This window comes from Ischnura elegans (genome assembly GCF_921293095.1).
Source record: "Ischnura elegans chromosome 13 unlocalized genomic scaffold, ioIscEleg1.1 SUPER_13_unloc_3, whole genome shotgun sequence".
In the NCBI taxonomy this organism is placed as follows: Eukaryota; Metazoa; Arthropoda; class Insecta; order Odonata; family Coenagrionidae; genus Ischnura; species Ischnura elegans.
The window spans coordinates 6,693,335-6,949,111 of NW_025791659.1; the positions used below are offsets into that span (position 1 = coordinate 6,693,335).

The 255,777-nt window shown below is 38.7% G+C and overlaps 8 protein-coding genes and 2 long non-coding RNA genes across 13 annotated transcripts; 3 read left to right on the forward strand and 7 right to left on the reverse strand.

Annotated features, from left to right (window-relative positions):
• Nucleotides 1–928: 928 nt before the first annotated feature.
• LOC124172981 lies at nucleotides 929–1,327 on the reverse strand. Its single transcript, XM_046552512.1, has one exon. The coding sequence runs from the start codon at nucleotides 1,325–1,327 to the stop codon at nucleotides 929–931; it is 399 nt and encodes a 132-aa protein (XP_046408468.1).
• A 19,374-nt stretch (nucleotides 1,328–20,701) lies between these two features.
• LOC124172801 (zinc finger protein 665-like) lies at nucleotides 20,702–38,213 on the forward strand. 2 transcript variants are annotated; one of them, XM_046552284.1, is made up of 7 exons: nucleotides 20,702–20,786; nucleotides 22,907–23,074; nucleotides 26,239–26,358; nucleotides 27,347–27,478; nucleotides 27,886–28,017; nucleotides 29,274–29,346; nucleotides 34,015–38,213. In XM_046552284.1, the coding sequence occupies exons 2-7, from the start codon at nucleotides 23,018–23,020 to the stop codon at nucleotides 36,258–36,260; spliced, it is 2,760 nt and encodes a 919-aa protein (XP_046408240.1). In that variant the 5' UTR covers nucleotides 20,702–20,786; nucleotides 22,907–23,017; the 3' UTR covers nucleotides 36,261–38,213. The 2 variants fall into 2 exon arrangements, with proteins under 2 accessions (XP_046408240.1, XP_046408241.1); XM_046552285.1 differs by lacking the exon at nucleotides 27,347–27,478.
• A 5,134-nt stretch (nucleotides 38,214–43,347) lies between these two features.
• Nucleotides 43,348–68,880, reverse strand: LOC124172802 (zinc finger protein 260-like). Its single transcript, XM_046552286.1, has 7 exons — nucleotides 68,451–68,880; nucleotides 68,197–68,334; nucleotides 64,971–65,138; nucleotides 62,129–62,248; nucleotides 56,349–56,471; nucleotides 53,431–53,503; nucleotides 43,348–45,818 (listed from the first exon to the last, which is right to left on the reverse strand). Exons 1-7 carry the CDS (start codon nucleotides 68,616–68,618, stop codon nucleotides 45,079–45,081), a joined length of 1,530 nt encoding a protein of 509 aa, XP_046408242.1. The 5' UTR covers nucleotides 68,619–68,880; the 3' UTR covers nucleotides 43,348–45,078.
• A 1,125-nt stretch (nucleotides 68,881–70,005) lies between these two features.
• On the forward strand, nucleotides 70,006–107,865 carry LOC124172804. Its single transcript, XM_046552290.1, has 10 exons — nucleotides 70,006–70,104; nucleotides 76,602–76,769; nucleotides 79,027–79,146; nucleotides 80,214–80,333; nucleotides 89,085–89,204; nucleotides 92,760–92,832; nucleotides 105,485–105,558; nucleotides 106,494–106,707; nucleotides 107,334–107,472; nucleotides 107,570–107,865. The coding sequence occupies exons 1-10, from the start codon at nucleotides 70,102–70,104 to the stop codon at nucleotides 107,712–107,714; spliced, it is 1,176 nt and encodes a 391-aa protein (XP_046408246.1). The 5' UTR covers nucleotides 70,006–70,101; the 3' UTR covers nucleotides 107,715–107,865.
• Nucleotides 107,866–121,178: 13,313 nt separating this feature from the next.
• LOC124172806 lies at nucleotides 121,179–122,510 on the reverse strand. Its single transcript, XR_006868276.1, has 2 exons — nucleotides 122,362–122,510; nucleotides 121,179–121,486 (listed from the first exon to the last, which is right to left on the reverse strand). It is a non-coding gene; the product is annotated as an uncharacterized LOC124172806 (long non-coding RNA).
• A 2,567-nt stretch (nucleotides 122,511–125,077) lies between these two features.
• Nucleotides 125,078–126,853, reverse strand: LOC124172805 (zinc finger protein 271-like). The gene has a single exon (XM_046552291.1). The coding sequence runs from the start codon at nucleotides 126,706–126,708 to the stop codon at nucleotides 125,683–125,685; it is 1,026 nt and encodes a 341-aa protein (XP_046408247.1). The 5' UTR covers nucleotides 126,709–126,853; the 3' UTR covers nucleotides 125,078–125,682.
• Nucleotides 126,854–127,436: 583 nt separating this feature from the next.
• LOC124172807 lies at nucleotides 127,437–143,745 on the reverse strand. Of its 2 annotated transcripts, XR_006868278.1 has the most exons (5): nucleotides 143,586–143,745; nucleotides 140,956–140,992; nucleotides 140,809–140,871; nucleotides 139,769–139,921; nucleotides 127,437–127,585 (listed from the first exon to the last, which is right to left on the reverse strand). It is a non-coding gene; the product is annotated as an uncharacterized LOC124172807 (long non-coding RNA). The 2 variants fall into 2 exon arrangements; XR_006868277.1 differs by having other exon boundaries at nucleotides 140,809–140,992.
• Nucleotides 143,746–149,477: 5,732 nt separating this feature from the next.
• On the forward strand, nucleotides 149,478–185,967 carry LOC124172803 (zinc finger protein OZF-like). 2 transcript variants are annotated; one of them, XM_046552289.1, is made up of 3 exons: nucleotides 149,478–149,549; nucleotides 153,337–153,496; nucleotides 183,271–185,967. In XM_046552289.1, the coding sequence occupies exon 3, from the start codon at nucleotides 183,509–183,511 to the stop codon at nucleotides 184,769–184,771; it is 1,263 nt and encodes a 420-aa protein (XP_046408245.1). In that variant the 5' UTR covers nucleotides 149,478–149,549; nucleotides 153,337–153,496; nucleotides 183,271–183,508; the 3' UTR covers nucleotides 184,772–185,967. The 2 variants fall into 2 exon arrangements, with proteins under 2 accessions (XP_046408245.1, XP_046408244.1); XM_046552288.1 differs by lacking the exon at nucleotides 183,271–185,967 and adding an exon at nucleotides 163,675–165,802.
• Nucleotides 185,968–213,644: 27,677 nt separating this feature from the next.
• LOC124172982 lies at nucleotides 213,645–237,134 on the reverse strand. Its single transcript, XM_046552513.1, has 3 exons — nucleotides 237,036–237,134; nucleotides 223,811–224,761; nucleotides 213,645–213,656 (listed from the first exon to the last, which is right to left on the reverse strand). The coding sequence occupies exons 1-3, from the start codon at nucleotides 237,132–237,134 to the stop codon at nucleotides 213,645–213,647; spliced, it is 1,062 nt and encodes a 353-aa protein (XP_046408469.1).
• A 1,831-nt stretch (nucleotides 237,135–238,965) lies between these two features.
• Nucleotides 238,966–240,546, reverse strand: LOC124172917 (zinc finger protein 436-like). The gene has a single exon (XM_046552433.1). The coding sequence runs from the start codon at nucleotides 240,529–240,531 to the stop codon at nucleotides 239,356–239,358; it is 1,176 nt and encodes a 391-aa protein (XP_046408389.1). The 5' UTR covers nucleotides 240,532–240,546; the 3' UTR covers nucleotides 238,966–239,355.
• Nucleotides 240,547–255,777: the final 15,231 nt, after the last annotated feature.

A 255,777-nucleotide genomic window follows, 5' to 3' on the forward strand; every position in this document is an offset into this window, starting at 1 on the left:
CGACAGTTTCGCCGGCGTTGCAGCTAGCGTCTTCAGGTACGAAGTATCGGATGCAGGTTTTTTGCCCGTCTTATATAGGCCTTGGTTTGGGCTAGGTGCGTTCTGATTGGTCCGTGGGTAAGAGTCTCTTCCAGGTGTTTGAGAGCGAATAGCTGTCCTCCCTGTTGAAAGTGGATGTTTTCGCGATTTCTATTGCCTCTCGTATGAGTCGTGGAAAGTAATGTTTTTCTCTAGCGATGATTTTAGCGCTTTCGAAGTCCACATCGTGTGTTGGTCCTTCCCATACGTGCTCGGCGATGGCGGATAACCGAAACTGTCTATTTTTGGTGGCCCTTAGGTGTTCTTGCATTCTGATTTTCATGGCTCTTGATGTTTGGCCGATGTATGAGTCTCCGCAAGAGCACTTAACTTCGTATATTCCGCTTTGGGTATTCATGGGCACGCGATCCTTGGCCTTGCATAGGAGGTTGGATGTCTTCGTGACACAGTTAAAACGTGTCACTATATTATGTTTCCCCAGAATTCTTGCTATTTTTTCGGATGTCCCGGCTACATAGGGAATTACGGCATAATTGAAGATTTTCTTCACTTCTATATCCCGCTCCGTTTTTTCGGCGGTCGTTTTTTGGGCAAGTTGTTTGTGCTTCTTCTCTTCCTTCGCGACCATGTTGACAATAGTGTGGACAGAGAAGTCATTTTTCTTGAAGGCATTGATGATGAGGCGTTTCTCGTTCTCAATGGAGTCTCCGTCGCAAATCGAAAAAGCACGTTGGTAGAGAGTGCTAAAGGTGGCTCTCTTCTGCTGAGGGTGGTGGTGGGCATTCAGGTACTGATCTGTGTGCGTTGGCTTACGGTACACTGAGTGGCCAAGCCTTCCATTCTGTTTTTTGGAGACAAGTACATCCAAGAAGGGTAACCGACCGTTTTCTTATATCTCCATGGTGAAGTTGATGGAGCTGTTTTGGATGTTCAAGTGCCGTAAGAAATTGTTCAGTTCAGATTTTCCGTGCGGCCACACGACAAAAGTGCCGTCGACATATCTCAGGAACATTTTTGGAGGTTTTTCATATGTCCGCAGGGCCTTCTCCTCGAGTTTTTCCATAAAGAGGTTGGCAATGATTGGCGATAATGGTGAACCCATGGCTGCTCCTTTCCGTTGCCCGTGAAAGGTTCCATTCCACACAAAGCAGGAGTTAGTAAGGCAGAACTCAACCATTTTCGGAATGTCTTCTGCCAGTCCTTCAGCGACGAGAGACTTGGTGATTTCGACGGCCTCTTCTATAGGTATATTGGTGAATAGGGACTCCACGTCGAAACTGACGAGCATGTCAGTATCGCTGACTCTCAGTTCTTTGATTTACTCCATGAAATGAGCTGAGTTTCGTACGTAGGTTGGCGTTCTCCCGGAAAATGGCTGCAGTTGCTTGGCAAGATACCTTGCTAGATTATGTGTTGGTGAGTCAATGGCGCTGACGATTGGTCGAAGTGGGAATCCTTCTTTGTGAACTTTGGGTAGTCCGTACAGCCGTGGAGGTTTAGGCGTAGGCTCGAGGAGTCGTCGGCGTTCTTCCATTGGGACGGAGGACTGATATAAGAGGGCTTTAATCTGCTTCCGGATTTTTGCTGTAGGATCTGCCTTGATCTCATGGTATGTGTCTTCTTGCAAGAGGGCGGTCAATCTCGACGTCGAAACGAAAGCCTGGAGAAGATATTCATTCCCGTGCCTAAAGCATAAGCCATACGGAATAAATGGTTCAAGGCTGCTCCTGACTCTTACCCATCGATGATATTCTGTTTTGAAGATCATTTGAAGGTATTGTAAGATCAAATTGATATTTATGTTATAATAATTTACTTAATAGGTACCTCATTCATATCAGTAAGTGTGTTGAGTCAAAATATAGCATCTTCTGCGTAGACCTATGTAGTGTATAAACTGAAAGTAGTTCGCGTAAATAATTATGGCGCGACTGTTATTTTACACGACCGGGCAAAATGCGTACTTTGCCCATGATATGTGCATATATGATAACAAACGATTTTTGTTAAAGTTAATCTTTATTTGTTGAAAATAGTACATTTATAGGTGATACAGATATAAAGGTACACGGCAGGTCGCGCGGCGTAATTTATATTCCACTGGTGACGGGTTCCTCTTACTGATCTAAAAGATTAGCTACAATACCTCGAACTTTGGAAACTCGCAATATAGGCAGTCAAAGTACATTGTAGGAATACATGAGACCATTCTAGCCTAGAATGTACGTACAATGTTGAAATCCTTGGTTTTCAAAGATTGACGTATTTTATACGCCAGGGCGCCCGGTCCAGGGTTATCAACTTTTGTTTCATCCTATTTATCAATAGAAATTATATTTCGGAATGGTTATTTTAGCACATAGGTACTGTGTAAGTAAGCTCCCTTTGGAGTAATGTAAATTACAAGTGTTCGAGAGTTATGATATTTTATATTCGTTTTGTGTTCTTATTAATTATGACTGTACGCATATTGTTGCTCGCCGCGAGCCTTTAATGGTATGTGCTCTTGCAAGAGAGGTTTTCATTTATAATGTGGAAGTTGGTCAGTATAAGCGAAGAAAAAATTAACTTTATAGCGCACATCAACCCTTGTAGTCGTCGTATCTCTGCGTTTGAAATGACACTGCTTAAATACCTAAACGCCATTATGATGATTAAAAAATTGTCTCATGTCTATGAATGCTGCAATTCAAATTAATGATAAACTTGACGCCGTAGGATCAAAATGAAGACAACAAAATTAATTGCCATGTCAAAGACTTCATCCCCAGCCTCCTGAATGGGAGTTGAGTACGCTATCACAACCCCACCTAACCCATCTGAAGGGAGGTCATATTTTGAATTTATATATGGCTTGTGAAAAGTACCGCATGAAAATTAATTAATTACAGCCTAACTAAGGCCCATACTACGGAACCACAACTAGTTCAGAGGTGTGTTCAACATTCCGAAGGCCATAAAAAATACGCCATTGAAAAAGGCGGAGCAAGGTACGTGGTCTCCCCTTGTTAGCCTTAACGCCTCGCATTTCTATGGCGCGTTGAACCTGTCCTCCTTTTTCAAAAATTCAGTGACCATAAATAAATCAAAGTTTGGTATACCATTTATAAATCGTTGGAATTTTCCTTCTCCCAATCAAGATTATCTTTTCTTGAACCCATCCTGGACAGCGAACCACTGGAACAACCAGACAGCACGGTGACAAGGCTAACATCCCATGATTCTAGTTGCGAAGGGCGAGCGTTCCGGCCGGCGTGAATACATACGCAATGAATAAGTCTTGCAGCAAACGTCTGAAATAGGTTTATTAGTTTCACTCAGTTCTTACAAAAAAAGGTTTTGGCATGATAAACGGCAATTATGCCAAAATATACCCGGCGAAAAATGAATACCATCATCTATTTATTAAAGATTCAATGTGCTATTCGAACAACTCTTTCCAAACTTGAAGTTTACACGGAAATGAATATTAATATATTACGTAATGATGAAGTCATGTACTCAAAAGAGAAGCAGCCACGTATATATTCTGAAGATATTATATGGCAGCAAAAAACGGATATCCTCAATTTCAGTAATTTTTCTATGCAATTATAGTGGTAGAACTAAACGGCGTAGAAGCTGCCTTCTGCTACTGCCTTGTGACGTCACGGCCAATATTCAACATGGACACCCGTTTTAGCGGCCTTTGAATTTTTCCATAATTCGGACGGTTATCTCGAATCAAGTATTCACTATTAGGATTTAAACTGTGAGTTTACGACATTATGTTATTCTGAACTCTAATTTAAAAAATGTGTTTGGTGCATTTGAAACACTAGTTTACTTCCCTATTAAATAACCACTTCCCAAGCTTTAACCAAAGGTACCACCAAACATCCACTCGGTTTTCTTAATACAGAAATTGTTGTACCTCACCACTTACAACAATGCATACAGAATACAATGCTGTGTGAGACCATTTACATTTACCGTGGGATGCATTGCATTTTCCCCCAAAGTATATTTCCTACTGAAGAAACGTGCACTAGGATGACCATGCTGCAGCAAATTATGCATTGTTTGCATGCGAATTGAATATTTTGCTCAGAAGAACTATTGTATTAATTGAAAAAGCACGTGTTTACAATTTTGTTGTACCTTTTCAATATATTTTTCGTAAAAATTTTGTAATGCAGTAAGTTTTTTAAATGATTACCTTGGTTGGTAATCCAATGTATTGCAGATATGTTTTCCCTAAGGTTATCAACCCTATTGGTGCTACCCAGGTGGCACAGAATCCTCCGTATCTAATTCGTATGCAGATAGTATCCATTTACTACCGCTCCGTCGCTTTTCGTGAATGGATACTATCTGCATACGAATTAGATACGGAGGATTCTGTGCCGTCTGGGTAACCTTCTACCCGGGGTACTGGCGAGAAATGTGGAGGGTATTTTCATAAAATGTATCAACTAGGAAAAAACAATACAAAGCTAGGAATAGAAGGAATAATAACTTTGCTATTTCCACATGGTTATTTATTGAGACCGACCATGGTTTCGTCACAGCGTAAAATTGCCAAGGTGAAGAATTAGAGCTAAATTGACGAATATATACAGCAGAAAGGTTGGCTAGCCAATAGGGTAGTTTCCTTCATCAAAGAAAACGAAAGGCATTGATTGCGATTCGTTACCCACTATTAGTGTATTCATAATACACAAATTATTTGGTTTTTGAAATACCGGTTTAGACGAATGGCAAGGGTCAAATTTTATCCTCATTTGAAAAAGGCCAGATTGGCGCCCATGCGATTCCACTCCACGTGACGTCACAGGGACCTAGTTTCTACACGAGAGGATAGGAGTTATACATCGTCTGAGGTTACCAATGCATGCATGAGGCACAGAGCTCAGGGAAACATGTCTTAATAATCACCTACTAAAACTGGCTAAGGTCGGAAAGTTTTCTTCGTTTGATAAGGTATTAATAAACCTTTTTTAAGCCAAGCGCTACCTTTCAGCAAGGTACTGAGCTACCCGCTGGCAGCCTGCGACGTATCAGCGCTAAGACTCGCCTCAAGGTCACCTCACCGGGCGGGAGGGGGAACCAGAAATACGACGTACGGAGATATTTCCCGGCATTCATACTTGAGCGTCGAGTTTTCGCGCGCTTGAAAATTTTCACTTTTCATTTAATCGCGAAAAATAGATATTGTCATTCAAAAAACTAAAAGCGTGAAATACGTACTCCAGGAGTAATAATCTTTCGATTTAGACAATAAAAAATAATAGGAAACCACCCTATTATTCCCCAGACTGTATTCAGGGCTTTTAACATCGGTTGTTTCGCATTTTTCGATTTATTTTGGCCTAATCTAGATGAATTGTTGGAAAAAAATATTTTCATCATATTATATGATTTTCAAAATGCTGCGTAAACGCAACGCTGGGTAAACTCCCATTTTTCCTAGGGTGTCTCGTAAGTGCGCATCGATTATTATGCCAAACGCCATCAGTCGTAAAAATACAATAATATAAGTGTGTTGAATTAAAACTTTTGGGCTATGTCGCCGCGTCAGATTTTGGGTGGCCCCAACGTTTCCCGACCGATTTCCCGAGGGGAGTGACCCCACCACCTGACACGTATACCTATATATACCAATTTTAAATCCCACCTCTTCAGACTCCCTTGAGAAAGCGACCAGCATCGGTCGGGAAACGTTGGGGCCACCCAAAATCTGACGCGGCGACATAGCCCAAAAGTTTTAATTCAACATGACGAGCACCCGCGAAAGTTTTAACGAAGAATAATATCAGTGAAAATGACAAAGTTAGAACTGGAGATACTTTAAAGAAGTTAGGAAATCGAAGAAAAAATTATTCCGAGGAAGAAACTTGTTCTGAGAATTAGGATTCAATAATGTTGCCTTTACGAAACGCTGGGGATTATTGGGCTAGGGAAATTTCCGGGAGGTGTTGGTCAGGGGGAGGTAAGGGTTGGAGTTGGAGTTAGGTTAGGCGTCACTGTGGGTGGGGTGGGTGGAGGAGTGGATGAGTATGTAGGAAAGTGGAGGAAGGGGGAGCGAGAAGGGTTAAGACGGTCGTTAACATGGTACTACTATATATTATTACCAATTTTTACGATAGGGTGGTTTACAATTATTTTTTTACTGCCTAAATCGAAAGATTATTACTCGAAGTTTTGTTAGCGTAACTGACCTCTTAGGTAAACTCGGATGGGAATCTCTGTCGGACCGTAGATTGTAAAATAGACTAAACCTTTTAGATAAATTCAAAAGCAGTGTCTTTCCTAACGAAGTTAACCATATCCCTACAAACACAAAAAGGATCAAATCTGTATTTTAGGGAGATTTCATAATACATCAAATCTAGATTTCCAAATCCTTTTTAAATACGGATTAAATCTGTTTCCGAAGTTTCTGCGCCACTAGCGGCGCTAGCGTCGGTGACGTAATTTTTCAAAATGGCCGAAACATTAGTGATGAAGTGTGAAAGTGTGTTTTGTTTTTGTTACTAAACGACTAGATTTGACCGACACGAGCTGCATATGGTTTATTTGCTCCATTATCCGTTATATTTTTCCTTTACATCCATCGATTGCATAAGTATCGTATTTGCACCTCACAGTAACCTGGATCTTCCGTATGTAGTGAACTTTATAATTCAATATACATGCATAGTTTTTTTTAAAAACCATATTCCATTACGTTGGTGCACATTTATGTATTACGTTGGTTCATTATGAGTTCGTAGTATGTTGGCGTCCGTAAGATATCTTACGGACGCCAACATACTACGGAAGATCAGATCATATAAATAAAATAAGGGAGATAGATTGTAGAACGAACAGATTCCGAATGTCATTTTTTCCACGATCAATAAGAGATTATAACGGCAGCAATAGAACTCGTAAATAGATTGCATGACTTGTAGTGTAGCCTACTAACCTATGTAAAACTTAATGCATGTTTCTTAATTCTATTATTTTTTCTAACAGCATATAGGATTTTGAACGGTGTGGTGTGCATGTGGGATTCCAATTGCATGCTGGTGATTGATCACCCCCTGCCTAACACCCTAGAGGTGGCTCGCAGGGTATTATGTAGATGTATTACTCCTGGAGTGCGCATTTCACACTTTTAGATTTTTAAATTACGATATCTATTTTTCTCGATTAAACGAAAAATGGAAATTTTCAAGCGCGTGAAAACGCGACGGCTAAGTAGGAATGCGGGGTTAAGTCCGTGTGACGTATTTCTGGTTCCAGCTGTCGGCGTGTGAGGTGACCTTGGGGCGAGGCTTGAGTGCTGATACGACGCAGGCTGCTAGCAGGTAGCGCTCGGCTTAAATAAGGATTATTATTCCCCTTTCAAACGAAGGAAACTTTCCAAACTTAGGTTATTTCAATGGGTGATTATTAAGAGATGTTTCCCTGAGTCCTATTCTGACTCTCATCTTGGCTGTTTTACAGCATCCTTGGGAAGCGGAAAATAAATATTTTCAGCGGTCCTTCCTTAAAATACGACTCTTTGATGTGGAATATGTTTTGATGCATTTCTACAGTTATTGAACTCTTGTTTATACTAACTCAAATATGAAACCTGGGAGAGAAGAAGTATACCTCATATGTTGGCCACTTTCTGAGGCGAAAGAGTATGAAATCCTTAGCCTGATCTTGGAAGAGAGGGTTGTGGGAATGCGCCCAAGAAAACAAAATGTCCATGGACACAAAACATCATAGATGAGACAGCAGTTAGAGATACTTAAGAACAATTTCAATGGTCAAAAGAGTAATTCCTGAGAGCCCAATGCACTGGATTGTGTGCGGCTTGACAAAGAAGACACACAAGAACCTTAAGAAATTCTGACAGCTCCATATCAATAGTCTGGTGAATGGAACCTATTAATTCAGCAGAAAATTTGTAAGTATCAAATCTTATCACTAAGTAAAGTAAAAAGTAAATACAGCTAACATGATTTTTGAGCTTTAAATTTAGGTGAAATTGTTCTTCAAAAAAGAAGACTGAATAAAGTTGAAAATATTAAAGAAAAAATATCAAACAAATATTTATTTGCATTCTCAAAAAGGCAATTTCTGACCTCATACTCAAAATACAAGAAACAAAATTTATTTAAAAATGCAAACCTATTCCATTCCCTACACTATAGAATTACTTACAAACCAAAATAAGAATGAAAATTCCCAGTGAAAATTTTACTTAAAGAGACTTTATTTTTTACCAGCAAAAAGAAAACCTTGTAGTTCCTACAATGGCAATGGTTTTAGCAAATATAGGGTACGGAAATTAAACAAAATTGATGCACAAATAATAGTGAAAATATAATATTGTTATCAAGTACCAGACAAACAAAATAAACGGATTGATACATAAAAGATATATCACATCAGTTGTATTATTTTTTTAACGATACATGTATTATTTAAAACATTTTAGGACTTTTTGCAGCTAGATGTTTCAAAGCGTCGAAGTAATTTTCAACACTGGGCCACTTATAGATTCATTGTACCTCTACCATTTTTATAAAATAAGCCTTGAGAATAGAAAATAAGTGTCTAAATAGTCATCAAATATGTTATAATAAATAACGTAAGCCTCGAGGGGTGACCCGGAGTTGGAGCCCCTTATTCGCCAATGGGGAACTTGCATGGGTCGTCGATTGCTCTAAAAACTAATTTGAATAAGTAAAATGTATACATTAGTTCGCAAAAATAACTAAAGTTTCTCCATTCATCATCAAAAGAAATAACAAAATTGACTTTAAAATCGAGAAAAATTTCTCTGAGCCGACCACTGCGCGAAGACACCCGAGCGTTGCCGAGGCCAGGCGTGACGTCATAGGTGCCTAAACAACCGTAGGGAGTTGGGAAATACGCTGAGCGCATGCTTTAAAATTTTTTTTGAGTGAGTGTTTAGCCGCTCATCGTCACTTTATTTTGCTCTGTTATTCTTGGGCAAGTTTTCCTATTGCTATTGTGCCACGATTATTACTTGGGATGTAAATAATGCGACATCGGGGTGATGAAATACAAGCGTTTCACTTCGTATTTTTTAGTTACCAGAAAAATGGATGATAACGTTGCCGCTCGTTCGAATAGTACACCTGAAATTTATCTACATCTACATAATACCCCGCAAGCCGACTATAAGGCGTGTGGCAGGGTGTGTTAGGACATCAGCCTATTTTTAGGACACCAAAAATTAATGACATATTATTGCTATACGTCGGCGAAAAATCGAGATATAAAAGAAACTTGTAAAACTGGAGGATAACGATCGTAAGCTAACGAGTTGTGTTGTTGAATTTGGAAACGTCGTATTAGCGGAGAAGGTAGTCCTATCCGTCCTACGGTACGAATTCACAGCAAAACAGTCTGCACACAATCCACATGTGAGATCGAGAATCGGTTCCGATGCCAACACACACACAAGTTACAATCTATTTCAATCATATAGGTAAATGCATAAACAATATACATGCATATACCATAAAAATATAGTGGGAAATAGGCAAATAAAATTATCAAAAACTGGAAGTCACTACCATTCTTATACTCATCACGTAAAACTTCCAATAATAACAGAGCTCGTTATGATGAAAACAACTATTTATTCACCGATTTAAAGCCTAATTTAGCCCACGCAAGTGACACAGGTGACTTTTCTCGCTACTATTCGTTGAAATAGTAGAATAACAAACTTCACACACAGTTTTGATCTTGATAGCTTGATCGTGAAATGTCATGTCTACGGTGAACAATGGAGGTGAACACGCCACTGACAACTTTTACACTAGGTACTGTTAGACATTTATCGATAGCGTAATAGCACTTTTTACAATTCAATCTCGATGGAACACTGATAAGTCTTGGCATATATGTTTCAACCTCGTCAAACTTTGTGCATTAAAACCACTGGCACTATGATTATTAGCGGTAGCTTAACGGGAGATGTAACGTTGAAAATAACACTATTTTGGCAAAAAAATCTTTTTTCTCCAATCTAGATGTTCTAGATGTCTTCAATCAGCGAGCAAAAGTTGCATTGACTGGAATTGACCTCATACTGTAAGCACAGGCATCCTTAACTACGAATTCTCCAGTACTTACGAATAAACGGATGAAGTTATTGTATGTAAAAGCTAAGCGGACATTAGTAAACATCAAAATCGTTCTAATTACATATTTAAATTAATGATATTCCGTCGATAACATCAACTTACAATAAACGTATCCCCTTCCAACGTCCGCGGCTCAGACTCCTACAACCTACAACGATGTTATTTAGATATTATAAAATTTTTGGTTTAACTGCTCCAGTTTTATACTTTATGTCCTTACTCAGATATTAATATTATAAACAATACAAAATATGGGGGCTTCCGAGCCTATATCGTCGGATATTTATCTTTAAATAGAAAATAATCCACACGTCTAACAATCGAAGCTCTCACAACTGCTGGCAACTATTACAAGCAACCACAACAATTGCTTCGTGTGATGTTTAGGCACCTTTGACGTCATCGAGGCTTCGTCGGCAGTGTCTGTGCTTGGGAGGTGAGGGAGTTTTTCCCGCGCTTTAAAATTCGTTATATTTAACATTGAATATCTCGCGAAGGAAAACTCAGATATACATGCGGTTTTCTTTGTTGTATTCAGAAAATAATTTTCTGTCCGCCTGTGAAATAAAAAAAATCATGCAAGTTCCTCATTGGTGGATTGGCGGCGGTTTCTAAAACTTTTTTCCCCGCGCGTTATGGTTACTTAATTTTTATCAATAAATAGGATTTATTATCGAAGTTACCATTTCATAAAATGTTCGAACATGACTTTGATGGAAGAATTACAAAAAGAATTTGGATGAATGTTTTTTAAGAGAGGTTAAATATTCTAGCGGATATTTCGCTTTATTGTCTGTTTACTGACAAAAGTGTGTGTTACATTGGTGTATGAATGAAGGTTTGATTGCGTCAAGTTATGAATGTCCTAAGTGTGAAAGGCAAATGAAAATAACTAAGAGACCAAAGAAGACTAATGGGTTTGAATGGGTATGTAAAATTCAAACTCAAAATAATCCGAATGAATGTCCACGATCTGTTAGAAAGGGTTCTTGGTTTTTCTATAGTCATCTAAGTATAAGGGGCTCCAACTCCGGCCGCGCCACCTCGAGAATTCATATTAGAATATAAACAAGAGTTCAATTAGAACATAATATTTTTCGTGTGTTATGCTTAGTCACCGAAGTTGTAGCATCAAGTGAATAATCAATCACAATTTTGAGTTCTATCAAATTCATCATCATCATCATTAGTCAACAATCCTAAGATTGGTTTGACGCAGCTCTCCATTTCTCTCTCCTATCCGCTAATCTCTTCATAGCTACATATTTGTTCTCTTTTACATCCTTTATAACCTGTCCTATATAACTCATTCGGGGCCGTCCCTTGCCCTTTTTCCCTTCCACTTGTCCTTCAACGATTGTCTTCATCAGACCATCGTGCCTCAAAATGTGGCCAACTAAGTTGTCCCTTCTTCTGCTTAATGTTTTCAGGAGGCTTCTCTTTTCTCCTACTCTCCTTAGCACTTCATGGTTACTCACACGGTCAATCCATTTTATCTTCATCATTCTTCGGTAGCACCACATTTCGAATGCTTCCACTCTTGACTTCTCTGCTGCTGTCAACGTCCAAGCCTCGCTTCCATAGAGAAACATACTCCATATGTAGCATCTGATGAATTGTTTCCTTACTTCTATGCTGGTATTTTCTGCTGTAAGAAGATTCTTCTTTTTGTAGAAAGCCCTCTTTGCCTGCGCTATTCTACTGTTTATTTCTTTCTTGCTCCGTCCATCGCTGGTAATTCAGCTTCCCAGGTAAGAGAACTCGTTCACCTCTTCAAGCTTATGCTTTCCTAGGTTGATGTTTGTTTTAGCCTCCTCTCTTTTACTGCAAACTAATATCTTAGTCTTCTTTTTGTTGATTTTCAGCTGATATCTGGCCATTGTCCTTTCCATGTTTGTCAACGTCTTTTTCAAATCCTTCTCCGTCTCGGCTATGACTGCTATGTCGTCAGCAAATCGCAGCATACTAATTTTTTCTCCGTGGATATTGACACCCGAAGCTTTCTGCTTGATTTCGTTGATGGCTTTCTCTATGTAAACATTAAAAATTAAGGGGGAAAGCGCACAACCTTGTCTCACCCCTTTTCTTATTCTCGCTTCTGCACCGTTTGGTCCACATTTGATCACAGCTACTTGGTTTTTATACAAACTATGAATAATTCTACGATCATTGTAGAGTACGCCGATTTCTTTCAAAATTCTAAGCATTGAATTCCATTCCACGTTATCAAAGGCCTTCTCTAAATCGACAAATGCTATGAAGGTTGGTTTGTTTTTCTCCATTCTCTTCTCTATGATCATCCTAAGAGCCAAAATTGCTTCCCTTGTGCCCCTGCTTTTCCTAAATCCGAATTGGTCCTCATCCAGGAATTCTTCTGCTCTTCGTTCAATTCTCCTGTAAATGATTCTTGTCAGAATCTTCGACGCATGTGTCGTCAGGCTTATGGTCCTAAATTCTTCGAACTTCTCAGCTCTCTTCTTTTTGGGTATGGGAATGATGATGTTCTTCTCGAAGTCACTAGGTAAATCTCCTGCTGAGTACATATCGCACATAGTTTTATACAGATGAGTTAAGACCTTTTCTCCTGCATTTTTTATTAACTCTGCTGGAATGTCATCTATTCCTGGGGCCTTATTCTTTCGCAGGTTTCTTACTGCAGCGTCGAATTCCGATATGAAGATGCTTGCTCCAATGTCATCCTTTTCAACTTCACTTTCCTCTTCGAGAACTTTTGAGCTAAGTTTGCTCCCGTTGTATAATTTCTCCAGGTATTCCTTCCATCTCTCGGCTTTGTCTTCGTTTTCAATTAGAATGTTTCCATTCCTGTCCCTTATGCTATTACATTTTGTGTTTCGTTCCTTGAAATGGTTCCTCACTATTCTATAGGCCGCTTCCACTTTCCCTTTTACGAGGTTATTTTGTACGTCCTCACATATGTTCCTCATCCACGCTTCTCTGGCTTTCCTCGCTTGGCGGCAAATCTCGTTCCTTATTCTCTTGTAGGAAGCCTGTCCTTCCTCAGTATTCGTATTCTTATACTTTCTCCTTTCTTCAATGAGGTCTAGGATTTCATCCGTGATCCATGGCTTTTTCTTAACACATTTTCTTATCCCTAGAACTTCTCTAGCGGCCTCCTGAAGTCCACTTCTTAAGGTAGTCCAGTTATTCTCAACTGAGTTTTCAGACTGATCTAGTCCTATCTTGCGCTCCACTACTTCTTGAAAGGCCTGTTGATTTTTTGGCTCCTTAAGTTTCTCTAATTGCCAGGTGTTCTTTGCTGATTTCTTCAATTTCTTGAATTTCAGATGGCATTTCATCATCACTAGATTATGATCACTGTCGATATCTGCCCCCGGGTAGCTTTCACAGTCCTTTATCTCGTTTCTAAACCTCTGCTCCACTAAAATATAGTCTAGTTGAAATCTTCTTTTGTCTCCTGGCATTTTCCATGTGTATCTTCTTCGCATGTGATTCTTAAATAGAGTGTTGGCAACCACTAATTTGTGTTCTGTGCAGAACTCTAACAGCCTTTCTCCTCTTTCATTTCTATTTCCTAATCCATATTTTCCGGTTATTCTTCCATCCTGGCCTTCGCCGACGACAGCGTTCCAATCACCTAAAACAATTAGGTTTTCTTCACCCCTTACCTTTTTGATTACTTCCTTTATATCATCGTAGACGTCTTCAACTTCTTCATCCTCGTAGTCTGTCGTGGGCATGTAGACTTGTACCACTACGGTATCTACTGGCTTAGTCTCTATCTTCACCATAACTATCCTTTCATTGTACTGTAGGAAGCTTTTCACACGCATTCCGGCGCTCTTTCTGAGCATTATCCCAACCCCAGCATTACCGTTCAGGGATCCTGTGTCTATATAATCCTATAGCATCCACTCCAAAAGTCTCCCTCCTCAGGCCATTTCATTTCGCTGATTCCTAGCACGTCGATATTCAATCTTTCTATTTCCACTTTAAGGTTTTCTAGCTTACCGCAAGTCGTGAGTGATCTCACGTTCCATGTACCTATCCTCATAACTTTATCACAATTGACCGATGTGCCCTCTCGGGTAGTCCCCGCCCGGAGATCCGAATGGGGGACTAGTTTACCTCCGGAATTTTTTACCTGAGAGAATTCTATCATGTCAGACAATTTAAAGTTGGAGTAGCTGCGCCTCCTCGGGATAATAATGTGGTGGTTTCCCCTTGCCTTCCACATCGCAGTACTACAGCCGTTAAAGTAAATGTTACCACGCCTGAAGTGCAATGAGTGTCGCTGTACTGACCATCGTGATCTCCACCTTCACTCATATTAAGAAGAGCTGCTGCCCTCTCCTCCGGGTGATGTGAGGCGTAATTGTTGGCGGCCTCTCATCGCCAAGTCACGGTATCTTCGCAGGTTTAGTGTATCATTTAGATGGCCTATCTCACCCAGGGATAGACCCATACCACCTCGGATAACCGCCGCTTTTTGTCCACGACTGCTTATTCGACAAGTAAACTTGCTTATATCGCAGCTAACCTCTATATCTAGAGGTTGACCCACCATCCGCAACCCGGTGGACGCACTCGGTGGCTTAAAGCTCAGCCGCGAGTCTATCAAATTACTGCTATAATAAGTTGAGTTCGCATATAATTATCGACCTGGATTCCTCACTGCTGTCGGCACAAACCAAAGACTCCAACTTTACGTTCTGGGATACGATACCAGCACCAGTCTCAAATATGAAAATATGTGAGTACTCACTCTAAAGTAATTACTCCCACAAAATTTTCTCAGTTTTTCGTCCGATTCTAAACATATCTTTTTGAAAACACTGAATAGGGTAGTTTCCTTCATCAAAGAAACCGAAAGGCATTGATCGCGATTTGTTACCCACCATTACTGTATTCATAATATACAAATTATTTCGTTTTAGAAATAAAGGTTTAGACGAATGGTAATGGTCCATTTTTATCCTCATTTGAAAAGGGCCAATTTGGCGCCCATGCGATCCCCTATGAAAAAATTGTATAAACCTGTTTCAAAATTTTATACAATTTATACAATTGCCATGGCAATTGTATAAAATTTTGAAACAGGTTTATACAATTTTTTCACTGGGGATGCCACTCCACGTGACGTCACAGGGACCTAGTTTCGAGAAGATAGGAGAAGATAGGAGTTATACATCGTCTTAGATTACCAATGCATGCATGAGGCGCAGAGCTCAGGGAAACATGTCTTAATAATCACCTATTAAAACTGGCTAAGGTCGGAAAGTTTTCTTCGTTTAATAAGGTATTAATAAACCTTTTTTAAGCCAAGCGCTACCTTTCAGCAAGGTACTGAGCTACCCGCTGGCAGCCTGCGACGTATCAGCGCTAAGACTCGCCTCAAGGTCACCTCACCGGGCGGGAGGGGGAACCAGAAATACGTCACACGGAGAGATTTCCTTACCCGTCGCGTTTTCGCGCGCTTGAAAATTTTCACTTTTCATTTAATCGCGAAAAATAGATATCGTAATTTAAAAATCTAAAAGCGTGAAATACGTTCTCCAGGAGTAATAATCTTCCGATATAGGCAATAAAAAAATAATAGGAAACCACCCTATCCCGTGAGCTTATTCAAACATAATGGACACAAGGTGGAAGGCAGGCCATCTCCCACAGCAACCTAAGAAAGCAATCAACACGCTTGACGCCGTACAATTGAAAGAATCTGAAATAACTACTCAAAACACGGAATAAAGAAATCGATATGAAATAGAAAAATCGATAAGACGACTATTGGTCCTTACTTCCAAACCGAGTAAAAAATGCAGGACATGGACATACTTCACAGTTATTCTGCAATCTACGTTGGAAGTGAATATGTTGTAATAATAATCATCACTTTTCTTCATGCAAAGTCTGCACTGGGTGCCTTCGGAACTCCTTTCTGAAGACTCCGAGTATTTCCCTGGGGTAGCACTCATGTCTTCACAGCAACAACTCATGAAATCTTCAAATCAGTTCACTCATCAAAGAAATCATCCACAAACCACTCGTAAAAAATTCCAAATCCTTAATACATTACGATCATTTCCATGACGTGCGCCAACGGAAAAAATTAAGACTGCTCACGGAATAGGTAAGAAAAAGCTGACATTAAAATATGGCCTGAAAAAGATTTCATATTGACACAGAAGACAGAAAATATTTTAAGGGAATTTCATACCCATTGATACCATAGCTTACAATAGAACAGGCAAGAAAAGGTTACTTTAGATTTCGGACTTTATTTGCGCATTTTACCACCAGAGTACAAAAAATACAACAGGCCTGCCATCGAAAAATGACGAAAACTTGCATTCGCAGGATAAAATGATACATTATTGAGCTTAATTGCATGAGTCGTGAAATGGCTATTTTTTAACTTTTATTTTAATTATTGAATAAAGAAGTTTTGAAATCCCTTTTTTGACGCAATTGTAAATAAACAATAAAAACCGTGTGGGAGCGACATTGGGCTTAAATTCCTATCTGAGCTATTTAAAATACATTTAGTAACAAATACTTGTTACTCCACCATCAATAAAAGAATCATTGATGAATTTTAAATGAGATTTTCATGCATATTGCCGAATGGAAAGAAATTAGCCATGGAAGAAAATTAGCCTTCAAACGCGGATGTTAGGCCTGTTCTTCAGGTATGCACAATGCGGATGAAAGAGCAACTAGAAAAGCCACGATTCTACACCAATCTTTGCTTGCAATGTCTTGTATAAACAAGTTGTGTTGAGTACCCGGCTTGTACTTTGTAATCGTGTCAGAGCCTGAAAATTGTTGATTATATTCTCTGCCCATGCTGTTTCGTCATCAAGTTTCTTGAGATGAGTTATTAATTGTTGGATTTTTTGGTTCTTCGTTGAATATTCCAAAGTATTTTCATTTTCGCACGTTATCGAGGTGAATGTAGTTTTCGTGTTGGATTTCAAGATCTTTGTCAGTTCTGTGTGGATGATTTATTTGACTAATGAACTGATTTGAAGATTGAATAATACGTTGAAGTGAAAACATGAGTCGTACCACAGGTAGTTTCAAGTCAAAAAGGAGTTCAAAGAGTGACCTTTGCAGACTTTGTAGGAAGAGTAATAATGCTTATTACAACATATTCACTTCGAGTGTAGCATGTAAAATAACTGTGAAGGAAGCTCTGCATGATTTAGTCGGTTTACAAGTAAGAGGCACAGTACATTTAATTGATTTTTTAAAAATGGAGCTTGCTTCATTACGGGTTATGCAGGATAATTCCGAATTACTCTGACGTATAGGTTGTTTATTGCTCTATCAGGTTGCTGTGGGAGATGGCCTGCCCAATACTATGTGTCCACTGTGTTTGGAGAAACTCAAAGAATTCAGTGTTTTCAAGAGTATTTGTTTAGAATCAAACGCAGTTCTTAGAAAAAATTCCCCTAGAAATTACTGCAGGGTAAGTACTTTACGCTTTTTCTAATTTATAAGTTTCGGAGAGTTTAAAGTGACAATCTTTGGTTTGTGTCCACCACAGTAAGAAATGTAGAAAGGAAATTATTTGTGGACGGTGAATTAATACCATAAATTTGTAAGGATAAACTCAATATGGTAATATGTTAATCGCCTGGTGACACAAGTGGAGTTCACAATGCAACACAAATAAAGTAGTTTAACTGCGAATAAATCCAGTATGAACTATGAAGGCACTCGTGTTAAGGATGAAAAGTTAATTGAGCATATGTCAATATATGTGCAGTACCGGGGCATGAATTGCCATACAGACAAGTGTAAAGAGTTCATTTTCCCACAAATGGTTTTTCTCTGTCTATGAATCCTCGGCAAGGCACTAATTATGTTCCAGTTTGTGTTTCAGTTGAGGCGACTGAAGACATTTTGTGTTGTGGTAAACTTCAGTGTGCTCTAAACAATCATATCGCGGAAAGTGGGGCGTTAAAATTCATCATTGATCAACTCAGAAGGCAATCTACCCTCCAAGCGTAGCCTACGTTATATACGTAGGCTACGCTCCAAGTTATACCGCAGTCCCTCAGTATTTGATTGGGTTACCGGAGCATATTAAAGAGAATAAACAAATCCTTGACGATTTGCTGCTAAAGAATGAAATTTGAGACAGCCAGAAACCCACATAGAAACGTACCTCTCCGAGACGCCTCACTATGGTCTCGAATATCGCGAATGTCTCAGAGATGTCTCGGAGATGTAATCATGAGACGTTCAGGAATTAAAGATGAAAAACGTATTTAAACACCATCAATCCCTTCCATAAATATTTTTCGGTGTAATTCTGCAGTTTTGATTATTAAAATCACGACTTTTAATATGGGTTTCTTATTTTCTAAAGGTCATCCATCACAAAATTTGTTGCTAAAAATGATCGAGAAAAGTAGGCCATAAATGTGTAATTTGCATTTAATTATTTTTTTGGCTAAATTTAAAGCATACCATAGTACTAAGTCTCATGAGACATCTCAGGGACCTATTTGAGACGTCTCATGAGACATCTCATGGACCATTTTTTTTTGACATAGTGACATCTCAGAGACGTCTCTGTAGCTCTCAAGAATGTCTCTGAGACATAGCATGTGATATTCGAGACATATCTCTGCTATGTGGGAATCGGTTTATCGGTTGCCAAGCATAGTCGTAAGTGCATGCAAACATTATATTTCATCGTTGGGGACCACTTGTTACCTTTGACAATGATCTCATGAGGTTTAGGTCATATATACTACAACACTTTGAACCTTGACTGGCAGCCTCACATAACCAATTTAATCAATAAAATGAATACTGGGATCTACATGATCAGGAAACTTGCCCCAACTACCTCAACTCAGATTCTAACAATAAGACTCATCTACTTTGCCAAAATCCATTCTTTTTTAGTTTACGGAATTGTATTCTGGGGTAATAATAGCGCTGCAATCAAGGCATTTTCAATACAAAAGAGGGCTATCAAGAGTATGCTAAGGGTCTCAATTAGGACCCCGGGAAGACCTCTATTCAAAGAACTTAAAATACTTACTCTCCCCTGTGTTTATATCTTGGATTGCTGTACTTTTGTGAGAAACCATAGGCACCTGTTTATGTCCAACTCCTCAATCCATAACCACGAGACACGTGGTAAAGACAATGTCCATCTGAATAATCAGCCTTTAAATGTAAGCAGAAAAGGTCAGCTCACCACTCAGCCTCTATGGTTTATAATAAAGTCCCAAATCCAATAAAATGTGCAGTGAGTGATAATACTTTTAAAAATAAGCTAAAAGAACTGCTACATAAAAATGCTATTGCAGCATTGATGAGTATCTTAATGGCAAATTAATATAAATATGTATGTATTTAACTTCTTATCTCTTCTTTGTAATTTCTATGTAACTTTTGTATAAACTTTTCTTCCTTTTTTGACTAAATCCTATGTTATACTTGTTATAGCCAACAGGAAATTAAATATTATTATTATTATTACATTTTTCTGAAGTTTAAGAAATTGATTCATTTTATAGGCATTTCATATGAATAGATGGTGAGAGAAATGAATCAATATGTAGTGGCCAAGCATTAAAAATTAATGTTGTGTAAAAATCTATCCTAGAAAACATTTTAACAAAGTGTTGTAAAATCAGAAATCAAGTAGGGAAAATTGATAACGTAGGTGCAACATTTCTGTAGCTTTTAAGTTTATTTTTTGATTGTTTTATTCCAGTATTTAAATACATTTATGAATTTGTTTCCACTGTTACTAATTTGATCAGAAAATGTTTGGCAAAAATCATTTGTTCGTTCCTCAGGTAAAATTACACAGGCCAACAAAAAAATTTAGTTTGAAAACTTTTTTATTTTAATAGCTGATATTTATAGATTTTTATGTATCAAATCCAAATTTGGCCTTAGTTTTTTTGTATCACCCATAGTTTCTAAGCAATATGCATTTTATTATATAATATAGTATATACATTAGTACCCCTTTACGGTATCCCATTAGTACCCCTTTACCCCTATAGGGAAATCAATGAAACCCTGTGTTACATCATAAAATTGTTTGTATTTACAATATTAATGCAGTTAGATAATACCGGACTCACTTGTCAACTAGAATTGGTCTAAATTTTCTTTCCCTTTTTTCGTTGAAACTTCTTGTGTAGCTTTTTCTGCGATGAATCGCTTGCTTAACTTCCCGGTGAAGTGACCAACAGTAATCCCCCATCATGTTGGCGTTCCAGTGGACGTTTTTTCATCACTTTCATGTCCTGATGAAAACGCTTACCTTGCTCCTCACTAACATCTCTTAAATTGTCCAGGAGGTAATCGAGATGGCAGTTCAAAAGGTGAACTTTCAGGCTCATCAAAAATCCTAAACGCTCAAACTTTTTTTTACATGTTAGCACTAATAGACTTATTTCCTTGGGTCTTTTTCATTTCCAAAGAACTTGGTGACAACTTACTTGAATTAAATCCAAGCTTCTCTTGCATTTGAGGTCATTGTGGATTCAAATTTATGTAACATCAAACATCATTTTTCTAATATCAGGCCCGGCAAAGAGCTTCTTTCAGTTTAGCTTCTGAAAGGTGTGGAAACTTCTGACAGAGGTATGTGAAACAAAGCCCATCTTTAGGCAAAGTCTTATATGATACCTAACTTAACATCATGATACCTAACTTAACATGATGTGGTGGTGGGAGCATGTTTCTTGGATCTGCAAGGTTCTTGTGTAGAAGTAGTTCTTCGTGGGTTGCTCATAGAACAAAGCCAGCTCTTCCTGTGCTTGGCATTGCTCTTCTTTGGAGGTTTTTGTTCTTCCTTCACGTGGACAGTTGTCAGCATTGAAATGACCATCTTTGAAGCAATGGAAACAATCTCAGTTCATTGTCTCACATAGGGGAGCATCTCCGTAAACCTTTTGGACCCCTCAGTGCACCTTATCCCCTGTTTTCTTTGAATAAAAGAGGAAAAGGAATCTTCCCAAAAAAAGGTTGGCACTAACTCAGATATTTCAAAAACAAAAAGAGTATATTGCCAAGAAAAATTCACCATAATTGTTGAGCAGCTTGTTTACCAAATGTATATCTTTGAGTCATGATGTAACTGGTGTGTCAAAATTGACCAGCAATCAGTACCATAGCCATGCATTGACTGTAGTGATGGGTCGATCATGAACGATTCGATTAAAAAGATTGAATCACTAGATGAATCAAATGACTCATGATTCATTTCGTTAAACAAGTCGATCATCAATCACTCCGACTTCCGGTTTCATATCAATCATCCTGGTTTCCAGTTTGTTTCAAAATTTGGAAAGATCGATGCTTCATCCTTTTCGTCATGGCAGAAACAGTTGTGAGAAAATTAAATACTATGTTAGAAAGAACTGAATATACTTGTGTAATCTTTTGCTTGTATGTTTTCCAGCAGTTATTAATATAAATAACACCGCTACATGTAAAAGGAAAATATTAAGATGACTCTTGTAGGAGAATGTTAAGAAGTAGAAGTTGCAGCTGTTAACATTGTATTGTGCCGTTCATAAAATTATCCTGCAGATCAGATTCATGAAAAGTTTGTGGTGTATTTTGTGTTATAGTTTGAAATTATTCCATAAGTGTTTAGAAATTGTGGCAGTTTTGCCTTCCCAAATATTTTCATGACACTACTTCCTTCATTTTTGCCATCTCATTTACTCATATTGGAATTCACAATCAAAATAGTATATGATATGATAATATGGTTAGCAATCAGCGTTACCAATGCTCTTCGCAGATGAGGCAGTATTTATTCGAGTATTCAAAATGATTTATTATATCCATTGATTGAGTCCTTCAATCATGGTTCCTTTGAGCCTTTTCGATCTTGATTCCTTTGAGTCTTTTCGATCTTGATTCCTTTGAGTCTTTTCGATCATAATGATTGAATCAATTGATTGAATCATTTATGTGAATCGAGTCAAAATGATTGAATCACTAAAATGATCGACTTTGCCCATCACTAATTGACAGACAGGGAACTTAGTTTCAGGATTTATGCATATGTGATGCATGATTGGTTTTTTAAGTTTTAAGGATTATCATCCTTAAAGCTATTATGTTATATTAAACTAACCTTATATGTATCAGGGTTTATAAAAATAGAGTTTTATGAAATAATTTTGGCATTTGAGATGATTTTGATGCTGCTTTTCTTTCTGCATAAATATGATACACCATAAGACTCCACTGATGAGAATAGAATAGTGATTTTGGCATTTTATAAGCAACTTCTCTAAAATTTATGCATAAATTAAAATATTTATTAATTGTATGATTAACAGAGTTAATTAATATCATATTCTTAGCTGCAAATATTGGAATCCTGAATCTCTATTTTGAGAAGCCTCAATTTTTAAAAAGGGAACAATGTTATCTATGAACAATCCCCATTCTCTCTAGAATGCTTTCATATATTTCGCATTGAAGGGCAAACTTCCATGACCCCGGCGAAATTTTTAAATTGACACCGTATAAACTCAGTAAATCAATGATCTTCCTGGCAAATTACATTTCAGTCGTCTGTGTAGCTTTTCATTGATTGATTAACAGACATGCGGACACCACTCCATTTTCTCAAAGAAGCAGGAACAACATATTTTACATCCTGTTTTAGTAATTGTTAGGAGCTTATTTTATTTGTTGATTTTTAATGAGATGAGTTGTTTATCAGTTACTTTTTTTCTAAGAGTATTGAAGGAGAAGGGGCAGCTGATGACAAGCCAAGGGCTTCTGTGGAGACTAAGGAGTCCATCCAAGATATAATTGATAGGAGTGCACGTGTAACTTACTCACCCAAAATGACTGAAATATACATTCCTGTGCCAGATTGCCTACTGCCCAGGATCGATGAGTTGGTAAGTTTTAATCTCATGCATAGTAAAACTTGAGTTGAATCACCTTCAGCAGTACATATTTCGTTGCATGTGGAAAGAGAGTCGGCCTGTTGTAAAAATAAGTATGTATTCAGATGGGAAGTCGCTCACATTTTATCCATCCTTCTATCGTTGGACTTTTCCTATGGTAATATAAGAGGCAGAAAGGCTAGCCACACAAATCTATTTTCTGGCAAATCAATATCAGATGCACAATGAGGTGGATTGGAAACATTTGATTTTTTTTCAAATGCAATGTAAATATTTAAAATACAAAAACAATATATTTCAATGCATGATAAATTTGCTGCCAGTAATGTTTGTAGGACGAGGGACAGGCATGGGGAATTGCGGTCTTTACAGTCAAGCTGGGACTTTTTCTTAAAACTTATTTAACATATTTTTAGGACTTTCATGGGAAAAACTCGGTACCCTTAACTTGAGCATTACGAATGGAGGTGTAATACTTAAATGAAAAGAGGAATAAATGGATATTGCTATTTACATGATGATCTTTAAAACCAATGGGATTTCGGCGAAGTTATCAATTAAATCCTATGTGGCATTAGACCTCCTTAGGACTTTCTGTGAAGAGAGATGTAGTGGAAGAATGTGGACACAGAGTCGTGCAAAAGGATGTCTAGGGAAATAAATAATCAACAACGGTGTGAAACTAAGTGGGCAGGGGAGGCTTGTTGGAAAAGACAGTGGATATGTGTACTACGCCACTCACTTGGTCATCCTTCAAAACCTTTGTTTGGGGACATTAGTTTTCCTGTTATTTCAAAACATACATCTATGACCTTTGACCCCCATTATGACCCTCGCTAGTAAAAAATCGACAATTTGGATCTACGAACTGCAAAACTTACTTGGGCACCCTTCAAAACCTATTGTTTGACACTTTGGTTGCTATTATGGCCTGACGTTTGACTATATGACATTTGACCCCCATTGTGACCCTCATAGGTTAATTAGTGAATAATATGGGTATTTGGACATCGCCAATGACTTGGTCACCCTATAAAACCCATGGATCGACACCTTTGTTGGTATGCATTTGTTTTTGTCACCCTTATGACCTTGACGGTCATCTTACTGGGTCAACGGTTGAGTTTTTGTAAATAAAGTATTATTTTTGGGTTTGTCGGGAGCGAAAACCTAAGAATTGACATCTTGGTCAATGAAATTCAGACATTTTTCTGTCTCGATTTTTTTAACATTGAAACCCCATAAGGCAAATTCAGAATTTTGGTTTGGACCCAAATTGTGTGGTCAAAATTGTAAAATTTGTTCACGCTCAACAAAACTAAGGACCTTTCCCCATAAGTGTGCCAATTTTCATGAAGATTGCTTGATGAAAAGTTACTAAAACTACAGATCAAAAAAAACACAGGACCCTTGAGACAGTCTGTGTATAGAAAGAAGCATGGGATTTAAAAAAATAAATTCATCATGTTTCAGAGATTTTATTCCCATTCTTATGTTCTTTGATTTTTTTATTCCCATTCTTATATTTTTTTATTGTTGAAATCAATATATATGGTATGCGGTGGAAGTTTTTTATAATATTGGGAATATGTCAAGACGGGGATATCTGTTTTGTACAGTTTTTGAATGTTACCCAGTAAACCCATCAGTCGGGAATATTGGCCGAAATGTTCCCCGACATACTGTGTGATGCGGTGGTCAAAGATATTTCCCAAAAAGGCACCTATTTCTAGCAGTTTCTAATGCTCAAATTCAAAAATCTTCTGCGAAGTAGTGCCGTTGAGTATTCATTTGCAATAGTAAATACCTCTGTTGATTGGCGGTGCCTTGACAGCTCTGCGTTGCATGGATGCCACGAGAGCTTCCACCCCACCAATAAATTTTGCGGTTTCACAGCCCTGCGTTGCGAGAACAAGTGAAAGGGGAATAGCGTCAGCTCCTAAAAATCAGCCCGGGAGCATATTATCTTATGATTTCAAGCCAAATGCACAAAACAGTTTTTTTGTGCATTTTCATGCAATTTCATTATTTTAAATATTCTTCTTAACTTAACTTACCTTTGAAAGTTAATATGGCAACCAAAAAAGTTTGTAGTCAAGTATGTAGTAATGCCCTGTGCCTATGCATTATTATGACCTTAAAGATTTATTTCCCATCTAATATCAAATGAAATACACTCATTGAACATGAGTTATCCGAAAAGTTATCAGGAGCATTTGTGTATCATTTATGTGATGGAAAAATATCAGCGACAACCAAGAACACATGTGTGGTGACCAACCTGAGATTTTAATTACCAGATTTTGAAGCCTGCTGACATAATCAGTGTGGAAATACCAAAATTGTTTGGCATGGGTTCAACTTTGAAATGCAATATTCCTTGCATTACCCATGGGATCGAAAGAATAGGGAAAGAGGTTACCCAAACTTTGTTGACAGCAGCAAAAGATGAGGAACAACACAAACATGAAAAATGCTGAAAAGACTGTAAAGCAGAGCAAAGAGGCCAACCTTAGAAACTTCTTTGTTCATGCTAAAGTTTCATTATAAAATCTCAACTTTCTTTTGAAAATTACATGTGGGTAGAAATAAAGTTAAGTTTATCAAGAGATGGATGAGCCAAGTTATGCCCATTAAAATTATGCCAATGTTGAAGCATAGTTTTGTGATTGAAGGAGATATTATTTAATAGAGTATATTCCCTGGTAAGGAACATCATCAAAATTGTAAGAATTTTTGGTACCATATGCTATCAGAGACAATAACCTCATTTTCAGATCTAATCGCAGCTTAGTTTATGTGGTAATTTCCATGTTTTTATGTGCTTGGAAAATACAGGAAAACATCTCTTTATGTCATGTTCTTTACGAATTACTAAGTATGCAGAAATTACAAAAATATAATATATTACAGAAATTAACTGTGCATATTTTCTTGGTCACGTAATTATTTTAAGAGGAAGAAGGAAAGGCATGGGCATAATTATCTGTAAGAAATTATAAATGATGGAAAGGACAGTTAAATACTACTGGAGTTGAACTGCAAGCAAGGAGTCAAAAAAATTTATGAGTACTTGCTTTTGGCTACCTGAGGTTTTATTATTATTATTTTTATTGGTAGACTTATATTTAGTGACACTCAGCATTCTCTTTTAGTGTCATGTGAAAGAGGAGAACAGAGATCATCGTATGGAAGAGAGTTATCCCATGCTGCAAAAACCAGACTTTGCTGGAATTTCGACTGATGTCACGGATCCATTGGCAACTGATGACGTGGTGAGTGTACTTTTGCATTGTTATGCTCAGTTGTGCGATGACACTTATCCATTCTCTGGGGGAACATTCTCGAGCACCACTCAGCAGAAAGGCAAGACATTTTTCCTCCCTTGATCCGTCAAAAGCAGAAAAGCTATGTTTTTTGTGAATGAATCTTTTAAAATGAAAGAATCATTGTGACAAATAATTAGGTTTATGTTACTCTACTTGCAGCTTATTTTACTGTTGTTCATAGGTTTGAAACTATTTTATTGATTACCATCAATTTTTTATTAGAAAATCGCATTCAATTTTCAGAATTCAGTGATCTTATAGTTTTTTTTGTCAAATTATGTGTTAAGTAGTAATAAAGGTAGGGTTTACTCCACAATTTTATGAGCCTTAAGTCACAAGGTGTGCCCAATAATGTTATTCCTCCTCATTAAGGCTTTCATTAGATTAAATGATAATGAGGAAGATATTTATTGGACTAATATTGTTGGTCAATTAAGTTATTTTGTTTTCTTCAAAGAGGCCAGAATCGTTCTACTGCGATTATTTACTTTCTACAGACACCAAAGGGCATACCCAGTATCATAACTAGGGGGGTTGGTCAAGCCAGGTTGTGTCATTTTAGCATGGAAAAGGTTAATGAAACCAACATTTAAAAAAATTATAGCAGTGCCTTATTAGTTTATGAGATTATTTCCTTTAAAAAATGGTGTTATTTTAGTTGCATATCTTATACTGATACAAATTATCTTTCTTGGGCATAAAGAAAATTTGTTGAATACTTGTTTCAATTCATAACCGATTTTGCTAAAAAGACTTTTGCGATTTTTCCTCCTAGGGGGGCAGCTGCCCCCCTGGGTGTCTGCATTAGCATACCCTGCCCTTCGCTGGGTACACTAATGCAGACACCCTGTAATTCAGGCTTGTTCATTAACACTTTTTCTTGGTGTACCAATTGATTATAATGTGTACCAATTGGTGTTCCTCTTTCCAATAGAGTGATACAGTGACATTCAAGTGCTCTCCTGTTAAAGAAGATCAGATTAGTGATGACGGAGAAAGATATGTGCACAGTGATTGCACTGATGGTGTCTCAAGCAAACTGATGCATGAAGCCTCTTCTGATCAGGTAATACATATGACCTATCAATTGCACCTTGAAATGCATGTGAACTCTGTCACCATGATAAGTCAGCAATCTTAAAATTGTTTTCATATAGCCTTTCATTCTTCTCTCCTATCTCCTTATCTTTTCATATCAAAGCTATTCTTCTCTTTTACACGCTTCATAACCTGACCTATGAAAAACATTCAGAATCTCTTCCTGACCACCTGTCCTTTTCTTTTTCTGAAAATTGTCCTTATTGTTATTCGTTTAAATTATTCTGTTTTTTTTTACAGAGAGGCCAGAATTGTTTATTAGGGATTATTTATTTTCTACAGACACCCTGTGATTCAAGCTTTGTTCATGATCACTTTTGCTTCTTGTGCCAATTGATAAAAATGTGTACCAATGAGTTTTCGTCTTTCCAATAGGGTGATCCAGTGACATACAAGTGCTCTTCTGTTAAAGAAGATGAGATTAGCGATGGTGAAGAAGGATACGCAGTCAATGATTGCACTGATGCTTCCTCAAGCAAACTCATACATGAAGACTCTCCTGATCAGGTAATATTATTTATTAGCTGTTTCTTGTGCATTGTACTTGAATTGAATATGAACTATAAATATTATGGTTATATTCATAAATCCACATTTCTAAAATTGGTTTCATACAGCCCTCAATTCCTGGATTCCATCTGCTTATCTTTTCACATTTATGGTCTTCTTTATTTTATCCTTAAAAACCTTGAAGAACATTCAGAACTATCCTTTTCCCTTCTTCCTGTCCACCTCTCCTTTTATTTTTCTGACTACAGTATTTATAAGGCCATCACATCTGATGATGTGGTCCATTAAGTTAAGGTGTTTTGAAGATTACTCTTTTATCACACTACTCTGTACTTCCTTGGTACATCCTCGTTTGATTTTATACATCTTCAGCATTCTTCAGGAGCAACACATTTCTAAAGCTTCCACATTTCACTGTTCTGCAGCTGGCGATTTTGATGCCATTTTAAATAAATACATTTTTAAATGTAATGTCAGATGTATTGCGTTCATTTGTAGTGTCAGATGTATTGTGTCCTTTTTTGTTTAAGTATTCAGCTTTGATTAGATTGTAATATTTTGTACAATTCTCTCTGTGCCTGTGCTGTTCAAGGAATTTTTTTTGCTTCATCCATTGCTGGCATCTAGGCTTCCTGTGGCTTAACATATCAGTCTGACTTTAAGGATATTAGACCTTGAAAATGACATGGTGTGTTGTAACCTTGGTCAGTGGGGGAGTCTTATCATTGTGGATAAAATTATATGTTGAGTTTTACATATCGAGAAGCTATTACTCTGCTATCATCACATGGATTTAGCTTGGATTTTGCTATGTAAATAAGAGGTAGTTGGTATATAGTATTCCATTCTCTTCATTTTTTTCCCGAACATTCCGGATGGATGACAAAGATTCTCGTCATTTAGGCATGTCAACCTAAACAATTATAAAGCGAACAATACGTATTCATTAGTACGTTTTCAGTTGTTGTTCGTTATTCATAATGAATTGATGCATCATAACATTTGATTGGGTAAAGTTATATTTTGAACATTAGCTTACCCCGGTATGCAACATGTTAAGTGGTTAATTTATAAACCTAATTTTAAACCATTTAAATTACAGACATTAATTTCCTTGAGACAGCTTGCAAGAGAATATGAAGAACATTCGCATAATAAATCAATCAATGAAATACATTTTGGTAAATCCATTCAAAATGAATTTTCTAAACCTCTTGTTCACACATTGTTATTATTTTGATTCTTATTTCCAGCCTACCACAGGTGAGAACATGGTGCCAATTGAGAGTTTTACTATGGCTCAAAAGTCTTCTACGGAGGAAATTGGTGAGTGCTCTCAAAGGCTTGCAAATAACTCTAAATATGGAGGAATTAAAGTTAATATTTGTGGAGGATGTACATTAGGGGCGGTCATCAAACAACTTTTTTCGAAATTCAAAGTTCGACATACGTCAAAATGTAGCCCGAGGTACCAAATGAACAGAGAAAAAATTTTGTTCCTCTAGGTTGACATCCTACGGTTGCACCAAGGTCATTTATATTGAGCGTAGGCAACCCGCAACGCACGCCATCTTTTTACGCTGCTTCGGTGTAAATGTCGTGATTTTAATAGTTTTTTTCGGGCGATTCTGCACCATTCATGTCTGAAATTGTCGAGATTAGCCACAAAGATCGAATAGTCACGTATTATATACAATAACTGGTCTTAAAATGCAAAGACACGTAAAAAAACTTTGAAAATTACTTAATTAATAGCAAATATTTTAATTTTCTGAACTCGCATGGGCATGATCGCACTAATATGACCCTTCCACTTATACAGAACAATATCTTTCCCCTCTCCCAGCCTAAGGTATGGATCTCCTCATCTCCCTATGTCCCGCCTTTGAACTAATGTCAACGCACTGCTTAAGCTACATCGTCTACGAAAATGGCTCCGTGGTCCAAATTTCTCAGGGTGACCCAGAACTCACCACGTTGGGGTGGCTGCAACTCGACCCGTAACCACCCACCCTTCAAATTTTATGACTTACTAGTTAAGATGTAATCTTTTTTGGATCCAAAACTGGCGGAGAGGAATGGCAAGTAATCAGATTGGAACGAGGGGAGCTGCTGAAGACTATGTAACTACTAATTAACACAAAGTAACAACTGCCGGTATCCTCTCCTCTTTTTTCCTTTCCCCTCCATGCTCCCTTACTATATAAATTCCCCGTACGCCATTGAAAAATTGTCTTGTTCTTGGGGATGCCCCTTCGCAAGGTTTGGTGAAGCAAGGATTGCGTGCCGAAGTGATTTTTTTAAAGTGGATAGCAATTAAAATCAACAATGAATGTGTTGACACGCTCTGCAGTTGAGAATCATCTCTTCGGTGCTCCTCAACAGTTGTCTGGGAGAAATCTTCCCACATTTGAAGATGTTATGAAGTATTTCATGTGGGTGGAGATGAAAAAGAGGCAAGAGGGAAGAGGATTTGATCCATCGGCCCAGGAGGTTGCTCATGTTGTCGCCGATAGAGTGGAGCAAGAGTGGATCGATGCGTCTGTTCCTGTCATCTCAAACCGCGGTATCCTCATGGCAGTGTTGAGATACCATACAAAATGTAAAACAATTTTAAAAAGAACAAAGAAGAAAAATTCATTTGTTGCTCATCGAGACTCCAAAAAATTTAAGGAAGATGCTAAAAGGCTATTTGATGTTGCTCAATGTAAGTGTCTTCCGAAATCGGCGATGTGCATTTGTAAGCCGAAGATGTTGATTCAAAATGAAGAAATACCATTCCTTTTAGGCCAAAGATCAACCAGACAACAAGTGATTGGGGCCATTGATTGGAAAACCACAGAAAGACATAGGAAGAAGGCTGCCAAAGAAACAAGAAAATTGATGAAAATGGAGGAATCATTTGAAAAAAAAAGGCGTCAGCATCCTTCGCCCAGAATATTGGTTCTAAACTCAAGTCTTTGTGCACTAAAGTTCCAGATGACTCGCCGCCTGTGCTCGACGATGAATGGCAGCCATCCTCCCGCCCATCCTCAAGTAGCTCTTCGCGCAACATCCTGAATCTGCCTGTGACCTGCCAATTGGCGGAAAGGTACAACGTTCCAAGCGGTGTTGCAGCATCCCTCGTCACAGCAGCGTTTGAAGACGTCGGACAGGTTACACCTGAAAATTCATCGAAGATTGTCGACCGGAAAAAAATTGCGCGCCAAAGGAAGAAATACAGAGAGCTTGCGACTGCAGAGGATATTGAAATGCTAAGAGACCAACCAAGGATAGCATTGTTCTTCGATGGAAGAAGAGACAAGACAAAAATCAGGGAATTGTGCAGCAACAATAAGGTGCGCATCACGACTTCCACCGAAGAGCATGTAGTTATTCTTGCAGAACCTGGCGGGGTTTATTTATATTTTACCTGAAACAGGAGATGCAGAATGCCTCAGAAACACCATCCTTGACTTTGTCGAAGCCGCTAGAATTGACACGTCTTCCATACGGTGCATCGGTTGTGATGGTTGTCCTACCAACACCGGCTGGAGGGGAGGCGCTATACGCTTTGTGGAACTGCGTCTCGGGCGTGCATTACAGACTTGTGTGTGCCTGCTGCATTCAAATGAACTCCCTCTTCGACATATAATGGAAAAATTTGATGGGCCAACGACAGGACCAAATAGCTACAGTGGACCAATTGGTCGCCAACTGAAGACCTGTGTGAAGCTGCCTGTGGTGAAATTTCAGACGATTGATCTTGATCTTACTGATCCTGAACTAGACTCATCAGCACACACCAAAAATATTCGCTCGACATGGCCCGTGGTATTGCCAGGGGATACATCCCACAAGAGCTGGCTGATCGCGATCCTGGTAAAATGAATAATAGTAGATGGGGAACGACGGCCAACAGAGTGATGCGCGTTTATATAGGAACAAGACGACCAACAGCGGCTCTGAAAACAATAACCAAGATTATCATGAAACTCTATATTCCTATGTGGTTCACAATTAAGAAAAATTGGAAGATTACAGAGGGAGTAAAACATATTTGGGAAATGTATCATAGAATAAGACAATTCCCTAAAAATTACAGGGAGGTTCTTGAGAAATTCATCCAGAAAAATGCGTTCTTCGCTCATCCAGAGAACATCCTAATTGCAATGGTGAATGATGAAAGTGCCGAAGTGCGAAGAGTAGCCCTGAAGAGGATAGTGCTGGCAAGAAAGACGTATTCGCCAGAAGAAGGAATCCGGGCTTTTCACATCCCTCCACTTAACTTTAATGCATCTGACTACACCAATTTAATCGATTGGGAAAACACTACAGTTACAGTACCACCTTTACTGGATCACATATCGACAGCGAAGCTTGAATGTATGTTGACCGACCAGACGGAGGAAAGTCCACCCCGCATCAAAATCCCTGACTTACCCTGCCACACTCAAGCCGCCGAGAGACACGTGAAAATGGTCACAGAGGCATCAGAGAGCATGAGTTCAGCGGAGGAAAAAGATGGAAACATACGCCAGAAAATATAATCAAGGAAAATTATGTCAAAGTTTGGATCCAAAAAAGATTACATCTTAACTAGTAAGTCATAAGATTAGAAGGGTGGGTGGGTACGGGAGGAGCTCGAGTTGCAGCCACCTCCACGTGGTGAGTTCTGGGTCACCCTGAGACCCGGAGTGGTACCTGTTCTCTTGGTGGGCGAAGAGCTGCAAAATTTGGACCACGGAGCCATTTTCGTAGACGATGTAGCCTAAGCAGTGCGTTGACATTAGTTCAAAGGCGGGACATAGGGAGATGAGGAGATCCATACCTTAGGATGGGAGAGGGGAAAGATATTGTTCTGTATAAGTGGAAGGGTCATATTAGTGCGATCATGCCCATGCGAGTTCAGAAAATTAAAATATTTGCTATTAATTAAGTAATTTTCAAAGTTTTTTTTACGTGTCTTTGCATTTTAAGACCAGTTATTGTATAAAAGACGTGACTATTCGATCTTTGTGGCTAATCTCGACAATTTCAGACATGAATGGTGCAGAATCGCCCGAAAAAAACTATTAAAATCACGACATTTACACCGAAGCAGCGTAAAAAGATGGCGTGCGTTGCGGGTTGCCTACGCTCAATATAAATGACCTTGGTGCAACCGTAGGATGTCAACCTAGAGGAACAAAATTTTTTCTCTGTTCATTTGGTACCTCGGGCTACATTTTGACGTATGTCGAACTTTGAATTTCGAAAAAAGTTGTTTGATGACCGCCCCTAATGTACATGTTTATCCTTTTATTTAACCAATTTTACTGTGACCAGAGAACTCATGGAGAATTCGACCTGGCCCATTTTCCACAATGGAAGCAGTGGGTGAGTGCTTCCATGGGCTACAAATAGCTGTTTACAGATAAGGCTTATTGCAACTGGTTGTGAAGGATGAAGAACCTGAATTAGTCATCCATCCATATTTTCTGTTTTCTGTAGTATAAGTGCCAATTGGGTAGGGAAGGAGAGTTATGTTTACTTACTTTTTTGTAGGCATCTGTATTTTTTCAATGGTCCTCCCTAAAAATTTTTTACCGAAATGTTTGAGTGTTCAACTAATTGGACCAAATGCTGGAGAAATTTTCTTCATTTTCTCTCTATGGATTTGTTGACAGTTTAAAATTCATATGAGAATGCTGTCATGGTTCATCCAAGCTATGAGACCAGTTTATTTAAAAAATATCAACAATTAATTAGAATGAAGCACTTGGTTTCAGAATCAAGTATCATAAAGTAAATTTAAATATTCACAGGAAATGTGAACTTGGAACTTGCTCAAACGAGTGAATAAATTGACAATGCTTTCGGTCCATTTTAAGATAACTTAAATCTTTTAAATTGGCATATTCCCATTCACATTTCTGGTTTTTTCCATCCATTTAATCGATTGTAAATGAAGGGTGTCGGAGTCTTTGATATCATGTTTTAATGTGAAAGTGGTTATTTGAAATTCTTTTGCAGGTGTCCCAGCTGCCGCAGATATGCCACAAAATGATTCCAAGACTGGTGCAACCCTTGTAGGGATAGGAAGAAATCTGATGGGTAAAGACTCGGAAAAATGTGGTGCTCTTGATACTGATGAGAGAACTTGCTGTTCAGTTCCTGATGATAGACAATGCAATACAAAAGACATTGAATCACTGAAAAGAAGCAAAGGTGGAGTGGCAACGACTGCTTCTGGGGATGGAGGTGGTTGTGATGCACAAAATACCATGGATTCCCTTAGGCTTATCAGAATCAGACGAAAGGACAAAAGTGGTAGTGACACTGTCATGGGAAACAATGAAGAGGTACTAAATTGCTTGATCGCAAATCCTTGTAACAGTAACAGATCAAACGAAAATTCATATGATTGCTTCGACTGCAGAGATAGGTTCAGCGACAAAAATGAGCTAATCAAACACATGAAAATTCATGTCGTTTCTCGTAATTTTGATGCCGTAGCAGAATCTTCTGTCGGAGACATGTCTTTGAAACCCCTTTTGTCAAGCGACAATAGCAGCTCTTGCATGACTGCCACATCCATGGCTTTGGGTGGGCTGAAGACAAAGAGACTAGGGGCGAGGCAAAAAGAAAATGTTTCCATCAGGGAAACCGTAGGAGAAAAAGGGGATGCGAAAAGTGTGAGGCGAGCGACGAGAAGTTTCACTGCAGATGAGAAATCAAGTTTATCCACAAAGTCACCTTGCACGAGGAACCTGCGCGATCACGTGGCTGTGATTAAGAAAGGGAGATCATATTCATGCAGCTTGTGCGCTAAGTGTTTCCCTCAGAGAAGTCAAGTCATCGTACACATCCGATCGCACACAGGCGAAAGGCCCTACTCGTGCAATCATTGTGGATTGTCTTTCTCGACAAAGAGCATCTTGGTTAATCATGTACGGACGCACACCGGGGAAAAGCCCTATACGTGCACATTCTGCAGCAAGGCCTTCGCTCAGAAAAGGGACCTCACCGTGCATACCCGAACGCACACGGGCGAAAGGCCTTATTCGTGCAATCAGTGCGATAAGTCCTACTCGAAAAAGAGCGCCTTGGTAACTCATCAACGGATGCACAGCGGGGAGAAACCTTACTCGTGCACAGTCTGCGGAAAGTCCTCCGTTCTCCGGAGTGACCATGATATACACATGCGTAGACACACCGGAGAGAGGCCTTATTCGTGCAATGAATGTGGGAAGTCTTTCTTTTTGAAGGGCCAATTAGTTTTACATGTACGAACTCACACGGGAGTGAAGCCTTTTCAGTGCACTGTCTGCAGCAAGACCTTCTCTAACAGGAGTAACCTCGACATCCACGTCCGCAGGCACACCGGAGAGAAGCCTTATTCTTGCGACGAATGTGGAAAGTCTTTTATGGCCAAGGGGCATTTAGTGAAGCACATACGTGCGCACATGGGGGAGAAACATTATTCGTGCACGTTCTGCCGCAAGACGTGTGCTCGGAGCGAAGACCTCGATTCCCACATGCGCAGGCACACGGAGGAGAAGCCTTTCTCGTGCGAAATTTGCGGGAATTCGTTCGCTCAAAAGAGCCGTTTGGTCGCGCACATGCGAACACACTCAGGAGTTAGACCTTTTTCGTGTGAAATTTGCTTCAAGTCTTTCAGGCAAAGTTCCGTTCTCCATGGTCATATGCTAACGCACTCGGGAAAGAAGCCTCACGCCTGCAACGTGTGCGGTAAGCCCTTTGCTCGGAAAAACACCCTCGTTTCCCACATGCGCATCCACTCCAGAGAGAGACCTTTTTCGTGCGGAATCTGCGAAAAATCTTTCAAAATGAGGCAGGCTCTCAAGTATCACATGGTGACGCACACGGGTGAACGACCTTTCTCGTGTGAAATTTGCTTCAAGTCCTTCCCGCTGAGTTTTCACCTCACAAGTCACATGCGAATGCACTCGGGAGAGAAGCCTCACATTTGCAACGTGTGCGGCAAGGCTTTCGCTCGGAGGGAAGGCCTTGCCTTGCACACCCGAACGCATACGAAAGAGAGACCCTATTCATGCAGAATCTGCGATAAATCTTACAGGGATAAATGTGGTCTCAAAAAACACGTGCAAACACACTTGCGAGGGAAACCATATTCATGCAACGAATGTCAAAAGTCTTTTTCGAGGAAGAGCAACTTAGTGATGCATTTGCAAACGCACTCGGGAGAGAATTCGCGTGAAGAATCCGAAAGGCTTTCTCGACAAAGTTCCTCTTAGTGTAGACATGATTACAAAAACCCAAGAGGATTCTTATTTCAGCAACGTCAGCGGCAGCTTTCACACATTATTGAAACCTAGGTAATACATTTGTACACTCACCGCAGGTAATTATTATCACTGTAATATTTTTAGTAAATGTTTTGCTATGCGTGGGTACTTTGACAGCCAGCATGCATGCTCACGCATGAAGATAACCTTATATATGAATAGTCCTCATCAAGTCCTCTGCAAGGAAGGGGCTTGACTACCACTTTTGTACACGTACATTTGGAAAAATTTTTCATGATAAGCCTTCCCCTGAGTTTTCCTGGGATTACACAAATATATCATCATCATCAGGCGCAAATTGTGTTTTCTATATATTATTATTGTTACCTAGTTACTTGATGAATATCTCTACCAATCATTTTCCCCTATTCTAGTGTCCGTTTTAAAATTCATCAAGTAACTGGGTAACAATAATGAGATAAACAAATCATCATAATTTGCACCTGAAGATGATGATAATTCATTGAAACCCGGGTCGCGCTCTGATATAAAAAAATAAGAGGCATGAGTAATTGTGTATTTGTAGGAAAGCTTATAATGGAATGCCTCAAAGTAAAGCAGGAGTTAGTGAATTGAGTCTTCCCTGTTAAGTCTAACCTTAACTGCCACATTCGCACACAATTGAGACACACTGATCTTGTAGCGTTTGCTGCTATTATTTCACTCACTAGGAGACATCGTGAGAGTGATATTTGGGATCTGACTGCTGATGTTATTTTCTGAAAGTATATGGTAAAGTAGGAAAAAAGTGTAACGGCTCTCATCTACATAGGCCTGAGTCTGAGAGATATTCGCATGTAAACATTTTTCGCACCATGACTTCCCTTGAGTTATAGCTCCCTCTCAATATCTGTGCCGTAGAGTGGTCATGGACTCTCCCCCATTGTCATTTGCCATGCGGGTCCGGGGTTCGAGTCCCGTGTCAGCTAATCTTTTTTCTCCCTTTTTATGTTATAAATATCTGTTACAACTCATCGCCATTGCCATAGTATAGTTGCTTGGTGAATTTTCTATTTTCATATTAGCATATGAATTTTTAATGGGACTCAAATTGTGCCGTGCCACATAAATTTTAGGACCCAGGTATATGTATAATTACATAATTATATGTGAACTACTGGGTAATGTGCCCATCTTCAACCCAGCTATTTCTCCCACAGCATTTTCACATATTTAAAAATCTTAATTCTAGCTCTCACCAAATAAACACCCTGCGTGCAACAAAGTCTTCATCGTCTCCAAATAACACCTCTGCTTCTCTTCAATGAACCGATCCTACACCCATGCATCAATTATTCATCAGAGTATTCTTCAAAGAGATTTCTTAAAGGAAGTCATGGGGCGTGAAATCTTTAGAATCCGGGTATATGTGGAAGAAAACCGTGACACTTTTTCTACGTTACAATATAGTCTCACAAAATAATAACATCGGCAGTCAGATCCCGACTATCACTCTCACGATGTCTACTTGTCAGATGACTTATCTTTGTGCATGTAACATGTTTTTTGCTGACAAGATAATTTAAATAAATGTTATGTATATTCAAAGTCGACCTCATGCCAATGTGTAGTGAGGAGCTTAATAGTTGATTCTTGCCTTTTGAATGTGGAATTGGAAAGTGGAATGATGATATAATGTCAAAAGGGATGATGGACCATGTACATATTTCCATGAAAGAATACCAAGCTGTGTCATTTTGAATTTTTGTAATTAATATTGAAGAAGAGCGATAGCATAAAAGGAAACACCTAGTCTAGCAGATGGGGGTCAAAAAGCCTTGCATGCCAATTTTTGATTGAGAAATGTATATAATTTTTAGTCAATGGTATCTTGCTCAAAGTCCATTCTCAATTGTCACGTCCTAAGTGGTTCTGAATTTAATCATGAATGCTGGCAGCCTACTTTGTTCAAATAAAAAAAATTGTGGCTTAGCTGGAAATAACATTAATTGTGCGTAATAATAAGTGTTAGACTGAGTTTGCCAATGAAATGAATGTGGTATATCATTTTTATATACTCAGAATTTGCTATGTTATTCCTACTTTTCTATTATAAATTTATTAGAGGATTAATAAATGTTACACAAGAATTAAGTCGTAAAAACTCTTTATTTCCCATTTTTTGAAAAGATCAAATCCTTAAAAGGTTCCAGGGGGGCCATCCTGCCATCAGAAAGTTAAACAACTTAAAAAAGTGGATTGCGAGGCAATAATGAGATAACATGGACGCCCGAACTGCGCCTCTCATTCCAAAAGTGCAAAGACGCCCTCTCCACCTTTGCCCTCCTCGCCCACCCTGTCCCCTCCCTCCCCCTGGGCCTTTTCACCGACGCCTCGGATTTTACCCTGGGGGCAGTTCTCCAACAACAAACCGACACCGGCTGGAAACCATTGGGTTTCTCTAAAAAAAAAAAAACTCAATGCCGCAGAGAAGAACTATAGCCCATACGATAGAGAGCTATTGGCTATTTACCGCGGAGTTCGCAACTTTAAGCACATGCTAGAAGCGCGAACTTTCACGATATTTACGGACCACAAACCGATAACATATGCATTCAGGCCAAAGTCTGACAAGTGCTCACCCCGGCAATTCCGCTACCTTGACTTGATAGGCCAATTTTCAACGGATATCCGTCACCTAGCGGGGGCCGACAATGTTGTTGCGGACGCCTTGTCCGAATTGAGGAAGTGCCTCGTGCCATTCATTTTGAGGCACTAGGCCGTTCCCAGGAGACTGACGAGGAACTGGCCTCCCTTCTCAACTCCCAGACATCCCTAAAACTGAAGAAAGTGCACATCCCAGGGTGCATGGTACAGTTAATGTGTGATGCGTCAACATACAACGTGTGACCATATGTCACACCCGCTTTCCGTCGCCAAGCATTCAATTCTTTCCACAATCTTGCACACCCTGGAGTGACAGCCATCGTAAAATTAATGACAAGTCGTTTTGTGTGGCCATCAATCAACTAAGATTGCCGTCAGTGGGCTCGTTCCTGCATCCCCTGCCAGCGATCCAAAATCACATGACACGTCTCCTAACCCCTTTCTCATTTCTCTCTACCAGGAAGGAGATTTGAACATGTACATATAGATCTTGTTGGTCCCCTCCCCATCTGCCGTGGTTACCGCTACTGCCTCACATGTGCAGACCGCTTTACACGGTGGCCTGAGACCATTCCTGTGGAGGACATCTCCGCCGAAACTGTGGCACGTGCCTTCCTTCGGGATTGGTTGTCACTCTTCGGCATGCCTCAGCGAATCACCACGGACCAAGGCAGACAATTTGAGAGTGCCCTTTTCCGCCAACTCTCCGATATAGCCGGTGCAGTCCACTTGAGGACATCCGCTTATCATCCAGCAGCAAACGGGATGGTGGAGCGCTTCCACCGCCAACTAAAATCTGCCATCCGCTGCCACGACACGCAGCAGTGGGTGGAACTGCCAGCAATCCTCTTGGGTTTCCGATCTGCGCTGAAGGAGGATATTCAAGTCACTCAAGTGGAGCTCGTATATGGCGAGCCACTACCAGTCTTCCAGGAGAATTCCTCTCCCCACAAGTGGCCCCAACCCCAACGCCACCTATTTCACCTCCCAGCTCCGGGAACACTTTCGAGGCCTGAGTTCTCGACCAGCAGCACGCCATGCCTTCATATTTAAGGACCTGCCATCGGCATCCCACGTTTTTGTGCGCCATGATGCAAGTCATGGTGCCCTTCAGGCCCCTTACAATGGCCCATACAAGGTCCAGCAGCGAGATAGTAAAACCATTAAAGTTCGTTTGCCAAACCTGCTATGTACACATTGCAATTGATCGACTGAAACCGGCATACAGCATCTCCGAGGAGCCAATCATCCATGAGGAGAGGAGTGAAATCCTCATTCCGACCACCAGGAGGCAGCCATCAACCCAGGTGTTGCCATCTACCAGCATCCCTCCAGCTGATGGGCCAACTCCTACACCCGCAGCTCCAGGGGCAGAATATACGCTGCCCAGTGGCCGCCCTAAGAGGTGTGTCCGTTTCCCGCAGCATTCGCTGGACTATCATCTCTAACCTACTCCATTTCTTTTCCCCCTCCAAACATTTGCCAATTTTCCCTTGAAGGAGGAAGGTACATTTCTGGATTCATGAGAGAAGCTGCTTTACTTGCCTGTAAAAATACACATCACACGGTTGGCATACGGATGTGCACTTTGGCACTGAAATCACGCAGAAATAGTGTTTTCTTGTCAATTCTGGGTCATCACTGACTCATTCCTGTTCTCGGCTTCCACAAAGCAAAGGTATACACATTCGTTCTCGCTGATTTTACATCTTTCTCCCATATGGAACTTGGGAAACTCTTCAAAGACAGTATTAAAAAAATATTTTGCTTTGGAAATAAGTTCCCTTCACTTCGATGCCAGCACCATCTTTATAACTCCTGCTTGGATGAATCTTGGCGACGGAAAGAATAATTCGAAGAAAGGGTTCGCTAGTGACATAAATGGGGCTTATTCTCAAATAAGCAGTCAAACAAAAAAATTAAAACGTCTGTATTCAACAAATCTGAAGAACACGGATCAGATTACAAAAAAATGGAGACGGTGGCGCACTGGAAAGAAATTTACTCTCTCCGAGTCTTGTGCCATGGTCTTTTATAACAAAAGTGCAATACGCTACCACTAGACCAAACAGTCATTGAAACACTGAGTGAAATTATTTAATTAAATTCATTGTGACCGTATTTTTTTAAGTTTTAAATACTTTTTCTCTCAAACCCGGGCGTATGAGGACTAAACCATTCAAAAGTATTCCTACCCAAGGGTCTACTTTCAAATAAAATAGGTTTCATCTTCTTTCTTTAAGGCCGTTTTACACGGTACACGGAATTGCGCAGTCTGACGTACGTGTGAAGGCGCAATCAAAATTGCGTCGTGTAAAGGGGTAAATTGCTAGAACACATGCGAGAATGCGTGGATGCGAGACGGCAATATAGCCCCTGTTCTAATTTCGTTCATGCATTGGCGCAATTCCACGCCATTTTAGAAATTAATGCAGCTCTAACCTACGCAATTCCGTGTACCGTGTAAAACGGCCTTTACATCACTTACTGTAAGGTTTTTTTTTAATTTTTCCACTTCTAACTTAACAAATAATTTAATCACACTTTATAAACAAGTTTTATAATTTAAAACTCGGGAGCAAAAAACACATCCGCACGCAATGACTATTACAATGCAACCCTTTCCGTCCACCATCACTTGCCTCATTGTTCGCCTCCCACCAATAGGGTAGTTTCCTTCATCAAAGAAACCGAAAGGCATTGATTGTGATTTGTTACCCACCATTACTGTATTCATAATATACAAATTATTTCGTTTTAGAAATACCGGTTTAGACGAATGGCAATGGTCCATTTTTATCCTCATTTGAAAACGGCCAGATTGGCACCCATGCGATGCCACTCCACGTGACGTCACAGGGACCTAGTTTCTATAGGAGAAGATAGGAGTTATACATCGTCTGAGATTACCAATGCATGCATGAGGCGCAGAGCTCAGGGAAACATGTCTTAATAATCACCTATTAAAACTGGCCAAGGTCGGAAAGTTTTCTTCGTTTGATAGGGTATTAATAAACCTTTTTTAAGCCAAGCGCTACCAGCCAGCAAGGTACTCCGCTACCCGCAAGCATCCTGCGTCCTATCAGCGCTCACGGCCTCGCCCCAAGGTCACCTCACAGGGCGGCAGCGGGAACCGGAAATACGTCACACGGAAAGATTTCCTTACCCGTCGCGTTTTCGCGCGCTTGAAAATTTCAACTTTTAATTTAATCGCGAAAAATAGATATAGTCATTTAAAAATCTAAAAGCGTGAAATAAGTACTCCAGGAGTAATAATCTTCCGATATAGGCAATAAAAAAATAATAGGAAACCACCCTATTGTCACGTCAACATTCTCCGACGCAACTCAAATAAAACTCGAAATTAATTGTTATAGAAGAACAAGAGAGTCGAGATGGACAATGGAAAGAAGAACGGGAGATTCGTGTATGGAGAGAAGGAAGAGATAGCCCTGTTATAAAAAGAACGATAGAGAGAAAAGCTTAAGTTGTGCTGTATTGAGAGACCGGAGGAAGAGATACGGCAGGACTCAAGATCGACAGAAAGAAGAAAAGCACGCAGACAAAAAAGGACGCGCCTGAGAAAGAGACCGGAGGAAAGGGATACGGCAGAACTCAAGATCCCCACTGGTGCAGTTAATGGCAGTGGCTCAGTGAGTGGTAGTTCAATGGGAATTTAATAGTCATGACGGCTAGTTTGTTGTTTTTGCTCACAAGTTTTAAATTATATTTTCTTTAGAAGTTTAATAAATATATTCATGAAGAGATTAAAGAAAAGATAACAAAAACGTTACACTTATGAAAAGTCTCTTTGTCGGTGAAAAAGCTTCCAACAATAGGGTAGTTTCCTCCATCAAAGGAAACGAAAGGCATTGATTGTGATTTGTTTCCCACCATTTGTGTGTTCATAATATACAAATTATTTGGTTTTAGAAGTACCGGTTTAGACGAATGTTAATGGTCAATTTTATCCTCATTTGAAAAAGGCCGCCCATGCGATGCCACTCCGCGTGACGTCACAGGGACCTAGTTTCTACACGAGAGGGTATGAGTTTTACATCGTCTGAGGTTACCAATGCATGCATGAGGCACAGAGCTCAGGGAAATATGTCTTAATAATCACCTATTAAAACTGGCTAAGGTCGGAAAGTTTTCTTCATTTAATAAAGTATTAAAAATCCTTATTTAAGCCAAGTACTACCAGCTTATATGGTACTCAGCTACCTGCTAGCATCCTGGGTCGTATCAGCGCTCAGAGCCTCGCCCCGAGGTCACCTCACTTGCGACAGCGGGAAGCAGAACGATGTCACGCGGAGTTTTTCCCGGCATTCATACTTACCCGTCGCATTTTCGCGCGCTTAAAAACGTTCGCTTTTCATTTAATCGCGAAAAATAGATATTAAAAATCAAAGAATCTAAAAGCGTGAAATACGTACTTCAGGAGTAATAATAGGAGAAGTTTTGATTCAGGGAATAAAAAAATAAGAGGAAACCACCCTATTCCTTAAGATTTTTCTGTTTGTAATTTTATGTGACTAGCCCCAGTAAGTCGCTTGTCCAACAGAATGCAAAGGCATTTGACAGTTTGGCATTTTGGAATTCGAGTATTGCCGTAGAAAAGCTGGAGACCTTCTCCGGCTTTCGGACGTCTTGAAAAGAGCACGTGCGTGCATTACTAACAGCACTATGTTCTGGATTACTTAAATATAAAAAAAGCTTATGTATTTTTTTATATTTAGCTGTGCCTTCTAAATAAATTCCAACAAGTAATTCTTTAACAGGAAAATAATATTGTTATTAGATAATCAAGAATATAAAATATTATCCAATATCCATATGCTTTGGGTCACCGGTTGTCCTTCAGAAATATATCCAATACGTTCTAATACACTTGTGAATCACCTTGTATCATAATTGACAAAATAATGCACTTAGCACAACGGTCACAATAGCAATTTACGAAATGGAATAATTTGTTCAATACCGTTTACTCGTCATCATCCACAATTTTAACCCATTAACTGCCATGATCCTCAAATGGGGACCCAGTACTTTAAACTACATAGCAGCACCACCTGTAACCAATATATAGAAATAGGACCTTTGCGACACATAACAGGATGTCGTTTGTGAAAGGAGACATGAGATGATCACGTGCATGCATTGACATGTGCACACGAGCTCTTTTCCGCTCAGAGGTCTCCGTTTTTTGGTCGTATAGGGAAAAGGTGACTTCTGACAGCATAAAAGACGTTGTTCGCCGTGGCTATTCTCCAACGGTCGATTTTTCATCATTCTTGGTTAGTATACAATAGTATAATCGACGTTTTTTATTGCCAGTGTGCGTCACTTGGGAACAACGGACACAAACACCTCGAGCCCCATCTGGGGCTCACGGTTGACATCGTGGTCGTGAGATTCAAAATGCGTGTTTTCCTATCTATTGCATGGTTCCCACTCAAACTAAAATATAAAATTCACGGATTTTTCCAGGTTTTCAGTCTCGATGTTGTCAAATTCATGGTTTTAGGACAAACTATTTTAGGTATTTGAGATATTGAACGCGTGACAATCATCGGCCGCACGTTAACTAATAATTTAACAAACGCGACAGATGCCGCGAATGCATACGCAACAATGAAAGAGCTATCTCTCTTGACGTCACCTATAGTTAGCAAAATTCAGCTCCCGCTAAAGGTTGTGAACGAGAACATGGAGGGATCAGGGTGCCAGGGAAATTAAGAATTGTCTGAGTGTTGGCCAGGGTTAATGAACGATTTGGTTACCAGCCTTCCGGTTTTGGTAAAGGCTTAAGGTCGATGTGTTATCATGGCACATGGACCCCGTAATTGTGCTCATAATGTTCGTGCGCAGATAAATGCGTGGGCAGTGTCAGCGCATGAATGGCCTTGAAACATGACCGACATTTGACTTTTGCTCTCTCAACCGTAGGTCTAAAATCAAGTTTGAGATATTTTTAAGGTTTTACGACGAAATTCACGGCTTATTCACGGGTTTAAGGTTTTCACGGTTGAGTGGGAACCCTGCTATTGGGATGTAGACGGACACCAATCAAGTAAAAAAAACAAATTTGGCAATTAATGGGTTAAACTATTTTTCAGTACAAAAATGATGGGAAACCACCCCATTGTTTCACGGATTAAATCTCTCCGGAGTGAGTATGGTGGTGCCTGTCGAGGCTGGACTTGAGAGAGAAAGATTTGTTGCAGAGACTGCACGAGTAAGGTTTTTCCCCGGTGTGACTCCGCATGTGTTTGGTGAGGTCACCATTTGCATAGAAAGACTTGGTGCAAATTCCGCATGCGTAAGGTTTCTCTCCGGAGTGTGAGCGACAATGCATTGTGAGGTGTTTCTTCGTAGTGAAAGCCTTACCGCAAACATCACAAGGAAAAGGTCTTTCGCCCGTGTGAATTCGCATGTGTACGTCAAGGTTGTTTTTACGATCGCAAGAGTAGCCGCAGACGTTGCACGAATGACGCCTCCGAGCGTCGTGCCTTTTCATGTGTTTGGAGAGGTCACTACTCTGAGAGAAACGATCTGAACATATGCTGCACGCATAAGGCTTTTCTTTCGCGTGCATTTCACTGTCTTTTCCACTGGTTTCAGATTCTTGAATGTATTTCGCGTAGTACGGTCCGTCATCAGGATATATGCACGGTGTTAACACAACAGGGAGAAGAACACCACATATTTTCAAGTCTTTATCAGTCACGTTCCTTCCTTCCTCCGCGTGAGATGCTCCAGATTCGGATTCATTGAGTGTTCCTGAGGTTGAGGGTGCAAGAAAGTCATAACTTAGACCAATCCTTGTATCTCTTTCTCCCTGCAGGCATGAAGCTGATGACGTCTTCATGTGCGATCTTTCAGGAGATGGGAGCCCTGAAGAAGAATTTCACATTAACATTATCACAATCGGATTTGAAATCTATAACTTATTGACGTGTTACCTAAATAATACTTTGAGGGATAAGAAATAACTTTTATTGATAAAGAGGTGACTGCTTTAATGGACCAAAAACTTAGTAGGTATGTAGGCAAAATATAAAGAAAAGTTAAATAGGTGTTTATAATTTCTGTTAATTAAAATGTTTTCATAATTTTATCAAAATATAAAAGCATGCTTCAATTCATGTCTGATATCTGGCTCATGATTGCTTACGTACAATGGAATCAGAGCCATTTTAAGATTTGCTCATTTACAAGGCAAAATTGTGGCGAAATGATTGTCTTATTTTTATGTTCCAAAGATTATACTAAAAATGGCAAATGATTTATGTTTAATTGAATATTTAGGATTAAATCAACATTTGCTACATGAATCACTTACAATTACAATGGTTCAATTTTGAGGCATTTCAGATGAGCATCAATAAAAAATATTAAGTAATTAATTTTTCTCCATTGAAGGAGCATTGTAAACCCATGGGACACTTCTTTGAACAATTCTCTCAAAAAATTGGTAGCTCTGGAATTACAAAATCAGTTTGATTTTTAACATGCTCTGCAATAAAAAATAATACATTCCCCATAATCACCATCAAGTTTAGTCAACATTCACAGTCTAGTCTGATTCATAAGTAAAGGTATCTCAAAATCTATTTCACTTCCTAATGCTGTCCATTTGAAGACCTTATTTGAACCAAACTATGAATGAGAAAGATTATCGCTTTACATTTAGTCCACTGATGGTCATCCCATATAATTTACCCATTTCCTGAAGCTGCCCTCACTACACAATCTATTATTGGAATTTTGAATTTCTCCAGATTAAATTTTCATAAAACTCAGAATACATTTAAAGTTTAAAGCAACCAACAATTGTAAAAATTGGAAAATTGCAGACTGATTTGGAAAATGAACAAAATGACTGCTCGAAAACCTATAAATTCAATGAATTTTTTATCATGAAACAATCCATTACAGTAGAACATGGTGCAGTCTACATACCTTCAACGGTAAATCACAAATCTTACTGTTCAAGTCTATTCTAACCTAATCACATCGTAGCAGAGACTGCACAATAGGCCAGCCCTTATTTTTCAGAATTGCAAAAAGTTACATTTTCCTAGTCTCAAAATGATTCAAATGAGGTTTACATTCACATGTTAAAATTTGGTTACTTTAAAATAATGCCAATCCATCCCCCAAGGCCCCAAGTACTGAGGACCCTAAATTGAGTTTGAGACTGATTTTCTGTTTGTTTTGACCTATCTTTACGCATTTAGGAGATATCGTTCGTCGTAGTGCAATCCACCCCCCAAGGTGCCACACCACACCGCCGCATCACAGAGGTACGGCCCGCACCACTTACTAGAGACTTCCCCTACATCTCCTCCCTGTAAATCTTTGACAGATCCTTTTCTAGGTGTGATATGGAAAACGCAATATGCCGTTTGAGGACTGGCGAGGGAAAATATGAACCACCTAAAAGGCATTCTATAAACAGAAAGACACGACTAAGGTATCTATATAAAATTTTGACTTTATACTTCGAGAAAGCTATTTAATACATTATAAATATGCACTGCATTCTTTGATGTGCCCATGCAAGAATGGGATGAATATCCAACAATGCTTTGCAAATTATTCGTGGACCCCAAGTGATAAATGGGTGAAAGTATTCCAAGATTTTAAGTCAGTCACGTAGAAGGAAGTGAGCTTTCAAAAGCTATTACTAACTGTGAATTTTCATTGTGGCACAACCCCTAATGTGCACAAAGATGCTTAACTGCCAAATATGGGGTGATAGTGAAAGATTAGAAATACACTGAAAATGTACTGTAAACATGGGATACTTGAACCAAAATTTTGAACCTCTTATCATTATTTTCAAAAATGGACAAACATTGTTTTCTTTGGCATACTCATTTTATATGTTTTTAGTACAGACTGTCCCAAGGGTCATGTGTAATTTTTGACCAGTAATTTTAGTATCTTTGCATCGAGCAATATTCATGAAAATTGGCACGCTTATCGGGAAAGGTCCTAAGTTTTGTTGAGTGTAAGCAAAATTTTACAATTTTGACCTTTTGACCTCACAATGTGGGTCCAAACCAAAAATTCGAATTTGCCTTACGGGGTTTCAATGCTTAACAAATCGATATAGAAAAAGATAGAAGAATTTCATTGACCAACATGTCAATTCTTGTGTTTTCGGACACGAGAAACCCAAAAATAACACTTTAATTTACTGGTATGGTATGGTATTTGGAAGAGGCGACGGACAGCTGAGGTCATTTGCGCCATGAGGGTAGGGTATGGAAGGAAGGGTGGAGAGAAACTGGGCATCGGTATTAGCCTGCTCTTAACAAAAGGTGGCAAGGGGACCATGGCTTAACGTCCCATCCGACGGACTGAGTGTTGCACTTGAAATGTCCTCCACACAACACTCAAGCAGGGATCGGGCAGTCTCTGAAAATTCTCTGCCACTGCCGGGATATGAACCCGAGCCCGCCGGGTGGGAAGCCAACACTCTAGCCACCACACCAACCCGATCCCCCTTTTATTTACTTTGTAAGGTCATAAGGGTGGCAAAAAGTATAGCATACCAACAAAGGTGTCGATCTATGGGTTTCATAGTGTACACAAGTCATTGGTTTTGTCCAAAATACCCGTATTATTCACTAATTGACCTCCAAGGTTAATACGGAGGTCAAAGGTCATAGGGTTAATCTTCTGGCCATCGTGACAACCAACATGTCAAACCATAGGTTTTGAAGGGTGCCTAAGTCGATTTTTCAGTTCATAGATCCATATAACAGATTTTTTTGACCACTGAAAGTCAACAGCATCAGGAACTGATTCTTTGAAAGCACCGATTCTTTTACCAGCAACTTATTCTTTCTGTCGGTCAACAACGCCCTCCCACTTCATTTTAGTGGTCAAAAATACAACACATCCTGTAGTTGCGTGAGGTGGGATGACTAATGGGGGAGACAAACAAAGTATGCATCACGGAAATGAATAAAGCTGATACTGAGGTGTGAAGTAAGATTGTGTCCAATTATCATCTTCTTCCCTGCTTGTTTCTTAACACGTTGCGTTCCGGGGTATTTAAATTCATAGGAATGCCGATTCTGGGTGTTGAGATTGGAAATATATGCCAATTAGGGCGTAATGCCTTTGGTTTAAACATGGCTAAAAAGCTAATGTTTAGAATATAACTTTACCCATCCAATTTTATGATGCATCCATTCATTATGAATAACGAATAACAACTGAAAGCATACTAACAAATACATATTGTAAGCTTTAAAATTGTTTAGGTTGACGTGCCTAAATGACGAGAATCTCCGTCATCCATCCGGAACGTTCGGGAAAAAAATGACGAGAATTCTCACCATCCATATACGCAACGTGTTAAAAATAAGAAGCAGTTATTAGGTGGCCCAGTTCTTAAACATTTAAACACTGACAAAATTGCAGTGGTGATTGAGCCAAAACTCTTTATGCACCGCAGAGCAAGAAAGTTAGCAAGTTTTTAGATGTGTACTAGTTGTACTTATAACAACAACATACCATACAGTTAATGAGCTATTTAGCAAGCAGAGAACCAAACTTCATTTTTCAGTTTTGGGCTCAAGCAGCCTGTGTTTATGGTATTTTATTTTGGTTGATACATTGGCACCAACTCCATGGGGCCTGAGGTGGCCTGAGCCCCCTCAAAAATTATTTATGGGTGTGAGGAAAAGATGTGTCAGGCTTGTCGATTTTCCCCAGTGTCCAGATATAAAGATTCGAGTTATCAGGGTTCTGATGTTGATCATATGACTCTTCTTAAAAAACTTAAAACTCACAACTCATAAAAATTACCGGGGCAAGATTCCCGGTTTGGGCCCCCCAGTATTTTTTGTAAGTCGGCATCCCTGGATTGAGATGTACTGAAATTCATGGACAGAGTGAAAATTAATTGATCACTTGGCTTGGAAATATTTTCATGGCAATTAAATTCTCTCTAACGCCAGCACATTTCTTCAGAGGCTAGATCTTACCAGTGGGATCAAAGACTTTGTCGAGGGAGGGGAGGGGGTAAGGGGAAGTCTCTTGTAAGTGGTGCAGGCCATACCTCTGTGGTTCTGTGGAAGAGTGTGGTGCCCTGGGGTGTGGATTACATTACAACAAACAATATCTCCTAAATGCTTAAAGATAGGTCAAAATAAGCATAAAATCGGCCTAAAAAGGCTTCACTTTTACGTTTTACATAGGGATAGCACTTTTCCGGCCCCAAAAAACTCAACAGAAGGTCCTCAGTGTTTTGGTCCCTTGGGGGTTGGGTTACCATTATTTTAAAGTAACCAAATTTTAACACGTGAATATAGACCTCATTTGAATTATTTTGAGATTAGGAAAACATAACTTTTTGCAATTATGAAAAATAAGGGCTGGCCTACAGCACAAGTACCTTATGTATGGTTTTGAAATGCACAAAAACAAAATCCATTATTGATACCCAAGAAATTGAAATTTGCAATAACTAATACTTAGCACTCATTACAAAATTACAGCACTGTCAATGATTCTGTCCTTTATATCCATGACAATCCAGGATGTTCTACTTTATATGACAATATCTTAATATGCCTGTACATACCGGCGTAGCCCACATCAAACCCAATGACACAACAACAATGTTTGGGTTTCATTATAACTTTTACTGTTGCTGCATACATAAATAATCTAGGATTTTTACTCACAAACACAAATGTACGCAACTATACACATTTAAAAAAAGCCACTAATATAGTAAATGGTAATTGAGCATGTAAGGATTGTTATGCAGCCAATGTTGGCGATATGGTACCACGAAAGTCCCCCCCCCCAAATGCTTGAAATTGCGTAAAAAGGGGTATTGAACAAGGAGGATAAGCTTATGCCCAAAAAATCAGATTTTTCCAAGAATAAGGTCAAATCTATGCTGGCTTGGAAAGCTACAAGAATATCCAAATGAAACAAATACACATAACAGCAATAAGACGTACTGTCCACCAAATTATTCACACATAATTTCTGCGAAAATGGGGTTGGGTTTCAGAACAATAATACTTTAAGTCATACAATTATAGCTGTTCGTGGGGAGTGGCTAGGTGGATAAAACTACCTTGAAGCCTTAGCTAACAAGAAAACATTTGTTTGGACTGGAAAATCAATATAATAGGGTAGTTTCCTTCATCAAAGAAAACAAAAGGCAATGATTGTGATTCGTTACTCACCATTAGTAAATTCATAATATACAAATTATTTGGTTTTAGAAATCCCAGTTTAGACGAATGCTAATGGTCAATTTTAACCTAATTTGAAAAAGCCCAGATTGGCACCCATGCGATGCCACTCCACGTGACGTCACAGGGACCTAGTTTCTATACGAGTAGATAGGAGTTTTACATCATCTGAGATTACCAATGCATGCATGAGGCACAGAGCTCAGGGAAACATGCCTTCATAAACACCTATTAAAACTGACCAAGGTCGGAAAGTTTTCTTCATTTGATAAGGTATTAATAATCCATAATTAAGCCAAGCACTACCTGCTAGCAGGGTACTCGGCTACCTGCTAGCATCCTGCGCCAAAGCCTCGCCCCAAGGATACCTCGCTTGCGGCAACGGGAACCAGAATGATGTCACTTGGAGTTTTCCCAGCATTCATACTTAGCCGTCGCGTTTTCACCCACTTGCAAATTTTCACTTTTCATTTAATCGCAAAAAATAGATATCATCGTTTAAAAATCTAAAAGTGTGAAATACGTACTCCAGGAGTAATAATCTTTCGATTTAGGCAATAAAAAAATAATAGGAAACCACCCTATTCAGCAGAACTACTACAGCAAACTGGTGCAACAAAGATATAGAAATTGAGTTGAGCTCTTCCTTAGTTGCACAGATTTCCAGTGTGTACTCCTCAATTCCATATATAGCCTCCTTTACATTCATTCTAAGGTGTCCACTTCCACACTTCACTGTCAGACCTGATAAAGCACAGTTGCCAAATGCTCAAAAAACTGAATAACACTGCGCACTCCAGAGTTTCACACAAATTCTCCCACAAATTAAAGTTGACCAAATCCTAAGATACAGTTGAGGACCTCAGAAACGGAATCCTGAAACCCAGAAAACTAGAAATCCAGAATGCCTCACGGCTTACTTTGCTACATAAGCGTCTATGTATAGGTGTCATAGGTGACCACATATACACCCGTCACTATGGAAATATACGAGTGATGAAACAAGTCATCAGCTTCACTCTCCTGGACTATACGACTTAGAGAAATGGAGAATTCACCTGTCCTACTTTAAATCAAAGGGGAGTTAATAAAAATGGGAAACATCTTTGGGAAGGACCTCAAGACCAGAAATCCAGAAAAACCAGTAATCCAGAAACCGTTTGGTCCCAAGCTTTCCGGATTTGAGGTCCTCAACTGTAATATTTGCAGCCATTTGAACTAGTTCCCAATTTTTTACAAACTGTCATTCACACATGGGTACTGGACTCCTTCTAACCATTCTACATGGATGATTTCCACACAATTTTTTGCCTAAAACCAATCGGAGGGGTAAAGCATTCACACTATTGAGGTGAAAATAAGAATTTTCAACAGCAAAAACCGTTGCAATTCACCGAACTACAAAAAAATTTCCAGTCCTTTGGAAAGAGTGGTTGAATGCTCAAAGACTATTGGTGATTTGTTAGATATCACTAGAAAAGTAATGGACCACTAAGCAAAAACAAGAAAAAGCATAAGTGGATGACTGATTCAGGAGCTTCATCCTTTACTATCAACTACAATTAATCCTCTATCTTCAGAATAGGGTGGTTTCCCTCATCAAAGAAAACAAAATGCATTGATTGCGATTCCTTACCTGCTATTAGTGTATTCATTTTATGCAAATTATTTGGTTTTAGAAATACCGGTTTAGACGAATGACAAGGGTCAATTTTATCCTCATTTGAAAAAGGCCAGATTGGCGCCCACGCGATGCCACTCCACGTGACGTCACAGGGACCTAGTTTCTACACGAGAGGATAGGAGTTTTACATCGTCTGAGAGTACCAATGCATGCATGAGGCACAGAGCTCAGGGAAACATGTCTTAATAATCACTCATTAAAACTGGCTAAGGTCGGAAAGTTTTCTTTGTTCGATAGGGGAATAATAATCCTCATTTAAGCTAAGCGCTACCTACTAGCAGGGTGCTCAGCTACCTGCTAGCAGCCTGCGTCATATCGGCGCTCAAAGCCTTGCCCGAAGGTCACCCCACACGCCGACAGCTGGAACCAGATATACGTCACACCGACTTTTACCATCATTCCTACTTAGCTGTCACGTTTTTGCGTGCTTGAAAATTTTCACTTTTCAATTGATTGCAAAAAATAGATATCGTCATTTGAAAATGTAAGAGTGTGAATTGCGCACTCCAGGAGTAATAATCTTTCGATTTCGGCACTAAAAAGTAATAGGAAACCAACCTATTACTAGCCAGACCTGGAGAGAACTCACCTGCTGCGTCCGCAGTAGACTCGTGGGCCATTGTCCAATTCTCAATAAACTCTCCATTCTCAGTTAAGGCAGCCTGAAAGAAAGTAATGGAATTCCCAAAATTCAGCAATGCAAAGAGAAACCGATGATGACTAACATATAACCATCCCCTAATAATAACTAAATCCCTTCTTTTGTACGGCATATTTGGAGTTTAATAATCTCCTTACCATTAGCTAACAAAAAAGAAACAATTATTTTACCATACAAATTCCAGTTCAAACACCCATTTCCTTTTTTGGGAGAAGTAAAAGAAAAACATGGCAAGAAGACGATTTTCTGGAGCCTCTAGCTACCAATGGCTTGCATAAAATTGAGTGACCGCTTGCTGAAAAGACGGATGACCGCCCAAAACTCACAAAATCCATTATACTATTTTTCCGAACTGGTGGCGGCTGGGTGGAAAATGGCAAGTAGCCAATCAGAAGTGCTGCTCCTTCCGCCTCTCCCTTCCCCTCCATCCCCTTCCCTTTTCCCCTCCATCCTGCCAACCAGCGTTGCCAGCCTTGAGAATAACCGTACTTTCGGGGGGCGGCGGAAGGTACTCGGACGAACGCTGAGCGATTTGATTTGGCAACACTGCTAGCTGGAGAGCGATCTGCACTGCACGGAGTTCGGAGAGAGACAGCGTGCTCCTACACACTTTGTCTCCTGTCGCTCTTCTGTGATTGGCTGGAAGAGTGGGTGGGTTTCGAGCGCACTCAAGGTCAGCTGCCATCAGTTCGGAAAAAGGGTATAATCACAGCAGAAGTCTTTGATTTCATAGAAGACAGATGAAAGTGCAAGATTGGAAAAACAGAAGAAGGACAACTAGACTATTCAAAACAAGGAAGACATTACATTTCAAAGAAAAAAGAAACTACACAAATTCAGATGAGACAGACTAGCAGAATAACCTCTCATGTGAAAAAGTATAGGCTGTGTGTAGCGGTGGTGCAGCGAGGGGGGGTTTTGGGGGTTATAACCCCCCCAGAGCTCAGAGAAAGTTTTGAGTTTAATTCATTTTACTTATTTGGATCAGTACTACTTATGTAATAGTGTTAGGATTAATCAAATACTCCTCAGAAGGCCTTAAAACTCGCCATTTCGAACCTTTATTCTTAAAAATTTTCTGAAGGAGGGCACCCGCAACTACTGCTTACCCTAGCGTGAATGCAATACCCCACAAGTATAATTTGTGCCTAAAACCCCCCCGTATCCTTTATTCTTCACTGCGTCCCTAGTGTGTAGAATAGTAAGGAACCACGTCAAGCAGCAGATCCCCAAATGCAAAGCTATCAAGAGAAAGATCGACATCCCTTGATTAAAAGTGAAGATAAAATAGAGACGTCAAAAGAGTTTATGGAAGAGATCTACAACAGAAATAACCTAGCACAAAAATTAATTGAAAAGTGATCATATGCTTTCCCGGCGCATAGAATTGTGGAAGGTTACACGGGATTTCCACTGGGTCAGGTTCTCCAACTCCATCTCGGCCGACGTTTCGATGGGCGAGCTGTCCATCGTCTTCAGGGCATGTGGAGTCTTGAAAATTTGTCCTCCTTATAGATGGATAATGGCGGTATCAACCGGGGCAGGTATTTGGTGAATGGTCGAGAGCTTCCTACCTTTTTCCTTGCTCAGAGTGTAGCCAGTATCATGGTTCATGGAGTGAGGGCCTCATGGAAACCAGTGCTGAGGAGCATTCATAAGGAACGAGGAAAAAGGCAGGAAGCTCTCGACCAATCACAGAACACCAGCCCCGGTTGATGCCGCCGTCATCCATATATAAGGGGGACAAATTTTCAAGACTCGAAATGCCCTGAAGATATTGGACAACTCGCACATCGAAACGTCGGCCAAGATAGAGTTGGAGAACCTGACGCGGTGGAAATCCTGTGTAACCTTACACAAAAATTGATAAGGAGAGTCAAGTTAAACAGTATGATCGAAATCTTCAATCATGGGTTCCAAATTTGATGACAAAATAAAGAAAGAATCTGGAATTTGCAATGCTGACACAGAGCTTACAAAAATTGCAATGGAAGAGACATCAGCTCCACTCTTATCTTTGAGCTTGGAGCTCTTGTCGAGTCGATGCAATGCAGAGCTGTGAAGGCACCCTTTCTTTCATCAATTCTTCAGGTCGTCAACAGGAATTGTTACACAATCTAAGTTATTCCATTTACTGAATTTAAAATTGGGAATCTCCACCAAGCATCATTTCACAAATTAACCCTTAAGCTGCGGGAGCGTCAAAAATTTTCTGCTGCTGCGTGTGGGACGTGAATGGAGAAGATATTTTTCCATCGAACCCCGGGTGTGTGTCTAGCAGGTAGTGGACCCTCATAATCCGGGACAGCCCATGCTACCCCTGACAACAGACCGTGAATATAGATGGATAATGGAAAGAGAGCTGGAGAGCGATCATATATAATATGTCCTTGGTAATTACGCAGGGACGGAAGACCCACCACAGATAGTATAGGAAAGAGTGACCACTTTTTTCAAATAAGTTTCCCCGGCTACTGGACAATGGCAAGATGCATATATTCCTTGGAAATGCAAGGATTCGTTGAAATTGTTTTCATCGTGAATGTGCCGCGGAGAGCAGGGAGCTCTTTCTCTCTCGGAGAAGGGGTAATCCGGGTAGCGCTCCCCGTGGTGAGGGTGCCCAGTCATCAACAGACGCCTTTGTGCTCTCTGCCACTAGATTGGGCTGAGTTCAAGGAACCGCAAGAAAAGGATGGCAATAAAATCTTAAGGAAAGGTTGCCAGAGGTAAGAGAGTCTGGTCAAACGTAGAAAAACGTTTTTACCGTGCTAACCATACAGACCGTTTATAAACGTTCCCACAGCCTAAGGGTTAATTTTATGGGTTTTTATTAATTTCAGTCATACCTTGGCATCATCACTCTCCTCTGGAGAAGGTTCCTTCTTGACCTCAATGAGCTCCCAGTCGAGGACAGCTCCTCTGCCCTCAGCATCAACCTCATCACCTCGAGAATCAGTTGAGGTCCGGGACTGAAAGAGAATCCACAACCAGAATTATACATGAAAGAGATACAGAAATGTACCAGTGATAGATAAAGTAATGAAGAAATGGTCAGTAGAAGAGCACATACACAGGGATCTTTCCACGAAAAATAAGAACCTACTCACAGCACAGAAGTAAGGACACAATGCTTCAGAGACGACATTTGGGGCATATTTAAAACCGGTGGCAAGGTTTCAAAATCGACAGCTGTGTAAAAGTCAAGAGTGGATGCTTTGGAAATGTGCTGCTCCCATAGAATGTTGAAGATAAAAGCTGATCAAACAAGGAAGTACTCAGGAAGTTAAGAGAGGAGTGGGAAAAAAGTCTTATGTAAATCTTAACTTAATTGGCCAAATCATGACACATGATGGCCTGATATAGATAATGGTCAGAAAAAGAAAAGGACAGTCTGTTGGGAAGTGGGGAAAGTAATGCCTCTCACTGTGTCTCTTTGGTAAGATTATTAAGGATGTAAACAAGGAGAAGACCATCTTCTATATTATTTCTACTGCATAGATACTTTTTCTCAACTTATACGCAACCAAACCCTACAAATGAGGTACCAAAATGAACAGAATTTATCAGAGAACATGCGTCAGCATATCTTACTTCCTAAATATTGCTATTGTTTCCTAAAATTGGTTTTTAAATAATTAAAAAAAAACTAAATATGCCTGACGTTAACGGCACAAAAACTGATACATTTGTTCATTTGCAACAATATCTCGCATTCTTTAAATAACTTTTATCAAAATGCGGCTGATTCCACATTCAAGTCTCCTGTTGATAGGTAAGTATGAGTCATCATGTGCATTTAACAGAGGACAGTGTAATTACTTCCAAAGAGTGTTGTGTTTAAAGAGGTCCTCTGACCTAAATTTGTACATGAACATTCCTATTAAATTTTTACATAAGACCCTGCCATATTTTTCTACATTTTAAAATTAGAAACGTGCCTATCCCTCTGTGGACCAGCATTGAAAAGAGCAGGGGAAGCCTGCTGGGAGCGGGTGCATCATGCTCTTAAACATGGAAAGATAAGCAGATGGTAGACAGGAATGGAGGGTTGCATGAAACCAATGGTATTATTGCTGACTCATGATGACAATATAGTTCATATGCAATTCAAGTTCAACCTACAACAAATAGCTCATAAATAGTATTGCCTCAGCAGAAGCATCTTGATGTATTAGTTTGCTTGAGGCACCATCAGTGCATTCATTAAGCACATAACTTTCTTCATTATCCAGGGTTCCCACTCTACCTGAACAATGAAATTCACGGCTTTTTCCAGGTTTTCACGGTTATTTTTCACGTTTTCACGGTTTTTTAAGGTTTTTACGGTCTCAATTTTGCTAAATTCACGGTCCGTTAATAAGCCAACAATAAGAAAATCACTGGCCGTATATCAACAGAAAATTAACGTACGCGAAAAACGCCGTGAATGTTAACGCCGCAATGAAAAGTGATATCTGTTATGACGTGATCTATCGTTTGCAAAATTCAGGGCCGACTAAAGGACCAGCCCAACCGCGCTCTTGCCCGGACGCCGAATACCCTTCGGACCTTCTTCCGTCCGGACACTCGAGGTACTTTTTTAATTCCTCGCTGAGAGATTGTTTTTTGCGCACGTTGTTATTACTGCACAGTAACCGAATTTCCCCCACCCCAATATTTCTTATTTAACGGAAAATATTTTATTTAAATTGTTTATAGAATATAATAAATTGATTCTTTCTTATTCAGCGGAAAATATTTTATGAAAATTGTTAATAGAACATAATAAATCGAAAAACAATTTCATACACCGTATTAGCACGAATCTAAGACGAACACGATTCTAAGACTACCCTCCTTTTTAGGAACTCCACTAGGGGACAATTTTTCTTTATTAATAACGATACGATTATAAAATGAATGCGGAAAAACGATCAATGCTTAATTTTTTTTGCTAGATTGCCTATGTCCCAGGAAACGCAGGATTTTGGCGAGTAATTAAGAAATTCATTGAAGGTTTCAAAACAATATTTTAGATAATAACAGGAATAGTAGTACTTTATCAAGATACATACGTCATATTGTTGATTCGACCCATGTCTCTTTCAAAATTCTGAATGTTTGCTCTCCACTCGGCATTTACACTGCTATTATGGATTTCAGTCAGATGTAAAAATTCTTATCCATCAAACACCATTTCCAGTACACGTATTCACGAGAGCAATGTGCATGTTGTGCCTAAAACAACCGCATTCGCCGGTGCAGTGACTGGTTGTGAGATGGATCACGAAGGCCAAAAATAGTCAATTACTTGAATTGTTCCTGTCTAATGAATATATTTTTAATACAATTGAGGTAGTGTGTAAAGCGTGAACAATGTTGCGTTAATCGTCAGCGGCACGCCCACCTGGATCTTTGCCTTCATATCTCTACTTGTTTTCTCCAGGTAGCTCACTCTACCCCCACCCCTACTATCATGTGCTAGCGGACAACCCAAGGCGCTCTGCAATATTCACGCGCATCTAGCCCGGATTCTTTTCTTCATGTTCAATTATTTTCAGTCCATCTCTTAAAGTTCTCAATAGTTTCTTCGGAGGGGCCATGGTCGGAAGACGACTAAAATTAAACTAGTGAAAATGACTTTATTAAACCCACATGGAAAACACTCGGTGGTTCGAAGTCCAGCCACCCCGGAAAGTAGGGAACCACTCGTACGAGGTGAAGTTCGGAACTGATGCTATCGCGTACGGGGGTACGCAGAGCACACTGCAGAGGGCGAAGCGTGACCATAGGACTGCGCCATGAAATTTTTTACCCTAAAGATGCCCATTCTTTTCTAATTAGCGTAGGGCCAGATGATCAGATGAATTCGGATTGTTAGTAGGGAGAAACAAAAATCCTGAGAAGATATCCCTTCGTCAGTAACTCTGATAAGTGAGACTAATAGTAGTAGTATAGCTCGTAAATTGATAACTGATAACAACCTGGTATCATGTTTTCGGAACAAAATGCCGAATTAACTGCCGTAAGCTCAGCTACGAGGATATCGCGTTTCGCCAAAAATCACCATCGTATTTTTCCATCTATTTCTTTGCTTAAAATACGTCATGTGTGGTCTCGTTTTTTTTAACGTGGAAATTACTAACATTTCAATCTAATAAAAGCATAATAGCAATTACTGAATATCATTGTTAGATACTTTTTGGGCTAATAGGTGATTCATGCAGCAGTTGACCTCCATAAACTGGGAACTTCGAAGCAGTTAGGCTGAAAAAGGTCAGTTGGTGAGAAGAGCGCGAAACACGTTTCTATTGTTCTCGTGTAACTCGATATTTTTTTCGAAGCTAAGGTCTTCGTTATAAGATCCCTGCGCGAGCTGGGACCTGTTTTTATTTTGAAGAAGAGGAAAGCGTCAGAAGGGGGGAGGCGAATGGTGAATGGAGGGGGATAAAGGTTCTTGGGAAATGCGCTAATGTTACTTTCCCACGGCACTGAGCTTCTCCCAATGGTAGTTCCATCTCTTGGAGAGGATTCCAACTACGTGCTTGTCGTTATTAGCCATAAATGACACATTGTATTTATTTCGTCTCATTTTCGTCAAACGATGGATGCGGGAAAATTCTGCGTCGGAACCGCGATCTTCAAACGATCAATGCGAGAAACGATACTTCGGGGAACGATAGATGCGGGAAAAAATTAAATTGTCTATAAGGAACTTTATTTGGGACCAGAAACGGCGAACGATCAATGCGGGAACGATAGATCGAGGTTCCACCGTATAACTTTCTTTTGAAAGCGGCAGTGTAATGACTTCTTTTCTCTGCTATTGTAATACTCTGAAACCAAAACTGAATCGATCTCTCTAATCAGAGGCAAATCATGTTCCCTTCTTACCGTTGCTCTGGGAAAAATGGAACGACTATGTAGCATAATTAATCGTAGAGGGCGTAACTTGGTGGAAATCCATAATATCACGAATACAAGGATCAAGGAAATAGCAAAGTTCTTGATCCTTGTATTCGTGAGACTATGTAGCAGTTTATATCAAGACGGCATTGAGGCTTTAACGACACAAACAAACAGCATTACCTTAGATAGCACAAAGCGGAGGAACTGGATCACCACCGACAGTAAATAACTCCACACAAACTTTCCGGTTGCGACGTAAAACTGGCAAGTTCCAGGTCGACGCATGCGACAATCGTGTAATGCTGTGTTGCCATAAGCGGAAATCTTCTCTCGTTTTCAGGGCCGCAATGCGCGAGAATTAGTAACGTCACGCCGAAAGCTCGCTGTCACCCTGTTCAAACGCAGGGAGCGTAGTGTCCACAGCGCATGGCAGGTTGTCAAGGCTAGCGGTCTTCCAGTCATAGGATTGACGGTGTTGAATAAACGTTAAAATTTTTCGACACAATGGCCATCTAGATTTAGTTTCAAAAGTGATCGCTGCAGCCAGTGGGAAGGCTAATTGGGTGGAAGGGGGACTAAGCAGTGACCGAGGGAGGGGAAACCAAGCCATTTGAGGAAAGTAAACAAGCTGATGAGAAGTGGTGTCATATTTCAGGAGGGGGAGAGAAAAGGCCTGCGCTGGGGAAAGATGTTTTTTTCTTCAGGCAACATTCGTTCCCACGCTTTTCTGACCCATGCGACCGCATGCGACGATGCTCGCCACAATGAATAGAAGTGCGCTAGCTACGAACGAAGATGAAAATTTCTGGGAAGGTATTATTATCAAGATTGAGATATTTTTAAGGTTTTAAGACGAAATTCACGGCTATTTCCCGGTTTTTTCACGGTAGAGGAAATTCACGGCTAATTCACGGTTTTAAGGTTTTCACGGTTGAGTGGGAACCCTGTTATCGCTAACCTGGTTTTCTATCACAGAAGAGCACTTATATGTTATGTATGTTATTGGAAAGAGGAATACAAATTGATATACATTTTAATCAATTGGTAAAAAAAAGTAAAAGTGATCATGAACAAAGCTTGAATTACAGGGTGTCCGTAGAAAATAAATTACCCCTGATGAACGATTCTGGCCTCTTTGTAAAAACCAGAATAACTTAATCGACCAAAAAGATTTAGCCAATAAAGTTACTCTTCCTCCTCATATAATCTAATGAAAGCCTTGGTAATAAGGAGGAACTACTTCATTGGGCATATCTTAACATGTTGCATACCGGGGTATTTAAATTCCTAGGAACGCCGATTCTGGGTGTTGAGATTGCAAATATGTGCTTATTAGGGCGTAATGCTTTTGGTTTAAACATGGTTAAAAAGCTAATGTTTAGAATATAACTTTACCCAATCAAACATTATGTTGCATCAATTCATTGTGAATAATGAACAACAACTGGAAACGTACTAACAAATAGGTACTGTACGCTTTAAAATTGTTTAGGTTGACGTGCCTTAATGACAAGAATTTTCGTCATCCGTCCAGAACGTTTAGGAAAAAAATGACGAGAATTCTCGCCATCCGTACACAACGTGTTAAGACACAGCAACTCATAAAGTTGTGGACTTCCCCTACCATTATAATTAATTTCCAAATAATTTTACATTTAACTCTATAAGAGCACTGATTTCTAGAAAAACATATGATTTGAAACAAATTGATAAATACCAAGAGTAAGAGTACACTCACCAATTCATCATTTGCTAATGGGTCTGATATATCGCTTGTATTTCCAGCTGGATTTGGTGCGTACGGAGCAGGATAATTCTCCTCACTGCTGTGATCTTCGTCTTCCTCTTTCACATTGAGCTAAAAGAGAAGAGTGGGTGTCACTCAATAAAGGCAAAACAATAATAACCACTTGAATTATACAAACTCCTCTTCTACTTGAGACCAATCCAGCTAGCCAAAACACTCATGAGATTCTTGCGACTCACAGATCAAACTCCAGAATTTTAACGTTCAACTAGAGAGGGGGAGCAAGGTCACCAAGAGTACGTGGTTTGAATGAGACTTTTGGCCATTTAGGGTGCCTTCATAGCTAGGCGTTGCGTACTTGGGGGCGGAGCTAACTCATCGCAGCAAGTTGGAGCCCTTCACAGCTCTGCGTTGCGAAAACAAATGAAAGGCAAAAAGCGTAGGCTCCTAAAAATTGGCCTGTGAGCATATCATCTTAAGATTTCGAACCAAACGCACAATACATATGTTGTTTTGTGCATGTTTACCCAAATTCATTTCTTAAAAGATTCTTCTTAACTATAAATAGCATTTGAAGTTAATATGGCGACCATAAAGTCGATAATAATGCATGTAGTGATGGCCCTTGCCTATGCATTATTATGACCTTTAAATTTTATTTCCTAACTCGGAATATTCGAAAAATAGCTAATTACATACACTCAATGAACATGAGTAACGTGGAATATTATCAGGAATATTTATTAATGATGACTGTTGTTCAAACAGAGTGTCCTAGTCATGTTATCTAAATAGATCTAACTGAGTAGATCATGAGGGCACAATTATTGGATATAAAATGGAATTTAAACGACCTTAGTCACCAACAAGCACCTCTCACGCTGCATTTAGCTTTTGATACCATTTACGGGTATGTGTTACGCTAATCTATGCTCCTCAGTCATTGTAATCTAATTTAGGGTTAACATTTGTCTTATGTTTAGGAAAGATATGAAATATCTAAGCTGAACACTTCAAAATAATAGTAAATAATAAAATAAATAGCATTTGCCACTCCCATTAGAGCTAATCTTGCATATTTGCATACCCATAAACAAACACCAATTCGAAATCGTCGGCGTACTGCCACCTTGACGCAGAGAAAATTGAACAGGTTCAGTTTTTCTGTGACGATGCAGCGAGCTGGAGACGTGACGTCATCAATTCTCAAAGACGGGCTCTGATTGGCTCGCTAGCCGCGGCGTCAACGCAACGCCGAACTGTGAAGGCCCCCTTACAGTAGGGGCACAATAGCAGGAACGATAGATCGAGGTTCCACTGTATATTGAATTGTCTTCACATTTTCTTAACCCAGGCTTATGAAGAGGTGCCACCACAGTTTCTTAGTTGAAATAAAGGAGGAAGATGGCGCGAACAAATGGAGGGCAATCATGAGACACAGTCTCATTGTAGCCAAGACATCGTCATTAGCAATATCATGACTTTCTTGAACAGACGTAAATTCCTCCATGCCTGTCAGCATGGATTCCAAAAAGGTAGATCATGCTATACACAGCTCATGCTCTTTCTTCGCGATGTTCTAAAATCTGGGAAATCAAAAAGACAAGTTAACGCACTACTTCTAGATTTTAAGAAAGCTTTCGACACAGTACCTCACAACAAACTTTTATACAAATTACAGTCATGTAGATTAAATGAAACAGTGGCAAACTGGATATGTGACTTCCACGGTGATCATAAACAAAAAGTAGATCTTGACGGAATTAGGTCTGGTGTTGTAAAAGTTACATCAGGTGTTCCACAAGGAAGCATAATTGGCCCCCTTTTGTTCACTATATAAATTAATGATCTCTGCTGCCACATTAGCAGTAAAATACGTTTATTTGCTGACAACGCTGTCATCTATCATGAAATTAGTGATCACTCTGACTGCAACATTCTATCATTGGACTTAAATAACGCTCATTTGTGGAGCAAAGAGTGGGGACTTGAACTTAATAATAGTTTAATCTGAGCAAATGCATCACGGTACATTACTTGCGGAATTTGTCCAAATATAACCCTGTTTATGCAGTGAATGGTATTAACATTAGGTAACAGACAAAGTGAAGTACCTGGGAGTTTTGATAACCTCGAACCTATTGTGGGGAACACACAAGAAAAATTTGTGACATAAGACATTAGGATTCATTACGCGTATCGTGGGAAAAATTTTGGAGGCTGTGCTTTAAGCTTCGATTGCTCGAACAATTGAGGATGGATATCTTTAAGAGCAACACAGAGAACATAATATTAGAGCAACACTATATTTCCAGGTCCGATAGAAGCGATAAATTAAGAGAGATGTTTTGCCAAACTGATAGGTATAGGAATTTGTTTTTCTCCTGAACTGTAAGGACTTAAATAAATGCTGGTCTTAACTTTGTTAGAGCACTTTAATTTTGTCTGTAAATGGCTGATGTCCAAACATCCCCTGCCAGATGCCTTTTAGGCGGCTTGTGGGGTATTATGTAGATGTAGATTAAATGGAGATTTGACACAGTTATCCAAAAGTCTACTCCATGGGATACAAGACATTTCTATCAATAGATTAGCAGTGTTGTACAACTGATATTGACTTCCATGAAAAATAAAGACTGTGTGGTTCGGCTTTCTGCCTCATGTGTTGCTACTGGGAAAGTCCAACTACTGAAGGTTGCATTATTGTGAGTGACTTCCCAATAGAACACTTATAATTATGACAGACATGGTCTTATTCCTCATACAGCTGAGAAATTTGTGCAACTGAAGGTGTTTCAACTCGGGTTTCACCGTGCACGGTAGTAAAACTTACCAACTTATCGTCCTCGGACAATAGGCAGTCTGGCACAGGAATGTATACTTCAGTCATTTGGGGTGAGCATTCAAACTGTGAAGTGCTTTTAACAACATCTCGAATGCCGTCTTTTGTCCCCACAGAAGGCCCTGGCTTGTCATCAGCTGCCCTATCTCCTTTGGCACTCTGCAGAGAAGGTAGCAACTATAAACAAACTTATCTCCTTAAAAAATATAAGAGATGCTTCTAACCATTACAAAACAGGATTATAAATATCTTCTCTTCGCTTTTTCTATAAAAAATGTAGTGGTAAGTGCATGTCTGTTAAATAATCACTGAAAAGCTACAGAGCCACCTTAAACGAAATTTTACGCGAAGATCCTTGATATGCAGAGGTCACATAGCGTCCCTTTAAAATTTCCTTTGGGTCATGGAAGTTTGTCCTTCAGTGCCAAATATATGATAGCGTTGGAAGAGAATATGGGGGTGATGCTGAGGTATAATTATTCCCTTTTTAAAAAAATACTACTTCTCAAAATAGAGATCAAGGATATGTTATAAAAGGCCAAAATCACAATTTATTCTTATATCAACACAGGAGCCTTAGAAAAGGAACCACTGATTTGGGTCATATTTTCAACATATTTATTATGCCCTTGACCTCTTGCTTACAGAGTCATTCCATGCCAAATCATCACAGAAAAGTGGGCTTTTCAAACCAACTGTCTCAGATTTCCTTGAAATTTGGTAGGAAGTTAAAGCACATGAAATTGGACTCGTACACAAAATTTTAACCCTCAGCTATACACTGCATTCATACAGCAGGGTTGAAAACGTGACAAAAAATGCAAAATTTTCCCTCGCATGCTCTACAAAAATAAATCATAACTTCGCTAATAATTATGGTAGAAACTGCCAGTTGGTCTCATTTTAAAGTTAAAGGAACATAATTTATGTAAAAAATGTTACATTTTAAGATACCCATTTTTTTTATTCCGAGGTCACACCGTGTGACCTTTGACCTTGAATATCTAAAAAATTTATCTTAATTTTATTTGGGAAAAAATATGTTAAGCAGTTAAATGCATTCTATGTTTGGTATAAAATTCATTTTTGATGGCTTTGGGAACAGGAGTAAAAAAATTATTGAATAATTAGTGAAAATAATATCCCCTATGAAAAATACGAGTCCATTTTCATGTGCTTTAACTTCCTACCAAATTTCAAGCAAATCTGAGACGGTCGGGTTGGGAGCTGTGATGATTTGGCATGGAATGACCCTATATTCAAATATGAACTCTGGAAGAGAATATGGGTTGTAATATTTATGCAGAGAAAAAAGAGAACTCATAATCATCTTCAATGCCAAAATTATTTCATGTAACCATTTTTTTAATAACCCTGATTTTATTATCCTGGAAATCAACAAAACCAAGCATGCAGCAATTATGTATCAGGTATGAAACCAAGTTTCCACTGTCCATCAATAGATGTCTGTAGCAATGATTGCCGGTCGAGTTTGAGATACCAGAAACATCATGACTCAAGTTAGACACTTGGTAAACAAACTGCTTGACAGCCATGGTAAGTTTGTCTCGGCAAAATATACTCATTGTTGTGTAAAAATTTCTGAGTTGGTGCCGATTAGCCAACATTTGTGGGAAGACTTCCTTCTTAATTTCAAAGAAAATGGGGGCTAAAGTTCATCGAGAGCTCCATAGAGTTTATGGAGGTGCTGCTCTAAGGAAAACAATGCAGCGTGCTAGGTTCCATCGCTTCAAAAACATGCATTTTAATGCTGAAGACTGTCCACGAGAAGGAAGACCAAAAAACCTTCAATGTAGATAAATTGGAGGCATTGCTTGACGAAAATCAATGCCAAACTCAAGAAGAGATTGCTTTGTTTCAGGAGTTTTCCTCACGCTGCAAAACCGAGAACAATAAACATTAAAACCAGGGTGGAAAGACTCAAATAAGAATGCCAAAGTGACCCGCCAAATCTCCAGACATTGTACCATCTAATTTATACTAGTTCTGTGCGATAGTTCATGGCCTGGCAGATTAGCAATCGTGCTCATATGAGCACATAAAAAAATGGCTTTCTTCATGCAAAACCTCAAAATATGAACACTTTTACTGTTATACTATTCAACCTATGCCAAAATGACGTGGAAATATTGCAGCTAGCAATGGACAACTTCCTCCCTTCAATGTGTCACCCATAAGAAATTCTGATAGCTCCCCTTCTGTAGTGGGATGAATACACACTTATTAATCAACCACATATTTCAAATAGTAATCCCAGCACTCATTAAAATACAAATTAAGTACATCTAATGAACCAAAATAAAAAAAACTAACTCTACATTTAGGTTGAAAAGATTTTCACCACCGAGTTCTACATAATGTGGAAGATATTCTAGAAAAAAGTCTAGAAAGAGGTAGTTTACCTTCCTCCTAACACGGCTGTTCACAATCACTGCTTAAAGGTAAATAAGAGCACCCGAACTAAAGAAATTTAATATGTTTACGTGGACTTCAGACTATGCTTGACAACCGATAAACAAACTAATTTCTGGGTCTCACACATTTCATTCTTTAGCAACAAATCATCACAGATTTTCTTGTTCACTTTCATATGCTCTCGTTACCCAATCGAATTCTTTAAAAAAAGGAGTTAAGATAGAGCCTAGCGGGTAGACTGCTTTTTTGAGTAGATCAATGGTAAATTCGAATGCCCCACTTTCCTGGATATCATTGTTTAGAACACGAGAAGTTTCACCAGAAGACAAAATGTCTTCACTCGTCGCCACTGAAACACCAACTGCAACATTACCTATGACCTAGCCAAGGAGAGGGAAAATAGTTTGAGGGGATATGGGACTCATTTACACTTCTCCGTAGAGAATTTACGAGGGCCATTCAAGCTCACTATAATAGTTAATTAACAAAAGATATGCTTAGTTAACTATAGATCAACAGTCGAAGTGCCTTTTAAGTTAACATTGGGATAATGGCCTCATGATGTTTTACAGTATATTTCTTCACTTATGTCACCAAAAGAATAATATATTACCACATTCAGTTGATCCGAATAAATTCACGCTATAACTATTTCAGTCCGCAAATAATCATCTTTCTCGATTTGTTACTGTAGTCGACACAAACTAATGAGAGTCGCTTTGACCTCACCGAAACTTATAACGAAACAGTCTTCAAATAGGAAAATACGAAAAGTACTCACCCTGCGGTAATTTTTTGGCAATGTTTTTCTCTGAGCTGCGTCTGATTCCAAACAAATCTTTTTGAAAACACTGAATTCCGTGAGTTTCTTGAAACACAGTGGACACATGGTGGTGGGCAGGCCATCTCCCATAGCAATCTAGAGATAGCAATAAACGAGATATGCTTCAATGGAATTCGGAATTGTCTAGGAAAACAACGAATGCAGTAACACCATCGTAAAGCAAAACTCATACAATATAACGTGCTACTAACTTGTAAACCGACTAAATCACGTAGGGCATCCTTCACAGTTATTTTGAATGCTACATTCGAAGTGAATATGTTGTAATAACAATCTTGTTTCTTCATACAAAGTCTGCAATGGTCAGTCTCTGAATTCCTTCCTGAAGACTCCATGAAAATCTCGCTGGTACTACTCATGTTTTCACTTCAAAATCTCATTCACTCTTTAAAACAGGTCTATCGTCAAATAAATCATTCACTCAGCACTGACAAAGATCGCAAAATCACACTACAAGGAAACTAACTACATTCACTTGAAAATGAAAATACTTTAGAAAGCTCGACGACCAAACAAATCCAACAATTAATGAATCATCTGAAAGATATATCACGAAGAAATAGCATGGACTGTGAATAGTTTCAACAATTTATGACACGATTGTAAATTCCGAGAACAACAACAAAGATTGATCCACAACGTTACTTGTTAATATAAGACAATATATTTAACCTTTAGTATAGAATTGATGTTTCTAGTTGCCATTTTATCCGCCAGTAGCACACCTATAGAACGGGCATAACATCCGTGTTTTAAGACAATTTTCTTTCTATTTGATAAAATAAATGGACAATACATTCACATTAATCAATTTTTTTTTCAATTAATTGCAATAAAATAGTTTTTGATCAATAAAAATTCAATCGTCTGGCCTGAAACGGAATTTAAGCCCAACGGCTTCCACACGGTCATATTTCATTTACGGTATTTAAATCTGAAAAAGGATATCAAAATTTCTTTAATATAGGGTTTAAAACAGTGAAAAAAATATTTATACTTAAAATCACGCAATAATGCTCCACAATATATCACTCATCGTTGAAAATACCTCATTTTTCGCATGTAGGCCTGTTGCATACGTAATTCTCTAGCGGTGTAATACGCAACTAAAGTCCAGTATCTGAACTGATCTGCACTAAACCTTTTTTGCCAGGTCTGTTATGTCGTTATGTTATCTTTTGTTGTATGATATGCGAATGAAATATTTGCTGTTAACTCTGTTGTGATGTGATTTATTTTTGAGGTGATATTAAAATGTGAGCTTTATTTTGCCCTTTTCCTTGATCATGCTCAAGCTTTTGCATTGGCGTATGTCATTGAAATGATCGTAATGTGTTAGGAATTTGGAAAACACTGAGTGCTGTGTAGCTAATGTTTGATGAGTGAACTGGTTTAGAGATTGAATGAGTAATTGCAGGGAAAAAATGAGTGCTACCACTGGGAATTTCTCGGAGTCTTTAGAAAGGATTTCCGACGGTACCCCGTGCAGACTTTGCATGAAGAAAAATGATTATTATTACAACATATTCACTTCACTTGTGGCTAGCCAGATAACGGTAGAGGATGCTTTATATTATTTAGTCGACTTAAAAGTAAGTGGCGGGTTACATTGTATTGATTTCTTTACCTCTTTTTTATTCAGTTCTGTGAACATATTATCGACGGCAAATCTTAAATATCTTGCATATGTTTTCTTTGCTTTCTTAGGTTGCTGTGGGAGATGGCCTGCCCACCAATTTATGTCCACTTTGCTTGAAAAAGCTCATCGAACTCAACGATTTCAGAAATATTTGTCATAAATCGGACGCAGAACTGAGAAAAGTTTCGTCTAGAAACTTCTTCATGGTGAGTGCTTCTTATTTTTTTCATTGGAAGCCTCCTGTGTCTTTCAGATAATTTGAAATCATTCATGCAAGCAGATATGAACTTGTTCTTGTTAATGAACCTTGTAGCGAGACCTTAATAGTTTCAAGTTCATATCGACGAGAATGAAGCATTTAGCAGGACGTTTGTATTTCTGGGTTCAACAGGTTATAACAGTAACTTCAAAAAGTGGCAACAGTTTACTTTATCGAATCTGCAAAGACGTTTTGTCTTTTCGTACAACGATGTGTGTACAATTCAATCCTATCCAAAAAAGTGGGTCATGGGAATTCAACCTACTAAATAAGGATATAAATGAATGCGAAAAATTTTGTGGAATATGTTTTCGATGCATTTTTTTTTTTTACCTCCTGTTGGAATTTAAATCGAACTCTTCAAGTTAAGTTGATTTGCAGAATCGTATTTGCGGACGTTTTGAAGTTTATTTACCATTTTGAAGTTTAATGAAACGTGAAGAGATGAGAGAAATGCTAAAGTATACAAGTACGAAAGAATAATTTAGCCATGCAAAAAATATCCAATAAAACATTTCAACAAAAAGATTAAAATTTCTAAAAACATGTGTAGAAAATTGATTTGACATACCATGGATATTTAGTGTACATCTGTTCGTTGCTTAGTTAAAATATATATATATTTGCTAAAATTATTTTTGTCAGTTGTTCATAAAATTCTTCATTTGCTTGCTTATAAAAACAGTTTATTCAATTACAAAATATAAACTGTTTATTCCGGTTCACCAAAATCATTCATGAAAATGTACATTAACTTGGACATGCTAATTTACCGTGTAACTAGGTCTGAAGAGATGTTTTTCATTGTGAAATCCTATTTTTTGTGTATTGAGATGTTTGTCCCATGATAGAGTCCTCATAATTATGGCTGGGGATATTAAACTCTGTATTGCTTTTTAACTCAGTAGGAGTCGTTGCTTTACAGTTCTTGTTTTAAGGTCTGTTTACACCATGTAGTTACCTGTAAGTACCAGTTATTTTCTGAATAAATGAACCTATGAGTGTACACAAGAATTTGCCTTGTAACCACACAACTTGTGTGAATGCATGAATAGAAAATAGAATCTGTTCTTATTTGGTCCATGCATTCGTACACCTATCATTCTGGTCCACTAAAAGCGTTCATGCATTCACACATGGGCTGCTATTCTGGATAAGCAGTGTAATATGTAGCTGATGCTATTGCGTGGGTCATTATTACACCCTAGTATTCTGAATGAAGGGATGTAATAATTTTGTTTGGAATAGCATCTGGCTATTTCTTGCGTGAGCTCTTTTAAAGCTCCACCTCTTCCCGTATGCAAAACTTTCTGAACAGTTTTTGCAACCAATGAAGGAGAAGATATTTTATATATTTTTCTGTATTTTACGGAATATTTACTTACAAGTATAAATAATTTCTTCATTTACATTTAAAAATTATATTAAAACCTTGAATTCCTATAATACGCTTTTAAAATCTCACTTAGGAAATCAGCCGTTTGTGTGTGTATCAGATGTGGTACATTTCACAATGGCTTCAGACAGGTGGGTTAGGTCATAATTTCATAGTTATAATGATGATTTATCAGGCGTAAATATTAAATCAAATACCTACATTCGATCGGTCGTTTTACATGAGAAATATGCTATGCGAAATAATCTTTGAAAACTAAATATGTTTGATTTTCTTCGTAATTGTGCTAGGCTTCGAAGTCTGTTAGTTTGTTGCATGTCAAAATAAATATGTATAAACTTTCATTGTATTGCTCGTGACGATATAGCTTTATTGTATGAACCAGAAGCTTTCGTTTCGTAATGTTAGCTTTATATTATATGACACCCTAATTTCAGTATCCATACTCTGTTAAGGAAATGAAGCAGGTGGAAATGTCACATACAGCTGTGCTTTCATGTATTATGATGGAATACTATCGATCTTTCAGCTGCAGATGTGGAAAAAGCAAAGGGAGGTGATGATGAATTTGAGAATGGATGGAACAGCTGTGAAAAAGGGAATCTCACGATAGTGAATCGTGTGGAAAGTGCTGTTGTGTCACTTATTATTGTTTTCGTATCAGCTGATTTTAATATGGTCACTGAAATTTTTGATAGACCCTGAACTGCTGATAAACTGAATCTTAATCGTGTGAAAAACTTTCTTGCCAGTAGAGGCAACAATTTGTATTGAATTCCACTTTGGCCTTAGCTGTGAAGCTGGTGAGGTGATGATTCCAAATGAGTTTTTATCAAAGATGACTCCGAGGAATTTGGCGGTTTCTTTTAGTTTGATTTCTTTATTACCGTAGTAAATAGTCCAAACCCTGTAGGAGGCTGCTTCCAGGTCCAAGAAGACTGCTTGTGTAATTAGACGGGCGTTGAAACCAGTGGTGATTAATTTGGTGAGCCATAGTATTAGGTGGGTCGCTGCAGTTTTTGCACAGAAACCTGTTTGTTCCGGCCTAATGCTGTTTTACAGGGACAAGGCCTAAGAAGAGTGGGAGAGAAGAGAAGCCTCATGAAAACCTTGATAAGAAGACAGAACAACCTTATAGGCCACATCTTGAGACATGATGGCCTGATGAAGACAATCGTCGAAGGACAAGTGGAAGGCAAGAACGGAAAAGGAAGACCTCGAACAAAATATATGGAACAAGTGAAGAAGGATGTGAAAGAGAAGAAATACGTAGGTGTGAAGAGATTAGCTGATTGGAGAACTGAGTGGAGAGCTGCGTCAAACCAATCCTAGGATTGTTGACCAGTGATGATGATGATGAGGTGGTATTATAGGCGGTTATGAATTAGGGTTTCAAATAATTTTGACAGGGTGCAGAGGAGAGAAATGGGTTTGTAGGATGAAGGGTTTGATGCAGGTTTTTGTGGTTTCAGGAGCATGGTGACCTTTGCTCGTTTCCAGGCTGTGGGAAGGAATGTGGAAAAGGAAATTAAAGAAAATGACTAGGAATGAAATGGTGGAGTTGGGGAGGTTTTTCAGGAGTTTGATGGAAATAGCATTGGGGCCGGGTGCTGATTTGCTTTTTAGTCCTCCAATTTTGTCGTTCAATTCTTTGATGCAGGTCAATGCTGGCTGCTCAATTGGGCAGTAACTCAAGCTCAGCCGGTGTTTTTCTGCGTTGTCTTCAAGATCAGAGACAAGGCTGTTTGTAAAATGGGCTTTCAGCATTTCCTAAACAATTGTGGCTTTTTCCTGATCCGTAGATGCCTTCTGATCCGTAGATCCGTTTTCCCCGGTTCTGAGTGGTGGAGTCTGATTGTGTGGGTTTTTGAGAGCTCATACCATTTTCCAAATAGAGTTGTCCTCTGTTGACAGGGAAGCTACTTTCTTGTCCCAGCGGATTTGTCAGTGGAGCTTCAAAAGATGATTCAAGCGGTTGTGGTATTGTTTGAAGTAGTTGTGATTTTCTTTGGTATGCAGCAGTTGCCAGTGTTTTCTGGCTCTGTTGTGTTCCTTTATAGCATTTAAGATTTCAGGAGGCAGAGTTTCTGGATCCCTGGTTTGTGGAATTACGTATTTTGATGCTTTAAAGTGCAATCTCAGATGGTGGCAGTAAGTTCTTCCACACAAAGGTCGGCATCCAAATGGTTGGGCAGAGGAAGTTTCTAACTTTATAAATGTTGTTGGCTACGAGGCAGCTGTAAACAAAATGAGTCAAAGAATAAGATTTTATTCATTCTTTTAACTGAAAATTATAGCCATTGATCGCATTGTAAGTTAATTTAAAAAGGAAATTTATTAACCTCTGCATGGCCTCAATATTCTCTCTATCATTGCCGTCATGTTATTTGCAGTGAAAGTCCCACTTGAAGGCCTCTCAGGGATCCAGGGATATCGTCATGTACCCTTACTGTGAACCCAGATACAAAGTATCTTCCTGCCAAATTTTGTTTCATTTAGTTCTTTACTTTTTGAGCGATCAATTAACATACGTACACCACTATTTATATATATAGTCGTGTAGATGAGATGGTAAAAATCCTGTATCATCAATGTTTGGAGCTTTCACTTAAATGTCTTGATTTTGATGGTGGGGAAGGTGTTCATTGTTACTTTCTCTTTAAAATTGAGAGAGAGAAGGTAGCTGATGACAGGTTTGGTTCTGCTACTGACACAAAGGACTGCATGTAAGCTCTGAAGTGCTTTCAATTGCATCTGCATTTGAGTTGCAATTAAAGGCACTTCGCAGCTTGCAGGCTGTGTACTATTCACTAAAATATGTATTCTTTTGCCAGACTGCAAACCACCCAAAGCCTATATCTTTGTAGTTTATTTCCTCTTCTACGGTAAAAATGGAGGTGAATGACCTTCAGTAGTGAAAGTGTAGATATATTTGTTCCTATGGGTAGTCACTCAAAGATATATAACTGTCAGTTGGGGGGCTGAACTAGTTGTACGATAAAAGGCAAAAAGCCTATCTATTCTTATCTATTTTCATGTTAGCAAATCCAAGATTTACAAAACCGCTTATCTTCTGACCGAAAAATCACACGCCACATGGAGGAAGGCTATAGTGATCTGTGTCTGTTCTACTTAAAAGCTAATAGCCTTCATATTGGACCCCATATTTTCTTCCATATTCCATATTTAATTAAAGAAAGAGTAATGGAAACAAAGTAAATGCATTCCTCATCAGTTTCTGAGACACCACTGTGAAAAAAAAAATTATTTGGTGATTTTGCCCCTGTAAACACAACTACTCTGAAAATTATTATTGTGGAAGCAAACTCATCATAAGAATACAAAATTTAGTTTTTGAAGTGAAAACGTCTTTAGTGGCGTTAAGCACTTTTGCAGGATGGGGAAAAAGCATAGAATTCGCGTGAGCGTCACCAACCCGACACCGCGATCGCTACAGCGAGATATACATTTCCGTCTTAAAATTCGTCATGTAGTATCACATCCTTGGTAGTATAGTGGTCAGTATCCCTGCCTGTCACGTGGGAGACGGGGGTTCGATTCTCCGGCGGGGAGGCTTTTTTTCTCAATCTCATTCAATTTCAAAAATTTTACAATGGATATTTCAACTACGCAGGCTGACTAGGTATAGTAAATAAACTTTGAATGTATAGACTGTTAAAATATTTTTATTTTAAAAATATTAGAATTGAAAATAAAAATCTATAGTGCATATTGTATAGGCTTATTAAATATAAAGAGCTCATGCATGAATGTGCAGAAGAGTGTACATGCTATAAAAATACAGGTCAGTACAATTTAAGGCAGTTTATTTTATGTGCATAATGAAAAATTATTGGTTTTAAACATATTAAATAAAAGAAATAAAAGCATATTATATTCTAATACGTAAATAATATTACTTTCTATTCATACACATCATATTTTTAATGTATGTTTAATAATAAACAGTTTGCTCAACAAAATAATTTCAATTTTGTTGAAAAATGAGTATTACTGGAAAAATTAGTTCTTTATTAATATTAAATCTATATAAAAAATAAATGGATAATAATTATTTCAGTTTTCACTTCTGTCGGCCAGTCCCACGACTGCCCCGTTCTTTTAGTGTATTTAGTGAAGATTGTTACCCTCAATTTCCATATTAAGTGCAAGCTTATAACTAGAGAAGAAGGGGATAAAGATACTTCGCATTACCTTGATATTCCACGGGTAACATGTATATGGTGCGAATTTTTGATTTGAAGTGCTGTGATTTGAAGGCCTTCTCGTGGCCCCAAGGATGTTGTGATAAAGCCGTAATAGTATGAATTGAGTCTGCCAAGAATCTTCTCGCCCAATTTTGTTTCTAACGGCCATGTAGTTTTTGAGTGATTTATTTACAGACACGTTTCAATCTTCTATATTATTTCTACTGTATAGATACCTTTCTCTCAACTTATACGCAACCAAACTACAAATGAGGTACCAAAATGCACAGAATTTATCAGAGAACATACAACGGCATATCTTACTTCCTAAATATTGCTATTGTTTCCTAAAATTGGTTTTTAAATAATTAAATAAAAACAAAAACCGGTAAATATTCCTGACGTTAACGGTGCAAAAACTGAGACATTTGTTCATTTGCAACAATATCTCGCATTCGTTAAATAACTTTTATCAAAATGCTGCTGATTCCACATTCAAGTCTCCTGTTGATATATAAGTAGGAGTCATCATGTGCGTTTAACAGAGGATAGTGTAATTACTTCCAAAGTTGTGTTTAAAGAGGTCCTCTGACCTAAATTTGTACATGAACATTCCAATTAAATTTGTACATAAGACCATGCCTTTTTTTTCTACATTTTAAAATTAGAAACGCGCCTATCCCTCTGTGGACCTGCATTGAAAAGAGCGGGGAAGCACGCTCGTTTTTATTTAATGACATAGATAACATGTCAAAAATCCTGTTTCTTAATATTAACTGCATTCCTTATTTGTTGATTTTGATGGAGTTGATTTGTTTATCAGTGTTAATCTCTTTGCAGAGTGTTGAAGGAGAGGAGGCAGCTGATGATGATTTGAGGTCTTCTCCTGAAACAAAGGACTGCATTCGAGATGTGATTGTAGGCACTTCAGAGGTAGCATGCTCAGTCCAACCAACTGAAATATTCATTCCTGTGCCAGACCTCCAACTGCCCACAACCGATATGTTGGTAAGATTTATTCTCATATACTTTAAAATCTGAGTGGAAAGATTCATTCCTTTAATTTTAGTTGTATTGCCTTGTATATTATTTGTGAAATGAAAATGGGTTTGCCCAGCATAAGTACATGCGTTTCTGTGGGGTGTCTTCTTCAACATTACGGCCTTTAGTTGTATCAAGGCAAAAAGTCTAATCACACTTATATATGCACTCACAATTCAATCTAAATCATACAACATTGCCAATGTTATGAATAAAATGTTTCATATCCTATGTAGTAAGCCTATGGTGAACTCCCTCAATTCTACTCACAGGCCAGTAGGCTTAGCTGTAATACAGCTTAGTCTCAAGATTGTTCTCAATTTGTTTAAGTAATCTTCCTTCTTAACCTTAGTTGACGGACTTGTCTAATTATAAGCATGGAAAAGCAAAGAAGAATTCAGTTGTCGATAATTATGCATGCATCTCATACAAGTAATTATCTCCAAGTTTATTATAACTTGGATTTTTGACCATTGTGCACTTGTATCAACTTAATTGGTATGCATGGCTGTGAAATAGCCCGTCATCCTATGGTGCACAGAATTTAAATTATACTGCCAGAAATGCATCTCCCACTTACAATGGCACTTTTTAGGACCTTATCTGTAGTGTGTAGTGGGGGTGCCTGTTAAAGTTACAAATATTAGGTGGAAAGAATTTTTTTCTGGGCAAACCCTGATTCCCTTATAAGAAGAAAAGTATGTCATGAGCCTCTCAGCCAGTTGTGGCTTTATTGAAGTCCTTTCTCCCTTAAGTTGCCATCCTTGATAAACGGTGGGGGCCTAGCACGTAGTACCATAAGAGTTGTGACAATTGCCGGTTGAATCTGCATTGTGATCTGCACTGTCACTTGACCAGCAAAGGTTTAATTTGTAGCAGTCCAAGGAGATTTTTTCTCTTGGCAATTCATGTGTATTTCATCAGTTATAGGAACTAAAACACAATGAGGAAACGGTTTTTGTGAGCATCTTATCCTTACTTGCTCATGGAAAGGAAGATAATTTAACATTTGTGTACTTAAAGTGTTAACGCTGTATTAAGCTTCACTGCAGAATACAATTTCATGTTAGATTTGGTGAAATTCTTTCCATCAACTACTCAAAATTTGTGCACATAATCGAGAGTTTATTCTGTTACAAATATCAGGAATGAATGGATATTTCTTTTCTCATTTCCATGCTGTAGACATTTCTGTGAACCGTTTATAATACATCTTATGAGACAACATAAATCCAGCTTCTACATAATGGAATGGGGCCCCTTTTACGCTCTCTCTTTACCAATAATGCTGTAAATACTCTTTTCATTGCTGGCATGCAAGCCTAATTCTAATTATTGGAGTAAGGATATGAGAAGAAGAGGGGAAGCTGGCATCCACTCTTGTAAACACATGTGCCAATCATATCCATCAAGTGAGTTTGGGGAATGTCCTCACCAATGAGCCTCAAAGGAAAAATTAAGCACTTATCCTTGCATCCTTACTCTATGTAGTTCTGAACTTATGGTTAAAAATTTTGATGTTAGCAGTTTGTTTAAGACATATATGCTTCTACTACTTTTAACCCCTAACCAGTGATGTGCAATTCTTGTTACACTACCAGTGACGTGCGGTCTGAGAGACCGCAACAAATAAAAAATTCATAAAATATTGCTACGCCATTTTTATTGTTTTGTTTAATTTTTCTTTGAATGCTTAACTATTTTAAAACTTATGTTAAAATTTTTACACTCTCAATACGAACCAATTTGTCATAAAAAATTGTGATTTGAAGCAGGATCAAAAAACTGATGCCAAAAACACCTGAGCTACAATTATTATATTTATCTATCAATATTTCGCCAGATTCAAAAAAGGCCTTGAATGATAAAGTTGGAAGGCTGAGTAGTAAGTGGCCATGAAATTTATCCCGCTTATCCCTTTTCTTGATGCATTCTTAGTAAGTGACGTGCGGTCTCACAAACCACTAATCCAGTTCAATTGCAAATTTACAGAAATTAATAAAAGGAACATTAAATTTTAAGAGTGAGATGTCCTTGTTATGCAAAAATATGGAGCTAACGAGAATTATAGATATTTTGAAATCTTAATTTTGAAAATATTCATAATTTTAGAAATGCAGCGGTCTGTCATACCGCACATCACCGGTAAAGGGTTAATATTATTATTGAAAATAGGTTATAATTATAAGGACTATTTTGAGTGACATGCTACATTCTCTTTAAGTGTCATGTAAAAGTGGAGAACGAGGACCTGCTAAGGGAAGGGAATTTTGTAGTGCAACATACACCAGCACAAAATGGGATTGAAAGTAATGCCATAGACCCCTTGGCAAGCGATGACTTGGTGAGTGTGCTCTTGCAGTGTTTAGCGCAGTTTTGCTATTACACAAATTCATTTCTCAGTGGAACATTCGTAGGATGACTGAGCAGAAAAACACAAACTTTTCCCTCGCTTGATCAAACGTGAAAAGTACGAAAGGGCTTTGTATTTCATTTAAAAAAATTGCTCAAAGTGAGCGATTCATTATTATTGAAACTTTGCATGCCATGGACGTAATATTGCGTCCTGCTAATCCTTCTGAGGATTGCCGCGGACGTAATATTACGTCTTTCCGTTTAATTAGCTTTGTATGAGTGAATCTGTAATATTTCGCCCGTGGTACTTTTCCAGTTTACTGCTTAGGGGTTCTGCTTTTTCAAAAATCAACTGCTCGATGGAAAAAGAGTTAACTTTATGTCTTGAGGACGAAAAGTCCTCTGTAGCTACCGGCATCCTCATCTTAGGCCGCTTAGTGTGAAAATTCTTTTGTTCGTTGAGGGTGCATTGACCCTTTTTGTCATCCAGAATTTATAATGCTTTGCTTGGAACAATACTTTTTCATGATTTCCATGCTTTAAATAGTTCAAATTGAGGGTATTAAAAAAATCATTATGCATGTTATGGCGGTACATCATATGTTGCAACTTTTTTATTTAAAAAAAACAGTAGGTTTTCATTGTTAAACTACATATTTTAAAATTTGTAATGAATGTTATTCAACTCATTCATAAAAAAGAGCAAAGTCCATTTTTATTGAAATGCACATCGATATAAATATATTTTTGATGCTAATGTTTTAAAAAATGTGCGAATATAGTATAAATGGCTGGATTTTTCTGTGGGGCTTGAAAATTTAGCAGCCGGCACTCAAAGTTTTAACAGAATAGGTGCATTAAAGCACCATAGGATTCCTCGTTGGCTCAGTTGGACAAAAAAGAGCTATCATGTCAGAAATTTCATTGAAGTTGGTCACAAAAATCTCGGGCATAGTTGCATTTGACCAGGATGAGTATTCTGTGATGAAAGAGAAGGTTTTACCTTTATCATTATTATTTGTATATTGTGGAGTGACACGCAGCATTCTCTTCTAGTTTCATGTAAAAGAGGAGAACATGGACCCTCTAAGGGAAGAGAATGATGAAGTGCTGCATGGGACAGCTCCTGATGGAATTGAAAGTGATGCCATAGACCCATTGACAACTGATGCCTTGGTGAGTCAACACTCTATCCTTGTTTAGCACAGTTTTGCTGTGATGCAATCCATTCAACCGTGGAACATTCCCAACCGCACTTAACAAACAACCTTTTCCCTGACTTGATTAAAAGTGAACTAGTACTGATGAGCCGTGTTGTAAATGAGCAAATCATTCAAAATGAACCACTCATTGTAATGAGCAACAAGGTGCATTCAACTGCTCTAGGTGCTCACATTTGAGAGTGGTGCGAATTCACGGCAAAGTTGGCATTTTAGTGATAGTAGAAATACCTTGCTCACTTCGGATCAGCACAGAGCAGAAGGGAGGAAAACAAGTGAGTCAAGATGCCCACTGCTGCATCCAGTACACTCTCACAGAGTGATCATGATGTCAGTATCACCGAGAAAGGTGCAGCTGAATACACCTGATGATTTGAATCATGATCCCCTCATTTAATAGTTCAGAAAAAACTAAATCATTCAATTTGAGCGATTTATCCTGATCAAGTTAAGTTTGTTGTGTTTGTTGGATTGCTAGAGAATAGGATGTTGCAGCCAATAGCTTAGTACACCTAACAGGGTTCCCACTCAACCGAGAAAACCTGAAAACCGTGAACAAGCTGTGAATTTCGTCTATCGTGAAAAAAACTTGGAAATAGCCGTGAATTTCGTCATAAAACATTTAAAAAATCTCTCAAACGTGATTGTAGAACAATGATAGACGGGTTAAAAGAAAAAAAAACGATATTTCAATCATGTTTCAAGGTCATTCGCGTGCGGGCAATGTCCATGCATTTTTCTGCACACGTGTATTCGAAAGTGCAATTATTAATAGGGTAGTTTCCTTCATCAAAGAAAACGAAAGGCATTGATTGTGATTCGTTACCCACCATTAGTGTATTCATAATACACAAATTATTTGGTTTTAGAAATACCGGTTTAGACGAATGGCAAGGGTCAAATTTTATCCTCATTTGAAAAAGGCCAGATTGGCGCCCATGCGATTCCACTCCGCATGACGTCACAGGGACCTAGTTTCTACACGAGAGGATAGGAGTTATACATCGTCTGAGGTTACCAATGCATGCATGAGGCACAGAGCTCAGGGAAACATGTCTTAATAATCACCTATTAAAACTGGCTAAGTTCGGAAAGTTTTCTTCGTTTGATAAGGTATTAATAAACCTTTTTTAATAAGGGATTGAACGAACTACGGCCGTTAAACAGTTTAAAGAAAATTAATTCCCCAAGGCCGTACTCTTTGATGGGCAGATTGCTAATGGGAGGTAATTGCAAACGGGAGGTAATGGCAAGATAAGACACTAACTGAAAATACAAACGTGAAACTCACACACGCACCTCACGGATTTGCTCAAGGGAACAAATGACCGCGTGGGACACACGCACTCACGCACTCAGGTTTGTGGAGCCCTCGCTCACGACAGTGACCCACTCTCACAAAAGAAAAAGACAAAATAAAAACACGCTCTCAGTCACGCACCTCGCGGATTTGCTCAAGGGATCAAATGACCGCGTGGGACACACGCACTCACTCACTCAGGTTTGTGGAGCCCTCGCTCACGACAGTGACCCACTCACACTAAAGAAAAGGACAAAATAAAATAAATAAAAAACACGCTCTCAGTCACGCACCTCGCGGATTTGCTCAAGGGAACAAATGACCGCGATGGACACACGCACTCAGGTTTGTGGAGCCCTCGCTCACGACAGTGACCCACTCACACAAAAGAAAAAGACAAAATAAAAACACGCTCTCAGTCACGCACCTCCCATTAGCAATCTGCCCATCAAAGAGTACGGCCTTGGGGAATTAATTTTCTTTAAACCTTTTTTAAGCCAAGCGCTACCATCCAGCAAGGTACTCAGCTATCCGCTAGCATCCTGCGACGTATCAGCGCTAAGCCTCGCCTCAAGGCTACCTCACCGGGCGGAAGGGGGAACCAGAAATACGACGTACGAAGATATTTCCCGGCATTCATACTTAAGCGTCGCGTTTTCGCTCGCTTGAAAATTTTCACTTTTCATTTAATCGCAAAAAATAGATGTCGTCATTAAAAATCTAAAAGCGTGAAATACGTACTCCAGGAGTAATAATCTTTCGATTAAAGCAATAAAAAAATAATAGGAAACCACCCTATTAGTCGGTGCGCCATGACAGCACATTGACCTTAAGCCTGCGATTGGAAGACGTTAACCCTGGCAAAAAATGAGGCTCTACTTCTTCACTTCGCTGCTCTCTCCATTTTCCCACTCGCACCCTTTCAGCCGGACATGAATTTTGCTATTGTCATGAGAGAAAGCACTGTCATTGATGCGTTTGCATTCAAAGCATCTGTCGCATTTGTTACATTTTTTAGTTAACGTGCGGCCGATGATTGCTACGTAATCAATATTTCTGCCTAAAAAGTCCTGTCTGCAAACCGTGAATTTGATGAAATTTAGACCGTGAAAACCTGGAAAAAACCGTGAATTTTATAATGTAGTTAGAGTGGGAATCCTGACCAAATATAACTCTTTCCTAATGAGGGATATATATTCACTAAAAGCAGACTGGAGCAGATATGGATTTTTTGATAGCTGTGAACAGGAAAAGTCTTGGGGGTTTGTCGTTGCTTACCATCCTTGAATGGGGTGTTGGATGTTGACGAAGGTACATGTTGGTCGCCAAAAGGAATCAATTAATATTTCTGTGAAAGTATTTTAACCTTTTAACGCCGGAATATTTTTTTTCCTCCGATTTTTTTCCTCTTTTCAGGGATTGATCGCTATTTAATTAAAAACATATAACCCAAATATTATAGAAGTATGTGCAGTGGTTTCATGAAAATGACTTGTGTCCATATGATCACGCTAGGCGGATACCGTAGCAGTAGCATCCCCGCTCGCGTAATTCAACTCTTCGAATAATCACTGCATTTATCTTGCTCCCCGGATAAAGTCTTTGAAAAATATAAAACATATCAATTTTTAAGTCATATTTATTTGTTCTTCTGGACAAAGAATTTATGGTATTAACAAATTAAGCCATGTCATAAAAAATATATGTCATATGGCCATGTCAAATTAACATATGTCAAAAAGGCATAAACGTAATGTGATCAGAAAATAAATTCATTTTCTGTGAAAGTTTGCAAAACATGGTACGCAAAGCCCTAAGCCACATTTCACACTTTGGGTACGAATAGTACTTTGGCAATATTCACCTGCACCGCGTCGTCGATTGCATGGTTCAATCAAATGGCCAATACCGTCGAGGCAAATTTCAACACTTACTCGGACGTGGATACTACTATTCCTTGATATCAAAGGCCGCCCTACACAAATAGGAGGATTTTTGTATTTTGTCAGATACACTTGGACGATGCTGTGACGAAACTGTAATTGTGAGAGCGTTTTTCCTGATTTCTTATGAAGAACCCACGCATTGTTCAGTGACACATCCAGTAGCCAAGTGAATATGCACCACCACCACTTCTTACCTCTTATCCCTATTCTGTAGTAGGACACATTCTCGTCCATTCTGTCCGTTCCCCCCTTGTAACGGTTGTACTCTGAAATCACTGATGGGCGAGGAATGCGAACATTCCTCATTTCTGCCCGTGAAAATCGCCGCACTGGAGCTACGGGCTGAATGCTATGGCAGGTGGTAGCCACGCGAACTGTGGAATTGTCTACCCACTTTACCAAAAGGATGCCGTCCTCCTTACTTAGGCATTTATCATAAAAACCCCTTTGTTTATTGCGTATTTCGTTAGATGGCATTATTGGACAGTCTTTTGGAATACGGTTTTCTCTAATAGTTCCAGTGGCTCCATAGCCCCTGGACCTAAGCTCTTTTAGAAGTTCAAATCCGGTAAATAAATTATCAAAATATAGTTTATAGGCAAGGTTCTTTTTTTCTTGTGGAATTTCGTCCAGCATTTGTAGAAGAGGTGCAGCACATTTCCCTACCATTTTCTCGTACTCAGAATTTGATGCAGGGTTTCTACCTCGACAAACATCGAAGTTCACCAAATATCCGGCAGTGGTATTTAGAGACCATACTTTATAGCAAAACCTAATAGGCTTACCGCGTAGTAACTGTTTACACGGGTGTCGTCCAAAATATTCAATCATGCACTCATCAAAATCCAGATGCTCCTCAGGACGGAACATAGCTAGAAATCGGGTTTTCAACATATTCATAATTGGCCTCAGTTTCCACATTTTATCTTCTGCATTAGGCTGGCAATTATTTGCACAGTGTAAAAACCTAGATATTTGTAAAAATCTATCGCGGCGTATAGCATTCGCAACAAATTCATTACGTAAGTCACCAGATGAATCCCAGTAATCACGTTTACTGGGAACATTATTATAACCCGAGAGGATCAAAATTCCCAGGAAGACCTTCATTTCAGCAGCTGCTATATTCAAATTACGAAAATTCTGCAATGCGGCATAATCTTTTGACTGCAAAATTAGGAAGTTGATTAATTCATCATCAAAAAACAACTCGAAAATTTCAGTAGGCGACTTCTCACCAATGTCACAATAATTTGCGTCCGGAAATAATGAATTTTTTACACAGAGATCTTCATCTTTCCAAGTAGGCAATACTCGTTTCACTTTCTTCCTCTTTGAGTTTACCCGTTTGTCACTCGTCTCAAGTCCATCACTTTCACATTCCCCTCGTTGAGTACTCACTAATATTTCAGCACCTGCTCGAAGTTGACGACCAGACAGATTATCAATGAAGCCACCGCCATCCTCCTCCGCTGAATCTTCGTCAGATAACACGTTACTCTCTGGAGGTTCTATATAGATGCCTAAAACATCATCCTGGTCATCTTCCAGTGCAGATAGAACTTCTTGAAGAGTCATTCCTCTAAAAACAATCGCATTGAATCAATAATCTATAAAGATTTCAATTGTAATTGCCGTGGTAAATCTAAGCATACTTACCGATTAGAGTTCATTGTCTCCGATGCACGTGTATCCCACACGTCACGTTCAATATTGAATATAAAGCGAGTGATTGTATTATATCTCACAATCAGCCTTTTAGTAGCCTCAGCCAACGTCTACCTCCTGAAGGGACCCACACATCAATGAAATTTCAGTCGAATCATTACACAGAGAAAAAATCCGTGAAACACCTTTGTTACATAGTAAAACTCCACACTCCGGTTCCATGGCTTTCTGACTGATATTTCTACATAATAGTATTGCATGACTTATTTTATTTGTAGCTACATTGTAAAGGAGAACCTAGATATAATTTTTAGCGACGCTTCAAACGAGAGTATTTACAGATGTGGAAATGTGATCCAAAGTAGCTTCACTGCAGACACGCTAAATAATAATCGGTATACAATTCTTCACTCGCAGCCATGAAGTGAAAAGAATAACATAAAAGCTATGAAACACCAGTGCCTTATCACATTGTCACGAATGAGAAATACCTTATTACCTTTATTGAAAGAAGCGTCCGTAAGGCTGCCTTCCCCGTGGAACTCCAATGCTACGGTATCCGCCTAGCGTGATCGTACGATCACGGGTACAATTTCTTCTAAATAATATTATTATTTACAAACATTTTATAAAAATATTATTATGTAGAGTACATTGAAGTATTCTAAGCTCATGAACCAGAATGTATCAGAATTAAAAGAAAAATGTTCTTGCACTATGTAGTTAACTGAAGTCATGCATTCACGCGGAGCAGTGAAGGGTAGACCACCACTTTAAGAAAGCTCTGTATCAAAAACATTCAGTTGAAAGGACTTAATATTTCGTCATTTGGACAACAAATGTATCGAAATATTGTTACCAAAAACCCACAACGAAATTTTGAGAAATGCGGAAGGGAGGGTTACGTGGAGCAAGAAATGTTTGCTGTGATCATATGAACACGCTAGGCGCTAAAGGGTTAACTTAATTGGGCTAACATTTGACCTTCATTGAAACAGAACTTACGCTCTGATTTACTTGAATGGATGAAGCCAACATTTTAATGAGTGATTCTTAAGGCATGTTTCCCTGAGCTCTGTGCCATATGCATGCATTGGTAATCTCAGACGATGTAAAACTCCTGACTACTCGTATAGCATCTAGGTCCATGCAGCATCACATGGAATGGCACCGCATGACCGCCAATGTGGCCTTTATCAAATGAGGATAAAAATAACCGTTAGCATTTGTCTGAACTGGGATTTCTAAAAACTAATGATTTGTTTATTATGATTGCAGTAATGCTTGGTAATGAATCACAATCAATGCCTTTCATTTTCTTTGATGAAGGGAACTACCATACGCTGAACATAAAATTATTAGGAGGACCAGGGGTTTGTCCTTCTCAACCATCCTTGAATGGGATGTTGGATATTGACAATACAGGCTGGTTGCCAAAGGAATTAATTTATATTTATGTGAAAGTGTTTTAACTTAGTAGGGCAAACATTTGACCTTCATTGAAATAGAACTTACGCACTGATTTACTTGAATGGATGAAGCCAACATTTTTGTGCTCTGCACACCAATGCTCACAACAGTTCTTGTCCTTCAACTATTGCCATCATCAGTCCATTATGTCCAAGAATATAGATGAGGTGGTTATTCCAATATGCTAAAGTTTTCATCAGGTTAAATGAGAAGGCAGAATAACCATTGGGCTATGTATTGTTGGCGGATGAAGTTGTTTGGCCTCCCCTTAAGGGCAGGCGCACAGTAGCACGACAATGGCCCACGACCAGTTTTACCATTGCAGCAAATGGAGCGACGCGCACTAGGCCAAGTCCATTTTGCTGGTCGGACCTGAGTCGTCCGACCAAAATGTTTGAATTTGGTCGTCCCCAACTCAGCGGTCATTGCGGCCAGAAATTACACTCATTCTTATGGCGCGCCGCACACTGACTCCGACTTCACTCTGACCCGACCATACAAACTGATTGCTATTGTGGTCGTGCTCTGGTCGGAAGGTGTGCGACAGAGGTCTGTCGTGGTCGTGTTAGTGCACACCTGGTCTAAGAGGTAAGAATAGCTAATCAGGTATTTTTTTATTCCTACAGACACGCAGTAATTCATGTTTCGGTTGTGATTGGTTTTGTTTCTTGTGCAAATTGGTGAAAATGTGTATTGAGTGAGTGCTAATTCTCTTTCTATTAGAGTAGCATGGGAACATACATGTCCTCTTCAGTTAAAGTGGATAAGAATAGTGATGACTAAGAAGAATACGATTGTACTGATGGGGCACAAAATGACCTGATGCCACATGCTTCTGCTGATCTGATAATGCACTGTAATCCTAAGATTTGTTTCACTCAGTACCCTGATGCACTCTCATATCTGTTAACCTCTTTAGATTAATGTTTTTCTTCTGTATGAGTAAAAACGAACTAAACTTTGTTTAAATCCACGAATTTATTTAAGCGGTACTACTAGTTTCAGCGCAGCAGCATCATCCTCATGGTACAAAGGTGGTACAAGCAATCAAACATCCTTATATATCATGTGGTATCTATGAGGGAGGAAGAAGGTGGTTGGGAAATCTGAAGTAGGTGATTGGGTGGGTGGTGAGAGTTGGAGAGGGGCTTGATTAATACAAAGTAATGGAAGGTTGTCCGTGAAAGAATTATTAAAGTTGAGTCTGTAACTATCGTTTTTTTCTTCTCTTTTACATCCTTGAAAGCCTACCCAATGAAACAAATTCAGGACTGCATTGCCCATTCCCCTGTCCACCTGTGCAGGCAATATTTTCTTTGTCAGGCCATCAACTCCCAGGAAGTGGCCAACTTATTTGTCCCTTCTTCCTTTTATGGGTTTCAGAAGGCCCGTTTTTTTTCTTCCATTCTCCATATCACTCTCTCATTACTTTCTCAGTTCATGTGATTTATCGTCGTAATTCTTGTGAAGACGTTTGAGATAAGTAAAGAGTAATATTGTTAAATTATTATCTTATTAGTATAAAGTATATTAAAGGCATGTTTTTTTCTTCCATTCTCCATATCACTTTCTCATTACTTTCTCAGTTCATGTGATTTATCATCATACTTCTTGTGAAGACGTTTGAGATTTGTAAAGAGTAATATTATTAAATTATTATCTAATTAGTATAAAGTATATTAAAGGCATGTTTTTTTCTTCCATTCTCCATATCACTTTCTCATTACTTTCTCAGTTCATGTGATTTATCATCATACTTCTTGTGAAGACGTTTGAGATTTGTAAAGAGTAATATTATTAAATTATTATCTTATTAGTATAAAGTATATTAGAGAGTATATTACATGATAAGGAATATCATCAAAAATTAAAGTATTCATTAGTATATGCCATCAGAAACATTTAAGACATTTTTTCGGATCTAATGACAGCTTGGTTTATTTAATAATTACCATTATGCTTGTGCTTAGAAAATACAAAAACGACTCCTTCCATCATGTTCTTTAGGAATTACTAAGTATATCCATATTACAAAAATATCATTTAATACAGAAATGCAATGTTCTTTCATGGTCTTGTAAGTTTAAATGATGGAAGAAAAGACATGGATTTAATTGTCTGTGTGAAATAATTAATAATGGGAAGGGTGGATAAATACTGTAGGAGTTGAACTTCTAGCAAGGAGTCACAAAAAACTTATTGGTGCCCTCTTTTCACCATTTCTGAGTGGTCTCAGTTACCAGAGGAGGATTTACTATTATGTTTAAACGGGTAATTTTTGTTGTTTTGCCTTTACTGAGTGACACCCAACATTCGCTTCTAGTTTCATGTGAAAAAGGAGGACGAAGACCGCTTTGGCGAAGAGAGTTATCCCGTGATGCACACGACGGATCCAGCTGGAACTTTGAGTGATATCTCATACCCATTGGCAACTGGTGACTATGTGAGTGTACTCTTGCCTTGTTAACCCCTTAGCTGCAGGAGCTTGCCTTGTTAACCACTTATCTGGGAGGGCAAAATTTTGCTGTCACTGTGTGTGGGACATGAGTGGGGAAGATATTTTTCCGTCGACCCCAGGCGTGTGTCTAGCAGGTGGTGGACCCTAGTATTCCGGGACTGCCCACCCTACCCCCCGACGACAGACCATGAATATAATATGCCCTTGGTAATTACGCAGGGGCAGAAGACCCCCTTCCCTCCCATGCAGAGGAGGCAAGAAATCAGGTCACTTGCCGAGGTACCCATAATGGTCACATAAACGCGTCAAACATTGTTTCCTCGTCAGCATAGAAAAATATCATACTAAATTTGCTGCATAGCTGTAAGTGATTCTTACAGAAAAATGTTACGCAGGCCCGAGGGCCACATATGTTGGCCATTCAAGTATAAGAAAGAGAAACCAATGCGTTCAAATAAGTTTCCCCGACTAATGTACAACAGCAAGATAAATAAATTCCTAGGAAATGCAAGGATTCGTTGGAATGGTTTTCATCGTGAATGCACCGCGGAAAGCAGGGAGCTCTTTCTCTCTCGGATAAGGGATAATCCGAGTAGTGCTCCCGGTGGTGAGGGTATCCAGTCCTCGAAATATGCCTTTGTGCTCTATGCCACTAGGTTGGGCCGAGTTCAAGTAACCGTGGAAAAGACGGCAATAAAATCTTAAGACAAAGGCTGCCAGTGGCAAGAAATTCTATACCCTTTTTCCGAACTGATGGTGGCTGGGTGGAAAATAGCAAGTAGCCAATCAGAAGCGTTGGCCCTTCCACCTCTCCCTTCTCCTCCATCCCCTTCCCTTTTCCCCTCCATCCGGCCGACCGGCGTTGCCAGCCTTGGGAATAACGGTACTTTCGGGGGCGGCGGAAGGTTCTCAGACGAACGCTGTGCGGTCTCCACAGTTTTGATTTGGCAACACTGCGAGCTGGAGAGCGATCAGCACTGCGCAGAGTTCGGAGAGAGACTGCGGGCTCCTACACACTTTCTACTGTCGCTCTTCTGTAATTGGCTAGGAGAGTGGGTGGGTTTCGAGCACGCTCACGGTCAGCCGCCGTCAGTTCAGAAAAAAAGTATAGGTTTGGCTGAGTTCAAGCAACCGCGGAAAGGACGGCCACAAAATCTTAAGGAAAGGCTGCCAGTGGTAAGAAAATCTGGTCAAACGTTGAAAAATGCTTTTCCCGCACTCACCATGCAGACCTTTCATAAACGTTCCCGCAGCCTAAGGGTTAATCGCAGTTTTGCCATGATGCAGATTCACTGCTTTGTAGAATATATATACCCGACACTACTCTCATGGAGACATGGCGAGAGTTATGTGTGGAATCTGAATGCCTATGTTATATTCTGAAACTATATAGGTAATGTAGAAAAAGGATCATGGATGTCTACCACCTACAGTCCGGCCGCCGAGAGTTGTCCGTTGACAGTTAGAAAGGGTAGGGGGCAAGGTTGCCTGGTAAGAAAGGGAATCGCCCACATCGCATGTAAATAAAAGGGTTCCGCGAAGAAAGCAGCCGGAAGGGACGATGAGTGTGAAGAGTCCAAAGGAAGAATCCTTTGTTTTGGAGATTCGCAGAAAGAGTTGTTTTGCTGGTTCAGGCTTATTTCAGTGCTCCATAAGAATGTGACAACGTTGTATGACTAGGCAAGGGTGAGAGGTGCATTTGGGGGACAGCAATTGGTTGCAAACCATGTTCTCCGCCACTCCTTTTAAAGTGCCATCGGACAACTCTCGCCGGCTGGACTGCTGGTCCAGGTTCGAGACACATTTGCATGTAAAGGTTTCGCGCACCGTGACTTACCTTGAGTAATCGCTTTCTCTCAACTACTTCGATGGCTGCTGTGTGGTCACCGCCTCCAGTTTCTTATGCAGCTTGTGTCCTGGGTTCGAGTCCCAAAGTAGACTAATTTTTTTTCTCTTTTACAATTTTAGAAGTCACTGTTACATGTCATCCCCTTTGGTTTGATATAGTTTCTGGGCGATTTTTTTTGTTTTCATAATAGTTTATGGATTTTAAATGGAACTCTGAATCGTGAACTCCACACTACTTTCCCATGTTTAGTAAGCATAGTGCTTTATCAGCCCCAGAAAAACTTATTTGAAGGTCCTCAGTACTTAGGACTCCTGGGGTATGGGTTCCCTTAATTTAAAGAACTAAATTTTAGCATGTGAATATAAACATCATTTTGAGACTAGGAAAACATAACTTTTCTCAATTCCAAAAAATAATGGCCCGCCAATAGTTAAGTATACTGTGGTTTTGACAGTGGTAATGATTACATGTTGTTTTGTTTGCCCAGAGATTTATTTTGCTGACTCTGATGTGTCACTTTCCTAAAAGATTCTCTCGTTTCAAAATTATGCCATTACTTTTTCCAGTAAGGGAATTACAACTTGGGTTGTAGGTAGATAGTACTTAGATAGCAGGTTGGTAAAATTATGAGTTCCTTAAGCTTCTGTGTGTATTGCTGAACTTCCTACTAAAAATGGAATTGATATATGCTGTATTCATACTTGGAAATTCCTCATGCATTTTTAGAATATTGAGTTGATGATATCAAGTGGTCTTTGCATTTCTCTAGGGTTTTATCAATGTGATAGGAAACACTAGAAGAAGGCCGAGTTGGAGCCATTACCTATGAACACTAATTCTTATATGGTACAGTAGGGAAGAAAATACATCAATTGCAGAATTATTTCATAAGTATGATGTTACAATGTAGACATAATAATTTAAGGACTGCTTCCAAGTTAACATAAATGGAAAAAATAATACTAATGAAAAATTTTTACTTTACTTGGGGCAGCCACTTCATTGGGGCAGATCTTGAAGAACAAAACCCAATGGAGGAATATCCCAGAGTATTATCCGCTTAATTGGTACAGCATGCCGCTTTATTGGGCCATGAGTCGGCGACATAGACTATACTCGCGACGAAATTAAAATTTTTTGTTTTCAGAATATTATTTTTTTATGTTTTCCTCCTTTGATTTACTCTTATTTTTCGCAAATGTTCCTATTCTTGCCTTATTTTGAAAGCTCTTGATGTTACAGTATCCGCAAGAGGATAGGACTTTTCTTTAATGGGGCTTAGTAAAAGGCACTCATTCAGCATCGCCCGTGGCTGTGAAAAATATTATTAACAAAAATGTTATAGTTCTTAAAAGTGATAATATATTAACTAAACTCGCTGATTTATTAATCAAATTAATAGTTTAATAGACTTATGTTGCATTATAAATATTCTTTAGTCTTCTTTCTACCTTTTCAAAGTTTTTATGCCCATATACTAGGGAGTTCGCCTAATCGGGGCAGCCACTTAATTGGGGCAAAGTGCACAAGTCCCGATATGTCCCAATTAACCGGAATCTACTGTATAACATTTCTGAGGAATTCCAAATTTTGATATAACGTGGTTTATATATTAGTTTTGGTCAATCTTTTCCTAGAAGGTTCTGAGTCCGCTGCTCATGCATGATTTGTTTCTTCATGGTTACTTCCAGTCTACGTCAGACGAGGATGGGGAGCCAATTGAGAGTTTGACAATTGCCCATAAGTCTACTGCAGCGGCGTTTGGTGAGTACTCTCAACCCTATCGAGACGGCAGAGTTTTCGTCTTAGCATGACTACTGTACTGAGCCCCAAGAGACTACTTTCTCGTGGCCGTTCTGATGCTGTAATCACAACCTTTAACGGAAAAATGATGCATAAGAATGCTGGCAAAACAATCACCTGAATGCATTTTCTGCGAATCACACAATTAACTATCATAAAGACTCATCACTTAAACTCATACTAGATACTAGAGATGGGTCAAAAAGAACCGAACTGCCAAAACGAACTGTTCACTGAAATGAACCGGTTCGAAAATGAACCGTTCTCTAAAACACCCTGTTCACTGATCATGTCGGCACTGCACAATTGCGGCGTACTCGGTACAGTAGGTATGATCATCAAGAGGCATTTTGAACTGCAGCTTACTCGAGCAAGTGCGTTGTGGGTACAACAGATGGCGGTTACGAGGGAGGCCATCCAAGGCCGCCGAAGTGCGTCGTAGGCGACCGAGCCCCTCCCCTTCTTTCTTTACTATTCCCCTCCGATAGCCACTGAACGGTTCGTTCCAACTAATATTTGAACTGATATTTAAAATATCAGTTCTTTCGAACCGTTCGAAATATTAGATCAAATATTAGTTTCCTCGGGGCGTTCAGTTGGGATATCGCGTTCATTTTGATTTCGTATTTTGAACATTTGTGGATCTGTGGATGCATCTCCAAAAATATTGTTTAAAACGCGATTCATGAACTTAGGAAACGATTGAACTCATGATTGTGGAACATTTTTTTCGGTCCCTTTACCATGTTGATATTTGGACTTAAGTTGATATTTGGATATTTGTTTTTGGCGCCTACGATGAAATTTTTTAATGTGGATGCATCTCCAAAAATATTGTTTAAAACGCGATTCATGAACTTAGGAAACGATTGAACTCATGATCGTGGAACATTTTTTTCGGTCCCCTTACCAATATGATCTTTGGACTTAGCTTTTGGCGCCTACGATGAAATTTTAATTTTTTAAGTGCGCTGTATTGTGCAATGTGGATGCATCTCCAAAAATGTGGTTTAAAACACGATTCATGAACTTAAGAAACAATTAAAGTCTTTGGACTTAGTTTTTTCAGGTGCATCATCTAACTAGGAGTTTAATCGTTTCTTAAGTTCATGAATCGCGTTTTAAACAAAATTTTTGGAGATGCATCCACATTTCACATCACATCGCACTTAAAAAATTTCATCGTAGGCGCCAAAAACTAAGTCTATAACTAAAAAAGAGTATATGATGACAATATAAAATGTGTACATTGTATCCACTATTTATGTTTTTCTTTGGTTGGTCGTACAGATATTTACTTTTAACTGGATCCAATTTTACAGATCCAATTCCCTCGCCGCATTTTGTAAGGAAAAACAGAATATGTAGGCGAAAATATCGGCACGGGGGTAGCACAGTGCCATAAAACGACCACCCTTGTCGGCAGGCCTTTAAACTGGTACCGCGGAGTGAATACCATGGAACGCCAGCTGATGGCTCGTGCCTAGAAGGAGAGTTTGTTTGTCAACAAAAGGAGCACGTTTCCTCCCCTCCGCAATACTTTGTAGCAAAGGATAGCAACTGCACTGAGGCGGCGTGTCAGAAAGGTGGGTGGAGAGACGTGAGTGGGGGTCTCGGTCCTTCCGAGTTGAGCAATAGGAGAGCTTTCGTCATTCGGGTCCCAAACAATAACAAGGACCCCACTAACGCCCCTGAACCAACCCCTCGGGGAAGAGGAGTCAAGTTTGCAAGTCCACTTTAACCAAACAGTGTATATCAAACTTTACAGTGCGTTTGTTGAAATCTGTTTTCCGCAAGACTCGGTATACCATTGCATCCATCCCTTGGGGTTATGTTCCTCCGCAAGAGTGTTCATAGACATTTTGGCCTCAGTAAAAGTTTCACTGAGTCAGGATGAGTAAAAGACAACGCGCTAGTGATTTGTGGTGCTATTTTTCTAATTTAGGCAAAGCTTTAAGAAAAGCTAAGTGCGATTTATGCAGGAAAGAGTTGAGCTATGCTGGGACTATTTCTAACTTGAAGAGACACCTTGATATGAAACATCCTACTGTGCATGTGAATATTTCAAGGGCAAAACAGAGCCGATCTACCTTAGCACCTTCGGCGAGACAACCGTCTTTATCTGTGCACGAAGAACAAGATAATGAGGGTTCTCCAGAAGAAGCACCTACCACTGAAGTACCTTCAACTAGTGTGGCACCATTGAAATCATCAGCCTCGGCATCCAGCCAAGAAAAACAAGGTAACGGCTCCACTTTAAGTTTTGTCCAGCCTACTATTTCATCTTACATCGGAAGTCAAAAATTGGAACTGGCCAAAAGAAGAAAATTAATGACGCCTTGCTGAAATTATTTTATTACGACTTTCAGCCATATTCTGCTGTCGAAGACAGGGGATTTTTGGACTTTGTTGCTGCTCTCAACCCAGCGTATGCACTACCTGCCAGAAAGACAATAACGAATGCACTTATACCGGCTTCTTTCGAAAAGTGTGTTAATGCAGTGAAATTGAAGCTTCGGAGTGTTGAAAGCATTTGCATTACAACCGATGGTTGGACTTCTAAAAGCAACGAAGCATATGTGGCAGTTACCGCACATTTTATCGATAGTAACTTTTTCCTCCAGTCGGTACTTTTAGGATGTGGATCGAACGGAACGCAGCACAAGAGCAGTAATATAGCTGAAGAAGTGCGGAAAATAACAGAAAAGTTTTCTCTTTCAGAAAAAGCATGGGTTGTTGTGACGGATAATGCTGCCAACATGAAAAAAGCAGTTGTAAAAGAACTCAGGTGGAACCATATAGGTTGCTTTGCTCACACGTTGAATTTGATTGTTCAAGATGCATTGAATGGGGTGACTTCTTTAGTGGAGAAAGTAAAAGCAATCGTCGCATACTTCAAACGAAGCCCAACGGCGATGGAGAGTTTATTGGAAATGCAACGAAACTCCGGAAGCCCTAATCCCAAAAAGTTAAAGCAACAAATAATTACTCGCTGGAATTCTACGTTTTATATGCTGGAAAGGTTTGTTGACGTAAAGAATGCCATTAAAGCGACTGTAGCGATTATCAACAAGGAGTTACCAGTTTTAAAAGAAGAGGAATGGGAAACTTGTGCCCAATTATTGAATGTTTTAAAGCCATTTGAGGGAGTGACCAAACAGATAAGCGGAGAGAAATATGTCACCAGGAGTCAAATGATACTCCTTACCCACGGACTTTCATCCATTTGTCAGAAGATGCTACGCAATGAACTCATTCCGTCACAAGTAAAAAGTGTAATTGAAGAAATTAATGCTGGAATTGAAAAGAGGCTCAAGAAGTTGGAACAAAACAGTGTTATTTCTGTGTCCACATTTTTAGATCCCAGATTTAAACTACATGTGTTTTTAGATGAGGCAGAAGCAGCAAAAACTAAAGAAAGTGTAATTTCCCTTGTCCGAGATTTAATCGAAAAAAGTGATCCTGCATCAGGGTTAGCAAGAGAAGAAGCGGATTGCATGGAAATGCCTTCTACTAGTCGCGAAAGTTACGACATATTTGAAGAATTTGACAAAAAAATGGCAGCCAGCCGGCCTCAAGGTGTGTTTATCAAATATATACATCTAGCCACACACGCGAATGCATGCACACAAATATGAGTAGCAAATAAGTATTTTACCCTCAATTTCACAGTGGCCGATATAAGATCACGGGCAGTTGCAGGAGTGGAAAGATATATTAGAGATGACCCCCTTCCCCGCCTGAGCGACCCGTTGGAGTGGTGGCGGCAGCGGCAAGTTTTATATCCAAACTTATCACGTTTGGTAAAATCAAAGTTCAATGTGCTAGCCACATCAGTGCCTTGTGAGCGCATATTTTCTAAAGCAGGTGCAGTCGTTAGTGATCGACGAACTCGTCTGGACTCAAAACATGTAGAACAGCTATTGTTTCTGAACTCAAATGCACCACTAATGCATGTTCGACATGCATTTAATACATTCAGTATATTCTTATATATTTATCTCATTTTTAGGATTTCATCTTCTGTATTGTCACTACTATGTTTGATTTTTGTATCTGAAAACATTGGCATGCTTGTAATAGCCTATTAACTTCACAGTGGCATTATAACGACATGTATTTAAGAAAAAGTATGGCAATAATTGTATTTGATTTTATATTGTAAAATGTCGTTTTTAATGCTTGTTAATAGAATTTCACCTTTTCCACCTTTATATTTATAGAGTGAAATTAAATATTAAATCACAAGTTAATGAGTTAATTGTTGATATTACTTTTGTTGAATATGATCCCCTCTATCCATCGTTAAACTAGGAGGTAGTTTAGTAACTTCAAATACTCGTGGGCTATTCAGTAGGAAAATCGAATATTGGAACACGTGAGGATACTCTGTTTATCTCCGTTAGTCCGCTTGTTTCTCTCTATATAGAAACATTTTCGCAGGCCAAATTTTACTAAAGGTACAAAGTTTTTAATTTGGTTTTATCTGTTTTATAACATCAAGCACAATTTTCCATCTTATCATAGGCTTCGAGTAACTTTCTTTGCAGGCACAGGCTGTAACGAGGAGAAAAAATTGATATCTTACCGACGAGTCTAAAAGAGAGATTTACAAATGATCTGTATACTCAAAATATTTATATAGAATCGTTAGCTGTGCAAAAGTCAAAGTTTCTTATAAAAGGAGCATTTTAAAACTTTTCTGGCGCTAGATATGCGAATAACATCTGGCACTGACTTGATATGTAAATATTAATTCTGGCTTATTCTAAAGTGGACAGCAGATATGTTCTTGTGCGTGGATAACCAAGTAAAGGCTCGGGGCAGAACTTGCTCGAAATTACCATAACACTCTCCACAAACCTTACGATACCACATTAAGCTTTCATGTACTCTAAACGCATGATAAACAATATTTTCTACCGAATGACCCTACCTGTTCACTATGAACCGATATTTTGAACTGTTCTTTTTACTGAACAGGATCAAAGTGAACGGTTCATAAAAATGAACAGTTTAACCCACCTCTACTAGATACTAAACAATATTGCCCAATGTCTAATATTTGACGAAAAGTCATTTCATTCAAATTGTAAAACGTGAATAACTGAGATATTTTACTCAAGAGAAAAAACTCAGAAAGCTTCTCTACGAGTATTACCTGCATGGGTAACATCGATTACAAGGTTGATTGTCACAACATTTAACACTACAACACACTCAATACACTGAACTGAATGCAATGGCTAAGATGGCCGATGTCCAAGCACCTCCAAGCCAATAATAATTAGTCACGTGTCCTTGGTTAACCCTTATTCGTTAAGAAGGGTCTCACGGAACCTTTTTCGACCCCTCCCCGCTGGGACTCCGTATTATCTTGGGCTCCGAGAGTAGTTGTGCTACCTCCTTTCCGGATTTACGACCATACCTGCGGCATTGGTTCGCGTCAACTTATGTATTGCTTATATGTATTTAGAATATGAGTAATTGTTGCTTCAACGTAAATTGCAGACTGAATTGAATTCCTCATTTTTTTCTGAGCATTGTCAAATTAAAAGAAGTTCTTGGATCAATATTAATGCATGTAATGCAGCAACAATCTCCATGTTGATGTTTATACAGAACTCGAGACATAAGATAATATTTATTGTAGAATTTCGTCTAAAAATTGTAAACAGCTCAAAAGACAAGGAATTCAATTCTTAATTTTTTATTTCTTGAGAAAAGAACGAATATTTATTTAAAAAACTGGATAAACTGGATAAGCAATGCATGACCCTTTTATAACCCCTCTTAGCGGTCCCTTACTGTCTGAGGGGTCAGGGTACCTGCTCCCGAATTCCAAGGGTAAAGCCTAAATCCCGCAGTGATGGGTCCCGAAACAAAGACGTCGTACACCCGTGATGGTCATAAAGGGAGAGAGGTAGAAAACGTAAATATATGACTTTCGTTCTAATGGTCAGGAAAATCTCAGAGGGAAATGTACGGCTTTCGTCTCCCGGGTCTAGAAACGTCCACACGAATATTTACGTCTTTAGTGGGGAAAACGTAAAGGGCTTGCAAGTAACTCTGTACATGGAGGGATTAATAATGTTAATAATTGCATACGATGTGTATGTTAATGCTTTTATTTGGCCAACTTTTACTGTGACTGGAATACTGATTGAGAATAGGGTGGTTTCCTATTATTTTTTTATTGCCTAAATCGAAAGATTATTACTCCTGGAGTACGTATTTCACGCTTTTAGATTTTTAAATGATGATATCTTTTTTTCGCGATTAAATGAAAAGTGAAAATTTTTAAGCACGCGAAAACGTGATGGCTCTCCGTGTGACGTATTTCTGGTTCCCGCTGCCGCCCTGTGAGGTGACCTTGAGGCGAGGCTTTGCGCTGATACGACGCAGGCTGCTAGCGGGTAGCCGAGTACCCTGCTGGCTGGTAGCGCTTGGCTTAAATAAGGATTATTAATACCTTATCAAATGAAGAAAACTTTCCGACCTGAGCCAGTTTTAATAAGTGATTATTAAGGCATGTTTCCCTGAGCTCTGTGCCTCATGCATGCATTGGTAACCTCAGACGATGTATAACTCCTATTTTCTCGTATAGAAACTAGGTCCCTGTGACGTCACGTGGAGTGGCATCGCATGGGCGCCAATCTAGCCCTTTTCAAATCAGGATAAAAATGGACCATTGCCATTTGTCTAAACCGGTATTTCTAAAACGAAATATTTTGTATGTTATGAATACACTAATGGTGGGTAACGAATCGCAATCAATGCCTTTCGTTTTCTTTGATGAAGGAAACTACCCTATTTGACAGTGGACCATCAGCCCACAGTTGAAGCAATGGGTGAGTGATTTCAAGAGCTACAAATAGCTGTATGTGGATAAAGCTCAGATCACTTTCAGATTGGACAGCTTTTTGCCGTTCATGGCACGGGCCGTGAAAATCAGGCTGCATTCAGCCGAGACGACTCTGGATTTCAGTGTGCCGTGCCATGAACGGTTCAAATGCCAATTGGATGGGGAAGTAATTTTGACTTACTTTTTTTCTACTCATCTATATCGTAAAAATCCTCTTAAAAATACAGAAAAATGTGATTAAATTTAGTAGCTTTCATAGTTAAGGGAAATGGCCCACATGGCATCCATATTTCTGGAGTAGTGGATTAAATCAAAGGTCAGTTAATCACTTAATTAATTAAGGATCAAAGGAAAAAATGGGAAGTGTCCAATATTAATGCAAAGTGAAATAGAAAAATCTCAAATCCTTCTTCACGAAACTATTTGAGCGAGATAAAGGAAATTTCACGAAGGTCATTTGGCAATTATAGGAATTTCTTGTCACCTGTTTTTCTGCTAGCAAAGTCAAATGGACTTTCCTTTTATTCGATTTTTCTCTAATAACTTTTTATTAAATACTGTGTGAGACTGAAACTCTTACTGAAAATTACAAATAAGGTATTACATCATGTAAAAGTTAAAGTAAAGGAATTCAACGATAACAGTGGAAGTTAAGATCGGTACAAGTGTAAGCTCGATGGATGCTTTTAGAAACTAAAGTGTTAAGTTTGGGAAAATTAAAACTATATGAAATTACACAATTATGGGACAGTAAAATATCTAATGCTCGTATAAATTGTAATTGAAGGTAATCATTACTTAAGAAGATATATCGTTATTTATTCATATCGATAATTGCAGCTTTATTCCATGTGATTGAACATAGCTGTTAGATAAAATCATTCCCCTTGACCGGGATTCGAACTCGGATCCCCCGATTTCCGGTCGAGTGCTTTAGCCAGTTAAGCTACCGAGGCGTCATTCTTCCCTGTGGATATTTTCGGACAATACTGGACAAGATGTAACTGCACTGCTGAGCATATGATGCCACAAGCAGTCCAAATCGTGCGCACGGCGCCACAGCCGGAGAGCAGGCCCAGGCATGGAACACAAAGAGGTGTTCGCTCGTGACTAATTTTAAAGTATACCGGGACTAGCCGCGGTGATAACTTACATGGGAGTCACCCGCAATGCACAATCGTGCGAAAGATCCACAGAGAAAAAATCATTCGCCTTGACCGGGATTCGAACCCGGATTTTTTCTCTGTGGATCTTTCGCACGATTGTGCATTGCGGGTGACTCCCATGTAAGTTATCACCGCGGCTAGTCCCGGTATACTTTAAAAATAGCTGTTAGATATTTTCAGAGTATTACCTGGTTAGTAATATGAGTATTTGGTTATATTTATGCCTTCGTGCCAATCTTGGTTTTCATTTCATGTCATTTGAATAGTTATGGGAGTGAAACTCATATGGAGAGTTAATATTAGGGCATTTAAAGAAAAAAATTTAAAGCTAAATAATCCACTTTGCCCTGGAGCAAGTGTCGCACTTTCAGTACTTAGGATGCGATATAACATATGACGAGGAAAAAGGTATTATAAATAAGGTTAACACATTTCAGAGAATATGTGGCACTATTAGAAGAACTCTAAAGAACAAAACAAGAAAAGAAACACAAATAAAATTTTACAAAGTGATGGCAGTCCCTGCTGTACTCTACGGATCAGAATGTTGGGTACCAAAGAAGAAGGAATTAAGGCAGATAGAATCGTCTGAAATGAAATTTTTAAGATCAATAAAAGGCTGCACAATATTGGATAAAGTAAGAAACACTCAAACAAGAGATGAACCGAGTGTCCAAGCAGTCACTGACAAACTTAAAGACTACAAAAATAGGTGGAAGGAACATTTATTTCGAATGCCAAATGAAAGAATTCCAAAACAAGCAATGGAATATCAACCATTTGGCAAGAGAAGTATAGGAAAACCAAGGAAAAGATGGTGATGTGGAGCCGGAACAGGCTTAGTAGCCTAATCCTGGAAGGAAGAAGAAGAAGATAATCCACTTTACACAAATGAAGTTCTGATAAATACAATCATTCATTCGAAAACCGAAATAAGCAGTCGCCAGCGATATTATTGTTGATGCGGAAATTAAACATTATACTTTGTTTACTCGGACAACAATGGATCCGTGCTACGTATCATGTTCAACGACGCATGGGTTTTACCAGTAATGATGTTTCCTAGCCACACTTCCGTGCTTATTAAATTTAATTCCATTTTAGAGTTTAAACTGCATCTTACGAATCAAAATCTTCTACACTGGAGAGCACTTGCCAGTATCAAAAAGTTGTATTGTTGTTTCAAAGTCGCTTTCACTTCCACTGCATGGTCAAAATTGAACGCTTGCCTGAGCGTAGAGGTAGCGTCAATGGAGAGTTCCACGCGTTCCGTGTGGCTTCATTGACTCTCGGTTCACTCTGCGAGATTCCTGAGCCCCAAGCATGCTTCCCTAACTCCTTCGCGGGAGTGCACGTAGGGTACCTCTCAGCACTGTTCACGCTTTCCAAATAGGGTAGTTTCCTTCATCAAAGAAAACGAAAGGCATTGGTGGCGATTTGTTACCCACCATTAGTGTGTTCATAATGTACAAATTATTTTGTTTTAGAAATCCCAATTTAGACGAATGGCAAGGGTCAAATTTTAACCTCATTTGAAAAAGGCCAGAATGGCGTCCATGCGATTCCACTCCGCATGACGTCACAGGGACCTAGTTTCTACACGAGAGGATAGGAGTTTTACATCGTCTGAGGTTACCAATGCATGCATGAGGCTCAAAGCTCAGGGAAACATGTCTTAATAATCACCTGTTAAAACTGGCTAAGGTCGGAAAGTTTTCTTCATTTGATAAGGTATTAATAAACCTTTTTTTACGCCAAGCGCTACCAGCCAGCAAGGTACTCAGCTACCTGCTAGCATCCTGCGTCGTATCAGCACTCAGAGCCTCACCCCAAGGTCACCTCACACGCTGACAGCTGGAACGAGAAATACGTCACACGGACTTTTCCCATCATTCCTACTTAGCCGTCGCATTTTCGCGCGCTTGAAAATTTTCACTTTTCATTTAATTGCAAAAAATAGATATCGTCATATAAAAATCTAAAAGCGTGAAATACGTACTCCAGGAGTAATAATCTTTCGTTTTAGGCAATAAAAAAATAATGGGAAACCACCCTATTGGTCGTTTTGCATTGTTGCTATGAAGTAATACGTTACATAAATAAACAGTTATTCGGGACGGAACAACAATAGAGTGCACATTGCATTGAATTCAAAGTGTTATTTAACTCTTTTATTTTAATTAAGTGTTTAAAACTCCCCTAAGAACTGTTAAGTACATATTAGGAGAATGTATTCAAAACAGTACATATTTGCTTTCCTTGTGCAGTATGGCTTTCGACCTAATCTTTCCTTTGCCGAGATTCGCCATATTCATTAACCGCATAATTAGTTGTACACCTTGGCAGTGGTGTACTGCACCAGATCTGCATACAATAGTGTGCAAACTGCAGAAGAGGACAGGCATGGGGCTATTTCCCTCCCAGTAGGTGTCTTTGGGGAGGAAGACACAAAAAAGATTATGGTGCACCCTAGGAAAGAAGGGTCGATTCATTTCTCGTTGACCTTCTTCACGATTGCCGATGGTATTTATCCGTGAAATTAACCTCAACTTCAACATGTGATATTGTGTTTACTTAGTTCTCAATATTGGCTTTTATATGGAACGGCCAGTTTAATGCATATGATGAGATTTAAAAGTGACCAAAAGCCGAATGGAAAGGTGAAGTCGGCTAAGGGTTGGCGGTAAGGCCCCTAGCGGGGGTAAAAAGTCTTGTTGCTGATTGGCCACGTAATCGGCCGCCGCGAGGGAGCACCACGCCCTCCCCCCACTATTTAAACACATAGTGTTATTTATCGAATTCCAGGATTTTCGATTTGATTTTTCTTGCTGGAAAATCAAATCGAAATACATCAAGTGGAATGTCCGTCATTGCTAAATGCGACCTCTATAGTAAGGATTATATCCTTATATTTTTATTAATCTTGCAGAAGAGGAAACTGAAATAAAACGATTTTAGTATGTCCCCATTTACTTTACATTGAAAATAATTGTCGACATAGAATGAAAATTATGGTTGCCATGTAGCCTTAAATATAACGAAAAAATTGTATTACCAATCAGGTACTACCCTGAAAATTTCGGACAGTTACGGTCAATATCAAAGGAGATAATGAGACCTATCCATATAAATTCATATCAATATATCTTCATAAATAATCATTACTCATCAAAATAATTAACATGCATGTATTGTAAGTTGCTGTCTTAGCAAATTTTCAAAACTTTTATCCCCGTAACTATGTAAATAAGTCTGAAGAAGGGCTATATCGAATGCACACTTGGATCGATAATAGCGTCTACTCTAATTATTCGATCCACTTGATTTAACTTTTGTCTGATTCAGCACATTAGCAGTAGTATTGTATTTGACTTTCGTATTCGCACCTTGCTTAACAAAAAAGTTATTATCGAATAAAGCGTATCCAAGGAGATTGGTATCGATATACCTCTCACATGAATCGATCTGGTGGAATGGCCATCATTGCAAAAGTTGACATTTTTAAATATAGTTTTACCCTGAAAATTTCATTCCTCTGGCTTGAACGGTTGCCAAGTAATTCCAGATTGTGTGCTCCACAAAATAATGGCGACAATGATTTTTCATGTGCAGGAAATTTTACGGAATTTTACTTTGAATTAACCTGGAGGGTTACGGGAAAATCAGGGTAGATCGTGAGGCTACGAAGTTCCCCCAACGGTTTTTCCAGAAGATTACAAATATTCGTATGCCAAAGACACAAGGCCGAAAGCCGAAATTGAATAACAATGGAAAATCGAAAATAGCTTATTCCTCGGAATTCTTTCGACTCTTGAGTATTCCAAGATAGTGAAAAAATCAAACAAAAATGTAGTATCTTGCGATTCAAGGAATTTGTCCTACGATTATTGCAAGTTGGTGAAAAAAATTCCAAAGATATAGGCATATGAAATAAGTAAATTTATAAGCATAGGAAATTTAAAAAAAAAATCATAAAAAATACTTTCTATCAAAATATCGCAATGGCAACTTTTGGAAATAAATTTTGAGTGTGCTGTGTGGGATCATTTGCTTGAAACTGGCGTAGAACATGCTATGGCGCAAAGTTCAGTGCGATTCTTTTGCTCGAGAGAACGAAAATTCGCTATTATGTGTTATAGAAATGCATTAATGGTTAAATAAAATGCCTTAAATCTGTTTATAGAAATGAAACTTTAAAGTGGATATTCTAATGAGCTTTAAAAATAATCATTCTATTTTCCGTTTCGCTAAAACTGCATTTTTGGGATTGTTTCAAACTGCGGCAAGTTTATCTTCACTACGTACCAGGAATCTGGTACGTACAATAAAATATTAAATTATAAGTCCAGCGCAAAATTTGTTTGTACTAGCGTGTTGTTGACGTAATAAATGGTTTTCCTTCTATCTGAAAATAACATCTTTGAGAATTCTGGATCTGCCCTTAGAATTTTGCATTGCATGCAGGCGTGTTACTTTTGGTCGGGTGTCTGACTCACCATTTATGCTGCATTAAGTATTGAAATAGAAGAAGTTAAGTATGAGCGGTATCAACTGTTTGTTAACCCAGACATTGTCTTTCCAGTGACGAATGCAGAAAAGGCTGCAGTATTGCTCAGCCATGTGGAGAATCTGCAGCCGAGGGACATGCATCCCATGGTATGGTCCTGAGGTGGTCCTACTCAACCTACTTTTTTGTATTTTAAATCATTTTAGTTAAGTACGTGAAGTAGTACTTATGTTGCTTCAAATGTCAGTCCTGCTTTTTGATTTCCTCTGTTTCCTATAGGCTCTTGATGCTATAATGATATATTGTTTTTGGTAAATTGTTCAGGGAAAACTTTTGTCTTGCAATTGCCATGTGCTTTCTGTTGCCATAGAGATGCGAAACCATTTCATTCATCAAAATTCTTAATTTTTGATGGTGTTATTAATATAGATTTTTTTACTATTGTAAGCGTAGAACATGTAAGCTGTCCATTATACAATGCCTATTAACACGTTGCGTACCGGGGTATTTAAATTCCTAGGAACGCCGATTTGGAAATATGTGCCTCTTAGGGCGTAATGGCTTTGGTTTAAACATGGTTAAAAAGCTAATGTTTAGAATATAACTTTACCCAATCAAACGTTATGATGCATCAATTCATTATCAATAACTAACAACAACTGAAAACGTACTAACGAATATGTATGGTACAATTTAAAATTGCTTAGGTTGACGCACCTTAATGACGAGAATCTTTGTCATCAGTCCAGAATGTTCGGGAAAAAGATGAGGAGAATGGAATACTATATACCAACTACCTCTTATTTACATAGCAAAATTCAAGCTAAATCCATGTCATGATAGCAGATTAATAGCTTCTCGATATGTAAAACTCAACATATAATTTTATCCACAATGATAAGACACCCCCACTGACCAAGGTTACAACACACCATGTCATCGGTCCGGAACGTTCGGGAAAAAAATGACGAGAATTCTCGTCATCTGTACCCAACGTGTTAATGTAATTTCATTATGCATAACATCTATAAGTATGGAGCTATGACTACTTCCTAAGGTTGCTTCTGGTTCTTCATTTCGATAGGTACCTGTGTACCATGGCTTCCATGTAATGATAAGGAAAATTGATAAAATAGAGTGCCTCTCTAGGGCAAAAAACAACCCTGGGAGATTGCAGCGGCTCCTGCTGGAGAAGATAAAGGGGAGGGAGTATATAAAAACACATTGCGCAAGGGGGCAAAGAGCAACAACAGGTGGACTTCCTGCGGCTGATGCAGATGTATTAAGTGCAGTGCAGTGTGAGTCGATGAAATTAATTCTTTTAATTGGATGCACTATACTTAATAGTTCTATTTTTTGGCTGTTTAGTTAAGATGGATACCTATGTGCAAAGATATCACAATCAATTTAGTGGCACAAGTTGTTTGACTTAAACTACGTATTGTAGTTAAATTAACCATCATTTCGTATAAGAACTGCAGTGAGTTTGCAAACTGCCATCTTGCCTAAACTGGCATCCTGCTATTTCTGATTATTCACGTGCACCGTATTTGTCTGAAAATAGTGCCCCCTTTTTTCCAAAAATGCCCGTGGTAAGAGTAAAGAGGAGACCATATTCAAACCCATTTTTTTCTTTTTGCCTGGAATTCTAGCATCAAAATTAGGTGGGGGACTATATTTGGATAAATACGATGTTTGCCATTACCAACGTATTACTGCCTGAAACATTGATTTGTGTGCTGATGTATTTTGAGACTCTGATTTGTGTTCTCACAAATTGGTCCTCCTGGTCCAGTGCTAAATAAGAGGTTCATTGTTGCTGCTTTTTATAGGGTTGTAACTTTGCCCATTGTCACATGTTTTTGTAAGGAATCTAATGTATTTGTTGTAGCTAATATATATATTTTTTCTTAATGTATTACAGTGTACACAGAATCACTCTTCAAGGGACAAAAGGTGCCGTCTATCGAAAAGACATTTAACCAAATGTCAGGAAATATAAGGAAGCTAGACCGGTACCATGAAGGGAAGTACCGGTATGCCAGAAAGCAGAAGAAAAATAAGTATGTAGTTTTGCAGTCAATAAAGAACCTTCTAGAATGCTGTTCAACATTATTGTCAAATGAGAGTTGGGTAATAATTCTTCGTTACTTGTTCCAGGAATGTTGGAGATGAAAATCTGAGGCAATTGCACAAGTATGGAGAAATGAGCACTCCGCTTAGTGAAGCATTTGCATACACACACGGGAAAAACCATATTCATGCAAGGATTGTGAAAAGACTTCCTCAAGAAAGAGCTTCTTAGTGAGGCATTTGCATACGCACTCGGTAGAAAAACCATATTCATGCAACGATTGTGAAAAGACTTTCTCGACGAAGACCCACTTACAAGGAAACATCGCCAAAGTGATGTTCAGCATCTGGATACTGATATAATTTTCTGAAACTGTATAGGTAAGGTAGAAAAAACATCACGGCTTTCTTCCACATAGGCCCAGGTTCGATAGGTATTCGCTTGTAAAGACTTTACGCAACATGACACCCCTTGAGTAATCGCCGTGGTAAGGCAAAATTTGGAGTTTCGTTTAAAATCCATAAATTGATATTATATTTAAAAAATCGCGAAGTAACTAAATAAAACGAATGGGGATAAAATGTAATAGTGATTTCAAAAATTAGAAGAGAGAAAAACGCGGCCGTAGTTAACCCTTTCGCGCCGGACCTTCGTTGAAGGAAATTCTTCCTCAATACGAGTCTCTTGAAAGCTTTCTTTACTCCTCTGTACGAAGCCTTTCCGCGTCGACTAAAGGCAGTGGGTCCCTCCCGAAACATTTTTGGACCCAACTCGGTGGGGCGCCGATCCTTTTCCTCGGCCTCTGTCCCAGACCCTAGAGGGATTAAAAGCCCCTTCCTAGCACGAGTCCGCGGTCAACTAGCTAAAATATTAACGCAGAATACATGCAAATACTTGTTGTTCGTATCGATTTTTTTAAATTCAAAATGAATTTCGTGTTTTTTTCTGAGCGTGCAGAAATTTTAAACGAAGTTCTAACGTTTATATAGACGGATTTAGTATATTTACTAGTTGTTCTATAACTCTGTTGATATTAACGTTAGAATTTCGTTTGAAATTTCCATGTGGTCAGCAAAAAAAGATGAATTCGTTTCTAGCATAGGATTTCAAATGTAAGCAACAAATATTTTTTTGAAAACACACTGCAAATAACAGTAGTTGACCGCGTGGAGAGGATAGGAAAGGGTCGACCTGAGCGGCCGATGATGGGACTGGGCTTGCGCTAAGGCGGATCGTGAGGGGCGACCGCGTCCGTGGGTCTATTGTGTCCGACACGGTCACTTTTTTCGACCTGTGCCGCACAGGCGCGGCATTCGTTGGTTAGGGTAAAAACATTCAGGACGCACTGGTGTGGCATTCGTAGTTGAGGAAAAAAAATCCTCACCGCACAGGTGAGGGATTCGGCGCGAAAGGGTTAAGAGGTAGCGATTGCTCAAGGGACATCATGCTGCGCAAAATATTTACGAGCGAATATCTCTCGAACCCGGGCCTATGTGGAAGAAAGCCTTGACACCTTTTCTACCTTACCTATATAGTTTCAGATAATAACATCCGCATGCAGATCCCGAACATCACCTTGGCGATGCCTCCTTGTTGGTGACACATTTGCATACAAACACAGGGGAGAAGCCTAGTTCATGCAATTAATGCGAAAAGTCTTTCTCTACAAAGGGCATTTTTGTTGGACGTGAACGTACGCTCACGGGATAAGCCCTTATTTGTGTGACGAATTTTGGAAGTCTTTTTCGACCAAGAGCCTCACGGCACAGATGAGTGTACAAAAACCCGAGAGGATCCTATGTTCTGCAACGTTTGCAGCAGGTATGTCACTCATTAGTGTGACATAGTTACACATTCTGATACTCACAGGAGTAATACCTTATAAATGTAACATTTGTTGTAAATATTTTGCTCATGCAATTCACCTTGACAGTCACAACTAACCAACAACGACTAACAAATTAGAGCAGCCATATTCATGCATAGTTTACATTAAGTCTGTCACTGCAAGGAATGGCCTTGACTACCTCATATGTACACATACGGTTGTGAAACATTATTCATGCTGAGTGCACTCATAGTCCTCCTCCATGATTTCTAACCTCAACCGCCACATGCACAGAAAAGTGAGGAACACTATTATGTATTGTATGTTGTATGTTTTGACTCAAATAAGTCACCTTTGTGCACATGACTTGTTTGCTCATGGACGTTATAATTCGTCTAGATATTCCTAATGTTCAAATTCAGCCACACGCAAATCTGTGCTGATGAATATTTTTCGTTTACAAAATGTTTTCATGATGATTATTGAAGAAGAGTGGTAGCAGAAAAGGACACATTCCCAGGCTATCAGATGTGGATCAGAAAACCTGCATGCCAAGTTTTTACTGAAGACATGCCAATAATTATCAGTAAAAGGTGTCTTACTCTAATTCCATTCCTAATTGTCATGCCCTTTATGGTTCTCAATTTTTCTGAAATTAATCATTAATGCTTGCAGCATACTTCCTTGAAATAAAATTGTTATACGTTTGTTGTAAATAATTATTATCTTTGGATAACAATTTAAGTGAGACTGAGTTGCCAATTAAATGAATGAAGTTTGTCATTTTGTTTTTCTTAAGTATTTTATTAATACTACAATATTTCCAATAAAATCTGCTTGAAGATCATTCCGAATAGTGACCTCACCAAACACAAGTGTATACCATTGTTTTACGGCAATGGAAAAAGGCAAACGAACGGCTCCAAAATACGCAGAGTATTTAAAAAAAAGGATCGAAGGCAGAATCAGGAGGGAATATATTTACCGCAAATTCAAGGGTGATATGAAATCTTTCGTTGGCATGTGGTGTCAGGGCGGTGTCCTTTGCGAAGTGGAAAAGGTGGAATCCGGAGACACGATACTGAAATTGAGGATGGAGCCATAGAAGAAAGAATACGATAATACGGGGGGAGTCTTACTGGGGCATCGCCACTTGGAGGGGGGGGGGCCACATGCGCGGAGGGATGGGTTAAACCTTTAAAAAAACCGCCCTTATAATAATAATAATAGAAACAAGTGTATACATGGGGTAGAGACCTTATTCATGTAACGAGTGTGAAAAGTCTTTCTTGAGGATGAGCAACTTAGTTAAACATATACACAGGACAGAAACCTTATTCGTGCACAGTCTGCAGTAAGTCCTTTGCTCAGAGCTATGACCTTGATTACCACATGCATGTAAACACAGAGGAGAAACTATCGATGTAACATTTGTCGCAAGTCTTGCTGTGAGTAGTACCTTTGACCGTCAAATGTGAATGCGCACGGAAGAGAAGATTATTCATGTAATGAATGTAATAAGTCTTTATCTGAAAAGGGCAACTTGGCAAGACACCCATACTCAAGGGAGGGAAACCTTTTAAATGCAACATTGCTGTTGGTCTTCTGCTGAGAGTTGTGATCTTTAGCATATCCCACTTACCCTAGCGGGTATTCCAGACCCTCAGACCCCCCAGTGTTAGTTGTGCCTAAAACCTTGATTCCTGGCTGCTCCCCTGGCAGTGCGGATTGCATTCACTAATTATATTCATGTATGTTTGAATGGAATTAAATAAATCTCCATCATTCCCATTAATGTCCAAAAATCAATATAAAATTAACATCATCACAATATCCACACAATATTACTTTTAGATATTATGCTTTTTCAAAAAGCCAGCACATATCAATATCCTCACAATATCCATGCAATATTACTTCAAGATATAATGCTTATTGGATATTGGTAACCATCGATGTATATTGTATGGATATCTATTGCTACTAGGGATATTTCATCTGCTGGTATTTGGATATTTATTTTTACATCTTCTTTATTGTTGTTTGTCAGTGTCACTCTTAAATATTTAAATTGGTTAGTCTTTTTATTTATAAAATATATTGCTGGTAATTAATTCTCTTGGCCCTCATTTGTGCTAATTTTCATGTAATCTCTTTTTCTTCATTCACCTTTAAACCTACTTTGTTTGTCCCTCTCAATATCATCATTGCTAGGTCTTTTATGTCTTCCTTATTTTCAGTAACTATTGCTACATCATCTGTAAGAGCTGGCAGATTAATCTTCTCTGGCAATGTGTGCAGTTAGTCCTTTGCTCGGAGGAATGGGCTTCTTTCCCACATGCTCACAATCACAAGAGAGAAACCACATTCGTGCAAGGAGTGCGAAAAGTCTTTCTTGAAGAGGTGCCGCACTCGGTGACACTTTTTCGTACACACTCGGAAGAAGCCATGTTCGTGTAACAAATTTGTCAAGTCTTTGTCGACAAAGAGCCTCATAGTAAGGACATGCGTTAACTCACCCAAGAGTGGCCTTATTTCTGCAACAAGTTTTTTACTCATCAGTGTCACCGAATAACACATTTGTACACACGCACCGGACCCTGTAAACACAAGTAGCTGCAGCAGCGCTGCACAGGGGTTTCACAGCTGCAAGTTCGTTTCCGTTTCAATGGAGCGCGGTAACAGCGCTTGTGCAGCGCTCTTTCGCAACGCGCTGGCGAAACATGCAATTGCAGCGCATCAATAGCGCATGCGCAAAGCATGCCTGCAGCACGCTGCTAATGCGAGTTTGTGCAACAATCCTCCGCTACGCGATACGCGATTGTTTACCAGGGTGCTTGGGAAGTTTGCTGAGGCTATGGCGGCCAACGTTGTGGAACTGTTGATCGTCCTTTTTTAACACACGAAAATAAATTAAAGAACAGCCATAACAAGAAACTCAGTGCAGTTATCTTTGTACATTAATAGAGTCCTGTGTATTATGTTTTTATTTTTCTCTCTCAACATATGCGTAAGTAAGTGGTCCGGGGCATCATTTTCAAGACGGTTAACGTGAATATCATGAATTTTGTTAACTATAATTTGCAGTAGCAGAGGATGCGCATGGTCACGATGAAGTTATTTTCACGTCATGAGAAGAGGCGAACTAAATCTTGACGGCAACCTCGTCAACTTGACGTCAACTGAACGTAATTTTGAACTTTTTTTCTGCTTGGGTTGTGGTTCAGGGGAAAAACAAATTCAAATATCCATCCGTTCGGCAAAACATCTTTCATAATTTGTCGCTTCTGTCAGACCTGGAAACATAGCGGGGCTCTAGTCTTATTTTCTCAGTGTCCCTCTTAGAGATATCTATTCTCAATTGTTCAAGCAATCTAAGCCTAGCGCGTAGCCTCCGAGTCTCCAACGGCTCCCAGCCTAATTCGCTTAACATCTGAGTAACGCTGTTTGTACGCCCATTGCGGTTTTTGGCGAACCTCGCAGCCTTCCTTTATTTTGTTCAGTTCGTGGATTAAGTCTTTCTGCGCCGGATCCCTACGCTCGCAGCATATTCAAGGTGCGGTCGGACGAGTGCGAAATAGCAACTTTCTTTTACTTTCTCATCCGAAAATTTTCCCACAAGTCTTGACGAATCCCAATTTTTTCAGGGCTATGCAAAAATATTCCTTATATGTGTTCCCCACGTGAGGTTCGAAGTTATCGTAACTCCCAGGTACTTGATTTTGCCTGTTGCCTTTATGCTAATACCGCCCACAGCATAAACATGGTTAGAGTTGGACGAATTCCGCAAGAAATGTGCCCATGTGCATTTGCTCGGAATAAGTTCGAGTCCCCACTCTTGGCTCCACAAATAATGAACGTTGTTGAAGTCAGATGGTAGAATTTCATAGTCAGAGTGATCACTTATTTCGCGATAGATGACAGCGTCGTCAGCAAATAAACGGATTTTTCTGCTTATGCGGGAGCAGAGATCATTAATGTATATAATGAACAACAGGGGGCCGATTAGGCTTCCTTGTGGAACATCTGATATAACTTTTACAACATCAGAGCCAATTCCGTCAAGAACTACTTTTTGCTCACTATCACTGAGAAAGTCGCGTATCCAGTTTACAACTGTTCCGTTTAATCCACATGACTGTTATTAGGGAGTAACTGTTATGGGATTTGCCGCGCGAAGCCGCTTATTTACACTTGTGCTGCAGGAAAGCGAAGCCGCCTGAAAAGTCTACATGTTTTACCTGGGGTGGTTATTCGAGACTCAAATCACCGATGGCGGCGCTACAGGCGCTGACAATATGGCCGACGCAGCGAGGTTAGGGTTCTGATAATAGCATAGGCGTAGTAGGAGCACAACTCTGTTGTATTAAGTATCGTCGAGGCATCCCGCTGTATCAATTGAAATATGTCGAGGAAGATTTTTCTTGGTTATGAAGAGGTATATAGATACCTAGGGGCAACAGCGAATAGCGGCTGTGCCACGCAGGGAGAGTGTATTTTAAATGAGGGAATTGTTAATTTCCGTTGGTTGCCTTAGCCAGCAAGGCGGTGAATTGAAAGTATTGGCTATTGGTAACGCATAACATATATTACTTACAACGTTATCACAATACTAACAAAATAACACTGGACGGCATGATTATCGGCCCTGACACCATTCCTGCTGCTTCTACTGTAAAATGACCTCCTAAATCCGAATATGAACTCCGTTTTTTCCCATCACCCACCATTTTCGGGAGAGCTCCCCCTCCATTTTTTATCACTTTTCAGTCATTTGGAGGAATTAAATCGATTACTTTAGCATTTAAATTTTTTTCTAAGGGTTTTGAGGGGTGCGAATATGGTAAGGAGGTAGATTCGGGGGGAATAAGTCTCCGTAAATTGTGTGAAAACGCATTAAGAATTATCAATTTTGCCATTTTTTCGCAAATTTTCACGTATTTTTTAAATTTTCCAGCTCCCATTTCACGTCTTCCTCCACCGAATGATAAAAATATATATAAAACAAGAAACAGCAGCAATAATAAAAATATTTTGCTGCATAGCAACAATGATTGAAATTTGTATCAATATCTCGGAAGGTTCACTTTACTACGCTTGCCCTCACAATGCCTCGCCCGCTTAGCCTTGGACGGCAATTCTCTTAGCTTTTGCAGCCAAAAAGGAAAAGTAATACTTCCTTATTCCACGGAAAATATAAGACTAAGATTTTATATTCTCATTTCAGTTAAAAAGTATTCTTTCTCCTTAAGAATGGAGTTGCACAAAGTATCAGCCTCTCTAATCAATTGTGTGTATTGAAGTTGTCGTAATCTTCCCTCGGTATCTCTAGCAATCGCAGTCAACATTTTTCGTTGTTTCGGGCAAGGATGATCCTTTTTTTCCAAGAAGTTAAAATTGTGCAAAACAGTAGAATTTCAGCGTGGAGGTTTTCGGGGTTACATAGATTCATCTCTGCAGACAAATCTGATCGCAAATCAATCTACAGAATCTACGCGGTAGTAACCCCGAAAACCTCCACGCTGAATCCTCACCACACCGCGAAAGCCTACACAAGGATTACAGTAGAGGTTGTTTCACTCCGGCTTTTTCCAAGTGAATGTCAGTATATGGGCTTGAGTTGTGATCATTACCGAGATTAAATGTGTAAAAATCATCCTCATCGCTTCTACTATGTTTGCGTTGAATTGACTCAAGCATCGCAACAATTACCTCTTCTTTTAATTTTTAAAACTGCTTATAAATTTTACTTTGGCGGCCAAGTTGGTGGTCAGGACTAGGATTAAGCTCCAAGTATTTGTTGCACCACTTGTTACAGTAATTTAACCAAATATTTGGTCAAACCACTGTAGCATATGGCACATAGTTTCGCGTAAATGAATGACAATCCCGTAGAAAAGGGCATAAAAATCTTTTCCTGTCAATCAGAACTGAAATTACTTTTTATGGAAGGTAAAGGCTTGTTTTTTTTCTGTAATGAAATGCATTATTGATAGAACTGATGATGCCATGTGACCCAAAAAATGGAGACTGTTTATGGATTCGTCAAAGACAAGCTTTAAAGTGGACCTGTTGGCCAATGGGAATGAGTTACCTTCTGTCCTGTCTGCATACTCTGCTGATATGAAGGAGACGTACAGATATTTCAGTTGAATCCTTGAAAGAATTAATTATCGTGATTATAATTGGTAAGTTTTCGCTGATCTGAAAGTTGTCGCTCTACTCATGGGACTGCAATCAGGCTTCACGAAATAGGGCTGCTTCCTTTGTGAATACAACAGCCGCGCCCGTGAAAATTCATTACATAGTACGGAATTGGCCTCTGCGAGAAAGCTTTACTCATGGTTATAAAAATGTTGCTTATGTTTCCCTGGTTTCGACAGAAAATATTCACTTGCCACCATTGCACATCAAATTAAGACAGATGAAATACTTTGTGAAGGCAATCGAAAAGACAGGAGCTGAATTTCAATTTCTAACTTAATTTCCTCGTCTTACAATTAGTGAGGCTAAAACCAAGGAAGGAACTCGTGGACCCCCCGATTAGGAAACTTTTCAAAGATTCGACGTACATGAAACACCTGAATTATAAATAAAATCGAGCTTGGCTTGGATTCTGAAACGTGTGTTAGCTGTGAGAATGAGCTTAGAAACGTGTGAACTGCTGTCAGCGTATTAGGCCACGGGGTTTAACGTGTCACTAAAAATGCATTTCCTTCATTCACACCTGGATATTTTCATAGAATATTTAGGAGCAGTTTCAGATTAACACAGGGAATGGTTCTATAGAGACATCATCAAATTTGTGAGGAGATTTTCAGGGAAATTGTAGGCATGTTGATTTATTAGGCCTACTGCTGTTTTTGCATGAGAAACTTCTACTTCACTTCACACTGGTTATTTTTTTCTTTGTTGATGCGCGTGTGGTATTGAGGGCACCAGCATGGTAGCGTACCTTCTCAACTGTTGGCACACATTTTCATTATTTTTTCTATGCCGTGTACCTAAATATTTTTATTATTGCTGATATAATCTGTTGATATGTATGTTTTTCCATCATTGTAGGATATTTGGGGTATGGGAAAATAAAATAGGAGCTGAAAAATGAAGAAAATAAGTGAAAAAATTGCGAAAAAAGGAAAGGTTCATCATTTTAATGGGTTTTTAAATCATTAACGGAAATCAATCCCCCCAAATCTACAACCTTACCATTAATTATCATGTTTTAGAACTTTTCACCTCTAAAAAACCTAATAAGAAATATAAACTCTAATATAATCCTTTTCATTCCTCCAAGACATATGAAAGTGATGAAAATTAGAGTGGGGGCTTCCCCCTGAAAATGGGAGGTGATGAATGAAAGCGGATGTCATGTTCGGATTCAGGAGGTCATTTTGCATAATAATTAGCAGGAATGGTATCAGGGCTCAAAAAAATTGTTTTTGCCGTCGAGTGTAATTAGAGAAAACACAATATACCCAACAATGCCAAAGATTTCTCAACGTGGTTTCCCACCGTCGGGGTTTACCGTCAAGGGGAATGATGAATTGCAGTGATCAAAATCAATTAAAAGACCTCACACACATTTATATAAATGCATAAAATACATTACTAACGAAGTTATCGAAGCTTAACACTAACAATTTATCCAGAGAAAACTGACTACCTACCCTACAATGCCTATGATTTCGCAACGTGTTTCTATATTACCAACGTTGTGTAGTTGAGTGACGAATTGTAGCAATAAAACCAAACTAAAAGCCTCAAGCACAATATCAATGGATAAAATATATTGCTTACGACGTAATGATAGCTTCATGTCAACAAAATAACTACAGAAATCAGAGAATACCGAACAATACCAATGCTTGATCAACGTGGCTTACTGCGGTAAATGCCTAGCCACCAAAGGTTCCCTCGAAGCTCTACTTTCGAATTCGGCCGATAGTTGGCGTCTCCCTTGTCTGGATTCTCGAATTGCTGACAAAAAATTACGCGAACAAACGCAGGCATACCGAACGCCAAGGATAATTTCCGCAACACACGTATACCTTCGTGTCATGCAGGGAAGCCGTATGAGTAGGATATAAGCAACGCGCAGTGAGTTAAATCTAGCAAGTCCTCAACTTGTTTCAACAGACGAACTTTCAGAAATGTTAATGTTCTTGTCATATCGAAAATTTCAGAAGTGACCAAAAAGCCCGATGGGGTAATCCCAGTTCAGACAAATGGTAATGGTCACATTTAACCGCATTTGAAAAAGGCCAGATTGGCGCCCATGTGATGCTACTCCACGTGACGTCACAGGGACCTAGTTTCTATACGAGTAGCTAGGAGTTTTACATCGTCTGAGATTACCAATGCATGCATGAGACACAGAGCTCTGGGAAATGTGTCTTAATAATCACCTATTAAAACTGCCTATCGTCAGAAAGTTTCTTTTTTTGATAGAAATAGAAAGCCTTTGTTTGATAGGCTATTAATAATCCTTATTTAAGGCAAGCGCTATCTGCTAGCAGGGTACTCTGCTACCAGCTAGCATCCCGAGTTGTATCAGCGCTCAAAGCCTTGCCCCAAGGTCAATTCACACAGTGACAGCAGGAACCAGAATGACATAACATGTCGTTTTCCCAGCATTCATACTTAGCCGTCCCGTTTTCGCGCTTGAAAATTTTCACTTTTCATTTAATCGCTAAAAATAGATATCACATGTATGCATTCTTTTCACTATTTCTTCGCTACTCTTCTCTATGGAGCAAACGACTTAGGCTGTCGGTGTTCTCCTCCACACTTTCGGTAGCACCGTGAGAATGGAGATTTTGGAACCTGTACACCGCTGAAACCTACGCAATTGAAATGTGATTATTAAGCATGGAGAACACAGCTATCGCTACACGAATAAAATCATTTTAATCCTTCCAATGCATCTTGTTTCATGACATATGAATTGTTCATGTATGCTATGAATGTTTCAACATAGTTAAGCTTTGAAAGTCATTATATTGTCCATCTTAATAGTCTTAAACTTATGAAAATCGAATGACAAGATACACTCGTCATCGCCCGGTTTGGCGTGAAAGGTTCATGACGAGCTAGACTCGTCATTACAGAGTAAGGGGCTAACGAGGTGAATACATTGAAACAACTGTATGAGACCTCGTTACTTTTCATGTCTTAATCCTGTTTCACACGATCATTATATTCGTCATTTCCGAGTGGTTAATATTGAGATCACCAGAGTGATCACTCGCAAATGATCGTCGACAGCAATTGATTTTTGTGATCACCATTGCGATGAGCATTCCCATCACGTATTTCATCACTCGTCCTCTCCCTTTTTCCGACACTGAAACCGTCACTAAAACCCCATATTAGCCAAAAGGAAAGCATTCCCGTATAGAGCCACACCAACCCACCCACAGAGATAAAATGAACAGAGTATAGTGGCTCCCAGCCTTCGTTCTACGCCTATCTGTACTCCCGAAGCAGTTTTCTACTGATCATGCAGCTTTTCTATGTAATGGTGCGTTGCCTAAGTGGAGTCACTCCATTTTAGGGAAACATCTTTGAACAACAACATTTAGAGACGTTAATTTCACTTCAGCCATCTCTCTCTCTGTACCTTCCTGAGACCCCATCAACTAAACCAACCGAGATTATATGCGCACTCGCAAAAGGCCACCTCCTCCACTTTGTTTAGCGATTACTTTTATTACATTTAATAATATATAGTTATAATAATAGCTTTTATAGCTCTCAGGGCTATGTAAAATACAGGACTATTGAAATACACTATAAATGCACATAGAAATTGAAACACTCCTCTGAAGGGATACCTCATGGAATTCAGTAATGCTATTACAGATTACGGCTTACCTTACTATTACGAGATAAGTCTCGCCCTATAAAAAGTAAACGGTAAGAGCTGATTAAACTATTGTCTTTCTTGTAAGGAGAATCGTCAAAACAGCCTTTCTTACACAATAGCCAATTTATGATTGGCAAAATGACAAGCACCCCAGAAGTATATTCATAAACTGTCGTGAGTGGACAGCACCTATCAGTTCGACTCTGAGCTGCCCACTTTACAAGAAATCATAGTGACCGCCATTACCCGCTGCACGCCATTACCGTCTCCCACAATATTCACCAAAATTCAAAAACTAAAATTTAAAGTCAACTTTCATTAAAAGTAAACGTTTAATTAGATTGTGATGAACCAAATATTTAACGATTAATTTTTATTGCTATTTCTTTAGACCGTTCATCTTAACTGTGATTGTGATTATGCTTACTTCAAAGAGTTTTTGACGATCTCAGCTACCACTGGCCCGGGGATAAGAAGGATTGTTAGGGCAAAGTAGACATAGAAGGATTGGCTTAAGTGTTGATAGGCCACGTTACAGCCTGTCCATTTGTCCAGCACGTAGAGAAATGGCAACAGCATCAAAAGGCCAACCTTTTTTTGGAACAAAAACATATAAACAACAATAAGAGCTCTTATAATAAGTTTGCATATTCAAACTCATCTATATCACACGTCTATTTCATGGACGAGTGCTATTACACCTGGGTCAATATAGGTATTACTTTGGTTGAGTTACAAAAATTAAAAGCAAATTGAGTTTTCAACTTCCTTTTTTTATGATCAATTTTAATTGCTGATTTTTGAAACCAAATCATCAAAGCTATTATCAGCCACAGATCTGCTAGAGTTGCAGTAGGTTCTGTTAAAAATTCCCCATTGAAAATACCCATTAAAATTCCTTATAGGGAATTGGCAATGGGGACTACCATTCCCTATAGGGACACCCATTCCCTATAGGGACAGTTATTCCCTATAGGGACTGTAATTCCCCATTGAAAATACCCATTAAAATTCCTTATAGGGAATTGGCAATGGGGACTACCATTCCCTATAGGGACACCCATTCCCTATAGGGACACCCATTCCCTATAGGGACAACTATTCCCTATAGGGATAGCTATTCCCTATAGGGACTGTAATTCCCTAATAAAACAGAATGAATAAAAACAATTGTTCCATTGATATGAATTTAATGCTAAATTAAACATTTTTACATTGTATAACATAAATTTGTTGACAGGCTTGCTACTCTTTAACAATACAAAAGGTTAAAGAGGGCAAGATTTGGGGTAAAACTGTACAAATTATGCAATTCCAGCTATGGTTATACACATAATTTTAAAATGTATGTTGGAAATGATGAAGTAAACAATATTCCTGTTAATACAAAGGTAGTATTGGATTTGATGGCCGCGTATAATCTTCTAAACAAAGGATATTAATTGTATGTTGATAATTGGTATAATTCGCCAGATTTGTTTCACAAGTTACACACCTTAGGAACTAATGTACTGTACTTTGTGATCTAAATGCAAAAATATGCCTAAAGATAGAGACGAATTAAAACTCCAAAAAGGTGAAGCCATATCATATTGCAGTAATAACATTACTGCAAATGGAAGGACAAGAAGGATATGTTACAATAATGAACACCAGGCATTCCTTGGAGTGTACAGATACCAAAAAAGTAAAGGTAAAAGGATGGCAAAACGTGTAGTGTGCTTGGAGAAAAAGATAAAAAGAGAATCCACATGGTAGTATGATGTGTGCAAAAAGCCACTATGTTTGGAACATTTCAAGCCCTAAAGAATTATCTCCAATTATGTAAAGTATTTGATTTAATTTTGAATGCTTTTATTTTTGCACACAGTAAACCATAGTTGGTAGCATATACTTCAAGCAAATGAAAGAGCAAGTAACTATTAACAAAATATCAAAATTTGGACCGAATTGGTTAACAAATACCACTTCAAATGTCTCATACAAACCAATATTACAATTGTGTTCAAATTCTTTCAAAGTTCGTGGTGTTTGGGGTCGATCAGGGGATTGATGTGAATGGTATGCGAGTATTACAAAGGCTGACAGGGAATGAACAATTAATATCTTAGCTGGTAGCATTTGCATCCATCATCAGTCTGGATAGACATGTGAAGTATTATTTGCTACTTTTCAGTAGCTTCTTCCTTTGGTATTTAACCATGTCACAACTTTTGGTGGCAAATGCCTTTGTGATAACTTGCTTTAGTCTAGTTGGTATATCCCTTTTCAGGTTGTCATCCTGACTCCAGACTCTCTCCATTGTCCCTGCAAATAAATATAGAATATTAGTAATAAAAACAAGGTTATATCATTTGCTATGAACCTATCCTGCAGGAAATCTACCTATTTATTACATTTACACATGGCATCTTGCAAGCATATTTATGCACTCCCACTCTAACGCATTCATATTTATGTGCATGCATCAACGTGGCGAACAAATTGCTAGGCTCAACTTCCTAACAAGTATCTATTCTGTGCTCAACAAACAGGTTATTTTTTATAAATATTTATATATACCCGTTAACTGCGTAAGGAACACCGGGGTAAGTGGAACCCCTAACATAAATAGTTGACATTTCAATAGAATTGAATTGACATTCAATTTTAGTAACATTCTATAGCAATTGATAACAATATAACTCTTTGAGACTTTCATTGCAATTTAGGCATTTGTGAAAAATGTACTCAAGTACAAATCAATACCTAAATGATAATGATCGGAGAGATTTAAATTGCGATGGCAATGTTTTGAACAGCTAATTAATTACTATAATTCTTCGACATAATATCTTCCCGATGGTTATTCATTTTTCAAGAAAATACCCTTCGTATACGAGCTAATTGAGATTGATAATTTAATGCCATAACGAACTGGATGCCATAATGGACTGCTAACAAAGTGGATTCTTCTGCGAGAACCCTGATATTTCAACTTAATCGGTCTTAATGGATTTTATTTTTACTATGGCCGAGAAAGGAAAGATCATGCTAAATTGTAATTACACTGTGAACATAGTAATTAATAATCTTAAATACTTATTGGAATGAAATTAGCGGTCCATTAATCGTATCAATACATACAAATGTTCGGTGATTTACTAACGAATAGAAAAAATGTTTCATTTACTTACATTTACATGGTCAGCTCAGCGGAGATGTGTTGATGCCTTTTTGCCAGTCTTCACTGCGAAACACGGATTATTTTCCTCTTCCATTGCGTACTTCAACGTAAATTTGCTTGTAAAAGAGGATTCTACAGCACAACTAAATTCGCAAAGTCACAAAACGGTCATAAAATACAGTAACTACGATTGTAAACAATTCATTTGCAATGACTCTTGGGTCACTGGTATGCAAGATGGCCGCCGGTCGTTGTGGCGCTAGTTTCCAAATACGATATTTAATCCGTTATATTAAAAAATAATTTCGTAATATAATGGGCAAAATATGTAACTAAGGTATTTTAAACGCCAAATATATATTTCCCATTGCTACTAAAAGTTGTGAAAATACTTGGCATTCCCCATTGAAAACACATGAGAGATTTTCATTCCCCATTGAAAACCCATAAGAGATATTCATTCCCCATTGAGTACCCATAGGGACAATATATTCCCCATTGAGTACCCATAGGGACAATATATTCCCCATTGAGTACCCATAGGGACAATATATTCCCCATTGAAATTTAATGGGGAATATCATTCCCTATAGGTTTTTTCAATGGGGACTAATGGGTAATTTTTAACAGGGTGGTGAATGCAAGACATATCCCAAATTTTCGTAGTTTACCTTCATTTCCCGGAGAGCTGCAGTGATGGGCAGATCCTTTTGCCAATTGCTGCTTCTAATGTTAACGGACACTTATGCAATTTTTCACAGATTTTAATTTTTTTGTACTTAGTATATGTTGAGTGTCCTTGCTTCCATGAGCCTAACCACTTTTGCATATGTTATGAGCGGTTTCAGTGGTTGCAGGTATTGGACAGGGAATGCAGGAAGCCAGTAAGCAGTTTATCGTGTAAGGAGAAGACAGTTGAAAAAGCAGAGCCAAATGTGACCGGGGAATGTCAGAGGCTCCTCCAGTGCAATATTTTGTTACCGAAGAACAACTGGGTATCACAACTTTGCAATGAAGCCGAGTTATCCATGTGCTGCCTTCATTGCATGTCAGGTGCAGGTCTAGGTGGATGTGCATTGCATTGAAGCCATTGCCGGTGAAGGAACACTCGCGGAATATTTGGTTGAGAGCACAAAGATCTTTGCTGTTGAGTTTCTGTGAATAGCGGCGTATGGATCAGGCAGTGAAATGTCCAATCGTTGTTGCAATAGACACACCTACAGCCTTTTTTACCTGGAAATGTGGATGTGGTAGCTGTATGGAGCAAGAAGAGGCCAACACAATGACACTGTCGTAAGCCTTCTCCTAGTCATCTCGGAAGTAATGACAGTTTCGCGGAACATGGATGTCCTTTTCCATAAATTACGTATTTTCATGAAAAAGTTTGAACATATGTATACAATACAAAGTCAATCAATTTCAGCTCAAGTAAAACTTTCTCCCTTGAAACTTGACTGAAACTACCTTGAAACTCACTGCCTTCCTTCTATGCTGAAACTGCATTGAAATTGAAACAAAACCAGTGGAGTTTGGAAGAGGGATGGCAGTGCAGTAGCAGTGCAATTAAGAACTCCAGCTACTCCAATGAAACTCCCTTGGCCGACTAAACTGAAACTCCCTTGGCTAGCTACACTGAAACTCCCTTGGCTACAAACTAGACTGAAACTCCCTTGGCCAGCTAGACTGAAACCCCATTGGATAGCTAAACAAGTTTGAACATGCACAATAAAAAAATCAAACAATTTCAGTTTACATGGTTATGTCCAGCAACATGTAATAAAAATATTAATTAATAATTAGTTACAAAAGATGTAGGCCTTAAGTGAACAGAATACTATTAAAACAAAGCTCTTACTAGAAAATAAATTATCACTGTGGATCAAATTTCTTTTGAGGGATTCGAACGAAGGACAACTTGGTTAATTAAGCTGGTTCCAGAGCGCCCATGGAGGAGTAGAAGCAAGGATGAAACCACAATGTCATATATATATATATATGCGTGTCAAACCAGGTAGCAGCCATACCATCATGACTTGAGGAAACTGACACTTTTAATAAATTGCAAATACAATAATGTTTTTATTAAAATTTCAATTTTAATACATTTTTGTTAAATGGCATTTAATTTTCCAATTTTATTAAATGTCCAAAAATAATATTTTATAATATTCTAAGAAAATATTATACCTAGATGTATTCTATACTTAGGCAAAATCTAAAAAACATAGTTTCTAATGCAGTTGGGATCGATGAAACTGAGATACCAGGGAATTGTTGGAAATTATTCTGCAAATTAAATTCCCTGCATCTCTCAGAGGAATCACTTTTAAGTACTTAAATTGGTTGGCTTAGTTTTCAAAACAGATGCAGTTTATTGTCATTTATTTAACACTGATAATTGCATCCTTAAAATAAGACACTTTATCCCAAAACACACCAATCTAGAGAAGAATATAGTAGCAGAAACATTCATGTCCGATCCTTAATTCAGGTGGCTGATGTAAGACTCCCCTTGTCAATCATACTTTATCACTTAATTGATCTCTAAAGATAAAAGTATTCTTGATATGCAGTCCAGAAAATTTAAATGATAGACTGACAAAGGATTGATTACAGTTAAATATCTACGATGATCTGCAAATGGAATATTTTTGTAGAAAAAAGGTTAAGAAACATGACGTTAATTTACCATTGAAAAATTGGTATAGTAAACATAATTGTATATCAACTCCTGTAATATATCTCTAAGTACAAATTATCTATTCACTGCTGTAACAATATTTTTAAGTTATTGACACAATTAGAAAAATTAAAAAACCAGCAAACCTCCTTGCATTAATTCTTAATTCACAATAAGACATACATATTAAGGATTAAGAAGGGTATCTTAAAAAAGGAGAATAGACCTTCAGGAGACAGTTTTGAGTAAAAGTTACTAGTATACAGCCTCTTTCAGAGAGTCTTAAGTGGGCAGCCTTTCAATTTTTTGCTATAAAGCTAAATCAAAGTACAAATTAGAAATCCATGACTTCTTCATGCATGCGGAGTCGTAAGTGGGCAGCCTTTCAATTTTTTGCTATAAAGCAACATCAAAGTACAAATTAGAAATCCATGATTTCTTCATGCATGCGCTACGATGTGTCGTCATCTCTATTGAATATTTCCTCAGCATAATGAAACACTTACAGCCACACATGGAGTACAGATTTTCTTAAGGTGAAATGAAAACAATTGTGAAGTCTAGAAGACCTATCCTTTCTGTGAGTATGTGTGACGCGTGCCTGTAAGTAATGAATCTGAGTGAACCAATTATACCAGTAGCTGGAAGAATTGTCTCTCACTTGTGTGTACGTAAATGCCTCACGAGGTCGCTCTTCCCAGAGAAAGATTTCCCACAATCGCTGCATGAATAGGGTTTCTTCTTTGTATGGGTGAGAAAGTGAAGGTCGAGGGTGATCTTCTGAGCAAAGGATTTGCTGCAGATTTCGCATGAGTAAGGTTTATCTCCTGTGTGCCTACGCATGTGTTTGGTAAGGTGAGAACCACGATTGAAAGATTTGTTGCAAACGCCACACGAATAAGGTCTTACTCCTGTGTGGATGCGATTGTGTGTGGTTAGGGCGGAACTGTGAGTAAAAGATTTGCAGCAAATGCTGCATGTAAAAGGTCTCTCACCCGTATGTGTACGAATATGGACGTAGAGGGAGCTGCTCTGAGTGAAGGACTTGCAGCAGACACTGCAGGAATAAGGTTTATCTCCTGTGTGCACACGCATATGTTTGTTGAGGTTGCCACTCTGAGAGAAAGACTTATTGCAGACACTACAGGAATGAGGTTTATCTCCAGTGTGTACACGCAGGTGCTCCGTAAGGTTTGAACTGTGACTGAATGATTTACAGCAAAGTTTACATGAAAAGGGTTTGTCTCCTGTGTGCATACGCAAATGAGTGTTGAGGGAGTCTCTCCGAGAGAATGACTTATTGCAGACACTACAGGAATAAGGTTTGTCTCCTGTGTGTATACGCATGTGGCAGGTAAGGTTAGAGCTAAGAGTGAAGGACTTCCTGCAGATACTACAGGAATACGGTTTATCTGCTGTGTGTAAACGCACGTGCTGTGTAAGGTGATCACTACGACTGAAAGATTTACAGCATATTTTACATGTATATGGTCTCTCTTTTGTGTGAATACGCATATGAGTGTTGAGGGAGTCTCTCTGAGAGAATGACTTGTTGCAGGTGCCGCATGTAAAAGGTTTCTCTGTTGTATGTGTACCCATATGTCTACTGAGGTGGCCTCTCCGAGAGAATGGCTTATTGCAGACACTACAGGAATAAGGCTTTTCCCCTGTGTGTATACGCATGTGATTGTTGAGAGTAGAAGATTTATTGAAACACTTATAACACACACTACATGTATAAGGCCTCCCTCTTGCTCTTGAACACTTTTCATTTTTGATGATTCCATCACAAGCGGAGGAATTTGAGGACACACACTCTAAAGATGGTTTAGGGTCTGCAAAAAATCGTCTTCCTTTTTTAACCTTTCCTTTCCCCTGAGTTCCTCCAGAGATTTCCTCTGGGGGTATATTTCCTTTTTGCGTCGGCACTTGTCTTTTACTTTTCAAACCTTTTAAAATCACGGTGGTTTTTAACTCGCCAGAACGCACACTTTCCCCACCGGATACATTGGTTTTGAGAGACTCATCTTGCACCATAGATGACTCTGCATCAACGTCGATATTGCTGGCACCAAAATGAGTTTCAAGGTGTTTGATGAGCTCACTTTTGCAGCTGTATCCAAGTGTGCAATGGAAGCAATTATATGAATTTTCGTTTGATTTTTGTTCCTTTACAGCATTTTTCGCCTCACAACTATTAAACTCATCCTTGTTCCCCATGACTGTCTCTGTGCAACTCCTCTTTTTACTGAGTCTGGTCATCCTAATGCCATTAGGGATGATTGATGCATCACAACCACTTCCACCCCTCACCTCACACATTGCGACTCTGCCTCCACTGATGATGGATGCTTGTTTGTCCATCGTCACCAATTGAGCAAGAGTTAACTTATCAGGAAGATCAGTTCCACTTTTTTCCAAGTCTTCATTCATCACATTCCTTCATTCCCCTGCATCGGATGGTCCGCTCTCAGATTGAACGACTGTTACTGATGCTGAGGTAGGAACACAGTCATCACCTAGAGGTTTCCCTAAACTTCTTTCCACCAGGCTGGGAGCCCTAGAAAAGAATTTTAATATTTTAATCACAAAACAAAGTTTTACTGCTCAAATTTATAAAAGCCCTTTGGTTGATAACCTAAATCATTTGATAGAAAAGAAAATATGCGCTTATTGCTTTCTATCAAAACTTTTATTTATTTCAATATCGAAAAGATACCTGCTTCAAAGAAACAAGATGGGCCAATGGAAAATGTGAGTTTAATGCTTAACTATTGTATTGAACAATTACAAAAAGACACCACAAATCGACACCTGCATTAAGTTAGGTAACAAGATTTAGAAAATGCACACCAATAGGAATGTTAATTGGTGTAAGCACAAAAGAGGAAAGGGGCAACATAGAGAATGGAACACACAATCAACCTTCCCAGAAACTAAGATCTGGCTAGGATGAAATGATTGAGTCAAAGTACAAACATCCAATATAGCACCTGTCAATAATACTGCTTCCAAGGGAAAGCAAAGCAATCGAAGGGATCTATGAAGTTTTGAGATTCTGTCATTCTTGTGAGATAAAGGTGAGAAAATACCTTTCTTTTGCTCAAATACCTTTTTTCAAATACCTTACTTTCTTTGTACTACGCGGATATTTACTAAAGATTCAAAGGAGTGCAGGATTAAAAAAAAGTCAATTATTATTTCACAAGATAAAATGATCAATTATAGAGATTACAGCAAAATATATCATGCAGTCATATTCTGAAGTTCCTTCTGAGCCAATGCAGGGGCTTGCAAGTCATCTAGAAGAGCACATTGTTTTGGAAACTGTTCATTGGTTTCTGAAATATACACCTCAGAAGCATATGAGTCCTGTTGCAGAAATGTCACATCCTACTCTCATTGAAATGGTCACTCTCTAGATATATTAAGGCCTCTCATCTGGGATTCTTTTGGCCAGTGGTGATCACACAGTTCTCCGAAGAATATTTACTGGTTTAATCTCCATATTGTATGGAGAATAGGCACTTGGTAATCATAATGGTCATTTAAATAAAATAGCATGTAAACTGCTGTGGCCAAGATTCTACCGAGTGAGCAGTTGAGGAACTATGACCACCGTACTCCAGGAGAGTGATGCACATGACTGTGGCTCTTGGCTCATGAAGTATCCTTTCCTGAGAAGGTATCTCGTTTTTACACTTGAAGAAATTTTAATTAATAATCAGTTAACTTTTCACTAATTGAAAAGCATTGCTCAGCTCGAAGGCAACATCAGAAAAGGTTTCATCATGCCAGATTCTGAGCATAGGTATATAATTTAAATTGTAAGTTATTGGTAGGCAATATTGGAGGCTGCTATAACCTTCTAGGCATCCCTCAGTTTTTCATGTAAGGAAAAAAAGTACGTCACAGAAGTACCTAATCTTTGAATGAGACATTTTATTACAGTTATTGTTATTGGAGCCTTAAATAACCCATCAGGACTACCTCAGTCCTCCATATAAACATTAAAACCTATCTGATATGCCTTTCGCTTGCTTCAGAGATTAATACGTGCAACTGGCTACGGGCAACGTATGGCTAAATGTTCTCTTCCTCCAATAGCAACGGTATTTTTTGATCCAGAAGATTTAGCCTTGATATCTATAGATGACGATTCTTTTTATCATCAGTTACAGTACTTACTTTGCTCCTCATTTCAAAGTTAAACAATTTTCCATCGCTTAACATCGTATAACGTGCCTTTTTTATATTAGTTTCCCGTATCTTGTTCAACCCCAGTTAATATTATGTTTTCAAACTGATTACTTACATAAATCGAATTCATAACCCTCAAATAAGAACATTGAAATTTAAATTCCACCATTTTCCCTTATTTACACAGTATGCCATATTGTGTGGCATAGGTATACCTCTGATGTTATCTGCTCCTACATTACAATGCACCCTTCAGATTCCTTGGGTCCCCATTCTGTGGTTTAAATATTCCCATATTGCCCTTGGTGATGGCCAGGAATCTTTCCTTTCAATGGGATAAAACAATATTTTCAGCAGTCACATAATCCTTGGTTGTAGAAAGGAAAATTATAAGAGGGACGTTGAGTACAAGCTTGTCCTGTCTCCTCTGCATCTCATCTAGAAAATTAGTTAAGCCTACCATACTGGTTCCGTCCCAGCCTTGAGGCTAGAATTGCACAGTTTGGCCAGAACCTCAGGCCAACCATACACGTTCAGTTTGGCCTCAAGGTCTAGACTGTTCAGTCCTGGACTGAAGGCCGAACTGACAGTGCGTTGCGATACCTTAAGGCGGATTGTCAGCTGGACAGCGGCCGGATAGGAAAACGGCCAACGATCCGCCTCAAGGAATCGCCATACATTGCCAGTTCTGCCTTCAGTCCGGGACTGTACAGTCCCGGCCTTGAGGCCAAAACTGAACGTGTATTGTGGGCCTTTTACTACATAATATGGATGGAGGGTATGCATATTGAGACGGGAGAAGATGTTGGAAACAGTTTTAAAGGGTAGAATGAGGGGTGAACGAGGAAGAATATAAGATTTTTCAAGGTTTATTCGGAAAGATGAGAGGGGGGACTCCCAGAATATTTTCCAAATACTCCATGGAAACATGCCTATCAGTAAAATACTTAAATGATAACCACCTATGTACACATGTAATGAGAACAAATATTATGAAATCAGGTATATAATAAGATTTCTATGAAATACATAATTTTGTAACTTCCCGGACAATGCCATTTTTTATCAACGGAAAAAATTACTATGCACTTTGGTAGTCAAGGGTTTGTTGACTTACCTTTTTGAGAGTTACTTTTACTTATGGCTGAGAATAAAAAACCTGAAGTAGAATAGTGGAACCTGGTTTTTATTTTTCCGGACTACTTGCCGATGCTTGTTCAGTTGTGCGAAGACCTAGTCTACGGATTGCTGCAATAATAATTTTTTATCTGGTTATGAACCCAGCAAGCATGAGTGCAAAGAAGTAAGCGAGTTGGTGAAAAGGGCAACTGCTTAAGCAAACGGTGATAAACTTTGGATACAAATCAGTCAGGTTTTGGATTGGAATAATTCGTAACTAAAAAAAAAAGAGCGACTGTCTGGAAAGCGGCAAAATCAAATGATGGATAGTGAGTCAGCCCAGGGCCCAGTTACCATGACAGATAAACTTGAGGGTCTGAACTATTATCAATCAATCAATCAATTTATTAGTCGTTAAATGATATAAATCACAATAGACATCGTCCAAAATAAAAAAATATATATATATACAATTGCAAATAATGAAGCGGATTACTACATGAAAAACAATGTAAAGTTCACATATTAAAATAATAATTGGCCCATTAGTCACAAAGACCTGTGAAGTCCCAAGACACGTATTCTTCAAAAGAATATAGGGGTTTCCTACGTAACCATTTCTGGATCGTTTTTTTAATTATTAGTGTATTTTAGTTCCACCTCTTTTGGCAGTATGTTGAATGCCTTAATAGCCATGTTTTTAAAATTGTTTTTGGACTTTGACAATCTATAGAAAGGTGTATCAAGGTCTTCTTTATGCCTGGTGTTCTGTGTGTGCACATCAGACCTACTAGTCATAATTGTAAGGCTGTCTTTGGCAAATTTTAAAAGCTCAAATATATAAAGAGAATACACAGTCATAATTCCTGACTGGAGGAAAAAAGGCTTGCAGTGGTCCATATACTTTAGATTGAAAAGTGACCTTATTGCTTTCTTTTGTAGCAATAGTACCTTATTTGCCTTGGGAGCATTACCCCACAATATAATCCCGTACCTGATGTGACTTTGAAAGTATGAGTAATATACATTCATCCATACTGCCTTAGATACAATGGGCTTTAATTTTCTAAGAAGATACAGAACTCTACTTATTTTATTGCAAATTTTATCAATGTGGGTATCCCATGACAGCCTCTGGTCTAAGTGAAAGCCCAGGACCTTGACTGACTCTACTTCGCTGTATGTTTCTTTAAGTGCAAAAGTGTATCTTAAGGTCTTGCTCTTCTTCAGGAATAGTTCATTGCCTTAGGAGTGGACATTAGGAGTGGACATTAAGCATGAAGGGGTTATTCTTAAAAGCTCAGTGTATTGAAGCCATCCAAGGGTTTGAAGAGTGGACAATTGAAGAGAACAGTGTGTTAGTCGCAGCAGATCTGCCGGGGTGAAATGGAGGAAAAGGCTGGATAACACATGTCTAGGACTCATCTATTGTAACGTTCAGATGACTTTTCTGGGGCATGTGAATGCCTGTGATAATGTTAAGGCAGCGTGGGAAGTGTTGGAGACCATGTGCATGAGTTATGGCTGCTCTGAACTATTCAGCTTCAACCGAACTATGTGGAACACACAGAAGGCCAAGGAGATGGGTATTTATCAATATGTTGCCATAATAAACGATTATCGTAGGAAAATCAAGAAATGTGGTATGGAGATTGACGATGATATGGTAGCTAATGTATGTCTAAACGGCCTTCCATCTGACTGGAAGTTCTTTGTCCAGAATTACCGGAAAGGGAAACTGACCTCAAAAGAAGTATTGGTTGACATGCTTGTGGAAGAGCAGAAGATGCTATGCATGTCAAGAGAGAATGAAGAGCTCAAATTAGAAGATAATAGTGATACAAATCAAGTTTACAAGGTCACAAAGGAATCAGAATTTTCTTAGCATGGAGTGAAAAGATTTAAAGGGAAAGGAAAGAATAAAGGTAAAGGTGGAAGAAAAATCCACCCTCCCGTCTGTTATGTGCGTGTAACAAAGAGACATCTATCTTTCCAGTGCCCTGATAAGAAACAAAATTCAATAGGGAAATTTCAGAATTTTGAATCTGTAAAGAAGCTTCTGTTGTCACAAGGGGATATAAGGTTTTGTGTACTCAGCAAGTAAAAGTATAGGAGGTGAGGGAATGTGGATACTAGACGGTGGAGCATCAGACCACATGACTAATAGGAAACATTTATTCATAAACCTTCGTCCTTTAATTGGTCAAGTTGCTGTGGGTGATGGATACACACTAGAAGTCAGAGGAATTGCCACCATAAAATTGGAGATCTCCAGTGAAAGTGGTGGATGTAATATAGATTTCCCAGATGTACTGTACATGCCTGACTTGAAGGATAATTTGTTCTCAAAAGGAGAGTTAGACAAGAAAGGAATCAGGTTCTCATGCTATCAAGGTGTAAATGAGATATCTGATGAAGGAGAAGTTTACTTTAAGGCATTTCTCATCAATAATTTGTTACATCACTACAGAGAGGGGAGTCACCATTGAAGATGTCAAGATTATTGCTTAGACTTAATGCCGCTATGCATAGTGAATGATCATGCTGAATGATCATGTGATCATTCTCAGAATCATGTGAGCAAAACAAAACATGTTCTAATTTTCACTGAGTGATCATGCGCATGAAGGTTCATTCACGAATTGTTCCGCCATACATGGTGAATAATTATGCGCATTATCATGCTGAATGATTATGCGAATGAAATCATTTGCCATGTATAGCGGCCTTAAGAAAGCATCCATAGTATCTACCATAATGTGGCATGATAGACTGGAGAATTTAAATGAAAATGATATGAAGAGAATTCTTTTGGATAAAAAATGTGGAATTAATCACTTCTAATGTGACACCTGTGATACTGGGAAAATGAAGAGGTTAAAATATCCAAACTTACAAAGAGGAGACACATACAAGGTCCTGAATAGAATCCATTCCGATGTTTCAGGTCCATTTTCACCCAAGACTATAAAAGGAGCTAAGTACTTTGTCACATTTATTGACAATTTTCCAAGGCATTCAATGGTCTAACTGTTGAAAAAGAAGTCTGAGGTATTTAAACGTTTCAAGAAATTTTAATGCAGAGTGGAGTGCCAGCATGATAGGAAAATTCAGGAACTCCAGCGTGACAATGGTGGAGAATACACAGATAACAAATTCTAGGTACACCTGGATGAGTGTGGAATCTTACATCCTTTCTCAGTGGCATATACTCCACAGCAAGATGGAGTATCTGAGAGGTACAACAAAACCATTCTGAATACAACAAGAATTAGTGATCAAATGTTTACTGATCAAATCTGGTCTTCATAAAAGATTTTGGGGAGAAGCTTTCATGACTGCTGTGTATCTGAGAAATTTGTTTCCTACCTCTGCACGAAATAGCAATATTCCAATGATTTTGTGGAAATGACGGAAAACAAAGGAGATAGATTATAACTATCCATGAGTTTTTGGATGCTAGGCATGGGTATGGCAGCCGAGAAGGACATGGGATGGAAAATTGAGTCCCAAAGGAGAAGAAAGCATCATGTTAGGATATGAAGAGGGCATCAAGGGATATAGACTTTGGAGTCTGAAAAAGAAGAAAGTAATAATCAGCAGAGATGTAAGGTACAATGGAACAAAATTTCCCTTCAAGATGAGCAGAGATGATATCAAGATCGCGGATCTAGACAAAGATGGCGAGCCAGATACAGGAGAAGAAATCGTGGATCATGGCTTTGTTTTCACAGGTGAAGGAAATGCTGAGGAGACTAAATAAAACCAAATTTAATGGCACCCAGTGGCGATTCCAGGTTTGACTCCAGTGGTCCCAAACTTAATTTAAGGGGGAGCAAAGCCTGAGATACCAGGGAGGGCAGTGCCTCGTGTTGCAGTTTTGGAGGATGTTGTCTAAGTTTTTTCCTTTCTCAGTGTCTTGGTGGTCTACCCCACAGGTACTTATTCAGAGGTACCAGAGACCACCCTTGAACCTGGTGAGGTACCAAGCCAATCCATTCCAAGGAGGTCAAAGTGTGTAAGGAAGCCAACATCTTGTCAAAGCTGTTGGAGATATAGTAACAGTTGATGTTTGTAAACAGTTTGTTATCACCATTGTTGTTCTAGTTTACGTGCATTTTTAAAGTAAAGAAAAATAAAAGGCTGAGCTACCGAAAAGAATAAGCTGCATTCTTTCTGGGGAAAAATCCAACTGGTTATGGGCCCAGAGGTTACGCAAGGATAAGAAGAACGCAGTAATAGAAAGTAAAATCGTGAAAGAAGAAAAAGAAACAGAATCCGGACAATTTAATTTTTCACGATGTCATCGGATGCTCATAGCGAAAAAATAACCGTCCAGTAGCTAAATGATAATAATTATCAAGCATGGAAATTCAAGATGAGAATGGTGCTAATAAGAGAAGGTACATGGAAAGTAGTTGATGAAGATAAACCAGAAAAATCCGAGGCGGGATGGAAAGGAAAGGACGAGAAAGCACAAAGTACCATATCCCTTAGTGTCGAGGATGGTCAGATAATACACATTTACAAGTGCAAAAGTGCCAGAGAAATGTGGTTAGAATTGCAAAAAGTGCATGAAAGGGCCAATTTAAGCAATAAATTGTATCTATTTCGAAAACTTTATCAATCAAAACTTAAAAAGCGTCAATTAATGCAAGAATATATAAAGTCAACATTAGAACTAATCGAACGTTTGCGGAGCATCGGAGAAAAAATTAAAGATTTTATTATAGCTGCTCTCTTGCTTAGTGGTTTGACAGATGAATATAGCACCCCAGTAACAGCCCTTGATACGCGTCCAGATGACGAACTCACATTAGAATACGTAAAAGGAAAACTGATTGATGAATTCACACGTAAGAAGGAGTCCAGAATATGCGATGAATCACGCAACCTGCAATTGGAGTCAGCTTAGAAAACATGAAAACCACATGAATCCAGATCGGAAAGAAGTAATTATAGAATGACTTGCGAGTGTTTCGTTTGCAAGAAACGGGGACATTTAAAGAAGGATTGCAGAATATGGAAAGCAAAAATGAAAGAGTTCAAAAAGGAAAAAGACAGTCACGAGGCGTGAGGTGCTACAGATGCCAGCCTGAACGCATCGTTTGCTACTGCGTTTTGTTCATGGTACGTAGATTTGGGCGCTACGAGCCACATGACAAATGATATTGACTTCTTTACAAGAATCCGTCGAAATAAAAATGGAAATGCAATCGTTTCCAATGGAGAATTCATTGCTATTGAAGGGACAGGTGAAGAATACCTCAATTGCAAGATATCACCGACAGAAATAAACAGGATACTATTGAAGGATGTTCTGTATGTACCTGATTTGCGAGGCAGCCTACTCTCGGTAAAGAAATTAGCTAAAGAAGGTAATGTGGTGACCTTCAAGGAGAATTACTGCATAATTGATAAGAAAAACACAATGCAAGCTGTGGGAAAGATTGATGGTGATATTTATAAATTATCATGTCAAGAAATGGCTAATTCTGCGAAGTTTGGGAATCACCGGAATTGTATTCATCTATGGCATAGGTGGCTTGGACATAGAGACCCAGTTGCAGTGAAAAGATTAATTGATGATAAACTTGCTATAGGAATAGAAATTGATAACTGCAATAAATTCTTGAGGTGTTGGGACTGTGTAAAAGGAAAATTAGCGAAGAAATCTTTTCCCAAAACAAGCAGTTATAAAGCTCAAAGACCCCTAGAACTCATTCACTCAGATATTTGTGGTCCAATGAGTACAGAAACTCCAGGGAAGAAAAGTTATTTTCTCACATTTATTGATGATTACTCTCGTTACACAACTGTATAACTGCTACGTTTAAAGGAAGAAGTGTCAATCAAAGTGGAAGAATATGTTCCAGCAGTTTCAACTACATTCGGTAGAAAACGGAAAATTCTGCGAACGGACAATGGCGGTGAATATATAGGAAAGAGAACTCAGGATATTTTAAAGAAAGAAGGAATTGAGTTTCAGACCACAGTGCCTTACAGCCCTGAGTAGAATGGAATAGCAGAAAGAAAGAATCGTTCTCTAGTTGAATCAGCTCGATGCATGCTGCTAGATGCGAATTTGCCAAAACAGTATAGGGGAGAAGCTATCATGACTGCATGCTATTTGCAAAATCGCTTGCCCAGTAAAGCCATTGATAAAACCCCATATGAGCTGTGGACTGCTGAAAAACCTGATCTTCAGCATATACGAGTATTTGGAAGCAAAGCTTATGCTTATCTTCTCGAAGAAAAATGGAGCAAGTGGGATTCACGTGCTCAAAAAGGAATTATGGTAGGATATAATGAAATGTCCAAAGGTTACAGGATCCTACAACCCAGTACGAATAGAATTATCTTCAGCAGAATTGTAGTATTTGATAAAAATGTTACAGATAAAGAGGAATTAATCAAGGATATCGACCTAGAATCATCTGAGCGTTATACATACCAAGATGATAGGTTGATGAGAGAAAGAGAAATACCAGTCACCAAGATAGATGATAACACCAAACTGGAAATGGACAGAACAGATCAGCCAGTTCGAAAATCATCAAGGGAATGCAAGGAGGTGCCACCAAAATGGTCATCATACACTGTTAAAATTAACCCAAAACCCGATCCAGAGTCTTTAGAAGAGGTAATGGAATGGCCTGCAAATGAAAGAGAGGAGTGGATGAAAGCCGCTGATGAAGAAATAAAATCTCTCTAAGAAAATAATACATGGATTTTAACTAAATTGCCTGAAGGAAAACATGCCATTGGATGCAAATGGGCGTTCAAAACAAAATATTATTCAAATGGAGATATTTTTCGACGAAAAGGAAGACTTGTTGCAAAAGGTTACTCTCAAAAATATGGAGAAGACTACGATTCAACCTTTGCACCAGTTGTAAGACAAAGCACCTTTAGAGTCTTTATGAGCATAGCAGCAGTAGGAAGGCTGTTTGTCCGACATTTTGATGTGAAAACAGCATTTCTTAATGGCGACATCGAACAAGAATTATACATGAAACAACCACCGGGCTACACAAAAACCACTGAAGATAAGCTAGTTTGCAAGCTTCAAAAATCAATATATGGACTGAAGCAGTCAGCAAGAGCTTGGAATGTCAAAATAAATGATGTTTTGCTTGAAAAAGGATTTCAGCGCAGCCTAGCAGATCCATGTCTTTATACGAAGAATGAAAATGAGAAAAGGATGTATATTCTGATTTATGTAGATGACCTGATTATAATTCATGATAATGAAGATAAAATTAAGGAACTAAGACAAATGTTGAATCATCACTTTGAAGTAAAAGATTTGGGAGATGAAACTAACTATTTAGGAATACAAATCCAGAGAAAAGAGGATGGAAGTTTTCAGTTAAATCAGAAATCCAAAATATGTAGATGGAACATTGAAAAAGTTCGGGATGGAAGATGCAAAAGGTGTATCTATACCGATGGATCCTGAATACCCCAAATTGAAAGGAGAGAATGATGCCTTGCCAAATAATGGCAAATATAGGGAAGCAGTCGGGGCACTTCTGTATATTTCAACAACCACTAGACCAGATATTTCTGGAGCAATGTGTATTCTCTGCAGATGGGTTAGTAATCCCAGACAGCGAGATTTGGAAGCTTTAACGAAACTAATGCATTATCTCAAGCAAACCAGTGATATGGCATTGAATATTTATGCCTGTGAAGATATTAAATTGACTGGATATGTAGATGCCGACTGGAGTGGAGATATACAAGATAGGAAATCGACAAGTGCATATATTTTTAAGTTGGGAAACAGTGCAATTTCCTGGTCCAGCAGGAAGCAGTCTTCTGTCGCTCAGTCTACAACAGAGGCTGAGTATGTTTCTGCAGCATCTGCCAGTCAGGAAGGTGTTTGGCTACGACAATTACTGCATGATCTGGGGGAGGTGCAGAATGAACCAATAATAATATATGAAGACAACCAGGGATGCATAAAAATAGCTTCAAATGAAAAATTTAGAGCCAGAACGAAGCAAATCGATGTCTGGCACCATTTTATAAGAGATTTAATGAAAAAGAATGTTATTCAGCTTGTCTACTGCAGGAGTGAGGACATGGTTGCTGATGCACTGACGAAGCCACTTCCAAAAATAAAATTTGAAGAATTAAGGAATGGAATGGGCCTGACGACATAAACTGTTAAGTGGGGGTGTTGGAGATATAATAACAGTTGATGTTTGTAAACAGTTTGTCATCACCATTGTTGTTCTAGTTTACGTGCATTTCTAAAGTAAAGAAAAATAAAAGGCTGAGCTACCGAAAAGAATAAGCTGCATTCTTTCTGCGCAAAATCCAACTAAAGCTCATGCAAGTATTGAGTGTACTTCCATCCCAGGGAGAGAAAGAGGCTATAAAGATGAAATATTCTGAGTTTTGGAAACAGGCAATGCAAGAAGAAGCAAAAGTTTTGTCAGACCAAGGGACATGGGAAATAGAGCCAAGACCAGAGGGATTAAATATTATAGGTTCAAATGGGTCTTTGCCTTGAAATGCAATGATAAAGGGGAAATTATTAAGTTCAAGTCTGGGTAAGTTGCACAGGGATATGGTCAAATTCGTTGAGTTGATTACCATGACACATTTGGTCCTGTCGTGCAAAAGAAAATTCTGAGGCTTCTTATAGCTATTGCTGTGGAGACAGATTTAGAAATGGATCAGTGGGATATCGTGGGGACGTACTTAAAAGTAAACTAGAATAGGTTGTGTACATGAAGATACCAAAATATCTCGGAGAGAATATAACGGTTAATAGAAAGTTTTATGTATGTATGTATGTTAAACAAGAGTATATATGGTTTAAAGCAATCAGTTAGAAATTGGTGTTTGCATCTAAGCTCAATTTTGTCTGTGTATGGGTTAAGACAGTCTTTAAGTGATCCATGTATTTTTAGCATGTTTGATTTTAAAATATGGGTTTATGTTGACATGTTGCTTGTCGGAACAAATGACAAGATATCACAGATTTAGTTATCTAGGTAAGCATGTACGAGACAAGGATATTGGTTCAGCCCATTATATTTTGTCCATAAGAATACAGAGACCTGAAAGAAGTTTGGTATACATTGATCAGGAGAATTATATAAAATATATGTTAGAAGAATTCAGCAAGATAGTCATGGGGTGAATACTCCTTTACCAGTAGATTTTCAAGAGAGAGATGTAGAAAACCAAATAAGCAATTATTTGTATTGAAAAGTCACAGGTTGCTGATGACATTTGTCTAGAAATACAAGACCAGACATTAACTATGCAGTGTGTATTTTAAGGCAGTATATGGAACAGCCATATCAAACTGATTGGAAAAATGTCAAGCATATGCTTAGATTTTTGTCCAAGACTAGAGGTTATACTTTTATCAAAAAATGTCAAAAGTAAAATTAATACATACTCTGATGCAGACTGGGCAGGCAGTAGAGGTTATTTTAAGTCCATTACAGGATATCGCATTTCTTCAGCAGGGACTTCTGGTGAGCCAGGAAGCAGAAATTCATGGCAACCTCATCAACTCATGCAGAGTTTACTGCATTGCATGAGTAGGTAACTGAAATAGTATGGTTATCAGAGTTGTTAATAGAAATTAATCAAGGATGTTTAATGCCTAAACGTTGTGTTATGCATTGTGAAAACGAGAGTTCCATTACCATTGCCAAGAATGATGTTATTACTGAAGTAGACAAATATTTGTTGTTAAATACCATTTCATCATGGAACAAGTAAAAGAGAAAATGGTGTATTTTATACATGTATAAGACAAGACAAGAAATTCATATGGCACCTTAAACTAATGGAAGTATATTCTGATAATTCCATTTGAAATTTAGCAGTAACAAAGCATCATGAATATTACATTATATTCTTTAATTTTATTTCCAATTTATTAGACGGTAATCATGTTCCATTGGAATAATAATTCAGTGGCGAATGAAGCATTAAATGGCATAAGACATGATCCATCATGTTCTGCAAAGAGATTTCCAAAAAGTTACGGAAGACGAGTGAAACGAAGCATCTACATTTAATTAAAAGGTATAATTTAGGTGATGATGCATTGACGCACTCTTAAGTGACCACACGCCAAAACTTGATAGGAAGAAATAGTCATAGGCTCTGTTCTATAACTATGAATGCTGTCAGTGGATGACTTTCGTAGAAGAAAATTTACCAAAAGGGGGAAAATTCACTTGGAATTCTTCCATGATATAGCAACAAGTTGCATACTAAAATATAGTTGCTAATGGCTAGCAATGCATAATTCAGGGAAAAGAAGGAAAGCAGGGTGAAACATTTTACAAAAAAACATCCTGAGCTAGATACGCAGTCTGATTAAGAAATGCTGGACTTTGTTTTGAGTACCACAAGGGAATGCCCCTAAATTAATTTCTCATTCATGCATCAAAAACTACAAATAAAAGATAAGTAAGTAATAACCTGAAACTGAAACCAACGCTTTGTCCACTCAAACCAACCGCAGTGTCCTGCACTCGGAAGATACTGACATGCAGATGATGAACAAAGATTTATCAGCGTTTTACTAAGGTCAAATGTATGGAAGAAAGGATACAGCAAGAGAAATACCTTTTTTTAACAGAAGGTAACAGGAATTCAATCTTTCCTAAAACGATGAAAAACTTTGATCAATATTCGGTTGAAAATCGAGGCAATATTGCCTTATTAGAGAAATTATACAGTAAACATTTTATAAATATGGCAATCATTCGAGAAACACAGGGAAAAAACAAAGAATAATATGGGAGATTCACATGTTATGAACATCCCCAATAACAGCACTAAAAGTAGCAATCTGAACAAAGGGATATAAGCACTTCATGATGCCTATTACAGGGAGGGTTAACAGGACTCGAAAAGGATATCCACAAGCAAAAAATAATCAGGCTTTTTGAAAAATGAGCATCCCTCAATAGTCAGCAATAATGAAGAGTTATGAAAAAAATGAAAATACACATTTCATGATGGCTATAAAAGAGAGGGTCTGTCATAACTCAAAAAGCAAACTCACAATTATAGTACAAGGAGGCATCTTCGAAGGAAATGTCATGATCATCCAGAAATAATCAGAAATAAAAGAAGCATTCTGAACAAATAGAAATAAGAAGTAGATGATTGCAATTAAAAAGAGCTTCTACAGTCCATATCACTCAAAAAGCAAACTCGCTCGAAGAAGGTAGTAGGATTTCTTCTTGCCCATATTTCCTTTTTAGGGAAGTATTCAGCATATGCCATGAATATTCCCCGATACTACTTGTAAGCAGTAAAAAAGCTTTCTGAATAAATGAAAATAGGAACTTAATCAGCACCAGTAAAGGAAATTCACAAGCACAACACAGTAAGGCAGCTTATAAGCGTATGTCATGTTGATCCCCATTACTAGGTAGGTAATAAAAGAATTATGGTTTTTAAAGAGAGCCCATCAGAACTCAAAAAGCAAACTCATAAGCAAAATAGAAGCAGGAAGCTTTAAAGGATATATAATATGCATCTAGCAATAACCAGCACTGAAAGGATTATGAACCAAAGAACAAAGGTACTTAATCAAGGCATTTTAAGAGAGCATCTGCAGCCTATATAACACTCTAAAAAAATAATCACAAGCATGAATTAATAAAGTAGCTACAAAGGAAATTTTATGATAACCCCCCCAAAACTAAAACTAAAAGAAGCATGACAGTCAAATAAAAGAACGTGTTTCATGACGGCACGGGAGGAGAGTGTTTAACAGCACTCGAAAATATAATTCAAAAGCACAATGAAATAGGACAGCTTTGAAGCATATGTAATCAGCATTCCCAACTACTTTGTACTAAAATAAACTGATATAACCAAATGGAATTATGCACTTTATTATGGTGTTTAGAGATATAAATCATCAGCACTAAAAACATGATCACTGTCACATAGAAATACGAGATAGCGATATGAAATTTCAAGGGATTCCACAAATACTCAGCACTAAGCGAAGCACTACAAAGAAATGGAAATAGGAAATTGATGAGATCGTCTAACAGCACTACAAAAGCAAACTCACAAGAAAAAACAATTGGACAGCTTGAAAGAAACACGAGTATCCGCCAATGTCCAGCAATAAAAGAAACAGTAAGAGCACATGTAAAGAGATACATACTTCATGATTGCTATCACAAAGGGTGTCAATGAGCAATTAGATAATTTACCAGCATTGCACAGGATTTTCAATGTAGGAAACATAGAATCAGTCAACCATCACCCTGAATAGTTAACGATGCACGTACGAAATTGTGCAGAACAACGATGCTCTACATAGAATGTTGATACATTAGGCCGGACATATAAAATTTATATTTTCGTTTTTGATAAGCAAACTTCACTACTACCTCATTCTAAACCGGTATGTCCCACATAAATTTGTCGACGTAACAATAACTTTTTTGGAACAAACGGATATCTACATTCAAAACAAGAAATCATTTTTATTCTATTTTTGTTACCACATCCGAGAAAAGAACTTATGTTTTCGCAAACCTGTAAATTGTAAACAGTAGAGTCAAATTAGAAATTGCTAGTGGATTGCGAAGTTTATGTTCAATTGCATTTAACAAAAGTAGAGGTGTCCTGCCTTCACACTCATGATCACATTATGTTTTCGCTAAACTCCCCTTAGATTATACAAAGACAAAACTCACAAGTATTGATATTTTTTTATGCTTACATTGCGAGAGTGAAATATTTCAGAGACACTGTCAGAGAAGAATGTGAAACAGGAATCATAACGAAAGGCATTTCGCACACATGGTATTGTTACCATTCATAGGATATTAAATCACTAAAGATAAATGGATGGTATCTTGGTTTATTTACCTGCGGACATTTCGAAAACATTATCACATTACGAAAGAGACGCAGAACACAGAAATGTTTTGTCTTTGTGTAGATTATATAGAGTTGACTTTCAAACAAAAAGTAAACATGGTGCATGAGAAACTATATTCATGATGTTTTTATTATGTTTGGATAAGATATGAATTTCATGAGAACACAAGATGATCTAATAATTTCTTCGAATCATAACGGGAAACGAAGGATCTAGTACCAACTCAAGATCTATTAAGGTAATAAACAGGATAACTTAAATCTTTTTAAAGGACTACAAAATCACATTAAAATAAATATAGCTTAACCACAAACATGTTTACAAACATATATCTACTAACCTCGATTAGAAGGAAGTCCGGCATCAAAATTAATTCACAAAGAATGTTTAAGAATGAGAACACTACCTATTAAAGTACACAAAATACAGATTTCACAATTTAACGGGATGAACACAACCATGGAGAATACATTGCATTATATGTCATGTAGTAATCATGAACGCAGGCTCAGAATGTGCTCCCGCTCATACACTAATCGAACGGTCGCTCGACTCAACGTTATCGACTCAATAGTCGAACTCCAAACACATCGATATCAAAATTCGCGAGGCGGTAATTTTGGAATGGATATACGATGATCATGTCAAAGTCATGGTTTTTTCTCTTTAACGATAAAATGACGTCTTAGTTATGAGAATGCACTAAAATTTAATCTTGCTGAGATAAAAACAGCTCCCAGGTGAACAAAAGACAGACATGGTGCTAACATTTGTTTAGCTCCGAATCCATGGGCGAACCAAGAATCAAAACTGGGAGAGGTGGGAGACCAGCTGTCGTCGATCAAGTTTGTAACTTTTTTTGCACAGAAAAGGCTAATGAAACCAAAATTTTAAGGAAATTATGACAGAAATTTATTAGTTTTTATAATTATTCGCCAGAAAAATAATTATTTTTTTGTAGTTCCACGTCTTAAACTAATAAAATTTTTCTTCTTAAGGAAAATTTGTTCATACCTTTTGTTATGAACAAAATTTATTTTCACTTCTAGGGTGTGAGAGTAGTTACCCCTCCTGCCACCCGCTGGTAAGCCCATTCCCGAATTTGCTACCATTTACAACACTTATGCATTTTATAATCGTCGGCTTAAAAATTCAAAACTGTGTTTGCTAAGCATCTGTAAGGGCAAACATATCTATTCGACGTAGGCTATAAACTTTTATAAGTTAATTTTTTCTCATACCCATAGTTACCCTAAGCCTTACTTAAAATCATAAAAGTTTTCTAGATGGTTGGAAATCCCTTATTTTTTTCTTCATAAATGTTTAATTGGGCAGGTACGTATTTTAGGCTGAATACAAATCTATTTTCATGTAATTCAGTAAGGAACACACGGTCATAAGTGATGCATTCTCTTGATAAATATTCAAATACATTAGAAATTGCTAATACAAAGTTATCTTCGGCACCAGAAGTGCAAGTTCTGATAGTACTAAGTAGCAAGATTTCCTTCTTCAAAAACATGCCATTCGTATCTTTCCCACAAAGAAACCTCTCACTTTTAAGTCACCATTTCTGTCGGAACCCTCACCTCAAATACAAGCAGTCCCTAATCCATTCTTATGAGATTGTGTTAAGTAATTTGTCCGTAGCGCTCAAGTCATCCAAAGAACTTCAGATATTTAAAAGCAATCTCGCAGACAATTTGTTATTCAATGCAATCGAATGATGGTTGAATGAATTAAATGAATGACGTTAATATTCATTCGGTCTTTTGTCTATCAGCTCGACTTTACCATTGTGTATCTCCGGCTTTATCTTATTAATTGTTTTTTGATTTAATGAATATTAATGACTACATTATTTTTAACATTTTCGTGCGTCCCTATAATATGCCTCTGCTAATTGCTGGAAAAATAAAACTAGAGCTAATGAAAGAAACGATGAGGCATAAGAAGTCACAGTCAGATGGCATTGACGCAATTAGTAAATGACCTCAACAGTGTAAATACGACGATGCTATGTGATTTTTCTTTTTATTCGCTGCACCATTCACATCGCATGAGCCATATTGGCTTTCTTTATGCCAGTGGCGTAGCCAGCGGGGATAGGGGGGGAGCCGTTGGGTAAGGTCCCCTCCTGAAATATATAATCTTAATTATTTCACTTCATAAATGGAAACAAAACATTGAAAATCATGAATATACTAAATATTTCTTAAACAATTGAGGTTTTCTCGATTAAGAAAAGTGTTAAATTTAGCTTTAAACCCATTACTTAGTACTCTGTTTTTTGAAAATTTCCCCCCTGCTTTTGGACCCCCGTACCCGAACTAAATTCCTGGCCACACCACTGCTTTCTGTAGCTTGATTTTCCAACAAGAATCTATGAAGAACACTGAATAAAAAATGTATGAAATATTCTTCATGCAAAATAATGAAATCCACCATAAATTTCAACTAATCCCATTTTCATTTGTATGCAACTACAAAGGAAGCCACGCCAATATAGACTCATGCTTCAATAGGGAAATTGCATACTTTTTATAAACAGTATGCTGATATACTACAGTAAACACTTAGTACAGCAATATACTTTTTTCCGCTTAAAATTCAGTTAATACCCTAGAAAATGACTCCCAAAAGTCGCACGAGTTTCGCGGGCTAAAAAATACCGCCCCCACTAATCTTTGGCTGTGACGTCATAGTTCAGTACGAGTCCAAGATCCAAGCCCAGTAACTGCAGGTTTGGAAGAGCCACGTTGCGTTTAAAGGAGAACATGGGTGAAATAAGGAAAAATTACAAGTGGTGCATTGTTCCTCTGTGCAATAACACCCCAGAAAAAATTTTCGTCTGCATTCCCACGGAGGAAATTAGAAGAAAAGCCTCGATGCATGCCGTCTGTCGGGATGAGCGTTACGGAAAAATAAGAGTATAATAAACGGAATGATAAACCCGTATGCTATGTGAGCGAAGATAACTTATAAATATAATATAAATAATATTTCCATATTTCATTGACTGAATAACTTGAAACTGAGATTTTTCGATAATTCGGCCGCCGTAGAATAAAAACTCAACTTAAGGAATTCCGAACAAAAATCGAGATAGGTGTTTCTCGATGGTTACGATCGTTACGATGGACTCAAATTATTAAGGCACTTGTTCAATTTCAGTTACGGAAGGACATAAAAAATTCCATGATGTTTAAAATCAAGGGAGGAAATATGAAAATATAGAGCAACGTTGATCCTCATGCATTCGAGTGCCAACCAAGAAAACAGCATTTTCTTCTACTGTCGGCGTCAAAATGATGCGCCGCTGTACTTCGCAAATTTATATCCTGACATCACTGCATGCTATAATAATGAACTATACGTCATTTTAAAGGAAATTTTATCCTAAATTCTGATTTATTTTATTACAAAAAATTGAAAAATGTAGACACGGCCAGTGCTATAAATGACTCCGCGCACCGAAAAATTAGCCGTTTTGTCAACTTCATGAACTTTGCAACTCAACCTAAGGAAAACTACTACGTCTACAGCATTCATCTTCCACATTAATTTACACTCATCAGTGCGGATTAATAAAATGGCTTTTGGGTATTTTTCGAACTTATATTTTGTTGTAAATTAATGAAAATATTTAAACATTATCTTGTCCCATAGTTTACCCCGAAAGATAAAGGAAGTTGTAGATGGAAAAGAATGGAATCCAGAGGTGGTCACAAAAAATGAATCGCAGCATTCTTTGATTTTATTCTACGCCGTTGCTTGCTTTTCAAAAAAAAGTTGAGTCACAAGAGGAATGTTCCGCGGCCTTTGATTTGGAAACTATGGAGATAACAAGAATTCTTGTCTTAAGACATGTGTGGATCAGCAATTTCCATTTAGTTGGTTGTCAGGATAAACCAAGGATCCATTTAAAGGTTGTCAGGCCATCGTATAAAGATAGGACTGATGTGCACCACAGGGGAAATGGGGTGTTTTAGGGAAAGTCAAACCCTAAGTTGCCCAAAGAATGTGCAGTTCTATGTTCCTCTTTCCCCAGTTAAAACCAAATAGAAATTGGATTGGGATGATATTTCCACCACGGGTTCCAGTGATAGTGAGAGTGCAGGTGATCACGGTCATCGTCGAAGGTCATCCCTCTAGGATTTCCAATACGGAATTTTTAAGTGCCAACCGATCGCAATGACGATGAGCTCGCCTTTGGAGAAGGTTTCGGATATATCGTGAGAAAAGCTCCCAAAATGTATTAAAGACTCTGTTTGGAAAACATGCACATTTTAATGCTAATTTAGTAAGTATTTCATTTCAAAAGTAACTTATTAACACCTGAAGACGTTGTGTTTATTATATTGATCGAAGTGCGATTGACCGATTCTTTCTGCAGAATAGGAAGTGGCTTCGGGGTTTTTAGTCACAAGATGGTAGATTGTGTTGGAAGTTCGTCTATATTATCGCTAGTAAATTGAAACATTAATAGTTTGGCTTCCTGTCGCCCTCCAGGCAAGGTATTTTTAAGTTGAAAGTATCATCGACAGCTTCGAGGTGGAAATAAGTTCACCATAAGACTCTACCGGACCGCCAAAAGAATACACATTTCACATGATTATACGCTTTCGCCAATATTATACGCAAGTCTCACTTTGCTATGAACTATAAAACATAACAGATGCACATCAGCTACCTTTCCATTTCTCGGCATCGACTTTCCGAGCCGACGAAGTCTACAGTTTCACTAAAATACCCTGTTATCATGATGGAATCAGTAACAGGAAGCTTGCTAGGATCAGCCTAAGAATAACCATATGCCTTCATCTTTACGCAATCTATCGCTTTCAATGGAGGAGAAATAGATCAAATAATAGCCCTGAAGTCACAATGAACAACTCCGATACGTCTGTTCTTCAATAAATGAATCATAACCACGCCGTCGCATGTATTCAAGTATGCAACCTATACTATGGCCGTGCCGCCGTGCCTCGTACTGAACTATGACGTCACTTTTCTACCAGCCAATCATCGGGCGTTTTCGCTTCTCACTTGCATTTGAAAAATCTCGTGAACTTTGATGCATTAAATATCGCAAACCACGTCATAAAATAATAAAAAAACTTTCACCGAGGTATGCAAACATATATTTTTATATAATTTTGGGGCTATTGATTATATCTGAAATATATGCAAGTTCCCTATTCATAGGCGTACCCAGCAAGAGGCAGGGGGGCAGCTGCCCTTCCCCCTAGAAGCAAAAGTCGCAGATGTCTTCTGTACTGAATTGAAACGAAAGTATTCAACAAATTTTCCTTTAACCCACAAAATACAATATCTATTGGTATTTATAAGATAAGTAACTAAAATAAAACTATTTTTTAAATAACCTCATAAACTAATAAAACGCTGTTATAATTTTCTTAAAATGTTTGTGCCATTCTCCTTTTCCATGCTAAAATGTCACAACTTGGCTACCCCCCCCCCCCAAAGTTATGGTCCTGGGTACATCCTTGGATGTAGAATAAGTCATATAGGGGCTAAGATAGTAATTTTTGTGAATAAATTATATAGGTTCCTTCGTTGATTACATTAAATTTAACTTTTTTCAAGTCTGGAAAACGGCCCTGCTCAATTAAACACTAGGAAAAGACTCCGATTCAAAGTCAAACGTTTATGATTTTAAGAAAAATCTAGGTTAACTAGATACAATAGATTTGGTCAAGAAACATAAATTATTTAAATATACAGCGTTCGTGAAATTCACAGGTTCTGGTCCTTGTAAGTGGCTATGGTCTTGGATTTATAAACGGAAGATTAAAAAATGCATCCCTAATTGTGGAGATAACAGCAGATTTGGAAGGAACTAGACGAAAGTTGGCACCAAGACTCCTTTTTTTATTGAGGAAATTTTTACTTATGCTTCAATTCGAAAACGTTTTGCTTCATACCAAGATTAAATTTTAGTACATCTGAAAAATTAATAAGGGATTTTTTTAAGTGAAGGAAGATGACCTGGATATGAACATCAACATATGACGAATCAATGTATGTCCAATCCGTAACGACCGCCGCGCGGCTTTTCATATCGATCAGTCGATGTCCTTGCGCACTTGCATTTCGACTTTCGAGTCGACTCGAGCGATAGCTCGATTAGTTCATGAGCATGAGCACATGTGAGTGATGTGAGAAGCTGTGTTTATCCAGGGGAATAACATACTGTAATTTTTGTACGTTTGAAGATTGGTCTCATTATTTGACATTACTTGTGGATTTCGTTTTGGTGAAGGACTTCCGACAAGTTGAGGTTAGTAGTTTTTGTTGGTAAAAATTTAATTCTGTTAATGCGTTGCTTCTGTTATTAAACAAATAACTTAAGATGTACTGCGTGTTCGCATAATAGATCTTGAGCTGGTGCTGAATCCATCATTCATTGTTGTGATTTGGAGGTACTATTATATAGTCTTATATCTCATATCCTTGTCACTGAATTCGTATTCGTGTATCTTATCCATATTTATGGCGGAGCTGAATACTGTGCAATTGGCGAGTGTTTTTGTGATGATTGGCTGTCGTAAAATGAACATTTTCATATCAGCACCTCCATCATGCATTTTGTTTCTCGTTTATCAAAATTACTTTTTCGTGTGTGTACCAAGACTATATTTTTGGGAATGTTATTTAGATTTCTGTGATGTGTGGCCCTTTCGTAATGAGATTGTATTTTCTAAATGTTCGCCAATGTTTACAAAATGTTACCATCCATTTATCTTTTGTGACTTAATATCATGTAAATGGTAGAAAATCATTGGTATTAATTTCCTTTCATTACGTTTCCAGTATCACATTCTTCTCACAGTCAGGTGTTGCGGAAATCACTCTCGCGATGTTAGAAACATTACGAAAACATGAAATTGTTGTGAATTTATAGCAAAAAACCGCTACCTCTTGGCAAATAAAATTGAATAAAAACTAAGTAGAAAAATCTTTAAGGAGATGTTTAATTATTACTCCTCCGTTTATAGCTTCGAGGTCTGTGAAAAAATGAGTTATATTCTGGGATGTGATATTTAAAAGCGAAGATATTTTTTGCCAACCTTATTTTGAGCGTTGGTATCGGTTTGGTGCGTTTATTTTGTTTGAATCTTGAGGATTTACTGACTGGAATACCGGTTAAGGATAACTTAGAACTAAAGTCGTTTTATCATTGTTTACTGATTATATGCTTCATACGTTGGGATTACTGTAAACTCTTGGCAAGTTATTTGAGTGCCGATGGACGCTCTTATTAATTACCGTCACAAAAGTGGCTGTTTACATTCGTTCTTAATACATACTTCTTTCTGTGCTGAGTATCGGGAGATGCTCATGAGAATTACTTTGAAGCTGCCTGATTATTTTTTTGAGCTGGTTACTTCGTTTTTGGAGTTCCGAAAGACACTCTCTTTGAATGTCATCATGAAGACCCTATTTTCATTCGGTCACAATGCTTCTTTTAGAGCTGATTATTGAGTGTTAATAATAACTACTGCCCTGAATCTGCATTATCATTTAGTGCTAGTGAACCTGCATTTTGAGTGCTGATCGACTCTTACTATTTTCCATCGTGAAGTACCTAATTTTAACTATTCATAATGCATCCTTAATTGTGGGTTTTGGGTAATCCTCAGGACAAATGCTTCCATACTGCCTGATTCTTTTGTGCTTGTGAATTTACGTAAATGTTTGCCTGTGAAATTTCTTTTATGAGAGGAGATAGATGTTTGCTGTACTTGCCATCTTGAAGTGGCTATCTCCATTTGCTCATTATGCTTCTTTTACGTCTGATTTTTGGGGGATTCTCATTAAAGCTCACTGTTTGTTTTGTGCTTGTGAAGATGCTTTTCGAGTACTGAGGGTTGATCTCTTCAATCACTATCACATACTACCTGCTTAGATTTGTGCGTGTTGCTTCTTTACCCTGAGTATTAAGGAATGCTCATGACATTTTCTATGTAGCTGTCTCAAACTGTTTGGGCTTGTGAATTTCCTTTTGGAGTGGTGATAGACATCTCTTATTAATGTCATTCATGATGTGCTATTGCCATATTATGTTCATAATACGTCTCCGAGTGCTGATTATTAGGGGTTGGGCATGACAATTGGTTTGAAGTTGCCCGATCAGTTTGTGCTTGTGAATTTATATTTCCAAGCGCCTATAGAGGCTCTTTTTAATTTTCATCATGGAGTGCACTTTTGCATTTGTTTATAATGCTTCTTTTGGTGCAGATTTTTGGGGGATGCTCATGAAATTGGCTTTTAATCTGCATGGTCATTTTGTGTCATTGAACTTGCCTTTTTAGTGCTGATAGGCAATCTTAATAAATGCCATCATGTGGTGCCTATTTTCCTTTGTTGATAATGCTAATTTAAGTGATGATTGTTGGGGGTGAATCATGACGACTGATCTGAATCTTTGTGATACTGTTGTACTAGTGAGAATGCTTTTTCAGTTCTGATAGAAACTCCTTCTATCTTCTATCGTGAAGTGCCTGTTTCCATTTCTTCATAACACTTTTTTTAGTGCTGATTTTCTGGAGATACTTTCATGATAACTACTTTGTATCAACATGATAATTTCGTTTCACACACCAAAGGATGAAGTTCGCCATGAAAAATTTTTGACTTAGCCTGGATTCGAACCCGGATCTCCCGATTGGCAGTCAGGCGTGCTAAGCTATTACAAACTTTTCCCTGCAGTACTTTGATTATTTTCTATTGATGAGCATGCTTCTTGAGTATTGATAGGCACTCTTTTGTAATTCCACCTGGATCGCCTGAATACTAATAAATGAACCGTTTCTACGGGCATTTAAATTTGATAGCTCTTGCACCTTCTCACTGATAATGGTTCTACATGTTTTCAAAGTGTTTCTTTTATTTTCTTTGACACTGTTTATTTATTTATCATTTATTTCATCACAGATTTCAGTTTTAACACAGCAGTTTTTTTAACGTGACATATTTTGTTGCTTCTTTTTATTGTTGCTGATGAAAAAGTATTTCTAGCCTTAATTTTAGTAACCATTGATTTTTGTATCCAAATGAGGCTTTCAAGCTAGCTAACCATCATTTATTTGAATGAATGTGGTTATGAGTACTGTGTAAAGCAATATTGCATTCTTCTGCTCAATAATTATTGCACGCAAGATTGAGATATGTATGCAGTGCTGACCTGTGCTATGATGTGCCCCATGTAAAATGGCCTTGGGAAGTATTCTGGTTGGCTCTCCTCCCTTCACATTTCAAATAAGGCTTAAGAAACCCTTTTCACTTCCTTCCTATACCTTGTTCACTCGACATTCAACCCTATAAAACTGTTTTCAACATCCATTCCCTGCTCAGTACTCACTCCATTGTAGGATGTTAAAGAAGAGAAATATTTTGTCTTGAAAATATGAAGCCGATGGGATATACACGGGAAACCTATCTTTGGAATCATGGCAGTTGGAGTAGACTATGTCAATGTAAGTCCCACGTGAGCATGCCAGACCATAAAAGTGAATCGCCTTGCGTTTAAGACGTTAAAAATCAACATGAAAAAGACCGTATTCCATTTTAAAGATAAAAAAAACTGAAGAATTCTCTGGTGCGTGATAAAAACATGTCTTTTTTCCACTGGAAAGTTCATGCAGTTAACTAAATATCCTCTTTTCGTCCTTTCTCTCCCCATATTGCCCAACATTCTTCCATCCGTGAAACTGTTTTCAACATTCTGTCCTCATTCAGTACTTTTCCATCCATACCTTCTTTCTTGCCTGTTTCTCATGTAGAAGTTACCTCTCCTCACCCACCATCTCCAGCACTTCATTTCTCCTCTTCATCCACTTACCATCTTGATTCTTCTCCACTCTCACAACTTGAACACCTTCAGTCTTCCACTGTCCTTCTTGCTAATTGAACATGTTTCCATACGGAACAATGATGGACTCTAGATTAGACTCTGATAATATGAACTGTTATATTACCACCCTCATAATTTTCCTAATATGTCCTTATTCTGCTGCCTGCATTTATTTGACTGGTGTAAATATCTTTTTATCTTTTTGAAACAGTTCATGGCCATCACTGAGGGAATTATTGGTAATAGTCATAAAATCGTCTGAGAACCAGTGTACATCTTCATGGGAAGACCAAGTGATCACCACTGAACCAGTGAATTCCCGAAAAAGAGACTTCCTTTATGGCATCATGAGAAGCACTTTTTTGTTGGGGGTAAGAGAAATGACATTTATGCAACAGGACTCTTATATTAATCAGGTGTTCATTTCAGAAACAGTATAATAAATTAAATTACAATTGAAAATATATAACAGTTTGAAAGAAATTTGGGCACTAATTTCTGCCTTGCATCAATCTAAGTTCTATATTGTTGGAGGAGAAATGAATTCCTATTGCTTTCTGTTCAAATATAAGTCTATGGAAATATTTTTTCTTTGATACTGGTATTTTAGTGAATCATCAATAAATCTCAATTCATCATCTGCATGTCAGTAGCTTCTGAGGGCAAGACACTGCCCTCAGACCCTTTGATGACATGGCCTTGCTAGTTAATTTAAATGATTAGGATTCCAAATTTCTGTCTCACTATAATTGATAGATGGAAAGCCTAATAGTCAGAGCAGGAGTGGACCAATATTCAGAGTGTACAAACATCCCTGCCTTCAATGAAAAAAGTGTTGCATTAACAACCTCAAGACAAGACATACTGGACACCCAAACTTTATAGATCCCATTCATGGATTGCTTTGCCTTGAAGGCAGCATTAATTTGTTGACAAGTGCTACGTCGGATGTTTACCCCTCATTTTATCCTCTCCAAATCTTAGATTTTAGGAAGGCTGATAGATTCTGCTCCTTTGCCTATATTGCCACTCTCCTCTTTTTCACATACACCATTTTCCCCTTTCTCTTGCATCTGTTTTCTAATCGCAGTTAATTAAATTGATGCGGGTGGCGCTTTGTGTCGGGGAATCTTTTTGCAATTTTTCAATATACAGTAAAACCTGTAGGTAGTGAACCTCTTTACATCGTAAACCTCCATACTTTATACCACCCCTATAGTCCCATCAGATTTACATGTAAATTTATAGGCAAACCTCTATGTTGTGAAACTCTTTGTATCTTAAAACTTCCATTTATCATACCAAGGAGACACCCCCGAAACAGCAAACTACCTCCGCAAATCATACCAAGACAACTAGACACCATTAATGCAGCCGCGACAATGAACATGGAATGGCATTTTCAGCGATAAATGTTTTACCCATATTTTTTTCTTATACACCTATAACATGCTGTAATTTTCACGTTATTCATCAGTTGTGGCCATTTTGTTCCATATGAGGGCATACCTAACAATAAATAAGAAAAAAGGTATCCCACTATCCTAATCATTTGAGTGACTGATGAACTAAGAAAGATCACAGTGGCGCCAACTCCATGGGACCTGAAGGCGCCGAAGCCCCCGCAAAAATTCGTTATGGCTGTGAGGAAAAAATTTGCCAGGCTTGCTGATTTTCCCCGGAGTGTCTAGGTATCGAGATTTAAGTTATCAGGGTTCTAATGTTGATCATATGACTCTTCTAAAATGCTTAAAAAACTTCAAAATTCACTACTTATAAAATTTCCCAGGGTAATATCCACGGTTTGGGCCCTTCAAATATTTTATATAAGTCAGCATCCCTGAAGGATCACATCGTTTTCTCTCGAATCATGGTAAAAATCATGTGATAGTGCTCGCCTTTCGCAATTATTTAATAATGAATACATGTTCACTTAGGCATGCATGTTTGTTTAAACACATAAATATGATGGTTTAAAAGACAGTAGTGCCTTTCGTTTCTAAAGTATATGAAAAAATGGTGCCTATCACTGAAACCTCTCTGTAGTGAACCTCCATACTTGAAATTGCCCATATTTTGATCCCCTACATTACGATGTAAAGAGGTGTTACTGTATTAATTTAGGATTCAACTCACATTTTCTCTTCTTAATACTAAAAGAGATGGCACTTCCCAATTGTATGTTGGTCTTGCTTCTTTTAGTACTGAGTTTTGCGGGATTATCATAAAATTACATACTTTATAGCTCCTTCATCATTTTATGCTTATAGGTATACTTTTCGAGTGTTTTATAGACTGTAGATGCTTGCTTTATTTGAATTTATTAAGTGCCTTTATTGTATTTTTCATAATAGTTTAAGTGCTGTCATTGCTGGCGGCTCATCACATTTCCTTTAAAGCTGCATCCTTCTATTAGGCTTGTGAGTTTGCTTTTTGAGTTCTGTAGGGCCCTCTCTTTAATAGCTATCATGGATTGCATATTTCCATTTGTTCATAGTTCTTCTTTTATTACCGAGTATTAAGGGATGCTCATGATACATGTTTTTAAGCTGCATTTATGTATTGTGCTAATGAATTTCCTTTTTGAGTGCTGATAGTGCCTATTTGCGTTTGCTCAGAAATATTTTACTGCTTTCTATTGGGGATGTTCATATTTTTGAATTTGCCTGTTGGTTTTGTGGTTGTAAAATGCTTTTCAAGTAGCATGAAGACTATGGACACTCTCTTCGGTGATCACCATGGTATGCTTATTTCCATTTGTTCATAATTTTTCTGTTAGTGCTCATCATTGAGGGATGCTCATGGCATTTCCCTTGAAGCTTTCTTGTTATTTTCCTTGTGAATGTCCTTTTCGTGTTCTGTTAGATGCTCATTTTAATACATGTATTGAAGTGCGTGTTTATGTTAATTAAGAATTCTACTTTTAGTGCTGTTATTGGGGATGTTCATAAGTTGTGCTTTTAAGCCGCCTAATTATTCGTTTTAGTGGTATTTTTTTCTCAAATGATTGCCATTATTGAAAAAAATGTGGCTGTATGAGTTCCTTAAAATGAAATATAGGCATGAGGTTGCACCCAGCATTATTCTTTGTACATTTTTGTTTGAGGAAAGAATGAATTCCTACTGAGACCTGTTCAAAAACTCAGTGTCCTTAGCGGATCATTGAAAAGTCTTTATTCATCATCTGCATGTTTGTATCTTATGAGTGCAGAACACTGCGGTAGGGGTGAATGGAAGATGGACTTATTGGGGTCAGTGTCTGATAATTACTGACAGTTAGTTGTTTTTGATACATGCATGGGAAATCAATGCAAATGCATTCTCTTGCGGCACTCAAAACATTAAAGATGTAACATTTCTTTATCGGACCACGTATATACCTCGAGATGCTTTTTGTAAAATGTTGGACCATGGTTTTCTTCTTTTCCCTGAAATATGCATCTTTAGCCATTAGGGACCATATCTTAGAATGCACCTTGTTGCTATGTTATGGAAGTATTCCAAGTTAGTGTTTCCTTCCTCTCCGTAAATTTTCCTCCGCAAAAGCCATCGACTCGCATCGTTCATATTTACACAAAAAGTTTCCATGAGTAAGTTTTGGCATTTTGTTACTTACAAATATTCCATGTCTATTTCTTCCTTGCAAGTTTTGGCATTTTTTTTTACTGAAGATAGTGTCAATGCATCATTCCCCATATTATCCTTTTTAACTAAACATAGTAGCTTAATTTCACTTATCTTCCTTAACTTTTTTTGGAAATCACTTTGCAGATCATAATGGGTCATATGTATGGTCGTTTGATGCTTAATTCACCACTGAATTGTCATTCCAATGGAACATGATTACCATCCAGTAAATTGGATATCAGAATAAAATAATAACGTTTAGTATTCCTGATGCCTCACTCTGATAACTTTTAAAAGGAACAATCAGATTATACTATAATTTTTTATGTTGCCATATGACTCTGAAAAGATCCAATAGCATTTAACTTCCTTGCAGACCCGTTTGATGACTTTTCTTCCCAGCTTTTATCTGGTTCATGTATATTCCTGCAAGATGACTGTATCATGTGTATTATATATGTAATAATATGGAAGTGTTTATCTTTGGTGAATATTATGCGGGAGCGGTGGTTCAAGAGAGAAATTTTAAACTTATGAAATGGTAGTTCTTGGTGAAATATTCCTCATTTCATAAGATTTTTTCTAATTTAAAATCTCTACACAGGTGATAATTACAGAAGTATATTACTGATAAGGCATCTTTCCATGGTGTATTCTGGGAGTCTCCCCTCCCTTATGGCCTCCCTCTCATCGATTTGCAAAAAAACCTATAAAATCTTATATTTTTCCTTTGTTTACCCAGCATTCTACCCTCTATTAATGTTTTCAACGTCTTCTCTTGGCTCAATACTCACTCCATCAATATCTTGTCTCCTCCGTATCTCATCTAGAGGATGCCACTTGTCACCACTTGTCTCAGCACTTAATGCTCTTCTCTGCCCAATTACCTTTTTCAATTCTTCTCTACTCCCATATCTTGAATGCCTTCAGTCTCCCGTGTTCCCTCTTCATCAGTGAACATGTTCCCACATGGAGAAGTACGCTGATACATCTACGCTACGCTTTAGATGAATCTTTTTGCGTAAGCTCATACATGGCATTCTCTTATGATTCGTCCTAATAATTCTCCATTCTAAAACTAACGTTTATGTGGCAGGCGAAAATATTGTTTTATCTCGTTGAAAGGATTCCTGACCACCGAGGGCATTAAGGAAATATTTATACCATAGAATAGGGACCCTACAGAATCAGAACAGTGAATTCCAATTGAGGAAAAGGTAACTTCACAGGGTAACCTACGCAACACTATATGGTGTAATGCGAAATTAATTGAAAATGGCAGAATTTAAATAAGGTTGTTCTGATTTGAGGATAATGAATTGGATTAATGTAAATGATCAGTTTGAATGCACGCAATTTACTGGGGTTGAACAAAATGCGGGAAACAAATTGATATGAATGGCTTAGTGTACGAAGATAGGCAATGAGAGAGTACTAAACTTTAAAAATAGAGCTAAGTAAATAATAAAACCGTGTCGATAAAATATAATTTCATCCTTAGATATCAAGTCTCAAGCTTCAGGATGGAGAAATACCACCTTCCTCTTCCCCTCCACCCCCCTCCCTCAGTAAAGACATTGCTTCTGATGGCAATACGTAGTCTTTGAAGAAATGTGCTTACGTTAGAAAGAATTTAATTACCATGACAATGCTTCCAATCAAAGTGATCAATTTACTCATATCATCACTTTTCCAATTTCAGTGCATATTAACCAAAACAAAACATGTACATATTCGTATTTATAATCTTTGAATAAGTCCAAAGGGACTTTACTTTTATGTTTTACATAGAAATAGCACTTTTTTCGGCTCCAAAAACCTCAGTTGTGGGTCCTCAGTGCTTAGGGCCCTTGGGGCACGGGTTGCCATTATATTTAAAGTAACCAAATTTTAACACATGAATGTTAACCTCATTTGGATCATTTTGAGACAAGGAAAACAAAACTTATCTCATTTTTGAATAATAAGGGCCGGCCGAATGTGCAGCCTTTGATTTGTTTGATCGTACAACTTGTTACATGAGCGATAAAGTTAATGCAAATATATTGAATTGTCACATTTGAAACAAGCTTTAATGTTTACTATGAAAAATCAAAATACCTCCCTTAAGTAAGTGGTAATAGACAATGAAAAACAACAGTTACCACCTTTGCAGGAAACGTGATGTTAAATTTTGGAATTTTAACCTTCTTATAGTTCCTGGTAAAATATTAGGGGGAGTGAGCTGCAAGGAGAAAAAATACACTTTATCAGTTTTCATATTTTTTCCAATTGATGTAATGCATTAACTTTATTTTCTGCTGACAACTTCTCTTTTTTCTGCAGTTTCTTCTCTCATTATGATGATGTAATGTAAATTTGAATGGATTGAAAGTTGAAGATCGTTACGAGATATCGTTCATCGTAATGCAATCCACCTCACACTGCGGCTCCGTTGAGGTACGACCCGCACCACTTACTAGAGACTTCCCCTCCAGCCCCGCCTCACTCGGTAAAGACCTTGCTCTTGATGGCAATATTGTAGTCTTTGAAGAAATTTGCTTACGTTAGAAAGAATTTAAATGCCATGACAATGCTTCCAAACAAAGTAATCAATTTGCTCGTATCTTTACTTTTCCATGAATGTCAGAACATATTAACCAAAACAAAATACATATTCGTATTTATAATCTTTGACTGACACCCCATGTTTTGCATTTAAAGTGTATTTGTGCATGTTATGGGTTGTGGTACGATGAAAATTCACAGTTATTGTTACTAATTAATTTTGAAGGCTATTGTCCTTCTACATGACTGACTTAAAATCTTGTATTATACTAAAATCTCTCTCTGCACAATCATCTACCGCTTAAAGTCCCCGATGAAATTGCAAATCGTTCCTGTAATCAGGATGTTCATACCATTCTTGCGAGGACACATCAAAGAATGCAGTTCATATTTCTAATGCATTAAATGGCTTTCTCGAATAAGTAGTGACAAAATTTGATATAGATACCCTGTTCAGGTCTTTGCGTTTATAGAATGCCATCTTTGGTAGATCATATTTTCCCTCATGTGTCCGTATCATGTTTTCCTTTTCACACCCAGAAAAGGATCCATCAAAGAATGACGGGTCTACCAACTCCTCATACAGGTACCACAAGTAGTTTGAAAACCTCTATTGTACTCCTTTTGCTATGTCCAGCTTAACAGTTTCATAATTTTAGGGTATTGAAGTCACTGTTGGGAGCAGATGCAGCACAAAGAGCGGGGAGCCACAAATTTTCTTTCTCCTTGAGCACATTGAAATCTATTCCACCAATAACTGCATTTCGTGCTCCTATTTGATTGCATAAGAATCTTACTTCATCATCCCATGCACATTCATCTGAAGGATTAACTGCGTGCGTCAAAAACGCGATAGCAGCGCCCCTTGTAATATCAAACTAATCATCAAGTTTTGCTACAAAAGGTTCTCTTCTTTGAATCTCCATGGTAGTTTCCACTCTCTCTTTATGTCGTCGCAAGTTAATCCATTAGTTGCATATTTTTTCTAACTTTTGAATCGCCTTATTTTCCGCAGTAACAGGTATTCTCATTTTGTTCCATGGATGAAACGAATTTCTTACTGTTTTTCTCGCACAAAGTCTGATACATTTTAAACCCATTAGGTTATGGAAAAAACACACAGCACTTCTCGTACTATGAGCAACTTTGAGCCAAGTATTTCTTCATCTTTGTTTTTCAACCAGTTCAATGTCTGAATTTAGACTTGATTTCATACTTTTTTTGTTGGCCTATTCTTAAAAGGAACGTCACGTGTATTCAAGGTGAACTAGTTTTTTCACCATTTTTCTCCTTAAATCCTAAAAAACTTAGCATTTCCTATCCTTTGCACACTATACATAAGAGCTAACTATCTACCCACTTGGATCTACAAATGTGAACTGACGGCTTCGTTTCTTTTCCTTGAATATTTCTATCAACTCTTATGGTCCTTGAAGCCCTGCTCATTTCTTTCATTCCTTCATAATTCACAAACAAATGTATCAAATACTTATAACATTTTGTGCATAAAGAGCAGTTTATAATAAAGCATGCAGAAATGGTGCGTGGTCATATTGTAGCAGCAAAATAAGGTTTAAGGGGTCGGCACACACTACATAGAATGACCTTGAAAGGTTAACATTGACATTATAGGCTTAATTAATACTAATCATGACACAAGAGGAATAAACTTTTCAATTCTCTACCACTAGCATGTAAATCTTGCCTGCAGGAGCAAAGTCTTTGTCATGGGAGGGAAGGTGGTGGAGGGTAAGGCTCTAATAAGTGGAAGAGGACATACCTCAATGGAGCCGCAGTGCAGGGAGGTGCCCTGGGGGGGTGGATTGCATTGCGATGAACGATATCTCGTAAACGTTTAATGATAGGTCAAAACAAACGGAAAATAAGTCTTAAGGGACTTTACTTTTTGTTTTACATAGAAATAGCACTTTTTTGGCTCCAAAAATCTCAATTGAGGGTCCTCAGTACTTATAGCCCTTGGGACATGGGTTGCAATTATTTTAAAAGCAATCAAATTTAAACAAATGAATATAAACCTCATTTGGATCATTTTGAGACTAGGAAAACAAAACATCTCTTAATTATGAAAAATAAGGGCCGGCCTGATGTGCAGCCTTTGATTTGTTTGATCGTACAACTTGTTACATGAGTGATAAAGTTAATGCAAATATATTGAAATGTCACCTTTGAAACACACTTTAATGTTTACTATGAAAAATCAAAATACCTCCCTTCAGTGAGTGCTAATTGACAATGAAAAACAAGTGTATAGTACAACTTTCACGCTATAGATATTATGGAAGAACATCAACCTGCAATAGAGTGAGGGCAGTCATATTCAATGTGGAAGTGTGGTTAATAGTGATTTTTATGCCATTCCCATAGGACAAATCCCCCAATCACTCAACTCCAAAGCTTAGTGTGCTCACTGTATTAAAGTGGACTATGCCTCATTTGAGTTTCATGTTTACACGAAGGACTGAGATGTGCCGGAAAGCTAGCCCTGCCTCGAATATAATGAATTTTTGCCACATCTTGTATTCTTACATTAAGTACTTTTGTCAATTTGGTTTTCATATTTATATGAAATACTGAGGTTTGCCTGAAGGTTGTCCCTTCTTCCAATTTGTTTTACTAAGTTAAGCATTCTAAGTTTAGCAGTATGGAATGGTAGTAGGTTTCATCTGGGGAGCCATCTTATTAAAAAATGTCTGAATGGCCCATATTGGTCTTGCACTGGAAAATTTCATAAATAGTGAGTTTTTAAGATTTTTTTATGTCTTAGAAGAGCCACATGATCAACATTAGAACAATTAAAACTGTACTCTCGATAACTTGACACTTGCGGGAAAATCGATGAGGCTGACCCTCGTCTTTCATCCCCCAATATTAAATGGTTGAGGGGGCTCTGCATGCAGTTGTGATTTATGCCCGTAGGTTATCGGAGCATCCAATATGATGAATTTTGACTTAATTCTGAATTCTAAGATAAGGTACTAAGTTAAGCGTAGTCTTTTAGTTTAGCAATACTTACAAGTAATTAACAATTTATATCGTAAACCTTTAAACAGTACCTGGTATGATGGAACACTTTCTGATGATCACCCACCACACCTACAGTGATGCCAAACCCAGCTCCAACCCCAACCCTTACCTCCCCCTAACCAACGACTCCTGCTATATATATACTGTCAATTTACCTAAATCTTCACCTTGATAATGTTACTCTGTAACGAAACCATGGTCGGTGCTAATAAAATATTATGTGGAAATAGCAAAGTTCTTGATCCTTGTATTCGAGCTAAGAATCAGTTAGTCATCTGCTTCACTCTACTGGAGAGTGGCGGTAATAGTTCCTCTGCTCACTAGGTAGAATCTTGGCCACAGCAGTTTACATGCTATCCTTATTAGGTGACCAATATGATTACCTACCTTATAACGGAGTTCCTATTCTGTGGTCATAACGTATGAAGAGTAAACCAGTTTCAATCTTCATTAGAGGACTGAGAGGTCACCAGTGACCAAAAGGACCACAGATTAGAGAACCTTATGTACCTAGAGACCGACGGTTTTATTGAGGGTAGGATATGTTATTTCTGCAACAGGACGCAAATACTGCTCACTTGTATATTTCAGGAACCGTTTAAAAGTTTTCAAATCAATGTGCTCCTCTAGATGATTGGCCATCCCCTTAATTGGCTGAGAAGGATATTTTGGACATGACTGAATGATCTATTTTGTTTTAATCTCAATAATTGATAATTTTATTGCTACTTTTTTGAAATATAAGCAGCTGTTTTTATTTAATCCTGTGCTATTTTAAATCCATGATAAAAATCTGTATAATGCAGCGAATGAAAAGTGTATTTGCTCACCTTTTTCTTGCAATATCGAAAGAAACTTTAAATTCATAGATCCCACAGATATCCTTGCTTTCCCGTGGAAGGGTTTCTGCTTTTCCCTGGAAGTAGCATTATTTGCGAGTTGGACTAGATTGGACGTTTGTTTCTTGACTCCCACATTTTATCCCATCCAGATCTTTGTTTTTTGGAAATTAATAGTGTGTGCTCCTTCCCATGCATTGCCCCTTTCCTCTTTTGTGCTTACACCATTAAGCCAAGCCTATTACTGACAATGAGCTGTTTTTAAAATCCTGTTAACCTAACCTTATGCAGGTGATGCTTTGTGGTGTTTTTTTGTAATTGTTCAATATATTAGTTAAACATTAAAGTAACAGTTTTACTTCTAAATGAGCAGATATCAATGGAGTGGTCCATTTCAATTTTGAAGCAGGTTTATTGCTTTCACTCAAAGGGCTTTTATAACTTAAATCAGCAGAATTTTTTTGTATTTACATATTAAAATTCTTTTCTAGGGCTCTTAGCTGGTGTAAAGAAGTTAAGGGATACAGCTAAGGGATGATAATGATGTATTCCTTCATCCGCCTTAGTGACCGTCGTTAAATGTGAGAGTGAAGCATCCGATGCAGAGGAATGAAGGAATGTGATGAATGAAGAGTTGGATAAATGTGGAACTGATCCTGCTGATAGGTTAACATCTTGCTCTATTCCTAAAAATGGACAAACAAGTATCCAATATCAGTGGAGCTGTAGTCACTAGATCTGTTGCGAGGGGTGGAAGTGGTTGTGATTCACCAATTATCCCTAATACCCTTAGGATGGTCAGAGTCAGTAAAAAGAGGAGTTGCACAGAGGCAGTCATGGGGGGCACAGAAGAGTTTAGTAATAGCGAGACAGAAAATCCTGTAAATTGTCTCAAATCAAATGAAACTTCATATAATTGCTGCCACTGCACACTTGGATACAGCAGCAAAACTGAGCTCATCAAACACCTTGAAACTCTTTTTGGTGCCAGCAATATGGACGTTGATGCAGAGTCATTTATGGTGCAAGATGAGTCTCTGAAAACGAATGTAGAGAGTGGGGAAAGTGTGCGTTCTGGCAAGATCGACAAAAGTAAAATAAAACTTACGACGCAAAAAGGAAATGTGCCCCCTAAGGAGATCTCTGGAGGAACTATGAGCAAAGGAAAGGTTAAAAAAGGAAGACGGACTGATGTAGACCCTAAACCTTCAATAGAAAATGTGTCCTCAAATTTCTCCCCTTGTGATAGAAACATCAAAAAAGGAAAGTGTTCAGGAGCAAAAGAGAGGACTTATTCCTGTAGTGTGTGTAATAAGTGTTTTATTAAATCTTCTACTCTCACAAATCACATGCGTATACACAATGTGGATAAACCTTATTCCTGTAGTGTCTGCAATAAGTCTTTCTATCAGAGTTCTGACCTCACCAAACACATGCGTACCCACACAGGAGAGAGGCCTTATACTTGCAGCATATGCAATAAGTCTTTCTGTCAGAGTGGCAACCTCAACAAACATATGCATACCCACACAGGGGAGAGGCGTTATTCATGTACAATATGCTGTAAATCATTCAGTCGTAGTGATTGCCTTACCATGCACACGCGCATACACATAGCAGAAAAACCTTACTCCTGTAGTGTCTGCAATAAGTCTTTCTCTGAGAGAAGCAATCTCAACACTCATATGCGTACACACACAGGAGAGAGGCCATATTCATGTACAATATGCTGTAAATCATTCAGTCGCAGTGATGTCCTTACCAAGCACACACGAATACACACGGCTGATAAACCTTATTCCTGTAGTATCTGCAGGAAGTCCTTCACTCATAGTTATACCCTGAGCAATCACATGCATATTCACACTGGTGATAAACCTTATTCCTGTAGCATTTGCTGTAAATCTTTCTCTCACAGTTACAGCCTAAGCACACACATGCGCATACACACAGGAGAAAAACCTTATGCGTGCAATGTCTGCAGCAAGTCCTTTGCTCGCAGTTACACCCTCGACAATCATTTGCGTTCTCATAGAGGGGAAAAACCCTATTCATGTAGCGAGTGTGGGAAATCTTTCTCTCGAAAGAGCATCCTCGTGAGGCATTTCCGTTCACACATGTGAGAGACATTATTCTTCCAGTTACTGGTATGAAGGGTGTATTCAGATTCGTTACTTATGCACACATGTCATGAATATTCATGGGAAGGATTAGTCTTACAGATTTCATTACAGTTTTCATTTAACCTTTAGAAAGTCTGTATTGGGGAGCCGCATAATTCATTCTGACTTACAAAAGTAGTGTTAAATCATGATGAGGAAATACCCAATAGAGATAGTGTCACTGTAGTGAATGCATTAGGAAGTGGTGGATTTCTGAATTGCAGTTTGACAGAGATCAGTATCAAAGAAATGCAATGAAGGTATTTTGCCTGTAACTTTTACTTGAAGACTCCTGCTAGAAGGTCTTATGTCCTTAGTCATATCCTTCTTATTCCTTAATATGTCTTAATGTGAATTTATAACAAAGGCAAGGAAGTTTACCGCATTCAAAGCGATGTAATTGTGTCCATAGCCTAAAAAATGTGACAGTAGCGGCTAGATATTTTGTATTAAAGATGTTGCTGGATTTGATATTCAAATATGTTTACTATACCAATTATTCAATGGTAAAATATTGTCTTGGTTGCTACTACCATATCTTTCTCAATAGCATTGTGATTGTTGTTTTTTAGGATAAAATGTACCTTAATTTAATGATGCAACTGTATGTGTAAAGCAAATGAAAGTAAAATGCTTCTGTGTTCAGAACATTGCCAGACAATGTTAGTACTTAGAAGTGAATCCACTGATAAATATAGGGACCTTAATTTTCCGAAGAATTTCCAACATAATTACTTGGCGTCTGTGTTCCATAGTTCACTCTTAATTAATTGCTGGATAGAAGAATATTTTATGCATATTCGGTAATTCGAGTTGGTAGAAATCATTGCTTTTACCTTACTCTAGAGCATAAAAAATATAATTATCGAAACACTATCAACAATTTATTTCCATAGCTTATTTCACTCTTTTTCCACCTCCCTTTCAGTATAACCTCATATCCATTTATTTGACTCATTAATTTGCATGTTATTATTCATTCCAACAACTCTCCATGCTCACTTTTCAACTAGCCCTGTGACTATGTGGTATTGCTCATTCTTACTACTCCTATGCAATAATCGCTTCACTTTTTCTTCTAATTCCATTGCACTTCCTTTTTGGCTATCTCATCACTACAAACTCACGAAAACAAATCAAAATGCACATAGCCATCACACTTTTTATCAAGGTAGCTAAGGTACCTTTGCTTCAACGCACTTAAACCTCTCAACTGTGTGCAGCGCAGCATATGTGTCCTTCGATTCCTTTCCTGTAAGGCGCTTTAATGGTGGGCTCTTAAATTGCCGAGGGTACTTAAATTGGGCAGCACTAAAGATTCTGTGCAGACCAGAGGTGCAGCTAGGAATTAAGGCTAGGGGTGTTTCAGACACAACTAATAGTGGGGGTGTGGAATCTCAAGTAAAAATTTCTCCCTTAAAATTTGACTGAAACTGGGCTGAAACTCACTGCCTTGCTTTTATGCTGAAACTGCATTGAAATTGAAACAAAACAGTGGAGTTTGGAAGAGGAATGGCAGTGCAGTAGCAGTGCAATTAAGTACTCCAGCTACTCCAATGAAACTCCCTTGGCCGACTAAACTGAAACTCCCTTAGCTAGCTACACTGAAACTCCCTTGGCTACAGACTAGACTGAAGCTCCCTTGGTTACCAGCTAGACTGAAGCTCCCTTGGACAGCTAGACTGAAACTCCATTGGTTAGCTAAAATGAAACTCCCTTGTTTGGCTGAATAAAATTCCCATACCCAATCCATTAAAATTCCCTCGTCCAATCGTATGAAGCACAATAAATTAACAACTTGCGCGACCCAGCCAACAGTGGATGATCACATAACAGGTTTCTCCCACAATTTTGAATGCATGATGAAAGATATAGGGTGGACTGGTGATTGCGATGAACAATACTTATTACTGCAATGACCACAACATTTTTCAAGAAACAATGTATTAGAACATGAAAATACATCAATAAATTAATAGCTGTTTAAAGCACGTACAAAAATTTTCTAAATGAAAGAGGTCCCAGAAGTTAGATGCTCCTGCTATAGAAAAGAAACATGACTGATGAGCATCACAAACGACTTAAATCAAATTAGCAAAATTGCACATTAAAAAAACTCTTGGCTTATTAGTTATATGGTGCATTAATGTGAAGCATTCAATATATAGAAAGCAAAACTTAAATTATTTACTGAGGAAGCATGCGCTTTGCATCATGGTTCATTGAAAAATGAAGCGATGACTCGTTACTTAGGCTACCGGTGAACTCCAAACGAAAACCACGCAAGCTTCCAAAACTATGAGCAGTAACTAATAAGTATAAGCAGTAAATTTACATTGCACTATAGCGATACCCACCCGCATTCCTTATTTCTTCGAAAGCCCGCTCGAGCTCACCGAGTCCATTAGGAACTCCGAAGGATGACAAACGGAAGGCATCCGCGGTCAGCGGCATTGATGACCGGTCGGTGTATTCTCCTCTTCGTCCGGGGTATCCATGGGGCAGGAAAGGTGGATGGCAGTCGCCAACGCGTTGAAAGAAGAATTCCTTATTGGCTGCATGACCCCCGAAAAAGGACCATGAAATCCTTAAACGTGCCTGGATTAAAACACGAATTCAATGTCAACGTTCTCATGCAAAACATGGAAGGAATAAACGTGCCATCAGAGAAGTTAAAACGCTTACCTCCAATTTTGACTGCAGTCACCACCACCGACCTCGTTCTTCCCTTCACCTTAATTTCGATTAATTCTTGTCGTTAACAACCGTCAAAGTATCAGGAAAATAATAGGGTGGTTTCCTATTATTTTTTATTGCCGAAATCGAAAGATTATTTCTCTTGGAGTACGTATTTCACGCTTTTAGATTTTTAAATGACGATATCTATTTTTCGCGATTAAATGAAAAGTGAAAATTTTCAAGCGCGCGAAAACGCGACGCGTGAGTAGGAATGATGGGAAAAAAGTCCGTGTGACGCATTTCTGGTTCCCCCTCCCACCTTGTGAGGTGACTTTGGAGAGGCTCTGAGCGCTGATACAACGCAGGATGCAAGCGGGTAGCTGAGTACCATGCTATCTGTTAGCGCTTGGCTTAAAAAAGGTTTAATAATACCTTATCAAACGAAGAAAACTTTCCGACCTTAGCCAGTTTTAATAGGTTATTATTAAGACATGTTCCCCTGAGCTCTGTGCCTCTTGCATGCATTAGTAACCTCAGACGATGTATAACTCCTATCCTCTCGTGTAGAAACTAGGTCCCTGTGACGTCACGTGGAGTGGCATCGCATGGGTGCCAATCTGGCCTTTTTCAAATGAGGATAAAATTTGGCCCTTGCCTTTCGTCTAAACCGGTATTTCAAAAACCAAATAATATGTGTATTATGAATACACCAATGGTGGGTAACGAATCGCAATCAATGCCTTTCGTTTTCTTCGATGAAGGAAACTATCCTATTATGCCACCAATCTTTGCATGCCAAAACCCACGCTCACCACTCGTCTTTCGCTCCTAGCAACTTGAGAGAAATAACGGCAACCGACAGCTTTACGCGCGGGAAAGATATACGTGTTGCCAAAAGCTAAATTAAAAAAAATACATTGCCGCTGTAAACAGGGGTCGCTTATATGTCCGGTAGATGGGTTCCGTACGTTGGCAAAACTTACGAAGGGTAGCACACGTGCAGCAGAGTAGCAGTTCAAATTCATGAGGGAGAGGTGATACCCAAATGCTGCAGCAGCTCTGTGGCAGGGCAGTAAAGGCATTCGGCAAGAGAGATTCAGTGGAGTTATTAAGTTAGCCTGGCCTATGAGCCTACCGTCCAGTTCAGTGTCAGTTGAGCTCATGTGCAGCAAGGGAGAAGCAGTTCAAATTCTGAGGGAGAGGGGATACCCAAATGCTGCAGCGGCTCTGTGGCAGGGCAGTAAAGACATTCGGCAAGAGAGATGCAGTGGAGCCATAAATTCGGCCTGACCTGAGGCTATTGTCCAGTTCAGTATCAGAGGAGCACTCATGCAGCAAGGGAGAAGCAGTTCAAATGCAATGGACTTGCAAGGGAGAATGGCATCAGAGTTTCAGTTGAGTGACTTTTTCTTGTTGAGGACAAGGCAGTGCAGTGCAGTTACAAGGTTGTTTCAAGGCAGTTTCCACGCATTCAGCGGAGTTTCAGCCCAGAGTCAGCTCTGTTTCAAGGAAAAAATTTTTACTTGAGATACCCACCAGAGTAAGCGGGAGGTGCGGGGACAATCCTTCAGAAAAGTTTCAAGAAAAACAGTTCCAGTTCCAGTTCCAAAAGTTTTACGACTTTGGCATGGAGATTAAATAATACATTAATAATATTTACACTATTCTTTAAGTAACATTAATCCAATTAAGTAAAATGGATTTAAGTTAAAATCATTTCTGAAGTGTATGGGGGTTTTATCCCCAACCCCCCCCCCCCTCGATGTACCACTGGTGCAGTCATTTGGTACAATATTTTTAGCGTAGTAATGGCCCTCCAAAATAATTCCAAAATGGTAAATTCCATAAAAGATTTGCAAACTTGATAATTATTAATGCATACATACGATTTTCTGAGTCATTTACTTTTGCCTGCTCCCTGTGTCCAGTGGTCAGTAGTAGACGTGTGTGTGCTGTTTCTTAAAGACAGGGTTCTGAGCAGTTTTAACGTCAGTACCTTGTCTCACTTTTCTTTCTGTTTTCCTCACTAAAACACAATTTCTTCTTTTAAACTTAAATATTTCAGCTAGTGGGTTTTGTTGAACAAAATGCTGTCTGCTTGATCAAGCATGTTTCTTATCAGTTGCACCCCTTGCACTGATCTTAACTCTGTTTCGCAGTGATTTTGTTCACTAATATTCAAGTATTCACTAATTAGCAAAATTTTATAGTGCTAAGGATCTTTTTTTACAACTTCCTTCTTTCTATGTAGAGATCTGAAAAATATGGTTAGCAATGAAAACCATTCCTTTTGCCCATTACATTTGGAAAAAATTCAAGTTGTGATACAATTTTTTCCTAAAATTCTGAAATCTAATTGTAAGTCTTAAGCTTGATTTCTTAATTATTCCCTCCAATATTAGCAAACCTAAAAATGCTCCTGCACCTTCATCCAGAGTTGTAGGAACCCACTTTTGAAAGTTCGATATTTTTTGCTGGGAAATTTTCTTTGCAAATTTTCAAGAAACTATACCATAATTGTAATTATTTTACAATCAAAATATATCTCAAAATATGTTATGGGATCATAATTACACAGAACAGGCGATATTTGTTTTTCGACTAAATCACATGTAAAGATCAGCGGCGTGTCTTCACTGCTGATCTGTTCTCAATTATTTCCTTGAATCTTCTCAGAAGATTGAGTTGGTGGAAATATTTAAACCTGGAGTCAAGGGAGTATCCATTTGATACCTCCAAAGTGGTATCAAGACATCCTGCACTCTTTTCTTCCAGGGCATCAAGAATCCGCTCATCGGACAACTCATGAGAGCCAGAAGGCATGATCAACTAATGAGGGGTTCAGATATGGAAGGGACCCATGGCCGGAAAAATAAAACATCCAAAGCAAAGGTAGACGTGAAATTATCCCAACCCTAACCATCAAACCTCGTAAATAAGATACCAGATGATCTCTGCATTTCTTCAGGGTTTTCTTCTGTGTCAGCTTGTTTGAAGACAACAGTTTGCCTCCTTTATATGCCGTTGGCTGGATGGGAACTGCACTGTGATTGGCTATCTGACTTGGCGCTTCTCTTTGATAGGCTCTCTCGTTGCTAACTTTCCCAGTCACTGTGAAGGAAGGAGGAAAACCCTGAAGAAATGCAGAGATCAAACCATCGCCATGGCAATGTACGGTCTTAGATACCAGATGCTTATAGGTCTTCGAGGGTACAAGATGCATTGGCAATTTCTAGACGGTCCATTTCTTTACTATCATTGCCATGATGAAAGAGAAAGGAAACAATCAGGCAGAAAAGCAGATGATAATGATGTACAAAGAGGAGCATGCAGCACCCGCACACACAACTCAAAATCGCTGAGAAAGTACATAAATCGGAGCGTGAATGGAAGAATATATCAATAGAGCACCCATCAGAGGCTTCTATAAACATATATGGAAGCTTCAGAGATAGGAATTCTAAATGAAAGACTTGGATGCATATGGTGTGTCGTGCACACTTGAGGAATGGCATTCAAAGGATGCAGACGGTGCGTCGTACTTGCAGAGAGATAGACCACGGGGATTTAAAGTCAGGCTTGAGGGGTTAGATAAAAGGGTACATACAGTATTCTTTCCACGCGTCGTTTTCACTGTTCAAACTCACCATCACTCATTGAATATTGCTTGAAACAGTGCTGCTTCCATTACATCCATTTGATATTAATTCACGAGAAGCCTCTTTTAGTCTCTATCCTGCTCACAGCAATTGCTGAAACCACTCCTAAAGTGGTCATCACCAGTTTGGGCTTATGATGGCAAGAACACACCTACATCAAATACAAAGCGCAGAAAATAAACATTTCCAAAAAATTGCATCAGCATCCTAGTATATTACGAACCGCCATTGGCAAATGATCTGCACATCTGTTCAGCTCTCTTGAAAATCAAGGTAAACATTCCTAAAATTTGGGAAATCTATGGCATCCAATAGCACTGCGACCCTAACTAAACTCTGGCTGTAAGAACAGAGTCCTTCTAACTGGCAAGAAGCTCAAAAACATACCACTCTTCTTCACCAAAATTCATTAATTACCTTTCAACACTTCAAAGTAATGGTTTCCGTACTTTATTTTTCAATCTACCAATTGTGGCCATAGATAGCGCGTAATTCTATGAATAATATAGTTTTATAATCGTGGTTCATTAAGTTATTTTGGAAAATTGTTCTCCTTCAGCTGAAATTCTTCCAACAACATGAACTTCAAGTATAGATAATTAATTTCAATTGAATCATGTGTATATGTTGGCATGGCTTCCTTTGTTGTTGCATACAAATGAAAATGGTATTAGTTGAACTTTTTGGTTGATTTCATTATTTTGTGGGAGAAATAATTCATGCAGCTTATCTTCAGTGATTATCATGGAGTCATGTTGTAGTTGTAACTACAACATGACTCCATGAAACTTATTGGTGAAATTCATTATTTTGAAGATGAGAAATTCAATACAGTTTATATTCAGTGACTATCATGGGTTTATGTTTTGAGTTTTAAGCTACAGAAAGAAAGGCAAGATTTTTCATCTGATGGGAATGATGTAATGGATAAAAAGAAAAATTACTGTCCATAAGGAGTATTTACATAGGCTAGGTAATATGACATGTTGAGGTGATTGCCAAATGTGAATTGCAGAGACCTAGTACTGAGACGGTGGACGTCAATGCCGTGTGGTTGTGACATATAGTGCCTTATACTTTCAATTGCTCTAATTTTATTTTGCTGTAATTTGAACAAGCAAATTATAGGCTAACAAAAATAATCTAGTCATAGATATATTCATGCAATGCAAAAAAATTAATAAGATAAATTTAGAGATGCACAATTATAAGGAGCTGATAGGCAAAAGAATGAATGAATATTAACTTCATTTGATTCATCCAACCATTTGATTGCATTTAATGACAAATAGCCTGTGAGGTAGCATTTAAATACGTTATGTTATTTTAATGATTTAGGGCGTAGGACAAATCATTACACACAATCTCATAAAAATGGCTAAGGGACTGCAAAGTGTTGAGATGGTTCTGATGAATATGGTGAAAGTGTAAGAGAAATTATCGTGGAAATGGCCATGAATTGAACAAGGTAAGAATTCTGTGCCATCAAAGGTACAGTGTTATGGATGTGAGGTGATTTTTATGAAGTGGTGTCTACAAAATCCTTTGTGGGGAAAAGTTGGTAAGATACATATATGGCATGTTTCTGAAGAAAGAAAATCTTACTATACTTACTAGTTTTTGAATTTACATCTTTGCTGATGGAGAAACCTTTTTAATAAGAATTTGTAATGTAATTAAATACAATTTTAGTTAATAGCACATAGTACTGGGTATCCCTTTGTGAATTGCATAGAAATAATGTTGTTGGTCATTCTAAAATATGTGCCTGCCCAATCAAACATTTATAAAGGAAAAAAATAACGTTTTAAAATCGTGTAGGAAACTTAAATGATCTGTAATTAAGCAGAGGGTAACTTAGGGTATGAGGAAAACCAGAAGTTATTAAAATAAATATTCCATAGGCCCTAGCCTTAAAGGTAGCTTACTTAGCCTTTGTCTCACAATCAAATTTGCGTCATAATGTTTGAATTAAATTTTAATTCAACTGATGTGCACCGTCTCCCACAGTAAAAATTTCATCCAACTAGCTTTTGGTCCTATTTTTTCGACCAGACTCTAGTTCAAATGAATAAGCGTAATATGCGTTCAAAAATGCAAGATTGTAGAAAGAACAGAAGTTTCGGAAATTTATCACCAAGATTAAATGCATTTAAGAATTATTATGAAATGAATTAATTAAAAAAGTAAATTTATAATGTATCGAACAACCAATTTTGTTGATATATCACTTATAGGATCGTGTTTCCTTTGTAAATTAAATGAAAATGAGGTTTGTATTCCGTCTGAAATATGTCCCTCTTAATTGAACATTTTTAAAGCAAAAAAATAACGATTTTAATTCATCTTGAAGAAATTTTTCATTTTAAATTAATCTTACGGTGACTACATGAGATGGGTATGAAAAAGAAACATATAATATATTACAATATAGAGTCTACGTCAAAAATTAGGCCCTAGTCCTCAAAGGTAGCTTAGCAACTACAGTTGAATTTTTAAACGGCTGATTTTAAGATGCAGCCTTGTTGAAATAACATCAGATTAGGAACTAAACTAATGTTAGCACCAATACTATCTTTTGTTCGTATGGGAACAGTCTGACTTATTATTCCATTCGAAGCCATTTTTATGACAGCAAGATTAAATTTTAGTGCATTTAAACAACTAATGGGTACTTTAATTGTTAAACTGAAGAAATCATGACTTATGTGAAATCAACGCTTTTAGGTATATCCCGTACATCCATTCCAAAATTACCGCCGCGCGAATTTTGATATCGATCTGTTGATGTCTTTGCATCTCGACATTTGAGTCGATAGTGTCGAGCCTGGCGACGCCATCGACCGTCGATTTCTTCCTGAGCGGGCGCGTGCAGGGACATTGTTATCCTGGAGAATAATAATTCTGTTTTGTGTGCTTTGGGAGGTATTGTTCTCATAATTAAGCATTCATATTGATGCCGGACATTCTATTACTCGAGGTTAGTTTTTGTTTGTAAGGAAGTCAGTTGTTACGCTATATATGTTGACATGTTTTTATTGGCCTTAATCGAAAGACCTAACGTTTTCCTACTTATTTGCTATATAGGTTTTGAGTTGGTGCTGGCTCCATTGATGCCTGTCTTATTTGAGGAAATTAAACATAATCTTGTACTCTAATGTCCTAGTACGGAATTAGTATTCGTGTATATATGCATATTTTTGACGGTGAGTAATGAGCATTGGCTATTGTGTCTTTGTGATGATAGGTATCTTAAATATGAACAATTTCATATTAGAACCTCATAGTAACATCATGCGTATAGTTTCTCTTGTCCTAAATTTAATTTATTGGTGTGAATAGCTAGTCTACATGTTTGAGTATGCTGTATACATGTCTGTGTTGTCATCTTGCTATTTTGAGTATGTTTTCTAAACGTTCGCTGGTATTGAAATCATTCTACCAACCATGAATCTTTTGTGTTTATACTCCCGATGAATGATAGATTTGTTTTAAGTACCTCTTGTGACGATTCTAGTTCATCATTCTTCTCAGTCAGCGTCGTGGAGATATTTTCACTCTCACAATGTAATCGTTTAAAATTTCAGTACCTACTTTTGTATTAGCTATGTATATAATATTTGGGAAAATAAATTATCGTAAGTGTAAAGGCAGGAAACCTCTAACGGTTGCAACTACAATTGAATATCAACGTATGAATTCACTTGCAATTTAAAAATTGACTTCTGTTTGTAATTTAGAGGATTGTGAATGCCAAAGATCTGTTCTGGAATGTGATGTCAAATAAGAATAAAATAACTTCGACCCTATTTCGAACGTTTATATATCATAGCTCTTAAAATTTGTTTTTTTACTTGAGAAATATATGAGTGACGCTGTGGTTTAGTATGACGTAATACGAAAGTCCTCTTATCAACAATGAAAATATAAGTTTTATGTATCCGGCCTATTGTATCAACATTATTTCGTTGGGAGGGCAACCTGTTTCGATGTCTCAGTTGATAATTTACGCTGACTCGGTATCAAATAAGATGACATAATAGTTTACGTGAACGATATAAGCATATAGGTTCGTTTATCGTAAACAATTCAGTGTGATGGTCGACTCATCCTATGTTTCATCCATTAGATACAATGCTAGTAATTTAAATGAGTGCTCATGAACGCCCTTTGTAATTGCTATCATGAATTATGTATCTCTTTCCATTTTTTCGTACTGGTTCTTTTAGTGCTGGGCATTGGTGAACGCTCATGGCAATTTCTTGGAGCTGCCTAATTGTTTTGCTTGTGAGTTAGCATTTCTATTGCGGATAGAAGATATCATTAATTGCTTATTTACATTTTTTCTCAATGCTTTATTAGTGCTGAGTATTGGGAGAATCTCTTGACTTTTCCTTTCAGAATCCCTAATTTATTTGTGCTGAAGATCATTTTTTTAAATGCTGATGAATGATATCTTTGACTGCCATTTTGAAGTGCGTAGTTTCATTTTTTATAATGCTTCCTTCAGTGCAAATTAGTGGGGAATGCTGAACGTGTATGCACTGAAGCTGCATGATTACTTAGTGCTCTTGAAAATCCTATTGGAGTGTTGATAAATGCTCTCTTTCATTGCCATCATGAAGCACCTATTTCAATTTTTTTGTGAAGCTAATTTAGTTTAATAGTTTTAGCACTGAGTTTTGGGGGATAATCATGACACATCCTTTGAAGATTCTTTATTGTGTTGTTCTTCTGAATTTCCTTTTTGAGTGTTGATCAAGTTCCAATTTGCATTTGTTCAGAAAGTTTGTAGTAGTAACCATTGGGGAATGTTCATATTTTTTAAATTGCCTAATGGTTTTGTGCTGATGAAAATACTTTTCAATTGTCATACATACTATAGTCGCTCTCTTTTATGGCCACCATGAAGAGCGTATTTCCATTTAATGATAATTTTTTTGTAAATTCTCACCATTGAGTGATGCTCACGGCATTTCCTTTGAAGCCCCCTGATTAATTTGTACTTATGAACATTTTTTTCGAGTGATGTCAGGCCCTTTTTTATATGCAATATGCCAATTTCCATCTGTTCATAATGCTTCTTCTAGTGCTGAGTATTGGTGAATGCTCTTAACATTCTGTTAAAGCTGTCTGATCAATTTGTGCTTGTGAGATTGCTGAAGCCATGCTTATTTCACTGTCTCTTGAATGGCAATCAAGTACTTCCTATTTCCGATTAATAATAATGCTTAGTTCCAAGAACTGTGCTGTTATAAAGACATTTCATTTTAGGCCCTCTGTTTGTTTTGTGCTTCTCACCATGTTTTACTAGTGCTGATAGATGCTCTCTTTTATTGAAATCATGTACTATTTATTTCCTTTAGTTAATAACACTTCTTTCAACATTGAGTTTTGGGGGATTATCGTGACAATCCCTTTGAAGCTCCCTGATTATTTAGTGCTTGTGATTATCCTTGTGACTTCGATGTACTCTCTCTATTTGCCCTAATTAAGTGATTATATTCATTTGTTCTAATTGCTACTTTTAGTGCTGTCGTTGGGGGATTTTCATGGCGTAAATGGGGGATTTTTCGTAGTGTTTTGTCTAAAAATTTTTAAAATATCTGTCTCACTCAGTTTCTCTATGTCTCACTTTATTTAGTAATATGGCTTCTCCGACAACAAGCAAATCATCATTACAAAAAATAAACAAGCAACAACCAATGCCCAGCACACACATTTTAAATTTAGCTTCTAACACTTCCCCTTGACGAGCAATGGGATATCATGTCTAAACACTTCTTTTTCTTTTTAAGCATACAATATTACACTTTACATTTTTTGATGATGACAATCGTAAGACTTTGTTTATTTCCAATGTCTTTGGTCCTGAGAGAGATTTAGTTGACATATCTGCTATATTTTCACTTGATATCACATTTTAAATCAATGACACCATCATTTACCTTCTATCTAATGGCATGAAACCTAACGTCTTTATGTGTAGTTCGCTAAGATAAATTTTTTTTGGCCGCATACATTGTACCCTGGTTGTCAACCAAAATATTGATTGGTAATGTCAGAAATTTTTCTTGATTAAGTTCCAATAAAAATTGTCTCAACCACAACATCTCCTTAACTGCTTCATATAGTGCTCTATGCTCAGCGTCTACTGTGGAACTTGCCACCATTCACTGCTTTTTGCTTTGTCAAACAATTGGTCTACCTGCGAGAAGAATCACAAAGCCACTTATGCTTCTTCTGTCTCTTGGATCGTTTGCCCAGTCAGCATCCAAATAAACCACAACAGGCTCCTGTTTTCTGAAATATATCGAAGTTAAATTTGCTGTTCCAACAAGATATCTAAGTACATGTGTTACATTCGTCCAATAACTTTTCTAAGTAGAACTACATTTTTGACTTAATTTACATACTGTCAATGCTAGGTCTGGTCTGGTACAATTTGATAGGTATAGTAGGCTCCCAATTGCTCTTTGATATAAATGCTTATTAAGTGCCTCATCATTTTGTATACTTTTTAGCTCTCCTCCCACTAGCAACGGAGCAGAACAGCTCTTGGAATAATCCATTGGAAACCCTTTTAAAATTTTCTCCATATAATTCATTTGACTTATTTGGACAACATTTTTCCTTTCCTTGGAAATACTCATTGATAAAATATCATTGGGATGACCTAAATCCTTAAAATGTAGCAACTTACCCAATGATTTCTTGAACCCTTTAATCTTATTTTCCTCCCCAATTACCAATAAATCCTCTACATGCATACCAATTATGAGGTTTTCAGACGAATAAACACATGGTTCAGTCACATATTCTTTCAATAACATGCCCTTTAACAATCCATCGATATATGTATTCCACTCTCTTCCTGACTGATGTAGTCCATATAATCTTTTTTTCAATTAGCACACAAACTGCTTGGAACACTTCCCCTGTTCAGGAAAACCCTCAGTCTGTTCGACATAAACATCATCGTGGGTGGGGTTTTTAAGTTCAGCACTATTGACATCTAGATGATTTATATGCCATTTGTTTTCCACAGCTAATGCAATTAGTATCCTTACTGATTTCTTCTTTAAAACAGGACTATTCATCTAATCAAAATCCACACCAGGTATCTGAGAAAAACCTTGGGCAACAATTCTGGCTTTAAATTTTACTACTTTACCATTTTCTTCGTATTTTAGCTGAATCTCTGAAGCAGGGCTAAGGTATGCCAAAATTGGTTTTAATGTTTCTATGAAGGAGTGAGATAGTCTAGTGGGTTAACCAAGCCTCGAATAGCTATAGCTCTAATTAAATGCCCCATTGTTAGATCAGGTACTTACGTGAAATAGGTTTTATTTTTGCTTCCATGAAGGAGATATATGCCTAGAATATTATATTAGCCTCCATTATTAACACGTTGGGGATTGGGTATTTAATTCCAATCTCATCGGGTAGGACCGGGCATTTAAAGGAGCTTTAACCTAAATGACACTGATTCTTGAAAACCCTCATAAAATGTTTACTTTTCAACGTATTTTGATAAAATTTGAAGCGTTTTTTCTTACCATAGGTGTTAGTACTTACAATTAGTTTTTGTATGGTATTTGGTGAAACATGCTCCTTTTGTGAAGGGGAACCTTGCAGAATCCATAGATATACCGAGTTTCCTTCCTAAGTTTATTAGCAGAACAAACTCGACATATCCGCGGTGGATATGTCTTCTCTCCATGCCCCACTATCTTCTCTAGAGCGTGTTTCATCACCCCCTGCTAGCCTTGCCGGGCTATCCACGAGGCGCTCGCTGAGTCGGCCTTTCTATCTCGCCCTCTGTCATCATCGCTGGAAGACACACTTCTTCACCCCTCACATTTAGCCCATCCCTTGGCTACTACTAAGATTTTCATCTAATTGTAAGCTATTATAATAATTATCTTGGAACACATGATGCCAATGGTGTAAATACGGATCTAAAAGGGTCAAAATGGTTTCCTCCAATTTTTTTCCTTCAGCTGTGTATATTTCTGTGCTGCAAATATAACCACTTTCACTCTCACACACCATTCGCACCAATAATCACTTCACCAATTTCCCTGTATTGTTTGTTCTAAATCTCAATATTCCCCTCCAAGGTATTACTGCTTTGCCAAGGAAGAGATCACATTTAGGCATACAGACGGTTTTAAAAATTTCTAAGAAATATGATAGTATTGGTCTAATTTTATGTAGCCTATCGGAAGATTCAGAATTTGATTGATTATCACTGAAATGCCAAGAATTCCAAATTTGTTCAAATCTGTTCCTGCTGAGCAAATTACTAAAAATGGGTGTATTGATAAATTCATCAGTGCGCCAATATTCCTTGAATTGAATCTTTCCTGACTTTTCCCATAAAAATTATAATTGCTGAGAAAACTTTCATCTCTCTCACCGTTACATTTTTCCACTTCCCAGCTTTCTGCGAAGACTTGTATCTGCCTTTGTTCTGTATTCGATACAAATTGGTCTCTTTACACATCATTTCAAGAAGATCATCCCAAAAAAACATTTTTGCGACTTACAAAACACATTCACAATTATCAGGATTATTATTGATGATTCCTGCCACTCCCTGAAAATCTTCCAAACTTCTTGGAAGGTCAATTTTATTCCATGTTACGGAGGTGTCTTTCACTAAGCTACCATTGCTATCACTTGCATCCCAGTCACTATCATCAGGGTAAGCTAACTGTGCAGCTTTTCTTTTAGGTCGTCTTCCACCAATATCAAAACCAATTTCACTATCTGAGCTCTCACACTCGTCTACACAATCATCTGGAGTGTCTAATTATGCATCAACACAAAGTTCTTCGTATGTATCCTTCTCCATCATTCCGCAAGCACCACCACTAGTTAACGCCATTACTATAGACGGGGTCTTATTGTTTTTGGAGTAATTTTTCAGTTTGCAAGGTAAACAGGAATTATTGCTGGAAATTAATGAAATATATGTAGGCTACGTATGCATGCACTTTCGTAGGGTAAGCGTACACCAATTTTCATCCAAGGAATTGATTCCTCACTAAACTACGTGACTTCAGATCTCTAGCGAAGAGAGTAAACAACACAAGAACGTCCCAAAGTAGACTAATATGCATTATTAGCAAAGGGAAACATTAGAGACTAACAAAGATAAGCGTTGTGGCCATCTGGACCTTTTCTATCAAGGACCGAAAGATAGGGTCACGCCGAAATGTTCCTCATTGTCCTTGGCCCTCAAGACTCGTTGATGTGTTTACATGGAGTGCTGAAGATAGGATGTCTTGTGAGAATCCAGGCCATGGCGCGTGAGAAGGAAAGCTGAATTCACTCTCAGGTGAAATATGCATTATTCACTTGGCTCCATACATTATAATGTATGGCACAAAGTAGGCGATGAGAGAATTACCGACAATAGATTTTGTTAGAGCCATATGAAAGGATCTAAGAAATCCAACCAAAATTATTCCTGATAATCTAAAATTAAATAATTCGTAATTTCAGAACATTGTAGAATTTAGAGAGTTGCTGTTATAGAAAAATGAATGTTTATTTAAGTTTTTTTTCACACGTTACGGCTAAGTGACATTTTGTTCCCATACATTAGTAATCTCTAAAAGTGGATTACGTTCATTGAAAAAATATTGATAAATTTATAATTTGAATGGTATAAGCCTAATCCATATCAATCAAAACACATTCTGAAATGCAGCTGAAGAAAATGCTAGTATAAGTAACTTATATTAAAAGAAGCAGAGTAAGTATTATTATTATATGTGAAAACACAGAAATCTCCGTGGCCGGTTCTCAGCCTTCAGCACGTAAAACATGGAGATCTCAGTGACCAGTCTGCAACGTGTTAAGAGTTTTGGCTTAATTTTGCATTCTAGGGTTAGGTCTCTGAAATGGTTTTTAATATTTACATGGAGGACTAAGGTATGCATGGTAGATTTTCCATGCGTTGGGTAACAATAAGTGTGACTTTTTCAATAAAATAGGTACGTTAATTAGAGTTTATTGTTTACATGAAAGGCTGAGATACGCCTGACGGTTATCTCTGCCTCGAATATGGTGAATTTTGACTGCAGCTGCATTCTAACATTAGGTACTTCTGTCAATTTGGTATTTACATTAATATGATATACTGAGGTATGCCTGAATGTTACCCCTGCCAACAATATGATGCTTTCTGTTTTGCATTCTAACATAAGGTACTTCTGTCAATTTGGTATTTACATTAATATGATATACTAAGGTATGCCTGAACGTTACCCCTGCCTACAATATGATGCTTTCTGTTTTAATTTTGCATTATGTAATTAGGCAAACATGTTAATTATGTTTTCATGCTTATGTGCTTGACTGTGTAATGTCTAAAGGTTATCCCTTCTTGCAATATCATTTGCTTTTTGCTAAATTTGGAAAATGCTTGTCGTTAAGTGAAAAGTAAACTGACTGTTTATAAATAAAAATGTATTGATTTGTAAAAACTAGATTTCTTCTCAGAAAGGGAGACTTATGGAGCCAAGAGCCACAGTTAGTCATGTGCTTCACTTTTCTGGAGTATGGTGGTCATAGTTCCTTCTCTGCTCACTAGGTAAAATCTTGGCCACAGTAGTTTACATGTTATTTTCTTTAAGTGACCATTATGATTCCCAAGTTCCTATTTTGTGGTTGTACCATGTGCAGAGTAAACCAGATTCAATTATTAATGGGAGAACTGGGTGATCATCACTGACGAAAAGAATCCCCGATAAAATAGCCTAATGTATCTAGAAAAGGATAGTTTCATTGAGGATGGTAGGATATGACATTCCTGCAACAGTACTCATATACTGCTTGCTGACTTGAATATTTCAGAATCCTCTCAATAGTTTCCAAAACAATTCACTTGTCTAAAAGACTTGCTAGCCCCTGCATTGGCTCAGAAGGAACTTCAGAACAATGACAGCATGATTTATTTTGTTGTAGTCTCTACAATTGATTATTTTATTTTCACCTTTTGAAATGACAAGTGACTTTTTTAAATCCTGTACTCTTTCAAATCCGTAATAAATATCCACGTAATACAATAAAAGAAAAGTGTATTTCTCCCCTTTATCTCATAAGAATGAAAGAAACTCAAAACTTCTTATAATCCACAGATTGCTTTGCTTTTCCTTTAAGTAGCATAATTTTAAGTGCTAGATTGGATGGCCATCCTTTAACTCCCTCATTTTATTCAATCCAGATCTTTATTTCTCGAATAGTTGATAGTGAGTGCTCCTTTTCCTCATCCATTGCTCCTTTCCTCTTTTGTGCTTACACCATTTATTAATTCCTATTGCTGAGGTTATTTCTAATTCTGGTCACCTAACTTGATGCAGGTTACGCTTTATGGTATCTTTTTGTTTGTTATATTAGATTAGCATTTAACTCACAATTTACTTATAAACGAGCATAAGGGGCAGACCATCTTGAATCTTTGAAGCAGGTATATTGCTTTCTATAAAATGGCTGTGGTAATCAACCAAAGTGCTTTGATAAGTTAGATCAGCATAACTTTCTTTTGTGGTTAAAATATTAAATTTTTTTCTAGGGCTCCCAGCTGGTGGAAGGAAGTTTAGGGAAACATCTAAGTGGTGACTATATTCCTTCCTCAGCCTCACTGACAGTCGTTCAATCTGAGAGTGGACCATCCAATACAGGGGAATGAAGGAATATGATGAATGAAGACTTGGAAAAACGTGGAAGTGTTCTTGCTGATAAGTTAACATCTTGCTCAATTCCTGACGGTGGACAAACAAGCATCCATCATCAGTGGAGGCAGAGTCACAATGGGTGAGGTGAGGGGTGGAAGTGGTTGTGATGCACCAATTATCCCTAATGCTCTCAGGATGGTCAGAACCAGTAAAAAGAAGAGGAGTTGCGCTGAGGCAGTCATGGGGGACACAGATGAGTTTAGTAATTGTGGGGCTAAAAATCCTCTTAGTGGTCAACGATCAAACGCAAATTCATATAATTGCTACCACTGCACCGGTGGATACAGCAGCAAAAGGGAGCTCATCAAACACCTTGAAACACATTTTGGTGCCAGCAATTTGGACATTGATGCTGAGTCATCCAATGTGCTAGATATAAAAGATGCAGATAGTAAAAGACAAGGGCTGAGGCGAAAAGGAAATGGGCCTATAAAGGAAGTATCCAGAGGGACTCTGGAGAAAGGAAAGGATAGAAAAGGGAGAAGGTTTGCTGTAGGAGCTGACACGTGTGTAGAAAGTGATTCCTCAAATTCCTCCCCTTGTACTAGAGACATCAAAAAGGGAAAGTGTTCAAGTGCAAGAGAGAGGCCTTATACATGTAGTGTGTGTAATAAGTGTTTCACTAAATCTTCTACTCTCAAGAATCACATGCGTGTGCACACTGGGGATAAGCCATATTCCTGTAGTGTCTGCAATAAGTCTTTCTCTCAGAGGGACTCCCTCAACACTCATATGCCTAAGCACACAGGAGAGAGGCCTTATTCATGTAAAATATGCTGTAAATCATTCAGGTATCATTCAAACCTTACAGGGCACCTTCGCATACACTCTGGAGATAAACCTTATTCCTGTAGTGTCTGCAATAAGTCATTCTCTCAAAGCAACTCCCTCTCCAGCCATATGCGTGTGCACACAGGAGATAAACCCTATTCCTGCAGTGTCTGCAAAAAGTCCTTCAATCAGAGCAGCTCCCTCAACGTCCATATTCGTACACACACGGGGGAGAAACCTTATACATGTAGCATTTGCTGTAAATCTTTTGCTCATAGTTCCCACCTAGCCACACACTATCGCATCCACACAGGAGAAAGACCTTATTTCTGTAGTGTCTGCAACAAATCTTTCACTCACAGTTCCCACCTAACTGTACACATGCGAGTGCACACAGGGGATAAACCTCACTCATGCACAATTTGCAGCAAATCCTTTACTCAGAAGATCACCCTCGACCTTCACTTTCGTACCCACACAAAGGAGAAGCCCTATTCATGCAGCGAATGTGGGAAATCTTTCTCTCGGAAAGGCGACCTCGTGAGGCATTTCCATACACACATGTGAGGGACATTATTCTTCCAGCTACGGGTATGATTGGTTCACTCAGATTCGTTACTTACAGGCAAGCATCACGCATACTCACAGGAAGGATAGGTCTTCTACATTTCACAATTGTTTTCATTTCACCTTAAGAAAATCTGTACTGATGAGCCTAGTAATTCATTCTCGCTTACACAAGTAGTGTTTCATTATGATGAGGAAATATTCAATAGGGATGACGACACATCGTAGTGCATGCATGAAGAAGTCATGGTCTTTGTACTTTAATGTAGCTTTATAGCAAAAAATTGAAAGGCTGCCCACTTACGACTCTCTTAAAGAGGCAGTATACTAGTAACTTTTACTCAAAATTGTCTCCTGAAGGTCTGTTCTCCTTTTTTAAGATACCCTTCTGATATCCTTAATATGTATGTCTTATTGTGAATTAAGAATGAATGCAAGGAGGTTTGCTGGTTTTTAATTGTTCTAATTGTGTCAATAACTTAAAAATATTGTGACAGCAGTGAAAAGATAATTTGTATTAAGAGATATGTTACGGAAGTTAATATGCAATCATGTTTACTATAGCAATTTTTCAATAGTAAATTAACGTCATGTTTCTTAACCTTTTTTCTACAAAAATGTTCCATTTGCAGATCATTGTAGGTATTTAAATGTTATCAATCCTTTGTCAGTCTATCATTTAGATTTTCTGGACTGCATATCAAGAGTACTTTTCTCTTTAGAGATCAATTAAGTGATAAAGTATGACTGACAAGGGAAGTCTTCCATCAGCCACCTGAATTAAGGATCGGACATGATTGTTTCTGGTACTATATGCTTCTCTATATCCTTTTGATTGGTGTGTTTTGGGATAAAGTGTCTTCTTTTAAAGATGCAACTATCAGTGTTAAACAAATGACAATAAACTGCAATTGTTTTCAAAACTTAGCCAACCAATGTAAGTACTTAAAAGTGATTCCTCTGAAAGATGCAGGGAACTTCATTTTCAGAAGAATTTCCAACAGTTCACTGGTATCTCAGTTTATTCGATCCCTACTGCATTAGAAAGTATGTTTTTTAAGATTTTTGCTTATGTATGGCTACTAATGCATCTAGATATAATATATTTTTAGACTATAGTAAAATTGAAAAATGAAATGCTATCAAATAAAAATGAATTAAATTGAAATTTTTACTAAATATTTATTGTAATGGCAATTTATTAAAAGTCTCAGTGTCCATAGGCCATGATCGTGTGGCTGCTACCTGGTTTGGCATGCAGATGCATATATGCCATTGTGGTTTCATCCTTGCATCTACTCCTCCATGGGCGCTCTGGAACCAGCTTGATGAACCAAGTTATCCTTCGTTCGAATCCCTCAAAAGAAATTTGATCCATAGTTTTAATTTATTTTCTAGTTAGAGCTTTGTTTTATTAGTATTCTGTTCAGTTAAGGCCTACATCTTTTGTAACTGGGTATTAATCAATATTTTTATTACATGTTGCTGGACAAAACCGTTTAAACTGAAATTGGTTGATTTTATTATTGTGCATGTTCAAACTTCTCTAACTATCCAATGGGGTTTCAGTCTAGCTGGGCAAGGGAGTTTCAGTCTTGGTTGTAGCCAAGGGAGTTTCAGTGTAGCTAGCCGAGGGAGTTTCAGTTTAGTCGGCCAAGGGAGTTTCATTGGAGTAGCTGGAGTTCTTAATTGCACTGCTACTGCACTGCCATCCCTCTTCCAAACTCCACTGGTTTTGTTTCAATTTCAATGCAGTTTCAGCATAGAAGGAAGGCAGTGAGTTTCAAGGTAGTTTCAGGCCAGTTTCAGTCAAGTTTCAAGGGAGAAAGTTTTACTTGAGCTGAAATTGATTGACTTTGTATTGTATATGTTCAAACTTTTTCATGAAAATACGTATTTTATGGAAAAGGACATCCATGTTCCGCGAAACTGTCATGTTTTCCGAGATGACTAGGAGAAGGCTTACGACAGTGTCCTTGTGTTGGCCTTTTCTTGCTCCATACAGCTACCACATCCACATATCCAGGTAAAAAGGCTGTAGGTGTGTCTATTGCAACAACGATTGGAGATTTCACTGCCTGATCCATATGCTGCTATTCACAAATACTCAACAGCAAAGATCTTTGTGCTCTCAACCAAATATTCTGCGAGTGTTCCTACACCGGCAGTGACTTCAATGCAATGCATGTCCACCGAGGAACTTCTGTGATGAAGGTAGCACATGTAAAATAGGGTAGTTTCCTTCATCAATGAAAACTAAATCCAATGATTGCGATACTTTACCCACCACTAGTGTATTCATAAAATACAAATTATTTGGTTTTAGAAATACCGGTTTAGACGAATGTCAACGGTCAATTTGAAAAATCTCAACCTCAACCATTGAATGTCAACCATTTGAAAAAGGCCAGATTGGCGCCCATGCGATTCCGCTCCGCGTGACGTCACTGGGACCTGGTTTCTACACGAGAGGATAGGAGTTTTATATCGTCTGAGATTACCAATGCATTCATGAGTCACAGAGTTCAGGGAAACATCTCTTAATAATCACTTATTAAAATTGTCTAAGGTCGGAAAGTTTCCTTCGTTTGATAAGGTAGTAATCATCCATATTCAAGCCAAGCGCTACCTGCTAGCAGGGTACTCGGCTACCCGCTAGCAGCTTGCGTCGTATCAGCGCTCAAGTCTCGCCCCAAGGTCACCTCACACGGCGACGGCGGGAACCATAAATACGTCACACGGACTTTTTCCCATCATTCCTACTTAGCCGTTGCGTTTTCGCGCGCTTGAAAATTTTCACTTTTCGTTTAATCGCGAAAAATAGATATCGTCATTAAAAATTTAAAAGCGTGAAATAGGTACTCCAGGAGTAATATTCTTTCGATTTAGGCAGTAAAAAAATAATAGGAAACCACCGTATTCACCTTCATTGCAAAGTTGTGACACCTAGTTGTTCATCCATTACAAAATATTGCAATGGAGGAGCCTCTGACATTCCCCGGTCACATTTGGCTCTGCTTTTTCCAACTGTCTACTCCTTACACGATAAACTGCTTATTGGCTACCTGCATTCCCTGTCCCATACCTGTAACCACTGGAACCGCTCCTAACATATGCATTAGTGGTTAGGCTCATGGAAGCAAGGTTACACAACACATACAAAGCACAAAAAATAAAAATCTAAGAAAAATTGCATCATCATCCTGGTATATAAGAAGCAGCATTAAGGGTGGTTTCCTATTATTTTTTATTGCCTAAATCGAAAGATTATTACTGCTGGAGTACGTACTTCACGCTTTTAGATTTTTAAATGACGATATCTATTTTTCGCGAAATTTGAAATGAATAGTGAAAATTTTCAAGCGCGTGAAAACGCGACGGCTAAGTGTGAATGCTGGGAAAACACCGTGTGACGTCGTTCTGGTTCCCGCTGCCGGCAAGTGAGGCGACCTTTGGGCGAAGATATGTGCGCCACTGCGACGCAGGCTGCTAGCAGGTAGCAGAATACCCTTCTAGCTAGTAGCGCTTGGCTTAAGTAAGGATTGTTAATACCTTATCAAACGAAGAAAACTTTCCAACTTTATCCAGTTTTAACCCTTTCGAGACCGCGGAGTTTTCGTCTTAGCTTGACTGCTGTATCGAGCCCCAAGAGACTCTTCTTTCTTGTGGTACGGAGCATTTTTGGAGGACATTCGTTAAGAAGGGTCTCGCTGAACCTTTTTCGACCCCTCCACGGTGGGACTCCGTATTATCTCGGACTCCGAGAGTAGTTGTGCTCCCTCCTTTCCGGGTTTACGACCATACCTGCGGCATTGGTTCGCGGTCAACTTATGTATTGCTTATATGTATTTAGCAAATGGATAATTGTTGCTTGCACGTAAATCACAGACTTTGACTTGAATTCCTCATTTTTATCTTAGCATTGTCAAATTTGAAACGAAGTTCTAAGGCCATTATCAAAGCATTTAACGCAGCAACAATTTCCACGTTGATGTTTATACATTACTCGAGATATAAGTTAATATTTGTCGTAGAATTTCGTTTAAAAATTGTAAACGCTGCTCAAAAGACAAACAATTCAATTATTAGTTTATATTTCTTGATAAATGAACAAATATTTATTTCGAAAACTGACTCTATAAACAATTGTATGACCGCTGTCCCTTACCGCTGAGAGGGGTTATAAAAGACGAAGGGTCCGGGTACCTGCTCCCGGATTCGGAGGGTTAATCCTAAACCCCGAAGCGTTGGGTCCCGAGACAAAGGCGACCTAAACCCACGACCGTCCTGAAAGGGGGAGAGCTCGAAAACGTATATATACGGGTTTCGTTTTCTTGACCGGGAAAATCTCACACGTACATATACGCCCGTGGTCTCCCGGGTCAGGAAACGTCCACACGTATATATACGTGTACGGTAGGGAAAAGGTTAATAGGTGATTTGTAAGACATGTTTCCCTGAGCGCTATTTGTGCCATCCCTTACCTTTTTCTCTTTGGCCCTTTTGAAGTCTCGGAGGCGAGGGCTCACAAGAACTATCACTCCTTTCTTGTATTTTATTCCATTGCTAATCAACTACCTAACTGATAATCTTACAGTGGACGGCATGATATCTGCCGATTGCAACACCCTTTATCGGAAACGCAATAACCCTAGCCACGTCCAGCGTCTTACGAAATGGCAAGGGAAAAACCACATCTCTCCTTTACAGCCAATCATCTCTTTTTGAATAATTACAAAACTCAACATCTTACATGTTTTTCGTAAAAATGTCGAGGTAAACAATTATCCTGTTACGCCTTCAGGTTTTAATATTGTTGCAAAATCTTACAAATAATGTAATTCAGACGTGTTCCAAGTCCGAGAAGAATCTCTTCACGGCTTTACACTTATAAATTCGAGCTTAAGACGTATACGTGTGAAAAATACATGTAGTGTTGCCGCGAGACTCGAGACTTTCTCGTCTCGTCTCGAGTCTCGTCTCGTTTTCGAGACGAGACTCGAGACGAGACCGTAGGGTAGAATTCGAGACGAGACTCGAGACGAGACCACCTTTTGACGAGACGAGACGATACCACTTCCACGAGACTCTCGAAAGTCTCGAAATTTATATGGACGTCCTCAATTGATATTTGGTATAGTTTTATGCCTAAAACTATATCCTTCAGTTATGACAAAATACATTTAACATTTTTCTTAATCATTATATTTTAAATACAGCTGAATAATAACTTTTCGATAGATGATCAAAGAATAGAATATTTGCTGAAAAACGAATTTATGAATGCATGAGCGGCACTCATGGAGCCAAGTAAGGGAGTGTTAATGGCTGACTACTTATAATTAACTTAGAAAATTGGAGCTTTATTTAAATGCAAAAAAGTTCTGGCTAAACTTTCGAGAGCCACAGCCTTGTGTTACAAAAATGTGTTACGATGGTTGGTCAGCCCCTCGCTCGGTATCTTTTGCTTTGGGTATTTCCTGGATAAATTTCTCTCGATTTCTTCAGGGTTACAAAGTATGTCTTCATTCTGCACTCGTGAAAGCATCGGTGTATCGTAAACAAAACACTGCATTATACAAATATAAAATTAGGACACATGACGAGACTTATTCCGCGTCGGTAAGCAATCTGCACAACATAATTGATCATAACGAGAACGCCAGAAATCGTGTATGACTTTCGTAAATTGCAGTTTCCTTTTTCTTTCTACCGTTTTTTGTTGCAATCCAACACAAAATTCAAATTTATATTACTTCAGTAATGTATATTGCTGCGCCCTTCAAGCGATATTCTCCCATAAGCCGCAACTGATGAAATGAGGGATCAAGTTTTCCACTCCTTCTTTGGGCCCTTTGCAATAACATATATCACATTTACTATGGTTTTCGAGGGTTATATTTCCTTTTCTTTAGCCGGTTACTCTCCGATATCTCCACTTCACGTAACTAGTTGGTTGTTCCATTTTCTTCTTTCCCAGAATCAAATCACATTCGACAGCAAGGTGGAAAAACAAAAGGGTCTCTCTCAGAGGTTGAGGAAAAAATACCCGTAGGTAGTACCGAGAGTTAGGTATTACTTGGCAGTATTTAGAAGCGGTACTACCTTATCGATGCTAGAAATACCGGTACTTGTATGGATGTACTTCGACAGCGCTGCCATTTTATGTTTTGTCAATCAGCTAACTACTAAAGTAATTGAGCGTTGATAATATTACAAGCGAAATTAATCTTAAAGAACATAACTATTAACAATGACGGCATAATTTACAGTATTCATGAAGATTTTATAACACGATTTAGATTTTTTCTGCATGTATGTTAAACGACCTTGAAGTCTCAATTATAAATGAAAATATTCGAATTAAATATGACTTGCAAAGTAATTTTACGAGAATTTTAGTCAAATATCCAGTTCAAAATTATTACGTGTTTTGACTATGGCTACATGCTTGAATGTTTATCATTATGGCCATAAAATATTTTTTTAGCCGCAGAAGGCAAGTTATTGAACCGTAAAATGTATATATTTTTCTAAATTAAACAGAAATGTGGCCTACACATCTAATTTTATTCGATCGCAGTATTTTAGGCATAACTAATTCCGATTCTATAAATGTAAAAACTACTATGTCTTTACATGAGACAAGTGTAAAATTATTTTTACACACATAAATACAGCAGAAATTAAAATGACAAAAGCTTTCTCGGGCACCAGGTGAGTGGTTGTTGTATAAGTAGCCGAAGTTTGTGTCGGATTGACACCGTCGGGTGTTTGAATAAGAGGACGTTCTGCTGACAGTGTCTTACTCTTGCCTAAGAGAACTTCAAATATATCATTCGCTAGGAAAACACCAAAAATTAAAACGTATGCCCCGAAATCGTTTGTATAACGTTGCCCTTCTCAACTACATCGCTATCACCGTTCCACAATTAGATAATCGAGCTCCCGATGAATTTTTCCGATGGGTTTTCGTATAAATGCCTGTGAATGACTTTTTCAGTGTAATCGTCCTGTATAATAATCTAATTTTCGGAAATACCGGATAATTATAATAGATTAATACGAACGTTTATTTTCAACTTATTAACAAATTTTATAAATTACGAATATACCAGTATACCAGTATTTTTTCGCCGGTACAAACGAGGGAGTACTATTATTGCTATTTAACCCCTCAAGCGTGACTTTAAATACCCGTCATTCACTCAGCCTGCGCGAACCAACGCCTGCGTCTTATAAATGCCATGCCTCAAGCGTGAAAGACAAACTGTATGAGTTTGAAAGTTTCATTAGGTATTCCTATCTCTTAATCTTCCATATATGTACTTTCAGTGAGTATATATGTGAGACATATCTGCCTGATTTCGTTCTGTGCCTCTTAATTGCCTTTGTTTGTGTGCTAGAATGTTTTTAGAATATTTTTTCCAGCTGATGCCAGGATGCTTCCTCTAGGAGCGGCGACTGGTGGGCGCTCGTGGAAGATAGTCTTCCACTTACGCTCCGATTTATGTGCTTTCTTAGCGATTGTGTGTTCAATGTGGGGACGCTGAATGCCTTCCTCTGTGGTTCATTATCATCTCATCTTCTGTCTCATCTTTTCCTTTCTCTTTCATCATGACAATGATAGCGAAGGCTTGGACCGTCCAGGTATTGTTACTCAATAGTTCTCGGAAGCTCGAAGAACTGCCAGCATCTGGTATCTTATTTATGACGTTGGAAGCTGACGGTTGGAGTTTTTTTCACGCTTACGTTTGCTTTGGTGATTTTATTTTTTTCGGCCTTGGGCCCCTTCCGTATCTGAACCCCTTCTTAGCTGACCATGCCTTCTAGCTCTCGTGAGTGGTCCGATCAGACTGTGCTTGACTTTCGGGAATAAAAGAGTGCAGAATGTTCTGATACGACTTCGTAAGTTTCAATTGGATACTCCTTTGACTCCAGGTTCGAAGACTTATAACATCTTATTTTTCTTTGAATTTTCAAGAAAATAATTGGGAAGAGATCGGCTGTGAAGACGCGCTTCTAACCTCTGCGTGTGATTTAGTTGAAAAGAAATATCGCCTATACGTGTAAAAAGAATCCTTGGAATTGGAGTTATTTTTCTATGATGAAATAATTACAATCATAATGACTTAGACAAACCGCTACGTGGCAAAGTTTCTTGAAAATTTACAAAGAAAATTCCAAAGCAAAAAAATTGCTCCTTCAAAAGTTGGTTCCCACAACTCTGGTGGAAATAATACTATTTCTAGGTTTGTTCATATCGATGGGAATAAATTAGAAACCAAGCTTCAGTATGTATTTTATCGGAAAACATGTATTCGAGACTCGATTTTTTCTCAATGTAATGGGAAAGAAGAGGTTTTCATTTCTCACCAACTTTCTCTGTTTTGTAGATAGAAATAGGAAGGAAGTTGTAAAAAAAAGATCCTTACCACTATAAAATTTCGCCCATTAGTGAATTGAATTTTTTCCGGTGATCGATTACGATTATGTCTACATTCTATTTTTAGACATTTTTCGTTTTAAATTACTATTTTTTTCATTGATTATCAATAAAATCAATGATTGTAGCACCAGTTTTATGTAATTGGTGTCCAGATAAATTTGTGTTTGCAATTTTTATTAATGTCTCTCCTATTTTTAAGACTATCAATTCAGCAATTAAGCACTCAATGGAATCGACGCTAAATTTATTATGGGGGAAACGAGACGAGACGAGAGTCTCGTCCGAGACTCGAGACCGAGACGAGACTGGGGTTCACGAGACGAGACTTGAGACGATACCAGAGGTCAGGAAACGAGACTGAGACGAGACTGGCGAAAGTCTCGTCTCGTCTCGTCTCGCGGCAACACTAAATACATGGGATCCGTCAATTTTGATTTCTCTCGTAATATACTTACAAATATGGCATTAGACTCTGGAGGCATTATCATGAAACTGGAGGAATACATGATCGCTGGCCTCGGTCTCGGTGGGGTTATGTCCTCGCTTGCCACACCGAAGGTCGCTGGTTCGAGTCCCGCCTTGGTAGGTTGCCCCTACCCAGAGAATGGTTGTGTGTGATACTCGTTATATGTTATTTCGCCCGATGTAAAAGGCCTTAAATGAGCTGTTTTCGGGGAGAGGAAAATAAATAAATAAAAAAATCTGCAGGAAAAAGTAATGAGGTTTCTGAAGCCAGAGATTTCATCACAAGGCCTAGTCTTAAAAACCTGCTCATCTTGACTACATACAGCCTCATTGTATTCCATTTTGCACGTAAAACAAAATTATCAAACCCTATATGTTCCTGTCTCTACTCTCATGACACTAAAATGATAAATAATAAATATAACCTCAGTATCATTTACTGCTTACTATTAATAATCAAGAATCAGTGTGATAATTTGCGATTCTAATTATTTAAAAAGTTGCCAAGCAAAGGCTACTCAGTGAGCACTTCAAGATTCAAACATGTGCTGCAAAAATTCGTATGTGGTAATCCATTGTTCTGAATTCCATATAAGTTTGACCTGGATATATCTATGGCTATGTTTTGAATGTTTTGTTGTTATACATGTATGTGTTTTGAATGTTTTGCAAATGTGGTGTCAGCAAAAATTTACTGCAACTCTGAGTGATTTTCCACGCCATTGATAATTAAAGTTTATTATTACCATGCCTCTCAACCGTTGCAGAGGCTGAAGGTAGCTTCTAACTTGATTTTTTGCATGAACATCCAAGGACGGTGGCGCCAGGTCGGCTAGTTGGTAATGCCGAGGGTCTCAAGCTTGTGGGGCCCCCTTCAACGATCGCATCTATAATAAAGCTGAAGTATATGAAGCGTGTAATAAGGAAAGACTGATTGCTTGAACTAGAGGTACTTTTTGTGTAAAATTCTGCGTTATCATTAATTTGCCTTGTTTACAATATTCTGAGTGTAAAAAGATTATTTAAATGACATACATGCGCCAGAGGATTGATGACAACCTGATACTACTGTGAAAGTGTCATTGGAAAAGGTAATTTCAAAAGTATTTATTTCAGATCACTTACAAGGCATAAATTCAACAAGTAAATTATCGAACCACAACACATTAAAGCGGAGTTTTGGTCATTCGAAAATCAAGGTACCAGTTAAAGACTTCGAATAAGGTAGTTCCTTCATCAAAGGAAACGAAAGGCATTGATCGTGATTCGTTGCCCACCATTAATGTATTTATAATATACTTATTATTTGGTTTGAAAAATCCCAGTTTAGATGAATGTTAATGGTCAATTGTAGCCTCATTTGAAAAAGGCCAGATTGGCTCCCATGCGATGCCACTCCAAGTGATGTCACAGGTACCCAGATGCTAGAAGAGTAGTCGGGAGTTAAACATCGTCTAAGAATATGCATACATGTGGCACAGAGCTTAGGCAAACATCCCTTAATAATCACCTATTAAAATTGCCTATGGTCGGAAAGTTTCCTCCGTTTGATAGGGTATTAATTATCCTTTTTACGACAAGCGCTACCAGCTATCACGGTACTCTGCCAACTGCAAGCAGCCTGCATCGTAGCGGCGCTCATAGCCTCACACCAAGGTGGCCTCACACGGCGGCAGCTGGAACCAGAATGGCCTTACACGGGCTTTTCCCAGCATTCATACTTAGCCGTTGCATTTTCGCGCGCTTGAAAATTTTCACTTTTCATTTCATCATCATTAGTCAACAATCCTAAGATTGGTTTGACGCAGCTCTCCATTTCTCTCTCCTATCCGCTAATCTCTTCATAGATACGTATTTATTCTCTTTTACATCCTTTATAACCTGTCCGATATAACTCATTCGGGGCCGTCCCTTGCCCTTTTTCCCTTCCACTTGTCCTTCAACGATTGTCTTCATCAGAACATCGTGCCTCAAAATGCGGCCAACTAAGTTGTCCCTTCTTCTGCTTAATGTTTTTAGGAGGCTTTTCTTTTCTCCTACTCTCCTTAGCACTTCATGGTTACTCACACGGTCAATCCATTTTATCTTCATCATTCTTCGGTAGCACCACATTTCGAATGCTTCCACTCTTGACTTCTCTGCTGCTGTCAACGTCCAAGCCTCGCTTCCATATAGAGACACACTCCATATGTAGCATCTGATGAATTGCTTCCTTACTTCTATGCTGGTATTTTCAGCTGTAAGAAGATTCTTCTTTTTGTAGAAAGCCCTCTTCGCCTGCGCTATTCTACTGTGTATTTCTTTCTTGCTCCGTCCATCGCTGGTAATTCGGCTTCCCAGGTAAGAGAACTCGTTCACCTCTTCAAGCTTATGCTTTCCTAGGTTGATGTTTGTTTTAGCCTCCTCTCTTTTGCTGCAAACTAATATCTTAGTCTTCTTTTTGTTGATTTTCAGCTGATATCTGGCCATTGTCATTTCCATGTTTGTCAACGTCTTCTTCAAATCCTTCTCTGTCTCGGCTATGACTGCTATCCCCTATGAAAAAATTGTATAAAACCGTATAAAATTTCTATACAGTTTATACAGGTTGTATACAATTTGTATACATTGTATACAAATTGTATAAACTGTATTAATTCACCAGCTGTATACAGCATATACAATTTGTATACAATGTATACAATTTGTATACAATGTATACAATTTGTACACAATGTATACAATTTGTATAACAGCAATTCAAAGTAGGCCTCAAAAACTGAAGTCCAAAAATCAACTTAGTAGGGGACCAAAATAATGTTCCACCTTCGAGAGTTCAATTGCTTCTAAAGATCATGAATCGCGTTTTAAACAAGATTCTCGGAGATCCATCAACGCTAGTCATTCAATGCCACTTGGAAAATTTTCAATCGAGGCGTCAAAAATTTAAGTCCAAAAATGAACTTAGTAGGGGACAAAAATAATGTTCCACATTCAAGAGTTCAATTGCTTCTAAAGATCATGAATCGCGTTTTAAACAAGATTCTTGGAGATCCATCAATGTTAGCCATTCAATGCCACTTGGAAAATTTTCCATCGAGGCGTCAAAAATTTAAGTCCAAAAATGAACTTAGTAGGGGACAAAAATAATGTTCCACATTCGAGAGTTCAATTGCTTCTAAAGATCATGAATCGCGTTTTAAACAAGATTCTCGGAGATCCATCAACGCTAGTCATTCAATGCCACTTGGAAAATTTTCAACCGAGGCGTCAAAAATTTAAGTCCAAAAATGAACTTAGTACTTAGGGGACAAAAATAATGTTCCACATTCAAGAGTTCAATTGCTTCTAAAGATCATGAATCGCGTTTTAAACAAGATTCTTGGAGATCCATCAATGTTAGCCATTCAATGCCACTTGGAAGATTCAATGTCACCAGCGGGCGTCCATAACTCCATAGTGTCCCCGTGTCCCGTTTGTATGAAGCGGTACGAAGGTTTTAAACAGAACACTGACAAATTCATATGCAGCGATAAAGTTGTATCACATACGCCCAAATTTCCTAAAAACTCGTGATTTAATATATGACACAGTAGTCATTTCGTTTCTGGATACTCTGGATAAAAAAATTCATATCCGGTGTGGGACTATTTTCTTTTGCGGATGGGGCCATAGCCACCGAGAAAGAGAGCCCGCGGAAGGATCGTCCAGGATCGCCGTTGGAGATTACGTGGTTTACGTTGTTTCACCATATTCCTTAGATTTTTGTGGTTAAGTTGGTGAAAATTAGAGTTTTTGTGAATAGTGAAGTTTCCGTTATTCTTTAATTTCATTCGGTGGGCTTCAGAAACTTGTTTGTGAGGCATTTTTGTTAAATATGCCTTTCTCGTGTGTGGTGCCGGTATGCGAAGGAAACTCCTGCAGGACTATAGACCCAAAGTTCAAGTTTTTACCTTTCCTATAGATCTTCATGGATTGAAGAAGAGGTGTATTTTGGCGATAAGAAGAGACAATTTCACCCCTACGGAAAACATTAAGGTATGTACCATTTCTCCCTGAAATTCTTTGGACGTAATTTCTAGTTAAAAGTGGCTTCATGATGTTAATGTACAGGACTGAAAGTGGTGATTTAAAATATTGTAGCAGCAATTCCTTTGGAAATTCTTGCATTTTAGTTGTGTTCGTTGTATTCTGTCGTTCGGATCTGTCGTGCAACAATTGCTCTATGAAAAATGTTCTTAATTATAATATATGTATTACTAGTATATTTTATAACTTTCATTTATAAATATATAATGTATTAATATTTTTACTTGTAATCTTTTCTTTTTTAAGAAGAAGAAAAATCCAAAGAAAAGTTTCTAAAATGTTTACGGCCTAAAATGGACAGGTTTCCTAATTTTGAAACCTTAAGAATGTTAAACACGAGACTAATAAGACTGTAGTTTCCTGTCTTATGTAATCTGCTTGTTACCTACAAGAGACAATTTCTTGCTACAATGAAATTTTTATATACTTCATTACTACAGTAGCAGTGCAGGAGAGCATGTCAGTCCCTGAAAAAGATGTGGAGGTGGCTATTAGAAACTCACTAAGGCACGCCAAGTGACAGCAACAACACGGTTGCAGGGGGAGAAGAAAATTAAGTACATAATACTTATGTAGTTTCTTGTGTTGTATTATTTCACCAAAGAAGCCCAATAAATATTGTGTGTGGAATTGAAGCCTAATTTATTTAAATTCTTGTCTGGACCTATTATTTAGATACTATTATCGAACGAAATTCAGTCCTAACCTAAACGTGTGTTAAAGGTGTCCGTGTGCTGTGTGGGAAGTACCTTGTAGACGTTTATTTCTTTTATGAGTAAGTGATGTTTTACTTAGAATTAATTACATGCTATTCTTAATTTCCACTGTTTAACTTGAGAATCCCCTATTTATCATTTAAAAATCTGGTATTGAATGGTTGGTTAGTTTTCAGTTTAACAATGTTTAAAGGATTATAATGTTATATTTTGGACAGCATTCACTCCATTTTTATTTATGCCTTTGTATGCATGTGGGTTCCTAGAGGAAGTGTGGTAAGGGAAATGGTCTGTTGGAATAATTTTTATGAGTGTTTCTTTATGACCTGAGATGAAATGAGGAAGAAAATGGGTAGTATTACTCCACCTATTTTGGATGAGGTATTCCTAGGTCTTCTTTCATACAGTTTGTATACAATTCTTATTCAGCCCGTATACAGCCCATGTACAATTCTTATGCTGCCCATGTTTAATTCTTATACAGCCCATGTACAATTCTAATACAGCGTGTATGTAATTTGTGTAAAAATGCATATTTTTATACAAATTGTATATGTACACTCATTTTTTTATATAACTTGTATACAGACTGTATAACATCTGTATAGAGATTTTATACAATTTTATACAGGTTTTATACAATTTTTTCATAGGGTAGGTCTTCTTTCATACAATCCGTATGCAATTCTTATTCAGCCCGTATACAATTGTATACAGCCCATATACAATTCTTATACAGCCTGTATATAATTTGTATAAAATGTATATTTTTATACAAATTGTATACACTCATTTTTGTATATAACGTATACAGACTGTATAAAATCTGTATAGAGATTTTATACAATCTGTATAGAGACTGTACACAACTTGTATATAATTCTATACAGAATGTATACAAAATTTTTATACAATTTTATACAGGTTTTATACAATTTTATACAGGTTTTATACAATTTTTTCATAGGGGATGTCGTCAGCAAATCGCAGCATACTAATTTTTTCTCCGTGGATATTGACACCCGAAGCCTTCTGCTTGATTTCGTTGATGGCTTTCTCTATGTAAACATTAAAAATTAAGGGGGAAAGCGCACAACCTTGTCTCACCCCTTTTATTATTCTCGCTTCTGCACCGTTTGGTCCACATTTGATCACAGCTACTTGGTTTTTATGCGAACTATGAATACTTCTACGATCATTGTAGAGTACGCGGATTTCTTTCAAAATTCTAAGCATTGAATTCCATTCCACGTTATCAAAGGCCTTCTCTAAATCGACAAATGCTATGAAGGTTGGTTTGTTTTTCTCCATTCTCTTCTCTATGATCGTCCTAAGAGCCAAAATTGCTTCCCTTGTGCCCCTCCTTTTCCTAAATCCGAATTGGTCCTCATCCAGGAATTCTTCTGCTCTTCGTTCAATTCTACTGTAAATGATTCTTGTCAGAATCTTCGACGCATGTGTCGTCAGACTTATGGTCCTAAATTCTTCGCACCTATCAGCTCTCTTCTTTTTGGGTATGGGAATGATGATGTTCTTCTCGAAGTCACTAGGTAAATCTCCTGTTGAGTACATATCGCAGATAGTTTTATACAGTTGAGTTAAGACCTTTTCTCCTGCATTTTTTATTAACTCTGCTGGAATGTCATCTATTCCTGGGGCCTTATTCTTTTGCAGGTATCTTACTGCAGCGTCAAATTCCGATCTTAAGATGCTTGCTCCAATGTCATCATTTTCAACTTCACTTTCCTCTTCGAGAACTTTTGAGCTAAGTTTGCTCCCGTTGTATAATTCCTCCAGGTATTCCTTCCATCTCTCGGCTTTGTCTTCTTTTTCAATTAGAATGTTTCCATTCCTGTCCCTTATGCTATTACATTTTGTGTTTCGTTCCTTGAAGTGGTTCCTCACTATTCTATAGGCCGCTTCCACTTTCCCTTTGACGAGGTTATTTTGTACGTCCTCACATATGTTCCTCATCCACGCTTCTCTGGCTTTCCTCAGTTGGCGGCAAATCTCGTTCCTTATTCTCTTGTAGCAAGCCTGTCCTTCCTCAGTATTCGTATTCTTATACTTTCTGTGTTATTAGCTGATTTCTTCAATTTATTGAATTTCAGATGGCATTTCATCATCACTAGATTATGATCACTGTCGATATCTGCCCCCGGGTAGCTTTTACAGTCCTTTATCTGGTTTCTAAACCTCTGTTTCACTAAAATATAGTCTAGTTGAAATCTTCTTTCGTCTCCTGGCATTTTCCATGTGTATCTTCTTCGCATGTGAATCTTAAATAGAGTGTTGGCAACCACTTATTTGTGTTCTATGCAGAACTCTAACAGCCCTTCTCCTCTTTCATTTCTATTTCCTAATCCATATTTTCCGGTTATTCTTCCATCCTGGCCTTCGCCGACGACAGCGTTCCAATCACCTAAAACAATTAGGTTTTCTTCACCCCTTACCTTTTTGATTACTTCCTTTATATCATCGTAGACGTCTTCAACTTTTTCATCCTCGTAGTCTGTCGTGGGCATGTAGACTTGTACCACTACGGTATTTACTGGCTTAGTCTCTATCTTCACCATAACTATCCTTTCATTGTACTGTAGGAAGCTTTTCACACGCATTCCGGTGCTCTTTCTGAGCATTACCCCAACCCCAGCATTACCGTTCAGGGATCCTGTGTGTATAATCCTATAGCTTCCACTCCAAAAGTCTCCCTCCTCAGGCCATTTCATTTCGCTGATTCTTAGCACGTCGATATTCAATCTTTCCATTTCCACTTTAAGGTTTTCTAGCTTACCGCAAGTCCCGAGTGATCTCACGTTCCATGTACCTATCCTCATAACTTTATCACAATTGACCGATGTGCCCTCTCGGGTGATCCCGCCCGGAGATCCGAATGGGGGACTATGACCTCCGGAATTTTTTACCTGAGAGAATTCCATCATGTCAGACAATTTAAAGTTGGAGTAGTTGCGCCTCCTCGGAATAATAATGTGGTGGTTTCTCCTTGCCTTCCAAATCGCACCACTACAGCCGTTAAAGTAAATGTTACCACGCCTGAAGTGCAATGAGTGTCGCTGTACTGACCATCGTGATCTCCACCTTCACCCATATGAAGAAGAGCTGCTGCCCTCTCCTCCGGGTGATGTGAGGCATAATTGTTGGCGGCCTCTCATCGACAAGTCACGGTATCTTCACAGGTTTAGTGTATCATTTAGGTGGCCTATCTCACCCAGGGATAGACCCGTACCACCTCGGATAACCGCCGCTTTTTGTCCACGACTGCTTATTCGACAAGTAAACTTGCTTATATCGCAGCTAACCTCTATATCTAGAGGTTGACCCACCATCCGCAACCCGGTGGACGCACTAGGTGGTCGCACCCAGCTCAGACGCGAGACTTTTCATTTAGTTGCGAAAAATAGAAATCGTCATTTAAAAATCTAAAAGTGTGAAATAGGTTCTACGGGAGTATTGATCTTTTCATTCAGGCAATTAAAAAATAGGAAACCACTCTATTATAAAAAAAATCGGTGAAAGAAGTCCTTAATTAACGGGTTTATCACAAAAAAATATTTCCAGTCAAAACTTCATCAAATAAGCACTCTTGAATTATAAATACTATGATTAACGCCTTTTATCAAGATTTGAGTACCTAACCTTTAAACAGGAATATTTATTTCAACAAACTATGAAGTAAAGCATCATATGACAAAATATTTTTATTCTAACCTTAACCCTTTCCTGCCGGCGCCTACAATATGAAAATATTTTCGTGCAACGAGTAGCATATGAATATTTAAAACCTTTCTGTATGGAGCTCTTTTTTGGGGGGTGAGTTGCCTGGGTATTTTCGTCCCTCAGATTTGGGGCCCAGCTCAACCCTACCGTCCCTAACCCAGGCCACTTGACTTCACCAGTGGCGGCGACTATATGGGGCCTGAGGGCGCCCGAGCCTCCTCAAAAATTCGTTATGGGTGAGAGGAAAAAATGTGTCAGGCTTTCCGATTTTCCCCGGAGCGTCCAGATATCGATATTCGAATAGGGTAGTTTCCTTCATCAAAGAAAACGAAAGGCATTGATTGCGATTCGTTACCCACCATTAGTGTATTCATAATACACAAATTATTTGGTTTTTGAAATACCGGTTCAGACGAATGGCAAGGGTCAAATTTTATCCTCATTTGTAAAAGGCCAGATTGGCGCCCATGCGATTCCGCTCCACATGACGTCACAGGGACCTAGTTTCTACACGAGAGGATAGGAGTTATACATCGTCTGAGGTTACCAATTCATGCATGAGGCACAGAGCTCAGGGAAACATGTCTTAATAATCACCAATTAAAACTGGCTAAGGTCGAAAAGTTTTCTTCGTTTGATAAGGTATTAATAATCCTTATTTAAGCCAAGCGCTACCATCCAGCAAGGTACTCAGCTACCCCCTAGCAGCCTGCGTCGTATCAGCGCTTAGCCTCGCCTCAAGGTCACCTCACCGGGCGGGAGGGGGAACCAGAAATACGACGTACGGAGATATTGCCCGGCATTCATACTTAAGCGTCGCGTTTTCGCGCGCTTGAAATTTTTCACTTTTCATTTAATCGCGAAAAATAGATATTGTCATTCAAAAATCTAAAATCGTGAAATACGTACTCCAGGAGTAATAATCTTTCGATTAAGGCAATAAAAAATAATAGGAAACCACCCTATTATCACGGGTCTAATGTTTATCTTATGACTCTTCTTATATGCTTAAAAAAACTTAAAACTCACTACTTATAAAATTTCCCGGGGCATGATCCCCGGTTTGGACCCCCCAAAAATTTTTCATAATTTGGAGTCCCTGGACTTCACCCTCCAACCCTATCATAGCACGAATTCACGGTTAACTTAATGCGTTCCCAGTGATTGCAAAAGACCAAACATTGTAGTTGATTGTCATTAATTTACTCTTCCAAAAGAATTGCTAACGTTTTTTTTTAAGCATTGTGGAATTTTAAACAAGTTTCTAGCGTTAATAACAACAAAGTTGGTAAATACAAGGTAGTAAGGCTATAATTCCGGGAGTTCGTTACGTTTTAACGCAAAAATTTGTTTTAAAAACTTCGGGCGTAGAGAAAAAACGAATAATTCATTTGAAAGTATAAAAACATGAAAACTATTGAAAACTAACCACAATCCAACGGATTCCTGTGGTGAGTATGGTCATAAATGAGTGGGAGGATCGGGTTTAATCGCAGAGGAGTTGCCCTAAGGACTCGCTAAACTGGGTCTAAGGCCGGGCCTGAATATATCCGACAATAGACCTCTGGACACCTATCAAGGTAAAGACCTTTCTGAAAAATACGTGTAAATATTGAGCTAAGTGGTGTAACACTTTGGACGTATAATCTTGCACTTTTTTATTTCGAGCATTTAAAATAGCTGTCACTTGCCATGTAAGAAGAACGTAATTCGCACCACTGCCATCTTGAATGACGTCAGCTCATGCAATAGTGTTGTTCGCGTCCGTGCGCTTTACTGTAGAGGAGGTAAAGAATTAGTGTTATTGTGGATATTACGTCGTTTTTGTTGTCGTACGTATTTCGTCGATTTGTCGAAGCGCAGCTATAAGTACTGCATTGTGCCTATGTGCAGTAATACTAGTGGAAATGCCTCAAATAAGTATTTTCACACGGTCCCCCGAGACGGTGAACGACGAATTGTTCGGATGAAAAAGTGCCGACGAATTTCAGTTTCTTGATTTATTGGTACTTACTACGAAAACTCTAATATCATTAACTGATGTAATTCCCTCTTGAAACTAGGGAAAGACTGGAGTTAGCAATGTAAGAGTAACTCGAATATATGCTTACAAAACCGAATGAATAAGTACCGTAGATCCATACAGCTCTTTGATAGGTAACAAATGTAATAATAATAAGCGGAAAGTTTTATCTCCTATATTTTTGCCGTAGGTAAAGAATGTAAGGAACAGCAACAGAAATAGGGGAATTTTTTATCCCATTAAGTTACTCAAAAGTGAAATTTTGAGCAAGTGGGCTACTTCGAAGAAGTTCCATATTATATTTTCCACACTTAAGGAAATACTTATTGTTAGGTCTATTAAATCGGAGATTTCACTACTTAAAAATTTCATCAAGTTGTTCTACACGAATAAATAACGGGAAAATTTGTTTTCCTTATAATGCCAAATAAAAAAGATACAATACCACTTAGAGTAACGTCTTACGTACCCAAACTGGCTATGCAATCCTTACACGAAAGAGTCACAACTTCGCTTTCGCCGCTCTCCTCCAAAAGACGGGCTTCAACAACATAGGCCTTCGTTCTAACCTACGAATACGAGCACGGACGATGCATTCATTTTTATCACGCTAAACTTGCACGTAACGTATAGCATCATCGCCGTATTCTTCTCGTCTGACTCTATGTGAAAAAAGGATTTAGAAACGTTAACATCAACTTATACCCTAAGAAAATCAATTTCCAATCGTGGCGATATACTCACCTAGCCATCTTCACTACCCGGGTCTCAGAATTTATGTAGTTACTATTTCTACTCATGAATGTAAACATTGAGGCAGTTGAAATTTTACGCAAGTTTCTCGCATCTCCCTTATCGAAACCAGGATCCACGACGCCCACAGAAGCAAAATAATATCCCTAGTAACTTTTTCACTCTTCGGAAAAGCACGTCACGGCGCACAGTGGGCGGAAATCGAAAAAAGTGTGACAAAACCCTAAATTTTCACTATTTTTTTGTTAAACAAAAATGGTACAGTATGATAGAATAATGTCCAAGGATTAAGGAACTATGGCTATTTCAATATTTGGTTCACCCATTAAATCATTAGAATCCGTTAAAGACGAGAAAAAATTATAAAAAATGTCAATTCTGAATTTCTGCAAAAATCGAGTATTTACTTTCGCTATTGAGCCGTTAATATGGTTTTCCATAAATCTCAACGCGTATTTTGTAAAAGAGTAAATCTTTCCTAAGAATTACACGGGCTAGTTTATTTATTTTTATCAATTTTTCATATAATAATTAAACATTCAAAAGTGCATTGTTTTTTGACTATTTTTGACATAAAGTGGAAAAAAACTTTATGAGGGCGACGAGACTCGATCTTAAAATTCATATGTAAATAAAGACCTGAAACTTGACTGTATGATCCAAAAGAAAAATCTTGCTCCAACTTGCTACCTTGCTTGTTGATGGGATATGTATAAAAAGTCAACGCTGCCGCCCGGCCCGGCCGCGGATTACCCTGATTTGGTTTTTGCTCCAGTTTAAAGCAAATAATGGTTCCACCACTATTATTTTTACCCCAATTGTTAGGAAAGATGTGAAATCTAAAAGTAAAGGCAATATTTTGTCCAAAAATATTTCGTACTCTCTTGTTGCACATAGAAAGTAGAAAATTCGCCGCTGCCGCCGGTCACCCATGAGCCCTATGAGGACGTGTGACCATACGTCGGCAGAGTGCTTTGTTCCCTTATTCGTACTTATTCTCACATACATATGTACAGGGAATTTCCCGCACTTTAGGTCCCTTCAAACTAGAAATCCCTCCGACCTTGAGGAGAGGGAAAGAATCGAAGCAGTCGCGGTCAGTGCACACGACCGACAGACCGCAATTGTTCCTTGGGGCGGTAATCCGCTTCCACTACTAGTAGTTCTCTAAGTAACACCTCTTGACTACTCCAGCTTATTGTTCCTTCAAAATGTGGGGCTCTTGAATTTGGTGTTTGGGGCTAGGTTGTTTCTTTGAAACTCGCCGCTATTTGTTTTACCACCGCAGCGCACGTGCATCGGTTAATGCCCTCCAAAAGATCGCTTCTCTGGAACACGCTAGTGAACGAGTTAGCTGGCGATTTACCGGGCGGTTTTCCCAAAACTTCACACGTTCTATTGTCTAAGATAATGTCTTGCTTCCTCAGTTTTACTTATACGGTCAGTCTACCTTAGCTGGTGAGTGTTGAAACATCGACGTCTTTTAGCCACAGTGACTACTGACAGAGGAGTTCTCCTAGGTGAGCCCATCGATTGGTTACCGGTTGTCGAATTTACTCTAATACAGAGAGGTCGTACACGACGGAGGGAATACATTAATCGGTAATAGGTATGATTAAAACCACTAGTTGTAGAAATATTTTATATCGATAAGGCAACGTTAGAAAATGTAGCAATTTTTTGTGGCGTGTAGATTTAGAAGCTTTTATTTCCGACAGGGGAGAAAATGAAGAGGAGGAAAGTGACTCAAAAAGAAACTGCACGATGCTATGTGCCAAGGAATGGTGTAGACGGTAGAGTCGAAAAAACTATTGGCATTCAAATTTCTATTAAAAAATTTAGTATTGGGGGAGATGCAGAGATAAAGGATTTTTTGGGAAATTAGCGACTTCTAATTGATGAAGATCGTTTCCGCGAGTATTGCTCTTCCACTGCCGCCCTTTATGTGGAGCACTCTGAATGGTATTATATACCCCCAACTGTGCATAAGATTCTAATACATGGAGCGTGTATTGTAAACGCAGCAATGCTACCCATTGGACAATTGTCGAAGGAGGCCCTTGAATCGGGGCACAAGGATATTAGGAGGTTCAAAGAGCAGCACTCCAGAAAATTTTCCAGTGCAAAATTTTATTTTTCTAAGACTTCTTCTATCTTCGGACGCAATAGTATCCTCATCAATCGATTCGAATCACGGAAATGTGAAGGTACCTAAGGGAGCTAGGAACCTCCTTCTGATTGACGAGAACGCAGAGTCAGATGGAGACGAGATTGATTCAGGTAACGAAGACCTTTAACTGTATTTACTCAGGTATGCATTATTTCCATTTCATTAGTCATTCATTTCAGAAACAGAAATATGGTTTTAACTTCTAATGAAAATAATCTAAAAATACTTGCATTAATTTCCGAGGAATACATTGGTAAAATCCATATCCTTAATATTACATAGATACCACGCATCTATACATTCTATGATGTATCGATACATCACGGTTAAGTTGTTTAGGGTTATGTATCAAAGTTTCTAAGTCAGTGATAGTACTTGTATGAATATAATAAGCATCTAACATGCAGCGCTTTTAATATTAAAATTAGGGAATTTTTACTGTTTCCGCCATTTTATTTTAGAGAGGCCCCTGATTGTTCGAGAGCAAAAATAACATTAGAATCGGATTAAGGAGGTAAAAATAATTAAAAATCGAAAAAATCGTGGATCTACGTTGAATAATAACGGAGATATTAGTTTTGTCAAGCTTTTTTCGATTTCCGCCCACTGTGCGGCGATATTATGTACACTTCTCAAAGTGAAACGCTAACAAAGTGCCGATCCGTGCTGAAGATCTTGCAAATCCGCCGAACCCCCATGGATTTCACGGTACCGCCGCACGGTTGTATGAGCTGACGTCATATTTCCGTCAGCCAATGGAAATACGTATTGAGGTGCAAGTGTCTGCTAATGAGAAAAGCTTCCTTTTCTTGCGATTAAAAAAACATTCCATGGAAAATTATTACACATAATAAACGTTTTACGTGTATATTTATTAGAGATGGGTCGAAAAGCAGATTCCTCGAACTCGAATATCGAATTCGAATATTAAATCATTGCTCGAATATTCGAATACCTCGAATTTCGAATACCTCGAATTTCGAATACCTCGAATACTCAATGATAAATTCTGGAATGTTTGACTCGGTTTCCTATGCAGCAAGCAACACAAGATTTTGGGGAGTAATTTTAATTTCCTTTAAAGGATTCGAACAGGAATTTAGCTAATTAATGGAATATTTTAATTAGAAATGTGCGAATAGTATCCGCGAATACTCGAATACCTCGAATACTTGAAAGTATTCGATATTCGAGATCTCGAATAGTTATGCCAAAGGTGCCGTCTCGAATACCTTGAATACTTTGAATTTCGCGTCTTACGCTTTCGCTCGGACGTCATTGGTAGTTGACTCAGAAAAATGAGAACTCTAGTCGTTTAGTGCATGCAGCGCCGTTTTAGGCAAGCTGACGAACTATATCAAATTTGCGGGTTAGAGCGGTGAAAATAGTTCGACATGGGGAACCGAAATTGATAGGGTGAAAAAATCCGAGAATCCCAGGTGTCCACCGTCAGGAGTAACTCAGTGCCGTGGGATAGCAACATAGGCGCATTTCCCACGATCCGCTTTTCCCTCCATTCAGCATTCACCCCACCCAATCTGACGATTTACTCTTCTCCGAAATAAAACAAAAGGTCCCAGCTCGTGTAGGGATCGTTTTACGAAGACTTTAGCTTTGAAAAAATATAAAGTTACCGGAAAATAACAGAATCGCGTTTCACCCTTCACTCTTTCTCCCCCCACTGACCATTTTCCCGCATCCATCTTTTGATAAAAATAAGACGAGGTGTTTACCATGTGTCCTTTGTGGCTAATAACGACAGGCACTTATTTTGAATCTTCCCCAGGAGATGAAACTACCACAGGGAGGAACTCAGTGCCGTGGGATAGTGACATTGGCGCATTTCCCACGATCCGCTATTCCCTCCATTCAGCATTCGCCTTACCCACTCTGACGATTTCCTCTTCTCCGATATCAAACAAAGGATCCGACCTCAGCTCGTGCAGGGATCGTATTACGAAGACCTTAGCTACGAAAAAATATCAAGTTACGCGAGAAAAATAAAAACGTGTCTCGCACCCACCCCCTTTTCTCACCCGCTGACCTTTTGCTACCTACCTGCTTCGAATTTCCCCCTTTCTGGAGGTCAACTGCTGCATGAGTCATCTATTAGCCCGAAAGGTGTCTAACAATGACTTTCGGCAATTATTATAACACTTTTATTGGATTGAAATATAAGTAATATGCGCGTAATTTAAGAAAGAATATAACCAAACACGACATATTTATGACTTTATTTAAGCATTTTACGCAGGAAAATAAATGCCAGAAAGACGAAGAAATACGACGGGGGCTTAGCATTTTGGCGTAATGCTCAAATAGAGTGCTTTCATATTATTTTTTCATTCCCTTAATTGAAATATTAATACTCCTGGAGTACGTCTTTTATGCTTTTGGATTTTTATTGCACGATATCTAGTTTTTGCGATTAAATCAAAGGTGAAAATTTTTAAGCGCGTGAAAACGCGACGCGTTAGTGGGAATGGTGGGGAAAAGTCTGTGTGACACATTTCTGGTTCCCCCTCCCGCCTTGTGAGGTGACCTTGGGCGAGGCTCTGAGCGCTGATACCTTACCTTATCAAACGAAGAAAACTTTCCGACCTTAGCCAGTTTTAATAAGTGATTATTAAGACATGTTTCCCTGAGCTCTGTGCCTCATCCATGAATTAGTAACCTCAGACGATGTAAAACTCCGATCCTCTTGTGTAGAAACTAGGTCCCTGTGATTGCACGTGGAGTGGCATCACATGGGCGCCAATCTGGCCTTTTTCAAATGAGGATAAACTTGACCACTGCCATTGGTCTAGACCGGTATTTCTAGAACCAAATAATTTGTATATTATGAATACACCAATGGTAGGTAACGAATCACAATCGATGCCTTTCGTTTTCTTTAATGAAGGAAACTACCGTATTGTTTACATTAAATTAAAATATTCCATTAATCAGCTAAATTACTGTTTGAATCCTTTAAAGGCGATCACAATTACTCGCCTAAATCTTGGGTTTCCTGCTGCATAGGCGACCAAGTCAAACATTCTCACATTCATAGTTTAGTATTCGAGGTATTCGAAATTCGAGGTATTCGAATATTCGAGCAATGATTTGATATTCGAATTCGAGAAATCTACTATTCGACCCATCCCTAATTTTAATTTTATGGAAACAATTGGGCATATAATTAATTCAACTAACTTCGTTTTACCCCCACTCCTGCTGCCAAGTGCTAGCTGACAATCTGAGGCATTTTGTAAAACACAAGCTCTTCTCCACCGGATTTTCTTCAGTTATTTTCAGTCCATCTTTGGGAGTTCTCACGAGATAAGAAGATGAATTGGAATTGCTATCAGGGAGAAACCAAATATCCTGAGAAAATATCCCTTCGTCTTGGACTGTAACAATAAAGATTTATAGCACCACTAATAAATTGTAACTTGATATATGTTCTCGGAAAAAATACCACATCAACTTCCGAGAAGCTCTGCTGCTCATATCGAGTCTCGCCAGAATGCCAAGCTTCCGTCCTATTTTGACATTTATTTCCTCGCGTAAAATGCTTATATAAGTCAGAAATGCGCCGCCTTTGGTCTTGTTCTTTTTTAAATTACGCGCACATTACTAATATTTCAATCCAATAAAGGTGTTATAATAATTGCCGAAAGTCATTGTTAGACACCTTTCGGGCTAGTAGATGACTCATGCAGCATTTGACCTCCAGGAAGGGGGAAATTGGAAGCAGGTAGGTAAAAAAAGTCAGTGGGTGAGAAAAGGGGGTGGGCACGAGACACGCTTTTATTTTTATCGCGTAACTTGATATTTTTTCGAAGCTAATGTCTTCGTAATATGATCCCTGCGCGAGCTGGGACCTTTTTTCATTTCGGAGAAGAGGAAAGCCTCAGAGGGGGACAGCGGATCTTGGAATATGCGCTAATGTTACTATCCCACGGTACTCATGCAGCAGTTGAGCTCCAGAAATGGGGAACTTCGAAGCAGGTAGGCAGAAAAAGGTCAGTGGGCTAGAAAAGGGGGGCGTGAGACACGTCTTTATTGTTCTCGTGTAACTTGATATTTTTTCGAAGCTAAGGTCTTCGTAATACGACCCCTGCCCGAGCGAGGACCTTTTGTTTGATTTCGGAGAAGATGAAAGCGTCAGAGTGTGTTAGGCAAGTGCTGAATGGGGGGGATAGCAGATCGTGGGAAATGCGCCGATGTTACTATCCCACGGCACTTGAGTTTCCTGGTGGGAGAAACCGGGGATTTTCGGATTTTTTCACCCGGATCAATTTAGGTTCCCCACGTCGAACTCTTTTCACCGCTCTGACCCGCGAATTTGATTTAGTTCGTCAACTTGCTTAAACGGCGCTGCATGCACTAAAAGACTAGAGTTCTGTACATTTTCCTAGGCGACTACCAACGACGTGCGTGCGACAGTGTACGACGCGAAATTCAAAGCATTCGAGGTATTCGAGGCGGTACTTTTCGCATAACTATTCGAGACCTCGAATATCGAATACTTTCTAGTATTCGCGGATACTATTCGCACATCTCTTATATTTATCCTTGGTGATTTTTAGAACATATTTGATGGCAAATTAAAATTTTGTCCTGAGGTCTATTGCTACCTCAGCGGTCACTGCCATTCCCTCGCGTCGGCCAGAGCCGACGTCCGGTCAAATGTTTATCTTATGTGGCCTGTTCAATGGCTGTAATTTATGTAAACCCCCATAATCTATCTATGGTTATAAGATGTAAATATAAATAAAGAATTGGGAAAAAACGTAGACGTATCAAATAAAATTGACTAGCTGAAAAATTTTAAAATCTGAAATGATGCTAATTTCAGAAAATAGCCTTGGCAGTCTTCGTACATCCCACCTGAAATTGGCTGGCAGTAAAAGGGTTAATTCACAGAGCACCGGTACTATGTCCCCCTCCGACATACAGCGTAAGACTCTTTCCCTCTATCCCCTCCAATAGGCTGCCTCCCGTGTTGTGTCCGTCCTGTGACCCTCTAGGCGTCTTCCTATTGGCCGGAAAAGGCCGTATGGCCATGCATCTCCTACGCTTTCCCCGCCAAGATACTGCAACGCGTTAAACGGCATAGGGTGCTAGAGAAACACGCGGAGACCAATTCCCACGCGAGAGGATGCAAGGTGTTAATCGGGGTAGGGTTTTAGAGATATGCACGAGGACGGATCCCACGCGAGAGTTTGCAAGGTGTTGTGAGTTTCAGGTACTAGACCCATCACTCGAACGTGACTCTGCGTCCTAATCCTTCCGTTACCCGGAGAGCGAAACTGAGCTGACACGAGACAAGCGACACCCTTACATTAAGTCAAAAACAAAAGTTATGAACTAATTTTTCTTCTGAAGGAAAACGATGATAGCATAATAGGTGGAACTAAAATAAAAATCATTATTTTTTCATACAAATAATTGTAAAAAACTAATAAATTGCTGCCATAATTACCTTGACAACTTTGGTTTCATTGAATTTTTAAGGAAAAAAAGACAAATTAGTTTAAATTTTTAAATCATTTTGATTTTTCAGGCAAATGATTATAAAAAATAATAAATCCTTTCCGTAATTTCCTTAAAATTTTGGTTTCATTAACCTTTCGTATGCAAAAAAGTTACAACTTGAACGTCCGCAGCTAGTTTTTCCCCCCCACACCCAGTTTTGATTCTAGGTATGACCATGCTCCCACATCAGCTAGGAAGACCTCGTCATGATCAGTCAGCTCTACCAACACTCCAGTCCAGTGATCCCAGGCCTCCGTCATCAAATATGGCAGCTACTTACCTAACAGGAAGCGGTTGGACTGACCAGACATCTGCAAACTATCCCAGACAGAATCCATTCAGATTCGAAAAAAAGCAATAACATCAACAGAGACTGCGGCTATAATTTAAGTCACATAAGGGACCACCTCTTAAAAATGCGAGGAGACTGGCAGCCAATCAGGAGACGCTGAACCTCCCTCACCCACAGAAAACTGTATACATACCCCGAGACTTTGAGGATTGGTATTGGATTCCTGAATCCCTGAAGACGATGGGCGAGTTGTCCATCGAAACGTTGGAAGGAGAAATGGAGGACCTGACCCGGTGCGAAACCCGTGAAAACTTCACCTGCTATCCCAGAATGCACACAGTGGAAACCATACGGATTCCAACTGTAATCCATGGAAATTCCATGATGGAAATACCGTGGATTCCATATGGATATTCCATGGTAAGTACTGGCAAAAGGCCTCTAAATTCCATGGATTCCATATGGAATCCGCATGGAATCCATGCGTAATCCATGTAAATTTTCCACATGGAATCCCCACGGAAAATTTTCATGGAATCCGTGTGTAATTAATTGATGAGCTAGATCAAATACAATTTTGGGTTTGACCATTGGATAGTTCATTTTGAATGAGTGTCTATGCGACCTCCTGTCTCTTAAAAAGGGAGCTTTGTAGTGGTGGGGCAGCAAAAAATTTTCACAGAGTGGTCTGGAAAATGAAAACAAAATTATGGTCAACTCTTCGTGAAACTGGGTAGTCATCAGCATGTCACGATGCGATGGTAGTCCCCAATTGTTAGCATAGCCTCCCTGTAACTTTCCTGTGTCTCTTAGTACCAGAATGCAATGTGAAGTTCTTTGTCGGCATCAATGGGTTTCATGCTTATTTCATTGACCCTATCTACATCTGTAATAGCTCAATTATTGTAATTATTGTACATTAAATAGAATTTTGTATCCTTAAAACAATGTGCTTACTATTAAATATTTTACATTCACAACAGTTTTCATATAGTATAATTCGTAGTTATAGTATTATCTTCAATTTGGATTAATTAATTTTGTTCACTTAAGTAAATATTAGCATATCCTTTGTATCTTAAATAACTTTTGGAAAAGGGTTGTTCTCCGTATTCCCATTGTATAAGATATATTCTATACTTTTCAATTGAATGAGTTCACTTGTTTTATATTCTTCTGTGTTAGCCACGGTCTTAGAAAAAGAGTTGTTAAGGTGCATGTGGTTTATTAGCTGCATGTATATATTGTGTCTCAAGGTAATGACACACAAGCGAAAGACAAAGAGAGGGCAGTGAGCTAATAAGAAAGACATCTTATCTGATGCTTAAGGGGTTGGCACTTTTGACGTCTCACTAGCAGTGTAGGCAGCAGTTTTCAAGACACTACAGTTGAACGAAGGCGTTTACTTTTTAGACAAAATTCGCCAACTCACCAGTGTGAAACCAAAAGTCATGGAAAATTACAAAAGAAAATTTTTATAAATAAAATCACAATGAAAATTTATTGGAAAAAAATTTTCCTTCAAAAAACAGAATAATTTGTTAAAATTCAAAATAAAATATCTCAATGAGAAAAATTTTTGCATGAAGAAGATTAGCAAGCGTACTGGGTGCACATCACAGTGTTGAGGGGTCAAATATGCTCTATGTTTAACATTTTAATTGAAAAAAAATGAATGAACAAACAGGTCTGCATTTTCCAGCCACGAGTTGTCATCCTTATAGTATGCAACACTCCTACATCTGTAGGACAGGCTTGAGGGCATAAGATTCAGGATATGCTTGATATTTTATCAAGGGTATGTGTAATCTGTAGCACATCAGCGGTTTATCTTTAACAGGCATGACGAGAAAAATGCTACAAAAATTACAAAATACCGCTTCAAATGTATTTTAAATGGAAAATACCTAATACCATAGAGTAAGTATATTATAGAGGGCTCACGGCATAGGAGGAAATCGTATCGACAGGTTTAATTCTCAAAAAGCAGGAAGATGGCACGATAGTAGCTAGCCAGAGGCGAGAGGGTCTTTTTCTTCAAGGTCACCTCGCCTATCCCCTTTCCTTCCCGCTCCCCCTCTTCCAACTCTGTCAGTCCCCCTAGCATCGAAGGAGAGGAAGATGATGTTTACATCGGCCTTAGAGAGCAGAGGAGAAGGAGAGGCGGCGCTCAGTGGCCAGGATCGCGAAAAAGTTGGACAAAAATCAGATTTTCGTTGGATGTCTTTGAAAATTGCACTCTACACGTATTTTGGCATGCTACTTTCATTTCTGCATTTATTTTCACGAAAAAATATTATTTTAGGCGATACCTGGAACTTTAACTTATTATATGGCAAATCGTAACGCTAACTGCATAGACGAACGCAAATCATGATAAAACATGAAAATAAATGATAAGTAGTTATGAAGTATGAGTTAATGATCTTTAAAATTAGTCAATAAACAAAAAAGGCTAACAAGAGGGTTGTTGGGTTCATTGACTTACGTTAAAGAGGTGCGATTTCCAGATTTCGTGAGGTTCTTCTGTATGGACTAAAGTAATTTTTAAATAAATGTCAAAATAGTATTTAAGTGACTCTTTTATTCTCATATAAGCATGGTTAATGATTTATAACTTTACGGATTATGTATTATAATTATTCATCATCAGATTCTTCCCAATCCCACCCATCCCTCTCTTCGCATTCGCTCGCAGAATTTTGAGACTCTAGCAAGACCAAGAGATCACGAACCTCCTGCGAAAGATCTTTAAGGCCCCGACATTTGTTCAGTCAGTTCCTAATGTGCTAATAAAAGGGTTCGATGTCAGGATCAGTCACCGGAAAATATCCTCATTCGTATGAATTCGAGATATTTTTCTCGCGTAATGCTCGCGGTATTTTCTAATATCTTTATTGCGAGATTCCTGGGCCTCCTCCGATAGTTCTTCAATAGGAAGAAGAGCCGACTCGATTACATCTGCACCATGTATGCACTTTGTGCTCCGTGGGTGGCATGTAAAACCATCCATAATGTCTCAAAAAATTTTACGCTGTATCTAAGCAGAACTTCTTAAATTTTACCGGATCAATCAATAATCCGCAAGACAGAGATCTCAAAATTGTTGAGAATTGAAAGATTAATTCTTCTTCTACTCCTGCAAATTACTTGACTTCAAGCAGCTTCGTTTTCCTAATTTTGGAGCGCGTAGTAACGTCAGTGAATTGTTTACTTGGCCTACCCCTTTGTATATCGGATGTACCTGTTAAAAAATGAGACTACTAGAACAATATCCCAGGGGACCCCATGTCACCATTAAAATACTAGGAAATTACGAACCCGAGGTGCTTGGAAGGTTGCGAAATACATCAGGGAAATCAACAATTTTGTTCAACCAGTTGCCATTCCTCTAAAAAAAAGAGATTGATCGTGAACTAGCTCGCCATCTTCTCTCGTCGGAATAAAAAAATTTCATGTTCAAAAAATTAATAAGCTCAAGTTTTGCCTTTCATCTCCGTGTAATCTGAAACAACCCCCTAGATATGCATTCAAATTCCTTTTTCGAGCAACTATAGTTTTTTTTCCTCCAGCATTTTTCCGTGCAGTTCTCGCCGCGTAAATGCCCATGAAATTTTTGAGAGTCAACAATAATTACACAGGTTTGTAAAAAGCTACACAGCAGTCCTCTTTCTACAAAGTTTAAATATAAAATAGAAGGGAAAATATGAAAAATAGTGCTTGCCTCGTCTCAGACCAATTTAAAAAAACGGAAACTAGAAACGGAAATAAATGCAACATAGTATACCTACTCAATAATCCTTATTTATGTGGTTGTCAGGAACTAATAAATTACTGAATCACATTTTTTTAGTTATCACATCACTATAACTTCTTTGTGAGATCACTGTTAAACACAAAAACTGTGGCCAAAATAGGACTTCTCAATTAGTAATGGGTATGCGTTCACATCGACAGAAAAGGAGAAACTGAAGGGTACCAAAATGTTTGGACCGCTATTAGGACGGAGTTAAAAAGAAGAGCCATGGAAATGTGGCCATTCCCCCAGATAACTTGTAGGGGTAGGGTTGGACCCCGTAAAGAGAATGTGAAATGTTTAGATTTTGTGCGAAAATGCATGTTAGCGGCGGACCTGCAATACAACCCGTCCAAAAGGAGGCGGGTGGAGGGTAAAGACCTCATCTATTAACACGTGTAGCTTCAATTGCAGGTCAGACTGCCCCTAGGAAAGCAATAAACTCAAGTTGGGTGGTGCACCAAGTTAAGATAACAAAAGGTCCCGACTAAGGACCACTTCCCACGTCCCTAAGGTCCGGCATGTGTTCGGGAAACGGGTCTCTTGCCACTTCGGATTGAAAAAAAGGAAAGCCAGTAGTGGATTTTCCCATTAGCAGAGCATGCAGCCTATCGTATTTACTTCAATAGATTACCAAAACGCGATTGAAGTCGTTCTGAGAAGCGATCGAATACAATACAATTAACGCTAAAGACCTGAAAAGAAGGAAACCGGTTGGGTTTTTAATGCATACTGTGTGGAATACAACAAAGTTTATTTTTGTGTCCATAATATATATTTTATTAATTAAAATGCTCATTAGCAAACTTTGCTGTATTCCACACAGTATGCATTAAAAACCCAACCGGTTTCCTTCTTTTCAGGTCATTAGCGTTATCGTAAACCTCTAGATAAATACCTGAAAATATCGAAACCGGTTGAGTTTTTTCATTAGTACTGTATTGAATACTAAATGGTTTAGTTTTGAATTTATAATGTCACCATACCGCGAAGTGAATTCACAAAACATTATTCCGAATATATATATATATATATATATATATATATATATATATATATATATATATATATATATATATATATATATATATATATATATATATACACAATGTATTGGAAAATCCGAAATGCACGTGGCACGTAATATAAATAATTTAAGTTAATGTCAATACACACAGAGACACAAAAAAGAAACACTCACATTGGATAAATAAACTTGAAGCTATCGAAGCACTTCCGGCTTGCTTCCGGCGAAGCCGGAAGTGCTTCGATAGCTTCAAGTTTATTTATCCAATGTGAGTGTTTCTTTTTTGTGTCTCTGTGTGTATTGACATTAACTTAAATTATTTATATATATATATATATATATAGACGTTCGTGATCGTCTATTTCATCGCCTGGTGTGGTCCTAAAAGTAAAAATGAGCAAAAATTGGTCTTTAGCAACTGCTAGATTAGGAGAGGAAAAATTTGATTTAAATGCACGTTTACAGCACTATTCATAACATCTTCTCAACCACAATATCCATCTAATTATTAATAATATTTTCACCGCGGGAATAAACTGCCTCACGTTTATATCCTGCCGTTTTATTCTGCCCTCAGCCTTGCTATTAACCCCTCAAGCGCGGCGGTCATTTAATTAAATCCCATCTCAGCGGCCGGATGAGATTTAAATGACTTCGCCTTTTTGGCATAGTATCATTCAATAATTTATATCTTTCATAATATACAATCAGTATCATTGAAAATTTTAGCAAACTTGCGTGATATAATGTGCTACAATATCATAATTTTTCGAGCGATTTGAAAAAATATTTATTGTTTTACGTATCTCCTTTTATGAACTAATGAATAAATTTTCAATTTCGAAAGATTTTAGTTTGGTTTCGAATAAGCTGCGAAATCTCTATCATTCCCTGCATTAAAAAAATGCAATTACATGATGTAATTTAGTTATTTGGGGTTGAAAATGCCATAACAGATCGGATATTTTCGATAGGATTACCCGTTTCGCCTGCTTAAAAATTTACCACTCCGCCCACTTCTCTGACTTTGTTCCATTATTACCGTATCATTTCATTCAGGTAAACACGTGCTAATGTTTCAAACGTCAATATGTGGATAATCAAATGATTTACCTTAGAAAATCTGCTTTGTGTGACATGATTTGAAGCAATCCAAACATAATCCCACTGCACATTTTTCACACCACTACACGCAGTCTCTTCATTTCCCATATGAGGCGCAAACTGCACACCTCCTTTGAGACTTTGATTTCTTCCCAGCTGAGGAATTGTCTTTAGGAAATGTATTTCTTTGAGTCTTGGTACTAAATTGTGTAATGAGGGAAGGCCATGTCCAAACAGTTCGTATGACGTTGGATATTTCAAAAATATTACCTCGACCAATGGCACGCGAAATGATAAGTCAAATTTTTATACGTGTTTTTCCTATGATCAACATATGAATTTAGGATTTCCGCATTCAATAGTCTCCTAAATAACTTCATACACCACTTGTAATGGCGTTTTCTTTCCATTAGTTACGAATGCAATAACAGGTTCTTTGAAATTCACCCCACCAATGAATTTACTATAACCTAACACACAAACAGACTTCCGAGTCTCTATTCTGCCTTTCAATACTATTCCCATTTCGTAGGATCCTCAATTATAAAAAAATACCACTCACAGGAAGTACACTTGATGAGAATTTCAACACACTGCCTGAAAGAACACCACACAGTATGAATGACTCTAGTGGACTGAATCTCGTGGTTTAGAAGCTCCCTCAAGAGACGAGAAAATATCTCGAAGGGGCCCTGGTATATGCTGACTGTTTAGATGGAATCTTATCTTCGTTGATTACTGTCCAGAAAAAAATATAAAAAAAATAAATGCAGAGCGAAGCATATGGCCCCTTCGCCTAGAACGCTAAGGACTAACGAGGCGGGCCAAAAACACTTGGGGCTCGAGGTGACGACAAACAAGGAGAAGACGGAGAGAAGGCATTCAGCTTAGAAGATACCATATCTCAAGCTAAAGTAGCTGACCCTTCTTGACGTCTCTCAAGCAGAATAGGCGGATTTTTTCATGATAGAACAGTCGAAGGAAGGCGTTGAGTTTTTGGACCGCAGTCGTCAACGCGCTGGTTTAAAACGGAATTTTATCGAAGCATTTTAAAAACATCTTGAAGGTATAAAGCCGTTATGAATATTTTATTGGAGAGGAAAAACATTTCTTCAAATGATAGAGTAATTAGTTTTAATTTAACATGCAATATCTCGCGTAGAAAAAATATTATATACAGTAGGTCAGGAGGCGTACTGGGTACGCATGACGGCGGCATACGAAATTTAAAGGGCGCGTACTGGGTACGCATGACGGCGTTGAGGGGTTAAGGGACATGCAAATATCCTCACTTATCGTCAGTTATTATCGATAATATACGGGAACATCGGCGACCAACTCCTTCTCCATCATGTTTAGCAAGCTTATTCCAACGCTTTCATACCCCCTTTCCAGCCAAGTTCAGCATTCTTTCTGCTTTCTTTTTTTCGCCTCTTTAATGTTCAAGAGGCCTGTTCAGACAATGTCGCCTGCTAAAAAAGACAGAATCCTTCACTTCCATAAGCTTCCAAATTTGTTTACATAAATATCGTCTTTTTCCTTTTCCTTTTCGTCCAAATGATATGCATCGTGGGGCACCCCCGTCCAGTTGCATCAAAATATTTGCAATTTGCATCAAAATTTTTGGACAATTATTTTGATGCAAATTTGACCGTGGGACACCGGCTTAACCTATGTGGCCTCTGTGTCAGCGCTTGGCGATGCTTTTTTGTCAAGGGCCCAGTGAATGGTTGGTTTCATCCTATTGGATGAAAATTTAGAACCTGCCCTATCCTTCTTTACTATCCGATCCCTCACCCCCAGGATTTTACTGCGAAAACGGACGTTTTATGACACCGCGTAGCGGAGCCTTAGACCGTCTTAACGGGGTATGTCCACGGGAACATCTAATATCTAATAAGAGTATTTGTATAAATTTGTACTATTTCAAACTGCTCTAAAACATCAAGCCTTGCGCCGTTACTGAAGGGGTGGAGAAAATTCTGGTTGAAAATGACAAGAATGAAAAGTCTGTACCAAATGTTTGGCGATAAGTGACGTTTCATCCCAGTTTCCTGCACCTTCTATGTTCTTTCATTCTCATAATAAAACTTCTGCCTGTTCGACCAATGAAAGTCAAGTGGCATGATTCACAATTGCCATGCTCAAGTGGCAATGCCGGATTGATGGATGGGTTCTATTTTGTCTTTGTTACGACACAGAGCTTCACCGAGAGTGCAAGGGTTGTAAAAAGAAACATTGAATTTATTTTTGGGGAATTTGTTTGCAAGCCTGTTGGAAAGGTCTCCCACAAAAAATGACCGGCACCAATTTTTAGAATTCTCAGTGATGGGGGAAGGGAGCAAAGCTGTGAAATAGCTCGCGTTTTCAACTTTCTCTGAAGGATTTTAGTTTAAGTATTAAAGCTGTAGCCATTTGAAATTGCAATTGATTTCATTGTGGAAAGTTCACAATTGAAGTTGACTGCATTTAAAGGTAGATTGACCAATCTATGTAACATAGAATGAAAGGAGGATAACTTTTGGGAGGTTGGATGGCATCAGTAACTCGGAATGATTGTATCACCATAACAAGGGGTTCTGTATAAACCAAATTCATGTTTGTCATCAACTATGGATATGGAGAGATCGAGAAAGTTTATGTGCTTTTTGGATTCTATTTCTACTACGAAGGTAATATTAGGATGTCGAGGATTTAAAAGATTCAGAAAATTATCTAATTGTCTGACAATTCCGGTCCAGCGGCAAATGATGTAGTCAACAAAGCGGTACCAGAAGATGTTATATGAGATAGAATTCCCGAATCAAATAATTGGCGTTTTGAATTGTCCGTAAATATTTCGGCTATTACAGGTGAAAGGGAATACCACATCGCAAGGTCGTCTGTTTGGTGATAAATATTCTTATTGTACAAAAAATAATTTTGGCTGGCAAGCTGTTCCATTAGACAATGAAGTTCACAAGACACACTGATTTTAATACTGTGGTCTCTCAATAAGTAACAAAGTTGTTTGTACAGGTACAGAAGTAAATAGATTTTTTACGTCAAATGAAACTAGCTTGGAGTTGGATGGTGACGTATGAGGTGTTGAAGTTTGTGTGGCAAAATGATGGGGCTATTAATATTATATTTTCGTGAAAAATCAGGCCATTGCCTAAAGATGATATTTAATTTAGGGGCTAATTTAAAAAATTACAGCAGGAAGATTAAGATTTTTTAACACTTTTTTTGGAATCTATCCGTTGGATCACGGGAGAGAATCACGAATGAGGTATCCTCCAACACATCATCACATTTGGCGATGCATGAGACCTTATTACGGATTAGCACACTGTTCCTTTTTTCTGCTTTGGAAATAATAAAATATTCTTCGTTTACCTTCTAATTGATTGATCAAAATCAACTTGGTTGTGTGGTGCTGGTTTTTCGGGTTTACACCGCGTTGATACATGTTTTGCGGACGACAGTTTCGGGCGCGTTCCAGCTCCCGTCTTCGGGTCCAAATGATTTGCAGATCTGTGATCCTTATTTATTTACAGCTAGTCAGACGGATGTTGATTTTTAATTCCATTGTTGGAAAAGCCGTTTGAAAGATGAGGATAAAGGATAGCCGTCTTCCCTATTGAAGTTCTTAGGGTGACTCGCTATTTCAATCGCCTCCCTTATCAGCCTAGGGAAATATTTATTTTCCCTGGCGATGATTTTCGATTCCTTGAATAGTATGACGTGCCCAGGTTCCGACCATGCATGCTCTGCAACCGCAGAAAGACGAAAATTTTTCTTTTCGGTTGCCTTCAGATGTTCATTTATTCTGCATTTGAGGGATCTGGATGTTTGCCCGATGTATGATAAACCACAGGAACACGTTACTTCATACACTCCTTCATAGATATCTGATGGATGACGATCTTTTTCACTCCGGAGGAGGTCAGAGGTCTTCTTCGAACTTATAAATCGCGTCAGAACGTCATGTTTGGCGAGAACTCTAGCAATTCTTTCCGACGTTCCAGCCACGTATGGCAAGAGACCATGTGCCTTTGCCTTTTGCTGGTCTTCCTTTGCAATGTCCAAGGCCACATCTCTTTTCTCTTCTTCCCTACGCGCGATTTTTTGAATCAGTACCCGATCGTAGCCATTTTCTTGGAGCGTGGTAAGGAGGTTTCTCTCCAGCGAGCGAATCTGTATCCGATATGGAATATGCCCTATGATATAGAGTTATAATAACTGATGCTTTTTGCCTGGGATGATGGTGTGATTTGCCATTCAAATAGCGATCAGTATGCGTTTCCTTACGATAGACTGAATGTCCCAATGTGCCATCTGATTTCTTCTTGACGAGAACGTCCAAAAAGGGAAGTTGGTTATTTTCTTCCATTTCCATAGTGAACTGGATGGAATTATTTTGGCTATTAAGATGTTCAAGGAATCTTTTCAGTTTATCTGTCCCATGAGGCCATATGACGAAGGTGTCGTTAACATATCTCACGAAGAGTTTCGGCTTCATAGGGAAAGAATCCAGGGCTTTTCGTTCAAATTCTTCCATATAAAGATCTGCGACGACAGGTGATAAAGGAGAACCCATGGATGCCCCTTCCGTTTGTTCATATAATTTCCCTCCCCAAGAGAAATAGCAATTACGAAGGCGAAACTCCACCATTTTCGGAATGTCTTTCGGAAGGCCTTTTTCTGTCAGAGTCTTAATGACTTCAATGGCATCTTCAATAGGTATTTTGGTGAACAAAGATACCACGTCAAAACTAACAAGGAGATCCTCTTCCGTAATCTTATATTCCTTTATAATATTGATGAAATGGAAGGAGTTCTTCACATAGGTTGCAGTTAGGCCCGAGAATGGCCGAAGGCTATGGGCAAGATACTTTGCAAGCTTATGTGTCGGTGAATCAATAGCACTTACGATAGGCCGGAGTGGTATCCCATCCTTGTGAATCTTAGGCAGGCCATAAAGTCGTGGAGGTTTAGGAGCCGACTGGATCAGTGATCGCCTCTCCTCTTGGGGTATTGACGAATGCTTCATGAGGTCCTTGATGTTCCTCTGGATTTTTACCGTAGGATCTGAGTTAAGTTCTTTGTAGGTGGGGTCGTCTAGCAAACCGCAAACCTTCTTTCGGTAGTCCTCCTTAGAGATGATCACAGTTGCGTTCCCTTTGTCAGCTGGCAATATCAGTGAATCATCGATTTTCCTGAGTTCACAGACGGCCTCTCTCTCTGCCCTGGTCAAATTGGGTTTTGGAGGCCTCGCTTTCCTGATGATATGGCTGACTTCTTCCCTGATTTCATCGGCCTCTGATTTCCTTAGCTTGCGTAAAGCATTCTCTACCCCAGTGATTATTTCCTCCTTCGGTATACTTCTGGGTGCTATGGCAAAGTTAAGTCCTTTGGATAGTATGGAGGTTGCAGAATCACTAAGATTCACCTGAGATAGATTTATAACCACACGATCTGTTTTATTGAAGTTGGATTCGGGTGAAGGACGTTGTTTTTCCACCAAATTTTCGAACTTCTTTAATTGCTTCTCTCTCATTGCTGTAAAGGTAGTGGAGGATGATTGGAAGGTAATTCTCTCCAATGTCTCCCAATCCTCTGGTATCAATTTGCTGCTAAGCTCTAGGTGTAGGTGGTAGAGTTCCGTCGAACAAAAGTGGAGAGCACTGCGTGTGTACTGCACTCGTTCTCTCAGTAGAGCAAAGCTCGCACGGCGTAGAATTCTCTTCGCCTTCTTAGACTGGATAGGATGCTTGATGTTGAGAAAAGATGGTAACGTATCCGAGTCTCTGCATCTCTCGAGGAAAGCCAAAGAAGACAGAAGTTTGAATTTCTTCTTCCTCAGCTTCTCAAATCTTCTACTCTATATAAAAAAAAACTCTATATCATAGGGCATATTCCATATCGGATACAGATTCGCTCGCTGGAGAGAAACAACACCTCCTTACCACGCTCCAAGAAAATGGCTACGATCGGGTACTGATTCAAAAAATCGCGCGTAGGGAAGAAGAGAAAAGAGATGTGGCCTTGGACATTGCAAAGGAAGACCAGCAAAAGGCAAAGGCACATGGTCTCTTGCCATACGTGGCTGGAACGTCGGAAAGAATTGCTAGAGTTCTCGCCAAACATGACGTTCTGACGCGATTTATAAGTTCGAAGAAGACCTCTGACCTCCTCCGGAGTGAAAAAGATCGTCATCCATCAGATATCTATGAAGGAGTGTATGAAGTAACGTGTTCCTGTGGTTTATCATACATCGGGCAAACATCTAGATCCCTCAAATGCAGAATAAATGAACATCTGAAGGCAACCGAAAAGAAAAATTTTCGTCTTTCTGCGGTTGCAGAGCATGCATGGTCGGAACCTGGGCACGTCATACTATTCAAGGAATCGAAAATCATCGCCAGGGAAAATAAATATTTCCCTAGGCTGATAAGGGAGGCGATTGAAATAGCGAGTCACCCTAAGAACTTCAATAGGGAAGACGGCTATCCTTTATCCTCATCTTTCAAACGGCTTTTCCAACAATGGAATTAAAAATCAACATCCGTCTGACTAGCTGTAAATAAATAAGGATCACAGATCTGCAAATCATTTGGACCCGAAGACGGGAGCTGGAACGCGCCCGAAACTGTCGTCCGCAAAACATGTATCAACGCGGTGTAAACCTGAAAAACCAGCACCATATAACTAACCGCGGAAGCCTCCGTAACAACTTGGTTGTGATTAACTTTCATACGGTGAGATGTACTTGGATTAGCAAAGGTAATATAATTATATATATTGCACAATTTTATTTTCCTACATTCTCGCGCCGGAGGGCTACTTGTACGTCGACTCCGTCGAAATGTTTTTACATCAGATGGAAGTTTTTTAACCTTCTATAAATTTTACTCGTCGGGACATAAGTCCCCAACAATGGAGGAAAATGAGGGTTACACCTCGGGAAAATCATTGATAGATGACATTTCAGCGATTCAGAGGAAGTACCTCCGCAAAGGCTCGTCAACAGGTCGGTTGCAGTTCGAAGTTTGGACTTAAAACTTTATGTTGCATAATCTCTGCCTTCTCTTCGGGTTTCCACCGCGTCCGTTGCCTTTTGGCGAGAACAGTATCGACGAAAGCCAACGGACGCGGTGGAAACCCGAGGAGAATGCAGAGATAATCTGATCAACGCCGCGAAAATCTTCGAACCTACTTTATGTTGCATGATTATAACAAATCCTGTATTAGTGTTGAAAATCTGTATTTAAATGAATAACTTGTTATTAAAGACAAAAAAATAGGTCTTGGACTGTTAAAATGTGTACGAAAAGCAATCAATATCTAATATACATAGAATCAAATGTTTTATAACAATTAATGAATGGATAACTCAAGATTCTAACGCGATAACATATTTTAGCCTACGAATTAGGATTCCCCATGAGGCCTACGAAGCAAATTTTGCTTGCAGTTTCGATACACAAAACTGCATAATAGGAGGTTTAATTCCGAAAAAGGGGAGGGCGGATAGTTTTGAATCGCCATATTTTTCTAGTGCCGCAGCATCTTACAATTGGAATATGCCAAAAATACTCCATTCGATATTGCTATATAAATGCTCACCGCGTAAAATGTATCTTTGGATATTTAGTTTTTCGGCCCCTGGGAGAAGGGATTCATTCATATAATGAGGCAAGAATTTAAGCAATGAGTGAACCCGGGCCCAATTGCAGCCGCTATTTGTTTTACTTTTAAGTACCTCAACTAAATGCTAACGCTTAAAACAAAACTTTCCTCAAACGACAATGCGTCTTGTTATTGACGAGACGACACTTATCACAACTCTGATCAGAATAAGGTCTCAAGGAAAGACAAAAACATGCATTAGATGATCCCCGGCCCCATAGGTACGTAAGACCTGAAGAAGAAAACTGGTACAGCCGAAAGAAACCTTTCCATTTTCGACGTGGTAACAGAATGGGCCATTACTCATCCCGCTATCGAGCAAACAAATCAAGGTCACCGACCACCCCTATTCCCAAAAATGCTACTGCTGATCCATACCTCTTTGTGTTTGTTTGAAGCTGCGCGCTTAAGAATTCATTACCAAATACTTTTAAGCTTTAGTAACCAACTGTGGTGAAGAGGCTATGACCGTTAGCGAAAGGCAAACAGTGCATTGTTGTTCAATGTAGAGATCCAATCTCGCATTCCCTTTTTATTGTAATATTCCGGCACTTGGTGTTGTAAATAGCATTTACACTTCACCAAAGTGAGGTATTTCCTATTTGAAGTTCTGAAGCACACTACGCGAAATGTATTTCATCCGATATGTTGATCGTTCAACGATGCGATGACCATCAATAAGAATTATATTGTCTCTTGAAGCGAAAAGATCTTACCTCACGGAAAATCTCTTCCTCGTCAAAACAAAACCCTCGCCTCGCCAACCTATCTGATGGCAAAACGAACTCTTTTAGGAGGCGGGAGCTTTCTGCGTAGACCCAGGCCAGTAGGGAAAGCCTGACGAGGTGCGGCCATTAAAAATGCATAACTCCCCTTGTAATTGAGATAAAGTTACAATTCTTTCACCAAAAATAAATTTATAGTTTTGTCCAAATTTCATACGCAGCATATATGGACCTATATCGTAAGATACGAAAGTTAGCAGGCGATTGATTTTTACCCTGCAAAATTCTAGATTTTTCGTCCGAAAGATATATAAACACACATAACAACGTTGAAACTGAGTTATGAACAAATGAAAGTTTACTAGTATGGAGAAAAATGTGATATGAACATTTCCTGCAAGTTTCAACTTTATACTAAGAACAGTCTGCCGGAAAATGGATTAGGATTATAACCTCGGAAAAGTGAAGTAACTAGCCGAAATTCGAGAAAATATTTTTTATAACAATTGTTATAAACAAAATCGAATAATTAACGTCTCCACTTAACGTAGCAACCCTTTCTGCTTTCAGAATATATTTTTAGACTTGTGGAACGAGCAAATTAAAAAAATTGCCAAAATTCTTCTAGTGACATCTGGTTAATCGCTCTAGAACTACACCAAAAACGTATACGATTTTTGTATGTGTGGTGAGCTCTCTATATATACTTACTCTATGCTAATACCTTTGACTTGGGGGTCAGAAAATCAAACTACGAATTACTATTTAAATACCTTTTAAAATATATAATACATTTCTATGGAAACTAAAGAATCTTAAAAAATATAACCTCCGTGGCAAGTTATGGATAGTTGGAAACATAAAGAACACTATTATTACAAAAAAGAAGTAATCTTTTAATCATAATGATACAGAAGTGTTATCAGAGCTACTCCAAGAGTTTTTCACAAACATATTTTTTATATTTTAGAATGGGAAAGTACCGAAACTCTGTAGATATTTGAAGTACAAAATGAAATATACACTGTAAGCGCTAAGCTTAACAGGAAGGGCCAGGTTCGTAGAAGGCAGAATGAGATGACAAGTCAGACGTCTGGTTCCACATGTTTAATTCACAGAGCAAAGGTACAATTTCCCCTTCCGACATACAGCCACTAGTTGTCATTCTTATGATATGCAAGACTCCTGTATTCGTAGGAAAGGCTTGAGTGCATAAGATTCAGGATATGCTTGATGTTTTATTAAGGGTTTTTGTAATGTGTAGCACATCAGCGGTTTATTTTTTACAGGCATAACGAGAAAAAAGCCACAAAAAATACAAAATGCAACTCCAAATATATTTTAAATGGAAAATACCCAGTAGTTTTGACTTGGGGGTCAGCAAAACAAAGTATGAATTACTATTTAAACACCTTAAAAAAAACCGATTTTGTTTAAATTGAAAATAAAAAAACATCTCAATGAGAAAAATGTTTGCATGAAGAAGATCAGTAAGCGTACTGGGTGCACATCACAGTGTTAAGGGGTCAAATATGCTCTATGTTTAACATTTTAATTGAAAAAAAATGAATGAACAAACAGGTCTGCATTTTCCAGCCACGAGTTGTCATCCTTATAGTATGCAACACTCCTACATCTGTAGGACAGGCTTGAGGGCATAAGATTCAGGATATGCTTGATATTTTATCAAGGGTATGTGTAATCTGTAGCACATCAGCGGTTTATCTTTAACAGGCATGACGAGAAAAATGCTACAAAAATTACAAAATACCGCTTCAAATGTATTTTAAATGGAAAATACCTAATACCTTTGACTTGGGGATCAGAAAATCAAACTACGAATTACTATTTAAATACATTTAAAAATATAAAATACATTTCTATGGAAACTAAAGAATCTTAAAAAAATATAATCTCCGTGGCAAGTTATGGATGGTTGGAAACACGAAGAAAACTATTATCACTAAAAAGAAGTAATCTTTGAATCATTATGTTACAGAAGTGTTATCAGAGCTACTCCAAAAGTATTTTACAAATGTATTTTTTTATTTTAGAATGGGAAAATACCGAAACTCTGTACATTTTTGAAATACAAAATAAAATATACACTGCAAGCGCTAAGCTTAATAGGAAGGGCCAGGTTCGTAGAAGGCAGAATGAGATGACAAGTCAGACGTCTGGTTCCACATGTTTAATTCACAGAGCAAAGGTACAATCTTCCCCTCCGACATACGGCGTAAGACTCTCTTTCCCTGTATTCCCTCCAAGAGGCTGCCTCCCGTGTCGCGTCCGTCTTGTGACCCTCTCGGCGTCTTCTTGTTGGCCGGAAAAAGGCCGCATGGCCATGCATCTCCTACGCCTTCCCACGCCAAGACACTGCAACGCGTTAAATGGCATAGAGTGCTAGAGAAACACGCGGAGACCAATTCCCACGCGAGAGGATGCAAGGAGTAGGGTTTTAGAGACATGCACGAGGACGGATCCCAAGCCAGAGGTTGCAAGGTGTTGTGAGTTTCAGGTACTAGACCCATCACTCGAACGTGACTCAGCGTCCTAATTCTTCCGTTACCCGGAGAGCGAAACTGAGCTGACACGAGACGACAAGCGACATCCTTACAACTTTCAGGTTGTGTATTTGAAATACAAAAACCAAATCACATAATTATTTGAAATATGAATTAGAAATACTAGTCAGCACTGATCATACGTTATACCTTTTCGCTGAGTAGCAATAAGACAAGGACGATTCATCTCCATTGCTGGCGAGAAGTGCTTGAAAAGTTTCCTCCCAAATGCTCCCCTTTCCTTCTACTATGGTTGATAACACTGTTCTGCAAAAAAATAGTTAAAAAAATGCCCAGCTACGATTTAGGGTGTTTCTGGCTAATTTTGGGTCTCTGAATCTGAAAATGACCTCCATTTTTTTCTATCACCTCCATTTTTACGAGCAACCCCTAATTTAGGGAAAACAACCCCGTATCTAAACTTATCGCTTTTCAAGGGACTTCTACTAATGTCATCTGCTTCTGATCGAAAAAAATAACGTTTTAAGGCTATAGGGGTCACGAGAGAGACAAACTTGATTGGGATTGAAAAGATTTAGGGGGTGAAAACAGCATATAGGCATGTATATATATATATGGTTGGTGTAAGAAGAAAATTAATTTTATTTTTATTTTATTAAAATGTATTTTTAATGAAATTGCACATTTAAATATAAAAATAGAAAAAAAATCAAGAACGGTTGCTAAAAAAATTCAAAACAGCCTGGCTGCTATTACCTAAAGGAGATAAGAACTACAATAGCTACCAAGAAATACATAATGCAAAAACATGATCCAGAAATAAACTTCAAGTAATACAACGCGGGACAATGCAATTTAAAACCATCTGATGCAATAAAATACATCAATATATGTTATTGTAAGCTTTACGCAATTGATACTCACTCTTGATTTAAAAAAAAGTGCATATGTATATATTTTTTGACAATTTCCAAACAAAAAATGTTAAAATATCTAAGACTAGATAAAAGAAAGTCTCCTTTCCAACAGCAATGATATAATCATTATGAGATAAAGTAGCTAGTTATATGGAAAAAATTATTATTATTACATAAACATGCGAGTTAAACTTTCATAAATTTCTTCCATGTGTTCTAAGCATGTCAATGGATGTAAATTGAAGAAATCTCATCAACACAGAGAAAACACGTCAAGAATGGAAATAATAATTGAAAGGCAATGATTTAAAGTACACATCAGTCATATGAACAAGATAGTCATTTGCTAGCAGATTTTTCAACGAAATTTTTGTTGAACTCCATCAAAAACGTCTAGCAAATTGCGTGCAATTATAGAGGCCAAGCAAAACCACGGAAACCAATTCTCACCATTTGTCTTGACAAAGATGAGAGATTCAGGCAAAAATCAACTACAGCGACATAAACAGAGCAGCCAATTTTGCAAATGGATCCATGAATAAAACAGTTCTCTGTTATGCAAACTATAACGGAGAGCCAATACCCACTTTGAGCACAAGTACATTATGTTTTTTTATTCGCGGGCACTGTCGAATTCCGATGAGCCGGAATTTGCATCGATTGTTGAGTTCAGCATGCCGACACACCCTAGGGAGGGTATAAAAGGGACGGATGTGTGAGTGAAGGGGTAGAGACGGAAATGAAGAGAAAGTAACAAGTGTACAAAAGGCCTCTGTCCCATATGTCTGTAAGAAGTGTGTTTTTCGTGCCTGGACTTGAAATTATTTATAAGGGTGGAAACGAAGTTGTTGGAATAGGGTAGTTTCCTTCATCAAAGAAAACAAAAGGCATTGATGGCGATTCGTTACCCACCATTAGTGTATTCATAATACACAAATTATTTGGTTTTTGAAATACCGGTTTAGACGAATGGCAAGGGTCAAATTTTATCCTCATTTGAAAAAGGCCAGATTGGCGCCCATGCGATTCCACTCCACGTGACGTCACAGGGACCTAGTTTCTACACGAGAGGATAGGAGTTATGCATCGTCAGAGGCTACCAATGCATGGACGAGTCACAGAGCTCAGGGAAACATGTCTTAATAATCACCTATTAAAACTGGCTAAGGTCGGAAAGTTTTCTTCGATTGATAAGGTATTAATAAACCTTTTTTAAGCCATGCGCTACCAGACAGGAAGGTACTCAGCTACCCGTTAGCATCCTGCGTCCTATCAGCGCTCAGAGCCTCGATCAAGGTAACCTACTAGGCTGGAGGGGGAACCAGAAATGCGTCGTACGGACTTTTCCCCTCATTCCTACTTACGCGTCGCGTTTTCACGCGCTTGAAATTTTTCACTTTTCATTTGATCGCGAAAAATAGATATCGTCATTTAAAAATCTAAAAGCGTGAAATAAGTACTCCAGGAGTAATAATCTTTCGATTTAGGCAATAAAAAAATAATAGGAAACCACCCTATTGTTGAAAAATTGAAAAAACATTGTTGGAATATTGTGAGCGGAGAGAACGCTGGAAATACGGATGAGTTTGCTGACACGGAGAAGGCAGCAGATAGACTTTTCTTTGGAAAATTTCCATTTTTTGCGGATACTATTATCCTTCGCGTAAATTTTGCATGCGTGCAGTACTATTGGGCGGACGATTGATTTACATAATCAGGCTCTTGACTGGTGGGAAAGGGGAGAGGTTGGAGAACAGAGGCAAGAGATTGCCTGCCACACTCCGATGGCTTCAGAGGTAACGGATTTGAGATGCTGGGTAAAGGTTTATTTGTTGCCAAGAATGACGCCGAGAAATTTGTGCGTGGGAGCTCTTGGAAACATTTGTTGGTTAATGTGTGGGACTGTTTGTGGAGAGTATTTCTGTCGTCGTGAGAAGTGTAAATGTGTTCTTTTGTTTGCGTTTATTCCTATTTTCATGTTTGTGTCCATGCGTGAAGAATTTTAAATGTTTGTTGAGTTTACGCATATTGCGTCTCCTGTGCGTGACGTAGCTGCGATTGCAGTGTCGTCAGCGTAGATGTGTAATGTTGTTTTAGGTGTACTTGGCATGTCGTTGACGTAAGGTGTGAACAGCAGCGGACTCAGCAAAGAGCCCTGTGGAACGCCGGCCTCCGTAGGCCGGAGAGAAGAATTGACCATGCGTTCGGCGACAAAGAATTTCCTATTTTGAATGTTGTTTTAGGTGTACTTGGCATGTCGTTGATGTAAGGTGTGAACAACAGCGGACTCAGCAAAGAGCCCTGTGGAACGCCGGCCTCCGTAGGCCGGAGAGAAGAATTGACCATGCGTTCGGCGACAAAGAATTTCCTATTTTGAAGGTAGTTGGCGAGGAAGTGATTATCAGAGGGAGGGAATTTGAGTTGATGTAATTTATAAAGGAGTCCCTTGTGCCACACTCAATCAAACGCACGCGCGACGTCGAGAAAAACCACGTCCGTCGTGTATCCGCGATTGAAACCATGGCTGATTTTCTCGATCAATCGCAGAATTTGGTGAGTGGCAGACATTTCCCGTCAAAAACCACAGTTGGTCGGGGCAAATTTATTTATTTTCCGTGGCAAAGGATTCTAGACGTGAGAGAAAAAGGGATTCAAGGACTTTCGATAAATTTGATGGTAGAGATATTGGACGAGAATTGCCCGGAATTTTAGGATCTTTCCCTGGTTTCGGAAACAATGTGACTTTTTCATGTTTCCATTTCGAAGGGAAATGGGAGAGGGAATAGATATTATTGAATAGATCGGAGAGGAGGATATTAAACTGATTGCAACGGCTAGCAAATTGCAACTGAATGTTGTTAATTTGATCCAGGCCGGGGGCTTTTTTGGCAGGGAGGCCGCAAGAATTGTTCGAACAGATGAAGGGGAGGAAATCAAAATAGTATCATTAATTGCAGGGAGCCGATCATAAAACCAATTGACTTTAAATTCATTAGGGGAACGGAAAAGATCAAGGGAAGTGCCGTTTTGCAAGTGGCCAGCTTGGATTTCGACTTTCAATGCCGGATCAAATATTAGTCCGCGATCCGTCGAGATCGGCGCATGCGAGTTTTTTGTTTGTTTTTTAAACCATTGATGGTTTTCCAAATTGGAATGGTATCATTGAGGGAATTGTCAGAATTGTCGGATGTTTTAATATCAAAAGTTAATTTGCTGATATGTTTTTCCCAATTTTGCTGGCTCAGTTTGGCAATGGATGATTTTACAGAATTGGCCAGTTTATTGTAAATTGTTTTGTCAGATTTCAATCGGGATAATTGAAAACCACGACGTGCCGCGTTGCGGCACTTGATGAGTGACAAAAGGTACTCGGAGAATTTAAGCGCTTTAGTTATTCTGGCAGGGAGGGACTTGGTGGAACGCTCTTTAACAGAGGTGAGAGCAGATGTAATTAAGTCGGTTTGTGTCTCGATTGTTTCAGGGGAGGGATCGGTAATTACTACTAGATTTTCGAGAGATTGTTCAAGGAAAGAAAGGAATTTATTCCAGTCGGTAACAAGAAGAGAACGAGGCGGAGAATTTAATTTTGAAAGAGTGAGTGAAATTAATAATGGCATGTGATCTGAAGTGAATGAATAAACAATTGACGGATGGAAAACAAAAGGAAGATTGAATAAAATACCGAAATATATCACGTCGCACGAGCGTGGGGCGTAATGAGATGGCTGTAAAGGAGCGATAATAGCGAAATCCTTTTTTTCGAATGAATGAGTACAGAGTTTTACCGTTCGCGTTCGTTTTATTGCTGTTCCAACTGGGATGTTTACAATTCCAGTCGCCGAAAAATAGTCCATTTGGACTATTGGAGAACAGGCGTTCAAGAGACTCGGTGCTGATTCGTTTGCAGAGCATGTGATAAACAGAGTAAATATTTACGGGACCGTCTTTATTGTTGATTGTGACTCCAAGAGCTTCGAAGACGTCAGGATTGGGGGAGTTCAGGAAGGAATGGGAGAGTTTTTTACTGACAAGAACTGACACTCCACTGCCCCTGGTCATGCAGTCCAATCTGTAAATATGGGAATGTGGTGAATAGAAAGAATGGTGCGGTTTCTAGTGAGTTTCTTGCCAAAGAGTTATGACGATGTTGTTTTCGACGGCATATTGTAAGAGTTCGTGTTCTTTTTATTCAATATGCCGTTGCAGATCCATGAGATGACCTTAAGCTCGTTAGTGTGCGTGATCTGTGCGTTCATTGTGTGGTCTGGAGATGCGCCAGTTCTTTGAGAAGAAAGTTTTCTTCTCATTCTCAGTTGCGAGAGCGGAAGGGTTAGAATGATTCCAGTGAACCACGTAAGTGGAGCGCTGTTATCATTGACTGCGGGAATGTGGGAAGTAGAAGTTTGACGTTGGGCAGGGAGAGAAGGAAACTCGGGGCTTGGGTTCACAGTGGCGGCGAACGAACGTGCGTGAGGAGGTGGGGGAGGTGCGGAATTAGACTCAGCGGCAGGTTTGGGGCGCGCAAGAAAGGCAGCCTTCGCTTCCTTGTTTCGCGCAAACCGCGGTAATTGGCAGGGTGTGCGCCTTCACACGAAGCACGTTTCGCAGGTTCGGATACAGGCTTGAGGCATTCGCGCCAGTAATGGTTTTGTCCGCATTTGTGGCATCTTGGTGGTGAGGTGCAATGGCTTTTGGAATGCCCGAAGCCTTGGCATCGATGACACTGCAGCGGCTGGGCAGGTATACTTGTAATCACTGATGGTGACATTAAGTCCGGCGACGTACTTGATTTCCATGAAAAGGGAAACGTTAATTGCCGGATCGGCAGCGACGTGACAAACATTAGTTTTATTCCTTGCCACGGCAGTGCGGCCGTTTTGTCGCTGGGCTGGGGAAGGTCGTGTTGAGGTTATTCTTGTGACAGAAAGGACAGGGAAGCCTTTATGCTGTAAATCAGGGGTTCCCAAACTGGGGGGCGCGCCCCCCTGGGGGGCGTGGAGAAAGTCCAGGGGGGGCGAGAGACACAAATGAAATAAAAAAATTACAAAAATAATATCCTCAGATCTTTGATATAAAGTCTTTCTTAGTTTTCATAATTGTTTTTGTTAAGTTCCAATAAAGTTGTAAACTTTATCAAAGAAGGTTGCAGTTTTTAAAACTACAAAACACACAAGAGTTCAAGGTTCTCAAAACCGTCCCCTTCCCTTGTTCCGACTCCAAAACCGTCTTAGTTTTTCACCTTCCTTAAATTGAAAATGTATCTGTGTTACAATGTTAAATATTGTATCAGTAATTATATTCGTTTTTCATGTGATACTTGTTTTAAATTTCATCATACGTACAATAATTGAATCTTTCCATTCTGCGTTGCCTCATTCAACAGTGAACAAAAAAATCTACCTACTCACCGTATCAAGTAGGCACATACTTGTACGAGTACAAGTACTTGTACAAGTAGGAGTTGGTATGTACGGCACCGTGGAAATAGGGTATTGAAAAATGGAAAGCTGATATGTGTAGCGGGGGGGGGGGGGGGGGGGCTGGGGGGGGGGGGGGAAGGGTGTGGTACAAAAAAGTTTGGGAACCCCTGCTGTAAATTTTTTAATATTCTTTCGTCCGCCACCGAGGGAAAAACTCCACGCAGGGCAAACTCTCGGCGCCTATTCTCGGCGAGCTGGTAGGTAGCGAAATGAATTTTTAGGTCATTGAGAGCTGCTTTGGTTTTGTGAAATTCGTCAATATTATTACATTAAACTATCGCTGAATTTGTGCCGGACGCATGCAAAATCGGCGGCGATGAGCAAACAGTTTAATTTCTTGTGAATGTCCGGCCATTTCGCCGCATCAGCAACTCGAAATGGAGAAATTTTTGGTCAAACCTGTTTTGGTGGTTTTACCATTTTGAGTTGATGAAGAAGAAGTTGCCGGATCTGAAGGATCGCTATCTTGGCTGGGAGGGGTGGAAAGAATGAAGTACTGATTTGTAATTGGCGTCGGGATGATGTCGGATTTAGAGTTATTGCCGTTAATGGATAAACTTTACGCGGAACGTTTCTTTTCTCTCTTTGAATGAGCGGGGAACAATCGTCCAGGCTGTTGCATGGAGCGGATGAATTTGCCTGGCTGGCCGAGAGAGTGTGACCCACCGGCGCAGGAGAGGAAGCAGATTCAGTTGCCTCCTCGGTGTCTGAAGGAGGCCGGCTGGCGGAAGACCCGTCTTTGATGGTCTATCTCGTGATCCGGGGAATGATCCTCTTAAGGACCCCAGCAGCCCTTGATGACTTTTCTCAGAGTCTTACGGTTATGGCTTCCAGATCGGCAATCAGCTTCGCCGTCTCTGGACCGTACGGCGCCTCAGACTCCAAGAGGGAGCCCGCGACGTCGGTATTGGCCGCCATGGCGGCCTTCTTGATGTTTTCGAGGGCAGGGAGGGCTTGCAAATCACCCAAACGAGTGGACCCGGCCGTTTCCCCCGGGCGGTGCTATGAGCGATACTAGCGGCTCAGAAAGCCCGGGGTAGCGGCCGAGACAACCAGGACGTGCCACAAATGTGCAAGGCGCCAAAATCGGGAGTGAGCCGAGTTACGTTTGCCCCCCGAGCTTGCCCTATTGCGGCGGGATAGTTTGTTGGCGTGCAGCTCTTGAAGGGGCCAGAAGACTGGCCTTTGGTAAGAAATGGATACGCCTCCGCGCCAAGAGATCGGCACAGAGGTGGTAAGCAATGGAGTTTTTTTTCGAAAAAAAAAAAAAAAAATTCTCTCAACTACTGATGCTCCGAAACGGTATGATACTGGCGGCGTCGATTTTATGAGTCCTCTTACTAATCGCAGTCTCACACAGCTGGAGCCTTCTTCGATGTTTGTATGACATTTGATAAAGTGTGGCACGAAGGCTTGCTCTGGAAGCTGAAATGCTTCGGATTTTCGCGGTGGTGTCTACGCATCATCGCGGCTTGGGAAAGAAGCTTCTCCGTGGCGTGGGGTCCGGCGACATCGGCGAATTATAGCAGGCGTTCCGCAAGGATCAGTTCTTTCGCCGCTGCTGTTTAACATCCGTACGGCTGATTTTCCAAGCGATTTCGGACCGAACGTGATGTTGGCATTGTATGCTGACGATGCGGCGCTACTCGCCAGATCGTCGCGGCAGCACAAAGCTGTCGAATATCTTCAACGGGCGACCGACGATCCGGTGGAGTGGTGCGAGCGTTGGCGTATGGCAGTCAACGAGACGGAAACTCAGGCGATCGTCAGAGCACGGAAGAAGCCCGGCGAACTTCTCGTCGGCGCTCAAGAAGTGCTTTGGAAAGACGTCATGGAATATATCGGCGTTTTCCTTGACAGACGCCTCACGATACTGCCTCACGCTCGCCGCAAAGCCGCCGTCATGTTCGCGCGAAGAAACCAACTCGCTTCGATGCTTGGGAACGTCAGGCTGCCGCTCCGTCGCCGGATTTTGCTGCACAAGATGATTTTTCGGCCCATCGTTGACTACGCCGCCCCAGCGTGGATTGGACTCGCCTCAAAGGCTGCTCGGCGCATACTCTACGTCGCTGATCGCAAGTGTCTTCGGACATCGCTCCGCCTCGGCGTCATGACGCACAACGAGGCACTCTGGACCAGTGGCGGCGCGTGCGTATACGCATGTTAGCAAGTGCACACCCAAAGATGAATGAATTATAAAAAAAAACTATTCCTTTGCAACGAGGAGGATAAAAATCCTGCTGCATATGCAAGAAACATGAGCCTCCGAACGCTACAGCTGTCTCCTTTCCGAATTCACCGCTCTACAAGTGTGCGATCCCGTGGCATCGTGCCGGGCGCATTTTCGGCCTGTGCGATCGCTTGAGGGTGCTCTGGCGGGACGAGGTAAGCGGGGGGGTATGTGCTGTTCAAATGGGTGATGAGAGCAGACTCAAAACGATGCGAGTGTGCACGCGCATATTTTTGGTGACTGACTCGCAGGTAGTGTAGTGGTGTAGCCGCCACCTACAATACCTGCGCCCAGGATCCTAGTCCATCAACAGAGTCATCTGCATGGCCGTTTTCTACACTACTTTCTCATAGGGTGTAAGGAAAGGAGAAAGAATTTATAGATATAGAGATAGCATGCTCTTATTATTTCTGTTAATGCAATTTTAAGGGTAAAATATACCAGTGATATATTTTTCTTGCTATTTATTCTATTACGACGAAATATGATGCTCATGGATTAGTGTTAACATAATATAATTAAATTATCCTATATCTGCTCTAATGCACACCCTAGATATATTACCACTACCCGCCACTGCTCTGGACCATCTCCAAGCTACCGCCGCTCGAAGAAATCCTCCAGCTCAGCGCGCGGGATTTCCTCGAATATTCAGCCAACTCAACCCACGGCGAGATTAGGCATCTGTCCGAATCTCAGGAGATGCCATGGGACAAATTTCGCCGCCCGAGCGCCGGAACTGGACGAATAGGAGATCAACCTTCTCCGCCTTCCGAGCGACGGTGATTTCAAACGAAGAGGCTCCGTCCAAGCCCGCCCCGAAATGGTGCGATAGTCTAGAGTTGGAGTGACGCGAAAAATTTGAAAACATTTTTTTCGCGTCTTTTGCGTCTGTCCGAAGACCAAGCTTCACTCGTGTTTTCGCGCGTGAAATTTGAGAGAACACAATTGAGAGAAAGACTTTCCACACTCTTTGCACGAATAAGGTCTATGTCCCGTGTGGGTTCGCATGTGGGAAACGAGGGTGTCCTTCCGGTTGAAGGACTTGCCGCAATCGTTGCACGAGAAAGGCCTTTCTCCCGTGTGGGTAAGCGCGTGACTTCCGAGAGTAGTCTTTCGAGTGAAAGATTTGTTGCAGATGCTGCACGAAAAAGGCTTTTCTCCCGTGTGCGTGCGCAAATGTGTAATTAAGGCGCCCTTAGAAGAGAAAGACTTTTCACACTCGTTGCAAGAATAAGGCTTTTCTCCCGTGTGCCCACGAATATGTATAGTCAAACTATTTTTACTCGAGAAAGACTTTTCACACTCTTTACATGAATACGGGTTCTCTCCCGCGTGCGTTCGCATGTGTGCGCCGAGGAAAGAACTCTCGGCGAAAGACTCGCTGCAAATGCCACATGAGTAAGGCCTCTCTCCCGTGTGTTTTCGTGTGTGACTTTTGAGGGTGCTCCTCCGAGTGAAAGATTTTTTGCAGATTCCGCACGAGTAAGGTTTTTCTCCCTTGTGCGTGCGCACATGTCTAGCGAAGTGGCTTTGATCAGTGAAAGACTTTTCACACTCGTTACAAGAATAAGGCTTTTCTCCCGTGTGCTTGCGAATATGTGAGATCAAACCGCTGCTACTCGAGAAAGACTTTTCACACTCGGAACAAGAATAAGGTTTCTCTCCCGTGTGTGTACGGATGTGTATGGTGAGGTGATCTTTCTTAGTGAAGGCCTTAGCGCACACGGTGCATGAATGGGGTCTCTCTTTCTCTCTCGCTCCCGCGCGATTGCGTGGATTTCTAATGCTAGATGACTTCGAGGATAAACTTTGTGAAGTAGATTTCTCTTCTGCAGTGAAAATTCTCGTCGCTTGTCTCATATTTTTCTTGTCCCCTTTTCCTCCACTGGTTTCCTTGAGAAGCCCACTTCCTTTTTTCTTCGGCCTTTGTTTATTCCCCTCCAGCCCATATAAAGACTTGGAGGTGGTAGGCTCGCAAGAACTGCTATTTTCGGATTTAGGACCAATGCATTCATATCTTGAATGATTCCATACACTTCCTTCCGTTAGCAGATATGAATTTGATGTTGTTTGAATGGGCATTCCTTTGGGAGCAGGGTCCCCTAGAAAACAATTTCAAGTAACAACTATCACAGTCAAACATGAAATACATGACTCATACACCTACCATTTCATATCGATTAAATGGATGGAGGAAGCCATAAAACAGGGGGTTAAAATGCAGTCAAGCTTGGACTTTTACCCAGAAACCCTCCGTAAAATGAAAGGAGGGGGAAAAAGGGAAAGGAACACACAATACAAAAATGAGGAGGACAACAGGGCTTCAGCAGAATGAAAAACACAGAAATCACAAGTTTAACAAAAAAAACTGACAATTAAATGCTTAATATGCTATCCTGTGATATATGGCACACAAATAAAACAATGTAGGCCACTCATGTAGCCCACGCCCCAACTGAATGGTTTAGGGTTGGGCTGCAAAATTATGGGCAGTTACCCTTAAATGGGATAGGTGACTGTTTACACTCAAATGTACCTCCTGTGGTGAGGTGAAAAACGCTAATGGCTAGAAACATTATAAAACTAGGAAACATTAGCATGAAACCCACAGTTATTACAATGCAGAAATGTAATACCAAACTCCCATATTTATGGGATTGAAATCCATTAAGGCTGTTTCTATTCACACTGAAAACATTTCTGGAGAATTAATCGCAGATATTTATTATATCCATCATATTCTCTACTCAAAAGAAACTTCATGATTGATTCTCTGTTAAACCCAACAAAACACCATTGCCAATCAAAAGCACAAAAGAGGAAATCGAAATGCACCAATTTCAATGATTTTGATCATTTTTGTACAATTCGATCATTTCCAACTAATTTAAAATGGACCAAAATCAAAGCTAATTTTTGCATTCATTTAACCAGGTTCCATGTTCCCACATTCTATAGTTCACTGAATTATACTCTTGGTTAAGCGTTTCTCACTCAGTGCTCCATTCTGTTGATTTGCTAATTAATCTATTGAATAAGCTGGTCTCAAAGCTTGGCTGAAGGAAGGCCACACTCCGATATGAATCTAAGCATCGAATCAACCGCACAGAGAAAATAAATTGGCCCTTGTAGTTCAATATCCAAAAATTTCAGCACAACAAAAATTTTTGCGAGAGAACATCATTAAAATATATACATGTAACTAAAAAAAGTAAGTAAAAATTACTCCCCTATCCAATTGGAACTTTAAGTAAACAAAAAAGAAAATATGGATGGGTGACTGATTCAGGTGCTTCATCCCTCACAAACTGTTACAATAAGGCCACCTTAAGACGAGACGACTACTTGCCACCATCTGCCATTCACCGCAAGGCACTGTGATACCTACTCGCCACTATACGTGATCGCCACTGAAAGTGGCCTCAATATAGCATTGCATGTACTCGCCATGTGCACCAATGCTATATTGAGGCCACTACTGTGTGAAATACAAGCACACATACGCATGCATTTCATGACGTAAATGGCGCAGCGCCTGCCCAGATTGAAACAGGCACCACCTCATAATTCGACTCATTTGAAGGCATCCATGGAAACATATGATTATTTGAAACCACGGCACCATGCTGCGGACGGCAGTTGGCAAAAAGTCGTCCAATCTGAAAGTGGCATAAGCCTCATCTATTTACAGCTATTTGTAGCCCGTGAGAGCAATCACCCACTACATCCGCAGTGAATTCATGGGGCACTGTCAAATTCTCAATCAGTTCTCTAGTGACAGTAAAAGTTGGCTAAATAAGTGCATAAACCTTTTAAACCTCTGCTGAACAGAAGCAAAAAACGTGTATTTCCCACTGTTTATAGCACAGCACCCAGCCAGATTGAAATGGGCACTGTCAAGACATCGACGTGATTTGACTTATTTGAAGGCGTCCATAGAAACATGATTATTTGAAATCACCTCGCTGTGCCGTGGACAGTACCTGGCGAAAAGTTGCCCCATTTGAAAGCGTCCAAAGCCTCATCTACATACAGCTATTTGTAGCCCGTGAGAGCAATCACCCACTAAATCCACTGTGGATTCATGGGCCACTGTCAAATTCTCAATCAACTCTCTAGTAACAGTTAAAGTTGGCCAAATAAAAGCATTAACATGTACATACTATATAATAATTAACTTCAATTCCTACATGCATGGAGTTATTTGTTTGCAACCCATAATAGTACTCACCAAATGCCCCTGTAGTAGACATAGTCAAGCTCTCAATTGGGTCTCCATCCTCGCCTAAAGTAGGCTGGAAATAATAATCAAAATAAGAATAATGTGTGAACTCAGGACTTTATTGTAAGGATTGACTTAAACTTTTTTATAAACCACATTACATCAAAATTTGGAATTCCTCATGAATATTTTCCTTACAAAATAAAAACATTTTCAAAACATCAGAGAATTAAATATTATTCAATTTCTTTCAGCATGCAAGCGGTCTTTGATTTATGTTCTGCCTGCATTGTAATATTATCTTTATTAGATAGCTCAGCAATGGATGTAATTTAATTCATGTGATACCATATAATAATTAAGGTTTCTTTGGCAATGAAAGAACCAAAAAAACGTTATTGAAACTAGGCAATCATGTGAAAAAATGGGATTAAATCTGATGCTGCTATGTAGCAGAAAAAGATTTCTTAAGTAGGCTGGAAGTAATAATCAAAATAATAATAATGTGAACAGGGATTTCAGGATTTTTTGAAAAGATTAACTATAACTAATTTATAAATCACATTGGAATAAAAATTGGAATTCTTCTGAAATGTTTCCTTTGCAAAATAAAAATGTTTTCAACACTACCAGAGGGTTTAACAATTTCCTATTTATTTCAACTTGGAAGCAGTCCTTGAATTGTGTTATGCCTGCATTGTTATATGATATTTATTAAATAGCTTTGCCATTGATGCATTTTCTTTCCTACGATAGCATGTAAGATTTAAGGTTTCCTTGGCAGTGGTTTCAACTCCGCATTCTTGTAGTGTTTCTTACCAAATTAAGAAAACCCAAGAAAAATTAAGAGATCATTACATATCATTGAATCAATATTTTTTAAATGCATGAGGAGTTTACATAAGAGAATACAGCATATATCAATTCAATTTTTAGAACAAAGTTCAGCAATACCCACAGAAGCTCAAGGAACTTATATTTTTACCAACCTACTACCTAAGTACTATCTATCTACCACCCAAGTCGTAATATTTAAATTTAATAATTAAAAAAAGGCAATCTTTTCGGAAAGTGACACATCACAGTCAACAAAGTAAACCTCTGAGCAAACAAAACAACGCGTCACCTTTTTGGCCCAGGAAAAAACTGTCCAAGAAGCCCAAATAGCCTTCTTAGACTATTTTAGCCTTTTTAGAAAGCATCAGATCTTGCTTTGAGGAAAAACTGTACCAACACACACTTATTTAAGAAAAAGAATCTTGATTAATTGTCCACAAAACCTCAATTAACACTAAGGTCGTAATCACAGTATACTAAACCATAGGCTGGGTGTTGTTTTTCAGAATTGAGAAAAGTAATGTTTTCCTAGTCTCAAAATTATCCAAATGAGGTTTATGTTCAGATGCTAAAATTTAGTTACTTTAAAATTATGGGAACCGATGCCCCAGAGGCCCATAGTGCTGAGGGCCTTCATTTGATTTTTTGGGGTAGAAAAAGCACTGTGCTTACAAAAAGTGGGAGAGTAGAGTCCTTCTTGAACGAATTTTTGTGTATTTCGACCATTTTTTAAGTGTTTAAAATATATCGTCTGTGGTAGTGCCACACAACCCTAGGGCACCAACCTGCACCACTGAGATATGGCCGGCACCACTTTCTAGAGACATCCCCCCCACCCTTCGGCAAAGTCTTTGCTTCTGCTAGCAAGATTTACATTCAAGTGGCAAAGAATCAAACATGGTGTTCCTCTTGTGCCATTATTAATATTGGTAAAGCCTACACTGCCACTTTTAACCCTTCAACACCATCGAACATGCTGTGTACCAATTCCTTTTACCTTATTTAGTAGCCACCATACGGTCGTGCACTGTTCCAGATGTTTTGTTGCAAAGTGCCCTTAATGCATACAATATTATAAGTATGTGATGCAATTGCACATGTGAATTACAAAGGAAATGGCTCCCAGGGCTCACCAGAAGATACTCAAGAAGGAAGAAACGAGGCAGTCAACTAATGGATAAAGATTGATGTAAAGAGAGAGTCACTTCCTGTGCATTAGGCCGGCCCTTATTTTTCAGAATTGCGAAAAGTTATGTTTTCCTAGTCTCAAAATGATCCAAATGAAGTGTATATTCAAATGTTAAAATTTGGTTACTAAAATGTAAAAGTAAAGCCCGATTTTCTGTTTGCTTTGACCTATCTCCAAGCGTTTAAGATATATCATCCGTCATAATGCAATCCACCCCCCAGGGCACTATCCCACACCGCGGCGCCGTGGAGGTATGGCCCGCACCACTTGCCAGAGACTTCCCCTCCACCCCCTCCCCTTCCTTGACAAAGTCTTTGCTCCCAATGGCAAGATCGAGCCTCTGAAGAAATGTGCCTACGTTAGAAAGAATTTAATTGCAATGAAACCATGGTTGGTCAAAATAAATCACCATGGTGAGATAGCCAAGTCTTTATTTCTTCAACTCCCACAATAAAGGATTCCTCCAAGTTATGTCTGCTACTATTAATTTTATTAATATTATACTTGATTTCATTCAATAGCACCATCGGATATGTTATATAGGTCCAAAGATATTAATTAGTAAGAATCGGGTTGGTGTGGTCGCTTGAGTGTTGGCTTCCCACCTTGTGGGTCTGGGTTCAAATCCCAGAGGTGGCAGAGAATTTTCAGAGACTGCTCGATCCCTGCATTAATTTCATGTGGAGAACATTTCAAGCGCAACACTCTTAATGTCGGATGGGACATTAAGCCGTGGTCCACTTGGCACCTTTCATTATACCATTTTTCTCTGAACAGATGGCGGCTGGGTGGAAAACAGCAAGTAGCCAATCAGAAGCGCTGCCCCTTTCCACCTCTCCCTTCCCCTCCATCCCCTTCCCTTTTCCGCTCCCCTCTGTTTGGCCGACCGGCGTTGCCAGCCTTGAGAATGACGGTACTAACAGGAGCGACGGAAGATTCTCGGACGAACGCTGAACTATTCGATTTGGCAACACTGCTAGCTGGAGTGCGATCTGCAGAGCACAGAGTTTGGAGAGAGACTACGGGCTCCTACACACTTTCTACTGTCGCTCTTCTGTGATTGGCTAGATGAGTGGGTGGGTTTCGAGCGCACTCAAGGTCAGCCGCCATCAGGTCAGAAAAATGGTATAAGAACATGCCAATGTGGACGCCAGGTTTCTCTCCACCATTCCTCACCTACCCTTACCTCATGGCACAAATGACCTCAGCTGTCAGACTCTTCCTCGGTATACCTTGTCTTACGATATTACTTAGTAAAATATAAGTCAAATGCAACACATGCATGCAAGAACAAAAAGAATTAATCAACTTGTCTTGTGATACGAACACTCCTTGAAAAACTTGATAAGGCTAAGCAACTTAACCCTTTCGAGACGGTGGAGTTTTCGTCTTAGCATGACTGCTGTACTGAGCCCCAAGAGACTCTTCTTTCTGGTGGTACGGAGCATTTTTGGAGGACATTCGTTAAGAAGGGTCTCGCTGAACCATTTTCGACCCCTCCGCGCAGGGACTTCGTATTACCTCGGACTCCGAGAGTAGTTGTGCTCCCTCCTTTCCGGGTTTATGACCATACCTGCGGCATAGGTTCGCAGTCAACTTATGTACAGCTTATATGTATTTAGCACATGGATAATTGTTGCTTGCGCGTAACTTGCTGACTTAGAATTGAATTCCTCATTTTTTTCTGAGCATTGTCAAATTTCAGACGAAGTTCTAAGGTCAATATTAACGCATTTAATGCAGCAACAATTTCCATGTTGATGTTTATACAGAACTCAAGATATAAGATAATATTTATTGTAGAATTTCGTTTAAAAATTGTAAACGCAGCACCAAAGACAAATAATTCAATTATTAGTTTATTTTTCTTGTGAAATGAACAAATATTTATTTTGAAACCTGACGAGATAAACAATTGTATAACCGCTCACCCTTACCGCTAAGAGGGGTTATAAAAGACAAGGGGTTTGGGTACCTGCTCCCAGATTCCGAGGGTAAATCCTTAACCCAGCAGGGTTGGGTCCCGAGACAAAGACGATCTATAAATCCGCGACCGTCCTGAAAGGGGGAGAGCTAGAAAACTCATATAGGTATACGGCTTTCATTCTCCTGGCTAGGAAAATCTCACACATGAATATACGGCCGTCGTCTCCTGGGTCAGGAAACATCCACACGTACATATAAATTTATAGTAGGGAAAAGGTTACACCACACAAGGAAGTTTAATTCTATATTTGAATTCATGCTTGGAAAGAGTATAATTGATTCTCATTAACAAAAGGTTCTTTACTTTGTTTGGTCACATGAAATGGTCTCCTGTTGTACATTTCCGAGTAGTTGCAGAACATGAACACATCCTGAACATGTTAAGATAGTTGCACATGCATAGGAGCAATGGCAATGAGCTGTTGCAAATTATTCTTTAAGTACATGCAGAACATGAAGATATATGAAAACAGGTACGAAGCATAAGAAGTTAAATCATTTGAAATAAGTTTGAATCGATTGGGCAACATAAAAATCCTGTGTAGAAAGTATGCAACAGGTTCAATCATTTATGATATTTGAAACTCAGGATCTCCCCAATGCACCACTTTTATCCTTTAATTAAATTATGTAAACTTCATGCATACCTCAGTTGCATCATTCTCCTCGGGAGATGGCTCTTTCTTGGCCGTAACTAGCAAACAGTCGAGGTCTATCACAAATGCTCCTGTGCCTTCAGCATCCACCTCTTCACCTTGGGATGAAGTTGAAGCCTGTGGCTGCATACGAGTCCACAATCAGCATCATAAATGACAGAAATATAAAAATAACTTTGTGAGTTTGTTAAAAAATTAATGATTCCTACTTATATCATTGATAAACACCTACACACCACCGTAAATAATCTCCCATAGTGCTTGAATAATGAAAAAAATCACTCATCTCATCAAGAAAATGTTGGATTAGTAAGAAGTAAGAAATCACTCACAATGTGTGAATGAATATATATATGCATTTGTCTTATACTTGAAAGTATGACTGAGACTTAGGTGTAATTTGAAGAGCTTCAAGGTATTTTTGTCATCACTATTCTATACACTATTATACAACAAACCAACTTCTTGTGTTACACAATCTGTTAAAAAGGTTATTTGACATCCCGTCACTCTTGCTGAAGTGGCAGCGGGTAGTGGAGCTCCCTCCTAGCACCTGATTACATAGCCAATCAGTAATGAGAAGATATTCAATCCCTGCTGAGTTTATTTCCACTGACCCCTCAAATTTGCTGTCCCATTTGCATTATAGTTGTGAACAGAGTAAGTGCCAATGCTGCTCAGGCAGACTTTTATGTTGCAACCCTCCATATTTGCAAATTACAAGATATTTTATGCAAACATTTTCTAATTAAATTTTTCTTTTGTTTCAGCACATGTTATTGATTTTCTTTCAGCACATTAGACTTATCCCATGATTTATCTGGTATTTTGAAATGGCAAAAGTATAAGTTTTCCAATTACTATTATAAAATTGCTTGAACACGCACAAAGTTAGGCTGCAAAGCCAGCTCTGGAGAGTCTAAGGAGCCTTCCCATTTAGGTTTATGAAAACCTTAGTAAGATTAAGAAGCATCCTAATCCAATACATCATACTTGTTCACCATGAATAATTTTGCTAATTATGCACAATTTCAGCAGATAATCATGTTACAAATGATTGGGTGCATTCAGCTGCACTTTTTCCAGTAATCAGTAAATCAAGATGTCACTCCATGGGAGCATACCAAATGCTACAGCATGACTCTCACTTGCTTTCACCTCTTCATCTCCATATCTATACCTGAAGTGACCACATCAAGATACACATAGGCACACAATAAAATAGCAACTGCTCGGTGCCATCATGTCAGTGCATTCTCTTGCTCAGTAAGCTAAGGTGAGTACACAGCGCTCCCGGAATGCACTCCATTTTGAAGGATTCTTTAATGCCAAACATAGTTCTACTGCATTTGTTTTCATGCCAGATCAAGTGAGGGCACAGGTTGTGTTTTCCTACTATTTTGTTATGAATATTCCACAATGGAACGACTTGGAATCATTGCAAAACTGCATTAAACAAGGCCACAGTGTGCTCACCAAATCATTAGTTGCCAATGGGTCTAAGACATCACTCAAAATTCCAGCAGTATGGGCAGCGTGCAGCACCGGACCACTGTCTTCACCAAAGTGGTCTTCGTTCCCCTCTTCCTCATGAAACTAGATGGAAATAATGGGTATCACTAAATATAAGCAAAAACAACAAATAACCACTTAAGAATGATAATAAAACCTCACCTTTCAACAGACATCACTTTAGCTGGACAAAAGCGTGTACTCATATGTTTATAGCAACTTCTAGCTTGAAGTTCAACCTTTGCAGTATTTAACTATCCTTCTCATTATTTAACATTTCCTACAGATAAAGAAGTCCATGCCTTTTCTTGTTTAACTCAAACATAGGAGACAAGGTTAATACAAAGCATTTTTGAATGAAATTATATTTCGTGATTACAATTCCTAAAGAACATGATGTATATGGTCGTTTTAGCATATGTTTCAAGCACATACAAAATCGTAATTGTTAAATACCTAAGCTATGATTATCTACATATGAAAAATGTGATAAATGATAATGATACAGCATTGTAGCATGAACTGTAACTTCAAAGGTCTGTATTAATTGTTAGATGGCATGGGAAAGGCATGGAATGTTTAACTTAAAATTTGAACCACGATCATGTGATTTTCTGATTTCTACACCTATAACATCAGATACAACTGGAGATACCACAGTCTCTCCCCAATTCATCATCAGCGTGTAGTCCTCTGCTTCAAAATCAAAATCTGGCAATAAAAAAACCTCCAGTTGGTCACCACAAGCATGTTCTTGTTGGCCTCTGATATTTTTACGCCCATCTTCTTTCACTTCCTCATGATCTAGGCTATTATAGCAAGCAGTACATAGTCAGGACCAAAAAGTCCCTTCCTTTGATTAACAGCATAAATGACTGCTTTTAGCTCTTCTGGTAGGGTTCTCAACCAGTTAATGAACCTCCACATCATTTAAAGCACCATTATGCATGAAATGAACCTGATTTACAAAAAATAGATGGGCATATAAAGATTTTGAATGAAAGCTAATAAATCCATTAAATTGGAACTTGGATTTTTGGGAACACTTCAAAAATGTTGGGGATGGGCCACCTTTCCTGGAGTTTTCTTTACTACAACTTTGGAGTGACATCCCATTAACACAGCCGGATAATTCCACGTCAATTTAGCACAGAAAAGTGACGTTTTCAACCCCACTATGTCATGGCTATATCAAGTCAGTGTTACAGAAAACAATGTGATGTGTATCTTCAATGAAAATACAGTTAAAATTGGTCAAAAACAGCGGTGGTTCCACAGAAAGGCTAGGAGGGCTAATCCCACTGGGGTATCCAATTTACACTAGATAAAATGGTTATTTTTTTGATCCCTTCTCCTGCTGCGAGATTCAGGTCCATGCCTTAACTATTATTGCCACGATGAAAGAGAAAGGAAAAGACAAGGTAGAGAAGCAGATGGTAATGAACCAATAAGGAAAGCATTCAGCCTCCCCACACTAAACACACAATTGCTAGGAAAGTGCATAAATCGGAGCGTAAGTGGAAGTATATCTTCTGTGAGGGTCCACCACATGCTGCTCCTTGAGGAAGCATCCTAGCATCAGCTGGACAAAATAATATTAAAAGATATGAGCACACAAACAAAGGCAATAATGAGGCACAGAGCTAAAGCAGGTAGATATGTCTCATAAGTTGTCACTAAAAGTACTTATGTAAATGGAAGGTTAAGAGAAAGGAAATGTTAATGAAAGATTCGGATGTCTTCAGTGAATAACACACACTTTAGGCATGGCATTCAGAGGATGCAGACAGTACAGTGCACATGCTGAGAGAAGGACCACGGGCATTTTAAGTCATGCTTGAGGGGTTAACCTAATTAATACTAATTTGCGTTTTTTTCTAATTATATATTTTCATCATTGAATCAAGCTGTGAGAGACTAATCTGATTAGATTGAGAGTGTAATTTAAAGTGAGAATCAGACAGTCATGTTTAAGCTAATTTTCTTTGGCTTTAAAGTCAAAAATATACTGTTGCGATCCATTTAAATAAGAAGGCCATGCAAGAGTAAAGAAAATTTTTAGAGATGTTCAGGAGTGGATGGCAAATGAATCTGCTATTGTATCTATCTCTAAATTTACAGTTAATGCCGTAAAAATTATCACAGAAGTTATCAGAGCATGCTGAAGTAGCCTCCACTATGCCAGGGACTTCCAAAGAAGTTTTAAGTGAAGATAAAATAGCACCTGCTGCTGCTCTGGATTATTTAAATCGTGGCCTTCAGTGTTTATGCAAATATCCTGTGAAAGAAGGGACTTCAAAATGAGAAAAAATTACCCAAAAGAAAAATTGAAAAAGGTAGCCTCAGTTTTGGAGCATACTCACGTGGTGCAACCAGAAAAAGAAGAGCGTGTAAAACATGCAGAAAGTGAAATCATACCCAACTCAAAGATAAGTTTAATGTTCAGGCAGTGTATGTGACAATGTACAGATTCTGACCGTGCTTCCAAAAGGCTGGAGTGTTAGAAAAACCATGAGAGAATTTTTTGCTTCAAATTACATGGTACGGAGAGCCAAACAATTTGTGGCTGAGCATGGCATTTTAGTGACTCCAACGCCAGGTAAGACACTATGTAAGAAAACAATTAAATGTTTATGTGACTTTTACAGTGACTATAACATGAGCGGTATGATACCAGGAAAATGGACAGTGTGTCCGTGAAAGAAAATGGAGTTAGACTACATCATCAGAAGCAGCTAGTGCGGCACAATCTTAAGGAAATGTACACACATTTCAAGGAAACATGTCCAGATTTAAACAATGGAATCTCCAAATTTTGTGAATTGCAGCCAAAACACTGTGTTCTTGCCGGTGTAGTGGAAACCATGGTGATAGTTTTTGTGTCTCCCGCCAAAATTTTAAGTTTATGTTTGAAGGATGTAAATTAAAGGAGCTAACCAAGGACGAAGAACATACGTTTCTATAATACAAGCTTTGCTTAGCATTTGTTACATGCAATCCTGCTCTTCCAGCAGACTTCTTAGATGCATCCCCATGTTGTCCCAATGCAGCAAACTAAATGAATATCTCCTTGAACTGTTTAGTAGAAACGGCATAGGTGAAGTTTCATATAAGTGTAGGTTAACTACTGGCAGGGCAGTTTTTTTTAACAAAATCAAACAAACAAAATCTATGGATGATTTCCTAGAAGAATTTTCATCCAGTTTGAGGCAGCTAATACCACACTCATTCTAAACACAACAGCAGTCACAATTCCTTATAGCTACAAAAGAAGAACTGTAAGTGAATAAATATCTTGTGGTTTAAGATTTGGCAGAGAATTACTCCATCATTCAAGATGAAGTTCAAGGATTCCCCTGGAATAACTCACAAGCCACAATTCATCTATTCGAGGCTTTCTATACTTACATCTCATAAAATACAACATGAGTCATACGTATAATTATCTGCTTGCCTTCAACATGATACCATATGTATGTATTATTTCCAGCACAATTTCATCAATAGGGTAGTTTCCTTCGTCAAAGAAAATGAAAGGCATTGATTGTGATTCGTTACCCACCATTAGTGTGTTCATAATACACAAATTATTTTGTTTTTGAAATACCGGTTAAGACGAATGGCAAGGGTCAAATTTTATCCTCATTTGAAAAAGGCCAGATTGGCGCCCATGCGATTTCACTCCACGTGACGTCACAGGGACCTAGTTTCTACATAAGAGGATAGGAGTTATACATCGTCTGAGGTTACCAATGCATGCATGAGGCACAGAGCTCAGGGAAACATGTCTTAATAATTACCTATTAAAACTGACTAAGGTCAGAAAGTTTTCTTCGTTTGATAAGGTATTGATAAACCTTTTTTAAGCGAAGCGCTACCAGCCAGCAAGGTACTCAGCTACCTGCTAGCATCCTGCGTCCTATCAGCACTCAGAGCCTCTATCAAGGTCACCTCACAAGGTGGGAGGGGGAACCAGAAATGCGTCGCACGGACTTTTTCCCATAATTCCTACTTACGTGTCACATTTTCGTGCGCTTGAAATTTTTCACTTTTCATTTTATCACAAAAAATAGGTATCGTCATTTAAAACTCTAAAAGCGTGAAATACGTACTCCAGGAGTAATAATCATTCGATTAAGGCAATAAAAAAATAATAGGAAACCACCCTATTTCCTGAAATGCCACTTTTCAATTCCAGCACATTTATTATTTTTCAGATGGGTGTGATGCCCAATACAAGAATTTCATCAGTCTGAGCTACCATCAGGATGACTTTGATGTCAAAGCAGAATGGCATCTTTTTACAACAGCTAATGGCAAATGACCTTGTGATGGGGTTGCAGGGACTGTAAAAAGACTGGCCACACTTGCATACCTCAAGAGGCCTTTTGATGAGCATATATTGACACCAGGAGAGTTGTTTTAGTGGAGCAAAGTAAATATCCCTTCACGTATCTTCCACTATAAACCAACTTCCCATCGCAATGAAGACATGGCCGAGCTGAAGCAACGTTTGGAGAATACTAAGACGATTACAAGTACCAATAAATTTCATTCTGTAATACTAATTAAAAAATGTATAGTGAAGACAAAGGCATATTCCAATTCATCAGAGTAGAGAAGAGCCAATGACCGCTATAGTGAGAGAAATGCTGTTTATGGACATACATGGATTTTTTGCCTCTATATACAAAAATAACTGATGAGTTGCATATGTCAAACACACTTAAACACTCGCTAAGACACAGATCAAGTACAGACCAGATTCTTGCACCCACATGGACCATCTCCATCATTTGCATTCCCTACCAAACCAGACAATCATATCATCAAAAGACATTCATTCTCACACGGCTCAATCCTTTGACACAAACTCGAAGGACATACAGTCTCCCTGGATCAGACCTGGTGAACATCGGCTTTGGAACAACAATTTAATTGGAGGCTTATAAGGTAAGTTGTAACCAAGTTTTACTGCACTTTCATTAAAGCTATCGATCACATTGTTTTCTGTAACACTGCAATGATATAGCCATGACCTATACCATTCAACAATGGGCATTTCATATTTAAGTGGTACTTTTTGCATTTTGGTTGAGTAATTCTGTAGACAAGCAATATTTTGGGCATGATGTCTTAAGTGTGCCATCTTCATATTTAGCATTAATGTAGTAAAATTTGTGAGCAATAACATATATTTTTACAAAAAAATTGAAGGGGTGTTTTGAGATGTTCAAAGTCAAGGTAAATGACCTCGGCTATTGAAACTCTTATAGTTGGACAAGTTGAGTATCAAGGTAAAGCCGTATATATTACATTTCCAAAAACATAAGTTTCACCTTAAAAACAACTGAAATTATAGTCATTTACCTTTCCTGAATTTTTGACATTCAATTTACCTGAATTTTCGACTAATTCCCAACATTTGCAGACCTGTAACTTTCGTCAAAATCATCATCCACTTCTACTAATTGGTATTTTCCATCACTCACCAGCATCATATCATGCACCAAATTTGAAAGAAATCTGACGCGGTCAGGCTGAGTGGTGCATTGAATTCACATGGAATGACCCTGCCTTGAAATTTTCCAAAAGATTTTGCTGATCAGTGCTCAGCATATTCAGGTCAATTTTGGGAGGTAATATTGATGGTATGGTATTTAAACCCTACCGCATCACGGCATTGGCATCAAGACAAGAATGTGCTCACCAAATCATCGATTGCCAGGGGGTCTGAAACGTCACTCGAAATCTGAGCTGGATCTGGTGTGTAGCGTGTGGGATAATTCCCTCCACTGAGTTGGTCTCCATTCTTCTGATTCACATGAAACAAGAAGGGAATGCTGGACAACATTCAATAAAGACAAAATGATAATGACTTTTTCAAGCAATGATTATTAGAAAATTAAAACCTCTTATGCCAACGACTATTCAAACTGGGCCTGAAGAGTGCATGCATGAGATTCCTGTGAATGACTCAAATGAAACTGCTGATATGACCAGTTTTATATGTGCAGCTTGGTGTAGAATGCCTAGATCCATTAGCTAGCATTGGTAGCAGTGGGGTTTCTCCTTCATAGTCCTAATTTACATCAATCAAGATTACACACAGCAACAACCATTTTGTTGTATAAAACCTAAGGCTTGTCATTGACATGTTTTAAGCAACAGGATGCCCTCTTTTTGTATCATATTTCTAACAATATTTGCAATTGAATGAACTTATAGTACACCTTAACTTATTGACACCCATTAGGATAAAGTATAGTGGCGCCAAAAATTAATGCATAGCTCATTGACGTCTGAAATCGGCCAGTTCAAGAACTACTTGTCTTCCAAAAGTTTGCCATCGTAATACTCTCATACAACCGGGAATTTCAAAAGCAATATGTCCCTTATACTGAGGAATTAATCATGTCTGCCACATAATGACAACATGCAAGAGATTTATCAATGAATTCTTTCCCATATTCTCCAAGGTATGCTTTGCCCACGGCTCACCAAAATTGGAGTTTACTTTTGTCGGGACATCTGTGGATGAATGCGACATGTTGGGCATTGAGCCTCCGGGAAAAATCCTTCCGGTGGTGTAGTGGGTAAAGTATCATGCTACGAATCAGAGATTCAACAGAAAGTCCCAGTGAAGGATGATATGATGCTGCACACACGCTGTGGACATTTTTTCTGATCTTTAAACTTCGCAGACCCTACCTCATGGTCCAGGGATGTTGCATGGCCATTGAATTCTTACATGCATATTTATTAGTTTAAATTCAACCCGTATATTGCATAGCCATTTGGGCAGTTGAATGTGGAGTGAATTTTGACTTCCTTTTCTGCATCATTATGTGGCAGATACGATTATTTCCCTGGTATAAGGCGCATATTGCTTATAAAATTCCCGGTTGTTTTATGAGGGCAAATTT

Excerpts from the sequence above, each read along its gene's own strand:
- LOC124172981 (XM_046552512.1), bottom strand. The coding sequence starts at position 1,327 with ATGCTCGTCAGTTTCGACGTGGAGTCCCTATTCACCAATATACCTATA.
- LOC124172801 (XM_046552284.1), top strand. The coding sequence starts at position 23,018 with ATGACTGAAATATACATTCCTGTGCCAGATTGCCTACTGCCCAGGATC. Across the intron at positions 26,359-27,346 it reads CATTGGCAACTGATGACGTG|AGTGATACAGTGACATTCAA; the intron begins GTGAGTGTACTT and ends TCTTTCCAATAG. Across the intron at positions 27,479-27,885 it reads ATGAAGCCTCTTCTGATCAG|GGTGATCCAGTGACATACAA; the intron begins GTAATACATATG and ends TCTTTCCAATAG.
- LOC124172802 (XM_046552286.1), bottom strand. The coding sequence starts at position 68,618 with ATGAGTAGTACCAGCGAGATTTTCATGGAGTCTTCAGGAAGGAATTCA. Across the intron at positions 68,335-68,450 it reads GTGATTTAGTCGGTTTACAA|ATTGCTATGGGAGATGGCCT; the intron begins GTTAGTAGCACG and ends TGCTATCTCTAG. Across the intron at positions 45,819-53,430 it reads GTCTACTGCGGACGCAGCAG|GGCTCCCATCTCCTGAAAGA; the intron begins GTGAGTTCTCTC and ends ATTCTTCTTCAG.
- LOC124172804 (XM_046552290.1), top strand. Across the intron at positions 106,708-107,333 it reads TGTATTAAGTGCAGTGCAGT|TGTACACAGAATCACTCTTC; the intron begins GTGAGTCGATGA and ends AATGTATTACAG. Across the intron at positions 107,473-107,569 it reads AGAAAGCAGAAGAAAAATAA|GAATGTTGGAGATGAAAATC; the intron begins GTATGTAGTTTT and ends TACTTGTTCCAG.
- LOC124172805 (XM_046552291.1), bottom strand. The coding sequence starts at position 126,708 with ATGCGTATACACACAGGGGAAAAGCCTTATTCCTGTAGTGTCTGCAAT.
- LOC124172803 (XM_046552288.1), top strand. The coding sequence starts at position 163,876 with ATGGACAAACAAGTATCCAATATCAGTGGAGCTGTAGTCACTAGATCT.
- LOC124172982 (XM_046552513.1), bottom strand. The coding sequence starts at position 237,134 with ATGGCGGCCAATACCGACGTCGCGGGCTCCCTCTTGGAGTCTGAGGCG. Across the intron at positions 224,762-237,035 it reads CCGATCTGGAAGCCATAACC|AGTAGAAGATTTGAGAAGCT; the intron begins GTAAGACTCTGA and ends TTTTTTATATAG.
- LOC124172917 (XM_046552433.1), bottom strand. The coding sequence starts at position 240,531 with ATGCCCATTCAAACAACATCAAATTCATATCTGCTAACGGAAGGAAGT.